Raw genomic sequence first — 288,358 nt, forward strand, 5'->3', positions numbered from 1 at the left:
CAGATCTACATTTTATAACGGGGGAAGACTGAAAATAATACCTTATCACTATTAACAATGGCTGATTAAATCAAATAAAGGGCAGGTGATACGGTTCTAAATACAGAACTACTGGAAATTAGTAAAACATATAACATAGAACTGTGATACATATAAAGTCATGTAGGCAAACGCTACGCAGTATCTACTCAGTTAGAAAGGAACTAGCTTTAGAAAAATCAGAGATGCCATCTGAAAAAAGTACATAAGAGACACAAAACAAAATATACTTATTTAGCATGTTAAAAACAATCACATCAAAAAAAGTATACAGATAAAAAAGTCATAGGTGACATAAGAAAATAGTGTGTGCATATATTTTTTGCATATATATATATATATATATATATATATATATATATATATAAATCTACAGTATGTACCACTGTTGATATATATATATATTTTGGAACAGCTCTGCTGCTGCTATCATAAACTAAATTGTACAGCTTGGTTTATTACAAGTCACAGAATCATGGTTTAAAATTGGAATTCACATCCCCAGCTACAATTTTATATACATTTATTTCTAAGCTTCTACATGATCTGAACCAGGAGCCTGGTGGATCGGAGTTTCCGTGCAGTGTTTGGCTGCTAATACACTGCATTTGTTTTGCCATTTAATAACATCATTACCAAGTTGATTAAAATTATATTAGACTCATTATATACATAAAAAATATCGTCACATTCACTAGCTAAACAAATGTTACTCTCATTTTAAAAGACATACTTCTGTACCTTGAAAGCTTAAGGTCCCAACTTGCAACAAGAAGAACCATCAGTGTTAGGTTTTCTATTCCCTATTGTTCAAATAGGATCAAAGTAATGTTGAAAACAAGCTCTCCAGTGAAACCCAAAGGCATACTTTCTTGGAGTGCCCAAAACTTGGTCAGTGTTTTGGTCATTGTAGTGTAACAGAAGATTTTGAAAGACATTGCTGATTTGTTACCATGAACCTGAATTTTTCACTGAAACAAACAACAACAAAAAAAAAGATTTTTGAAAGTATGAAAGTCACGCTATTTAAAAAAAAGAAAAACCACCAAAATCTGAGGTTCCTAGTAATAATTAGGATCATTTTTTACAATTTTACACAGATATAATTTAATGGCCTATGAGCAGCAATATTCACTGACTACATTCTTTAAAGAAGAGGGCCAGGAAAAGATCATGTGAATGCCACCCCGGGGCCCTTTGCGGGGAGACTCCACAGTAATTTAAGGGGCAGAAGTAATCAGTAACCATATTGTTAATCTTGCTTTCAAATGAGTGTAAAGGAATTTGTTCTGCTGCCCCGTGTGAGTGCTTGATGATCAGTAACTTGCAGCTACTCCTGCTGGCATCCGCCGGAGGGCTGTGTGCACACTTCCTGGGCATCTGGCAAGGAACACTCTGCCCTGAGCTTTGCGAGGGTCAGACCAGAAAAAAGGGCACAGACGCACGAAAGCTGATCTCTCAGTGAACACGGATACATTGCGCGCTGCACCTCTGGTCATAAAATTAAACTGCCCCGATTTTAAGCACCATTAAGTGGTTAGCCTTTCTCTCCAATGTCTTTAATTTTCAGATTGAAAACTGAATGAGCAATTGAATGAGAAAGCTGAGCATTCCGTGAGATGCCGAATTAAGCCAGGGCAAACCCTCAAGTCGGTTTAGGACCTGGGTTAAAAATATAAGGGGGGGGAAAAAAAAACTTGACCAAAAGACAAGGTAGGGAAAAGAAGAAGAAGAAATTATTCCATGGATCTAGATGAAAAGTAGTTGTTGTTGTTTTTTTTAAACATTTCTTTAGTTCTGTGTTCAAACGTGTATGCGTAGATGCATATAGTATCTATTGAAAGACACGTACACTACACACAGCCTTAAAAATATCTATTCTACAGTTTTTCAGTGCTTTGTATCATTACTCAAAATAGAATGGGCTAACAGAGTACAAATATTCAGATTTTGGAGAAAGATATAAATGAAACCGTGCGTGCATCCCTAAATACTATTGCTATGTTTCCAGGTTAAATTCTCTTTAACAGGTTCAGTGATGATGCAAGTTAAAAGCTCATCTTAAGCAGCATCTAGGTGGGGTTGAAATCACTTCCGTATACTCTTATTACTGACATACACGAGAATTGTGCAAGTTGTTCACAACTGTATAAAATACTGCTTTGGCAATTATCAACATAGCAATGTAGGTTTCATATGGTTTCTATTCTCTCGTCTGCAGCAAGTACAGATCAATTCTCACAGCAATACTGATTCCTGGATACAGAGTCCATCCCGATTCCTGTAGTGATATACTGGAGGCGAGGGCCCTGAATACTGATACCCAGATGAATTGGCATCTTCCAGAGCTGGGGAAGTTCGATACCGCACCGGACTATCTACTGAAACTGCAGGGAGGGTGTGGTCCTGATAGGGGACGTGTTGAAAGGTGGGGTATTTGGGTGAACTGCTTAAGTGGCTACGGTTGGCATCACGAGTCCACGACGGTCCGTGCATCTCCGGTCTCAATGCGTAACCAACTTCCGACCATTTTCCGTGATCTGGCAAACAATCCACTGGAGGAAGGAGGAATTTCCCATTCTTTGGTGACCCTGAATTGCCCGAATATCCCCCAGCACCAATATCAACAGGGAGAACTTCTATTCGACTGGACGGCTGGACCAGAGGAGCTGGGCGGCTGTAAGATTTCTCTGGAGAAACATCAGTCGAAAGAGTAGAACCGTAAGGTCTCCGGGAAGGATTCCCTGGCGTCCCGTGGGGAAACGGTGGAGACACAAAGCTGCTGTTAGCAGCAGGGATGCGTTTCGGAGAACTGCCCTGGTAAGTGGGGGGCTCACTGTAAGACGGGGGATGCGCTGCCCCTCGATCCTCCCCGTCTGACTGGGATGGATATTTTGCGTAACCCGGAGGCTGTATTTTGAAAGTAAACGCGTTCGGGGCTCCGGAGGGACTGGAGCTGGGCTCAGCGTGCCTCCGTGGGCTGTGAGCGTAGGCCGCGCCCCGGGGGCTCTGGGAGCGCGCCCTCTCCAGCGCCTGCTCCAGGGCCGCGCTGGCGCCGTCCCCGGGTACGTTGTCGTACTGCGAGGCGGTGGAGCCACGCTTCCCTTCGTCCGCATCCAGCACCTTCACCTTCTGCCTGACGCTGGGGGGCCGCGCATCAGCGGAACCGGGGACGGCGACTCTCAGCGTGGGGTGTGAGGCCCGACTTCGCCCTTCAATGGCATACTTGGCGGTTTTCTCAATAGCTGAGATATCTGACGGCTTATTCCATTTGGGCACAAACTCCTTCTTGACGTGTGAAGTGGCGTTGCTATTCTGGTTAGCGGCGGCATGGTTATACTGCCTGGAATTGTCCTGTGGACCCGCTGGAAGTCTCCTTTGAAAATCCACCTCGTCTTTAAGCTTTTTACTCTCCTCGTCCACTGACTTCCGCCGCAGCTGCCGCGCCCTCTCGGGGGTACCTGTTCTACTTTGACGGGGAGGGGAACGCTCGTGGGCTTTGTAAGGGGACGAGCCGCTCTCTCTCCTGCCTTCCGGATGCGGACTTGACCTGCCCACACTCCTCTGTCCGTTGCTCAGGTGACTGACGCCAGCTGATTGAGATTCAGGGGGAAGTTGTCCCAAAGGTTTCTTTGGAAATTCATCCTCTTTACCTACAGGGAAAGATCAATTCATAAGTGACATAAGTGCATGAATAAATGCTATCAAATATAAGAACTACATCATGAATAACTGCTTACTTTTCATGTGTGCACTCAAGCACATGCATATACGTACACAGACACACAGAATTTTAGTGGCTTAAGAGAAGCATTTTTTACAGAGATTGATACTAAGGCATACCAAAACTCATATAAAGTCTTATTACGTACGCAATGTGCATATGGGAAGATTTTATAACCTTATGAGTAAGGATCATACAATTGTGTGACATATGATTCTTATATTTTGTTAAGATAGTTACCTGCTTTTTCAAGAATGAGAAGCTGATATTTTCATTTCTATTCTTAAAACAATCCTGCAGGTCAGTAGCTCAGTGTCTCACCATTACATTCCTTCCACTTAAGCATACCTCAACTATAACGGTTTTGGAATCTCAGTAAAACGGTTCCTGTCAACCTCAAGCAGGTCTGCCAAGTTTAAAAGTCAACTGATGACCAACTGTGGTCTCCAAGTTATCCCCAAATAGCTTATTATTATTCTCTCAAGTACCTTCCACCGTATACAAAGAAACAGCACTCTCTATTTCCAAATTACTACTCTAAGAGGGTCCTACTTTAAATGCAAAAAAAAAGGGAAAAAGAATAATAAAGAAAGAGAAAATCATATTAGATACTTTTGGGTTTACATTTTAAATAACTAACACGGGAAAACTAATGAGGAATTAAAGGAACGTGCAATAACTTGGGCATTTTGTAAACAGTTGTTTAAAGTGATCCACCACAGTATGGGCTCCACTGAATACCATCCTGAAAAAACCAACAGACTCCGCTTGTAAAAATTCCAAGGTTTAAGACGTATGTTTTTTATGTCTTCTATTACTACAAAACCATATATTCTCACTTAAAAATAAGTCATTGCACTCTTCAAATGCTCCGCCACCCTCCCACCTAACAAATGTTTCCTGAGGAAAGCCATGAGTCCACCAGCTGTGAGCAGGCGGACGCCGCCTCGTTTTTATGTAGCTTACGGTCTAGGTGATGATAATTGTATTATTTACCCACATACCATACCATAATTTTCTTTAAGATGTGAAGATAATTCCATGAGCTTTTCTTTGGGAGGGGAGGGAGCAGAGAATGATGGCAATGCGATATCCTTTAAATAGTTAAGCTACCAGAATCAGAATTATTGAGCTAAAGATACTTCATGCTTTTCTGATTCAGTGGTCTTGGCATAATCAACATGGCTCTTGCATCTTTCTCTAATAAAGACGTTTTATGATATATGGACAGACTATTTTAAGTGATAACCCAAACTTGAAAATGCTTGTCGTTGAGAAAAGTTTTGTTTATGAATGTTGCACGTAAAACAGGCTGGAGCATTCCAGTTCAGCCTGACTAGCCTCATATGAAATATCTGGAATTGAGGTGAGAAAGTTGATTCAAATGCAGCCCTAGTCCAGAATATTCACAAATAGTCATTCAGCCTATCGGGTTAAAAACGAACAATAAAAATAAAATTAAAATCTATCTGGTGTCCCCCGAAAGCTTTTATCAGCTCTACAAGTAGTTATCCTTTTAGTCCCAAGTAAACGTATGAATTCCTTCTTTCCTGTAGGAAAATAACCCCAACAAACACAAATTATTGGGAAGACACGATAGAAAAACCGGATGCAGGAATTTTCTTTTCGCCTCCACTCTGACAACTCTCTAAGCACACAACACAGGCATCGGACTGGCCGATTTAATGGCTCGTTGATGTTCCATCGGAGAATAACATCAGCCTTTTCAGGCTGGTGTGTAGGAAACCTGATGGAAAACGTGACCATTAAAAAGAAAAGGAAAACAGTGGCTCCCGGAGAGAGTGGCTGATTCATGCCTGCAAGACGCACGGTTACAGGAACAGACAGGCTCAGCTGTAGAGACCCTCACGCTGAGCCCTCGAAGCCGCTCCACTTCCCCGCCACGCGACGGCTCCCGGCAGCCTGCAGAGAGCCACCAACACTCTACTTCCCATGAAATCATTCTACATGTCTCTAAAAATTCTCCACAGCGGTATTCAAAAAAACAAAAAAAAAAGAACAGGTTTCAAGCTGCCCGGCTGCTGCAGGTTGCACGCCTTCTCCCTAGAACACCGTCGATCAGCGCAAGCCTCGCCTGCTTCTCTCCGCCCAGACCCTGCGTTGGGGTTTCAGTCTTTATCAATTCACAAGTCACGAAAACAGTCGCTGGAAATTAGGTTTCTCTGCTATGGTTTGAAGGTCTGTGTCCCCCTAAAATCCACGTTGCAACTCCCCTGCGTCACCTCCACGTCACGGTCTTTGGAGACGGGGTTCGGGAGGTAATCAGGTCACAGGGCGCAGCCTCGTGATGGGACTGGTGCTCCCACCCTCTCCACAGTGGAGTGACGGACGGGGCCACCAAGGGAGGTGGGATCTCCCGGGTTTTCCCTCCCCCTGCACTGCGGGGGCTGCAGCCACGGGTCCCTCTGAGTTGTGGTCGACAGTGGGGTGAGGAGTGGCCCTGGCAGAGCAGGAGGAATGCCCAGCTGGAGAGGCCGTGGTCAGACAGGGGGCCCTGGACCCCGCACGGGACAACCCACCTCCTTCTGCTGTCACGCCTGCCCAAACGCACCAGAGGGGGTGACACTGAAGAGGGAAGGACAGGCCGGTACCTGATTAATGTGAGTGACGTGCTGGGCAGGGCCTGGCACGTGTAGCCCCGGGACAGAGCCGCACGCCCTGCGTCCTCTGAGGTGGACGGGGCACCGGAGCAGGGGGCGACTCACCAGAGAACAGACGCTTGCTTTTTCTCTTCTTCAGCAAGGTCTGTGTCTAAGAAACACCTCCTTGTTATGGGCTGAATTGTGTCCCCTCAGAATTCCTATGTTGAAGCCCTAACCCCCCGAACCTCAGAAGGTGACCGCATTTGGAGATAAGGCCTTTACAGAGGGGACTAAGGTTAAATGAGGTCAGCGGAGTGGGCCTCTCATCCAAGATGACAGGTGACCGTATAAGAAGAGATGATGTGGACACAGACACACACAGAGGGAGGACCACGTGAAGACACAGTGAGAAGGTAGCACCTAAAGCCAAGCAGAGAAGAAACCAACCCTGCACACACCTTGATCTTGGACTTCCAGCCTCCAGAATCATGAGAAAATCAATTCTGTTGTTTAAGCCACTGTCTGTGGTGCTTTTGTTATAGCAGCGCTCACGGACTAAGACACTACCCTTCGGTCTACATCCTAAACCTCAAAACTGATTTGCTTTACTAAACACAAATTTTATGGATTGCTTTTCCTGTTAGTAAAAAGTCACATATTTCATTATTTATGATCATCTGCTTTTATGGTTCTAGGACATTTTCAATGTCAACAATGTAATGAAACCAACTACAGTAATTAAAATTTATTTTACAAAACCAGGTCAAAAAGACAACTGAACACAATAAATGTGGAGGGTGGACACAGGCAGTAACAGACCCACAGGGGTAACTCGAGTTCCGTTACTTCACAGATTCTTGCGATTTCCTATGGAAACGCAGACATTCAGCTGTAGCTACTTACTGATGCTGATAAAGATGAAAGGGCATCTTCGTTAGGTGTGGTACCCAGAATGTAAGCAATATTCTAGGTTTGGACTAACTGAAACGCAGTACAGTGGGGTTTAATAAGGGACTGATGCAATGGAAGAAGTTTTTTAAGAACACTTTACAGTGGTGGTGGGAGGGAGAACGTGAGGGGGAAGAGGTACTAGGGGCGAAAACTGAACATCACGTCCTGTTCCTGTATTCTAAAGTCCATAGATTTCCATCCTGAAATCCTTTGGATACATAAAAGGCCCATATCAGTAAAGACTAATAGGACACAGGGTAAAAGGCAGGATTACAAAAATAAGGCATGTTATTTCTCAGGAGAAGGAATAAAAAAGTGAGAAGGAAGCAATGGACTGAGGTGGTAATTTCATGCCTGAAACAAAATGGAAAGGTACGTGTCATCCATACAAGGGAGTTTTAATTTTTCAATATAAAGGGTAAGAAAAGTACTCACCTTACACTTAACACTACTTTATATTCAAGTCAATACACAAATTTCTCTAAGGAAGAGACATTAATATTCTATGCATCTACACATTATATTAGAATTAAAAGAAAATTTTAGCATGTTCCATTTACTGAATGGTCAAGAGGCCAAAATCCACACCGGGAAAAAAAAAAATCTGTGTGACTGTTCTAAAATATCAAAAAAGTAGCTTCTTGGGGGCTTCCCTGGTGGCGCAGTGGTTGAGAATCTGCCTGCCAATGCAGGGGACACGGGTTCGAGCCCTGGTCTGGGAAGATCCCACATGCCGCGGAGCGACTAAGCCCGTGAGCCACAACTACTGAGCCTGCGCGTCTGGAGCGTGTGCTCCGCAACAAGAGAGGCTGTGACAGTGAGAGGCCCGCGCAATGCGATGAAGAGTGGCCCCCGCTTGCCGCAACTGGAGAAAGCCCTCGCACAGAAACGAAGACCCAACACAGCCAAAAATGATAAATAAAATAAATAAATAGATAGTCACTCACCAATTAAAAAAAAAAAAATTTTTTTAAAAATAAAATGAAAAAAATAAAAGTAGCTTCTTAAAGTTCTTTCATGGTAGCCCATAATACATTTCCCTTTCACCTTAGCAGAAGATAACCTACGTAAAGTGCAGTCCTACTTATTTTGCAGACCTTCCTATAGCATCTAAAATATTAACAGAATTACAAGTAAGGTTTTGACAAAATGTCCACTCATTCATACGTAAGTAATCTGAATTAGAGTAACAACATACCATTCAAATAGTACCAAAACATAACGGTTATAAATACCCAAGATCTACGTACCTATGAAACTAGATATAGCAGGGTTTGGAGAAAAAAAAAAAAGTCCAATGCAGACAAAAGGACATTGTGTCTAATTAATTCCTGAATGTCAGTCTCTCACTAGGAACTAGGATTCTGTAAGAGGTGCATGGTGAATACCTCGACTGTACAAAGACATTCAGAGGATATGGCCTCTTTGCCCCCATAAAGATTATCAATAAGCATGGAAGAAAAGAAAGTAATTTGAAAAAGGCAGTAGACAAGGATATAAGGAGGAGCCTTCTAAAATGGAAGTGCTTAAGAAACCTAATTCCTCCCAATTTTACGGACAGTAATGCAAGTTAGGCTAGGGGGCCCTGCTTGGTAAGGGTAAGCTTATTCCCCGGTGCCAGGGCCGGGCCGCAGTGCCGGGAACAGTGCTGGGCTACACCTACTGCCCACAGTGACCTGGGACCAGGGAGCAGGCTAGGGCCACCAGCAGTTGCTGACTGACGACACACGGACTCTGCCACGCCCAGTTTATTCCTGTAAGTGACCCAACCCCTCCGAACGGCGCAGCTCCACAGCGAGATTCAGGAGCGAGCAAACGGGCACTTGCTGTTGGCGTCTCTAAGGGTCCTCAGGGCCACCGTGACCGTGGGAAGGGCTGTCTCTCAAGAGGAGGGGTGAGAAGGGGGTGGGAAGGAGGGGCCAGAGGGGAAAAGAGAGAGAGAGGGGGGAGGAGGAGGGGAGGGAGAGGACGGGAGACAGAAGGAAGGAGCGTGGAGGGCAGCAGGGCCGGGGGGGCCCACGGTGGAGCATCGCCCCCACCCCCACCCCCCGAGGCCGCTGGGGCCTGCGCGTCTGAGCGGGGACCTGCTCCTGTTTCTCAAAAACTGAGCAAGGCCGAGTCTCGCAAGGCAACCGCAGCACCAAAACCCAAGGGCCCTGCGCCTGGGGGAGCTGACCTCTGTGTGTGAGTACAAAATCAAGAAGAAGAATCTACCCGACCTCGTTGTAAGGCGATTCTTCTGTGAAGATTAGTTATTCAACTTTCCCTGAGCTGAAGCTATACTAGGCAGACCCTCCAAGAAATACATATGCCATCGTCATATCTTCACATGCTAATAAATATCCTCTGCCCTTTCCCACAAAAGTAGATCCAAATGAGCATTAAACATTCTTGTACAATCTCTTCATAGATTCACCTTAACCTACTCGAACTACCTGCCCCCCAAAAACACACACCGCTATACTTGGTCTTTGTTTGGTTTAAGTATCTCCTTTCACCCCTAAGCAACTGAGTGTAACTAAAAGATTCAAGCATAACTGATGTCAAAACAGATGGCTATAAACAGGCAATAAGTACTAATATTTATTATCCACACTTTCATTCTGGACTTCTTTTCGGTAGAAATAACATTGTCTTTGCTCACTCCACTCTAGCTCCCTGCCTAAAATTGTGTTCTTCCCTTCTTCCCCTGAAAACCAGGAGTTTAAATGATATTTTTCACTAGCGTTCCATTATGTGAATGGTGAGTATTTTTATGCCAGTGCCAACAATTAGACTACTCTGCTCAAAAAAAAAAAAGGAGCTATAGCTTGATATATTTCAGAGTAAACGCAAAGATGCTTATTATTTTTTCTTAAATAACTTTTTTCCTTGAAAAACAAAAAGAAAAGCCACCAAAAAGAATACTCCTAAGCATCCCTAAAGAAATACGGAAAGAGTCTCAAGTCCCTTCGGGCTGGTCCATCTCTGATCTTACTCAGGTCTCTGTCACCACCCAGTGGACACTGCACGCAACTACAAGTCTCACAGACTGCCTCTGAAGACATGAGCAGCTTCCAGCGCCCAAGGAGAGGCACGTAATTACAGGAAAGTGCTCTCAATGCTCTTCCCTGTGAGCAACTTTCTACTTTTAAATTTCAACAACAGAATATACGTACTCTGACTGTTCTAACAGTTTTCAGTGAGAAATGGTGGGGGCCACTGTCAGGAAAATTCTTCTAGGACAGAATCATCTTATTCCTTTTTCCAGATTAAATATTAAGTCCATTTGAGGTTTCCAATATTGTCACAAAATTACTGATTTCAAATTTATATCTGAAAAATCGAGCAGTTTCATTTCTGTTTAATGTACTATCAGCCAGAAGAATATACAATTCAAACACTATTACAGCTTTCAACAAGGTGATCAAAAGAAATACAGTATGCTTTCAAAATTATAGCTAGGATAGTTTTAAAAAATCCAAAAAAATTATTGTAGTTAGGCTCATAGGCTGGACTTTCTAGCAGATTAAACTTGAAAGATAAGGGAAGCTGAAAGGACACAATTATTTAAACACATTTATTTTTATAAACCTATTTTAATGCCACATAAATTCAATAGATCTTTGTGAAAAAACTGAATTTTTAAAACCTGTACTGTGTGTTTCCTAGGGTTTCAAGTCACAAACACAGTACAAACTGCTGTGCATGTGTAACATCAGTTTCCACTATACAAACAAGTAGAAGTGAAAACGCACTCAAACCCTCCAAAAGTGAGACAGAACACATAACTAAACTGACTTGTCTGTGTGTTGCAATCAAGACACAGAAAGGTTCCATCACCTCCAAAAACTGCCTCCCGCTAACCTTCTGTAGACGATAGGTTTTTATATCCTAAAAAATACACTATAGCTTCATTTGTTCATTAAAAAGTATCGATTGAATGCCTACTCTATGCCAGGCACTGCCCTAGGCGTTGGCGACGCGAAGACACGGTCACGGCCCTCCAGGAGCTTACTGTCTAGCGCAGACATCAAACTAACTGACACGGGGGTGACGCCCAGCGAGTGTGGGGACAGATGCACACACGGGGCACGCACGGTTCCAGCACAAAATACCGGTGACCAAACTCTGCGGCTTTGGGGAGGCAGGGGACTGGCCGAGTCTTCAGGAAGGAGACAAGGCTTAAGCCAAGCCGTGTGCACTCAGCAGGGTGGACCGGGTCAGAGGCCCCGGGGGTGCGGAGCCCCCTCACCACGTTCCCCCTTAACCGCCAGCATGAGCAGAGCAACATCAACCAGTGTTCCCGCTGTTATTTATCCACCCCTCTCCTCTTATCCTCACCCTACTCTCCGTCCCCTTTCTACCGTTTCCTAGCAAAAGATCTTACAAACGACTGCTACCAGGTTTCCTCATGTCTAAAATGAGGACGAGTACTTTTTCTTAGTTATTTTAAGGATTAAGTGAGACAGTGCATGTGGTATGTGGCAGAGAGCAAGCATTCAATACATACTAGCTGCCAGTTACATGCTAAATCATCCCATTCCATTACACAGGTTTTGACATTTTATTCTCATGTTTAAATAGTTCTATTATATACATATATTTTTTTCTTTATGTGTCTTTTACTAAAACTTGTCTTAAACTCTTTTTAAAAGTAGGCAAGACCTTTAAAAATAAATGTTGAAATGGCAAGAATATAGTTAGTAACTGCTCTTCCAAATGCATTCCCTGCTACAGGAAAGAATTAGTAGAAAAGGGACATCATTACACTGCACGAGAGATGGGTGACCTTCTGGAGCAGAGGTGATGGTCTCACAGGGCCCAGGCCCCACTCCATTATTGCTGTGACGGCTTGTTTTCTAGTGAATTCTGAAGACCCAGAACAAACCTCGGAGAACACGGATTAGACCCCTTGCAATTAAATAACTAAAAGCAGAGCATCTTGGTTTTTAGCAAAGGTGTGTTCTTAAAACTTCTTTCTACTGTGCTCTCTCCACATTTTCTTTTTTTCTCTTCCACTCACCCGGTACCACCCTCCATCCATCTTCCCCCATTTATCCTGTTTCTAGCTCTATTACGACCCTATTCACACTCTATTATTGTGTAAATTCTGTCTCTCCTCTGTGCACCCTGAGAGCAAGAAGCACGTCTTTCTTTTCAGTTAAATCCCCAACAGAGCACCTAGCAGAAAACCTAACAGGTGGTACTGGAAGATGTTTTGAAATAAGTGAATAAAATATATTATTTATACTGCAACATACTGCCAAGAGCCCTGCATCAGCAGTCAGGAAACTCGGACTCCAGTGGCAGCAGTAATGCTGTGTCTGCAGGTTCTGCAGCTTCAGAGTTAGCATTTTAGTATCAGTTTCCTCTTCTACAAAATGGGACTTTTACTTGCTCTGTTACTGCATATGGTTCCACAAAATGAGATGATGAAAGTAAAAAGCGTTTATTGTTATGGTAGCTTAAAGCACCATGGTCACTTCTGTTGAAATAACATTATTTGTATATCAAACTTCCTAAATTTAAGTAGGGACTCTATTAGGAGAGGCAGATTTAATTAATATGTTTATTTGATTTTTCTTAAAATCGAAGATTTTAAGAAATCTGGTTTACATGATGTCATCACAAGTATGCTGATGTTTTCAAACAGAAATGGCCCATGTTAACTGCACCGTGTCTTCCAATCTTAATTGTAAGTTACACATAAAGAGTCTGGCTATTTCCTTACCAGGTTCTGGAAGGTCTAACTTTGCCCGCTTTAGTTCCACCATAGAAATCTGGAGCTGCTCTATTACAAAGTCGTCTTCAAAGAAAAAATCCTTTGCCAAGGTCTCCTGAAGAAATTCCACAAGTTCTTCCATAGACAATTTCATAAGATGTTCTGAGAAAGGATGAAAAAGGTAAACAACAGCTACTTTAGGTTGAGAATATAATGTATTCTATTCTGATGTATGTTTTTAAAAGGGCACAGTGCACAATTTATACATGGCCTTGTGAATTTCACCGAAACTGAGTAAGATGAACATCTTTTCTGATATTAAAGCAGTCACAGAGAAAAGCAGGTACCCCTGGGGGCTTGGGGAGAGGCGAATGCTGCTAAATACCTTCTCATTGGTGTAAGAATAACCGGACCTGGGTATTAATATTCCCCCAGAGCCACCCAGGATGACATGTGCGTTTTCTGTTTCACTGACACGGAGCTCCAACTACTATAGGCACATCCACTTCTAGGTCTGTATTTTAACTGTCTCAGAATTTCTCAAAAATCTGGATTATTAATGTTATTTGTATTTCTACTTATGAAAAAATTCAAATTACAGATACAAAGCAGAAAGTGAGAATCAGCTAAGATCCACTAGCCAATGACCTACAAGCAGATGTGTGTACATGTGTATCAATTTACAAAAATAAATGATACTCTCCATGTTATTCACCTCCTTGTTTTTCCCCCACTCGATGGCGTACATCACTGATACCTCTCACTTCAACAAACATGATTTTATACCACCATCATTAACTATATAAGCGTCCATTGTATTGTACGCTCTGTACTTAATTGGTCTTCTAATATTGGGCATTTAGGTTGCTTCTAATTTTTTTTTACTGTTTAAAATCACTGTGTGATTTTTTTTTTTTTTTTTTTTTTTTTTAGTAACAATGTCTCTAAATGTTGGTAAGGCCATCAGGGAAAAAAACAAGAAAAAAATCTTACGAGCTTCAGCTAACTATTGGTCCAGACAGTTTTTGAAGGTTTATATGGTGAAGGAACTTCATGTTAAGTCCTTGAGCTGTGTCTTCCTAACGAGAAAAAATACACAGCAGCAGACAACGGTTTTCCACAGCTTATTTAATCTAATGACATGGTAGGATATAAACTAACTGTTATGCTTAAAGTTTATTTACAAAAGGTAGAGAAACTTTTTACTTGTCAAAATTAAGCAAGAGTCTGAAGTAAAACATAATTTAAGAGGAGGAAGAGAGCTACAGGGAAATATAACATCATGTTTTTACTTTCTCACTGTTTAGGGAACATTAAGCTAATAATGTTTAAACTAACTAATGTAAACTAAACTAATGATGTTTAGTATACTAAGAGTATACTTTTGCTCTACATTTTTGTCAGTTCATAATCCAGAAAGAGAGAAAAGAAGTAAAGGGGGTGAGAGGAGGGACTGATTGATTGATTTCCTGTGGTTATAATGACAGACCCTGAGTCTTGGGAGATAATTCATTGCCAAATTGTTTCATCTGGGTGCTGTGGTTTGCGTGTTGGGGAGGGAGGGAAATGGACCACTTCTGAATCCTCTTCTTTCAGTGTAAACTATATAGTCGTGATTTTAAAGTTTCATTCCAACCTAGAATTTGGATAATCTGGTGCTCCTGAAGGCCACGCTTTTCAAGTAAGCAATCAAGCAATCTCATATCAAAGTACCTAACACATTCTTAGAACAAAGCCAAGCACAGCAGGGAGAAAAACTATAAAACATGATCCCAAGCACTCAATTAGCTTATAAGTTATGGGGGCAACTAAAGAGATGATCATTCAAGAACAAGATGCAGAGTATACAACGTACGTGAACCTAGGCTGTGCCCTAGGCTGGAAGTGTTGTGTGAGGTTCCAAACATTCCAGTGACTCTCTTCTCTGCATTGTTACAAGAAGAGTCACCAAAGTTTTAAGGTTGGGTTGAGACTTTAAGACGAATAAGGTTCTTCATGTCCATAAAGAGAAACTCTCATTCCTTGACTTAAGGAATTCCTTGACTTAAGGCACAGCATATCAAATTTACAGAGTCCTTGAAATACTGCAACTGAAGGCTTTTAAAAGCCTTGTGTTACATTTGGACAACTGTGGACATGGACTGTACTTGCTTCAGAGGCCGCAAAGCAGCCAAACAGGGAGATGAGCTGGAGGTCCCCCATCTCTGGTCTACGGCGTGGGGCTGGATGCTTTTCTCCTGGGTGAAGGACACAGTAAAGGAAAATGTCCTCACTAGCCCTTTTAACTAAGGGGTCTGGCTTCTTTGGTCTCTCCCTTTTCCTACTACAAACCTGAGATTCAGACCAATGAAAAGAAATAAGGGATCCCCCGTGGAAACAAATAAGTAACAGGAATATTATTATTACTGAAACATACACACTGCATTCTACTGAAGTGTGAAGATGAAAATGACATAGAGAAAAGAATCAAAGACCTTTTCCAATGTAGTAAGCTTCTGGTCATGAGGAAGCACCAATGAAAGTAAAGTGCCAACTGAAGATAATTTCACTGATTTCCAAGAATTTTTAAAACTCATTACTAAAAGAAAATGAATTTGAATTTGGGTGGGTAATGAGAAATCAAAGTTAAAACAAGGCTAGATTTTTGTGAAATCTCTTTATAATTAAACGTTTTCTTACTTCTGTGTAATTTTAAGATTGTGTAAGACATAGCAGTAAGAATTCGTTCTCCTTCAAAGATATAGATGTCCCATATTCTGAGGTTTAGTGTAAAGGGAGTCTACAATTAAAACAAAACAGAAAGAAGATTAACAGTTTGCCCTTTGGCTGGTATTTGTAATTTTATGATTGGGCTTTGTAAATAAATACTCACCCGATCAAGGAAACATTGAAAAAACCATTTCATTGTGTAAAAACTTGTGTAGATTTCTTGAGAATCCTGGAAAAAAACAAAGACTTCACAACTTCTGGATTGCAGCACACAAAATATGACAATATAATACTAAAAGTTAGGCAGGTTTTTGGAGGTAGCTGTCACAGCTAAACAAAACCATTCATTACAAATCTCTTTCGTGCTGGAGTAGTTCCACTTCTTCTCTTCTGACTCCCTCTTCTCCCTCAATTTTACTTTTGAAAATCACCCTGAGAATAAACCCTTTATAAGATAGGATTGTAATACAACACTTTGCTTCTCTTCAATATATTCTAAAGGGACGTATCCTTGCTTTACTAAATTACTGTGTTTTACAGGACAGCATGTATATGGTTCACTGAGGATGAGTTTGTATGACTCTTAAAATATTTTAGTGCGATTAAAAAACCTCCCAAATCACTGAGAAATCACACATCCTTAAAAACTATATTGTTTGTATATATCAGCTTCAAAGTTTGATTCTATGAGTTAGGGCTGTGATAGTTCATCCGTACTAAATTTCACAAATCTAACGTCCTTTGAACAACTGGGAATTACAACTGCTCAGTAAATGACATGGACAAGACTATAAATCAATAGGGTAATTGGGACCAACGGCTGCACTCAAGTCTTCTAGCTTTATTCTTGGTGTAGGTGGGTGTAAGTCAATGTCACATCTACCTACCAAGTGCTGCTTAAGCTTGGACAAAAATTTATTCAGTATTTTTTCATGATGTTCTTGAAACCTCAAGAGTTTGGGAAAACCATGGACAAAAAATCCTAGAATATAAACATAAAAACAATACTTCATAAACAATACCAACAGGAATCTCTATTTTAAAGTGCAACATATTTCTTTCATCTTTTAACTGTCAACAACAACAAGAACAACGAATCCAGTAGTCACCCAAATATTTTTCCTCCCCTCCAAGGAAACAATTGTGAATAAGCTTTGGTTAATGAAACTAACAGTCTAGTATGTGTCTGCTAAGGAGCTTCTATATCCTTGTAAAAGTATAAAAGAGGACAGAATATTTCTGAATTAAAAGGGAAACTAAGAAAAAATGGAAACTGAAGCCATTTATCAAGATTATCTGTTCTCTTGAAGTACTGAGTCATGTCTTATACGTACACATTTTTGTAAGTTATTCTAATCTTGATTACTTATTTTGTTTTACCATTAATACATTACATAACAAACATTTTATTACCCTTTTCAGGCTTACTCCAGTACCATGCCAAGGTTATTATCACTTTTTAATCCTTTCTATAAGTGATACTTAACATCAGCTAAAACATACGGGCACTGTTATGATCGACGTCAATATATTCTATCCCAACTGATTATACAATATAATCTATAAGATTTCTAAGAAGTAACTGTAAATGGGAAGTTAGTATTAATTTTGTGTATTTAAGTCATGGAACTTTACATCTATTTTCATTCAAAAATTTCCTTTCAGATATTCTATATAATCTGTTAAAAAGGACGCATACACAATGAATTTATGATTGATCCACATTAGCGTTTTCCAACCTGGGTTCTATTTAACTTCGAAAGACGTTAATAAATGTTCTATGTTTTTAAAAGAATCCAGGAGAAATACTGTGTGTTATATATACCCTTCTTGCCTATGTTCACGAGGCATATGAACTTCTGAATGTTTCTAAGTTGCTTTATAGACTACAGAAACCTGGTTTTCTTCGTTTAGCTCATCTCCCAGCCTTATCGGCTCTTGGAGTCCATTTTTCCGCACAGCACGCCTGTTTCCAAAAAGTGAAACTACATCCCTCCAAGAACCCAAGGAACACACTGCTGGGAAACACAGCTTTATAATCTTCAGGGAAGGGCTACTTCTTAGCTAATTCTCCGCTTTCTAAGGCACTGTAGAACTTCCCAGACAGCAACTTCCTCCCTCAGTAACACTGTCCAGTGAAGTGAGTCCATAAAAAAATCCATGTCTCTCTTTCTGTGCCAATTTCATGGTCAATTTGATAGGAATGGGAGTTGGAAGAATTTCAAGAAAAAGTCTGATTTTGAAAAAGGCAATCCCTTCAGTAATACACACGTGCTCAAGGGTGCTAAGATACCCAACTCTGCTTCACTTTTCAGTGGTGTCCCAGACTTGATATTTTAAATCTCATTTTCTTCACCCCTCACTTTATTCTACACATGTGTAAGTGATACCACTTTCATACAGGAAATGCAAAGAACTGAGGTAACCTTCAGTTATATAATTTCACAGGCAGACCTTGAAACAAATACCTCTAAGTACAAACTTACCCAAAATAATGACCTAAACTGCTTTGGTAATGTGAACGTTAGGATAGTAAAATTAATACTGCTTTATAGATTAGACTGGTGACAATAATTACTGAAAGCAAGCTATCAGGTTTGTTTAAAAGAATGAATTTTCTAAAATTGGGTGGTATTCCACATAATTACATACTACTTAAACCGTAACATTCCATTGTACTTCAAGATATATCACCAACACCATCTCAGGGTAAAGCAAAATGAAGACTGATAAGGAAGAGTTATTCTTCTTCAAGATGCCTTTTGAAATGATACTGTCTATTGGATGGCAGCTCAATATAATGTGTCTTACTACGGGAGTCTCTTTGTGGGACGCAAAGTGACCAGAAACAGTTATCATGCAGATAGTATTTATTTTTTAAAAGATTCACAGGGAACACTGAGGGAGAGACAGACAGACAGACGGACGGACGGACGGACGGACGGACAGACACACACACACACACACACACACAATGCCCCCACGATAACCACATGGTAAGAATGTGAGATTTAATAAACTATGGACTATAGAAGGTCATACTTTTGAAAATTTAAAATATTACTTTAATATGTGGCAGGTTCCCTACCAAATAAAGCTTTAACATTCACAAACAGAACTAAGATGGTCCATTCTCAGAGTGATTAGTGCTAAGGTTGTTTTTAATTTGGTATTACCACACGCAGTGGCACTGGGAAAATAATTTTGCATTATACGGACAAATGCCACTTTTATTTCCAAGAGAAGCGGCAATCCAAACTCTCGCAAGTAAAGTTTACCGCACGTGCTTGGCAAATATAAGGAAAACGTTATTAAAAACCTCCTTCTAACTTGAAAACCAAAAAATTATGCAAGTTCTGAAATATTACATAATAAAGTGCCCAGAATATGTTATCAGCCTTCTTACTGTAAAACGGAGTCAATTTTAAGGCTGAAAGAGCTGAAACACACACATGAAATACAAAACTACTTAATTACTGTGTACCTTTCCTTTAAACACCTAAGTGTCATTTCTCAATTAATATTCTTTGACAAAGAAGTATACAGCACAATATCCAGTCAATAGTAGACATTTCACTGAATGCATGACTGTCTAAAAGTTTTGATCAAAAGCTCTCAATAATTCAGTTTTTCCTAAATTCTTCTAAACCTAAATCAGTTTCTCCTGACTGGAGCCAGTAAGGAAAGAGTTTTAAAATGTCAACAGTATACTTTGTAGTAAACGCGAAGGAATATAAATGTGAACAGAAAAGTTGAGAAAAGTTCAATAGGGAAGAATTAAATAAGAAACTAGTAACAAACACTAATGAATTAAAGAAGCCCCTAAACACTTTTTTGTACTTAACCCTACCAAGCATCTTCCAAAGTCTGACTTTGTTTGAATTTGCCTTTTTCTCCCTCCCTTGTTTGTTGCTGATGATCAACTATGGGGTTTTCTTACCATGCATGGCATGTTTGGGGCCCGAGAACAGTTTGACCAGGGCCCAGAAGGCATCTTCTTCATTCATATACATGAGGAGTAAAGCTGTGATCTGGCTCATCCCCTGACAGTATCCAACTTCCTAAAGAGAAAATGAGAACAGAGAAACTGGGGGTTTTCAGATCGAATTACATGTACATGCACATATAAAAAACTGATGTAGAAAATAATCAGAAAATGCCTAAACACATGATTTAATGGCAATTCTATAGAGAAATACTACAATCTCAACAGCACTGAGCCACATACAATTAAAGAATGCACCTGGTGTTGGAGAATAAATGAAGAAGTACGGGCAAGTTTAACCTACACGGATTTTACTGAGCCCATTTTACGGATACCATTACACCTTCTGTAAAGGCTGTTTATTTTTCTGTTTTATGTGTGATTCTCAGCTCAATATTCCTCTTCTTTGCTCAGATGCTGGCAAATTTCTCTCCTCATATAGTTCCCAAATTTGCTGTCTTTTCTCCTCTAGACTTCCGGACCCTTATACAGACACATTGTGGGGTACCTATCCAGCCTATGCTCCTTCACTGAGAACTGCCCACTCTCCCCATAATCCCTGCTTATAACATGGTCTTAGGAGATTCATGTCTGTGCCATGTGAACCAAAGCTGTTGGAGCAGAGGACATCTGGCCCCAGGGAACCATTAATTGGCTGCAAGACTAGTTTACTAATTTCTCTAAGAAAACTGAATAAAGCCACAGAGACTGCAATCAGATGGTGGTATGTACTTGAACAGAATGGTCATGCTGAGTCCATGGGTGCAATATTAGCCTTGGAAAAACAGATAAGCAGACAAAGAAAGCTATCTGGAGAGAGAAACAGTGGAACGAACAGTTCCCAGAGACAATCAGAGTTACCACATGGCCACAGAGTGGAAGGGAGAGAAAGGGAGGCTCTTCTCACTGGAGGCTTCTCACTCTCCAGCTCCGACCACCCCCCGAGCTTCATTTCTATGAGAAGTCCCTTTAATCAATCCCTTTTTAACTTGCCCTTGTTTGAGTGAACTTCTGTCCCTTGTGACTTAAAGGTTTTGACTACAATGGAAATGATACACCCCAAGGTTCAAGGTGCCCTTCCTGGAATCTCGGCAACAAGCATTTATTTGGCATCCACACTGGTTTCAACACGAGCTGATCTTTCCCCCCAAGTCTCTCTCCCCGCAGAGTAATCAATGCCTTAAGAATAACACGTTCTAATACCAAAAAGCTTAGTTTTGGCCTACTCCAGGAGACAGCAAGTAGGTACATATGGTCTCCTACCTGGACCTCACTGAATAAATGAAATGTGACCCTGAAAGGCAGCCTCCCGGGCAGTGGAGTCACCAAGAGTCGGGCAGAAATTAACCTGGCTACCACTTCCTGCCCTTCTGGCGCTGCTCATTCCGGTCCTACTTGCTTAAAATAAAAACAAGACAAACAACAATGCAAAACATAACAGAACAGTCTGGAGAAAGAGGGGGAAAATGAGCTTCGCTGTCATACTGTGGCTTCTCCACTTCCCAACCAGCTCTGCTCTAAGACGCCAGGGGGGCCACGGAAGCCTCAGGAAGATCCACAGAGACCTGGAGACCATCTAGCCCTGAGATGAAGCAATGCAGGCCAAAAGGGCCTTGTCAGGAGGGAGGCCCAAAGATCTCCTCCAGGTGCTCAGAGCACAACTCAAAAAGCTGTGGGCAGGCGTGCTCCAACTTACCGTATTGTAGATAGAATATGCAGCAAGAACGTGGAACAGGGATTGCTGCCTAGAAAAAGAAATTTACATTGAACACAATTTAGTTTTTTTCACATATTTTTAAAATTATAAACTTAAAAAAATAAACAACAGTTTGACTGAAGATAAACAGATAATCCAGATAAAACTACTACTATAATAAGGAAATGATCCCCGAGCTCAAATTTAAACAACACAGTCTAAACTTGAGGCTAAATTTGACAGAAAGGATTTATAGCAAAAAGCACGAAGGGCTTCACAATTTCTTCAATTTGCTCCCCTCTTTCACTGAACTACTCTCACTATAGAACCATCCCCACAGAAGGAGCCGGCTGGACGGAGCTGCGGACCGGCCTTCTGAAGACTCAACTCACACTGCCAGCTCTGAGAAGTACCTTGCTGGGGGGGCATGTCCCCCAGGAGGCGGTATACACCCAAAATCAGCCTCCAGCACCAGCGCTGCCTCTCCCAGGATCCAGGGGTGGGAATGGGAGTGGCTCCACACACCGTTACCTCTTGGGTCCACTAACAACATGCTTGGCTCTGCTGCTCTAGAGGTCCTGGCTCCAAAGAGAGGAATGTCCCCACCAGGAGACACAATGATTCCATTGAACTGGAAGCCAAGATGACCACTGGCCACTCTGGGCTCCTCATGCCTCCGAATCAACAGGCAAAGAAGGAGGTGACTGTACCGGCTGGAGGGACTGATCCCAACCACTAAGGGGAAGGGGGTGCTAGGACACAGCAGACGCAAGCAGGAGCACGTCTAGAACACAGAGGACACTTAAGGTGCCTCTGAGTATAACCAAACCCTGTGATTAAAGTCAACGGAAAGCCTCCACAAGCAAATTCAGGCAGGACTGCTAATGGTCCAGACTCTTCAGGAATAAAGGTTTAGGTCCCCCCACCAGGCAAAGAACCACGGCCAGCCGAGGCACTCGCTGAGGGCAAAGGGAATAGGGGGTGGGTAGTGGGAAGGTAAGTAACCAACCAGCAGTGACCACGTGCCCCAGTCGCAGAGCTGCTGACTATACCTGTTTTGAGCATTTCCTTATTTTGATATCAATATGTTTGTGTATATATTTTAATGTGTTTTCTTCCTTCTCTTTTCCTTATCAGCTAACATAAGATGTTTAATAATAGTTGACTTTATATCACAGAATTTAGGTTACACATATCAAAGCAAAAAGAGTGAACACTGCCCAAGGGCGCTGCATCTTTTCGTGGGGAGGGGGTTAGCATATTTTCAGCCGTAAGTAGAATAGCTGTACCATGTTAGGCAAAGCATGCCTTTATCGTCTTTACGCGGAAATTAAGTTGACAAGGGTGGATGTGATGGTTAGCTTTACGTGTCCACTTGGCTGGGCTACAACCCCCAGTTATTCAAACCCTAATGTAGGTGCTGCTGTAGAAAAGGTGTTTTGTAAATGTCATTAAAGTACACAGTCAACTGACTTGAAGTAGGGGAGAGTACCCTAGATAATCTGGGAAGCCCTGGGTCAAGCAGTCAAAAGGCCGGAAGAGCTGATCCGAGGCTTCCCTGAAGGAGGGACTCCTCCTGTGAACCGCAGCTTCGGCTCGCACGCACCCGAGAGCTCCAGCTGCCCTTCCTGACGGCCTGCCCTACAGATCTTGAACTTGCCTAGTCAGTCCCTGCAACTGTGTAAGCCAATTCCCCACGATGAATCCCTTAGTTTACATCTCTTACTGGTTTCTTTTTCTCTGGTTGAACCTTAACTGATACGGAGGTCAGCAAAACTGTACCTTTCATTCCTAAACTGTCATAGTCATTTCATTTGTGTATTTCCCATTTTTTTAGTTTCACCTTTGCATGGAGTCAAGGGTCTAAGAATATATTTATTGCTGACACGGCTCTCAAAAAGTAACACAATCTCTCATTTCTTTTCTAACACTTTTAATAAAAAGTATCTACCATATATTTAAGAATTCCCAGATCATAAAATGATTTTATAGCAATTTTATAGCACCTACTATGTCAAAGGTTAAAAATTTAAGTTAAATTAGCTCTTGAATTGTACACAATATGGAACAAATGATCCACCAAAACTTAAACCCTTAGAATTGGAATCAAAATTATCATCTATACAAGACATTCCAAACACTGACATTTCAAATTGATAAAGACTATTTGTAAATGCTATTCATAGTTCATAATACTAAACTTTACTTACTTCACACCATATCTGTCTCTAAACATGATGTGGTCCCTAAATGTGCGGTTGACATCGAGGTCTATTTGTCTGATATCAGGTGAACAACCCCGTGCTCTGTGTTTTAATTTCTGAAGAGGAAAAAGAGAGGAAGAAAGCACATTTTTATGGAAATCGGTTGTCAAAAAGCCTATGACGAATAGTAAAATAATTCTCTTTAAAAAACTTTTTTTGACTTAGGAAAGCCATTTCCATGGTTCAAAAATGAAATAAATATAAAAAGGTACACAGTGAAAGGTTCCTCTCCATCCACACCCCCTCTTCTCCCTCCTCCCACCCCCTCCTCTCCCTCCTCCCACCCCCTCCTCTCCCTCCCATCCTGCCAGTACAGTTAGATTTTCATTTTGGATGGAGAGCGTTTCGGAGTTTGTGTTCCTAAGACTCTTCACAGCTGAGCCATGCGGTTCACTATGCCTCCTTTCTTCTTTCTAGCACAATGTTCTTGTTTTCCTTGGGGCTTATCATTGCCTTGTTTCTTGATTTGCTTCATTTTCTACGTATCTGTCGCTAATTCAATCCAAACTCACTTTAAGTTGCATCAGCCTCTCCTGGTGCTATTCTAACAGAACAGGCACCCTCCCTGCAGACCTGGCTTCCAGAGTTTTTGGACCCGCTGCTCAGCGGGGGTCTCGGGGGGTCTCCCTTCACCATCTGCTAGGCCTTCCTTTGCTTGGGTCCCCTGTCTCCTGCATCTCACATCTTTCTTGGTTTATTCCCTTGTTCTGGAGGAGCTTGTCCTCCAGTAGCTCCTGTGAAAGGGCGTGTGGGAGATAAATTTTGTGACACTTTGAATGTCTGATAAATCTATCTTCTTTCTTAGCTATTCGGCTATTTTAGAATTCTAAGTCAGAAAATATTTTTGCTCAAAAGGCACCACCTTCACTGTCTTCTAGCTTCCAGTGTGGCCATTCTAATTCTTTCTTCTTTATATGAAATCTATTTTTCCTCTCTAGAAGCTTATAGGAGCTTCTATCTTCAAGTTTTGAAACTTGCAATTTCTGTGCTTGGCTTGGATCTATTTTTAGCCACAGGTTTGGGCACTTGATGGATCTTTTCAATCTTAAAAACTCATTGATTTGAGTTTTGACTTCACAATCTATTTTCTGGGAAATTTCTTCACTTGTTATTTTCAAACCCTCCTCTAGAATTTTTCATTTCTATTATCATTTTTTATATTCATAAGCTCTGTTGTTCTCTAATGTTCCTTTTATAGCATCCTATACTTGTTTTATGGACACAGTATCTCTTTTTATCCCTCTGAAGACATCAGCAATAGCTCTTCCGTTTTCTTCTTGCTGTATAGTCTGTTTCTCACAAATTGCTTTTTCTACTTGTTCTTATTTTCCATGTTAGCTCCTAGCTCCTCTCCTCACTCATATTTGAAAGAAGGCATGAGAAAGCGGATGGAAAGCTCTATGTGCAGACGTGGGGCTTCAAGCTCTGTCTTCACTGTAGAGTGATCTGGCTGGTTTCACTGGGCTTCCCTTGAAGTCAGGAGTTTGGGGGTATTTTCTTGGGCTGGTCATATTCCTAGAGAAGACTCCTCTGAGTCCCCGTCAGGAGGACAAGCGCCCGGCTGCCGGTGTTTTGTTCTGGGAGCCCAGCGGAGGGAAAGGCGGGGCTGCCCCAAATTCAGGACATTCACTCCCTCTGTGCTTTCCTCCGCGGGTCTGTGTCCTCTCCAGCCCACGGGCCTTCTGTTTCATCCTCTCCAGACAGTAACCCACACCCTGCCCCCGTCTCGTGCAGGGGTGGGGAGCAGGTGGGGGAACTCAGGGACTTTAACTGCTTCTGCAACAAGCTTTCAACCACTTCCACTGTTCTTAGTTTCACTTCCACTTCCAGAGGTACCTGGAGCTGGCAATTACGAAGCCTACTGGGGATTTTGAGATATGAATCAGGTGCTCCTCCGGTTTTCTCAGGGTTGCTAAAATTACTAAATGTTTGTCTGAATTGTGGTCTCCAAAAATTGGCAGGGGTTATCACTTCTCCCATTTTCTTATTCCTTGCAGTTTTTGTCTTTTTAAAAAACCCTCTCTGCTGTCAATTAAGCAGCATTTCAGGGGGAAAAGAACAAAATGAGTAGCTTAACCAGGTGGGAGATTAAAATTTATATTAATTTATACTTAACCAGATTTAATTGTAATTAAACATCTATACACATGTGTTATATTGACCTATTTACCATGTACTGGAAATATATATTTCTGTTAAAACCAATTCTAGTAAATATATATAAATATAACTGTTAATTCCTGACATAAGCTAAAAGTGGAGAAAACAAGGCTACCTGGAATATGTGTATGTACGTTAAATGTTTTGTGAGTATGTGGGTTTTGTGTTTTGAGGTAGGAGCTCAGAGAAGGGCAGCTTCTGCAGCTTTTAAAAACATGACCACTTCCACAGTGTTTTAAAACACTTCAGAGTTCTGAAGAGCAACAAGATATTTATACTATTGTACTAGAACCATACAACCACTAAAATAGTATTGTATGCTATTTCTGATAAAAGTTGGTCCAAGAGACATTACAAAAATTTAGCTTTAAAAATAATAATCTTTACATATTTGTTCTTTAAATATCTTTTTAAAAAAATAAGGTAGTCGGCAAGCAGAGAGGTTTCAATTATGGTTCTGCAGGCCTTTTGGTAAAAGATGAGATATCAAAACACAGAAAGGAAATGTGTGACAAGACATGATAAAATATGCTTTAAAATAAAATCTAGTTGAAAGGGAGAAAACCACCCAAACACATGTATAATGTCAATTACTCTAGAAAACTTTTCCTGAAGATGGCGGTGTGGGAGGACAGGGAGTTAGCATCTCCCCACACTAAGGCACCTGCCGGCCGCCGGTGGGGGACTCTTGACACCCAAGGAGACGGGAGGAACCCCAAAGTGAACCAGTAGGACGTAGGGGGACCGAGGAGAAGTGGAGGCCAGACAGGATCGGCGCCCCCGAGGCCGGGGAGATCAGGAGAGGCAGGTGGGAGGGACTCTCCGGGAAGAGCGGGAGGGGAGAGGAGCGGAGGGCGATCGCCTGGCCCACATGGGCCGGGGAGCCTGCTGAGCTCCCAAGCCGGTATACCCCCCTCCAAAGCCCCCTCCAGGCCGCGTGGGTCCTGGGGGCATAGGAGGGAGGCCGGGGAGACCAGGAGAGGCAGGTGGGAGGGGCCCTCTGGGAGGAGAGGGAGAGGAGCGGAGGGCGATTGCCCCACCCACTCGGGCACAGGGAGCCTGCTGGGCTCCCAGGTGAGGTCCCCTGCCGGCTGAGACCAGGGGTGGGGGGCACGCCTGGGCCCCTTCTGTTCCTTGAGCCTAAGCCTCACCCCTCACAGCCTTTTCCAGCCCTGTGGGTCCTGAGCATTGGCCCCGCCCACTGCCCAAACCTCGCCCTTGCTTAGGCCCCGCCCTACACTGCCAAGGCCTTCCCAACCCCCTTATTTTTTTTTTTCTTTTCCCTCCTCCTTTTTTTTTTTTTTACTATTGTGTTACTGATGTACCTTCCAGTTGTTGATTTGTCTATACTTTTATTTTTATATTCTTTTTAACATATCTGTTAGTTTCCTAGACTAATTTTATTTTTTGACTTTGTTATTGCTCATCTTTTTTTTTTTTTTTGCAAGGATTCTTCAATATATACACATCAATCAGGGTGATACACCATATTAACAAATTAAGGAATAAAAACCGTATGATCATCTCAATAGATGCAGAAAAAGCTTTTGACAAAATTCAACACCCATTTATGATAAAAACTCTCCAGCAAATGGGCACAGAGGGAACCTACCTCAACATAATAAAGGCCATATATGACAAACCCACAGCAAGCACCATACTCAATGGTGAAAAATTGAAAGCATTTCCACTAAGATCAGGAACAAGACAAGGATGTCCACTCTCACCACTCTTATTCAACATAGTTTTGGAAGTCCTAGACACAGCAATCAGAGAAGAAAAAGAAATAAAAGGCATACAAATTGGAAAAGAAGAAGTAAAACTGTTACCGTTTGCTGATGACATACTACTATACATAGAAAATCCTAAAGATGCCACCAGAAAACTACTAGAACTAATCAATGAATTTGGTAAGGCTGCAGGATACAAAATTAATGCACAGAAATCTCTGGCACTGCTGTACACCAACAACGAAAAATCAGAAAGAGAAATTAAGGAAGCACTCCCATTCACCACTGCAACAAAAAGAATAAAACACCTAGGAATAAACCTGCCTAAGGAGGCGAAAGACTTGCACTCAGAAAACTATAAAACACTGATGAGAGAAATCAAAGATGACATAAACAGATGGAGAAATATACCATGGTCTTGGACTGGAAGAATCAATATTGTGAAAATGGCTATACTACCCAAAGCAATCTACAGATTCAATGCAATCTCTGTCAAACATCAATGGCATTCTTCACAGAATTAGAACAAAAAAGTTTACAATTCATATGGAAACACAAAAGACCCCAAATAGACAAAGCAATCTTGAGAAAGAAAAACGGAGTTGGAGGAATCAGGCTCCCCGACTTCAAGCTATACCACAAAGCTACCATAATCAAAACAGTATGGTACTGGCACAAAAACAGAAATATAGATCAATGGTACAGGATAGAATGCACAGAGATAAACCTACGCACATATGGGCACCTAATTTACGACAAAGGAGGCAAGAACGTACAGTGGAGAAAAGACAGCCTCTTCAATAAGTGGTGCTGGGAAAACTGGATAGCTACATATAAAAGAATGAAATTAGAACACTACTTAACACCATACACAAAAATAAACTCCAAATGGATTAAAGACTTACATGTAAGACCAGACACTATAAAACTCTTAGAGGAAAACATAGGAAAAACACTCTTTGACATAAACCACGGCAAGATCTTTTTTGACCCACCTCCTAGAGTAATGGAGATAAAAACAAAAATAAACAAATGGGACTTAATTAAACTTAAAAGCTTTTGCACAGAAAAGGAAACCATAAACAAGACAAAAAGACAACCCTCAGAACGGGAGAAAATATTTGCAAATGAAACAACAAAGGATTAATCTCCAAAATATATAAACTGCTCATGGAGCTCAATATCAAAAAATGAACAATCCAGTTAAAAAATGGGTGGAAGACCTAAATAGACATTTCACCAAGGAAGACATACAGATAGCCAAGAGGCACATGAAAAGATGCTCAACATCACTAATTATTAGAGAAATGCAAATCAAACCTACAATGAGGTATCACTTCACGCTGGTCAGAATGCCCATTATCAAAAAATCTAGAAACTATAAATGCTGGAAAGGGTGTGGTGAAGAGGGAACCCTCCTGCACTGTTGGTGGGAATGTAAATTGATAAAACCACTATGGAAAACAGTATGGAGGTTCCTTAAAAAACTAAAAACAGAACTACCATATGACCCAGCAATCCCACTACTGGGCATATTCCCTGAGAAAACGATAATTCAAAAAGAGACATGTACCACAATGTTCACTGCAGCACTATTTACAATAGCCAAGACATGGAACCAACCTAAATGTCCACTGACAGATGAATGGATAAAGAAGATGTGGCACATACATACAATGGAATATTACACAGCCATAAAAAGAAACGAAACTGAGTAACTTTTAGTGAGGTGGATGGACCTAGAGTCTGTCATACAGAGTGAAGTAAGTCAGAAAGAGAAAAATAAATACCATATGCTAACGCATATATATGGAATCTAAAAAAAAAAAAAAAAAAAAAAAGGCACTGATGAACCCAGTTGCAGGGCGGGAATAAAGAGGTAGACATAGAGAATGGACCTGAGGACATGGGGTGCGAGGGCGAAGCTGGGGCGAAGTGAGAGTAGCATCGACATATATACACTACCGAATGTAAAACAGTTGGCTGGTGGGAAGCGGCAGCATAGCACAGGAAGATCGGCTCGGTGCTTTGTGGTGATGACCTAGAGGGGTGGGATGGGGAGGATGGGTGGGAGGCTACCTAGAGGGAGGGGATATGGGGACATGTGTATGCATATGGCTGATTTGCTTTGTTGTGCAACAGAAACTAACACAGTACTGTGAAGCAATTATACTTCAATAAAGATTTATTAAAAAAAATTACTCTAGAGGACAAGAAAATTCAACATAAAAAAAGACCTCATGACGAAAACAAAGCCCAGTTAAGCAGGTAAAAAATAATAGAGCGGAAAGATTATTTATGTCCTAGAATGGTTACAAGCCAATGTGCAGAATATAGGAAATCAAGCGTATTTCTTATCTTAGTGAAAGGAGGTGTAAGCAACTTCTAAGGTTACTCTGAGATTGGGTGGGTTAAGATCCATGAGTGTCACAATAATAAAGAATAAACATTTTACTTAAAAGAAATAGGAATATAATGAACCTATAAACCTGAGAGCAGAAGTACAGTGGAAAGTATCTGGATGAAAAACTAGCAATTTCACTGTGGGTTTGGCCAATAAGATGACTAAGCCTTGCTAAGGCTGCAGGTGAGGTTGTTATCCACTGTCACCAGACCTCTGCCATCTGTGAGACAGAGCACTATACCCCAGAGAGACAGATAACAATGAGATACAATTAAAAGAACAGGAGAAATAGTAGATAAGAGCACCGGCTCAGGAATCAGGACAATTCCACCATTTGAGAAAAATCTTAGTATCAATAGATTAAGAAAAAGTAGTTTTATTCCCATTGAATTTCCCATTTCAGGACAGTAATTTATACTACTTTTGCAAAGAGAGAGTAAAAGAAAGTAACTGGGAAAGGAAGACTTGGTTAAATGCTAGAGGAATCTCAAGTAGTAAAAATAATGTTTATGATAGCGCTGAAAATTATAAGCTTGAAAGGACTGGTGGGCAAGTCATTTCTTTTCTTGTTACCGTATACTGGATATGCAGTAACTGGATAATTTTATTCTATGTAGAAAAAGCCTGAACCACAGTTCTAATATTAGCATGTGTACTGGGTTGAATAGTATCCCCCCCAAATTCCTGTCTACCCAGAACCTGGGCCTATGACCTGATTTGGATATAGGGTCTTTACAGATGTAGTCAAGTTAAGAGGAGGTCATACTAGATTAGGGTGGACCCTAAATCCAATGACTAGTGTCCTTAGAAGGTGAGACACAGAGACACACACAAGGAAAGGCCACTTGAAGACAGGGGAGAGACTGAAGGGACGCAGCCTCAAGCCAAAGAACACCCGGGATGCCGGCAACTCCAGGATCTAGGAAGAGTCAAGGACAGCTTCTTCCCTAAAGCCTTGGGAGGGAGCATGGCCCTGCTGACACCCTGATCTCAGACGTCTATCCTGTGGAACTGCAGTAGAGTAAGTGTCTGTTGTTTTAAGCCACTCCGTTTGTGGGACTTCGTTATGGCAGCCCCAGGAAACCAAAACAGCATGCTAACTAAAATTTTCCTCTTTATTAATTAAATAAATATTTACTGAGCACCCACCATATGAGAGGCACACTGTACTAGGGGCTGGGGTTAGATTTTAAATACTTCTCTCAGATATCATTTTTCAATACTGGTTCTAAAACTATGACATTAAAGGCAAATACCTAATCAACCATCTAAAATAATTTGAAACTCTAAAACCCTGAGACAAAACTCATAATCTATGCAGGGTCCAAACAACTAATTTAAAAACTCTTTTCATCATAAAAAACAAGTAACTGTTTAAATTAACCAATAGCTATTACATCTTTTTTAAAAATTTATTTATTTAATTTATTTATTTTTGGCTGCATTGGGTCTTCGTTGCTGCGCACGGGCTTTCTCCCGTTGCGGTGAGCGGGGGCTACTCTTTGTTGCGGTGTGTGGGCTTCTCACTGCGGTGGCTTCTCTTGTTGCGGAGCGTGGGCTCTAGGCGCGAGGGCTTCGGTAGTTGCAGCACGCGGGCTCAGTAGTTGCGGCTCGTGGGCTCTAGAGCACAGGCTCAGTAGTTGTGGTGCACGGGCTTAGTCGCTCCGCGGCATGTGGGATCTTCCCAGACCAGGGCTCGAACCCGTGTCCCCTGCATGGGCAGGCGGATTCTTAACCACTGTGCCACCAGGGAAGCCCTATTACCTTACATCTTGATGAAATTTTGCTTATTTATACATAAATATGAAAATATCAAAAGAGCATTCCAAAGCCCCTTTTATAATTGGTGTTGGGTTTAAATTACAAATAATTTGTCTTTATTTCAGTTATTCTATTTATATACATTTTCTGAGGAACAGATTTCAAAGTTATTTTTATTTTTATTATAATTTGTCTTTATTTCAGTTATTCTATCTTAATTTATTCTATTTATATATATTTTCTGAGAAACAGATTCCAAAGTTATTTTTATTTTTATTTTTTATTTTTTAAATTTACATTTCCTTTTCTATTAGTGACACTGAACACTTTTTCTAAGGCACAAAGTTATTTTTAGATATATGTTTCTTATTCCTTTCAAAGGTTAATATAAAATTTAGGTTTAGAAAGGCTATAGCTGAGATGACAAGGAGGCAAATTTAATGACCTGACTAATTTACAGAAAAGCATTACTGATCACTGAGTGAAACGTTTAACTTTTTATAAATAAATAATAAAACCTAGAAATACTGTAACAATCTTAGGGGAAAGAAGAAGAAAACAGTCAATCATACACAGGCAGCTGTTGGATAAACTGAATTCTGCTGTTATTTTCCCCAAAACTCTAAAAGTGACATTGTAAATCTCTTTATTATTAATACTACATTGCAAATGAGTAGCTACAACCAGGTGTTAGCCAATTTTCCTTACAAATATGCCCCAACATTGACCGATCGTTTCAAAATAACAGGCTGGCTCTCGGTACTCACACTATACAGGTCTCTGGTTTCTTCCTTCATTTTCGGGATCTCCAGGAGGAGGGCCCAGACTTCCCCTCTGAGCTGGAGTGGGATTCCTTTGTAAATTCTCCTATGAAACTTATTAAAAGAAACATAAATTGAGAGTTACAAACTGACAAAGCTTAGACTAGTCCCTTAAATCAAACCAGTGAATATTTGTTAGTCTTTTCAAAGGATTCCTGATAATTGATACAATTTAACACGGCACGTTTGGTTCCTCTCATCTCTACTTTTCAGATCCGAACAGGGAGGCATGTACACAGAAAGCATAGAATAAACAAGGAAATGTTAAGTATGCCCAGTACGGTTAGTTATTTTCACACACTGCAAAGGTGTTCCTTCAGCGGCACGAGAGCACAATCAGTGCCGTTCTTCAAGTTGTGAACATCTGACTTACACACTCCCCATCGATATAACTAACTAGATACACATTTTCTTCTTTTTCCCTCCTACATCTAAAAGGTTCCAAATAGCAAAAGGATTCTCTTGTGTCAAAGTGCCTTCAAGGAGGGTAGAGTCTCTCTAGAACCTTCTATCTCATAACTCAGTGTGACCTACAGTCTTCATTCAGGTCCACCCCCACCCCCCAAAGACACACTCTCTCCCTCTTCCCTCTCCTCTTCCCAATTCTGGAGCGTTCCTTCAGGAAAACCTCTGTCCTCTTCTTAATGACATTGATCCTATCTGACCAGACAAAAACAGTGACAAATTTCCATCAAGAAGGCGCATCATCACCTTTGAATGAAATTGGGGATAAATCGTCAGCATCATTAACACTCTGGGTCCTTGAAAGTACACTGCCATCACTCTAAGAATCTTAGGACTCACCATACCTCTCCATCTTCTTGTAATTACATCTTTTTTCTCAAGGCTAATTACGTATTCAAAATAACATATAAACGTATTATGCTCATTACAAAGTTGTGCATAAGGAAACTTTGAAACTTAAAAGGCAATGATTAAACAAATTACGGCAGAAACTTCAGGAGCGAGGTAAGAGTAAGTACATAGTTACCTTTATGATCAAAATAATACATTGAAGTAGTACGGCTAAGAAAATAAGATGCAAGTTCTAATAATTGAGATGTTGACGAGCTATGAACTAATTAATAAGCAGAGCTTCAACTTCTACAATTATACTAGACTTTTAAAAATGAAACCTTTAGTAACTAAATTATGATGTAGCTTTAAGAAGCTCTGTGATTTTAAATCAGTGACACTATAGAATAACTCTTCCTGTGAAACACTGAATACTGTGAAGTTGATTCAATTACATAATTACATACATAATTTCAGTTTTCTTCTTTTGGTGTAAACACAGTAAGTCTCAAATTTGAAAATCCAGCAGACAGTGATTAGAAACACTGAAGTTTTAACTGATGCGGTAGATGTAACTGGAAGAATATGTACAGAAAGGCTTTGTATAAACTAGACTCTGCTTCTTCAACATTTCCCATTACTAAACATTTACCACCATTAATTGCAAACTGAGTGTGGTTTAAAAAAAAGTGAATTTAAGATTTACTTTCCAAAGAAAGTTTATCATCTATATTCATTTCAAAATTATGATAAACTTAACTTTTTAAAGGAATATCACCCACTAAAAGTAACTTCAAATTATCTCCTGAATTTCTAGAGTAAGGATGTTAAACTGAAAGCAGTTAATATGAATACCAGAATGTGGGAATTATTGCAAATGTGAAAAGTGAAATTTTGATAGTCAAGTAAAACATGATGGCAGGTAAACAGATAAACTTTGATGGAGTTGAATGTCCATTAGACAGATCTTTTTCATTGAGTAAGATAGGAACCACATGCATTTCTTATACTGTATCACTTACAAAGGTTCTGGACATTATTTACTGCTTTCATTCAATTCTGTATTCAACAACTGTACATAAATTACTGTTCATTGTTTATCCTAAAGTTAAATCTAGATTTAGAAAAATAAAACATTAAACTGCCATGATTCAATGAAGAAGAAATAATAGAAAGATTTCAGGTAGAAATAAAAAATTAATGGTCCTAATGTTATTCCAGGGATAAAATGAAAAATGAGGCATGTCTAGAAAAGGCTCAGAAAGAAACTCTGATGCACTGTCATTATCATTATCAACAGTAACAGTTAAAACCAACTTTTACTGAGCATTTACTATGTACAGGAAACTGTTTAAAACTATTTACATATGTTGTCTCATTCAATGATATTAATAATTCTGTGAGATATTATTATCCCAATTTTACAAACGTTGACAGTGAATCACAAAAAGATTCAGTAACTTGCCCAAAGGCACACAGAAGATGTTCCCAGTTAGTGGAAGATACTGATTTTATATTTTATAAAAAGCAAAGACCATCTTTCTAAAACCACGGTGTTATGTAGTATATCCACTGTTCTGCTCAACTGGACTTACTAAAATACATGGAATGGAAAATATTAATGAAATCGAAGAGCAGAAAGCGTTAAAAATAAAATTATAAAATAAAATAAAATAAAATTATACTCAAAACCTAAAAGGAATATAAAAAGGGAGGTATCTGGATTCAAGCTGTGCGAGGTAATGAAATGAAACATGTATACAAAGTAAGATACAGCAGAAAAAGAATCAAATTATGAGATCTTAAAACAAGCACTTTAAATTATAGTTACTATTTTCCAAATACTTCTACTGTTACATGACAGACTGACACTGTGGTTATAGATCTTTCCTCACAAATTTTCAACTATTGTAGGAATTCTGGAAATTTTGGAAAACAAAGTAGGAATCATATCAAAGCACAACAATTATAATAAAATCTGCTTATTCTCCAGAACAGTAGTACAGTTTTCATTTGTTGAGAATCTTTCAATTGACAAAGCAGTATCTCACACTTTCTAGGACAGCTCTGTAATGTCGGCAGGGCAGGTGCTACTCCAGTTTAAAAGGAAGGAAATCAAGGGACACAGAAGTGGCCTGCCTAGGCCAAGAATTCCATCTTCCTGCTCCTGCTTCAGGATATTTCTGCCAAATCACACTACCCCTTAGAGATCACTACTTTATTAAAGTAGTAGAATTTATCAGTAGAAGGGGGTAGCTGGTCATCCCAACTCAAAAGTGAACAACATTCGTTCATTCATTGTAAACAGAAACTGTAATGACTTTCTGCTTTGTGGCCAACGCTTACTAGGTACTATGGATACAAACTTGAAAAAGTTCTGTGGAGTTCACAGTGTAGTGGGGAAGATGATCATATAATCATATAATTATAAATGTAATCCTTTGTAATAAGGTCACATACATTAATTCTTGTCAGAGTTGAGTATCACACCCTGAGGGGCACGTCGTGATAGAGACATCACCCCCGCCAGAGGTGGGTCAGGGTGGTAATGGGAGAATGGCAGGCGCCACGCTGTCTAATCTGTGGGAGTGATTTCAGGGGGCAGCTGGCCCTTAAGGAATAGACACGAGATTCTAAGGGGAACCAGAAACAGTTTAGGGATAAAGGTGTTGGGGGCAGGGGCAGTGAATCTGCTGTGGCGGTCTCTTCTTTACGGGTCCAACACAGGGGCTCTCATCCCGAGACTATACCAGAGATACTATAATGGAGGAAGGGGGGTGAGTTCTGCGGGAGAGAGTAAGGAAAGATTTCCTTTAGAGAGGATGACAACAAACTCAACATGAAGGATATGCAGGAATTTTCCAGGAAGGAGAAATGAGGGTGGGGACGAGGGTAAGGATAGTGATAAATCAAACAGTAATAGCAATGTTAATAACACCAGTTACACTAACTAACATTTTATGATTATTTATTAGGAGCCGAGATATGTTTCTAGATCAATGTATTCCTCGTAGTATTTTTACATTCCTAAAGAGGTAGGTACTATGCTTATCATGTCCATTTTTACAGATGAGAAAATCAGGTGTAGAAAGGTTTAGTAATGAGCTCAAAGTCACACAACTAACACACTGTGGAAGAAGAACTGAAATTCAAGTAGTCAGATTTCATAGATCATAGTCTGAACAATCATGATATATATAGAACTTCTGTATGTTGGATTTTAATATTTTAATATTCCAATTTGAAAAGTACTACCTTTAAAATTCTGTTACAATTTTATTTTATGGGTATGTTCTCTGTTCACTTGCCAATAAAATCAAGCGGTCTATTTCAGTCACACAGATACATTTAAAAATCCATCAACTAAAAAAAAAAAAAATTTCCATCAACTGACCTAATGTTTTCAGCACGTCTTTCTAACCTTACTGGTTTCAAAATAGTGATAAATGTGCAGTGCACGTCAGCATGGCTGCGAGTGAGTAAACTTTTCAGCCCAGCAAGTTTGGCTCAGTTTGGTGGGACTTTCAAAACTGCAAGTGAACCCCAGGAGACAAAAGTTTACTCTCGGAGCTGCCTGTGCTCTTCACCGCCTTCATTTCCTTCAGTCGCCCCTGCTCCGTTGGTCCCTTCGTCTCTGTCTCCAAATAGGCCCACGTCTCCTGAGTCTGGATCTGAAAGCTTTAGAATCCACAAGGCCCCAACGCCTCTTACAACCACATTCTATTTCCTTCCGGCCTTTTACTGACAAACACCGAAAGGGAGAGCTAGCAAACAGATGGTACATCTGGAAGTTGCATCTCTTGCTTGTCACTAATAATGGCCTTGAGAAATTTATTTCTAAACATCGTGCCTCCATTTTCACATCAGTACAATCAAATGTTGGCTAATATGAGTCTGTTAGTTACCTGACGAACAAAGGTCCATTCAGTTATTTAACCAGAAAAAAAAATGTGTACCTGTAGTAGGAACTCTGCTGTGACAGAGCTTAGACACAATTATATAATGGCTAGTTAAATCAGAATGGCCTCTACTTAGCAGAGATAACTTCATATCTTCATTTAATAGATGGTATTTTAAAAATACACTATGACTGTACATAGGGGGCAGTCACTGTGAAAACACAGGCAACCGTAGTGGCAACTATTTTTCCTTAAATCTTATATTCTAAAAATCCAAATATTCTCATCAGAGCTATGTATTTTTATTTCAAGATATTTTTAGATATTTCTTTGTACCACTACTACATAAGTAAGGAGTCTGTTGAGAGAAAACTTATACCTCCCTTTGGAAGAGAAGAAAAATATATACTACTTTTTAACTTCAATGCAATTTAAAACTGGGTATGAACTGAAAGCAGCATTCTTTTAGAAGGCACATTCTACCTCATACCAGATTGGACCATATATATCATCAAATAATGCTAGCATTATAGCTGTGGGAAAATACTTTAAAATTATTCATGAAAGGAAGAGCTCTACTAAAATCTCTCTTACTGGGAAGCACATTAGCCAGAGTTGCTGTGAGCATAACAGCCTAGTAGAATGCTCATTTTTATAGAGGCTTATATACTTTCAGACATATGTATAAAGCCATACAATTCCACAAATATTTTATTGAACTGAAGCTGAGACGAAAGTGTAGGTGCAACGCATCAAAACTGATCCTGTCAGGGAGATCAGCTCGGTGCTTTGTGACCACCTAGAGGGGTGGGATGGGGAGGGTGGGAGGGAGGGAGATGCAAGAGGGAAGAGATATGGGAACATATGTATATGTATAACTGATTCACTTTGTTATAAAGTAGAAACTGGCACACCACTGTAAGGCAATTATACTTCAATAAAGATGTTTAAAAAAAAAAAAAAAAAAACTGATCCTGTAATTAGCACTTGAGAGACCTTTCCACAAAGATGTCAGGTGAAGTAGTTGTCAGCTTTAGGCCAGTCTGAGAAGCAGAGTGTTAAACAAAAGAGCACAAGGGTCATGACCAGTATCCTACTCTGAACGGATTCTTCTTGAAGCACCTTAATGAAATCAGCAACCCAGAAATGAACTTACTCCTGATGAAAATATAAGAGTAAGAGTCTAATGGAATTTAAATAGGGATATTTAGGATGCTCAAAAAGAAGAGTGACGTTATTCCTGTGAGATACCCCATGACAAAAAGATTTTCATGGTTGAATAAGTGTCATGCAATTTAAGGTCCCTCTTGAAAATTTTTACCATGCTATAACATTAAAGATGCTGAGGCACCCTGTAGTAAAGAAACCTGCCTACCTCGGTTCAGCTTTATCCCAACTTTATTTAACCAGAGAGCCCCTTTCTCATGTAATAATAAACAACACTTACTGACTGCATGTTAAATATCAGGCACTACTCTTTGTGCTTTACATGAATTAACTTATTTAATCCTCAAAACGACTCTGTGAAGGAGGTATTGTGATTACCCCCATTTTACAGACAAGTAAACTAAGGCAGAAAAAGGTTAAATACCTTCCTCCAGGTCATACTACTAGTAATGTGGCAGAGCTAGGGACTGAACCTAGGATAGTCTATTGCTTAACTATTAGGCAACAATGCTTTTTGTGTACTACCCGTTAGACCCCCAAGGAACTGCTGCTCCCTGGAATTCTTGTTGGTAAAGGCTGACACACAACAATTTATATCTATGTAAAGAGCAAAAAATATGTATTACATGGAAAAAAAAGCGTGAGGAAACAGACAAAAATCCTAACAGTTAACTCAGTGTTTTGCTGTAGGATTATGGAAGATTTCTTTTTTCCCTTTAAATATTTTTTACTGTCCAACCTTCTTGCTTTATATGCATGAAATCATTAAATCTTCATCTCTTTGTAATGGGTATTGTTATCTCCATTTTATAGATGAGGAAACCGAGGCTTAGATGTCAGCAGTTCTCAAGGCATGGGCCATGAGGTCAAGACATTTTCGTAACGATACTAAACCATTCTTTGCCTCTTTCCCTATGTTGACTTTGGCACTGGGAGCAGAAAAGCCATGGTGGTGAAGCCCCTGGCACCTCAGCACAAACTGAGGCAGAGGAAGCACTGTGCTGGCAGTCACTGCATTCTTTCCTCACAGTTTAAAAAAGAGGTCAGTTCGCTCAGGAATGCCCTTGACGAAGCAGTAGAAACTATTAATTTCATTCAATCTCAACCCTGAATACACACACGTCTTATTAATATTCTGAGCGATGAGGTGGGACGCACACAGAGCAGAGTGTCGGCCTCAAGAAAGAGCATTTATGAAATTGTATGAATCACGATCTGAACCAACTGCTTTGGTCACGGACACCGTCATTACTTGAAAGAACGACTGACCAGCCAATCGTGGTTGTTGAGACTTGGGTACTTAGCAGACATTTTTCTCAAAAATAAATGAAGTAAGCCACTTTAAGGAAAATACCTGACAGTATTTTTGCCCCTGATAACATTTGCCCTTTCAAGCAAAAGTTAGAATTTTGGAAAACTTATACCACTAGGAACTTCACAGCTTCCCAATATTTAAGGAAGAATAGTAGGAATTAGTAGGAATTCCTACTGACTAGATTAGTAGGAATATTAATAGATGTATGCATTTTTACAAATTGATTCAAAACAGCACAGAGTCAATGCGGGGTAAAAGATCTGGGGCGGGGTGCGGGGGTGGTCTGCTAGAAGCTTTAGGACAAGGAGACGCTCCTGCTTCATGGAAAGCTTTCAGAGGCCAGGCCTCTCTCCTTCTGAGCAGGGAGACAGGGGAATACGAAGCCTGGACCGACGGCAATAATCCTGATCCCAAAGGGAAGCCAAGCTCAGCAGGAAGCCGACACTGAAGTAGGCAGAGAAGAGAGACGGAAAGAAACGAAATCACAGGCAACCTAACCAAGCGGCGGAATTCAATCATCCCCGAAAGCCAGCTGACCTCTGGACTGTCCGCCACATCCTCTCAATTCCTGCAACCCATCTGAACTGGCTATTCTGTGACAGCACAAAGACTCCTAATTTGAGGCATTCCACTCAATTAAATTACACTTAAAAATGTTTTAAGAATATGAACGTAATACTCTTATAATTAAAGAGGAACTTTTACTGGGAAAATCCACATTGAATTTGTATAGTTTCATACGGAAGTAACACTTTTAATTACCTTTTCAGTGTTCTTGTATTTTTCCCATCCTTTTAGCATTTTCAACCATTTAGTAGTTCTTTCAATTTCCAGCTGCTTTTGCTAAAAATAAAATTGAAATTCATTGTTACTGTTTGTTTCAGGCTTCTTTTACTTACAAATCACAAAAAAATGTCAAGGAAGATGCTGCTGAAAAAAGGACTACTGAAAAAGTTATGCTATATTGGACAGCAAATATCCTAACTAACTTTTTTTTCAAGTTGGATAATTGATGACATTTGTGTCAACAGTATCCCCTCACCGAAGTTAAGACACGTAGGAGATGCTCCACTGGGACAGGTAAAGAGAAAGGGATCACTTAAATTTTCTAACATTTTAATCACTGAAAACGCTGGGTATTCTACAAATGTAAGCCAAAAGGAAATTTTAAAACAGTCTGAAATATTTTTATGAAGCATCAAAACACAACTTCAAAATTCCATTCTCTTCTTTCACATTTTACCGATTTCTGGCATCTTAAAGTTTTTGGTGACAAAGGTGGTTTTGTAAAGGAGAATTGGGTATTACTGGGGGGAGACCATCATATAACTAGCACTATGTTAGTGAAAAATTGTACAAAAATAAGTAATAGTTGCTGCCCCAAGGCAAGTTCACTGTCTGCTAAGGGCACCCGACATGGAATATGCAGTGTTGTGACCTAGAGGCAGAGACGGTGGCTCAAGTCCTGTGGAGGGAGCAGTCGAACCCACCCAGGGGCGTCAGAGAAGGCGAGTATAAATGAAGGACTGGAAGCAGGTTAGGGTTTTTATGAAGCGCAACATGGGAAAGAACATTCCGAGAAGCATGGACAGATGTACTTCTTCGACAATGCGGCAGTGTAGGGGCTAAAAAAGGAAGCATCCGGAGCTGAGGCTGAACACACAGGCGGGGGTCTTGGCTGTCACACTAAATTAAGATTTGGGGCAAAGCTGGGAACGGGGAAGGTGGTAGAGAAAAGGCTTCTTCCGCACTTCTTTGGTTTCAAGGAGAAGGGATATTTTTCCTAAGTACTCGGGTGGGCTCTCCAATCTCTTATTCACTCCTATGGTGGTAGAGTGACTTACTTGATTCGTACATTTAGAAAAAGAACTGGGTGTGCACAGCCCTCTGTCCCTTTACTTTGGGAGCCCAGCTACCCTCAGAAAATCCATTTGTACTCTGTCCTTTCAGGCAGGAAAAAACACCCTCTTCAGCCAAGAAGTCTGGGTGACCCCTGTGCCCATGACCAGCTGAGCAAGTCCTCTCCTCCAGGGGCTCAGCCTAGGAGGCCCCTCGCTGCTGCACACCTAACCTCCTCCCCCCTGACTACTCCACCTATGAAGGCCAGATGTTCGCTGCTTCCCCACTGCCTGGAACAGAGCCCGGCAGGGTCCACTCCTAATGATGACCTTTTCATGAGAACAAAACTCAACAGGATTCTTTCTTATGAGTGAGCTGAGATTCTGCTATTTTGTTAATTCTCCTCGATCCCAGCATCGTCTTTTCAGAAGGCCTAAGTGTATTAAGTGCATCTAAAAAGTAAACGAAATGGAAGACTAAACAGGAGAGAAAATGGTTCTGAGGATACATTTTATGCTCCAAAATGTATGCTCGTTACACCCTTATGAGGTAGGTATAATCACCCCCATTTTACAAATAAGGAAACAGAGGCACAAAGGGTCTAATCAACTGCTCCAAGTTCCTGCATCTGGTGAGTTCAAGGCCAGGCAGCGTGGCCCCAGGACCTGCGCTCTAGGCCACCATATCCTATGCTCTTGCCTCCACCATGTCCCTGCTCTCGTTGGGGATCACAGCTCCTGGATGAAAGCAATAGCTCCTCATCGACGGTCTTCAATCCAGCCTCAGAAAGGCAGATGGCACAGGCCCACCATCGATATTTTTAGATTCAAAAGAAGCATAAAATCCCAAAGAAAGTCCTGAATTTAGGAAAAGATTCTCACCAATCAGAATATTTTTATGGAATTTTATTTTTAGGCATATCCTTAAAACTCTTTAATTACTTCTTTACTCTTAAAAATTTTGATGGGTTTTTCATAACCAAAGATGATCACTTGTGAGCAAAAGATACTCTGTTATGATTCTCATTTTTCAAAAGATTAAGCATATTCTTCATTATATTATTAGTAATAAAATCTTACAGATGGTTCCAGAAATACGTTTAATTTTAAAACTCAGTGGGGCTCTGAAATCTAATTAATGTTTCTACTAAATGGGACTTTAGAGAAGGCCAAGCTGTGAAAAATTAAGATTGATCTAAGATGCCATTTGGTACTTTCTTGTTCTTCTGCACTTCCCCCCCTGACTTCTTCAAAGCATAATCCCTTTCTCCACCAACAGGAAAACACCAAGTAATTCAAGCCCACCCAAGAGTACAATAACATACACTTTGCCAGGAAAAACCCTGCTGAGATCTAGCAGGTCTCTTGCTATCTTTCATTTTTATGACTATTAAATTGTCAATAAATCACTTTAAGAAATAGCTCTTCTTTTCTTTAAAGGCACATTTTTGTATTCTAACGCTCATCATATATAGAGAGATTATTTTAAATGCTATACATTCTCACATGCAAGGATAAAACAGACGCACACAATTTTCAGAACCATTAAGTATACATTTCTTTCCCCTACAGCAAAAAAAAAAAAAAAAAGGAAAAAAATACACTTTGGGTAAAGCTTCCAGGCTGTAGGATTTTAAAATTATACATCAGTAGTTCAATCAGGTTTAAGTGTTAACTCCATAACTCTGCCAGATCAACTACACCAGACTTGCATGCACTCATGAATCTATAATAAATGGACACAATATACTTTATCAGCAAACATGCTATAGCTTAACAACTCCAGAATTTATTCTGAGGTAAGAAGTAACCGAAAACACGTGTGACAAATGTAAACTTAAATGCTCTAGAAAAACAGGCTAAGGAACATCTTCTTGCCATGGGCTCAGTAACACCAAAACAGACTAGAATATAACAGCAAGTTAGAATCTCACCCAGAAGTTCAGCAGATACTTCAAACTCAACACACCCAACACGATTTCCCTAAACATGCTGCTATCACCCCTCCCTTTCCTACTACGAATGAAGAGCATCACCACCCACTAAGTCAATCAACCTAGAAGCTTAGGTTGTCTTCAGTCTTCCTTGTATCTTCTTTCCACACCCAACCTACACTCTGCTGGTCCCATCCACTTCTGCTTCCTTCACATCCTCTGCCCTCTTTCTGTCAATCCTCATCCCTAGATGAGGGCAGTAACTCCTCACAGGTAGCCCTGGATGGCTTCAAGCCAGCCTCCACACTGCTATGACCTTTTAAAAGTGAGTCCCAGCTTAAAATCTTTCAATAGCTACAAATAAAGTTCAAATCTCTACACGGTTGGCCCTTCACAATATGGCCCAAACTCACCTTCTAGTTTCACTTCCTGCTACTGTCATGATCTGGCCACCTTGAACTATTTGTCATTCCCAACACACAATGTATTTTCATGCCTCTCTGACCAGTGTTTGCTTTTCATCTGCCTGTGATGCTCTTCCTCACCATCATCTGGCAAAACCTTACGCATCCTCTCAAGACCCAGTCAGATGTCAAAGGTTCAAAACCTTTTCTAAATTCCTCCATCCTCCAGGCAAAATAAACGTTTCTTCAGCATTTCCTGGCATGGACTAAGGACTCAGTTGGCCTGAGTTCTGCCCCTTCTTATCTGTTTCATTTGGGACAAGTTACTAATCTTTCTGTATCTTAGTTTCCTTATCTATAAAATGAGGATTATTATGATTATTGTTATAGCACCTAACACCACTTGTGTTCTAGTTGGTCTAAATGTCCAAATATTTATTACTATTATTATTATTATTAAAGGATGAACTCCTTGAGTACAGGAACCATATCATATACTCTTCTTTTAATTTCATCACCTAAAACTGTGACTGGTGTACAAGAAAAGTTAAATAAACATTTTTAAACATAATTTACATCAGGAGAGACAAGCAAACAATACTATGAAGCAATTATGTAATAGCATTTTGTGGTCTTGGAAGCAGAGGGGTGGGAAGGAGAATGAATATGACTAGACCGACCAAAATCCTAAGTACTTTTTTTTTTTTTTTTAACATCTTTATTGGAGTGTAACTGCTTTACAACGGTGTGTTAGTTTCTGCTTTATAGCAAAGTGAATCAGTTATACATATACATATGTTCCCATATCTCTTCCCTCTTGCCTCTCCCTCCCTCCCACCCTCCCTATCCCACCCCTCTAGGTGGTCACAAAGCACCGAGCTGATCTCCCTGTGCTTTGCGGCTGCTTCCCACTAGCTATCTATTTTACATTTGGTAGTGTATATATGTCCATGACACTCTCTCACCCTGTCACATCTTACCCCTCCCCCTCCCCATATCCTCAAGTCCATTCTCTAGTAGGTCTGTGTCTTTATTCCTGTCTTGCCACTAGGTTCTTCATGACTTTTTTTTTTTTTTCCTTAGATTCCATATATATGTGTTAGCATACTGTATTTGTTTTTCTCTTTCTGACTTACTTCACTCTGTATGACAGACTCTAACTCCATCCACCTCACTACAAATACCTCCATTTCGTTTCTTTTTATGGCTGAGTAATATTCCATTGTATATATGTGCCACATCTTCTTTATCCATTCATCCGATGATGGACACTTAGGTTGCTTGCATGTCCTGGCTATTGTAAATAGAGCTGCTATGAACATTTTGGTACATGACTCTTTCTGAATTATGGTTTTCTCAGGATATATGCCCAGTAGTGGGATTGCTAAAATCCTAAGTACTTTTGATAGCAGTTCGATCACTATAATACAGAAGTAAACATAAGTGAAGTACAATAGTATCTCTAATGTAGCATAATAAAGATATGGATCATTCCATCATGTTGGCAACGCTTTTCGAAGTGCTGCTAAAATGTGAAACTAATGATGTTAAGAATCTATACAAAGCTGATATTAAATAACTCTGTTGCCTTTATACCCTGACATCTTACTTCTCCCAATTTTTATTGAAATATTTCAAGCCTACAGAAAAGTGGAAGACCAATGCACCATATACTAATATATGCTTCACCAAAATCCATCAATTATTAACATTTTGCCAGATTTAATCTATTTATATTAGGGCTTTTTTTTTGCAGGGGGGTGGGGGGGGCGCTGATCTATTAGAAAATCTCAGACGTCGTGAACACTCCAAATATTTCAAGTATGTAGCACCTAAGAACAAGACACATTATCCTACATAATCACAGTACAACTATTACACCCTTTCAAGAAATTTTAAATTGGTCCGTTATTTGGTAATAAACGGTCCATATACCAAACTCCCCACCTGTCCCAAAATCGTTCTTTAAAGCTGCTTTTCTTTAGGCGAGTTGGGGAGGGGAATTCAGAATCCAACCTTGGAACATACATTGCCTTTACTGGCACATCTCTTAAGTTCCCTTTGCTCTAGAACAGTCCCCTGGCCTTTGTTTGTCTTTCATGATGTTGACTTTTGAAGAGTCCAGTCCACACTATCTGGCTTTGCCTAACTGTTTCCCCTAGATTTGGGTAGGACTATTACACAGGTGATTTTGTGTCCTTCTTATGGCATCACATCCAGTGACAGATCATGCTGATTTGTACCACTATCAATGATACAACTTTTGATCCCTTGGTTAAGTGGTATTTGCCCAATTTCTCCACTAACTAATAGAGAAATTCCTTTTTGTAACTAATAAGTAATCTGGGTGGTGCACTTTGAGATAGTATGGACATCCTGTTCCCTAACAGCTCTACTCAGTGGTCTTCTCATCCACTATAATCTCTGCCTGAGTCAATTCTGATTCTGATGGTGGTAAAATGGTATGGTGGATTTATTTTTCCTTAGGTTTATTTCTATATTATTAACTGATATTTTTCTATTAGAAAGTTTTTCCTTTCAAGTTCCTCCCCATTTTTAATATCACTAAGGTATAAAGGACTATTTTATTCAATGTGTTATAATCCATTATTATTATCATCATTATTCTTTTTGAAGCTCAAATTGCCCCAAATGTGGCTGGACTGCCTCTTATCTGGTTGGAGATTTCCCCTCTTCAGGCAGATCCTTTAGACATGACCGATCTGGCACAATATAATTCAGGCTCACTTTATACTTTTTTCTATCCTAGACCTAGATCATCCATTTCTTTAAAGAAACAGCGGTTCTTTTTAATGGGGAATGGTAATCCAAAACTAAGATCTGGGTACTAGATGTGCTCATCACTGAAATTTTTAAAATCATATAGGAGACCCTAGTATAAGAAAATTCTACTCCCCTGACAATGTCAGAACAACATATATCGAAAGGAAAATGATGCAGAGGTCCTAATCTCCATCCTATATTCCCTTTGTTATCTCTCCATTACCTCCACTGATTAGGAAACGGTACAGTGTTGTATACTCTTCCCCAGGAGCTGTTTTCAGAAAAGGACTAAACTTCCATTTGAAGTTTGCAATCTGATACCTGATCATCTTAAATTCACAAACCCTCTGAATCAGGACTGGCCCCTCCTACTGGGGCAAGGAGGATATAACGATTAAAAATGGGACCAATGTCTTCTTTGTTGAGATCACTCAACCTCTAGTGATCTGAGACTATAACTTAATCCTATACAGGACCAGTTGAATAGGAAGTACTTAACAACTGCTGCATCACCCACATAGTATGAAGTTGCCTTGCATTGGGTCCAATGCTCCTCCCACTAGTAACATGATTTATAATCTAGATGGTAAAGGCTACCCATATACACAGTGCATGGATGGATATTAAATAGCCTTCTCTTCTAGAATAAGAAGTCTTAGAACTTTACTGAAGTTCAAGTCTTCAGATGTTTTTTTGAATATTAGGATGTGTGACTGAGGATAACGTTGACCCAAGTCACACACACCTAGACCTCACCAGCAGAGGTCAGGAGAGGATAAGGAGTGTAAGAAGCAGAGTCGTGTTTTGATAGAATAATGACATTGAAAAGTCATGTATTTTGAGCAAGATTTCACACCTCATAAAATTAAAATATAATTTTTAAAGATCTGAAAAGGCTCCAATATTCTGTTAAGCCATGCAAAATACCGCACTGCAAAAAGGAATAGCTGAATCCATGAAAATTCATAGCTTCGTATATCCTTTCCTCCTTATTAAAAACATCAATAAGCTCAAAGAAACAATATAATACATTATTAATAGTGTTCTCTGCAGAGTAAATATAGTAAGTGTGTTTGTTTATTTGTTTCAGTGACTGGGGGAATCCAAAGCAGTCTGCAAATACCAACACCAATCCTCTTATGAGGGACTGCCTTCTACACCCTATTTTAAACAGAGAATTACCTTATGTAAAAAGAATACACTGGCAAAGCTGGAACAAAAGCCCCGATGACTTGACTATGCATCAGTGTACAAGTCTTCCCAAACGGCACGCAGGAAGTACACACTGCAAGTGGATGCTTTGTGAAGATGGATGAACACTTGTACACATCCACAAGGCTATCATTTCCACTGATTTTATTCAATGCCACATATGAATATGTAGAATTTTTTATTAGTTTCCTAGAAATGGCAGACCTCGGCCATTAGGACTCGGCAATCACTGAAGAACATATGAGCTAAACTGAAACTAGAAAACTTGGGGGAAATCCTGAAAACTAAAAAGTTTCCAGCCTCAGACTGCTTTGCATGTGTCTAAAGTTCTCATTCCACTTTAAAGAAACCAATTGGGCCACACAATACGAGTGCAGTTTATAGACAAGGGTAGGACGGAGTCTCAGTCAGCAGCCTCAGAACCCCTGCTCCCAGTAAAAGACTGACAGGGAATATAAAACTATGTCTTATGTTAAATTATTAAGGTGTGCATATCATTTCAGAGTGATTCCCTATTATACTAAACTCTTTAGAGTAAACAATCCATTAATTATAACTTTATTTGCATTGGTTAAGAGGTCTTTTACTGTACAGGCAAATCTCTTAAAAAAAAAATTAAAACCAAACAACCTCCCTCAAGCATGCATTCTCCAACTAGGTTTTGTCTCATATTTCTTCTTTCCTTCACTGTCACATTTCTTGAATCATCTACACTACTGGTTCCCACATGTCTGAATTTTCTGGACCAGGAATTCGTTTTGAAAGGGGAAGAGAGGTGGCATGGGAGAGAAAAGTCAATAGTGGGTTGTCAGATTTTTATTCTGCCAAATATGGATATCTTTTGTTAAAAGATACCTTCCAACTCATCTCTCCCTCATTTCTCAAATAAAGCACATTGTCAACATTTGAAAGGACAAGCTCCGCCAACCTTTAAATTCGCATGTTTCATGACATACCGCAGTCTTTATGTTCAGCTGGTCGTTCACTCAGCCACCATTTATTAAGCACGTACTATGTGCCCTGCTCTAGGGTCTGGGGATACAACAGTGAACAAAGCAGATGAAACCCCCCTCCTAGAGATTACATCCTAGTGAGGAAACAGACAAAATAAAGATATAAGTAAAATACTGAGTAAGTGAAAGTGTTAGTACTAAAAAGAGGAACAAAGGAGGGAGGGGGATAGTTGACAAGCAGGGGGGAGGGAGTTCCCAACATAAGATCTGAGATGCCAGGGAGGGTCTTATTCCGAAGGCGGCGTCATACAGTAAATACCTGGAGGAGATGAGGGGCCGCGCCCTGTAGCTCTTGGGGGGAGGAGGAGGGGGCTCCCCAGGAAAGGAGGCAGCCAGGCAAAAGCCTGAAAGAGGGAACATGGCGGGCTAGTCGGGGAACACTGAGGAGGCCGGTGGGTGAGCAAGAGACGGGAGCAAGAGAGGAGAGACTCACGGAAACCAGTCACACGGGGCTCTGAGATCATTCTAAGGACCTTCCCTTTGACTGTGGACAAGCTGGAGAGCAGGCAGGATGTTCCCATCAAGAGTGACATGCTCTCTCTTATTTTAACAGGATCATTCCGGCTCTTGTGGTGAACAGACAGGGGACACTAGCAGAAGCGAGGAGCTGGAAGCCTCACAAGAAAGGTTCCAGCAGACCAGGCAGCAGAAGCGGGGATGCTGAGAAGTCATCAGACTCTGGACACACGCTGAAGGCCGAGCTGACACATGAGGTGTGGGGATGCTCAAACACAACTCAGAAGTTTTTAGACTGAAACCTGGAAGGGTGGCGCTCCCACTGGTTGAGATGGGAAGCTTGTTCACAGATGGATTTGAAGAGAATAACAGAAACCCCAGTTTGGACATTTATTAGACATCTGAGTGTATGGAGTAAGCCAGACACTAAGTCTAGACACTGAAATGCACACACAGTCTGGGGGTTGGCGTTTAAAGCCAAAAGACTAGATGAGATGACCGAGGAGGAGATCCAGACAGGAAAGAGAAGTTCCAGGCCTGAGCCATGGGCTCAGGATAAAGTCGTGAGATGAGAAGGAACAAGTGGAGGAAATGGAGAAAGAGCAGCCAGTGAGGAAAGAAAAATATGCAGAGAGTACGGGGTTCTGAAGGCCAAGAAATGGGAACGTGTGAGAGAGAGAGGCTAAGCGACCGCATCACGTGCGCGGGTGGGTCACTGGGAACTGACTACTTGGTGTGACAGTGCAGAGATAAGAAATAAGAAACACGAAGCAAGCACATCGGCTGGGCCAGGCCAGAGAAGGAGGTACTGGAGGTTTGAGAGGGAATAGGAAGCTGCACTGGTTAAAATGGGAGCAGAAATTCACTAGGAGGAAACGGTATGATGTCCAGGCAGCATAAACATCCAGCTGAGGTTTGTGATCATGGATGTAAAGTAAAACCAGTCATCCCAGTTGGGAGTCGTTTCCCAGTTACACTGAGCCGCTCAGGTGCAGGCGCTGCAGAGACACAAAGTTCAGCCCAGGAGAAGTGGGCAGGAGGTGGGGAGCGGGTGGGCCCAGCCTGTGGCAGAGCTGAGCTGGGAAGAGAGGGGAATGAAGACATAACAGTTGTGGGATCCAGAGGGTCCACGGATTAGCTAAGTCAGGGCACTAACAGAGAGAGAATGGCCAGAGAGTGGACACAAGCAAATCCCTGTGTGCCCATTTCCAAGTGGTCTGGTAGAAGTTCATCAGGAGCAGAACTGGTAGCAAGCGCCGTCACTTCCTTCTCCTGCCTCCCTGGGCCGCAGGGGCCCGCCTTCTCCACCAGCACCACTGCCAGGGCACGTGGCAAACACCACGCCCCTGAAAGCCACTACCATTTCCCACTGCTGCCTCACCTGACCCGCCTCTAGTCACTGGATGAACAGCCAGCCTCTCAGAGCAGAAACCATGCCCTATTTGATCCTGATATTCCAGGCTATGGCCTCGGTTCTAGACCCGTGCTTGATATATAGTTGCTAAGCAGTAATACAGCTTTATTAAGAGAAGGAAATTTCTTTGCCCAAATATCAAGGTTATGACACAGAGAGAATCAGGCAGTCACAAGAGAATTTAACCGCAGGAAGTACCTATAGGGCTCTCTACACGGTATATGTAAAATGGCACTTTTTATCCTGAGTTATGTATGCTACAGTTCTAATTTTCAGGAAATTTTTATTTTAGAAAGATTTTCTAAAATACTTTTCAAATTCCAATTCCAATTTTACCTCCACTGTCTGAAACCCAGCCTCCTTCCCCCATCAAACATAAACAAACTGAGAATAATCGCCCCCAATCAATAGCCTCCCTCTCAATTCATAAATTCTACAATTCATTTTTAGGTACATAAAACAATGGAGAGGGGGAGCGAGGCTCTGAGCAGCCTTAAACATTCAGTCGCTGGTTCTCGTGCACACCCAGCTGTGGAGCCAGCTCCCCAGCCAAGTGCAATGAAGAAAGGGGAACCACTGAGTTACAAAAAAAACTGATGAGTTTACTATATATAAGACTTCTAAGTCTTTAAAATGCAAATGTACTTATTTGACTACAGCAAACTCTTTTTGGTGTTGTCTGTGGAAAATGTGATTAAAAGCTCATGGCACAGTTATGTTCCAAAGAGCTGCTGGTCTGGACCACGGCTTCAGGAGCCACACGGTGCTTGAGAGGCACGTCCACAATGCACTCTCTGCTAACGCCTACCTCTCCTTTTTTCCAGGTACCTACCAGAAGTTCCATAAAATCTAAAATTATTTCATCATTAATGTAATTACTTTCTTACAGTAAGAAACATGAGGGTCAAATTCTAACGATGACTGCAGCACTGACATATAACACGGCACTCACAATCACAAAGGTGGCAGGTTTTACTCCTCTGATGAACGTTAATTCCCCGGTAACTGTAAACAAACGCAGAGCTGGACTTACCCGTTCCATAGCTGCGTTATGATATGGGAGCTCCTCTTCGCTGCAGAGGAAAAACAGTGGACGTGAAATAGTTGAAACCAGAGCAAACTTTTAAAAAATTATAAACCTGTAGGTAAACACGACGTACAACCATTTATTTATCATCTCAAGAGCTACACAAGCTTCCATTCTACCGAATTTAACATAAAACAATGAGCTATTCTGTCACCACGTCCCCTGTCTTCAAATCTCTAGACACACTCTGTCCAATCCAGTCATCTCTAGTCACAGGTGGCTGCTTAATTTTAAATGTAAATTAAAATGAAATAAAATTAAAATTCCAGTTATGAGCCTCACTAGCCATGGTCCAGCTACCACGCTGAACAGTGCAGATATAGTGAGAACACTTGCACCGCTGCAGAAAGTTCTACTGGACAACACTGCTCCAGTCCAGGAGTCAACAACCTTTTCCTGCAAAGGTAAATACCGAATAGTAAATATTTTAGGCTTTGTGGGCCACACAGTGGTTTTCATAATACTCGACTTTGATGTCGTACTGTGAAAGCAGATACTGACAGCATGTAAATACAGTGTGGTTTTGTTCCCATAAAACGTTTACAAAAATAGGTGGTGAGCTGGATTTGGCCTATAGGCCATAGTTTGCCAGCCTCTACCCTAGACCATCACCTCCACTTTCTGTCTTCAACTACAGCCTGTAACAAATGATTGTTCAAAAAAATTAGTATAAGGAAATAAAACTGCCTCCCATGGATTTATGAATTAAAAAGAAAACTTCAACTTTTATTCTGTAAATAAGGAAAGCTTCATTTGTCGAAACTTCAATGGGAATAATATGTAAAAATGTAAATATAATAAAAGATCAAATCCATTCCTCTGATACAGTTAATTTTGTGATACCACCTCCAATATAAAACATTCTGAGACTCTTGAATTAATTGTCAGTAATATGAAAACAATGTACTATCTGTAAACAGTGCTATGTGCTTTGAGTTGCTCTATCAGTAGTACTGATGTTTTGACAAGAATTATCCATATTCTTCCCTTAGTTTCTATTGACACCAGATAATAACACTTTTAAGAGTATAATATGTTAGTATTCAAGAGTCCAACGTTTTCAAAAGCCCTCTTTTGCTACTCTGAAGAGTCCTTAGGTGAAGCATGAAGCTACAGCAATGAAACTGACCAAAAGGTGTAAGAGCCAAAAGAGATCTCAGAGACATAGTCCAACCCCCTCATTTCACAGATAAGAAAACTAACATTTTCACTCAGACGCCATCACTTATCCTAATACAGAGATGTTCAGCACTATCTAACCCAGTGGGTTCAAACTCAGATAAGTATCTATCTTCAGATTGTGCAAGAGTATATGAAAAACAGGCTAAGAAACCAATTCTCAAGAAAAAGAATATCTGAGGATTAAATATGTTTCTTTTTTTTGAAGTGCCTACTCACCTTTTTTATTTTTTTTTTTTAAATAGCTTTTGTTATGCTCTTAGTCTAACTTTCCCTGCTGATTTGTGATCCTGATTACTAGTAATGCATGAATTACCAGCGGTGCATGAATGGCACCCGTCCATTCTTCATGTACTGGCAGAAGGAGGCCTTGACAGGCCTTCCAGGTCCAGTGTTGATTCCAGGTCAACACTACTGGAATGTACTTGCTAGGTGATTAGGTCAGCAAGGGCATCTTGAAAGAATAAGAACATCTGGCAACCTCTGTGTGTACCAACGATGGTATTTCTGGGGTGAGTGGGCTGGGCTGCCCTGGGCAAGAGCAACCTTCTGTGCAGCTGATTTGAGCAGATCCTGACCTAACACTGAACACTGAACATTCCTACCTGCAAATGAAGTGCCAACTCTGGCTGCCACCACAGGACAAGTTCTTCAGTGTCCTCCTATTCACTAAACAAAACTAACAGACCTAACTGTGCCTGTTCTCAGCACTGAATCAGAACCAAGTTTTGCACACGTCTGTGGAATGGAATGGTGCGAATCATCTGCTCAGGCTACATGGTCTGTGCTGGGCGGGTCCTACCCCCGCCTCTGGCAACCACCAGTATGTTCTCTATATGTCTGAGTTTGGGTTTTTCTTTTTTTTACATTTCACATGTAAGCGAGATCGTATAGCATTTGTCTTTCCCTGACTTATTTCACTGAGTATAATGCCTTTAAGGTCCACCCATGTTGTTACTAATGGCAGAATTTCCTTCTTTTTTACGGCTGAATAATATTCCACTGAATATATTCACCACATATCCATTCATCCGTTGATGGATGCTTGGGTTGTTTCATGTCTTGGCTATTGAGAATAATGCTGCAATGAACATGGTGGGGACAGATACCTTTTTGAGTTAGTGTTTTCATTTCCTTCAGATACATACCCGGAAGTGAAATTGCTAGATCAGACGGTAGTTCTAATTTTTAATTTTTTAATTTTTTGAGGAACCTCCATACTGTTCTCCATAGTGGCTACACCAATTCACATTCCCACCAACAGTGTACAAGGGTTCCCTTTTCTCCACATCCTTGCAAAACTTGTTTTTTCTTGTCTTTCTGATGATATTCATTCTAACGGGAGCAAAGTGATATCTCACTGTGGTTTTGATTTGCATCTGCCTGATGATTACTGATGCTGAACACATTTTCATGTACCTGTTGGCCATTTTCTTTAGAAAAATACCTATTCAGATCCTCTGCCCATTTTTTTATTGGACTGTTTGGAGGGCTTTTTTGGCTAGAGTTGTATAAGTTCTTTGTATATTTTGGATATTAATCCCTTATCACAGTGGTCCCCAACCTTTTTGGCACCAGGGACCGGTTTCGTCAAAGACAATTTTTCACAGACGGTGGTGGGGGGATTGGTTCAGGTGGTAATGCGAGCGATGGGGAGCAGCAGATGAAGCTTTGCTCACTCGCCTGCCACTCACCTCCTGCTGTGTGGCCCGGTTCCTAATAGGCCACAGACTGGTACCAGTCCGCAGACGGGGGGTTGGGGACCCCTGCCTTATCAGATACATGATTTGCAAATCTCTTCTCCCATTCAGTAGGCTGCCTTTTCATTTTCTTCATGGTTTCCTTTGCTAAGCAGAAACTTTTTAGCTTGATGTAGTCCCACTTGTTGTTTGTTTGTGTTTGTTTTTACTTTTGTTGCCTTTGCTTTTGGTGTCAAATCCAAAAAATCATCACCAAGACCAATGACAAGGAGGTTACCACCTAATTTTTCTTCTAGGAGTTTCATGGTCTCAGGTCTTATGTTCAAGTCTTTAATCCATTTTGACTTGATTTTTGGGTATGGTATAACATAGTGGTCCAATTTCATTCTTTTGCATGTAGCTGTCCAGTTTTCCCAACACCATTTACTGAAGAGACTGTCCTTTCCCCATTGTATATTCTTGGTTCCTTTGTTATAAATTAATTGACCACATATTCATGGACTCTAACAGATCTATGTGTCTGTTTTCATGCCAGTGCCATACTGTTTTGATTACTATAACTTGTAATAGAGTTTGAAATCAGGAAGCATGATGCCTCCAGCTTTGTTCTTCTTTCTCCAGATTGCTGTGGCTATTCCGGGGCTTCTGTGGTTCCACACAAATTTTATAATTGACTGTTCTATTTCTGGGAAACATGCCATTGGAATTTTGATGAAAACTGCATTAAATCTGTAGATTGCTTTGGGCAGTATGGACATTTTAACAATATTAATTCTTCCAATCCATGAGCATGGAATATCCTTCCATTTATTTGTGTCTACTTATATTTCATCAATGTCTTACAGTTTTCAGTGTACAGGTCTTTCACCTCCTTGGTTAACTTGATTCCTAGGTATTTTACTCTTTTTGATGCAACTGTAAATGAGACTGTTTTCTTAATTTCTTTCTCATAGTTTGTTACCAGGGTATAGACATACAACTGGTTTTTGTATGCTGATTGTATATCTTACAGCTTTACTGAATCCGTTTATTAGTTCCAACATTTAGTGGAGTCTTTAGAGACTATATAGACAGACATATCATCTGCAAATGGAGCCGGTTTTACTTCTTTCCTTCCAATTTAGATGTGTTTTATTTCTTTTTCTTGCCTAATTGCTCTGGCTAGGACTTCCAATATTATGTTCAATAAAAGAGGTGAGAGTGGGCACCCTTGTCTTGTTCCTCATCTTAGAGGAAAAGCTTTCAGTTTTTCATCATTGAGCATGATGTTAGCTGCAAGCCTGTCATGTAGCTTTTATTATGTTGAGGTACTCCATACTCATTTTGTTATGAGTTTTTATCCTGAATGGATGTTGAATTTTATAAAGTCTTAAGGCCTCATAGATAGAATGTGGTCCATTCATGAATTTTCTTGCATTACTGCTCCATTTCTAAAATCTTTCATACAAAATCTGCTATGTGCTCCACTGATCTCCAAAGAACTTTTCCTCTTCAAGTCTCTGTGTTGGCATACACTCTTTCACAGCCTTCCAAAGAGAAAACAGGGAACTGTGCCTTATCAAGAGCTATACACAATGTATAGATACACACGTAAAACACTGTGGCAGCCTCAGGCACCATGGCTGGCACGCTGCAGGAGTGTACTAATGTTGCTGAATTAATGTGTGAAGGGAAGGATGAACGCATGCCTGCATTCATGTATGCATCTTTACCTTGCCACCTAAATATCCTCCAAGTAGAAGAAAGGGAAGACCAAAATCTGGGTGAGTGCAGTGTTCCTTTAGATCAGCAAACTACAGCCCCTGAATGAAACCTGGCCATCGGCCTGTTTCTGTAAATGAAGTTTTACTGGAACACCACCATGCTCATTTATATATTGTCTATGGTTGTTTTCATGCTACCATGGTACAGTTGAATAGCTGTAACAAAAACCATATGGTCCGCAAAGCCAAAAAGTATTTAATATCTGCCTCTTTACAGAAAATGTTTGCCTACCCCTGCTTTAGAAAACGAAGGTTCGTCGTCTAATGGAAAGAGGCACCTAGAGACTGCTTGAAGAAAACACCAAGCTGACAGCAAGAAGCTACGCCTTGTAGAAATACACAAAGTAAAAACAACAACGTAGCCATCACTGGAAACACAGGGACCTTACCTGGATCTATTTTCTTTTATCTGCTATTAAGCTTAAAAGAATTACTAATTAGAGTGTATGTGCTTGTAATTTCTCAATAGCTCAAACAGAGTATTTCTGTAACTATGAGATAAACTTTCATTTGGAAACATAAAAGTTAACTTGTGAAAATCAGTTATTCAATATACTGACTAAATTTTATTTCCCATTTTGTAGCAGATTTTGCCTAAGTTTAGATTTACTCTAGTCAAAATTATTGGATGGGTAGAAAGAGTTCTCAAGGCCTCGTTATTAAAACAGATATTCTTTAAAAACAAAAACACCATTATTCTGGCTTACATATATTTATATAGTCACATTAAACTACAGACAATGTGCTAAATTTTATAAATATACACATTTTGATAAGTAGTTGAAAATCTGAAGCTTGGTATTAATTTTATCTTTATTTTTGAAACAATTTCCTTCTAATTCTTCTATTAATAACTTGTGGCCTAAAAGCATTATCTATCATTATCCAAATACCAAGCATTCTTTGTCGAGCAGACTAACAGCGACTGTTTTTGAAAAAAGTGTTGGAAGTTCAAGTACTGAAAGTTCTCTAAGTTCTTAAATAAGCTCGATTTCTCCATTCTCCAGATACAAGTCCATCACAGGCATGCAGCTAGGGACAGCTCCCCATTTCTGCGCACTAAACAAAGACGGCCCTGTTCCAGCATCACGCCAGGCTGGTTTGGCAACAGTTTTTATATTTATTGTGAAATCTGTTATAAAACCAAGTCAGTCCTATACTGTATTTGTTAATTACTGCCATCCTTCTCCACATATCATAACAAGTAATTTAAGTTACAAAAACTGTAATTAGATATGAAGTCAGCAGCCTTCAGAGAAGGCTGCAAAGTTACTTTGCACCATTTTATTGACGTTGACACTTAAAACCCATGTTTATCACAGAACCAATCAGAAACTACAAAGAACTAAGACAGCAGAAAGAAACGCTCTTGATCAAGGTGTGACAGGGAGCAACGTCTAAATGCCTAGGCCAGGTGACTTTACTCAATAGCGCAAAACACCCCAGCAGCAACCTTGGGAGAAAGTGTCTCACTGAAATGAAGCACTGTAACAAAAATCAATGACTTTGGTGAAGTTCAATAAAGCCTAACACTACACTAAAATCCATTTCTATGCTTCATTATTTTTATTTGTGCTGCCTGCTTCAGGATTGCACCACGGAGTTAATAAAAAATTTAGGGGGGCAGTATGAGGACTGGTTGGGCTTCGTTTTCAAAGACCGCTGAGCTCACCAGCTATGTGAGCGTCCATCTGAGGAGTGGGATCATTTCAAACAGATCCCTCTCCTTAGGCACTCTTCTTTCCCCCTTTAATTTTCTTTCTAGGCATTTCAAAGAGCTTCTTCGATGTTTCTCTTATTAAAACTACAGAGGCAATAGAATGCAGAAGGTCAGGACTCAGGCTCTGCCCTGAGGCTGCCATGGTCAGTTCCCCAACCCGACATTTACTGCGAGCATAACCTGGGCAAGTTGCTTGACCTCTTTGTGCTTCAGTTTCATCTAAAAAAAGACAAAAAGAGTACCTATCCCAAAGAAGTTTTGAGAGAAATAATCCATGTTAAGAGCTTAGAACAGTGCCTGGCACACAGTAAGTGCTCAATAAATATTAGCTAATATTATTAAGGTAAATCACGGACTGGCTTTTTTTTCCCACTAGAGCCAAATGGACCTCAGCACAGAGGTAAAAAGAAACACGGAGTAACTGAGTGTGATTTTTAGATTGTAGACACAGGCTAGGCTCTTGGGCCAGAACCTAGTTGTTTCAAGCAATGAGAAAAGAGAATTTAGGTAATTCCTAGACCCTTCTGGAATGCACGGATTTTTCATATGCATTTTGTCCTATATTAGACCATTTTATGATAAAAACATCCTTTGTAGTGGTTCGCGCCCATCACGAACACTTGGGGAGGTCAGAATCAGCTGAGTTGTATCCTACCTTCTGAATCAAAATCTGGGATACAACCCAGATATCTATTTAAACAAACAAACAAACAAACAAACATTTTCCAACTAATTCTAATGTGCAGGAGATTCTGGGACCCACTGATCTTGACAGTGCTAAATGCTCAAAGTGTCCTTCCAAACAGCATTCACATACCTCAGATCTGCACATTAACCCACACAAATGTAAAATCATTTCCTGTCCCATTTGTGGCCAAGTTTGATTTACTTTAAAAAAAAAAAAAAAAAAAAAGCTGAAGTGGGGGTTTCCCTTAGGAACAGTATTTTCATCACAGTTACACACTGCTCTGTTGGTCTGCTGAAATTCAAAGTCTTCTAATTAGAACTACACAGGAGAACATTTCGGATATGCTGATATCATTAGGTAGCATAATGACACCTTACATTTGTCTAGACCTGTATGTAGTATTCTATCATTTTATTTCTTCAAAGCTTCAAGTACCCCTAAGTATGCAGAGCAGTTAATGATTTCTGTTTCACAGATAAGGCGTGAAATAGTTAACTGAAACCAGCAAAGCCAGAAGAAGAGCATACATTCTAACTCCCAGAACTGTTTCTGTTTGTTTGCTTGTGTTACCCTGAGAAAAACATGATACAACAAAATACTTTCTAAATGCAAGAAAACGGAACAGAAAGGAAAAAGAAGGTCTGAGTACTATAAAGTTACTGCTATGAACTCCCTAAGAAATTGTATTCCTCCTTCAAAATTTAATCATGTATCATAAAATAAAAATCCCTGGCTTCTTCCTCTTTATAATAAATGAGACTGGGAAAGGATAAATGTGAATAAGTAGTAGGTTAATCACTAAATTGTATGGAACCATACAAACTACAGAGATGCAGAAAAGTCTCCAGCCCATGGGAATCTTACTAAAAACAAAGCCAGAACCAAACAGGCAAATTCACATCATTTCAGGATGTTTTTAAGAGTCAAAATCACTTTAACTACTTTACTTTACAGTGCTCTAGACCTCTCTCGACTCCTTACATAACATACTCAGGATAAATGGAATTAATTTTGAGAAGCAATAACACGAACACATTTCCCACCATAAGGAAGATCAGTGGCATTTCTTTTCATTGCTCATTTTTAGGCTGCACAATACTAAAGTTCTAACTGTTAATTATTTTTAAAATGCATTTATATAAAATAAAATGTTTTATAATTATTTTTGAAATACAAGGTGTTATTGATTTCCACTTAATTCTGCTAGATTATTAATATAACTCATTCACTGCACTTAATGTTCTTACTAAAACACAATGAATATTAAAGACTGTATTCTTAACTATAGTTCAATTTCAATCACAGAGGTTAAAAATGCCGGGAATTTAATAAAAAAAGCATGTTGCAGGATCAATCCTGGAATCTTATTCAGAGCAATGCTATTAAAAATAAAGAAAATCAACAAAATAGGAGACCATAGAAACATAATTTTAAAAGTTAGCTTTCAAACTATGCAACTTACTGTAAGAAGCCAAATCTATCCGTGACTTTGTAAACAAGGTAATCAGCATCTTCCCAAGGCTCAATCTCTGCACCTTCTCGTCCCTATAATAGGGGACAAAGAAGGGTGTTATTGGGAATATATAAAACTGAATAATTTCTTAAAAAGAACACAAAACAAGACTTATTTTTTACTAAAAATAAGAGCTGGAACTGAGGCATTATCAACCCTAATTAACTTTAAAAAAAAATTTCTGGCAATAATCACTATTTCTTTGATACAAACTTTGGAAGACATTAAGCCATGATCAGACCTGGGTTCCTGTGAGAAACAGACTGGGAAAGAGGGAGCAACAGAGGACAAGAAGCCACTCAAGAATGAACGGCCAGGGATTCCCTGGTGGTGCAGTGGTTAAGAATCTGCCTGCCAATGCAGGGGACGTGGGTTTGAGCCCTGGTCCGGGAAGATCCCATGTGCTGCGTGCGCCACAACTACTGAGCCTGCGCTCTAGAGCCCGTGAGACACAACTGCTAAGCCCGCGTGCCACAACTACTGCAGCCCACTCTCCTAGAGCCCGTGCTCCACAGCAAGAAAAGCCACCGCAATGAGAAGCCCGCGCACCGCAACGAAGAGTAGCCCCCGCTCGCCGCAACTAGAGAAAGCCCGCGCGCAGCAACGAAGACCCAACGCAGCCAAAAATAAATAAATAGATTTATAAAAAAAAGAATGAACCGCCAAACTTGAAGGTTTTAGAGTGAAAACATCTTAGAAAAAAGTATGTCTTGCTTTTTCATGCTAACTTCTCAGAAGAGTAGGCTACCTACTTTGCCTCTCTTCCTCTTCACTCCCAGCTCTACTGGCCCTGATACTATCCTTGCCAAGGTCAGAACCGGCCTCCCACCGTCAGATCCCGTGGACACTACTCTGGCGTCCTCACCGCGTGGATTTTTCCACTGCGCTTGTCAGTGCTGCTCAGCCTCATGACACCATCGTCTCTTGGTTCTCCTGTCCCTCCCCCACTCTTCTGTGACAGCTTCCTCATGGGCCGCCCCCACCGAGTGTCCGTGTGCCCAGAGCTCCATCCTCAGCCCACTGCCCGCCACACTCCCCTCCTGAGCTGTGAAGCAGCACTGATTAGAGCAGGAGCCCCAGGGCAGGAGTCTACACTAATCCCTCACGTCTAACATTTAGCACCCGACTGTCTCGTGGGTGTTTTATAACTGCCTGTTCATGCGTTCTCTGAGTAGGCCGTGAGCATCTTGTGGGCAAGGACCCCTTGTAACTCACGTTTGTACGGTGAAACCCCAAGGCCTAGCATGACACTTGGCCTGGTCACTAAGTGTTAACTGCATGAAAAAAAAAATGCACGTGAGCATGAACAAACGATGGTTCTATTGGTTTTAAATTAGTTAAGCAGTTAAATAAATTAATTAGGTTTTTCACGGACTACGTTAAAACCTAATCAGAATAATGGGAAACGGTGTCTGATGTTCCAAATAACCAACTTAAAAACAAACTCTGGGAACATAACTGTTAAGTTGAGCTCTGCCTGTATGCCTCCCTGGAAGCAGGGCACAGTCCAGATGGCCTTCTATAATTTCATGTTCCTGTTATTCTCATAAATAATCAAAAATAACAGGTACAAAATTACATCCAAGTGATATAAATATAAAACATGACATTTATAAATCACAGCTACAACTCATTATAGATCTCAAGAGATAAGGTAATAATAAGGATATATGTAAATCGTCAACAACTGTGATTTTCTAGGGCATCAAAAATGAGATTCCATAATTAACTTAAGGATAAAATGCTAATGGAGATTATACATCATGTATAAATTCAAATTTTCAGACCCATGTTCAATTTTTAACATCACGCATCCATTATAAATAAAATGGGTATTCAATTCCATATACTAATATATTAAAATATTTATTGAATACCTAGTATGAGCCAGAACTATTGTAGGTATTTAGGATACAAGAGCAAATCAAACAAAAGAAATTCTTACCCTCAGAGAGTTTACATGCTAGGAGGGAGAGCAGAAAACAAAGTATAATATAAAGTATGCTGATACTTTAAATGCTATGGTGAAAAATAAAGAAGAGAAAGGGGACAGAGAGAGCCAGGGGGTGGAGGGGTGTATTAAACAGTGTGGTCAGAGAAGATTTCACTAAGAGGTAGCATCTGGGCAAAGAAAAAGAGGAGGCAATAGGGCATGAAGGTATCCAGGATACAAGTGTTCCAGGAAGAAGAAATAGCCAGTGCAAAGGCCCTGAGGCAGGAGCAAGCCGGGAAGAAGTGTTGGAAGAATAACAAGTGACCAGAGTGGCTAAAGCACAGGGAAGGAGGGAGAAAAAATGCGGAGATGAAGTCAGAGAAATCAGATGACTTCAACAGTCACGGGAAGTAAACAAACTGCTGCTGTAATTTAAGCTCTCCAAAAAGCAACTCCATTTCTATTTATATTTTTGTAAATAAAAATTACTCAAAGAGTAAATATGCATACTTACTCTGTCATATTTAGCAACTATTTCAGCTCGCTCCTGGGCAAGTTTGACTGCTACATCCTGGTTTGAATCTGTGGAGAGATCAAATTTCAATGAACTGTTATTTAAAGATTTATAAAGTTAATTAATTATAAAACTAAGATAAAACAAATGAAAATAAAACAGTAAATCAATGCTGCCTAAAATGGCAAACCAGCAAAATCGAATAAAGTATCCATAATTATAACTTTGAAATATCAACATATCTACCATTTCAATATTACAATACCATACTCAAAAGAAAGCAAATTTGTTAACACAGCATTAACTTAGGGGATATGGTAAATCTTATCCCTCAAGAGTTAATTTTGGACCTAGTTTCACAGAAATAAATATTAAAGTAGAAACTGGAACTGAGAGCTCTAAGTTTTCAGATGAAATCCACTTGGGTAGATGATGAGAAGAGCATTCAAGAAGGCTTTTAAAATTTTAGGTAATTTGCTCACAAAATAAATCAGTGCAAGATAGACTTCAGGAGTTAAAAAAAATATTTCTCTGACATGATGAATATAATCATTTCTTCATTTAGCCTCTCAGGTCTCCCTTATCAACTGCCCCAACTACTATTATAATCTCCAGTTTTCTACCACAACACAACCACAAATAAAGTTTTCTTTCTTATTACCACCAGGTTATCTTTCAAAAACGTTAAGTCTGATAACAAGTAAAGGTCAAAACATGAAGTAGTGTGGATATGCTTACACACCCCAACTACCATAAATAAAAATAAAAGATCAATGACAGACTGTATAAAAGGCACCTCTGATCAAGAAGAAAGACAAGCATTCCAGTGGAAACTGGGCAAAGGTCATAAGCAAGAAATTCACGGGAGTAACAACAGCAGTGACAACGCTGTGTTCGCACAGAGTGCCCGGCAGATAGTAAGATACTGCGGAAAGCACTTTACATGCCTTATCACACTTAATTCTCACAACCGCACTTTACTGGATTAATTCTATTACACAGATGGAAAAAAAATGAGGTTTAGAGATTTTAACCAACTTGTCTAAGGTCACAAAGCTAGTAAACAGCAAAGCTAGATTCAAATCCAGACAGTATTGACTCCACAGTCCATAATTTTAACCACTACTTTATAAAAAAGATCACTAAAGACACGAAAAAGGATGTCCAGTTAAAGATGGCAGATGGAACACACACTTTTATATCCATTCCTCCTAAAACCCCACTAAAATGACAATATAGGGATTCTTTAAATCCTTGCCCTCAGTGGCCCAGCAAATGGAGGTTCCAGAGAAGAGGTGAGGGAGGGGTTAAAAACAGGGAGTTGATTAAAGAAGTCAAGTCCCCGAGAGTTGAAGGGATGCGTGTGTGTATGTAAGAGGTTGACTGAGTGCAGGGAAGAAAACCAAATCCTCACCCTCCAAAGCAGGAAACCATGAGATAATGACTAAATCTGCAGAACAGGAAGCGGCAATATAGGCATGGTATCTAGCGCTTTGGAAGTAAACGGATAATGAATCAGCTGGGAGTGGAGAGTGATTACTTCTTTGGGGTGGGCAGCCCGGAGGGAGGGGTGTGGAAGTCAGCTTATTTTTCAAAATAAGTTTTACAGGCCTGCTGAATCTTTATACCAAGTACAGCTCTGATAAAAATAAAAGCTAATTTTAAAAGCCAAGACATGGGGGAAAAAACTCAAGTCATCAGAAACTAAGGAAATACAAATTTTAAAATACCACTTTGGAGGGGGATGGACCTAGAGTCTGTCATACAGAGTGAAGTAAGTCAGAAAGAGAAAAACAAATACCGTATGCTAACTATGGAATCTAAAAAAAAAAAAAAAAAGGTTCTCATGAAACTAGAGGCAGGACAGGAATAAAGATGCAGACGTAGAGAATGGACTTGAGGACACGGGGAGGGGGAAGGGTAAGCTGGGACAAAGTGAGAGAGTGGCATGGACATAGATACACTACCAAATGTAAAATAGATAGCTAGTGGGAAGCAGCTGCATAGCACAGGGAGATCAGCTCGGTGCTTTGTGACCACCTAGACGGGTGGGATAGGGAGGGTGGGAGGGAGGAGCAAGAGGGAGGGGATATGGGGATATATGTATGCATATAGCTGACGCACTTTGCTATACAGCAGAAACTAACAGAACACTGTAAAGCAATTATACTCCAATAAAGATGTAAAAAATAAATAAAATAAAATAAAGGGACTTCCCTGGTGGCACAGTGGTTCAGGGGACACGGGTTCGATCCCTGGTCCGGGAAGATCCCACATGCTGTGGAGCAACTAAGCCCATGCGCCACACCTACTGAGCCCGTGCGCCACAACTAATAAAGCCCGTGTACCTAGAGCCCGTGCTCCACAACAAGAGTAGCCACCGCAATGAGAAGCCCACGCACCACAACGAAGAGTAGCCCCCTCGCCGCAACTAGAGAAAGTCTGCACGCAGCAACGAAGACAACACAGCTAAAAATGAAAATAAATAAATAAAATACCACTTTGCACCTATCTCACACTGACCAAAAAATGCATTGATATTACTCAATCTTGATATAGTGTGGGGAAATCTGCCATTACCTATGCTGTGAGTAGACTTACAAATGTATAAAATCTTTCTGGAAGGCAACTTGATAATATGTATCAAAAATCTTAAAAACAGGGACTTCCCTGGTTGGCACAGTGGTTAAGTCTCTGCACTCCCAATGTAGGGGGCCCGGGTTCAATCTCTGGTCAGGGAACTAGACCCCACATGCATGCCGCAACTAGGAGTTTGCATGCCACAACTAAGGAGGCCGCCTGCCGCACTAAGGAGCCAGCGAGCTGCAACTAAAGAGCCCGTGAGCCGCAACTAAGGAGCCTGCCTGCCGCAACTTAAGACCCGGCACAACCAAATAAATAAATAAATATTAAAAAGAAAAAAACCTTAATAGGTAGAGACTATAGCCCAATAAATACCCATATAATAGCAAAGTGCTGTCTATATGTTAAATAGTATTAGGACAAAAGACACAAGAAAAGTTTTCTAAAGTAAAGAAAAAAATAAAATTTTTTAAAAATCTTAAAAACAGGCGTCTCCTTTACTCAATAATTCCAAATCTAGGAATTTATGATAATGAGATAATCAAACAAGCACAAGGTTGTTTATAATAGTAAAAACAGCAGAATGGAATTTGTGAATTTCTTAAAGCTTATTTGGGAAAAAAAATGTTTATGCCACTGCTTTTCTCAGACTACAAAGTGTCAATATACTATCCTTTGAGGGAAATGTGAATAAATAATAAATGGTTCAATAAAATAACAAAAATACAGGTTAGTTGTTCAGATTTTCACAGTTTAACTTATACATTCAGAAGTCTGGGATACTCAACTCAATTATACACATATTTATTATCCTATTTTAGACGTATGAACCTTCATCAATTCCTTTTTCCCTCTCCTGTTACCCAGCTTTAACACATTACACTCACACTTCTACAAAAGGGTAGGGAAAGCAAATTAACAGAAATTAAACTCAAACTAGGAAACTTGGCTACTTAGTAAATTCTATTTCCATTACCAGAACAGCTAAGCATGAATTTCTATGGTGATTAGGCCAAATCCAATAAATGAGTGCTTTCTTTGAAGTATTTTATACTAGCCCTTTATTCCTGCTACTAGTCCTAGGAGTCTCAACTATATTTCCAACTTAACAATGAAAAGTTTAAAAGTGTAAAGGCAAGAACTGGAAACAGTATAGAGTTGGGAAGTGAAGATGCAAAGTATCCCAAGAAAACATCATTGTGGCAAACTGTAAGATACAATGCTTTACAAGGGTCATCTCCAGTCTAGAGATTTCCGGAAAGGAGACCTAGCCAAGTAATAGGGGTTGTACTGGAATTGGATGAAACTGTATCTAATTTTATGGGAATAAAATGATTAACATGATTAGAATAGTTGACTCCAAATCAAGTCAGTACTAATCTTTAAATTCCTTTAGAAAGTTCTTATCCTTGTATTTCCTGATGGGGAGAAAATTTTGTAATGTTAATGAATGTAAAAGAGAACAGAGTTAAAGTCCAACTAATTTTATAAAATATAGCCACACCTGCTTCTTTGAAGAGACTAAATAGAAATGCCAATCTTTCCCAACACCAAGTTTAGAGACATTATTTAATAATCCGCATTGTGAAGCAAGCATCTTTCCAGTAAGAAGTAGTGTCCTTATGCAGAATTCACTATAGTTAAATTATATTTCGTACTGTCTGATCTACAGTTGAGAAGTTTATTAAGAATTATAGTAGAATACTCCCTTTGGTTTTGTTCTGATTGCTTATTTAGAAATTCCACTGCAGAACAGAGTTGGCCCTATAAACACTGACCACAGAAGGTATCGGCAGCTGTCTATGTCTATGCAAGTGTGCACCGATTCCAGGCACCTATTAAACCACGACGGCTGTGTTCCTGGGCACTTGTCATTATCAAACAAGAAACCTATCACAGTATTCAAGCCAAATTAAATCAAATTATCTTAATTGACTTTACATCTAATATAACAATGTTTCAAAGTATAAGAGGCACATTTTAAGCAGTAAGGATAGAAAGGCATTTGGATTAAATACTGAAGTATACAGAAAATATCTCTGGGCACAAATGTAGGGAAGAAAATGACAACTGTAGCATTTTAAGAAGACCTCTAATTCCATTTAAACATAAAAACTTTCAAGAATCAAGCATCCACCTGGATTGTAACTTAGTATCACTAAGTTAGCCCCAAATTGTAATGAACAATTCATTCAAAGTTACTAAATTTTAAATTCAATGAAACAAAATTGACAGACCATTTTTCCTAGTATACATTTTAGCAGATGAATGTTAAATAAATATATATTTCAATTTAAAAAGTACTTTACCCTTTGTTAGATAACCAGTCTGGCTTTGGGAATTAACAACAGCTTCAGTCCTCATAGAGTAAACTTATCTCTTCCAATATTCCATTACTGCTTTATAGTTTGCAAGCACACCAAGAGTGTTAGGTGGTCCCTCACACATTCTGCAACAAACTGAAACAGAAAAGCGGAAGGCAGCTCTACTTTAAACTATTTGTGAAACAGGCACAAGAAAGAAAAGGTCTGAGATATAGTCTAAGGGGGAAAAAAGACCTTGCTGTGGTTACACGCACTACAGATATTCAAACAAAGATGATGTTTGTTGAGGGTAAAAACATGCCTTTCAGGCTAGATCCCAAGTATGAACCACACCAGCCTACACCCAGCATTCCATCTAGTAACAAACAGGGGCTTTGAATATGCCTTAATCTTGTACTTCAAAATTAGCCACATTCTTATTACTTTTAATAAAACTTGTCTTGGAGCAATAAAGAAAATTTTTATTTAAAACATTAAACTAAAGCTAAGTAGGAATACTCTTCTCAAGTACATTTTATAACTTAATTTTAATGATACTTTTTAATGTGAAAGCTTCAGCCCCTGTTTCAGACACTAAGCAAATGCATACTAAATTCTGGAGGGTTTTGGAAATACTTAACACACCACACATATACAAGTGAAATAAATGTTTCATGAAACAAAATGCATAGCTACTGCAGGGTGGCACTGTAAAATGTCCTATTCTATTTATTCTTTCCTTCTTCCCTTCACTGTTTCCTTTCTTTTCTTTTTTTTAAAGGGTTGGGACCTACAATATGGAAACTACTTTGCGAAAGTGACAGCCACCTTAGAGGCATGATTATGAACATTAATTACACTTAACTGGACACTAATGAATTACGTTTACACTCAGCTTAAGCCAGGTGTAACATTCAATACAGGTAAAAGATGTCAGAAGCTTAGAGAGAGGGAAAAAGTTCAAATCATAAACCAAGGAATGAGAATCAGACTGGCATAAAATTTCTTATCAACTAGAAGGTAATGAAGCACTTATTTTCAAATTTCTGAGAAAAAAAAAATTATCATGAGTTTGGAATTCTATACCAAGCTAAACAACTGATTCGGTATGAGGAAAAAGTAAAAACATTTACAGATATTACAAGGTGGGGTGAGCTGAAGAATGACTCCCCAAAATATGTCCACATCCTAATCTCTGGAACTTGTGGAGGTACCTAATATGGCAAAAGGAATTTGCGGATGTAATTAAGGATCTTGAGATGGGAAGGTGACCCTGGATCGTGAAGGTGGGTACAACGTAATCACAGGATTCTTATGAAGGGCAGCCAAGAAGGTCAGAGGAGGAAGTAGAGGCGAGGATGAAGGCAAGAGGCTGGAGTGATGTGAAGAAAGAAGGGGCCATGAGCCAAGGAAAGCAGGTGGCCTCCAGAAGCTCAAAAAGGCAAGGATCCCCATTCTCCCCTAGTGGCTCCAGAAGGAATCAGCCCTGCTGACTTCAGCCCAGTGGAACTGATTTCAGACTTCTGGCCTCCAGAACAGTAAGAGAATCAATTTTGTTGTTTTAAGCCACCAAGTTTGTCATAGTTTGTTACAGCAGCAAGAGGAAACTAATACAATGATTCAAAGTTTACTGCCTAAACAATGTTTCTTTGACAAAGAATCTCTCCTTGTCCAAACTTTTAACCTCTTCTTTACTAGGCCTTGAGTCCTGTTTTAGCCTGCCTAGCCCAGCTGTAGCAAAAATCCTGCTAAGTCAGTTCAGTGAGAGTCTCCCCACCCTTGACATCTCTTCGCTCTTGGTATCTGGTCAGATTCCTCATCCCCCTCCCTTGATGTCTGGTAACACTGGCCTGCCTCTACCAAAAATCCTGTTAAGTTGGTTTAGCAAGAATCCCATCCTTGAAGTCTCCTCTTAGTAATTTTCTATCCACCAAAGCCCTCACTCGACTGATTGACTATAAATCTCTTATTTATAGGGATTTCTTTATTAAGTGTCAGAATAATTTTTTAACAGAATCAAAAAAAGGGGTAGACACAGGATCCATGAAATCTCAGGAAGCTAACTGTGTAGTTGCCTAGAGAGTGACTAGCCTGCATTAGAATAGGGAATACAAGGTGTCTTCAAGAAGAAAGTGGATTCTAGGCAACATATAGATCACAGATATTATTAGCGATACAGTGAAAGCTTACATATGAAAGACACCAAAAAGAGGATAAGAAGACTATTAGAAAATTCGGAACACACAAAGCAGAGAGTGATAAAAGTCATGGTCAAATATGAAGCAATGTACAAAGGGGCATGGCGATGAATTTGATACATATGGGAAAAGTGAATTCATCTGACCTTGACACTTGCAACATTAGGATTATATTTCCTTCCTACATACTTCATCATAATGTTTGAGATTGAAGTAAATTATAATAACTACTGACATTGTGATTATATAAGGATTTTATTGGCTTTTAATGTTCATAATCAACTGTATACAAAGCATCTAAAATTGAACTCTGATCTGCACACTTCCATACGCCCCACTCCAAACCTAAGTCCCCCTTCCTAGAAGAAGCCACCGCTATCTCCCAAAACTATTCTCCACACTATACAAGAATCTGCATGTATGTATGCACATACACATATATTTAAATGTCCCTTTTCTATTTAAAAACTAGAACCATTCTATAAATGATTCTAGATCTTACTCTTTTTTGCTTAACAGTACATCTTCGAGCTTATGCATATCAACACCAATAAAGGCTTAGCAACCAGTTCTTGCAGGGAAGAAGTTTAGGCTGTGAGCCCTGGTTTCTGGCACCTGCCAGTTTCTATGCTGCGAATATTCCCACTATGGCAGCCAATTACCAAGGTACCAATGTGATGTCACCAAACGCATAGTGCAGGCTGGGTCCAATAAATCAGTGGATCTACCTCAACTTTTTTCACAGCTGTAAAGTTTCCCAATGCACAAGCATAATTTATTCAACTAGTCCTGTCTTAGGAATTCGAACTAGGATAAACTAGAGAGTCAATTTGTAACGAGAGTTAAAGATGAAACATTATGAGGTAAAGAGCTTAACAGGTTACTGTAACCAAAGGCAAGCTGAAAAAAAAGAGGAAGGAAAAACTACCAGTAAGCTGAGAAAAAGACGCTTCAGAGAGGAAAACGGTACCCAATACGCAGAGCAAAGCAGAGTCACCATCAGAGAGACCTTGTAGCCTAAAAAAAAAAGAGAGACTAGCCCGCCCCTGAGCTGCTGCTGCGGTTGCTGGCTTTCCTTTCCTGCTCAACGCATGCGTACAAAGCAAATGCTTTGTCCTGAAATTACCTGAGTAAATTACCCATGTCTATAATTTGAGTTCTTCAGTTCCATCTCATCTTTCAACCAAAAGAGGCCCTAAGTATCGATGGTGCCTAAACAATGTTTCAGTTATTTGTGATTACTTTCTTAGTATACTATGGACTAAGATACACCAAGTATAAAGATTCTTCTAATGATAAGATCTTAAAAGGCACCACTGCTAAAAACTTCATTTATTTTGCCGTGCTCTAGATCCAAGGCTGAAGGGAACGCTCAGAGGAGAAATAAGCAGAGTTAAACAGATCAGCATCAAAACACAACTAAAAACAACATAAAGGAAGGCACACCGGTCACCAGAGAACCTGAAATACCACTTATTTTAACTGGTTATTCTGTGAGAGATGAAATTCAATATGGACACGTAGAAGTGACATGTACCTACTCTCCCCGCAACAAAGTTTATACTGGAGTAACATCCCGGGAGGGCTTCACATCCTTAGCCAAAAGCTCCACCTGGTGGTCCTGTGAGCACTGATCCCAAATCTCCTGTCCCTTTTACCCCCTCCGCAGGAGGGACTCCAATCCACCCATGCTCCTGTGCCCTCCAGCACAGTCCCACCTCCACCTCTCACAGCTCGGTTAACTCCACCTTAAACAAGTGTCTTATCAAAAATGTACAACCTCAAAACCCATTTCTCTCCTTCTTCCTTCCCCCACTAGAGTAATAATCTCAGAAAAATCAACTGGTTTCCTTCCCGCTTTCCATGTTAACTTGGAAACAACACAACAACAAGATTCTGATCACAGCTGCAATTATAAAAATAGTGTAACTAATCATGATCAAGGAAGGGACAGCCAAAGGCTGAAAGTTACATACAGGAAAGAACCAATGCCATAAACCCAAAAGTTCTCAGAAATGCCCCACTTTCCACTTCAAAAGAGCCACACAAGCTTCCACATACATTCATACCCCTCTGGTAATATGCATTGTCTGAGACAATAAAAGTGTTCAAACAATAAGCCTAAGTGCTCTTCAATTTTAGCTTTCAATTGTCAGTGTAAATATGATTTATACCTTTCCATTCAAAATATTTCTATTATCTCACTAGCAGCATGATATCAGCATTTTCTATTATATCATGTTTTCATTTTTAAATTTTTCATTAAATGTGCAGAACACATTTCTTCAAACAAATTCTTATATAGAAGCCCAACTTTCAAGCAAGGAGAGTGATGGGGTTGAGGAGAGATGAAGCAAAGTCCTCCTTGTGTTAGCACGTTTGTCATCTACTGCTCAAATGAGTTCTCCTCCAAGAGTTTCCTAACTGCCATCGCCACCTCCCTTTCATAGAGTCCTCTCAATTCTCCAGGCCCTTCTCTTGCTTCTACAAATAAAAAGATTAACATTTTATAATTGGTAGGTTGTCTGTATGTTGTTTTGTTTGTAAGCATATATATATATTTAAGACCTGTAAGAACAGGACACATCTCCAATATTTTAAACACGGAGCACCCAGCATCAGGTAGATATTTAATATTTCTATAACTAATAAAATATTTTAAATCATAATTTTAACAACAATTCCAGGGAAGGCTTCTATTACTTGCTTCCTGAATTCTAGAAAGATGAGAAACAAAATAATTTTAAAGTCCTACAATTACTAACAAGGATTCATTATAACAAGATAATTTTTTTCCCTAAAATTTAATCATGACTACAGACCTACTAGAAGATCCACCTTACCAATGCCCACTGCCATAAAGGTAGAACTGGTCACTGGTAGAACTGGCCTTTAGATCTACTGTATTTACCATCTGTTACCCACAACAATTGAATATACTTACTTCCATGTCACTTCTATTAAACTGTAATCTCCATGAACAAAAGACAGTACCTCATTCATCTTGGTATCTCTTATATCCATCACAGTGCCTGGCACACAGTAGTTGCTCACTAAGTATTTCTTTTAAAAAATTACTCAAAATTAGTTACTAATGTGAATTATTCAACCAGGTAAACACAATATATCAACTTATTTTAAAAATTAGATTTATAAGCTATTTTCCAGGTATAGCTTTACTGCAAAAAAAAAAAAAAAAATATGCTTTTGCTAAAGATTCTTACCTTTCTCATACATTTTATTCTGTTTTTTTTTTTTAAGTCTATTTCAAGGTAGCATTTGAAATATTATTAGGACTCAGACATGAGAAGTCACAATCTATTTCTGATGAGCACTTCTGATTGTTTACAAGACCTTCATATCCATTAAGGAATGAATGAATACATGCATGAATAAGTATATGTATGTACTATGTGGCTACTGAAAGATGAAAGAAACCAGAGACTTGTTTGTTATGTCTGTGTTCCAACCTCACGCTTCCCCTTTTTCTAGCTCCCCAACCTCCTCACAGACCATCACTGTCTCACTTCCTTTACCGGAAGCTCCGGCTCACTCAGCTCCGTGTGCCCCCATCATGCTTCAAGCCCACGTGGAGGGCCTTCAGCTAGAGAAACACTCGCAACTCCCTCCCACTCTCCCCTCACTCCTCTCTCGGGAGCAGAAGGAGTCGAGTCGGGGATGGGCTTGGCCGAGCTCCTTGCTTTCTCACCCAGCGACCCTGTCCCTGGGCACAACCCTTCTGATATCCTCTCTATGCAGGAAAGCACCTGCCCTGATGGGAGGCTTGGGGTTGCTTGGCTGTGCTAGTCACCCGGTGGGTAAATCTAAGTCAAGAGAGGCTAATAAAGCCCTTTCCACTTCAGATCTAACGTCGTGCCCTCCAATCAGCCAAAAGATTTTGCTCTCCATCTGTCAATCTCTCCTGTCTTACTTCTCAAAAAGAAAGAGCATTACTACTGGTTCCCTAGAACTCCCAAAATCAGACTAGTAACTCCAACGTTTATGTGTAAGATGATTCACAGAGAAAAAGGATATGAAGTGATGTAACAATGTTTAAATACCATTACTACTAATGAGAAACATAATTATTACTTGTTGAATGTGAGTTTAATTTCCACATTTGGCAGCAGGGTTGAATGACAAAATTGCCAACAACAGATACCTAGAACCAAGACAAGCATATGAGTCATTTTACTCACTTCAACCCGCCTACAATTGCTGGCAAACTCAAGACTACACCTTAGCAGTTTTTCCAGCAGCATGAGAGCATGATTGTAGTAATAGATGACACAAGACTGGTGTGTAACAACTCCTTGCTTGTGGATACTTTATAACCTGCTTAGTGCAGGTTTAATATGTACCAGACATTTACTATGCATTTACTATGCATAAACTCACATAATCCTCACAGTAACCTACTCTGTTAGTTTTATGACCCTCCCTAGTTTACACACAGGGAGCGTGATGTTCGGAGAGGCGAAGTGATTCAGGTCCTACAGGAAGAAAGTGGCAGAGCAGAGTCCGGCTGTCTGACTTCAAAGCCCTGTTTCTAACCGCCACACTATTTGTTGAAGTATAAGTGAGTGATCTTTTTCTATTTCTTCTCACCTCTGCTAGTCCTTACATTTCTCTTCTTAGAAACAAATCTATTTGTGATTCCTATGAATTTTAACAGTTGTGTTTTCTGGGTTCCAGCAGCCTTACAATCTTATCACACTAAATTGTCATTTATTTGTGCAAAATGGAGACCAGTGGTGTTGTGTAGAATCCAAGAACCATTTATATAAAATATTCTTTGTGATCATAACCTCCTCTACTACATTTTAAGTGGTGTATCAATACTTTAGGATAGTAACAGGAAATGATCAAGAAACAGGCAAAAAAAACTGACAGGATAATCAACAAATGGATACTGAAGTTAACTTTACTAAAATACTTTATGCTTTTAGTAGATACTAAATCAAATGTCTTCACCATTAATTTCTATGATTACAGAAAGAATTCTGTTGAATCCACTTCATTTCCTTAACTTTCACAACTCTTTCAGCTCATTTGGAATTGTAAGCATGTACAGCTTTATTAATTACAAAAAAACTTTGTGTTGAATTCAGCCCAATGGGTATTAATAACAAATGATGCAATTACAGCAAATTCTTGTAGACCAGATATAAGACAAAGAGAATTCACAGACTGCTCACCCTAATAGCAAATAACTAATTCCACAGATAGTTTGGCAAGCCTTATTCTCAACCCAAAGGTAACTTTTCTACTCTTTAAATCAAAAATGCAAATATGCAAAAAACAAATTGTGCCCAAAATGACACATGAAAACAAGCACTAAGTATTACCTAGAACAACTGAGTAGCAAACAGGAAGAACTGCATTAATACATAAACAAAAGTATGAGCTATGCAAGTATTTGGTCCCCAAATGGCCCTTAGGTTCAAATTGGAACATAAGGCCATCAAAAGCCAGCAATGTGGGATACAATAAATGTAAGTGCTCATATCACACTGAAGCTGTCATTCATTCAATCATTAAAAAAGAGAGACAGGGCTTCCCTGGTGGCGCAGTGGTTAAGAATCCACCTGCCAACGCAGAGGACATGGGTTCGAGCCTTGATCCGGGAAGATCCCACATGCCTTGGAGCAACTAAGCCCCTGCGCCACAACTATTGAGCCTGCGCTCTAGAGCCCGCGAGCCACAGCTACTGAAGCTTGCATGCCACAACTACTGAAGCCCGCACGCCTAGAGCCTGTGTTCCACAACAAGAGAAGCCACCGCAATGAGAAGCGCTCGCACTGCAACGAAGAGTAGCCCCCGCTCGCCGCAACCAGAGAAAGCCCACGCACGGCTATGAAGACCCAACACAGCCAATAAATAAATAAATAAATAAATCTATTTTTTTTTAAAAAAGAGACAGAGCTCTAAACTCTGACACAACACCACTAACTCTCACAACATACAACACACCTCACCTAACAAATCCTAAGAACATGATCTATACATATCTCATGTGTATGTGTGCTTAATATGATATGTATTCTTTATATGGCTACTGTTACTGTGCTAACAATGTTGTGTTAGGCTGACCTATACAGGTAAGATTTATTTTACACAACAAACATCAAAACTGCTATACATACAGGGTAGTCATTGATCAGGAGTCTAGATGCATTAAGTACCAACAAAGAGCCAGGCTCATAAGTAATAGCTAGCACTTAATCTGCACAATCTAAAAGTCTTATGTATATTATTTCATTTAATGTCTTCACATCTAAACTACGAGGTAGGTATCATTATCATTCATTTAAGAGACAAGAAAATTGTTAGGTTAATGAACTTGCAAGGATCACACAGCTTTGAAGTTGCAGAACTGGCATTCAGACCAAGACAATAAGGCTTCAGAGCGCTCTTAATCACTCCACATGGTCTTTGAATAAATAAAATGGCAAGCAAATGAACAAAGGTTTATCAAGAGGATCTGTCAACAGGTATCATCAAAGTAGCATTAAACAAGGGCAAGAGGCCAAGGAAATACCCTCCAGTCAATAGGAAGCCAAGGTGTTTCTGAAGAGAAAAGAGGCCAGAAAAGCTGTGGAGAAAATGAAGATCACTCAGGAAGGAAGAACAGTTTAGTCTGCCTGTTAACAGTGCACACTTGTTTGCTGAGCTTTTAATACCCATTAGGCACTGTGCTAGGTGTACAGAAAATCTCATTTAATATTCAAACAACCCTATTATCATTTACATTTTGCAGATGACAAAAATGAAACGTAGAGGTCAAGCAACTTGTCCAAGGCTAAATTACCGTCAGAGCTCAACTCAAACCCACATCTGAAAGGCTCCAAAATCTGTGTCCACCTGCCCACTATGCTAGAGAGAGAGAGAGAGAGAGAGAGAGAGAGAGAATGTGTGTGTGCGTGTGTGTATGTGTGTGTGTGTCTAAACTAATAAGGTCTACACTACCTAGAAACTGGTGCACAGTCACCAGGAAGTGGGTTAGGTGACTCCAGTGTGCTCGAAACTACTGTTTTTGTGTTTCCACAGTGAATATCCTACTCCAATAAAAAGAAAAGTCTTCCTACATCTGAAAATGACTACTTTCCAAAGTTACTTATTCCTGTACACTTTCAGATACCCAAGCTTCCAAGCTTTCACTCCACTGATTCCATAAAGCTGCCATAGAGTTTTAAGGATATAAAATGCATTTTCACAGTATCTGATTATTATAAACAAGGAAGCAAATTTTTCTAAAGTTTAAATTGAGGCAGCTAACTATTGTTTTCATATACAACTAGATACAATTATACAATTAAGCTTTTTTTTTTTTTTTTTTTTTTTTTAATGCTTTACTAGTTACCAACTGCCAGACCCTGGGCAAGAAACAAGAAAGCAGGGGCTCCGCACCAATCGCATCTTACATGGTTTTTCATTCATACTGTCTATTCACTATAATCCAATCCTACACTTTTTTTCTTTTTTACAAACCCTTTCAACCACATCTTCATTTTTTCTATATACAACACATAATGTTCTTCCGAGTAAAGATTCATTAGCTCTAAAGTATATCAAACTTTAAAAAATAATATTCCCAACACATCTCCTACTGGCAATTTGTAGCATATAAACATTGTACAAAGATTTCAGTATTTCCCTGACAAAGACACCTTAATAAAACAAAATAGACATTGTTCACCAAAGCTAAAGGAATGGGCAGTGAATTTCTCACATCATTGTTTCAACGGTGGCACAGATGCTTCACAAAACATCCACTTACTAAAAGCATTCTATCAATCCAATCTGAATATCAACTTGGAACATAAATGTGCATAACTTAAAGAAAGATCAAACACCTTCACAAATTCTTAACTCTTGACTTATACAAATACCAAAATATAAGTAAAAGCATTTTCAAGCTGAGTTAGAGAAAAATCAGCACAGTAGCACACTAATATTACCCTATCTTCAATAAATATCCATCTAAGACCAAGAAACAAATCATCTGCATTTTTGGCATTTTTCTTTTAACATCTTTATTGGAGTATAATTGCTTTACAATGGTGTGTTAGTTTCTGCTTTATAACAAAGTGAATCAGTTATACATATACATATGTTCCCATATCTCTTCCCTCTTGCCTCTCCCTCCCTCCCACCCTCCCTATCCCACCCCTCTAGGTGGTCACAAAGCACCGAGCTGATCTCCCTGTGCTGTGCAGCTGCTTCCCACTAGCTATTTTACATTTGGTAGGGTATATATGTCCATGTGACAGGGTGAGAGAGTGGCATGGACATATACACATTTTTGGCATTTTGGGCATTTTGTTGGTTACCAGCAGAGTAGGTAATAAAGTTTCCTTAGCTTTACCCTTGGACAAAATTTGAAAAATTGGGAAAGCAGGCACAGTATATGTAGCCATGTGTTTACTCAGCAGCGTTGATGGAGGGCCAGCCAGGTGCCCAGGACCGTGGTACAGAACGAGCCGGTCGGGGAGCCTGGCGAGCAGCGGGGGACTCATGCCACATGGCGACAAAGGCTGCAGGAGAAGGACACGCCATGTGCTGTGAGCGCAAAACAGAGAGAGCAATCGAGGCTGGCTGAGTGAGTCAGGGAAGGCCTGAAAGAGGAGGGGATAGTTCCTGTGACAGCTCAGCTGTACTGAACAACGCAAAATATTTCCCTGGTCTTGAAACTCTGCCTACATTGCACACCTTGCCCTCGGTTTTTCTCCTTCCTCCCTTGCTACTTTTTCTCAATATTTTGTGTGAATTCCTTCCCTTCTGTCTACTCTTTGAAGACGAGGTTCCCCAGGATTTGCTGTCTAGGATTTGCCCCAGCTCATCCTTGGCATTCGTCAGTTTTTAACATTTCAGTTTCAATACTGGAGCAAGTTATCCTAAAGGCCACGGCGTATAACCACCGGCAGGTCCCTGAGGTGTGAGTGTGAACCAGCCCGTGTGTGAGAGAGCTGGTCACCTGCCGCAGAGAGAGCCCCACTGCCCGGCCGGCGCCTGTCCCTATGCACCGTCACCAACACACCAAATCAAATGGGGCGGGGGGGAGGGGGGTGAAGAAAAACTGAGCAAAACAAAAAACTGAATGGCTTCAAAAAGAAAACAACCTGGCAATATTTTGGAAGTACTTCTGAATTGAGGGGCCTGCTACAGTAGCACAGCATGAGCCCCTCTAGAGGTGACCCACAGAGGTCTTAAATGATGGATCTCACCAGAAGTGTGCCATCGGAAGCCTACGGTTATCCCAACACCAAGCACCAAATCATCAATCATCAACAAACAAACAAACAAAACCACCATGAACAGAAAAAAAGACTGAAATGAAATGCACCAAAATGGTAACATTTTAACCTCTGAAAAGAAGAAATATGAATAATTTTATTTTCTTCTTTGCACTTTTGTATTTTTTGAATGATCAGTAATAGGCATATACTACTTTTATTATAAAATATGCTTTCATAAAAAATTTAAAGATATAATATTGATATATGTTAGAAAAAAATTTTTTTTAAATTTTCCAAATACATTTTAAGCTTTTTAATAAAAGAGTATGCTGACTGGAAAACAGACTTGCTCCTCAGTTTTCTTATGAGGTTTTAGATGAAAAGCTATGAAACAATTTTTGCAGAAAGTCATCTACAGTCATCAAAATGACTCTGCTCTATCTCTATGGATACCTAAAAATTCCATTTGAAATATCTAATAATCAATCATGTAAGTGAATGAAGGTCAGATTAAGAATATAAATACCAGCTTTCCCTTGGAAAAATGAGGTGGATTAAGTCTTCCAATATGTATTAATTCAAAAACTACTGAGCATAATTTATTGCCATTGCACTGTGAATACATATGGATAAAACATAATTCTTCAAAAATATCACAGTTTTTAGGACTTCCCTGGTGGCGCAGTAGTTAAGAATCTGCCTGCCAATGCAGGGGACACAGGTTCGAGCCCTGGTCTGGGAAGATCCCACATGCCGCGGAGCAACTAAGCCCGTGGGCCACAACTACTGAGCCTGCGCTCTAGAGCCCTCGAGCCACAGCTACTGAAGCCCGCATGCCACAACTACTGAAGCCCACGCACCTAGAGCCCGTGCTCCGCAACAAGAGAAGCCACCGCAGTGAGAAGCCCCCGCAGTGAGAAGGCCGCGCACCGCAACAAAGAGTAGCCCCTGCTCGCCGCAGCTACAGAAAGCCTGCGCACAGCAACGAAGACCCAACCCAGCCATAAATAAATAAATAAATTTATTTATTTTGAAAAATCACAGTTTTCTGAGTCAGAAAAATAATCAACTGTAAATAATGTGATAAATGCCCCTCAATAGATATCTTTTTTAAATGCTACAGAGAAGCCAATAGGAAAAAAGCAAAGTCAGGAAAAGACTTTACCTACAAGGCAACATCTGACCCAGGTCTTAAAAGAATGGTGGAAACTCACCAATTGGACAAGTGGAGAAAGCCGTGACGTTCTAATAAAAAGCTGGAGTCCATGGTGACAGTACAGCTATTTCAATAGCTCCTATGGCTACAGTCATGTTGGGCAGGAAAGACAGGTCTTTAAACTTTTATCATTTTTCCTTCTCCTTCTCTTTTCATAATATCCCACCCATCCACTGGAACAGAAGGTAATCTCTTGGTGCAAAAGTTAAGTGTACACAGGAAAATAAGCAAAGGAAAAGATTTGGGGATTAAAAATTAGTTTGAGGCCATAAATAAAATGAAATAAACTTACCAACAACTCATCTTCTGATACATTAACATATCATTATTACCGAGGTATTCATTCATTACTACCTGGGTCATTCAGAATTGAATGACTAAGAGAATGGTAATTATAAGTCTTTTATTAATGATGTAAATTCTGCTCAAAACACAAATTTTAAAAACAAGTCTAATCACACATCCAAATATATTTTCCTTTAATATTATGAAGTGCCTATATAATGCATTCATTAACTTCCTAATAATGAATATAACATGCTTGAGAAAAATAGCAGTAGTAGCGTATAGATTTCCAAAAGAAACTTGCACCATTACATTCAAGATTTAAAGACAAAAACAAAACAATAGTCTTAAATGCAACTGACTGATGAGAGAAAAGGGAAAAGGGCTGCCATTAGGCTCCAGGTAACACCTTGTCTGGAGATCCTGAAAATTTACATTTAAGGTTTCTTGACAGTAATCTATAAATCCCATTCCCACTCCAATGCCTCACCCTCAATTTACCTCAAAAACTTATACACAGGTTCAATTAGGTTCTAAATCATTTTTTTTACACAGCAGCCGAAGAATAAAACTCTTTTAAGAAGTCATTAAATGGGACAAAGTCTCTTCCAGGATACTGTACTTGATGAGTTATGCCAATTTTCACATACTCCAGGAGACTGACTATAAAAATACATTTTACATAAAAGACCTGCCATCCTTCTCATTGTGGAAAGTATTTCTTAGAAAGCACTATTACCTACTCATTGAGTAAACTATCTGAAATTACAGAATGCATTTATAACAGTAAACCAAATTCCTCTTTTATGAGTAAATAAGCATGACCAACTTCACAATGTAGCAAAAAAGATTGGAAACGACATAAATGTCCATCAATTCAGCTGTTAAAAATCATGAAGCAATATTCTGTACTGATTTGATTCGGATTCATCTCCAAGATATACTATAAATAGAGGGGGAAAAAAGGCAAGGTTCAGAACAGTGTGTATAACACACTACTGGGGTCAGGGATGTACATAAATACACAAAGTTAACAACGGTTGTCCTGGGGGAGATGAGTGGAAAGGACACATCTTGCACGGGATAACCTTCAGTACACCTTGAATTGTTTACCATGTACATGTGCCACCTTATCAAAACATAACACATGAAAGTTTTAACAACTGTAAAGATAATTAATAGGAGAAAAATCCTTCCTCAGGAAAAGGTTGAAGATTTACTACTACTTCAACACAGCTGCTTCTGCACAAGCAGATGGTCCCTTATTTTAGTCTCCAGAGACCTCTCAAGTGCAAGGCCACCGCAGCTTTTCCTGATGGAACGGATTCACCTTCCAGTTGTCTTTACTGCTCTAAAGGAAGGAAAGGAAGAACAGAAATTCAAAGAGATAGAAACTACTGTCAAATGCAAAACAACTTCTCTCCTGTGACCAAACGAAAACCAATGAATACTTTCACCTCCAGCAGCCCATGCAGGCAGGGGGCCTGTGTCAGCGCAGGAAGAGGAGATTAAGGGTCTATGTTCTATTTTCTCGGTATATGACTAGAAAACTAGGCCCTCTACCACAATAATCTGCAAAAGGATCAGCGCTTTACTGAGAACTGCAAAAATTAAACAAAGGATAATACATTACATTTTATGCTATTAAGGGCTGGTTCAAATACTTTAAAAGTAAGCACAAGCCAAATAACAAAACTGACAGGAGAATCTGCCTCAGCAACTCACACTACAACTTTCCTATCAGTTTACGTACCAGAGGGGATTTTTATTGCTGACAAATCTGGGTGGTTTTGTAATGGATGTCGTACACCTGCCGCTCCCCATCCCCCGTCCGTGGAAAAATTCTCTTCCACAAAACATTATACACTTGCGTCTATAATGTTTTTGAAATGCCTTTAAAGCCCTTTAGAGGGTATTTTTTTCATTAAAACTCATATCTTCCTTATGACACTGATCTTGCCAACTGTAGTCCTTTTCAAGAACATAACTTTAATAAACTTGCTGACAAATAGATTACATTTGTAATCTGTTGTGAATGGCAATAGATCACTGTGAATGGCAAGTTACTTTAACTGACCATTTTTAATACAACCAATTTAATGGGCTCTTTGGTTTCCAATAAAGCCATCAATGCTTTGACAACTTCACAGACTCACTATGTGCAAAGCTCTTTGCAAGTACTGAGAAACATAGAATATTGAAACACAGTATCTGCCCTCAAGATGTTTACAACCCTGTAAATGAATAAAAGTATCCTTACCCTATGAGATGTGTTCCCCAGCAAGGAAGCAGGGCAAAAGTAACAATCCTTCTTAGAGCACATCACACCCTCTACAGAGAACAACATCGTTACTACACAACTTAAACTGTTTCTAACTTGACCAGAAAACTACATAGCATTTAATGAAATAATTCTAAGAGGTGCTTATCTAAAGATAGAACAGAGTTTTGGTGAGATCATTCTTCTGTTTACTTCAATATTATAAATGAGAGCCGATTTGGATTTTTCTTCTAGGAGATGCCTTCAGTTTGACTTACGTTCCTTGAGAAATCTAACCACATCTAGAAATCAGAAGCTCAAACTGCTGGGCACTAGAAAGCCAACAGAAACCAAAGTTAATTGCCTACTTCTTTTCAAACCCTATCAAGCACCATAAATCTTGTGGGAAATGTGGTTATCTTTATTTATAATATGCTTTAGAAAAGGCCTTCCTACTGAATTATGTCTGGAATGCGTGTATATACGTAAACACCCACAAAAACCCTAGCTTTCCTAAAATCTACAGTCAATAATTTCACAAAAGTCTTAATAAATTAAAGTGAAATCAATATTGTTTCACAAATTAGTCCATATACCAGTAATTTTACTCCATTTTTTAAATCCAATTCAACAGAATTCTTAATAACTGCTCTACCACTTATTATTGATGTAAACTTGGGCCACAACCTGTGTGAGCTTCAGTCTCCTTACCTGTACAAGAGATACACGGTGATAAGAACAAGCGCTTAGCTAACATTTACTAAACGTCTACAACGTGTCAGGTACTGCTCTAAGCAGAGCATAATGTTCTAGGCATATATTCTCAAGCAATGATCATATGTAAACTCAAACAACCCTATGGTGTAGTCACTATCATTAGCACCAAATTACAGATGAGGAAAACAAAGGCATTCAGAAATTTCCAAAGGTCTCACAGCCAAGTGCCAGAGCCCAGACTGTCGAGAATCCAGAAGCCATATTCTAAATTAAGATACAGCTGCCTAAAAATTGTAAAAATCTCCTGTCCAACCTGTAGAATTCTTGCAAACATCCCATTTAATCAGGCTCATAAAAGCATTCCAGAACTTTTAAATGCCATATAAACATAAGACACTCATTATGAATGAAGTCTTTAAGACAAGATTGATAAAATTGATTGTGTAGGTACCTAAGTAAAAATTAAAATTAAAAAGAAAAGTTAAAGGGATTAAAGGGAACCTCAAAGTGTATCCAGCTCAACCTCCCCCAAATGATGACCTTCCCTCTATAACATTCTTAATAAGTGGTTACTAAATGCAGTGACCTTCAATGCTTCCAGAGATGAAATCTCACAAGCTCACAAGTCATCCCCTTCCATCTTAAAATGTTCTAATTATTATTAGAAATGTCTTCCTTTTAGTTCTAAACAAAATTGGGCTTTTCCACATGACAACCTATAAATACAAATCACTGATATATTCACACTGCGCACATGACATTTTATTAAAGTCCCCTTTGAGATGTGACACCTAAATCCAACATGACAGCCCAGAAAAAGTCTGAGGTGAGGAGAACAACAGCTCTATTACCGCCCTTGATCTGCAACCAAACCAGGCTGGCAAGTCAACGTAATGCGCTCCCATTTAGCATATATGTAACATCTCTCAACCTTCTCTTAGGAGCTGTCTCAATCACAATGTAGAGGTTGATGTTTTATCTTTTTTAGTCAAGCTTTTTTTCATTTTGGTCCACTATTCTAGCCTGTAAGATCTTTGTAAATCTCCATTTCATAATCTTATAACCTCTGTCAACTCTGTACCCTCCTCCTTCCATCATAAATCCAATGATTATAACTGAATTTTTATTCTAGCCACCGAGAAGCTGTTGAATAAGCTAAGACCCTAGGACACACTGGCAAAGACCTTCACTCTGATATAAATAAATTAAACCTGATCCACCAATCAATTATAAAATCCTTACATGACCAATTACTTCTAGTCTATGGTGGCATCATAGAAGACTTTATCACATACCTTTCTAACACCCAAATAAAACCTATCTCTAACATTTCCTTAGGTGGTCTATTCAGTGACAACAACAAAGAAGGAGGTTGCATTAGTTTATTCTTATTATACCCAGAAAAGCTCCTAAAGATCGCTTCCTTTTAAATGCATTCATAAGCCATTATTTAATAAAATCAAGCTAGAATTCTGATTCAAATTATCATGAAACTCAATCATTTCTAATTACCAGAGTCTCCCCTTGCTCCTCTCTGAGTCCATTCTTCAGGTACTTTCTCCATGTTTTATTACCCTTACAAGACTATTCACAATTACTACAAAACCGTCCAAGACTGTATTACTCGACTTATCCTAAAGACCTGACTTAAAGGGTGTTACCACCTTCTAACCTACATTGGGCTTCAATCACGTCTCATTTCTGTCCATTCCCTTATCTGTTTGAAGATAATTTTGCTTTGACAAAACAGAAAAGCAGTTGGATGCAAAAGAGTCTGGGACTCAGATGCTCTGTCTCTCTCACGTTTACACAAGATGACCTGCCCTGAACAGCAGGCCTATCTGGTCATTAGTGATCTTCAGGTACCAAATTATGCTTCTTAGGATGTTTTTGACATGCTCTACACTATTCACAGATGTCAATTCATTTGCGCTTCATCCTTCCTGACACTGGTTTTGTAAGTACCTACTACTCTTTTCATTCATTATTGGTTACAAATCTTTTCTTCTACCTTTCATTCAAGCCCTTGAACTCAAAGAGCACCTTTAAGCAGCTACTTCATTTTGTGTAAATTCCTTTATCTTTTCTTTCTCATTAGAATCAGTAGCCACTGTAGATTTTTCTTTTATTGATTCAGGTCTCCTTTTAGAGTCTGTGAATATAAGCAAGCCCACCTTCACACTAATATTTTTCTAAATCACTTTCCTAAAGATAATCATATATCACTAACTGGTTACTGAACTTTCTTCCTTAGAACTTGACAGATTCTAAGAAGTTACCATCACTTCTACATTACCAATAAACACCCCCTCATTAGTTTGAATTAGCCCTGAAAAGCAGTTCCCTTCATTGTTCTTATAACATCCTAAAGTATATACTTACCAGTAAGAATACAAGATGGATTTATTTATATTTGAATAAGCACTGTTGTCAAGCTTAAATTCTTGGTGAAAGAAGATGGTTACAAATGATAGCAAAGTCTCATAGTCTAAATGATTCAATGGGGAAAAGACAGTCTTTTCAATAAATGGTGCTGGAATAACTAGGTAACTATATGGGGAGAAATTAATAAACTTTGTCCCTTACCTCGAACAGTACACAAAAATTAACTTGAAATAAATCACAGATCTATATGTATGGCAAAAACTATGGGACTTCTAGAAGAAAACACAGGAGAAAATCTTTGTGACACTGGGTTAAACAAAGATTTCTTTTAACTAAAATAAGCACAAACTATAAAAGAAATATTTATAAAATAGATCTCATTAAAATTAAAAGAGAGCATCAAAGCTAAAAACTCAACTTCAAGAAATATAGTTAAGAAAATGAAATGCAAGCCACAGATAGCGAAAATATTTGTAAAATATCTGCCAAAGAGCTTGTGCCCAGAATATAAAAAGAATTCTTACAACTAAATAAGAAGATAAACAGCACATTTTTTAAATGGGCAAAAGATTTAACAGACACTTAAAATACCAAGCAGATATCTTAACATAGAAGATATTCGAAGGGCCAATAAGCATATAAAAAGATGCTCAACATCACTAGTTAGCAGAGAAATGCAAGTTAAAATCACACTGAGATCCACCACAGCTAAAGCTAAAAAGATGAACAATACCAAGTTCGCAGAGGGTGTGGAGCACCTAGAACCCTCACACAGGGCTAGTGAGAATACAGAATGGTACAGCCCCATTAGAAAAAAGTAGAAGTAGCTTATAAAGTTAAACATGAACTTTACCATATGACCCAGTAATCCAATTCCTAGTTATTTATCCAAAAGGTATTTACCCAAAATGAAAGCATACAATCATAAAAACTTTTATGTGAATGTTCATACAAGTGTTATTCATAATAGCCAATGATGAGAAACAACCCAAATGTCCATAAGTTGGTGAATGGATAAACAAGTTGTGGTTAATCTCTACTTTGGAATACTACTAAACTGTCGGCAAAGAATGTCCTGATTTATCAGTAAATGAAGGATGTTGCGGCCATCAAGCCATCGGCCACTGCAGCAGCCCCCAACTGTGCACCCTGAGGGAATTCAGGATGGAGAAAAACAGGACACTGGCCCTAGCTAGTTAAGGTGCATACCAAAGGAATGACTTCAATAAGCCCAGACTGGCTAAATTCATTAACTTGAGGTGCTTGTTTTTTCTTTAACTGGCAGAAATCTTTTGATGTTCAACTACCTGGTTTGCTTCAAAACTCCTACATATCCTGGCTCCTCACTTACCTCTTCGGAGGAGTCCCTCAGAGCTACCTGAGAGCCCGTCTCCCAGGCTGAAGTCCTCAGTATGTCCACTGAATAAAACGTAGTTCTCCACTTTTAGGTTGTGCAATTTTTTTCAGTCAACAAAATGATACAAAGGAACACGTTACTAATACATGCAATAACATGAACAAAAGGAAGTCAAACCAAAAGACTTCATAGTGTACAACTCCATTTACATGAAATTCTAGAAAACACAAAACTATAATGACAGAAAGCAGATTAGTGGCTGCTTGAGGCTGGTGGCCAAGGCAGAGAAACACAAGAAAATAAGAATTTTTAGGATTCTTGATGGAACTTTTCTATATCAGGATATGGTTGGCTATGTGACTATATATAATTATGAAAATTCATTAAGCTATGCTCCAAATGGATTCATTACACTGTATGGAAACAATACCTCAATAAATCTGAAAAAAAGATTTCATCATCTCACATTTTTAACCATCACTAATCACTTTAAATTTTATTTTTATTACACTGTAACTTCTTTCTGTCTTTTGGAGAACCTCTAAATTCATGCCCCAATTTGTTACTTCTAGGCTGTTATAAAACTCAAGTTAACTAAATTTATGTGAACAGTATGAAAAATAATCACCAAGAAGCTCTGAGTGAGGGCCTGAGCCCTCTCTAAACAGCATACACGAGTTTAATGCACTGACTTCACGGCATCTACTTGGGAAGTTATTAGCTTCCTTCAAGGCTTTAACTGACAGCCCATAAAGTAACCTCTAAATAAAGTAAAGGATCATTATAATAAGAACAATGATAGCAACTGACACAAATCATGCCCCCTGGGCCAGGCACCACGCAAATCCGGCACGGCTATTTATCCCACTCTTCACCATTTGCAAGCAATACTGCAACCCACGCAGGCCTTCCTTCAGTTCCTAGTAACACCGCCACCACCCCACCTCTGTTTTTTGCGTCAGGACCATCGAATACTCCGTTCGCTCCAGCTGGAGCTCTCCTCTCCATGCTGACTGGCTGACTCCTGCCACTCTTCCCTTGTCAACCTAAGAGCTACCCCTTCAGGGAGAGCTTCCTTCAGTGGTTCTCTTATGGTGCCTTGATATCTTCCTTGACAGAAAGTACCACAACTGTAAATTATTTGTTTGTTTGTTTGCTTTCTGTCTTCTCCACTGGACCCAGAGGTCAGTCCATGTCATTTTATTTTCCACTGTAAACCAGTGGTGATACAGTGCCTGACACCAAACTGATGCTCACTCAACTTACTGAATGACTAAATGAATGAACGAGAACTTCCTAATTTAATCCTAATCAAAACCCTAGTGACATAGGAACCACTGCAGACTTAGCGAGGGTGACACTGGCCATTACACAGCCATGAGGTGGTGGTGCCACAAATCACACCCAGGCCTCTCAGTCTCCAAATCTTGGGCGTCTAACTGTGTGTTAACATCTGTTAGTAGTTCTATAATGGATTGTTTAGGTCTATTCATCTAGTCTTAAGCTATTGGTCAGCTCCTATCACAAACTCAAGGACTATTCAGATTACTTCCCTGGAATTTTGTTTGATCAAATATTCTTTGAAATAAGTGGGCCAGCTCAATTGTTGAGCAGAAATATTTACGAGACCTGATGGTACTTCCTGGAACAGGCTTTAATTGGGTACAACTAAATTTATAGTACATTCCCAAACAATAGGTGCATATTTTCACTGAAGTAAATGATACAGTATTTATAACATTCACCCTATTAACCACAGAGCTTGCTGTCTCACGGCTCTTACACTCTACCAACTCTCACTCTACCGTACTTCCTGCCAAGACTAAACAACAAAATGCCAGCCATCGTAAGCAAAAGGCTTGAATGTGCCTAGAGGCGTGGCACATACACACCAATTAAGAAAAAACAAAGGTTATATTCAGCAATGTGAGACTTACTACAATAATTCTATTCATCAGGAAAAAAATAAAAGCCAGAAAAAGAACAGCAGAATAAAAGGGCTTCTGAATGACAGTGAACTTGAACAAGTGAGTCAGGATAGTGAGTCATTATTAAGTGTATACCTCAGAACTGTGAACAGATACTACCGTAAGTCCTAAGATGCTAATTATAATCTCTGTCAAAATAAGGAAATAATGCTGCTTTATGTTGAATTCCTGTTTTCAATGGGGTTAGAGTTTTGCCACCTACATTAGAATTGTACATGGTTTTAAGACTAGTTCCTGAAATACCATCTATGGAGAGGGGCAGGCAGGGAGTATACAATGGAATATATGAGGATACAATAGCAACCAAAGGTTTGGTAAAGTTCGGTAATATCCTTTAGGGTGGGAATACGATAAAGAAATTCTTTTATGTTGGTGTAATACAATTCACATTACGCAGAGAATTCATTCACACCAAGAGGAAGCATGCCGATTAAACATACTCTTAACTTTAAGTAATGAAACATTTTTTTTCTTTCAAGAAATGCTTCCTAATTTACCTATTTCCACCAATAGCATCACCATGCCAGACCCTAGGTTCAAAAGCTTAGAGTCATTTTTCACATTTCTTTTTCTTTCACCCCTCTACATGTAATTTCTCACTAATTTCTGAATATTGTTTTTCAATCATTCCTTGCTTTTTTCATTTCCCCCGCTACCACATTAGTCTACAACCATATTTTATTCGTGGATTTATATTTGTTGAATGGAAAGAATATGCTGTTACAAGACAATGTCCAGTAATTCCCAAGTATGGTCTATTGGGATCATTTGGTAGGTATGTCATAAGTAACTTGCCAAGCATAACAACACCTGAATTCAAATCTCTCCCTGTAGTAACATTCCTCTGACTAACTTGGATTTCCATGTTTCCTTGTGCAGGAAATAAAGTGATGGCATTTGGGCAACTATGCCAGATATAACTGATAACCTGTCCACAAGACTACTCACTCAGGTGAATGTCTCTTGTTATATATGTTACAATTATATAAAAGACTGAAAAACAACAACAAATTGATCATATTCAGTATTTTTGAGCAAACTAATCTGGCTCTCAGTTTCATAGGTATAACCAACTGAAGACCTAGATTTTTTATAATCCTTGCATGAAAGAAGGCGGCCTTGGGGATCATAATTAGAGAATTTTAAAAGAATTCTAGTGTAACTCCATATCCTCAGAATAACTTTTAACAGACTACTAAAGCTAAAGCATGTAACTCATTATCAATTATGGATATCATTAATTATACATCAGATTAACTTTGCTGAATATTTTGTTGTCCTTCTACACTAAACTTCCTGCATGCTAACTGTCTTCATGCTCACTCAGCTCAGTTATTCATTCACAACTTCATTCAACATATTAGAGAGAAACTTGAAACCATCTGCTTGGTCAAAACTAGACAACTTCTTAGTAGTAGGAAAGATTAAGGAACAATCACCAAAAAAGACATATGGAGCCCAATAGCACAAAGCCAGCAAGTATGATACCCAATATGATACAACAGCAATTAAAATGTGTTACCATTTTTAAGACCTCTTTATGATATAACCATAGCAACTATGGATGGATGGTAAAGTCTACACATTTCTCTAAATATATTATACTTAGCAAAGGAAATTAAAGTGCTGTGAATAACACTCCACTTCAAATAAAACTTATGATTTTAAAAGCAAATTTTAAACTGACTTTCTGCCAATGTTAAATTGAAGTCATGGGGCTGAAAGTCTGACTACAGTGAATTTAAAAGAAAAGTGGAAGAGGAGAAATTGAAGACTGAGTACAGACAACTCCTTGGAGGAGATTTACTGCAAAAGGGAAGAGAGAAATGGAACAGCTGCTGACAAGAGGAGCAGAGTCAAATGAAGTATTGTTTCACATGATGAGAGAAATAACAGCACATGGTATAACGATGGGAATGATGCATTAGAGGAAGAAAACTGGGGACAAGAGAAAGAACAGAGAGCTGAGTGAGCAATGTTTATGAGTGCATGAGGAGAGAGAACTTGGTGCACAAGGAGGGGGCTAGCTTTACATGGGAGCAGATAGCTCCCGTGTAGCAGGAACAGGCAGAGTCCATGTGCTCAGCTGATGTGATGGACGTAACTGACAGTGTGAGTCTGCTAGTCCGCTGAAGCAATATGCTTCAAGTTCCTCAGTTAAAAAAGGAGACGATAATCAGCTGAGAATTGATATGGGAAACAGATGTTGAAGGTTTGAGAAAGGCAGGGGAACTGAGAGAGTCACCGATACGAATGAAGTAGGAATAATATGGTATGACTGCCGGGCAGCATTAAAAGCCCACCTAAAGCTCATGATCAGGACTTTAAAGTACAACTATTCAAAGGTGGTGTATTCTCCAGCCACATCCCGCTGCACGGGTACAAGCAAAGTGGGTGTAAAGCTGGCTAGAGCCTCTTGGGGAGAGGTCAGATCAGCCACCAAAAACACTCTGAAGCCCTAGACTCTTCTTCCCCTCTTCCCCTGCCACCCCCTCACCACCCCCCCCCCCCGCCTAAATTCCTCTTCGACAGGGATAAGCAGTAGAGCCCACGTACAGAGGAACACCATCATCTCAGGGTCTCCTTTACCAACAGGGTTCCCTTGGGTCTCTCTCCTTGTCTTCACTCCCTCTGTCATCAAGTTCTCCCATGAGTGATCACATCCTTTCCCAAAATGATGAATCCTCTATCTATGTCCCTCTACCCTGTACTACCTAGATGCTAAACTCCTATCCTGATGCTTTCTGGATGTCTACACTGGATAGCTACAGGATAAATCCCAGTGTATCTGAAACAACCCTTGACAGTCTGGTCCTTGTCTGTGGTTGTGTAATTCCAAACACATCCCCTTAAACCACTGCCCATCCACGGACTCCATAATCAAGGCACACTGTACTTCTTCCCCAGACACACCCAGCTCTTCAACAGCTCCACACCTCTAAGATTACCACATCTAATTCATCTCATTAACTTCATATAAACTATAGCCACTTAATCCTAATCAAGTTCAAAGTTACCGCATACTGAAGTTATATATAAATATCTAAAGAACTCAAACAGATCTACCCTCCTCAGCTACAAATACAGAGCAAATACAGTGAATTTCTTCTGGAATTCTTTTTTAACTATGTCTAAATTCAAAGTGTAATATCTACAATTAACCACAGCTTATTTTGCTTAATATTGGTACATGTTTTGTAACTGTCTAGATGATATATTCAGGTCAACTACTAACATTATTTTTTTTAACCTACTTCTGAAAAAAATCATGAAAAAGCAATACAAAAAAACATGAAGTCAAGCTTCATTACATACTTATAATCATGACAGTACAATTTTTAAAATATCTGAAATAAGAGGCTGCCAAACCCCCTAAACTAAAGGTCCAAGTATGACAGTGTAACAAAGGATAAAGTCTCCTGAAGAAAACAGATTTATGTGTATGTGTACCTACAGGTACTGTATAGGCAGTATATATAATTCAATATACAAACTAGTTTTTCAGGGAGTTTCTGAAGATTATAAATAAATCTGTAAATGCTTTAGGATTTTTTTTTTAATTAATTTTTTTTGTGGGGCTGTGTTGGGTCTTCGTTTCTGCACATGGGCTTTCTCTACTTGCGGTGAGCAGGGGCTACTCTTTGTTGCAGTGCACGGGCTTCTCATTGCGGTGGCTTCTCGTTGCAAAGCGCGGGCTCTAGGCACACGGGCTTCAGTAGTTGCAGCGCGTGGGCTGAGTAGTTGTAGCTCACGGGCTCTAGAGTGTAGGCTCAGTAGTTGTGGCGCACGGGCTTAGTTGCTCAGTGGCATGTGGATCTTCCCGGACCAGGGCTCGAACCCATGTCCCCTGCATTAGTAGGTGGATTCTTAACCACTGTACCATCAGGGAAGCCCCAGGATGTTTAAATTAAAGGCAACATTTACTGACCCAAATAATAACTTCTTATCTTAAAAACACACGATCATGGAAATTACAATTTCAAAAATATCATAAAAATAAGGATATGGCTGATTTAGTCATTTTTTGAGTACAATAAAACAGCAACTTTAAGATCATTTTCCACACCACTCAGGAATCCAACATCCAAAGTGAACACATAGTGTATTCCAAGCACCACAGTCAGATTTTCTATAGCTTAGAGAGTTAGGATCACGCTGGAGTAATACAAAGTCTCATTTTGACCTCAATTATTAGAGTTTAATGTTTATGGAGCTACAAACATGCATATCACCTAAGTAACATTATACTACAATAATACACGGAAATACCATGCATTAAGCCCAAATCTACTTTGCTTTCTTAAACAATACAAAGTACAACCTAAATCTTAATCAAACATCTTATAATCACAGATTATTGCAAACTGATTATGAAGAGAGATGACTGCTTCCAACTGGGTGGGGAGGGGAGCCCCTTCTCACTCCTGATCATGAACACCAGCTCCACCACTGACCAGCAATTTGATCTTAACCTCTCTCAGCCTCATTTCAAATAAGGGAAGATGAGACACCACCATGCGATGTAAGGTTGTTTGAAGGATTTAACATTGAGTCTATTGATATAAAGCAAGTAGTATTTGCACATGGCAGAAAGACTGAATGACAGACCTATAAAATATTAATAGAGAGCTTTCCTGAGTAAGGAAATTACAGAGGATTTTAAAAAAAATTTTCCCCTTGTGTGTTATGTGTTGTTCAAGTTTTCCGCACTAAGGATAATAATTCTATAAAAATAAAAGGAAAATATAAAATGTTTTGTTATAAAAAAATATAATACATTATGCAAATCTCAAATTTCACATTATCCTCCATAGTAACAGTCACTATTTGAATACTGTGGGTCAGATACATTACACAAATTTTCTCCACTTAATCTATGAATGTGTCAGCTAGGCATTTATATAAACTATGTACTAATATGAAGCAAAATAAGCTTTTAAATGTAAGAAAACTGAGGATCAGGAAGGTCACTTAGCTAAGTACAGGACAGAGCCAGGATTCAAACCCCAGCCTGATGTGTATGCACTACACACTGTATTACATGGGGTTAATTATTAACTTGTCAACAAAGACAAGAATCATCTTACCATTAAGGAACAGAAAGAAAATGCAAATGCTCAGGGGCTTTTTTCCTATATAACCCTGTCCTAAAACACCCTATCTCCTTTCCTTACTGCTGTAATAAGTTTCTCTAAAAGAGGGACACTGATGGGTTATCTTTTTAAACATCCCTAGGTTTAGCAAACTTCATGTATCAAGCCATCTCAAACAACTAAAACACAGCTGAGAACAAAGGTAAACAAAGAAGAAAAAAAGAGCTCTAAACAGTAAAAAAAAAAAAAAAAAAAAGATGTTCAAATAGCAGTAAGCTAAAGTTCATGTACTTTACCCACAAAGTCTCTCAAAACCTTCATTCAGAACTAATTTATCCTGTTTTTATTCAGAACTATTTTTAGACACAATTAAACCAGGTTGCTGGTTGCTTCATTCCCAAGTCGAAGAAGATTACAGCAGAAATTAGAAATAGGAAGAACTGTTAGAGGCAGATACACTGATAATACACAAAAAGTACGGCCTGCCTAAGAAGTCAAAGTTTAAAAATTTATAAGGACGCGTTAAAAATCATTTAATCTACGGGCTTCCCTGGTGGCGCAGTGGTTGAGAGTCTGCCTGCTAGTGCGGGGGACACGGGTTCGAGCCCTGGTCTGGGAGGATCCCACATGCCGCGGAGCAACTGAGCCCGTGAGCCACAACTACTGAGCTTGCGCGTCTGGAGCCTGTGCTCCGCAACAAGAGAGGCCACGATACTGAGAGGCCCGCGCACCGTGATGAAGAGTGGCCCCCGCTTGCCGCAACTGGAGAAAGCCCTAGCACAGAAACGAAGACCCAACATAGCAATCAATCAATCAATCAATTAATCAATAAAATAAATCTTAAAAAAAAAAAAAATCATTTAATCTAAATCTATTTTGAGTATATTTAAGCAGCCCTGACTATCTCATTAGGCCTTGAGTGACTAAGAAAAAATACTTAGTATACTATATGCATAAAATGGCAAAACAAGATGTTATGCAGTTTCATCCAGAATGGTTAAAATATAAAAGTATGTGCTTCAAGCATCCAAAAAAATCACATTATACAATACTTCATTTCCTAACTGAACAGTTATTACAGGCTTGTAAACTATTCAAGCAATACAGATGTATATAAAGAAAAGTGAAATCTCTTCCTACATTCTCCCTTCCCAAACCCACTTCCCAATGTTAACTGTTTTTAGTGTTTTTCAATAAAGTCTTTCTCTTCAGCATAGGCCAAAACAGATATAATCATACCACACACATACACACATGCACAAGAACACATACAAAAACACATACATATGTATTGGAGGGCAGGCAGTAGAACCATACTACGCATAATGTTCTGCGATTTTATATTTCATGGCTGTTTTCCAGGTCTATGTACATAAATCAAGCTTATTATTTTTACTGGCTGCCTGTACTGTACTGCACTGTATGGATATACCATGATGTATGAGCCTTTCTCCCACTGACAGATAATTTCTAGTGGTTTGATATTATGTAAACAACGCTACAGCGAAGATCTTTCTGCACATATGCAGGGAGAGCATTTCTACAGCCCATCTGGTACTGATGGGCCAGATGAAACACAACCTTTAATTTTGATAAAGAATATCACACTGCCCATCAAAAAAAGTATACCAACTTGTTCTCTTACAAACAATGTGTTAGTACCTCTTACATAACACAGGACATTATTCATATTTTTAAATTTCAGGGTCTTAGGCACACATGACATTTCATATCTGCACTCTCCAACAAACTTTGCTAGTTGCCTATGCAATATTCCCACATCTTCCTTACTAAGTGAACCCCATATCTTTTCAGCAAGAATGTTTCAAGTAAAAAAATACTTGCTTCCCAGGCCCCCTTGCAGCTGCTGGTAGCATGTGACATAATTCTAGCTGATGGTTTAAGGAAAAGTTTTTGCTTCCCTTCTGCAGGTGACATTCATTCTGGATTTCCCCCTTTCCTTTTTCTTCTGGCCTGGCTCTTGCACCTAAGTATGGAGAAGCAGCAGCTATCTTGCCAATATGAGGACAAAGATTGCGTGTGACTGAGGAAAAAAATGAGAAGATCTGGGTTGCTCAAGGCATTTCTTGCCCACTGTACCTGCCATACTAGCCACCCTGGGCTGTTCCAGCCATTCTGCCTGCTCTTAAATTACTTGCATCTAAACATAATTCTAACAATAAATAGTTGTCTGATTATCAGTGACATTCAAAATCCTGTCATATGTTAATAGCCATTTGTACTTCTTCTGTAACTTGTCTGTTATATCTACTAAATGTCCATTTGGTTGTCTCTTGATCTGCAGACATAGAATTTTATAGAACACAACCATATGGGAACTAATTTCTCAGTGTCTCAGTTTTATTAGGCATTAGTAAATAAGTTTTGGAGAAATAAAAGTATTGGTCTTCTGGTAGTTTCCTGAAAAACTAGACATCTACTTATCATTCAATCCACCAATCATATTCTGGATATTTATCTCAGAGAAATGAAAACTTATGTCCACACAAAAAAACTGTATATGAATGCCCATAGCAGCTTTACTTGTGTTGGTCAAAATCTTGAAAAAATCCAAATATCCTTCAATGCGTAAATGGTTAAACAAACTCTGGTACATCCATACTATGGGATACTACTCAGCAATAAAAAGAAACAAATGATTGATATATGAAACAGTTTGCATCGATATTGGCAGGGGGTAGGGAGCCAATCCCCAAAAGTAACAATATTATTATTCCATTTATATAATATTCTCAAAATGACGGAATTATAGAGACAAGAAACAAATTAGTGGTTGCAAGGGGTTAGAGAAGGGCAGGGAAGGTGAGGGGAGTAGGACTGACTATAAAGGGGTAGCTTTGTAAGTGACAGAACAGTTCCGTATCTTAATGGTGATGGTGGTTACAAGGATCCTATATATGTGGTAAAACTGCATCAACTATACACCACACACACACACACACACACACAAGAGCATATAAAACTGGTGAAATCGGAATAAAGTCTGTGGGTTGCATCAATGTCAGTATTTTGGTTTTGATATTCGACTATCATTCTGTAACATGTTACCATTGGAGGAAACTGGGTGAAAGGTACACGGGACCTCTCAGTACTATGTTTTGCAACTTCCTGCGAAACTGTAGTTATTTCAATTTTAGTATATGTGCTGCTGAAGCAAGCACTGTAATTGTTTCAAAAATTTTAAAGTATTTGGTCCTATTTTTAAAAACCCCATAATCAATAAACCCTTTCTCACTTTTCAATGTTCTCCCAGCAGAGTCTGGGTAACCTTTTTCCTTCCTTTCAATTCTACTCCAAGCCCCTCATTTTCAGTCAAGGTTTTCACATGATAGAATGCATGAGAAAGTCACTGCTTCTCCCACCCAATTCTGTACACAGACAACTCCTAGAAGCTGAGAATTCAGCCCATGTGACTCCAGGACTATCCAGTACAACCATTCCAAAAGTCTGTCCTTGATACTTTTTATTGTTCACTTTACAGAAAGATAAGGGCTTTCTCACAAAATTATTTAAAATGTAAAGGAATATTTAAATGTTCTAAAGTAGTAATTTATTAGATTAGCCTAAGTCACATTTTCAAAGTACAGCTTCTATATTGTATCAGATGTTTTCTGGGTAATTGCAGCGATGAAAACAGCAGATGTTCAGGTAATAGTCATTAAAAGCTCTCCATAACTAAGCAACATAATGACCTTTATTAATCACTGCATCTGGTGTCTGCCAAATGGGAGAGAAACAATACTCAAGCAGCCAATTTTTAAAGGGTAACAAGTTATCTGAATGAAGATATTGCAGCACTTCTAAATTACATTTAAATTATATCAAGACAGTGGTACAAACAGTTAATTCCAAGTAGCATTCTAAGCATAATAAGTCACTGTAAACCTAATTGTTCTCTAGAGAATGTTTATAATATCTCCTGGGGGCTTCCTTGGTGGCGCAGTGGTTGGGAATCCGCCTGCCAACACAGGGGGCATGGGTTCAAGCCCTGGTCCAGGAAGATCTCACATGCCGCGGAGCAACTAAGCCCATGTGCCACAACTGCTGAAGCCCACGCGCCTGGAGCCCGTGCTCTGCAACAAGAGAAACCACCGAAGTGAGAAGCCCGCGCACCGCAACGAAGAGTGGCCCCCGCTCACCGCAACTAAAGAAAGCCTGCGCGCAGCAATGAGGGCCCAACGCAGCCAAAAATAAATAAATAAATTTATTTTTAAAAAAAATCTACTGGGCAGTCTGTTTCAGTAATAAAATAATATAAAGTGAGAATTGAGTCCTCTCAATAATTAGGTAACTGATTAAGTATACCAATTACCTATTACCCATAGGTGCATTCATCACTCTGATGATAAGCTACAGAGAAACAAATACCAGACAAGCTCACAAACCACTGCATTCTTCAGAATTCACTTTTCTCCAAAATGATAAATGAACTGTGGTCCTTGTCCTCAAGAAGCTCACAGTGTAATGAAGCCACAGCACTATGAAAAGTAACCAGAAGTATCATGTTATGGGGTAACAAGTAGTGATATATGCAGAGGGAGACTCTAAATCATTCCCAGGTAGAACCTGGTGCCTCTGTCCTACAGTTCCCAACTATCCCCCAGGCCACCTCCAAAAAACCCAAGACCACAACACAGGATAATGAATCAAAGTCTCAAAGAAGATGTCTGAGTATCTCCAGTTACAATGCAAGACCATTTATGTATGAATTTTATTCACATTACTGGTTTTATAATATCCACTCCTTTCTGCATCAACATAATACAAGGCAACTTGCACAACATAAATGCAATATATGCCATACAGTACATGCAATCCAAAATGCAGCTATCCATAGATAGTTATGGATTTGCCACTGATGTTGTTATGTATTAAGCAACTTGTAGTAACAAATGGGAATTCTGTATGACCTTATACCACAAGCACACACCATTCTATAGTAGAGGTTCAGAGTTTTTATACTTTTTTGCTCATATGGAGAAAATAACCTGTTTAAAAGTGAAAAAAGGGGCTTCCCTGGTGGCGCAGTGGTTGAGAATCTGCCTGCCGGTGCAGGGGACACGGGTTCGAGCCCTGGTCTGGGAAGATCCCACATGCCGCGGAGCAACTAGGCCCGTGAGCCACAACTACTGAGCCTGCGCGTCTGGAGCCTGTGCTCCGCAACAAGAGAGGCCGCAATAGTGAGAGGCCCGCGCACCGCGATGAAGAGTGGCCCCCGCTTGCTGCAACTAGAGAAAGTCCTCGCACGGAAACGAAGACCCAACACAGCCAAAAATAAATAAATAAATAAATAATTTTTTTTTAAAAAGTGAAAAAATACCTAATTATACCTAAATGTCATTATTATAGAAACATAAAAACTAAGTTTTGCTTATTATAATACATGGTACTTTTTTTCCTCTTGAATGAATTTTTTTCCCTTTGTTACATTCATGTGATAAGCATTTGCGTATAATCAGGAAAAACACAGAAAGAAGCAACAAACAGCAGACCAAAGAATATGGGAGATAACTTAAAGAAATGAGTAAACCAAGATAAAATCAGCATCCTTTTAGAATGCATCATCCAGAAAATCACCAAAATGGTGCTTTACACGGCACCACCGTGCTGCAGGGCAGTGACTACCATGGTGAGAACCACTGTCCAGACCCCTCCCCACTGAGACAAGTACAGCCCAGTAGCAGAGTCTTAAGAGATGGAGCACATTTCTGATGCTGACATCACAGATGGTGGAATGGGTTTTGAATTCCCTTCACTTCAGAGATGACTTGAATGACTGTGTTTTGATATTAATAGAAATACTGATTGCATTTCAAAAATGGAAGATTCTTTTACTCAACCTGAACATACCCTGAGCATTTACTAAATGCACAGATAATACTGCTACACATTCTGGGAGAGCTTATATACCATTTGAAGAGATGAAAGCACCACCATTAAATATTTTTAACAACAAAGGCAGTAATTAACTGAAAAATGGAACGAAGGGCTAGAATTGGATGGCAGTGAAAATGAGTTGGGAAGGGCAGGCTGGAACTCCCAAAATGCCTGACAAGGGAAATTGTGCTTCACCCTGAAAGCAGTGAGCACTCCCAATGAATTTTTAAGCCAGAGTGCATGACAGAGACATTACTCTATATTGCGGCTAAATATAAAAACTCAAATACAAAAAATTATCCAAGCAGGTTGGTATATATAAACTTTTTCTCAAAAGGGCAATAAAACATACATAAAAGACAAAAAGATAATCACTACACATTAATAAGTTACGAAGCGTAATAAATCTGAACACGATGAACACTTGTTTATTTAACAAACACATACTACGTGCCTGGTGCTGTTCTAAGCACTTTACAAATGTTGACTCACTCAATCCACATTAACAACCACAGGAGAACTTTTGTCCAAGTCTACATATGAGGAGACTGAGGCACAGGAAAATGAATTAACTTGCCCAAGGTCACATGACTATTCAGGCAATGAACCCAAGCAATCTGGCTCTACAATCTATCCCGTGCTGTCTAACAGAACTCTCTGTGACGTAGCTGTTGAGCACTTAGGATGCGGCTAGCGTGACTGAGGTACTGAATGTCTTATTTTACTTAATTTTAATTATTTAAGTTTAAAGAACCACATATTAGTGGCTAGTGTAGCACATTGGACGGAGTTCAGACTCTGCGCTTCATTACAGCAGAGCACTGCATTACTGACAAGCAAGAGAGGAATGCTAGTCAGGGAGTCCACTGCATTCAATTTTTAAAGTTTAAACAATTCAAAGAAAACCTTTCCAATAATTTAGTTTCAAGCAACAAGTGATTGCAAAATTCACTCTTTACTTTCGAAATTCTTCACCAAAGTTAAGACAAAGATACACTGGGTCTATGAGCTAAATAAAATGGACCCATTTTTCTTTAAAATAATATTTAAAACAAGGTTATTAAGATCTGTACATACAAGTATATTTCCCTAAAACAAAGTTTTGATAAAACTTTTCTCAATTAACTTTGCCCACAAGACACATACAACTTTGACGTCCAATATTACATAGCTAAATTTAAAGAATAAATTCACTGCTTAAAGTTTTCCAAGTACAAATGAACCAACACTACAATAAATGTTAATAAACATCAGTATATTGAATCTGACCATTGTCCACAGAACCCTGTACAGTGTCTCAGACATAAACACCTATAAACAAGCTATCAGCCATCTAAGTGATCAAGAGTGCAGCATCAACAGTAATAACATTAATAAAGATGACAAAACCAACAAAAATATTAACGGCAGCTTACATTTAGCCCTTACTAGGTGCCAGCCACTGCGCAGGGTCCTTCTTATGCCTTATCTCAATCCTCACAACACTCCTGTGAAGTACATACTATTATTATCCCTACTTTTCAGATAAAGAATCTGTTGCACAGGGAGGTTAAGTAACTTGCCAAAGGTCACACAGCGAATAAGTAAGTGAGCAGCAAATCCAGGGCTGAGACCCAATCAGCCTGACTGGGTATCCATGCTCTCAATCAGCCTCCCCTTGCTGCAGTCACTGACAGAGCAGTAAATTGTGGGAAATCTCTAAAAGCGCTTCATAATTAAGCCAATTACACAACCCAATTTACTGTGTGTATGTGTTTGTTCAGAAAGAGTAGATGTAGGCAGGCAGGCATTATGAATTTGATATTTTAATCTAAGAGGCTACCATGGAAAAACAAAAATGGCTTTAAGAAAACCAGTAGAATATGAATGTCAGGGCTATATGAGGTCTTAGGGAACAACTCATCATAGAACAGATGGAAAACCCTGTGACACAAAGACACTCACTGACCTGCCCAAAGTCGCACGGTGGTATGACCAGATCACAGGTTTTCTGGCTCCCAAATCATCAATGTCCTGCCCACCATATTATAATGGCCACATGTCTGTTTTAACTTGGGATATAGGCTACTCCTCATTAAGACTGCCCAACCCCAGCACCGAACAAAGTACACTGTAATGGTGTTAGAGGTGCATTTAAAAGACACTTTTTTTTTTAACCACATTGGATACCATACTACTGAGGATTGCTTTGACCGCGAGTAATAAACCAAGAAGTCTAGCAGTAAGTCAAACAACTAAATAAAGTACACTAGATGCTACAACTTCACTTTCTCAAGCTTAAACAGTCAACATGAAGCAAAACATGGGTATAGTTTAAACATAAGCTGAAAGCCATTTTCTATCAAACCATTACAAAATATCTTAAAGGGGAATCACACATTTCTCTGTCCATTGTTAGGTTATTAGCTATAATATTTCACTTATCTAACGATCAGTTTATGACCATCTCAACTATCTAAAACACAGCTAAAAAACACAATGGAAACAAAAATGTTCAGTAAGCCAAAACATTTCAATTAACATTTACTGGTCAATTTAATAAATATAATCATAAGGTACAGTAGAATTTTAAACGTGTAGTAATAGAGGCAAAAGCAAAATACTAAGAGAATACAAAGAAAGGAATGATTAATTCTGACCTAAAAGGGCAAGAGGAGAAAAAGATCAGGGAATGCTTTTTGGTGGAGGTGGCATTTGAGCCTTGGAGGCAGATCTGTAAGGACTATAGTCACTGGAGAAGGAAGGGAAGGACTTGCCGTCCTGATGGAGCGGCACATCTGGGAAACAGCAAGCATTCTGGTGTCGCTGGCGTAGAGGGTGCATGGGGAGATCTAGTTAGTGATCGTCACAGCTAGAAATATAGGTGAAGTCCCAATTCCAGGTCTTATGGCAAATTATTTCACAAAATGATCTCACACAGCAATGGAAGGATGGAATAGAGAGTTAAATGACCACCTACCACTGACCAGTCTTCTCACCTTCTCCCACTATCACCTTAAGAATATTTTCAAACTTCTTCACGTGTTTGGCACCTGAGCTCTCCTCCACTATTTATTTTGCTTGAGATGCTTATACACTCTCTTTTTTTCCCCCCTAGTTTTTATGCATCCTTTGATACTTAGCTCAAATGAGGGCATCTGTCACTTCACCAAAGAGTTCAATCCCTTCACTCTCCTAATTACCAAATCAGGGCCAGTTCCCCCTTTGGGTTCCCACGACACCTCGTCTACTACAACACCTCTCATACTATCGTAATCATTGACTTTTGTCTCGTACCACCCCCAAATGAGTTCCTTGAGGATACATCTCTGTGCCCTTTCATCTCAGATGCAGTAAGTGTTCAATGCATGTTTATCAAATAAAATAAATGAGGAGGCTATTTTAATAATCTAGAGGAGAGGTGCTAAGGCATGAAAGTGGGAATGAAAAGGTTAGGACAGATGCCAAAGCTCATATGTTTTACTAACAGGACAAACTTTCAGGGCTTCACTCTAAATCTACTCTTATTTTAAGAATAATTCTGATAAACATGGTCATCAGGTTTTGTAACCTACAAAAAAATTGTTTTAATAAAGAACTTGAATCATTAAGAAATGATTAATTTATATTTAGCATACTTCTATTTAGCCAGATAGAGAAACATGTCATATTTTCAAAACGTTTTTGTCCAAATAAACACGAGGCCTTTAAAGGAGAAAACCAGGCTTCTTACTAATACAAAGTTACAATGGTTACATTTGTGCCTTATGTACATCTGAACAGACGGTAGGGTTTTACCTCTGGTCTACTCGATGAGGCGGTTCCTTCCCAATCTAGTCAAACTTGGCCCTGGAGGTGCAGGCTAACCAGGTCATTCAAGATGAAAACTGTTACAGTTTATTTTTCCATTTAGCACAGAATCACTTATCCCATTCCTTTCCCTAGTCCACAAGACTAAGTTGCTTTAACTCTGCACACGTTGACCTCATGGCAAAACAAACAACTCACTATACTGCCCTAACTATACAAACACCTCTTAGACTAGACTGCATTAACAAATGTATATTCTTCCATTCATTCCTTCACTCAGTAAATAGCTGGGATCTACTATATCCCAGATATGGGCAGAGATCGTATCTTATTTTGTATCCCCAGTGATTAGCAAAGTGTCTTCCAAATAGTGGACACCTGATAAAGGTGAACAAATGAGAGAATGATGAATGAACAAATGAATGAATACATATACATGCATATTTGACCCTCCATCCCATAACTTTTCCAAAGACCAGTTATCCTTTGACTAGTCTTCCAAGGCTGTACTACAAAATATCTATTCCTATGCACTTTAACTACTCACAAACGTCAGTCACTTCCAGCAGTTACCACAGCATCACCAGAATAGAGTGTGGATCCACAAAAATTATCCTTCAAATAGCGTTACTAGTTCTCTCCCTTTCTTATTGTGCTAACTGTTGCAAAATTCTAAGTTCCTTAAAGAGCATTAGCATGAACACTTAGCACTGTATTTCACTAAGTTCTGGAAGGTTGGGATACTTCATTAATGTTTCTACTAAGTGACAAAGCAATGCTTTGGCAAATATTTTGAAAATTTTAGAGAAAATATTCATGAATATTCCATAATTTCTCTCTTTCCCCAAAATAATTCTTAGCTATACCCTTGGATCTTACTTAAAATATATTAAGTTTGTTTACTATCTCATACCAAGGAAAACTAATTGATGAAAACTTCTCAAACCATTTATCATAATTATTTCATCCTCAATTTTGATACTTCCCCTCACAAATCAATTTTTCCATACTATTTACTAACACTAATGTGAATACAATACTTTGAAATGTTGCTCTCTCTGCAGCCATCCAAATTCATACTATATTTTAAATAATTGAGTTAAAAACTCTCTTCCTATGGGCCATTGTTTTATACTTGTCTGTAGGACTTTACCTTTCTCAAGCAGTTTATCAATGTTAAAAATTGGTAAAATATAACATTACTTTGCAAAAAGACAAAACTAATAGTAAATATGTTTGCTAAATGATTCAAAACACCATGAGAATGGGTTTGAAAAAAACAAGCTTCTAAGAAAAATGTCTATGTATAAGCTGCCTCTGTTTTCCCTGGTCATGGAAAATTCTGTCTGAAATATAGGGGGAAAAAATCTAAGAGCAAAAACCATTCTACTACGTTAGTTAGTATCTTTTAGTACTATTTTTCCTATATTCATATGGCATTTCCTGTCAATATGATTACATTATTTACGTGTGTGTGTAAGCATTATGAAAGGCAAGAAGAATATTATTATTCTTTCCCCAGGTATATTCCAAGTAACTATGATTATGACTGAAAACATATAAACTAGAAGAAACATTCCAATAAAAAAAAAAATTCTGACTGTCTGTAAAGGTCGAACTGTATGAATCTGACATTTTCAAACAGATTGGGATTCAATTAACTGATTTATATTCTCTTGAAATAGTAAAAGCAAAAAGCTTTTTAAAAAATGCCTAATTGTTAGAATCCTGCTATTCAGAGATAGAAACAATCTTTTGTTTCAGAAGAAAGTGAAGAAGAAAACAGGAGGTAAATAATTGTAAAATATCCTAAATAAGACTAACACATTTTCAAAGGTAAATGACAATATTTTCTTTGCTTTGTGAGATGCATTTTTGTCCATTTAAATACCATGTTCTTCCATAAAATCAGAACAGACAAGAAGATTTCTAAGGTTTCTTTCAGCTGTAATATTCCGTATACATGTTACAATATTATTTAATACCATTACCCTAAATCATTTTACATAGGACTTGAGGAATCTCATAAGCTTCACTTTAAACACAGATCATATCAAGTTTTTAAAAAAATCCAAAGTACTCTATATTTTATATCATCTGAGGTATGCTTATGCTAATCATATAAAGACAGAATGCTATATCTTTCATATGAAAAGGCTGGTATATAAATTTATCAACTGACTGATTTTAAACCCTAGATTAAATTACTGAAATTGCCAGTATTATAAACTTAGCTGATGGCCTACATTTCTTAAATTAATTCCTAACTGTTATTTTGGAGATTTACTATTTCAAAAAGAAATAGTAAATCTTTCTTTTAAAAAGAAAATATACAAGTATTTCTTCAAAGATGTATCTGCATTAGTTCGTTTTAAGATCTGTAAGTCAGGCATGCAATTAAAAAGATTTTGAAAATATATTCCAGCATATCCCAAACTGTCGCAGGCTATAAATACAGGACTATTTTAAATATAAACAGTGCTGATTAAGCATATATCATGGACAGAAAAAAGCAATTATTCACTGAAAAAGGCAATAAAATCTACCCTTCTCCGGCTAAATTCATATTTATTACTATTATTTATCACTTATTCACATAAATAAGAACCATCTAATTCTTCTGCTCTACTATAGGCAGAATCCTAGCTTGTTCTCTTCTGATTTCTGCCATGAACATTTATATTTTAAAGTTAAAAGAGAAGAGGATTATATAAATTATTCTTCTACCTCCAAAATAAATAATGCGAGAGGATCCTTACAGCATGGAAAGTACTGCCGCAGCAGATATGTCATAACCTCTCCTCACTCTTCGTACCTTGAAATAAAATGGAATGCTTCTAATTTGTGTTTAAAAACAGTAATAATGAGGCATGTTCACAATTATGTCATTACCTGATCCTCCTCAGATACCGTAATATATCAGAAGAGCAAAAACACACAGGATAACTAAAACTCCTTTTTTATAGCTGCTCTTTAGGTCGCTATTCGTAAAAATCTCTAAGTGCCTTAAAGTGCTCTGATTGTTCATCCTGATGCTGTTCCTACCTTCCTTCACTCTGGCTGCTTTTTGCCTGGATGGTGTCACCAGCTCCTTTACAATCTGCAAGACTTGAATCATTGCTAGTTAACAAGCCAAAGGCTCCAGCTGCTGCCTCCAGGAATCCAACAGGTTTCATCACCGCGAGCTCACTGCATCTCTGCTTTCAGGAAGCTCAGGCACAAGCACAGTTCAACTCCAGAGAAGTACATGCTCTGCTTAGCTCTCCCTGAAGGCTCTGAAGCAGTTAATAAGAAACAACAAAAGGATGGGCTGCATCTTCTTGAAATGATGGATTCAAAGTGATTTTTGCACATGTGAAAACCACCGTCCTCAAAGTCCAAAATGTATGACTTTGCAGAGCATTAACAAGTTATAAACAAAGCAAAACAAAATATGAGTAATCATCTGTTAAAGCACTAAGCACAGCGAAAACATTTTCTGACAAAAGTCACGACAGGAAAAATAAAGTGCTATGCTATAAATTCTCATATAGTGGATTGCAGATGCTGTGTGCAAGTTTTTAAAAACACACTCAGAAGCAGTCAACCAAAATACCCTGCACTGTCAAAGCCCTGATACTTTTTTCCAATTTCTCAAAAATCTCATATTTGAAATACAGAAAATAAAATGTGGATAAAAATACAACTTTATCTTGCTAACTCAAAGCTCCCAGATCTGCACAGAAGAAATGGTACCTCAAAAAATATCCTAAGGATTCCCTGCCCTCCTCCTCACACATGCCCCTGAGGTTCTAGCCCCTGAAGAGAGGTCTCGGTCCTGCCGCACACTGGAAATCCCCAGAAGGGCTGTAAATGCATTGGTCTCACCGTCAGAGGCGTGGGCCAGAGAATTTCAAATCAAGTATAACCATATGATTTTTAACAGCCAAGCTGCAACCATGCTCAATTAATATTTAATACTTTCATCATGTGTTCTATTTAGCACATAGCAGCCCTTTTCAAAGTAAACCTACAGAGTTAATTAAAAGAGAAAAATGAGCTTCAGGTTCACATTGTCAAATGTTACATTTACTAAAGTGATTCTTCACCAGCAAATTGTTCCTCTTACTGTACTGCTGACTTTCCTAGTTTTCTTTCCTTCCCTTCCCATTTACTGATATTCTTAATGTATCATAAAATAATAGATCCAGAGCAAATCAAAGGCAGTTCCTTTGCCTCCACACAGTTAAAGGCTTGCTTGTTATTTTCCCATTTTTCAATTGGACAACTGAGGTACACGGTGAATCAACTATGGTTGGAAGTAAAACACAGGATCCAAAACCCAAAGGCTTCTGCCTTCTATGACACCAAGTCTCTTCTGTAAAAATGTACAGTTTTGAAATTCAGGGTAAAGTTGTCAGCTCTTCAAAGAAGAGGTGCTATAACATGTGCATATATATCCACCCATAATGTACTCTCCATATGGGTGTTAATTGAAGACATAAGAGCTACAAATCCATGATGGTGAGAAAATATTTGCAAATGGAAGACAAAACACAGCAATTATCCTATTATCTTTAAAGAGCTTGTTTGTACTTGCAAACCAGATCAAGAGTTCAGATGGGTCAAAGACCAAGTTTTAAACCTCAAATCAAAACTGTGTTTTTCAATGAATCCCTTTGAAGACCTGAAATAGACAAATCAACATTTAAGTCAAACCCTTCAAATCAAGTTCCCCTAATTCTTTCTAGCCCTTGCCCCATTTCCTAGGGCAGTTCTGAACATGAAACAGGTATTAAGTATCTACTGGCTTTATTTTCCAGTTCTTTGCATGTCCAGCTCCTGAGAAATTACTTCCACTTTTCTGGGAAAGAAATGATGTCTGTGAAAAGTACTTTCTGGTAGCTTTGCTTTCTCTCATAATTTTTCTCTTTCCATGCAAGGAAGGGGATATACAGGACACCATCCTCTCAGTCAACTCTATCTTCCATATCTGATCAGTGAAGAGAGGAATATCTGTATTCATGTTTCCATAAATTTCAATTATCATAACTCCCTATTCTCACTGATATCAGTATTGGTTTTGAAAATGAAAATCATATAATGATCAGTTTGAACACACTGGTTCACCACTGTTAGCCCTTAACTTCTGCTAACCTACCAATAGTTTTTTCTTGTTTCTCTCATTTGCTTCTCATGTTTTTATCACACATTACATCAGTAAAAATATCTGAGCATATATTCTAATATATGGAACTGAGCTGTACTCTAAAATGTCAAGATCACGAAAGACAAAGACAGACTGAGGAACAGTTACAGATTAGAGGAGAGTAAAGAGTCGGGATTACTAAATGGAACACACGATTCCGGATTAGATACTGGACCAGAAAGGGATAAAGGAAAATATATGACATTTTGAGACAACTGGCAAAATTTGAATACAATCTATAGATCATCAATATTAATTTCCTGACTATGACCATTCCATGGTAGTTATGTAACAGAATATCCTGGATGTTAGGAAATACACCCTGAAGTACTTAAGGGTAAATATCAATACATTAATTTACTCTCTGATGGGGCAAAAATAATATTTATTAGAATGAGAAAGCAAATGTGGTAAAATGTTAACATTTGGGAAATCCAGGTAAGAGAAGATGAGAATTGTTTATGTTACTCTTGCAACATTTTCCTAAGTCTGAAACTATTTCAAAATAAGTTAAATTCTGACTACATATCCCAATATATGCATTATTTTTTTGTTTAAAAAAGATATGTATGTGTTCATATTTATATATGTTTAAATCATACAAAACAGTAATTTAAAATGATGAGGAGATAAATAATATAAGAAGAATTACACATTTGTATATAGGCTGTGTTTCAGTTAACTCTGTGTATGTATGTACACATTTACCTAACTTGCACGTGCATTCTCACACTTGCTTCCTTCACCCCAGAGATCATTCTGAACCCTCCTGTAAGGCAAGTTTGGGCTTACTCTGGCATGGTCAGGCTTAAAATAATTAATTTTGCCACTAAAACCGATCTGCTGGAGGAGATGCCTGAAGCAGTGGTCCTCCACTCCTACCCCTTTACACAATCTCCTTTCTCCCATTTTACGAGACAAAGGTCAACCCTCACCCATTTTACTATGGTGCAGAGCTCCAAAGGGTAAAAACATGGCAGGTGGGGGACACAGAAAATTCAGCAGTTCCTTTGATCAGGGCACAAGAAGTAACATCAGCCCATTCAACTGATTAAGATACATGAGTTTCTAATAAAGTATTTGTTTATAGTGAATATCAAAATTTATCACGTTTGTTGTTTTTGACCAACTGCATTAGGATAAAACTCTGGGAGGAAAGTGGAATGAATGTATAATTTCAGAAAAAAAGGGAAGTATGTAAAATCTCTAGCTACTAAGGAATAGCCTATTCCTTTTTTTAGATGGATGACACTGGGTATCAAACCACTGTGATATTTAAATCCTACTGTATACACTTACAAGAGGGATGTAACAGTTTTCATCTACTTAATATTTTTCCTCATTGGGCCTCCGGCACAAAGAATTGCTTTAATCATTGTCCTTAGCTCTTATCATTGGTCCATGCATGGTCCAGTTTTACTTATCCACTTAATTATTTAATAATTTTCAATAATTTAATAAATGCCACAAAGCAACCACCCAGACAAAAACTAGGATGTTAACAATAATCTACATTTAACCTATGGTGCCCCCAAACACCAACTCAGCCCCCTGCTTTCACCCCAAAGTAAGAATCATCCTGAATCCAGTAGTTATCATTCCATTGATTTCCTTTATGTCTATCTATATGCTATTAAACACACACACACACACACACACACAATCCTTGTGTTGCTGTTTGGTTGTTCTGAACTTTATAAAAAGGGCATCATATTTCATGTGATGTTTGGGGAATTATATTTTTTCTTAAAAGTAATTCTATTACATTCTAGACCAGTGGTTCTCAATCTTCAATACACACTGAAATTACCTGGGAAATATTTTAAAGTATGATGCCTGGGTCCATCCACAGAGATTTTGACTTCACTGTCCTAGGGTGCAGCCTGAACACCATAAATTTTAAAAGCTCCCCCAAATGATCCTAACATTCAGCCAAGGTTAAGAACCACTACTCTAGAAGAATGACACAGGAAAAGCTAACTATATGTGGATAAGTAAACATGAAAAGTACAAAATGTTAATGAATGCCCTATTGCCATTTATTTATACATACATGAGGGGAAAGAGAGAGATGGGTGTATGAAGGAAACTATCAAAATGTTACCAATGATTTTTCCTCTGAATGGTGGCATTATAAATATTTACTGTCTCCTTTTGCTATACTTTTCTACACAGAACACATTATACTATCAGTACTTTTTTTTTAAAGGGAATTACATTTTGGTTTTTAAAAAATCTATATCATGTCACCAAAAAAGATATATATAGAAAACAAATAAGTATACGAACAGAGGCTCAACATCCTATGTCATTAGGGAATTTCAAACTAAGACAATCAGATACCACTGCACATCTCCCTGAATGGCTAAAATCCAATACACTGACAACATCAAGTGCTGACAAGGATGTGCAGCAACAGGAACTCTCATCTATTGCTGACGGGAATGCAAAATGGTGCAGCCACTTTGGAACACAATTTGCTGGTTTCTTACAAAACTAAATATACTAATATAATATACTAATATGATCTACCAATTGTGCTCCCTGGTATTTACCCAAATGAGTTGAAAACTTATGTCCACACAAAAACCTTTATATTTATAATTGCCAAAACTTAGAAGCAACCAAGACGTTCTTCAGTAGGTGAATTCTGGATAAACAAACTGTGCTACATCCAGGCAATGGAATATTATTCAGCAATAAAAGGAAATGAGCTATCAAACACAAAAATACATGGAGGAATCTTAAATGCATATTGTTAAGTGAAAGAAGTCAATCTGAAATAAGCTGCATAGTATATGATTCCAACCACATGACATTCTGGAAAAGGCAAAACTATGGAGACAATAAAATGATCAGTAGTTGTCAGGAATTTGGGAAGAAGGAGAGAAGAATGAATATGTGGATTTTTAGGGCAGTGAAAACTACTCTGTATGGTATCGTAATGACAGATACATGTCATTATACATTTGTCAACACTCATAGAACATATGACTCAGTGAGTGAACCCTAATGTAAACTATGGACTTTAGTTAACAATAATGCTTCAATATTGGCTCATCAATTGCAGTAAATGTACCACACTGGTGTAAGATGTTAGTAACAGGGGTATGAGGGAACTCTTGGTACTTTCCACTCAATTTTTCTGTAAACCTAAGACTGTTCTGAAAATAATAGTCTTTATAAAAAATTACAAAGGAAATCTATATTCAATATATATTTAATCTACATCCCACTCTTCACACTTTAATACAAAGATAAATCCAAAGAGTACAGAGTTTAACAAGAGAGAGCGTGCTTAAAACAAAAATCCTAATTGCCTACATACATGAGAGATCCATGTGGCCTGGAGGACAAGGACTATTATTATAGTTGCCCTTGCAATGGGCTGCCTGCAAACAGTTGTGAGCTACTTCTTTTAACAGAAAAATTCTTACCTCAATCTTGTTTCCTACATTTGTATTTTTGTTATACATAGCCACCCCAAAAACCACTAACTTTTGGCTAAGCCCCAAAACCGCTGATTTACTTTTCCTTCCCATCACTTCCAAATCCAGCATTCCCAGAGCAGACCCAAGGCAGAAAACTCGTGAGAGAACGAGAAAGACATGACAAAGAGAGAAATACAGCAGGCTGGAAATACAGCACTCTCTACTCCTATTTGGATATTTCAATTTGTGCCATTTTCCTTTCTCCAAAGGAGAATATAAGGCAAAAATCAAGTTATTTCAGATGAAAAGGGATCAAGAACAGGAACTGTATGACAAATGATATAAAGAAAAAACAGCTCAGCAGGGGAAAGAAATCTTTTCCCACCATTCCTCGCTCACCAGAAAAAAAAAAGAAAAAAGAAAAGAAACAGGAAGAGAGAAAGAACAAGATTGAATTTGATCTCATTTGTATTCTTTCCCTCATTCACTTAATAAAACCATGAACAAGTTCACTGGAGCATCTTTCTTGGCCCTAAGTGAAAAGAAGTACAAGAGAATCCACATATTCTGAAGCAGAATTATATTACTATCCATAAAAACAGTGTTATAGACACTTCAAACCAACTCCTTAGAATCTTAAAAGAACTGCAAATTAATTTAACAAGGTTTCTGCTTGCTTCTTTTTTTCAGTTTACATCTTTAATAGTTTTCTCTTTACAAAAAGAATGCATGTTCACTGTAGAAAAAAAAATATCTAAAAATAAGCCAAAAGAAAATAAAAATCTCTCTTAGGCCCATTATACAGAGATAAGCACCACCAACAACCTTTTAGACTTTTCATGTACTTTTTGCTTGCTGATTTTACAAAAATGAGATAACAGTATGCATACTCTTTTGGAATTGATATGTGTTTTCACACTTCTGAATATTTCATCATCTCTTTCATAAAATAAACACAGACCAGGATATTTGCACTGTGCTCTGTCCACAAAATTTTTTGATCAAATGAATAACAACCCAGCATCTTTTCATTCTTGGCAATGATTCAGATTTTTTCTACCCAATTTTCAGAAAACTTCTTTGGTTTTCCTGGAAATATATTTCAGAATTAAACTACTGTCATTCTTTTTTCAGAACATGTAGATAAATGAGAAGAAAAAAATGTGAGAGGCCACACTTCTTGTGACAAAAATAATCTGAAAATATTCAAGATGTCAGTCGGCCTGCAGATAGAAAAACACTATTGAATATTAAGCTATAAACCACTTCCAACTGGTTTCCTCTTGGGTTAATAAACCAGTTAATATACTTCACTTCTTTGTCATTCTACTTTAATTGTAAGGCTGAAATATAATCACTTTGTTCTAGAATTTTGAAAATCAATCTCTACAAACTCATCAATAGAAAATACAACATACATTGTTCATAAAAAATAAAAGTTTTACATTTTTTCTATACCTAAAAATCTATACTGTTTTCTGTCCAAATAGTGTTCCTAATAATTCACACTGGGTATTTAAAAATTAACATTATCAGGGCTTCCCTGGTGGCGCAGTGGTTGAGAATCTGCCTGCCAATGCAGGGCACACGGGTTCGAGCCCTGGTCTGGGAAGATCCCACATGCTGCGGAGCAACTAGGCCCGTGAGCCACAACTACTGAGCCTGCGCGTCTGGAGCCTGTGCTCCTCAACAAGAGAGGCCGCGACAGTGAGAGGCCCGCGCACCGCGATGAAGAGTGGCCCCCGCTCGCCACAACTAGAGAAAGCCCTCGCACAGAAACGAAGACCTAACACAGCCAAATATAAATAAATAAATAAATAAATTTATTTAAAAAAAAAAAAAAATTAACATTATCAAAAGCTCATCAACTATCTTCACAGATTTTCATAGAAAAAAAGTAAAACAAAACAAAGAAGATATGAAGGTAAATGCCCTGAAATTGTAGGATGTGGAAACAGCCACAGAATATGTGTTTATGGATGTTGATATTATCCTTCTTTTACATAATCTCCAAGTATATTAGATACAGTAACTGTTTATGAACAAAGTATCTGTATTAATGTAATTAAGTTAGCAATTCTTTCAAAACCAGTTTTTAAAAATATTTTACCAAAGGGCAATTCATTTTACTTATAAAAAGCAACCAAGAAACTGCTCAACTGTGTAGCTCAGTGGAAACTGTCATAAATATGTACAAAATATGCTTTACAAGCAAGGGAAATACAAACATGTTATCCCAATACATCTTCACAAATTCTTAATGTACTGACTGTACACCGTAAGTGCATGTTAAAGGCAATAAAATCTTGTTCATCCATACAAAATATATTACTCATCTAGTATGTATGTACAATACCTAGCAGGTACCTAGTAGATACAATGCCAGTTGCTGGTTATTACAGGGGTGTGATCAACCTCCTTTCATTCTTCCAAGAGAAACTGGCATTAAACACATAATTACACAATTCATTACTGAATTACAACGGAGATGACTACTGTGAGTAACTGGATGACTGGAGCACGTGCCCTTAAGTGGAAAAACGGTGTGAATTAAAGGCCATACATAGTACATTATAACTGAACATATTCCAATTTCTGAATTACCACATTTTTAATTTTTAAAGTAAGCTTTCCTTTGTGCAGAAATGACCTCTCTTTTGACTTTCCCAAGCTACATGCAGATGAATGCACAGATATGGAAGGAAAAGAGACTTTCTAGTCATAATAAGGAAATTTAAATATGACTTTATTTTCAAAATCAAGAATTCAAAGAAAACACAGTATCCAGGCAATCTGACCTACTCCAGATTCTAACAAAGCTATGAAATAACATAATTAGTTTTAAAAAATTCATTACCATTAAAAAACACATATTAAAAATCATTTAAGTATATGTTTATCTCTTAAAATAAATCATAACTCAATTTGGAATAAATCATAATTCATTATAACATCACATTTTAGATCAATAGTCCTATGTGGGGAGATATATATATACACATCAAACATAAAGATATAGGGATTTCTATAGAGTTCATAAAAGTGCTTGTGTACATAAACACAGCAGTCTCTTCAACATTCAGAAAGATCTTTCCAGCGTTTCCTCAATATAAAATCTGTAATCACCATAACACATTAACCACAACAGGGAAGGAAGACCATTAAGAGAGTCCTTGACAGAACAATACATTGAGCAAAACTGATCCATAGTACCTATCATTCTCTGCTCTTCCTCCCTTTCTGAAACCTTTTTCCACCTCTGCCTTTTCTGTATACTGTGCATTCTCTCTCCTCTGACGATCACAAAATTACCCATGTTCCAATAAACATATAAAAACTATATTGTTTCATAATAAATTTTTGGAGAGACAAAAAAGCATCATCCAAGGTTAAAAATCTGTGATTTTTCAATAAGCATTTTGGAAGAAAAGACTATTTTAGAAGGATATGATGCAACAGAAAATGTAAATAGTGAGCACATGAAAAAAGATATCCTAACAATGCTATACCTCCTGAACACCCATTAGGATGGCTGCTATCCAAAAATAGAAAATAACAAGTGTTGGCAAGGATGTGGAGAAATTGGAACTCTAGTACAATGCAAAATGGCGTGGCCACTGTGAAAAGCACTATGGCAGTTCCTCAAAAAATTAAACATAGAATTGCCATATGATCCAGCAGTTCCATTTCTGAGTATATACTCAAAAGAACAGAAAGCAGGATCTCAAAGCGATATTTGTACACCTAGGTTCATAGCAACATTATTTACAATAGCCAAAAGGTGGACGCAAACCAAGTGTCCATCAACAGATGAATGAATAAACAAAATGTAATCCATATAGTAGAATATTATTCAGCCTTAAAAGGTAAGGAAATTCTGATATATACTACAACATGTCTGAACTTTGAGGACATTATGCTAAATGAAATAAGCCAGTCACAGAAAGACAAATACTATATGCTCCCCCGTACATGAGGTACCCAGAGTAGTCATATTCACAGAGACAGAAAGTAGAATGGTGGTTGCCAAAGGATGTGGGGAGGGGAATATGAGTTGTTTAATGAGTACGGAGTTTCAGTTTTGCAAGGTAAAAAGAGTTCCGGAGATTGGCTGCACAGCAATGTGAATATACTTAATGCTACTGAACTGTACACTTAAAAGTGGTTAAGATGGCAAATTTTACATTATGGATATTTACCACAAATTTTTTAGAAAGTTATCCTGTCTAAAAATCAAATATGCAACTGAAAGCAACAGTATAATGTCATTTTGAGCCTACTGAGCTAGTCATGGTGAAACTGATATCCTTGTACACCAATTACCAGAGTCACTGTAAATTGATGTAGTCTTTTAAGAAAGACAGGAAGAACATTCCAATACTACAAATCTACAAAAACATTTCAATACTATAAATCTAGCCTAAAGAATTATAGTTGTTTTTTTTTAAGAAAGAGGGCAAAGTCATCAATGATATTCATTTTGCAAACATTTTTAAAAAAATGAACCATCATAAATAAAAAAAAATAATAGGGAAGTAGTTAAATAAGTTACTATGCATCATTACCTTTAAGGAATATAATTATGAATTCTAAGTATAAAAAACAATTATGGAAATATGATAACTCTCTAAACACAATTCAATGTTAGAAATCCAAATATAAAATTGCATATACACCAAGAACCCAATTATATCAAAATATATAGTATCTGGACAATACCAGAGGACCATATGCAAAAAAGCAAACGAGTGGGGTTACCAATGACTTTTCCCCCCCATTCCCAAATGTATTTATTTTAATGTTACGCTTATACTTTAAAACAACAACAACAAAAGAGGATTAGAGAAAATGAAGAGAACAGGTTAGTTTAGATGAGATTAGGTAAAATTAAGTATAAAATGGAGGCAACAGTAGGGTGTTTATCTAAACTAAAGTTACCAACTTAATCCCCTCCAAACACCTACTTCTACCAATGTTAAATTTTCCTTAATTTCTTAATCTTAATCTCAACCTCTTAACTCCAGATCTTCACACATGTTCCTTCTGTTTAGAACCCTCTCCCCCTTCCTCTTCACTTAGCCAGGCCTCATCTGGAATATGATTTCCTAAGGGTAGTCTTCCTGCCCTCCCAGAAGGAGGTTCCCTGGCTCCTGCAGACACCAGCTTCCCTTTTTGCATTAACAGCGCTGCGGTATCTGTCTTCCCCACTAGTTCTGTGCTCCATGAGGCCCAGGGCCATGTTAGTCTTGTCCTTGTCTATATCCCCAAAGACCAACACAGCAGCAGTGCACGGGGAGGTGCTCACTAAATATCTGTTAGTACTAAAAAGAAAACATTATTAATATTTATTCTAAATCATATATTCTCTTCCTTAAAATTTGTTTTAAAATCAGACTCAAACACTACAACTCTTAAAACATTTTAAGAAATTAATTTATAGCATCACCTGTCTCAATGTTGTCTAAAAACAAGTTTTGCATCTCTTATACTTTGCAATATTCTGTCAATTTTCTAGCTTCCAATATACCTTTCAATTATTAAACTTTTAAGAATTATAACTATAGATGGTAAGTATCCTGACATTTCACATTAAATTTAATATAACCCATAAATCTAACCCATAAAAACCCAATGAGAATCAGAGTCTTGATATGTTCATCTATTCTATTTTTAGCTAAAGAAAATTTATTAGGACAAAGACAAAGAAGCACCAGGTTATGGGAAGGGCTAATCTTTAGTGAAGCAAATTCAATTTATATATGAAGAGCTGCAGCTGCTTTATTGTTATTAAAAAAAAACTAAATTCAATAGTGCTATACCTTACACCTTCACAGTACTTATTCAAGAGCATCTTGAGATTTTCGTCAATGTAATTCAGAACAGGAATCATACGGAAAGGAATTTCTCTTGATAAAAGCCAAATGTCTCCTTTCAAGGTCATCTCACATTCTAGAAAATATTTCATTGCCATTTTTCTCAAGCCTTTGTAATAAAAGCAAAACAGAAACTAGTAAAGCAGAATAATAAATCCTGTTCCTATATAAGAGATTTGAATCCTATTTCAATTAAAGAAGAAATGGGAAGTTTTTCTGTGAAAGAACCAAATGGGAAGGAAATGGAGAGATCACCACGCAGTCCTCCTGCCCCTTCCAGACAGGCTTCCTGAAGGAATGCCCCCAGACCAGTCACACATGCCAGGACGGATCCCGGGAGAGGAGCCTCAGACAGTCCTAACCTGAGGGACACTCTGTGAAAGAATTGGTCTGTATTCTTCTAAAACACCACATCATGTGAGATAAAGAACATCTGAGGAACCTTCCAGATCAGAGGAGACTAAAGAGACCTCACACTAAACGCAAGGCGTGAATGATACTCAGCTGGACCTGGCACTGGAGGGACAGAATTGTCATAAAGGACATTATTGGGGAAACTGTCAGCAATGAAATAAGGATGGTAGACCAGATAAACATAATTTATCTTTTTGATAGTTTTACTGCAGTCATGTAATAGAGTATCCTTATTCTTCAGAACTACACACTGAAATACACGATATATGCAACCTATTCTCAAATGGTTCCAAAATAAATAATGTGTATTTTTAAAATACACATTCAGATATTTTAAAATAAAATAAAGAATTGATCCCATGGATAAAATAAAGTTGGACTGGGTGGGAAGGAAGGATAGAATTTCATGACATCAGAGGTAGAATTTCACCTGCTGAGAACAGAGATGCACTAAACAGAAAAAAATACTTAAGAAGGAAAATTCTGCAGACCTTCAAGTTATTATTGTCCATCAGAATGCAGCTCAGCGCTGAGCTAGGAAAGCATAGCTTTTAGGTTAGACTAAAACCTGATAGCTAAAAATTTTTTACATCACATTTTAGGGGAAAAGAGAATAATGACTCCACTTTTAAAACACAAGTCAACATTTTTAAGTATACCTTTCTTAAGCGGAGAGTTACTTCTACTAAGTAATCATTTGAGATCCAAGTTCCTTTTAACAAAGTCAGTTTGGGTACCTAAAAAGTTGGTGCGGGGTTTTTCTCCAGTCCTGGGCAAAGTTCCCCGTACATATACCCATAGGTACATATAGGTACAAAGTTCCATGAAAGGTCTAAGGCTGATTTTTTTTTTTTTAAATCACAATGGCCCTATTGCCTCCATGTGTGGTAATGTGGACCAAGACCATGTGCATTCTTCATGGCAACAGAGAAGGATCTTTCCTAACCCAAAAGAGAGTACAAAGAAGCTTTCTCTTTAGTTAGCAGTAAGGAAACCCCCTTTCATATAGCTTCTAGGTTACTTCTACCACCAGAAACAACACTTTTTATAATAAAGCATGCCAATGAACTATTAATATATCTTGGCAATCATATTCTAACAGTCTGAATCAATCATTTGGCATATAACCTTGTATTACTGCAGTTAAAACAATAAATTCAAGCAGGTTGAAAAATCAAATTCAAATTTTGTTGTGCCATAATTGTCACAAGGAAACAAGTTTTTAATATTCTTCCAACACTGGTAATACCTAGTTCCTCCTTTCCTGGTACATACACTTACTTGATCTATATCTACATATCACATAAGGAAAGAACAGAAAGTTATTACCTAAGGAAAATACAAAAGACCAACTATTGTAGGTTTACATAAAAACTTAATACATGTTTGCTTTTCAAATTTCTTTTAAGTTATAGTCAAGCAAACATACTTTGCCTTACTTTGCATTTATTAGAATATAACAAGGTTAACCAGTGAGGAGATCACAGTACTTTACTATATAGTGTCGAAAACTTTTACCAGTGCATCCAATAAATTCCAGTTCTGTTCCATTCTTCTAGAATCTGAAACAGGCAACTGTACTTTTAAAAAGACATTGCAATTCCAAATGCCCCACAATTTAACATAAGATGTATATGAGTGTATGTTAGTGTCTGACCATAATCTTTTTACATCCCACTGTTTAAAGTTTAACACCTGAATGCTCCAAATGTGTAAGCAGAAAGAAAACTGTTGCAATTCCAGGGGTACCTAGGTAATGCCAGCAGAAGTCAGCTTCTGAATTTAGGGGGGGAAATAGCACTCCACTACCATCTGCCTACACAATGACCACCATCTTTGAAGCTAAATAAGAGATAACTCATATAAGGAGTTTTCAGTTCCATTTGGCCTCCTAACTTCTCGACCACAATCATGATAGAAACCTATACAACGTTTCCTTTTTTAAAAAAAAATAACTAACTATGGCTCAGTGCTGGAAGTGGGAGTGGGAGACTGGGGTAAGGGAAACTGGGAAGACGTTCTCACTATATTCTTCATCCTTTCAGCCCAAGGCTTTAAAGAGAGGCTAGAAAAAATTATTACATAATCACTTGTCTATCTCCAAAAAAGAAAAAAAAAAAAGTAACACCAAAATATCATTTTAGATCAGTTTTAAGGGAGAAAGATCGAGGCTAGGAAATTTTTAACATCAATTTCACATATCTGGGAAATGAGAAGACAACTATACAATGATATCCATCATATACATTGACAGGCTCAAATTCTCTTAAAAGAAAATGTCGATTTGACTAAATGCAAAAAGTGATAATATACAGCTGTCCAAACACTGTTTTAAAAAAAATAAACTGATGTTAATTATATGTAGATATATTAGTTGTAGACCATATAACAAATATCACTAAGTTGTGTTTTCCATTATATGTCTTTTGATAAATGAGAAATACTAAAAGTCATACCTATAATATTTTCATATAGAAACTATCAGAGAAGTTTTTGTTAAAGAGATATGAAATTTTTCAAACCAGTACCTCAGTTCTAATAAAATGAATTCAAGAAGAAATTGTAAAACTCAAACTCTATTTTCTGAAATTAATGCCCTTTTCAAGAGGATTTCTCTCCAGATTTCATTAAATGCAGACACGCCAGTATTTAAAATGCAATTCAACTTAAATTTTCTTTTCTTTAACTTCTGCCCAACTTCTGAGGTACACAGCTATTCCATAAAACAGGATATACATCTAGATAGGCTATTGTTATAGAGAGAAGATGTAGCCAGTACTCAGGGAAAGTCCTATCTTACTTGTTGCCTGATTTTTTCTATTTAATAAAAGACTCAGAAGAATCCTTATCCCACCACTCAGGGACTCAGTAATCTCCTCAACTATCTGTAGCATTATCTGCTCTAACAAATGTTAAAGTGTTCTTCACTTCAGCATCATCTCTTAGTCTACCGCTCCAACAAATGATGATATTTACTCCTACTCTTATTAGAAAGCCACAAATACACTACATCCCAAATTATTCGCTGCCATTACTTTTTCCTCAGATAAAAGAGAAATATTTCATATCCCGAAGTAACCTCAAAAAACTCACTCCACTATTTAGGCCAAAGAGCAGGATCAAACTCTCCCACACAATAGATTCACTCCTGGACTGCCCAGTCAACATCCAAAAAGACTCTCTTAGGAAACATTCCATATAATTACTTACAGAGCAAAACTTTTCCAAAGAAAGTGAAATAAATACAGGAGTAAAGATTAAAAATTTTAATAGATTAGATAAGCTTTATTTTTTTTAACTTAAATCTTGGGAAAAGAAAAATAATTAGTACCCTAAATTATCACTTTTGGTTTTTGGTGCTTTTTTGGCTTTTTTTTTTTTTTTTAACATATTCCATCAAAATAATCATCTAGAAATTGTTGAGCACTGCTCTTTACACAAACTACTTTTGCTTTTATAATCTCCATCAAAGACCTAAAAACTCCATTTTAAATTACAGCCAGACTTTAAATATAACAACTTTACTGTATCTTTGGCACCATCTGATAAAACCAAATCTTTAACAAATCTGATAAATGCTAAACATTGCTAAATATGCATTATAGAAAATTAAGACCAATTTAAGTATTGAAAAAGGCTTTTTGCAGATTGTAATGAAGTTAACAATTCACAATGAAACGCACAGCATAACAGCATCACATAACACATATTCCACAGGACAAATATTCGGCCTCAGAACTTAACAGAATACATAAAACTTGAGACTAAAAGCTGAAAAACATCTTAAAGCATTTAACAAATTCTCTAGGTCTTACAGTTGGAGCATCCCAATTCGTGTGTCAGGATGTGCAGAGAAATTGATCGCTCGGCCTGGCCCGAGGTGTCAGAGCTGGTTGCCTCCAAGCCCCAAACATCTCCATCAGTTTATCTCACATGCTGTACAAGTACTACCATGTCCTACATGGTTCATGACATGGGAAGGGTTAGGAAATCCTGCAGAGCTAAACGCATCCAGACATACAAGTATCCAACATTTCTTGTAATCTCTAGAGAAATACTGAAAAAAATTTTAGTTACCCATCAATCTCACCCAAATCTAGGTTTGGAAATTCTATCTTTAATGACATGTCTTCCTATTTTTTAACCTGTACCATGCTTCTCCAGTAATTTTTACAAAAACAGGAGCTCTGATATACTCAGTTCCCTCCCACCTTTATGAAAACTTACAACCCCATAGAAACTGCAACACGGCACAGACCATGACAACACTCCCTAATCTATGGTTCCAGTTCTCCGCTCGAGAATGATTTCCATCACTAGAGAAAATCAAGTTGGCAAGAGAGAAACTCAAAGAAAAAGAAACTCAAAGTTTATTTCAAAGGGAGCAAGGAAAGGGCTGAAAACTAAGAACAAAACTAGGCAAAGCAAATACTGCCTGTAACCCATCTTTTTAATTTACGTCTAACAAAAATGTCTCTTTGTCAGAGTAATTTTTCCAGAATAAAATCTTAAGTTGTTCCCCTAACTGAAGTCCCTCAATAGTTCCTAAGCCCTGAAATATGAAGTCCAAACCTCCAGATATGTACACGACCTGGACCCTGATTTCATCTCCTCCCCAGCTCTATACTCCAGAATGTTCAACTACTCAGTAACATCCTTGTATGGTCAAACCTTCATGCCTTTCTCACAGTGCTCCCCTACTTGGAATGCTTTATCCTACACACGCACTCTTTTCATGGGAGCAGCTCAAATTTCAACTTAAGAATAATAACACATGGAACAGCTACAGTTACCACAGAGTAAGGATGTCACTTAGAACAGTCAAATCCATGCACCATTTACCGAGCATCTATTGAGTGCCAGGAACTTGGCACTAGGAATAAGTCTTTGCCCTCGAGGAGCTTACAGAACAGATGAAGATCAGAGTGAACAGGCCGCTGATTTCACTGGGGGACGACAGCTACTAGAGCGAGGCAAGCAGCATCTCTGCAGGAGTAGCACCACGGGGCCCGCCCAGCGAGTGAAGCGGTCACGGACGATGGGGAGCAACTCTAGGAACCAGGGAACTAAGCAGAAACTGATTTATTTTTAAATCTTAAATGTGAAGTAAGGATTTGGGACTTCACTGTAATCCCAGTGGTTAAACACCCGACGGCATTGTTCATGCTTTGCAGCTCCCTTTCTTCACAACAAACACAGAGAAATTACAGATAAAATATGAAGACAAATGACCAAAAGGACATACCTATGCCCCCAAACATGTTAAACATCTCCACAGATCAGAAATCTAACAGGAACACAAAGTGTGAGCCACGCTGAAGCCAGGAGGTCTGCTGAGCTCTGGGCCCCAAAGCAGGAAAAGGCAGCAGGCAGCTGATCCTCGGGGATTAACTATGGGTTGATCGCATGGGGTAACAAGGGCTCCACAAGGGCTACGAGGGTCAGTAGCCAGGCTCTTTGCTCAAAACCAAGGACTGGGTTGGCACTCTTCCTTGATAGGAAACTAGACTGAAAAAGACTTCTGCTAACTGCACTCAGGCTACAGCTTAGGAAGCGGCTGACCTAATGCCAGCTGCCTCAGTGACTGAATCTGTGATATCCCCAACGTCACCATGGGACCGGGGCTCTGGTCCACTAACACAGACCTGATTCTGATCTGGGAACTCCAAAGCCAGGCAGAGACAACGGCAAATCTGCTAGACCAGCAGGGGAAATCACAAAGAGACAAGAGAGACACACACACACGCGCACACACACACACAGGAAGAAGAAAAAAGAAACTCCCATCAGAACTTGCCTGCAGAATTACAGAACATGATGAAAACACCAACAATATCAACAACCACAACATAAACTCACTGCAGACAAGACAAAAATCATCGAATGATCTGAAAAAGACTTTAAAATAAGCATGTAAGAGATCTTCAAAGAGATAAAGAAATAACAAAAGAACCAAAAAAATGTTAAATACAAACGAGCAGAAATGAGAAATGAACTAGTGGATATAAAAAAAAAACAATTAAAAATCTTGCAAATGAAGTATAACCATTGTAATTTATAGATAAATTGTTGGTGGTTCCGATACGTATCTTGGTTGCCTAGTAAGCCATCCCTCCCTCTGCCTTCACGCTCACAGGGCTCTGAGTTTTGGGGGGCAGTGGTGTTAGACACCAAGATTCCAAAATCAAAGACAACCTGTATTTGTCCTCAAAGAACTTGCCATCTGTAACAGTGATGCTACCAGACTACTAAGGTTACAACGCAGAACAAAATTTAGTTAAATTTCCAAAAAAGGTAAGCATTTTTTACATTAAAATGCTCTTAGTGTTCATGAAGTCATATTACCATCTTTACTAGAGTTGGCATTCTATGATTGGTAAACAGTCTCACAAAACTTCATATGAATGGAGCTGAAATAACCAAAGCTGCTTCTTTCCGAATCTGTATTTGAACTCATCTGGCAACTATCCTTGTTTATTCAAAGCACACCACCGAAAAAGTAACCCACTGAAAAGTCTCCAAAACCAAAGACCACTATTTGCAATATTACTTTTAGTAGAAAGCACTCAAAGATTTCACAATAACAGCTTCATTTTCACTTATCAACTGCCTGATTATTCAAACTGATGAGAAAAGCGACTCTATTCCTATTAAGGTAAATATAATCAATATAAATAATATGTGAAAATTTTTAAACTCTCTAATATTATATTCCAATAAGAAAATGCTCACTTCATCCCAAAGTTTCCATAATCAAAAAGCTGTACTCTAAAAGTACATCAAAATTATCATAGGATCCCAGTCAGGATTAAATCTTAATTCTTTCCTCACTCTCCAAAAGTAAACAACACAAAATAGTAAAATCCAGTTCTCCTGTTCACAAACAGAAGTGGAAAGGAATGACAGAAAATATTACATATACCATCCCCTCACAACTGAGAAGATAAAATCTATATCAAAAGATAGGCCTATAGGATAGACTTGGTTCCTTGATCCATCAAAGACATTGATAAAGAGATTTCTTTCTTTTTTTTGCTTAAATATAATATTAACCTATGTTACCAATGATTAAATTTCACACAATAAAACCTCTGCTAATTATGGTCAACTGCAATTTTTTCCCTCTTCATATTTCCAAAAAGTCATTTTCCAATGGCTAGTCAATAGAAAAGTTTAGATAGTAGAACTAAACCAGCCAAGAAGCTAATGACACAGATATCCTCACCACACCTAACTTCTTAGAATAAATAAAACATCAATCTCCTTGTTTAAATAGAGGCAAGTGCACAGTATCAGGCTGAACCAGATTATCCAATCTCTGATGAAGTGACATAATTCCAATCTGCTCAGTAACAAATTTTTTCTTTAAGTACAACACCACAGATGCTTCTGAGAGGACTGAAATGATACACAGAAGAAAGGACACTTACCCATGACTGGAGATGTCTTTGTTCGTGGTCCCGATCAGGCACTACACCCAAATCTGCTGTCCAACGTTTCTCAGAGGAATACATGTCCTGGTCAGAAAACAAAGAGAAAGAAATCATATTTTCTGAAGGTCAGTGTTTAAAGTTTTCTAAAAGGAAGAACCTCCTGACGTCATCTAAATATAAAAAATTACCAATCTTTGGAATATCATGATTCTGCTCCTATTTTCCTTTTTCAGTAAGCCATTACCTCAAAAGCAAAAGTATGTCTAAAGGAGTTACCACACAGAAACTTATTAACAGGTGACCTTTGTCTTCAGTCCCTCCCCATCCCACCCCCACATAAATAAGTCATAGGAAGAAAGCACTCCACTTGGGGTAAATTAAGCACATCACACCTGCTAAATGTATTCTGACTGCCCATAAGTGAGTTATATACACCATCAAATAAAGATTACCAAAGTTATTGCTATAGACTTTCCCTTATAATGGGCATTTTCCTCACTATAAAAGTAATATGGTTTCATTGTTTTAAAAAGCTAGAAACAGCAGCAAAGTAGAAAGAAAAAAATTCTCTCACAGTACAATGCCACTACACCTATCCGATCATGTGGGGCATATTTCCTTCCCAGGAACTTTCTGTACATATTTTAAAAATACACTTTATAAATACTACATACAAAATTTTGTATTTGGCTCTTTTGAGTATAACATAAAGCATCATCCTGCATTATTATAAATACAAACTTAACCCTTTGCGAAGATTTCCATTATAAATCTTCCTCTCTTGATAATATATTAAAGAAAATGAGGCATAAAGTAATACTAATGCTACATTTAAACAAAACCACGGATGCACAAATGCCTCCCCAAACCTAATATATGAAATTCCACAAATAAGGTAACATCAGATTCGATACAAAATTTACACTTGTGCTAAGTCATGTGTAGCTGCCTTCATAAACTGATAAGCTACTTCTCGCAATCACCAGAAGCGGAGAAAACAGCATAATACTAAGGACCTCTGCTTCTGAAACAGATTTCAGTTCAGGAACCATTTTTTGAAGAAATAATGCTTGCCCCATCTATAAAACATCTCTACTCATACTGTGTAATATACAAAAGAAGGATAAATTCACCGAATGGAAATTCTGGACACCCAGCAGGGTCCACATGCTGTAATTAGCAGTGGCCTATCTCCGCCGGGCTACCGCGTAATCACCTGGCCCCAACCCCACACGCCCTCCTCTTCGTCTTGCAGTGGATACTATTAAATGATTTCCATTTCCAGATAACCCAATTATCCCAAAGAAAATGAGAAGCTGTAGGGAAAAATCTAAAACAACACATAATCCACGTGACGAAAGGTTCTCACCATGAATACACTTTCTTCCTGGTGCTTCGCCGAGTCTATTAGACTTGTTTCCCGGCCAGGAGACTAGGAGGTGGCGCACGCTGCCCCGAGGAGTGCACTGACAGGTGGCCGAGGACGGGGCCCCGTGTCACAGAGACACAGAGGAGACTACCCGCTCACAGGGGCCCCGGGAGCTCACGCACAGCTCGCTCACACCTGTGGGGTCCTCTCTCTGCCCAGGGACTTCTCTCTTTGTTCATGCTTATATCAAGTTTTTTATCTTAATTTACATGGCAACATCAAAGCACTTTGTACTAAGTCGTGCACCCATCCTACCCACAGTTATAAACTGCCAAATAAAAACTTATTCAAGGATTGAGGTTCCTCAGATATTAGGAGTTTTCTCAGCACTAAAAACAGTAACCTCAAAAAAGCCAGGATAATAAAACTTATAAACACTGGATTTATAACCTTACTATCTGAGGTGATAAATGTACTTGACAAATATGCAACAATGCATGAGTTGGAATTAAGGTCATGGAGTAGTTCTTAGAAAACATATTTTTAAATTACTTATAACTGAAGTCCTATGTTCAAGATTCTTTATGCTAATCACAGCTTTGAAATGCAGACCCTCCATCCCCAAGTAGGTGGTTACCAATTCTTTTCAGCAATGAGGCAGTCCAGAAGCACAAATGATAAAACTTTCAGATTCCCTTCCTCCTCCTCAAAATGCTACCACCTGGACATACGAAGAAGAAAGAAGAAAAATCTTACTTGTTGTTTTTCACACCATCTAAGAGGGAAAGAGTACTGTCTTAAATCCAGAGTTTCACATAAAAGGCATTATTGGGATATTTCTGCAAAATCTGGCCTTTCAACGCACTTTCCAGGAACTTGAGCCACTGCTGTTTATTTTCAGCAAAGAATTTATCCTCATGCTAACCTACTATGGGTTCTTTCAAGTGGCTCCTCCAACTTTTGTGATAACACTTGATATGCACAAGTGGTAAGGCTACAGCAGGCCTCCTTAGGCCTGCTGACACCCATCCTGACAGGGAACTCAAGGTCCAGTTAAAGGAAAGAAACTCCACCATATCCTTTTCTTTACTGCAGGCACTAAACATGACCTAAAAATAATTCCTGTCACTTTTTTTTTTTTAATATTTATTTTATTTATTTTATTTTATTTATTTGGTGGCACTGGGTCTTGGTTGCAGCAGGCGTGCTCCTTAGTTGCAGCTTGCCGGCTCCTTAGTTGCGGCACATGGCCTCCTTAGTTGTGGCATGCGAACTCTTAGTTGTGGCACGCATGTGGGATCTAGTTCCCCGACCAGGAATCAAACTCGGGCCCCCTGCATTGGGTGTGCAGAGTCTTATCCACTGTGCCACTAGAGACGTCCCTCCTGTCACTTTTAGTCAGTTAAAACCTATGGAAGTATTTAAAAGGATTTCTGGTTTTATAACACCAGATCATCTATTCTAAAACTAGCTCAACAGTCCCACTTCTAATTATTTTAAAACTTTAATAGAATTATAAACCACAACATACAGTAGCACATTCTATTGTTTCTAATAATATTCTGTCTGGAGATCAAATTAACATTAATTTATTTCATTGTACAATAACTTCTACAAAGAAAATACACAAAGATTCCCAATCTCTACTAAAAGCTAATGTAATCTCCATTTTTAATCTCATCACAAATTATAATTTTTAAAAATCAAATTTAATCTTGAAGATATTATGCAAAGTGAAATAAGCAAGTCATAATAGGACAAGTACTCTATGATTTCACATATATGAGGGACCTAGAGAAGTCAAATTCACACAGACAGAAAGTTGAATGGTGGTTGCCAGGGGCTGGAGGAATGGAAAATGGGGAGTTAGTGTTTAATGGGTGAAGAGTTTCATTTTGGGAAGATGAAAAAAGTTCTGGAGATGAATGGTGATGGCTGTACATTAATGTGAATGTACTTAATGTACCTGAACTGTACACTTTAAAATAGTTAAAATGGTAAAGCTTATGTGTATTTTACTACAATAAGAAATACGAATGTAAAAAAAGAATCAGTTACCTATGGTTTCGAAAGAGTAAGCAAATCCTGAAGTAACAGAAATTACAAAGAATTTAGACTTTTTAATTCATAAATATTAAAAACCAACTGCATGTTCCTAAAATATTTGGCTATAAGAGAAAAAGAAGTGTCTACATGAGAAATAGCTAGGACTCATTATTTAGCTTTTTTTTTAAATCCCTACAACTAAATTACTAACACACGCTCCTGCTAAATCCAGAAGCAAAGCAAATACTTTTAGCATTGATTATGCAAAACCCTTTTCTATTCCCCCAATACCACCATTCACTATGATCTCTTAAACTCATTTGGTTTATTTCCATCCATTTTCAAAATATTTTTCCTTCTAAATACGTGTATACTTTTTCATTCATGAGCTCTTGTATAGATAAAATACTTACTGACACCAAGAAGCTGAAGATGATGTGTAAGACTTTAAAAACTTTACCCACAGTTCTATTTTTATCTTTTAGCATCTTTAAAAATTTTGTAGAATAAGGACAAAGTAATTATTTAATTAATTCTTTCTCATAATTTTTAATTTCATGGTCAGTTTCTACTTAAAGAATTCCCACCACTCTGCTATGAACTTTCCAATGTTTATCATTCAAGATAAGTACTTCCCTAACTAATAAAATAAGCTGTAAGAGACTTCTCTTTCTGCAATTATTGTGTCTAAATGGCTTGAGAACCCTTCTGCTACGTGACACCTAAAAATGCTTGATAAAAATATAAGAATTATCCTTTTGAATGCATAGCAAAGCTCACAAGCAACTAAGAGATGTCCTCAGAGACCAAAAAAGTAAACAGGAGCACAAATAGAGAGTGGTAGGTGGGCAATGATGCCAGCAACTGCTCTAGAGGCACTGACAACCCCCCATAACCAAGCTATACTGTCCAATACTGAGCCACTAGCCACGTGTAGCTTTTTAATTTTAAATTAATTTAAAGCATCTAAAATTTAAAATTCAGTTCCTTTGTCACACTAGCCACATTTCAAAGGTGACTACTAGCTATCATATTAGCACAGATGTATAATGTTTCCATTACCATGGAAAATTCTATTGGATAATGCTCAAGAGCTTTCAGTGTTAACAGTCATGCAAGGGACAAAGCAAAAGCTTCACACTACACAATATGGGAAGTCAGACTAAAGATAAGCACTTAAAGCCTGGTCCCTGAAGAACTAAATCTTCAATAAAAAAGAATAAACTATGAAAAAACAATCTACCACAAACGGAGACTGGAGGAAAATTCTCCCCTGCGTCTAGGCTTATTGGTGTTTTGGGAGGAGAAGGGGAATATTCCCTGGAAGTTTGTAACGAAAACCAACCTTCACACGGGTATCAAGTTCAAATCCATACTACTTGTACATTGTGAAAATCTCAAGCCTAGAAATTAAGTGGCCCTGGGTTGACAGTGTCCTCAATTGCAATTCTTCTCTGGGAGAAAGCACTCTTAACCCAGGTCTCGTAAGAATTTCCACAGATAAAGTTACCATAAAAACAAGTTCAAATTGTAAAACTAAGGATAATAAGCAAGATACAACAGAAATAAGTATATAATTCATGATTTTTTTAAAAAAGGTACATTAATGTTTCAAAATACTAACTGAAATGGAAAATATGAGCAAAAAAGAGGGCAACAGATTTTTTTAAAAATCAAGTGAAAAATAGGATAACTAAAATTAAACCTCAATTGACAAGTTCAGCAAACTAGATACTGCTAAAGAGAGAATTAACAAACCAGATGATGGACCTGAAATGATCCAGAATGCAACAAGACAGATTAAAAAAATAAAGGAATATTAAGAGACATGAAAAATAGAATAAAACATCTAATATGTATATCTAATTGGAATTTTAGAAAGAGAACAAAAAGAATGAGGGAGAGACAATATGCAAAAAGAGAATAGCTGAGAATTTTCCTGAACTGATGAAAAGCAGTATTGCACAGATTCAAGTTCAGCAAATTCCAAGAGATATAAATTTTTTCTAAAAAAAAAGAAATTGACACCTAGAGACATCACGGTGAAACTGCAAATCATCAATGACAAGGAGTTCTTAAAGCCAACCAGAAACAAAAGTCAAATTGCTTACAAAGGAACAATCAGACTTGACAACTGATTGATCAACTGCAACCATGGAAGCCAGAAGACAATAGAATAATATCTTCAAAGTTCTAAGAGAAAATAACTGTTAAGCTATAATTATGTACCCAACTCAGCTAAACTATCTTTTCAAGAAAATGGGCAAAATAAAGAAAATTTCAGACCTAAACTGAGGGAGTACACTGTAATCATTAAGGATGCTTCCAAAACTGTAGTTCACAAAGATGGAAAATGATGCCAAAAAGAAGGTCTGAAATACAGGAAAGAATGGTGAGAAAAGAGGATTGTAAAAATGAGTAAATGGAAACAAATATTAGAGGTATAATTTCTAAATTAGGAGGTATAAAAACAAACAAACCTAAAATACTGAGCAAAAGCAGCATGTAATCTAGAAGGGAGATACAGGAATGGAAATATTCCAAGTTTCTTATGCTGTTTTTCAGGAGGAAGATGTGGCAGACACTATCTTTTGTTCATATGTCTTCCATCACTTGCTGCCCTTGCCGTGGCTTCCCTGGGAGCGGAGGATACTCCCCACCTCATGGATTTGAGGGTCCGGCCACATGACATACTGGAACGTGAGCAGAACTGACACTATGCCAGTTCTAACTGGAGGCTTTAAGAGCACTGTGCTGTCTGTGTTCTCTTGTACTCAGACACTGCATGCCAGTCACTGCTGGTCCCAGAATGAGGAGATACCCAGCACTCAACTGAACCCAACCCACAGGTTCTAGCCAAACCCAGCCAACCCAGCCACACACAGCAGAGACCGCCAAACCTGTGAGCTGGAAATAAATGTCTGTCACTGTACATCACTGAAATTTTGCAGCAGTTTGTTACCCAGCATTATTACAGCAAAAGATGACTAATACCAAGACGAAAGATATTAACTTTATATATTCTTTTTTTATTATTTATTTATTTATTTATTTTTGGCTGTGTTGGGTCTTCATTGCTGCGCATGGGCTTTCTCTAGTTGCAGCGAGTGGGGGCTACTCTTGGTTGCGGTGCGCGGGCTTCTCATTGCGGTGGCTTCTCTTGTTGCGGAGCACGGGCTCTAGGTGCGCAGGCTTCAGTAGTTGTGGCTTGCGGGCTCTAGAGCGCCGGCTCAGTAGTTGTGGCGCATGGGCTTAGTTGCTCCACGGCATGTGGGATATTCCCGGACCAGGGATTGAACCCATGTCCTCCACACTGGCAGGTGGATTCTTAACCACTGCGACACCAGGGAAGCCCAAAGGTAATAACTTTAAATGCAAATTAAATTTGTGGGTATTAGTTTTACTAAAAAATTTTACTCACTAAATTTGTGAACATGTGTGTATATATACATATAAAAAACTACAAATACTGATACATATGTGTATACACACACAAAGTGATACTATTTATATAAAGTTTAAGACTATGCAAAATTAACAATATGTTTTTTAGGAACATGTACATATGTAATACGATCATAAAGAAAAGCAAGAGAACGCTGGATCCCAGAGTTTCTGGGGACAGGAGTAAGAGAGAGGAGGAGCTGTAGGGAGGTGTGAGCCAAGAGGGTAATGCTAGCATTCTACCACTTAACCTGAGGGAGGGGACAGTACAAATATCATTCTATTAGACCTTACATAACATTACATATAGTCCTTTGTATGAATATATATTTTAATATGAAAAAGCAAAACTTTTCCAACAAAATTCAGAAATGAAATGATTATAAATAAAAATGACAACATATGTAAGTAATCACATGTATAAAAGAGTTAAATGCATTTATAATCTTTAAGCCATAATTAAGAGGCAGAAAGAGTTGTAGTGACACATTCTCTTTTTTTAATTAATTAATTTATTTTTTATTTTATTTATTTTTGGCTGCATTGGGTCTTCGTTGCTATGCATGGGCTTTCTCTAGTTGTGGTGAGTGGGCGCTACTCTTCGTTGCGGTGTGCGGGCTTCTCATTGCAGTGGCTTCTCTTGTTGCGGGGCATGGGCTCTAGGTGCATGGGCTTCAGTAGTTGTGGCACGCGGGCTTCAGTAGTTGTGGCTCGCAGGCTCTAGAGTGCAGGCTCAGTAGTTACGGCACACGGGCTTAGCTGCTCCGCGGCATGTGGGATCTTCCCGGACCAGGGCTCAAACCCGTGTCCCCTGCCTTGGCAGGCGGATTCTTAACCACTGCGCCACCAGGGAAGCCCTGACTCACTTATTCTTTAAGAGAAAGAGACAAATACAAGTGATAGCCAGGTCCACTATAAAATGCAAGAGGGAATTTACGTGAAAAGACTGATGATTATACATTATCCAAACACAGAAGCAGCTGGCCTTCCCAAAGAGCTGTGTCATTTGTGCATCTGTTCTCAGCTATCTGATCACTGAAGATTCTGATCTCACCTTCACAGCTGTATAATACAAGTTCATTTTCTAGTAGAAATCCCTAGATCCTGTTTTGCTGAATTGCCATGCATTGAACTACCATCCCAAGAAAAAGCTTAAGAAAATTGTCTTAATTGAAGCATTATTTGTAACAGCAAAAAAAAAAAAGTATAAACAACTTAAATGTGCAATAATAAGGGACTGACTAAATGAATTGTTAATTTACATGTAATGGAGTCTCATGCATCCATTTAAAAAACATCGCAAAGAAACTTAATGACAGTGAGTGAATGAATGCTCTCCAATGTGCTTTGTGCCACTTTCTCACAATCAGCAAGAAGTATCAGAAATGATGCCTCAACCAATTTAAATGTATTTCCCCAAAGCCTTATAAACCAATACTTAAAGTGATTAATGTTCAATTTTTAAATTTAAAATGAACAGATAATATAAAAATTTACTATTCATTCAATAAATATTTACTGAGCAGCTATTACGAGCCAGACAGTGTTCTAGGCTCTGCATACACAGCCACGAACAAAACAAATACCCCATCCTCGTGGAACTCACATCCTAGCAATTCTAGTACCTTCCCTTCTTAATTCAGATGCACAGTTCATTAGTTCAAATAAATATGTCAGGGCAGATTCCAGGGTAATGTCTTCTCATGCTAGATAAAGAAAACTTTAGTTAATATTTAAAGTCATTATTCATTGACATGGATGGTCTCACCACTGTACTTTCACAGTTCTTGAGCTTTCTATAAAGAATGCTCTTTCTGCAGTTTACACCCCCTGAAACACAATGCTGAATTCCCATGGCTTTCAGTATTTTCCCTGCTCAAGAGAAGCAAATCTTCTATCACAGCTAGAGTAGAAGGTTTATTTACCCCATTCACTCAATCAACAAAGTACTTCCTGCTAATAAGATCAGAGAAGGAGATGGGCAAAATGAGAAATCCTTCGGTTTCCTAGGTTTGTTTACACGTGTATGTTAATGAAGCATCAGATAAGAACCAGGTCTGATTTCCCCTTCTACAGGTAGAATTTAAGTTAGGTTTCCAGAAGGACTTATCGAATTCTAGTAGCTTTACACTGGTCAACGCGTCAACTTCTAGCTATTCAGGAAAACAAATGTCCTTCCCAAGGCTTCCTTTCCTATCTCAGTTACAGAGACGCAGTGCTTGTTTCAAAAGCAGCTTATAATTTGCTTACATGTCACATTTGCCTAACGTACTTGATACATCCTACCAGAACTAAGCATAATGCCTGAGGCCTACAGATAAAAGCTAAAATGAAGGGTACAGTATCTCTGATTTTCAGGGGCCTGGCTTCATTTAAAAAGTCGGTTAAAAATTACATACAGCTAAGTATAATATAAGCACTGCTGCAGACACTGAGGACTAAAAAGAAAAGTAGACAGGATTCCAGGCCCAACTTTAAGGAATTTACATCTAGTTGGATTCTAAACACAAGAATGTATCCATCCATCCATTCAATAAATACTAATTCAGCTCTACAACATGTAAAAACTTCTCAAAGGGCTTGAGATACAGCAATCGAGACAAACCTGATCCCAGCCACCCTGCCTTTAACAGAACATAGTCAGGACAAAAATCCTAAAGAAGATGGGAGTCAAGGGCTTCAGCTCATGCAAAGGCCCTATACTGAGTTAAAATGAGTAAATGTATAGGCAAAAAAATGTAAATGTATACAGGTGAAAAGAGGAAAATTCACGTAGGATGTCAGTAAAACTGGAATTCAGCAAGCTGATGGCAGAATGTAAGAAAATCACTCAACATACAGCAAGTCCAAGATGAAAGTGGTCCAGCTCTGCCATTAACCAGCTCTAGGAATGTAGATCAAGTCACTTCACTTCTCTGAGCCTTGGTTTCTTTATCCATAAAATGAGAGTTAGCTTTTTGAACCTGGCTACCACTCAAGATTGTCAAGGGATTATGCATGAAAAAAAAAATGCTTTCGGGCTTCCCTGGTGACGCAGTGGTTGAGAATCTGCCTGCCAATGCAGGGGACACGGGTTCGAGCCCTGGTCTGGGAAGATCCCACATGCCGCGGAGCAGCTAGGCCCGTGAGCCACAACTGCTGAGCCTGCGCGTTTGGAGCCTGTGCTCCGCAACAAGAGAGGCCGCGATAGTGAGAGGCCCGTGCACCGCGATGAAGAGTGGCCCCCGCTTGCCGCAACTGGAGAAAGCCCTCACACAGAAACGAAGACCCAACACAGCCATAAACAAACAAACAAATAAATAAATAAATAAATAAATAAATGAAGTCAATTTAAAAAAAAATGCTTTCATAAACTAAATATCTCATATATTTGACACATGCATGAGCATGGATCCATTTTTGGTCTTATTATAAAATAAAGGAGTTGAAACATAATATTTAAGTTCTCTTTCTAGCACTGTAAGGTTTGTGACCTAAAAACTAATTTTAGATCAATGGATAACTAAGAAAGATTCTAACTTCCTCAGCATTATAAGTAGACTCAATAAATTATTGCAATAAACCAAGTATGAGCTGGAAAAAACTGGTCTAAAATGTTGGTTATGTTTTAAAAAAGGTGGGGGAGGGATGGCAGATTCAAAGGACACTTGGAAGAAAGTCAAAATGACTACTAACAGTGAAGTAATCAAAGGTAATCCTAAATTCAAAGGGAGAATCCAGATGATATTCTTTTGGCAATCCTCAGTGATGGCAGATCATCAACTTTGTAGGCAAAAGTTTTTGTAAAAGAAAAATATTGGGCTTCCCTGGTGGCACAGTGGTTACGAATCCGCCTGCCAATGAAGGGGACCCGGGTTCGAGCCCTGGTCCGGGAAGATCCCACATGCTGCGGAGCAACTAAGCCCGTGCGCCACAACTACTGAGCCTGTGCTCTGGAGCCCGGGATCCACAACTGCTGAAGCCAGTGCGCCTAGAGCCCGTGCCCTGAAACAAAAGACGCCACCGCAATGAGTAGCCCACACACCGCAACGAAGAGTAGCCCCCGCGCGCAGCAACGAAGACCCAACGCAGCCAAAAATAAATAAAATAAAATTAAAAATAAATAAATTTATTTTAAAAAAAATAGTGAAATGCCTGGAAGGGCATATTTCTTTAAAAAAAAAAAAGAAAAGTATTTCCCAAGCAAGTCTGGTGAAGGAGCTTAGAATTCAAACTGATAATAAAATGTGATATAAATTGATGATGAATAGGGTTTCATATCCCTAAAAAGCAATTTCTAAAAAGAAATTTCTCTTCAGCAACTAATGTAGTCTACTAATGGTAACTAATTTGAATACATATTCTAAAATGCTGCTTTCAAAATGAGTCTATTACTTCACAACCACATTATTCTACTTAGCCTCTATTTTCCAATAACTAATCATCAGCTGGGAAAGTAAAACACAAACACATGAAAGTTACATAAAAGACAAAATAAGGGACCTGCATTTCCGACAAAGCTAAACCACATATTACACACCAACCTTCTTAAAGACAAAAACCTAGACCAAAAAAAAAATATATATATATATATAAATGTATATATAAAGTATATTTTTTAATTATTAAAAATATCAGAGGGTAAAAATTGGTACAACCACTTTGAAAAACTGGTAGTAACTCCAAGAGCTAAATATTTATCTACCTATTACTCAACAATTCCATTTCTAGGGATACTTCCAAAAGAAAGGAGTCCATATGTCCAACAAAATACATGTATAAGAACGTTCATAGCAGCTTTATTATAACAGCCCAAAATTGGAAATAATGCAAATGCCTATTAAAAGTAGAATGGAGAAATAAATTGTGATACATTCGTATGTTAGGTTACTACTATGACAGACAGTATTTTCCAATAACAGTCACTGCAATATTTCTCGACTCACATGTTCTTCCAGAATCTTGCATCTCTCATCAACAGGTTTCTGCTCTCTCTAAACCTGGGTCGGTTCCTAACAGGTGACCTAGCGTCCATCTGGCTCTCCACATCCCCCCCTCCCCGGGCTGCGTGTGCAGGACGACCGCCCTGGGAACCGGCCACCACATAGTGACGAACTCAGGCCACCTAAGATGCTCTGTCATCAACCACCAGCTGTGGGAGCAAACCTTCAAACAACGTTAGGCCCAGCCTTTGAGCCGCCCTACTTGAAACTAAATGAAGCAGAGACAAGTGTTACCCAAATTGCAGTTTTGTGACAAACATAAATGTTGTCATTGTTTAAGTCACTGAGTTTTGAAGCAACTTTTTTTGAGGCCACAGTAAACTAGAAAAAGTGCAGAGCAATAAAAAAGAAACACTACTGCCACTTGCAACAACATAGCTGAATCTCATTGATACGATACAATGTTGAATGAAACAAGCCAGACAAGAGAGTACATATTGTATGACACCATTTTGATGAAAAACTAAAAAACTTCTATGGTGAGAGAAAACTGAGTAATTGTTACTTGAGGCAAGGGAGGAAGGTGGTATGGATTGGGAAGGAGTGTGACAGAGCCTTCTGCGGTGGCAAAAATATTCTATACGTTAAACTGGGTGTGATTATATATTTAATTACATTTATAAAAATTCTTCAGGGTATACATTTAAGATTAGTGCATATTATTATATGTATATTATACCTTAATTTTTAAAAGGTGGGGAGAGGTGGGGCAATCAAAGAGCTAACAAGATAATGAGGAATTACCAGCCACAGTCTAAGAAGAGGAATCCAAAATGGGGACCATGGTACCCTGGGGCTTCTTTCCTCCTGGAAATGTCTGCCCAATCAAAAGAGGTGCCTGAGAGGCTAAAATGCACTTAGGCAGCCTTGCAAGCTAGTAAGACAACATGTCAGGGTACAAGAGCCACCAAGGGAGCCATCCCCTGCTTTGGAATAAGACTTTGAAAAGCTGAATTCCAGAAGAAAGAATAACACAAAAGTAAACTAAACCAGTCTTTGCACAGATGCTAAAAAAAAATCTCAATTTGGATCAAGGTGATCCTAAGTGCCTGGCAAAAGCAACAGAAAAATCCTTATCTAAATCTATAATTACTTCTAGAAATAATTTTTCAAATACAATGAACAGTACACAATCAAAGATGAGCAGGCATACAAGGAGATGAGACTCCTTGAGAAATACCAGATGACAGAAAAAACCTGCAGGACTCTGGGACAGAGTTACATGCTTACTCTGTCCACAGAGATATATGCAAAGCTTGAACATTTTGATAGGGAATTAGTAACTATAAAAGCGGCAGAGCAGATTTTAAAAAGAACCAAACTGAAATTCTAGAATGAAAAATACAATAACCAAAATTAAGAACCCAGAGAATGAACACATTTAAGACCAAATTAGACAGAGATAAAGACTAACTTAGTAAACTGGAAGATAGACCAGAAGAAAATGTCCATTAAAAAAAAAAAATAGAAAACCTAGAAGACAGGTGAAATACACAGAGGAGTCAGTGAGACCTACAGAGGGGTCAGTGAGACCTGACACTGGATCCGAAGTCCCAGAAAGATTAAGCATGAGAAATGGGGAAAAGCAATATTTTAAGAGATGACAGCTGAAAACTACCCAAAACTGATGAAAGACATCAGATCACAGCATTAACAGGTTTACGCCCAAGCAAGAAAAGGAAGGGGGGGGGGGGTGAGGGAGGGAGGGGGGGAGGGAGAGGACATCATCTGAAATGAAATCTGAAAGACAAAAAGAAAATCTTAAAAATAGCCTGAGAAAGAAACAAATTACCAACAAAGTGATAAACTGCAGCTGCTTCTCAATAGAAACAAAGATTATAGAATAATCTCTTCCTCAAAGAACTAATATACAAATATATGTATGTATGTATCTCCAATCTAGAATTCTATACCTAGCAAAATGTATCTTTCAAGAATGTAGGTGAAATAAAAACATTCTCAGACAAACTAAGAGACTGAAATTTTTTCAACACTAAATCCACTCTAAAGAAAATACTAAAGGGTATTCTGCAGGCAGATGGAAAATTGTTTCAGAAGGAAGGTCAGTATCGCAAGAAGGAATACAGGAAAAGAAAGGCAGTAAGTCTAACTGAATAATAATGGTACAAAACAACAGAAATAGGTCTTTGGGGTATAATACATATATGCATTTAAAAACATGATAACAATGAAATAGGTTTAAAAAGTAGGAAAGAAATTGACTTACATGTTTTTAAAGGCCTTACATTATCTGGAAAAAGGGTGAAAGTCTCAATTAATGCTACACTTTGATAAGTAGAGAAAAGATTAGAGTTTCTTAGGCAAATACTAAAGGAAGAGTAAAAGAATATATAATCCCAAGCTAATAAAAAAGGAGGAAATGGAACAATTATTTTTTAAAATCAATCCAAAACAAATCTAGAAAGAGAAAAAAGGAACATGGAACAGGTGAGATGTTTAATATTTAACCATTAATATCAAATTATCTGCCAATTCATTTTTATAAGAGCCATCAGCAAAATACACAGAAATATCTAGCCCCCACTCACATACCTAAACTTTGTAAATTTTAACCTCCACATCTATTCCATTTTTTTCCATTGTCACTGACTTTTCAAAGTCTTATTTCACCTTATCTTTGCTTATGTAACTGCAGATATGCTAACAAGCATTAAAACATCCAAAAACCAAACAAAAAGAAACAGGAACAAAAAATCCAGAGAACCAACTGGCTTATAAATGCTGCATTAATTCCACAATAAAATATTAATTTGCCATTACTGATCTATATAATAGTACTAACCAAAATTAATGTATTAAGAAGCTTAAAATAATATTCTTTCACTTATTTCATGAAAAACATTGCTCTAATATTTTTTAATTCACTTGTTAATTCAGTGAAGGGAAATCCCAGGATAAAATTAAAACTTTTTCTACACTAGTATCAATGTCAGCAAGACACAGGTGCAACATATACCTCTATCAGAGAATGACTAAATAATTTCTTTAGAGCCAAAGATACTTAACCAAACAAGATATGAAACTCCAGAGTCACTCTTGAGCTTCCTATAAGCAAATGAGACTACCTGCCACTTACTAATTTTTTTTTCAATTTAACAGTGGATTGCTACCTGCATTTTGTGAGGAGGAGATATTTTAAATAAGCGGGGGGCGGGGGGGGCTCTAAGCTCTTCCAAGGGAAAATACTATCAAAATTAAATCAAAACACTATACTGAGGGGCTTCCCTGGTGGCGCAGTGGTTGGGAGTCTGCCTGCCGATGCGGGGGACACGGGTTCGGGCCCTGGTCTGGGGGGATCCCACATGCCGCGGAGCGGCTGGGCCCGTGAGCCACAATTGCTGAGCCTGCGCGTCTGGAGCCTGTGCTCCGCGGCAAGAGAGGCCGCAATAGTGAGAGGCCCGCGCACCGCGATGAAGAGTGGCCCCCGCTCGCCACAACTAGGGAAAGCCCTCGCACAGAAACGAAGACCCAACACAGCCAAAAATAAACATAATAAATAAATAATAAATAAAAAAATTTAAAAAAAAAAACACTATACTGATATTATACAGCGTCTCTCTAAAGAAATCAAAGAACCTTTTATTTACCACTTAACAGATAAAAAAATTATCAAGTAATCGGCGCCAGAGTTATAAAAGTAGACACAAAGTGTGCCGACTCATCTCCAGTCTAGCGAGGTGAGAGTCATCTAGACTAACTCCCTTTCTACAAAGGCTGACCCACCTTTGTTCTCACCTGGTTCAGATGATGCGAGCACGGGGCCAAGAGTCTACCTTCTCTCCACAACTAACAGTGGTGGCGTATGTGCCACGGAGGGTACTAACACACAAGCATTCTCTTCAGGGACCGTGTACGCGCTCTCTCTCGTACTCAAAGTGTCCCACCCTCCCACTTGCCCTTTCCACCTGCCATCTCCTCCTCATCCTTCAGGTCTTACCAGCCACTTCCTCAGGACAGCTTGCCCTGCCACTCCCAATCAAGTTAGGTTCCCTGGTGACAGGTTTTATAGCTCCCTGTACTTTACTTCAAAGGACTGATCCCTCCTGTTGTTGAAAACAAGGTACCTAACACAAGGTCATGGGTACAATAAGGCACTCAAGAAATATTTGTTGAATAAACAAACAAGTGTGAATTTATGATCCCCCCCCCCGAATTTTACAAAGAAACAAGCTTTAAAAAATTAAGTTACCTGCATGAAATGCCATAACCTGGAAATGGCAGAGACCAGTTGAGACTCCAAGTTTGTGACTCTAATTCCTGTACTCTAATGCCCATGTACTATAAGGAAGTGTGCTAGAAGTCAGATTTCTTTCAAATGAATATTATTTTTGTATCGACTTCCACTGTAAAAATTGAGACACTTCCTAAAGGAAAAAAAATGAGACACTAAATATAAGGAAATCGTATCTAACAATGCAATATGCCTTTCAAAAATCACACTGAAGGGACAAACTATACCTTTCTGGTAATAAATAGTCTGAGTATTGTTGGTGTAACAATACCATTGTGCTAAAACGAAACAAGGATGGTTGAAGTGAAATTGCAAACATAAACCAGAAAACGTAATCACTTGCCACTTTCTAACTGAAGCAGCAATTCCTAAAGTTTTGGTATTGTGGCTAAGTTTTTTTGCCAGCTTCAAACTGCCTTAACATTCCTAGCATTTACAAATCAAAGTAATTTTGTTTCATTTCAGCTTGCCACTAGCTTAAATTTACTGGCCTCTTTTTCACCCATCTTCACTAGCTACAAAATGTAACAGTAACCTGAGAGAGATGCGAACATGGAGGCAAAGCCTGACGCACAACCTCTGCCTGGCACTGGAAGTCCAGCTTGGATCTGCCATGCCAGGAAGTTGTCTTGGTTCCCAAGGATGACCAGCCAATTAACAGATGGTGCCAAAGCCGACACTTCTACTTACTGGCTTGTTTAACCAATGGCAGCTGTCCTCCAGAGGAGCTATTTCATGTCAAAACAATGTCATAACTGGTAATGAGCTATTCTCACCAGAAACAAGGATGCCAGAGAGTCAGACAGACTAGCTAAAAACAGTAAGTAGGCACCAACAGCAAGACTCAGGGCCCAAGTTCTTAATGTTTGGGAAATGATGCTTCTTTGAATGCCCTTGTGACACCTCAGTGATTCTTTAAATAGGTAATCAGCAAAGGAATTTCTGTTAACTCAGAATACCTGTACTTGGAATTAAGGCTCTGGTTTTCCTTTTTAAATTAATTTATACCTTTATTAGTGTAGCTTTTTTCTCATATTTTGACATATTTCAGTTACCTGTGTGGAATATAAGATAGGTCAACATCCACTTTAAGTAATAAACTAGACTATGTTTACAGACTTTACTATAAAAAAAACAGCAAGCTCAGAAACGTTTTTCTTAATTTTCGGGTCTGACAGAGTGAGAAATAAAAGCAAATAAACCACTGTCCATTTGATGCTGGCTAATTTGATTCTTGTTAAGATGACTTCACAAAAGAAAAAAGTACCCTGCCTTCCCTGTAACAGAACTTCTCATAGATTCAACATGTGAGGGAGTTGGCCAGGGTGATATCTAAAGTTATGTCTAACTTCTCTGTGCTACGAAATATTAAATATCCCAAAGACTTACTTCTATTTATAAATGGATTAATATAGGCTTGAAATCACTTTCTTCCAGCAAACAAAATATTTAAGACCGTGTCCCCACTTTTTTTCTATGTGTCACATTATTTCCAATGACTGGGTATTGCCCCAATTCAAAACTCTTTCCTAGTCCCATAAGGGACTTATTTAACTCAGGTTGAAATCTACTGACTAAAAAGCATCCGTGGATTAAAATGAAGGGCGGGGGGGAGGGGGGCGGGCAGATTTTAATCTTCAATTTCTAGAAATGTCCACCCGTGGATTCATAGACTCTTCACATTTCTTGGCATTAAAATACCTGCGAGTAACCAACCATTCTGCCGCATCACAACTGCCGCACCGACACCCGGCTGTGAGCTCCAAACTATTTTGCAAACTCTGCAAAGGCGCAGAGATTTCCAGCCTCTCCAAAGCCCTCATTCACCCCATCCTCCCCTTGCCTAGTCGAAACGAAGTCCCGCGGCAGGAAGGCAATAATTTAAAAGAACGAAGTTTGCCTCAGTCCTGCCCACTTGGACTCTGGAGGACGCAACTGAAACTTGCAAGGGAGACACGTCTCCAGGGGACCGAAACTTGCTCGGGGGGGAGGGGGAGGCAGCGGGTCTCCCCTCCCCCCGGACCTGGCCGACCCCCGCCCCTTCCAGAGCCCCCGTTCACCGGTCGGCAGGTCCCCTTCCGCGCCGGCCCCGCCAGACCCTCCCCGCACGCCCCCTGCGCCCCCTACCCGGCGCCCGCCAACCTGCCAATCACACCCGCAGCACCCTGCCGTCCAGGTTCCAGGGGGTAGGGGCCAGGGCGGCCGCGCTCGTTTCCGGAGCCGGCCCCCCTGGAGGGCGGGGACGGGGAGCGCTGCTCCGTCCACCTCCCCTGGGGCCGGGAATGGCGGCGTCCGGCTCCCCGGGGCCAACTCCGAGTCCCTGCCTGGAGGAAACGCGCCGAGCCCCACCGCCGCCGGCCCCTGGCTGGGGGAGAGGAGAAAAAGAACTTACCTCCGGACGGTCCCGTCGGCGGAGGCAGCGCGGGGAGTCCCGGGGGCCCAGGAGGTCCCGGCGCGGCGGCGGCTACCGCAGTGCCCTCCGCCCCATTGTTTCCCTTCCAAGAGGATCCCGGCGAAGCCGAGCCCTGGAACCAGGAAGTTCCCCGGCGCGACACCTCCTGCCGCCGCTATGGAAACGGCCCCCGCCTCCCAGGGCGGCTCGCCCGGGACCCCGCCTCCGCGCCACCGGCCCCGCCCGCCTCACGGGCCGCTGCCAACCGACGCCGCTGCGGCCGCGGCCGCCGCCATCTTGGCGCGGCCCGGGCGGCCTCTTCCCGGCGGCACGTGCGCGCCGCTCCCGCGTTCCCGCCGGCCGCGGGGGCGCGCTGCCAGGGCTGCCGGGTGCGGGCGCCGTTCCCCGGGATGCGCGGCCAGAAGCGGCGCCTGGAATCCCGAGGGAGGGAGGGAGGGAGGGCCCGGGCGGCATTGGAGAGCCAGGACCGGGAGCGGGGCTTCTTCATGTGTGAAGTGGCATAACAATAGTACCTGCCTCATAGGGTTGTTACCTGGAAGCAAGTGCATGGTACTTAGAAAGTGCAAAATTATCATTCATTCAATAAAATGGCACTGCTTCTGACCAAAGTCACATTTCTGTCTTTTTCCAGGAACTTAATCTAAGTGTTCAAATCACCACTTTAAATAGGCTACTGTGTAAGATCCCATTGCTGCTTGAGACTTCTGAAATGCTGATCTTTTGTCCCATATTTCTCTAGGTCAGCTTTCCTTTTTTAGATCATGGAAATTGTCAAGAGTTTTAATCTCCAGAATCGTCCATCAAGAGGTTCCATAAAAAGATGACTGATGTAAACTTTCCAATACTGTAATTAGCTGGCAGTTAAATGATTTATTCACTAGAAGCTAGCAAAGTTAGGGTGTGCAAATGACTAAAAGGCTTCCTGTCCTTGATTCCAGGAACTAGAATTACTAAAGCTGGCAACTCTGCATGGTGGCTATTATCTCTCTTTTCCAGCTGCTGAAAACTGACACCAAGAAACTGGGCGCTGTGTGCACTATGGGAGAGGAGGGGAGGAAGGAGGCGGGGTCACGGCCTCTTCCAAAGGATGCAACCTTGAGAACCGTGCATAAGCTTAGGTCTCAAATGGTCTCTAAGGCTTCTCCTTCTAGCTCACAAATGTTGTGATCTCGTTTGTACACTCTTTAAGAAAATACAATGTATACTTCCCTTCGGGTCTTCCTTCATACATTTAAGCCAGATTTGTGAAGACCCGTGTTTAATGATCCTGATCCAAAAATAGTGGGACTTCCATGGCGGTCCAGTGGTTAAGACTCCACGCTTCCACTGCAGGAAGCACGAGTTCGATCCCTGGTCAGGAAACTATCGATAAGATCCCGCATCCGGCATGGTGCAGCCAAAAACAAAAACAAAAAGCAAACAAAACAAAGCCATAAATAGCTTGATATATGAAATGAACTGGGGTAAAAACAGATCAGGAGCTGGCCGGACAGCAGGACATTGGTAACTTTTTCAACACCCAGACACTTCTCCAAAAGTTATGGAATGCTCTGATTAGCGATCCCCCAGCTTGGGAAATTTTGAATTTCTGAAAGGCAGGAGCCCCCTCTCATACAGCCTTATAGCCCCCACTGGACCAGCAGATTGCTTTGCACATGGTAGGCCCTCAATAAACATTTATTGAATTAAATCACCATGTTTGTGGTTGTGCTCTCATCATTTCAGGAGGCCTTGGGGACCACAGAGACACGCAAGAGATGTTCTTCAAGGGACATCCTCGCAAACATCATAAACAAGAACCCTGAGTTACTAGTTAATGAGTTAATGGGATTTTGGATGAACAACCTCAGCCCCAGGCTTATTTGGCAAAACGAAGTGGAAATTTCAGATATGTTTTTCCATAAATTTTATGGGTAATTTTTTGAAAACTTTACTTTGGACCTAATTATGAGCACCACTGACTCAATTTTATACTACAATAATAGCATGATTAAGGTTCAGAAAAACCCGCATTTTCCCCAAGTCAAAGTGTCACGAATGAATTGTGTCACCTCAGTATAAAACCTGTATTTGTTCTTAGGTATACCTTTAGGGGCTTCCCAGAATTTTTTTTTATTAACCGTCTTAGAGCTATTGTTAAACCGTAAACACAAAGTTTTGTCTTTATATCCCTAGCATAGTGCTTGACACGTGGTAGGCGTGCAAATTCACTTATCTATGGCATATGATAAATATATAGAATTTATGTCAATGATTAGCAAGGAAATAAAGATAGAATCATTTTTCCTCTAAATCAGGGATGGGCAAACTTTTTCTTAAAGGGGAAAGATAATGAACATGAGAGCAGCCATAGACAATATGTAAAAGAATAAGTGTGCCTGTATTCCACTAGAAATTTATCATGGAAATAGGTGGATTTGACCCACAGGGCATATTTTACCAACCCCCTAAATAATTATATTTAGATTATGCTCACTCCACTTTTATATTCATTTCAATAAAATGTCAGATATTAACTGAAGAAAGTGTAAAAGCTTGATATCCATAAAGCACCAAAAAGTTACAAAAAAAAAAAAGTATGGAGTAACAGTTTATGTTACCAATTAAAATATTTCAAAACTAACAAAGGTTTAGAACTATGTCTCACACATTATGATGGAATAAGATAGGTGGATATTTGCATTTCATTTTTGCAAAAGTTATGCATTATGCTAATGAAAAAAAACTTAAAATGTTGCCAAAGGTAAAAGTATATGTTTAAATCCTCAGGATGCCATAATAGCTAAGGCCAGCAGTACAATTTTTGGTGAGAACAGAAGAACATAGGACATAGTGGGAAAAAAATCTCCAAAGCAAATCATACATCCTTCACTATCATCTTCAGAATATGGATGAAAGGGTGCGTTCCTAGAGTCTCCTGTAAATTGAGAATTTGAAATGTGAACCCATGGCTATTGGATCCATTTAATTTTTTTAAAATGAGGGTAAGCAGATAGCTCCCTAGTGGGGGGAGTTTTTTTTTTTTTAGTAAAGCTGTGGAAAGCCTTACAGGCACATTGTCATGCTCACCAGCAGTAGTACTTTCTGAAATCTCATAAGGAGCCAGTGCTCTTCCATTGGTTAGGAAAGTCAGCTCCAGTGACACTGTGTATAATTGTGCTTCATTGTTGAAAACAACTCGGGCCAGTCAACACCTGTGTACCCAGTATAAGTGAAAAAGCAACGACTAATCAACAACCACATCCACAATGCTCATACTGAAAAGTTATCCTTTGGTTTAAAAGAGAAGCTATTGATTGCACAGCAAGGAAGGAGAGTACATGGCACGACTGTGAACCCCATAAAATTGTATGCAAGATGCTGTGTACACAGTTTGTTCCTTATAACTATGTGGGGTCGTCTTGTTTTTTTACTGGTATACTTGGGTTTTTTCTGTCTATCTTAAAAATGGACATGCCGTGAGACTGGGGAACGGATCTGTCTTCTTCCCTACTTTATCCCTTAGTCCAGATCAGTGTCTGATACAGAATGAGCTTTCTCTAAATAATTGTAGAAGGAATGAAGGAAGGGAAGGAGGAAAGGGGGAAGGGAGAGAGGGAGGAAAGAATGAAGGAAGGAACAAAGGTATACAAATATACATTTTTCCTATATAATATTGTACATCACCTCTACTTCAATTTTTAAAAATACATTTATTTTCTGGGCAAAATATTTCCTAACTTTTCCATGTGCTCCAAAGGGTCTGTGACTCAAAGGGGAAAAAATGTATGAATGATTTGTTTTCAACTACAAAGGCTGCCTCTCATTATCTCCTCTGCTCTTTGGTTCACAAGCCAACCTGCTCCTGATTACACACCAGAATGGTTGTCATGGTTTGCCAGAGACCTATATTGATGTCATAGCATTTGAAAAGCATCTCCTTATGTTTTTATAGCTTTAGAGAATTTCTTCTGTCTGCTCAACTTAGAGTTTCCATACTTCAGCTCTCTGTTTGACCACCTTTTAGATATCATTCATGCCATTTATTTGTTTTTTATTTGTCTCATCAAGCAGAGTTGTGTTAAAAAGTATTCTAAGATATGGAAAAAAATTGAAGTACAATTTCAAGGCATTTTTGTCTCCGTTGCAGGGCGATAAAACTTTTGCCTCTGTGTATGTGATTTTTGAATTTACTTTTAAACTCTGTACACATAAATCTATATACATTGTCTGAGAGCTGGATTTCAAAGATGACCCCCCAATGAACCATGCCTCCACTATCCACATCCTTTTATACTCTCCTCCTCTTGAATCTGGGCTGGACCTGTGACTCACTGTTGACAAAAATAATCAGGTGGAAGTGATGTTAAGTGATTTCTAAGGCTAGATCATAAGAAGTCTTACTGCTTCCACCTGGGTCTCTGGAATACTTATCTTTGATGGGCTCCCTCCCAGCTCAGCCATCATGCTGAAAGAAGCCCAAGCCACACAGAGAGGCCACACATAGGTGGTCTGAATGACAACTCTGGCTGAGCCCCCAGCATCGACTGCTAGCCATGTGGGTGCCCCATCTTGGACATCCAGCACAGTCAAGCCTTCCAGACGTCTTGAGCCCCAACTGTGCAACCCCATGAGAAACCCCAAATGAGGACATCTCAGTCAACCCACAGAACCCACAGAACCCACAGAACCAGGAGAGCAATAATAAATTATTTTAAGCCATTGAGTTTAGGGTGGTTTTTTACCCACTTACAGATAACTGGAATAAATTGATTAAAAATAAAATGTTAAAGCTATACTTAGATATATTTTAGCTAAAACCTTAATAAGTAAATAACTTTATCAAGATGAACAGAAATGCTGTATTAGAAGGTCCAGTTGTAGAAGAATGAGGTGAGCTGTAAGAGATCCTAACGTATTCCGAGCATGCTTTTCACTACTAAGTTGCCGATTTTGTCTGGTTCTTTCCTTTGAAGTGGGGTGATGTTGCTGGGTGCTGTGAAAGAACACAGTGACCTTAACCTTTTGGTGTCTGCAAAGTAAATATACTCACAATTACATTTGACTTAAATAGATATGAAATAGTCTTTGCCCACATGCTTTGGCTAAAAAAGGAAAGAAGGAGTGGTCACAAGGAGCCAGACCAAAGACTCAATTAAAATAAAACAAGGGATGGAAAAAAAATTTTTTTATCTGCTCAGTTTATCTTTTCTATTTGCTAATATTTTATTTAAAATGCAGGTCCAGGGGAATTCTCTGGCAGTCCAGTGGTTAGGACTCCACGCTTTCACTGCTGAGGGCCTGGGTTCAATCCCTGGTCAGGGAACTAAGATCCCACAAGCCGCGCAGGGCAGCAAAAAAAAAAAAAAAAAAAAAAAAAAAATTTCAGGTCTGTAATTTTGGAATCCACAAAGCTCTGAAAACCAAAAGTTTTTTTTCCTAAATAATTTGCCATCTAAACTCGTTGGGTAGCAACTGCACTTTCCTTTGGCTATTTATGATGGTCTTTACCTTATTTAAAATGAACACTCACTTCATCGCAGAACAGTTAGTGTGTTTGATTACAAGGTCCTGTCCCAGATCCCACTTAGGCTGCCCCCCTCAAGTAACATGCAGTATATGTGCTGTGTCACCCCTGAAACTGAAACTTCTTGTTTCAGACCTGAAGTTGACTTTATTGACGACCTAAAGTAAACTTTTTTTGCAGGGGGAAAGGCAGTCTACCGCGGAGTCATTGAGGAATCTCTGGATTCAGACAGCTTGAGTTCAAACCCCAACTCCACCGCTGGCCACCTCTGAGACCTGGGTTAGTGTGCAACCTCTGCCTCAGTTTCCTCCCCTGCAGAATGAGGACAGCAATAGAAACTACCTCATAGGGTTGGCTTAGAGGACTAAGTGAGATTATGCATGCAGAATGCTTAGCCCAATGACTAGTAGTAAACACTCAAAAAATGTTCACTCATTGTATTATTATTAAACGTAAGCTTTTCATAAATTCCATGAAATAAATAATATCTCAGTTAGGATTCAGTGAGGGAAAAAGAAACTACTCCAGGTATTACCAGCAGAAAGATATTGAATATTTAACCCATGAAATCAGATATGTACAAAGGCTTTGGAAGGAGTGGATGGGTGAAGGTTGAGAGTGACCCTCCACTAACTTTCAGGTTATTCCACATCAGCTATGGACCCAATGTCAGGAAGCTGCTGCACGCAGAGATCAGAAATTGCAGGAAATGACAGGAAATCATGGCCAATGTCACAGCTGCCCTGCGGCTTAGAAGCTGGTGACTGTCAGGGGCACTCTTTGGTGCTTAGTTTCACTGCAAAAATTTATGTCTGTCAAACCCTCGTGTCAGCCACTGCTGGAGGAAGAATGGCAGGATTCTTATGCTGTTCAAATCCCGAGTGCATCTCACTGGCAGAACCTAAACCTTATCAGAACTTGCTGGCAAAGGACTCTGGGAAATGCAGCCCTGAGATCAGGCAATACCCAACATAAACAGTAATTTAATAACAATAATTTACATTTGTAAAGCACTTGCCATAAAAGCTCTGTGAGGTAGGCAGGCACAGTAGCACAAGGGGCTAAGTGATGTGTCTGGAGTGGCACGGGTAGGGAGAGACTCGGGTCCTTATATTCGAAATTTAGAGAATGTGTCTTTATGCTGGTGTGTCCTATTTAATCGTCTGGGTTCTACTTTATCCCTTAAATCTTCATACCATTTATATTATTATTGACTCACATTTCTACTTAGATCAATCTAAAGAGGAAATTTTGCATCACTATGTAAAGTAGAATGCAAGTCACTAAAGTAGAAAACAGATGTCACATGACATAAACAGAAGATAAAAGTAAAAAAGAACACACTGAAAACAATGATATTAAAACCACTAGAATAACATTGCCCAGAGGGCTCTGAGCCTGAAGCCTGCTCTCTCTTTGTTGTAAAGGGTGATTAGCATGTATTAGAGACATTAAATGTACTAACAGCAAACATCCTAGCACCAAATTGAGACTGTCATTGATATATTCACATGGACTAAAACGTGACTGAAATCTCAGTAAAGAAATTAAATTTCTCACTACGCAAGGCAATGTTATTTAAAGCCTTGTCCGTCTTACCTGCCATCAATAGAACACAACCCACACTTTGGGTAACACTGCTTTCTGCCATATCAATACTGAAAGTTTAGCTGAGAATCCAGGTATTTATTTATTCAATTTTGAAAACTACTTCATAGCTGAGTATTAAATGCATGTCAGTATGTTTTGCTCCTACTGACTCACTCATACAAGATTTTTGGATGTGGTTGAGGTGAAATTCACATAACATAAAATTAACCATTTTAAAGTGAACAATTTAGTAACATTTAGTGAATTAACAATGTTGTACAATCACCACCTCTATGTAGTTCCAAAACGTTTTCATCACCCCAAAAAGAAACTCAGTACCCATTAAGCCGTTACTCTCCATTTGTTGTCTTCCCAACCCCCAGCAACCACTAATCTGCTTTCTGTCCCTATGGATTTACACCAGATATTTCATATAAATGGAATGGAATCATACAATACATGAGCTTTGTCTCTGTCTTCTTACACTTAGTATGAGGTTCATACATGTTATAGCATGTGTCACTACTTCATTCCTTTTTATGGCTGAATAACATTCCACTGTGGGGATATACCACAATTTGTTTACCCATTCATCCATTGATAGACATTTGGTTGGTCTCTACTTTTTGACTTGTACATAGTGCTGCTATAAACATGTGTTACATGTATTTGTTTCAGTACCTACTTTTCCATTATTTTAGATATATACTTAGGAGTGGAATTGCTGGGTCGTATGGTTGATCTGGGTTTAACTTTTTGAGGAACTGCCAAACAGTCTTCCATAGCGGCTGCACCATTTTATACTCCCACAGCAATACACAGGGATTCCAATTTCTCCATATCCCTGCCAACACTTGTTTTCTACTTCTGTGATTATAGCCATCCTGGTGAGTATGAAGTGGTGTCTCGTGGTTTTGATTTGCATTTCCCTAATGACTAATGATTCTGAGCATCTCTTCAGGTGCTCGTTGGCCATTTGTAAGTCTTCTTTGGAGAAAAGCTTACTCAATCTCTTTGCCCATTTAAAAAATTGGGTTGTTTGTCTTTTTATCTTGGAATTGTAAGAGTTCTTTATGTATTCTGACCCTTCTCAGATATATGATTTGCAAATACTTTCTCCCATTCTGTAGGTTGCCTTTTCACTTAATTGATAATATCCTTTGATGGACAAAAGTATTCAGTTTTGATGAAGTCCAATTTATCTATTTTTTTCTCTTACTGTTCTGCTTTTAGTGTCCTATTGCCTAATCCAAGGTCATGGATATTTACCCTTATGTTTTCTTCTACGAGTTTTATGTTTGAGTTTTTATATTTATAAAAGAATTTTAAACCACACTATAAATTTTTCATAGAAATAAGGTAAATCCTTTGACCAAAATTAACTCTATAACCACTGAAATTTACTCAGCCTTAAGAGACTCATTTGTTTCTTTAATAAATGGGTTTGTTTAGCCATGACTATAGACAAGTCATTGTACAGATATTGTACAGATTGTACAGATATCTATAGGAGAAATATATATATATATGGAGTTAGGCTTCTTCCCACATGGGGAAGGTATGGTTCTCACATGGAAAATCGGGCCAGTGAGAAAGAAAAGAGGAATGGCTATGGGGGGGTCATCACAATGTTCACCAGGTAATCTTACAGGCGTCATAACAGAGGAGATGGGATTTGACCTGGTCAGAGGGAATCTAATAGCAGAAGAGTTTGGAGGTCCATTTTTAAAAATAAAGAATAATCATCCATTTTAGCTGGACCACTGGTGTTAGGTGAAAATTAGTAATCCTAGGAGCACAACTTGAGAGCATATCATTATGGAGGACTTCAAATGCCTGCCTAAGGAGTTTAGACTTAATTCATTAAGCAGCAAAAAGGGGTGGGGGGGGGGAAAGGAGACCTATTCTCCAAAAAAAAGAAAAAAAAAAGTTTCTCTAACTAAAACTGTATAGAGATGAAAGAATTAATCTTTAAAAAATTAAAAATTAAAAAAAAATTTTAAAGGGAATTCCCTGGCAGTCCAGTGGTTAGGACTCCTCACTTCCACTGCAGGGGCACAGGTTGGATCCCTGGTCAGGGAACTAAGATCCCGCATGCTGCCCAGCATGGCCAAAAAATAGAAAAAAAGAAAGAATTTAGAAAAATTCATCTTAATGCTAGGACTTGGTATTTGATAAGCTATTCATTTATGGAAAATCATTCATTCACTCATTCAATCAACAAATATTTGTTGAGTCCCTAATGTGTGCTGGGCACTGTGATGCCAAGAGCTGGTGATTCAATGGTAAAAAAACAGAGCATCACCCTTGTGGCGGTCATAAGCCAATGGAGAATTTATACGTGATATCATCATGTCATCAGATTCTAATGTCTCATCTGCCTTTGAAAAGCATTGGTTAAACTCTCTTCTGGGCCAGAAGAGAGTTACAGCCACTGAATCACTCACAGCCAGTGGAAAGCAAGGTAAGAAAGCATTCAAATCATAGTTAACACACCTGACCGGGGGTAGCTCAGAGACCAACAATGTTCTCAAAATCTCCATGTCCCTTGCCAAGTTAATCCATTCCTATTGTGAGTCTTCTGAGTCTGGTTAATACTTCACTACAGAGAGGTCACTCTTTAGCCCTAAATGTGTGAAAGGACAGGAGCTACGTCTAAAGGTCTTCTATATCTCAAGCCCAACAGACTCACTCAAAAAATAGGTCACTTTTGCTTCACCGCCTTGTAAACCTAAATATTGTCATGTTAAAATCAAAGCAGAGACTGGATAATTAAGTTAAATTACCCATAATGTACTTGGAAGTTTCCTTCTTTTCTCTCTCCCACCCTTCCTCCCTTTTTTCAACAACACTTATTGAGCACTTACAAAGGGGCAGGACTTGAGAACAACAGCTACCAACGTCCCTTACCTGCCCACTCCCCATCCTTTAGTATGTGTCACTCCTTTCTTCCCTATGTTACCTGAGCTGGGAAGGATGCATGTGAAATTAAAACAATTCTCTTTCCAACCCAGAAAATGTAGCTTGCCTTGGTCCAGAAGTGAAACTGCCCAGCTTAAATTTGCTATTAGAAGTCAAGTTTACATTTAAAGGAGAATGTATATAAAACATTGAAAGACCACATACTGTATGATTCCAACTCTAAGACATTCTGGAAAAGGCAAAACTATGGCAACAGTAAAATGATCAGTGGTTGCCAGCAGCTAGGAGTAGAGAGGGATGAATAGCTGGAGCACAGAGGATTTTTAGGGCAGTGAAAATGCTGTATGATACTTTAATAATGGATACGTGACATTATACATTTGTTCAAACCCACAGAATATACAACACCAGGAGTGAACCTTAATGTAAAGTGTGGACTCTTAGTGAGGATGCCGTGTCCATGTAGGTTCATCAATTGTAACAAATGTACCATCCGGTGAGGGATGTTGATCTTGGGAGAGGCAGTGTGTCTGGGTAGGAGGAGCAGGAGGCATATGGGAAATCTCTGCACCCTCCATTCAATTTTGCTGTGAACTTAAAACTGCTCTAAAAGATAAAGTCTATTTTTAAAAAAGCAATGAAAAAAAGGGGAGTTTACTAATTCAACCCATACTTATGGAGCACCTAGATGTGCCAAGTACTGTACAAGTACTGTACATTATAGTATCAAAAATGAACAAGACACACATGGTTCCTGCCCTCACAGAACTTATATTAATGTGTTAATCAGATTCAGTGGTCAATTTTACTCTAAATAATGACGGTAATCATTGCTGTTATCCTGTCTTGTAGTACGAGTCGATACAAATGTGCCAGTAGAAAACTGGGCAACCACCAAGGTCCATGGCAAGGAAGTTCATGAGAAATAGAAACACAGATGATGAATAACCGCCTGTTCTGCTTCACAAGTAATCAAACCTAAATTGAGGCCAGTAGAATGTAATTATTCATCTATCATATTGGCAAAGATTTTAAAACACCCAGAATATGTTGAGAATCTGGTGATATGGGTTGGCAGGAATGTAAACTGGTAGGATTTAACTAAAGGGCACTGTGGCAATATGTATTAGATTTTATAATGTAAATACAGTGGTCCAGTAATTTACTTTCTAGGCATTTTTTTTAAGTATTTAATCTCTTTTTTAAAAATATTTATTTATTTATTATTTTTGACTGTGTTGGGTCTTCGTTTCTGTGCGAGGGCTTTCTCTAGTTGGGGCAAGCAGGGGCCACTCTTCATCGCGGTGCGCGGGCCTCTCACTGTCTCGGTCTAGGCATATTTTTTAAGGAAATAACTCACATACAAAAAGGGCCCACAGAGATCTATGTGTAAGGAGGCCGTTTATCACAGCCTTGTTTACAATATAAAAAAAATTGGAAGCCACCTCCATGCCAATAAAGAATTGGTTAAAATAGAGCAACCCATCTAACGGAATGCAATTCCATTAAAAACTATGTCCATCTACAGACTTGTGGTTGCCAGGGGCGAGGGGGAGTGGGGGAAGGATGGATTGGGAGTTTGGGATTAGCAGATGCAAACTATTATATACAGAATGGATAAACAATAAGTTCCTACTGTATAGTACAGAGAACTATATTCAATATCCAGTAATAAACCATAATGGAAAAGAATATGAAAAAGAATATATATGTATAACTGAGTCACTTTGCTGTATACCAGAAATTAATACAATATTGTAAATCAACCATACTTCAATAAAATAAATTTTAAAAAAATTATGTCCATCTATATTTATTAACAATGGAAATATACCTTTCACTGACTTTTTTAAACTACATATATAGTATACTTTTTTTTTTTGGCCGCACCGCACGGCATGTGGGATCTTAGTTCCCCAACCAGGGATCAAACCCACGCCCCCTGCATTGGAAGTGTGGAGTCTTAACCACTGGACTAATTTATTTTTGAATAAAATGTGTGAGACACATAGACCAAAGTGGGAAGGAAATTGTTGAAAACGTTGAGTGGTAATTTCTGGGTAATAATTACTGGAAATTTTCTTGTGTTTATACATTTTTACATTTCCTGAATAATTTCTACAGCGAGCTTGTATTACTTTCAAAATCCTTTCCCCTCTAAAACTCTGCATTTTTGTGAAATAAACATCCAGACATGTTACACCTATTTGCATGGGAATTTTCACTGAAGGAACAGTGTCTAAGGCAGTTTGGGGTCGGCTCTATGGGGAGAAGATGGGGGGCATGGAGAAGCTGGAGGAAGAGGACAGTCAAGGTCTAACCTACAGCCCAGACCCCCAGATTAGGGCTGAGCTTAATGGCAAGAGAGGCTGCAAGCAAGGACTGAAAGGGATGTTTTCCCAGGGGACACTGTGAGACAAAGAGGCATAAACAGTGTTACTTCAATGCCCAGATAGGGCACGTGGCAGGTGACCCTGAGTAAGACAAAGAGTCATTGTCCTCCATTCAGAGCAGCCAGAGGAGCAGTGAGGACCTATGGGAACATCCTAATATTGCGAGGCCAGAAAACTGGAGTGTTCCTTAGATGTGGCAACATGGAAAACCTGGATGCCTTAGCAAGAGTCAGCTCAGGAGAGGGGTGAAGCCAGGTCCAAAGGGAGGAGGGGTCCAGAGAGGATTTTCCAAGGTGGGAAACCTAAGAGCATGTTTCACTGCTGATAAAAGCATCCAGGAGCAGGAGAGGGGCTGATGATACAGGAGAGAAGGGGCTCTTCTTATTCCACTCACAGTCTAACACGATCTCATCCACACCGTGGTTTTAACTACTACCCGTATGGGAATGATCCAATTGCCACACTTGTAGCTGGAGCCCAGGCACACAGTGATTTATTAAATAAATGAAACTTTCTGCTGACCACCAGACCCACATAACTAACCCATCATATCCCTCCCAGCAACCCCTCTACTACTAACTTAATCACATACATACATGCACACACACAAACACACAGACACATACACACACACCATTCTTCCTTTGTATTCATATTCAATAAATGGCACCACCATCCACCTAATTGTCCAAGCCAACCACCTGGGCATCCTCCTTACTGCTCCCTCTCATCTGTCCCCATTTCCAACAAGTCAACAAGTGTAGATTCCATCTTCAGACAACTGCTGAATCTATTTCCTCCTCATCTATTCCCACCACCACTGTTTTGATTCAATCTCTCATCACTTTGTGTTTGGATTAATACAAATCTCTTCTTTATCTTCCATCCGTTCTTCACTCCTTCCCACACAGCTATGCCTCACACTGTTAACAGCATGATTTGCCTATAATTTAAATCTGACCATGTCACTTACCTGCCCATTCAGAGCTCCAAAACAAAGTTCACGGTGAACACTCAGTAAATGATTGACAGGCTGACTGAATAAAGGAATGACTGAACTCAGAGCAAGGTGGTCAATCTTTTCCTCCTCTGGGATAACTTTGGGCTACTAATCCTTTATCATAATAACCTAATCCCTGTTGGTATCCAGGCAAAGACTCAAAACAGGTATCCCTTGCCTGTTAATGTTCTTCCCAAGTTTTGTTACATGTTAGTTGTTCATTTTTTACTCTTCAGCAAGAAGTACGAAGGGAGCCCTGCAGTATATTATGTGGTCATGACAATTATTGTGTGGATATAATGGAAGGCCCATAGTACCTACAACTGAAAAAAAGTCCTTTTGAAAAGTGGAGGGCTTCCCTGGTGGCGCAGTAGTTAAGAATCCGCCTGCCAGTGCAGGGGACACGGGTTCGAGCCCTAGTCCGGGAAGATCCCACATGATGTGGAGCAACTAAGCCCATGCACCACAACTACTGAGTCTGCGCTCTGGAGCCCGCAAGCCACAACTACTGAGCCCGAGTGCCACAACTACCGAAGCCCATGCGCCTAGAGCCCGTGCTCCGCAACAAGAGAAGTCACTGCAATGAGAAACCTGCACACCGCAATGAAGAGTAGCCCCCTCTCGCCGCAACTACAGAAAGCCCGTGCTTAGCAACAAAGACCCAACACAGCCAAAAATAAATAAATTTTATTTTTTTAAAAAAGTGGAAAAATAAAAGACAGCTTTGGGAATTACATATCATGCATTTTTATGTTTGCTACCTGGGAGATACTAAGATCAACTATGAAATAAAATCCATTTCCAAATAAAAGGAGGAACATCAACCAAAACAAGTACTGAGGAGCAGCGAAAAGTACAAAAGAAGAGAGCTTTGAACAGAGCAAACCATGCAAGGGCAATTTCATTTCCTTCTAGGATGAAGTGGAGGGTTCACTGATAAGGAGGAACCATGGCTATAATCTACAGCAGGGGTCCCCAACCCCTGGTAGTGGTCCGAGGCCTATGGAAGCGGGCAGCACAGCAGGAGGCGAGTGGCGAGCAAGCGAAGCTTCATCTGCCGCTCCCCATCGCTCCCTTTGGCTCACTTTACGCCTGAACCATCCCCCCCCCCACCCCCCGTCCATGGAAAAATTGTCTTCCATGTAACCAGTCCCTGATGCCAAAAAGGTTGGAGACCGCTGATCCACAGCACCTTTCTTCAATAAAGAGTCCAACGTGGCATTATCCTCAAGAAGCTGAGAAGATGCAGCTCAGTCAAAGAATGGCTAATGACGTATATGTATATGTTGTGATACCAGCATCAAGCCACTTCTCAAAGAATACCAAATATACTCTTTTTGACAAAGAAAATGTTAAGATCCACCTTTTCCAACGTTGCAAAATCTAGGACCAAGAAGCAAATCGATATAGAAACCCTCTTTTCATTTTCATTACATCAATGGCCAAAATATAACAAAATTTGCTCTGGTAGACAGACTCAAAATGGCAGTTGATGTTATAGATAATGACCAGTGATAATCTTTCCACACTGTGTACATATTTGGGTATAAACTGTGAGTGTCTTTGACTAAATAGAGGATATACAAATAAAACTATTAATAAGACGTAACTATGTTGAGGTTAAAGAGAATGTTGTCACTTGTTTCAGCAGCAGGGAAGCTTGTGTATTTAATATTGGAGTCTTTGTTATCCTTCCTCAAGAAATTAATAATAGTAAAAATAATCTAAAAAGGCATTTTAAGACAAACACTTGGAATACAATTTTTTAAATATATATTTTTTAAAAACACAAATATAAGGGATTTCTGTCTCCCTAATCTCTGAGAGAAGATGTTCCTTATGAGGACAAGATGCTGACAATGGAGAACTTGCCTCTGCACCTGAGTTTCATTTCCACTTGGGGTTTGCTCAGTGGGTGTGACAGTCGTTAGTGATGCTTAACAAATATTTCTGGCCCTCTGCCTCCCAGACATATGGTAGGATTTCTTCCTAGCCCCCTTGGGTTGAGTGGGGTCATTCTGGCTAATGAGTTGTGAACAGAATGTGACATATGTAACTTCTGTGTGAAACACGTGATTGCTGGTGTGAGACCCTCCACAGCACACGTTCCCTCTGCCACAACAACCAGCAAAGCAATGTTCCAGATGCTGGCTGCCCCATCAGCCTGACTTACAACAAATGCAGAGTGGAACCCCCAGTTGTCCAGCAGTAGGAGTGTAGCATGAGCAAGAACTAAATCTTAGTTTTAGCTATGGGAATTTTGGAGTTATTTGTTAGTGCAGCCAAGTCTAGCCTATCCTGACTAATCACAGTGAGATTATTACTATCACTAACGCCCTTACCCTTATTATTAATTTTCCCTTAACCCGAGAACCCCACATTGACAAAAATTCTTTCTTAGGTTTCTGTTGACTTAGCTGATAGACACTGGAACTTTTGAAATGGCATTAATAAATACAATGGGGGAAAAGAAGGCGCAGAACACAAAGGCTCAGAGCATGAGCGAAGAGACAAACTAACTGGGTTCTGCCACTGCTATGCTGTAGGATCTTGGACAAGTTACATCATCTCTCCAAGCCTCAGTTTCCTCAACAATGAAATGAGAGATGATAATAACAGAACCTATCTTATTGGATTGTTTTAAATTCTCAATAAATTCCTATCAAAAAAAAGATACCTTCTCAGTGGGGCGGGAGTGGGGGGCCTTCCTCACCCATTGTCATAGCTTAGGTTCCCACAGAAAACAGAATCTGAGAAAGATGCTTTTGTATGCATACTTTGTTGGGGATTGTGACCCCAGGAATCAGAAGTGGAAGGGAGGAAGGAGGCAAAGCAGGGCAGAGGGGAGAGGCAACACAAAGATGCAAGGTTGCATTATGAAGTTGGTGACTTGCTACTTGGTCCTATAGGACTTCTACAGCCATCTGGGGTGGAAGAGAAAGGAGGAAGCATGTAACTATCAGCTCCTGTCCCACACTGGTCAAAGGTTAACTCCAGGAGGAGATTTTCTTTCTTTCTTTTTTTTTTTTTATAGAATTATTGTTTTGGGGATGTTTTATTTTTTATACAGATCCTACTTTTTTGTTGTTGTTTTTTTGGCCATACCATTCAGCATGCGGGAACTCAGTTCCCCCACCAGGGATCGAACCTGTGCCCCCTGCAGTGGAAGCACAGAGTCCCAACCACTGGACCACCAAGGAAGTCCCCACGGGGAGATTTAGCATCCATGGTTGTGCATGCGTGGCCATGGGCACTGAGAGATGTGTCCCACACCTTGTCATCAGTAGAGCAGCCCTACAATGGGAGACAAGGTGAAGGTGGTGCTACCAGGTTGCACCTGGGTTAGGATGGTCAGAGATCGCACACAAGAGATCTGAAGTGGCACAAAAGGAGACATCTAACCCACCACCTACTTAAACTCGCAAATACCTCACCCTGGAATTTCTTATCCTTCTCCCCTGCTTACTTTCCTCCATTTCACTTACCACCATCCAAATGCAATATAGTTTACTTATTTAGTTTATTCTGTCTCCCAACTTCTCAGATGGAAACTCCATGAAGACAAGAATTTTTCTTTTGTTAACTGCTATATCTCAATGCTTAGAACAATGTCTGGCCTACAGTAGATCCTCTGTAAAGATTGTTTTTTAACTTTTTGTTTTGATAAGAATCTCAAATGTATAGCAAATTTGCAAAAAAAAAAAAGTACAAAGAACCCTTGTATATGCTTCACTCAAATTCACTGTTGTTAACATTTTACATTTATTATCTCATTATCAGTCACACACATACACACACACACACACACATACACACCCCCATTTTGAACCATTTGGGAATAACGCATAAATATCATGCTCCTTTACATTCAGATACTTAAATGTGAATTTTCTAAGAATAAGAACATGCTTTAACATAATCACAGGACAATTATCAAAATCAAGAAACAATGTGCTGTTGAATATACAATTCATATTGAAATTTTGTCAATGATCTCAATAATGTCTCATAGCAAAATTTTCCCTAACTCAGGATTCAGTCCATAACCACACCTTGCACTTAGTAGATCTGTCTCTTTAGTCTTTTTAATCTGATGTAGTTCCTTAGTCTTTCTTTACCTTTTGTAACGTTAACATTTTTTTAAGACTACAGGCTTGTTATTTTGTAGACAGATCTCTCAATTTAGATGAGCTTGGTGTTTTGCCATGACTAAATTCAGATGATAAAAATACATATATAAATTGTTATTATCAAACACGGTTGTTCTCAAAGTACAGGGGTCTGACCCCCACATAAGTAGCTCCTCCTGGGATTCACAGACCCTATTCCACCCCCTCTCTTACAATATCTAAACTCTAACCCTGAGGAGCTGACACATTCCCTGGTGGCCCCTAAGTTCCTTACTTTCCAGCTCCTGATCTAGCTTCACGTACAAGGCCAGAGCTCCCAATCCCATTCCCCAGCAGCTCCTGCCTATAGAACTTCACACTTTTTTTTTTTTTTTTTATTATGTTTATTTTTGGCTGTGTTGGGTCTTCGTTTCTGTGTGAGGGCTTTCTCCAGTTGCGGCGAGTGGGGGCCACTCTTCATCGCGGTGCGCGGGCCTGTCACTATCGCGGCCTCTCTTGTTGCGGAGCAGAGGCTCCAGACGCTCAGGCTCAGTAGTTGTGGCTCACGGGCCCAGTTGCTCCGCGGCATGTGGGATCCTCCCAGACCAGGGCTCAAACCCGTGTCCCCTGCATTGGCAGGCAGACTCTCAACCACTGCGCCACCAGGGAAGCCCCAGAACTTCACACTTTTATGGTGAAATTGAGAAAGAAATTCGCCCTCTGCAGCCCACTGGGTGTTAAGCCATAATACTGACAGGAGGCCTGGGAAACAGTCCCCATCTTGGGTGAAGACCAGAAAATTGTCACACAGAGATGAGCTATTGCCCTGAGATTACCTTCAGTATAAACATGTGGGTCACATGCCTATAGTCATATAACCTATGCAGAAACAGAGAGACGAAAGTCCCCAGGACAACTTCTCATTTCAAGAGAAAAGAAACCCTCAATGATGTATCCAATGACGGTTTTCTGTTGTTCAAAAGAAAACATAAACTTTTTTTTCCCAGAGGCTAGGATGCTCCAAGATAGGAGGTTAAAAAGTGTACGAAAAAGCATGTGTGTACCCACATGCCATAAACACTGCTTATCTGGCAAAATGTCATTGATTAAATAGGTCCATTTTTTTAATATAACATTGAGACATCAATTAGCTGTTCATTAACAGGGAAAGTGTTCTAAATTTTAGTTGGATGTTAGCTGAGAGCTCACTGATAATGGTCTGAGTCAAAGACAGCTGGTCATCACATGCTGTTCATTCCCCACTTCTTCCTTCCATACACTGTTGGGGTAACACTATACCCAGTTGAAACAATACATTTTCCAACCCTCCTTACAATTGGAGTAGCCTATGAAAAACATGCAGAAATCATTGATTCAGGCTTCAGCTTACTCTGTTCTTTTCCCATCTCCTTCCTTCCTACCAGAAATCCAGATAGCAATACATTGATAAGTTCTACAGCAGCCATATTGTGTCTCCAAGGAGGACATTTATGACACTGGCACCATACTTCCCTGGACTGCCTACTTTGTTTTTTATAACATGTGAGAGAAAATAACATTTTATCTTGTCTAAACAACTGTTACTTGAATTTTTAAACCTATACTTATAGAATAGTCGAGTATAGACCTTTAACGCACATTTCTCATGAATTTGAATGTTTATGTCATATTTGCTACCATAGGGAAGAACATATTTTTGGAACTAAACAAATGTATGGGAGAAATTAAGGTGATGAAAAATACATCTTAAGAGTAACGCTCACGCTTCACATAGTTTGGTTGTAAATTTTATTGTATAACTACCAGAATGCCTTTGTGCAAAAGTTTTTCTCAGTGATTCTAATTTTTCTACAGATATTCACATTTTTTCAAAAACTGTTTTCCCCTGAAAATACCTGTGGCTTTTCTTGGTTATAAAACAATGTACCAAACATGCTACAGTGGATGAAACTTGAGGACATAATGCTAAGTGAAATAAGCCAGTCACAAATACAGCATGATTCCACCTATATGAAGTACCTAGAGAAGTCAAATCCACAGAAGTGGAAAGTAGAATGGTGGCTGGCAGGGGCTGGGGGCTGGAGGTGCTGTTGTTTAATTGGTATGAAGTTTCAGTTTTGCAAGATGAAAATGTTCTGGAGATTGGTTGCACAACAATATAAATATACTTAACGCTACTGAACTGTATGTACACTCAGAAATGGTTAAGATGACAAATCTTATGTTTTTGACCACAATTAAATTTTTTAAATTTAAAAACCAATATGCCTCCCTCTCCTGATTTTTCTCCCCCCTCTTTATCTCCCCTCCATCTGCTTTGTAGACTATTTGTCCTCTGCCCATATTTTAAACGCTGTGTTCCTCAGGGTTTTGTCCTAGGTATCAAGGATGACTGATCCAAGGACCCAAATGTGCCGGGACTCTTTCCTGCTTCCTCTGCTTCTTCCTCTTTCTTCTCCCTTCCTCCTCCTCCCCTCCTTCCCTTTCCCCTCCCCCTCCTCTTCCCCCTCCTCTTCTTCCTCCTCCATCTTCTTCTTCGCCTTCTTCTTCTTCCTCTCTTTGCTTTTCCTCATATGTTGAATTTATTCTTTCAGACTAGCGTTCTCCATTAAACCATAACCTTAAACCCAGATTCTTCTCTGCCCAACCTCACAATCCAAGAATACCTCCTTTTTCTATAGTTCCAATTAAAAACAAAAATTCTCAGAAAGGACTCTGATTGGCTCAACTTAATTAACATCCTCACATCCCCGGTCAGAATTTGGGTTTCGTGACACAAAGCTTCACTAGAGCCATAAGGGTAGAGTGGAGGGTAGAACAATTCCCAAAAAAAGAGGGAGTGCTATTTCTTGAACAAGGGAGGGACCATAGACACAAAAAGCACACTGATAGTCCCAGCAGATACTTCTCACTGCCCTCGGAATATTATTATAAAGGTGAACTATGACTGGCCCCGGTTGTATTTCCAGCATCTTATCTTTTCCCACCTACTCAGTATTTTAACCCTACTCAACTAGGAGTTCAGTCCTAAAATTTCTCACATTCTCACTGTACCTCTGCCTGCAACATCTTCCTCCCCATCATCACATTGCCAAACTGAGGTCATTCTTGCCATCTCATGTTAGATGTCATTTCTTCCATGATGAATTCTTTAACTTTCTCAGATTTCCCTGACAGGTTCAAGTTGGATGCCTCTCCCACAAGCCCCCTGCAGAACCCAGTACGTTCTTATCATAACACTTATCACACTGTAGTCTTATTTTCTATTACACGTTTCTCACCCTATCCTCAACACCCCTCACCCTCGCACCCAATTTTTGCCCCCGCTGGAATATAAGCTCCATTGAGGCAGGAATTAGGTCTGCCTTGTTCACTGTTGCATCTTCAATACCTCACACAAAGCTTGAACAAATATCAAGAACCCGACAACTTTTTCTTAAATGAATGAATGGATGATTGAATGAGTGAATTGATATGCTAGATGCAGTGTGTAACAGCTCCAAATAAGATTGAACTTTTCCATTCTAAGGATAATGAGGCTAATAAGAATAAATACAGGGTGATGTCAGCAGAAATGGTGTGGGGTAAAGACCTATGAAAATGCTCCCTTCCAAAAAAGCAATGAGAGAATTGGCAAAAACTGACAGGATCAGCATTTTCAAAACTCTGGAAATTAATCCAAGGCTTACAGCAATCTGGGGAGCGTTTAATCAAGAAAAATTGCAGAATTCTGATCAGAATGTTTTAACATTCTTGTGGTGTTTTAACTTTTCCTGTTTCAATCCCCTCTCTATAGCTCCATGGTAGCCTTAAAAAAAAAAATCCCCAAAAAACCCAGCAGCCAGAGAGCCACTGGAAAGGGGAGAATAGGGTCAGAACTCCTTCAACACCTCATTACCAGAGAATCGTCATTATTTGACCTGTCTGTCCGACCTAGAAGACTCCACTTGCAAGGCTGTCTTTGACATGACTCGGAGCTCACCCAGTGAGAACAGCCTTTTCCCTGGGACATTTGTGAAAAACACTTAGAGGCAACTGTTTAATGTTGCAGCTCCCTCAGACTGAGGATAACAGCTGGAGGCAAAAGATAGGCTAACAAGAATGCTCACGAGGAAAAGCTGGTGAAGCTTCGTTTATTTCCGTTTGTCCTCCCTTAGAATGCAGTAAAGTCTCTTTGAAAATGCCATCTTGTCTCAACTCTGTGAAGACGGATTTTTTTACATTGGGGGTAGGACATTCATTGAGAAAGTATCTGTGTCCATGGTGGTGACGGTGGTCATCACAGTAGAGATGCTCAAGGGAAAGTGAAATGCCCATGTTTCGAGGGAGGGTGTTTGGTCCTGCTGCCTCTTCTGCCCCCAGACACCTAAGCCTTCCCCTCTGATACTTCCCAAGCCAAGAATGTACGGGTTTTGTGACTTCACTTCTAAGCAGGGATGATCCCCTTACTGTCTCTACAAGAAACTCTGAGACTTAAATGTATCAGCCTGGAAATAGGTTAAGACAGGAATCTGGGCAGTACCCTAGTCGGGATACCAGGCTCACGTGAGGGTGGGGTCCTGAGAGGCTAAGATACAGGCTAAGTGGGTCATAGTAGTGAGTGGGTAAATAACGTGGTGGAGACTAGTGCACGTTCATCAGCCTTGCCTCTTCATGGACTCACATTCCATTTCCAGCCACTCTGCAGTTACGTGTGGTCACATAAATGCACTCTCCTCAAAGTGTGCAGAGGTGATGTTCATCCCTTCCAGTCGTGGCCCACAGAAACCTCCCACAGGCAATTCTCTATTCTATTTTCCCTTTCCAGAGCAACTCTGGAAGCCACGCATGGAAGATGACATGGATCAAATGAGCTTGGGTCCCAGTAGGAATACCCAATTGGGTTTTGACTTCATGAGAAACAAAACCTTATTGTGTTAAGCCACTGAGACTTGCGAGTTCATTTACTGAAGCAGCTCACTTGACCTTACAATAAATACCTTTATTATTATTATTATTATTATTATTATTATTATTGAATTTGGTCTGCCACTATTTTCCTTAGAATTTTTAAAAATTTATTTTGTTGAAGTTTAGTTGATTTAAAATGTTGCATTAATTTCTGCTGTACAGCCAAGTGATTCAGTTATACACATATATACATTCTTTTTCATTTTCTTTTCCATTACGGTTTATCACAGGATAGTGAATATAGTTCCCTGGGCTATGCAGTAGGACCTCGTTGTTAAATACCTTTATTATGATAATACATTCCTTTATAAATACCAAGGAGATAACAAAAAGATGCCTGGGGAAGCTGGACAGGAGGACCACAGTCAGCTAGAATGATGTTCCAAAGCTGCTCTCAGGGCCTCACAACAGAATCCTCTCCTCTGCATCCTCTCAAGCTTGCACCCTTCATCTCACTTTCTATTCATAGCCAAGTTTCGAGGAATAGCAGTCTGCATGTGTTTCCTCCACTTCCTCACCTCCCACTCATTCTACATTCCATAAAATCTAGATCTTGTCCCACACTCTGCTGAAACTGCACCTATGACCTCCTAGCTGTCAGATGCAACCAAATACTTTTCAGTCCTTATGGAGCAGCTTTGAATACGCAACAACACACAGACTTAAAGAAATGTTCTATTTATATGTTGCCCCCTCTAAAAATTAATCTGTTTCTAAGCTCCCTTTCCCACTAGGTAGGGAAGAAATCCAATCTCTGCCATTATTGGGGTTCCCTTCCTGGGACCTGGGTCATGCAAGATTCCAGAGGGTTTTAGACAGCACACAACACTGGGGGTGGGATCTTTGGATCCCAAGAGTCTGGAGTGACCTGCTTCTCGCCCGTCCCCTAAGCTTCCATCGGGGATGAATAGCTCCCCTGCTTCTGTTCTAAGCCGGGCACAGGGGGTGCTGTCTAGACTAGATAACCTCGTTCCCCCCTAGGTGGACAATGCACCTGCCACATGCCCCGGGCTCCTAAGGGGGAAGGCCTTGGGCCCCACTGCTCTGAGAGTCCACGGGCTTCAATTCATTCCCAATCCCTTAGGACACTGTCCTCACTAAATAGTCCACTCTCAATTTTGCAGTATCCTTGGAGTGCTTCCTCTGCTCTCAAACAATTCAACTCCTTGTGAGCCCCTCAGGGGACAAGGGAATCCTTGATCTCCAAACTCAAAATCCCCCTTGGACAGGGGAAGGGTGAACTGTCTCCCATGGACCTGTACTCTCATGAACTGAAGCCTCGGCAGATTATCTCGTGGCACTTGCCTTGCTTCAGCTCTCTGAGGCCTAGAACAATCTCCCTCCTCCAAAGTCTCTCCTCCTTTGAATTTTGTGAACATGCTCACTGAGTTTTTTTTCTTTCTCTCTGACTATCCTTTCTTAGTCCTCTTTGTTCTGCCCTTCCCTAAATCAATGTTTTTTTCCCCCTTTTTTCTTCCTAAAAGTACTTTGAAAGATTATACACGCTCCCTGTACCTTTTTAAGTTGGCATATTAAAAAATGTTATCTTAAGTCTAAATAGTTGCAAGAATGAGTTTTCTAATACAGTGTAAATATGAATATTTTCAAATGAAACTGTTATATGATTCTTCTAAATAAATCTAATGGAATCTACGAAGCATGGTGATTTGTTATAACCCACTATCATCATATTTTAAAATATTTGAACAACCTCTTTTTTAACAGATGGCATTTTATATGGTTTCTTTCCCCCTCTAATATCACATTTCCTTTCCCACAGAATTTTTCCTTAATACAGTTTACACTTTACAGCCTTTTATTGACCACTTTCTTACTTGTATTGTACAGATGAGGAAACTAAGACTCTGTGAGGGGAAGTGAAAAGTCAAGTATATTCAGAAAAACATGAAGGAAGTAAAAGACTTATTCTCTGCCTTGACTTGGTTGGAGAGAAGTTACTTAAATAAAGATATTAAAAATCAACACAAGCCTGTGCATGCAAGTAACCAAACTACTACTCAGGCAGATGGTACAAATGATAATTTTCCACTAGTTTTAATTTAAAAAGTAGTATTGATTTATAATCTACATACAGGTACCGTATCTCATTTCCTCATGGAAACACAAAAAAATTAAAATTGGTTGCTGGAAAATAAATTCATTAACCTATAGTATCTAAGACCCCAATTTGATTAAGAACTATCAATGATTAAATGGTTGTTTAGCCAGAAACAGAGGAGAGATGTGTCATTCCCTTGGCTTCCTTCCAACAATTTAATTCCATACAAAGGAAAAAAGTAAGGTTTTCCCATTCTTTTATTGTGTTTTTGACATGGTCATTCACTGAATGTACATTTCCTGTCCTGAGTAAGGGGTTTGTGGATTGTGGGGAAAAACAACATCTTCGGCTCTACAGGTCTTGAACAAGTATTGTTCGTAACAAACCCCAGGGAAAAGGGCATCTGGGGAGTCCTTTGAGTTTTTGTTCAACCCAGACTATGCAATTTTCTATTTTCCTAAGATGGTGGTCAAGGGACTTCCCTGGTGGCACAGTGGTTAAGAATCCGCCTGCCAACGCAGAGAACACGGGTTCGATCCCTGGTCGGGAAAGGTCCCACGTGCCGTGGAGCAACTAAGCCCGTGCGCCACAACTACTGAGCCTGCGCTCTAGAGCGCACGAGCCACAACTACCGAGCCCAGGTGCCACAACTACTGAAGCCCGTGTGCCTAGAGCCCGCACTCCGAAACGAGAAGCCACTGCAATGAGAAGCCCGCACACCGCAACAAATAGTAGCCCCCACTGGCCGCAGCTAGAGAAAGCCCACGCACAGCAATGAAGACCCAACACAGCCAAAAATAAATAAACAAACAAACAAACAAATAAATAAATAAATCATGGTGGTCAAGCAATGATCAACCAAGTCTTTAAAAATGTACTTCTTTTCTCTCTCTCTCTCTTTTTTTTTTCTTTTGTTGTTTCCCTATCTCTTGTCTTTGGATCTTATTTATCATTGGCTGAGATGTCTGTACTGTTTATCTTTTTCTTTCTTTACTTTTTGGCCACGCCACACGGCATGCAGGCTCTTAGTTCCCTGACCAGGGATTGAACCTGCACCCACTGCATGGGGAGCACAGAGTCTTAACCGCTGGACTGCCAGGGAAGTCCCTGTACTGTTTATCTTTATTGTTTTATCTTCACAGATAAATCAAACTTTCAGTTTCCTTAGTCATATTTATTACTCTCATTTTCATCTCACTGTTTGTACCTTTTTGGACTTTGGATACATAACACCAAGCTTTCGTTGGTTGATAATGAGTGAGGTCTACTCTATTAGCATGTGTTTTATCTGGCAAAGAGCTGCAGAGGTAAGAATGCAGCCAGTCAATGAACAAGGGGAGGTGCAATGTGAGCAAAGGAGTAGATGCGTTCCAGTCCAACCTATACAAAGTCACACTTCTTACTTGAAGTCTTTGACTCCACTTTGAAATTGGAAATGATGGAGGAAGCACAGCTTCCATTTTAAAGGAGCCAAGGGGAAACTGAGGGTCTCCAGGATGTTCTGAGTTTAAGTGTCCCCAATTCCATCTCCGGACTTGGAGCTGCTTCCAATGTTTCCAGACCAGCTGGTGATGGGTCCTTTGGGGACTGCAGAGTTCACAGGGCTGAGGGGGCTGAGATGTGAAATATGCTCCATGCCAATATCCCCATTTCTGTTACACTGCCAACCTCAGTGGCACCCAAAGTACACAGGACATTACCAATATCACTGAATATAATAATTTAGAACATTCTATAATCACAAAAGTAATGTTTTTTGTAAAAAATTCAAACAGAACAGTGTTTTGGAGAACAAAAGTCAAAGTTCCACTTCACACAGCTCCTTCCCGCATAGAAATTTACTGATAAGAGTTTGAGGTGAATCAGTCCATATCTTACCTATTTACATGCATTTACATACATGTGCACACACACACACAGCATACTGTTTTTAAAACCTGAATGGTATACCATTTATATTATTCTGTGATTTAGATTTTCATTTAACAATACACTTTAGAGTTCATTTTATGCCATTACATATAGACTGACTTCATTTTTGTTAGGAGTTGTGTAATATTTTAGATGTACTACAACTTATTTGACTAATCTTCTGTTGGTGGACATTTAGGTTATTTGTAGTGTCTGGGTATTGCAAACAAAGGAGCAAGAGACATCCTTGTACATAATTTTGTGCACATCTGCCAGGATTTCTGCAGGATAGATTCAAAGAAGAAGCACTGGGCTATTGGATACCTGCATTTCAATGTGCATAGAATTAGATAGCAATTTATGGACACCTTTTCCTTTTGACCTTACGCTTTTAACTTGCAAAAGACAATCATACACATTTCAAGCTGGGAGAGATCATGCCAGTGTTGGGAGAGGTCTGATCTCCACAGTGAGGGTATGTCTAAGTCCATTAATGTTGCTTTAACAAAAATACCACAGACTGTGTGACTTAAACACTAAACAATTATTTCTCACAGCTATGGAGGCTGCGAAGTCCAAGATCAAGGCACTGGTAGATTCAGTGTCTGGTGAAGGCCAACTTCCTGGTTCATAGACAGCTGTCTTCTCCCTGAGTCCTCACATGGCAGGAGGAGTGAGGGAGCTCTCTGGGGTCCCTTTTTAAGGGCACTAATTCCACTTATGGAGGGTTCCACCCTCATGAGCTAATCACCTTCCAAAGGCCCCATCTCCAAATACCATCACATTGGGGATTAGGTTCCAATACATGAATTTTGGGAGCAGGACTGTCCCACAGACTGCAGGGTGCTTAGCATCTTGACTCTGCTAATTAAAAGCCAGTAGCATCCTGTATTAGTTACCAATTGCTGCAAAACAAATTATTCCCAACTTAGCATCCTAAAACAATAACCATTTATTATCTCAGTTTCTGTAGGTCAAGAATCTGGGAGCAGCTTAGCTGGGTGGTCCAGGCTCAGGGTCTCTCACGAGCCTGCCGTCAAGGTATGAGCTGGGGCTGCAGTCCTCTGAGACCTGACTGGGTCTGGAGGGCTGACTTCCAAGTTCACGCATCTGGCTGGTTTGCAGAAGGCTTCAGTTCCTCATCTCGTGGCCCCTCCACAGGGCTGCTCACAGCAGGGCTTTCCACTGAGCAAGTGGTGAGAGAGAGAGAGACAGAGAAAAGGAGGGGGAGAGGGAGAGAGAGAGAAGCAGAGAGAAAGGGAAGGGGAGGTGTGGGAGAAGGAGCCCAAGACGGAAGCTGCGGTGCCTTTTCTAACCTTGAATGGCTGGCCCTCACTTTTTTTTTTTTTCCTTTTTTAAATTATTTGTTTATTTATTTATTTATGGCTGTGTTGGGTCTTCGTTTCTGTGCGAGGGCTTTCTCCAGTTGTGGCAACCGGGGGCCACTCTTCATCGCAGTGCACGGGCCTCTCACCATCGCGGCCTCTCCTGTCGCGGAGCACAGGCTCCAGACGCGCAGGCTCAGTAATTGTGACTCACGGGCCCAGCCACTCCGCGGCACGTGGGATCCTCCCAGACCAGGGCTCGAACCCGTGTCCCCTGCACTGGCAGGCAGACTCTCAACCACTGCGCCACTAGGGAAGCCCTGGCCCTCACTTTTGAAGCCTTCTATGGGTCACACAGACCAACCTTGATGCAATATTGCGGAGGAGGGGTCTACAGCGGTGGGAACCCCAGAATTAGAGGTCACTGGGGGCCCTCTGGGAAGATGGCTACCATATATCTATCACCACTGTGAGAGCAGAAGCATCCCACACATCCCCTCAACCTCCCTCCCCTCCCCCAGTTAAGAACAATCTCCCCATTTTATGGTGAGGAAACTGAGGCGAGAGAGAGGGGGTGACTTGCGGAGACTGTAGAGCTCATTAGCAGAGCTCATTAGCAGCACCTCTGCACCACACTGCCTCGCACTAAATGCATTTGCAGATAATCTTTGGAAATCATTTGTGTTTTAGCTGTACTTCTCAGTTAAAAAAAAACAAGAAATTATGATAATAATCATGTATTTAATTTAACAGCAGATTTTTTCCCCCTTGATTTCAGTATTTCTTCATCCTGAATAAAGTAAGCTTCCAATTTAAAACTCCTCTCCAATTTTTCTCAAGTGTGGTTAAGACTCAGCCTGGTGCTATAATTTTTAATATTTTCCAAACAGGAACTAAATACTTTTTTTTTGTATGCCAAAGAACTGCTAATCTTGCAAAGAGCTCTTTAACTGGGGTGGGAGAAGTTGGGAAGATGTGAACAGTGATGAAATGTCCAGGGTTTCAGAGCCATTTCTCATTTAATCCTCCTAACAATCCAGGAGGTGAGCATTATTGTTCCTCATCTGCCAGCAGAGGAAACTCATGCTCAAAAAGATCAGGCAATAGCTAAATGACAGCCAGGATGGAACCAGGGCTGCTTGAACTTAACCTCTGCTCCTGCAGTGATTAGGACTGAATTCTTCAGACTAACAACAGCAATGAAAAAGAACAGAAATTAGTTCTTTAAGAAAGACTAAAAGGAGAAGCTCCAAAGAAAACCAAAAGAATTATCATCTTCAAAGATGAAGGAAATAATCATTTTAACCCCCAGGAATGGACTGTGTACCAAAGCCTTTCCCCAAATTGATAATGAAATTTACAAAAAGATGTGATTAGTAAGTGACACTGGGTTTTTGGACAGTTGGGGAACAGGTGCACTAACTTGACACAAACACAGCAGGACATCGCATTGTAAACATTTAGAACCAGCAATAACCTGGATACAGACTCTAAATAGTCCTAAGAGCCAACGCCCGCCCTTAGCTTGGTAGGTCCAGACCTATCAGACCTCTGAGCCTTACTTACCTAATCTACCAGCATTTTAAGTTCCACATTTATCCTAGCCCTGCTAAGTGTCAAAAACTGATAATAACTACTATTACTGAACACCAACTGTGGATCAGGCAGTTTTAGGCATTTTAGCTACATGACCTCATTTAATCATCATAACACTTCTCTACAGATGAGAAAACCAAGTGATTGAGTAACTTACCAATGTCAAAGCTGGTAAGAGCATCACCAGATTCAGAGTTGTTTAACTCCCACTCCCACACTCCTGGTACACTGACTCCCATAAAGGCTTTGATGTGGAAAGGTTGGTATGAACATTCTTTTGACAGTATTAACACCTTATTTTGAGCAATGGTGAATTAGTTTCTCTCTCCTTTCTCCCCCCTCCCTTGCTTCCCTCCACCACCCAATTTTAGTTGATTATATATTTTTAGTTCTTTTCTTTATATGGTGAAGTATTTATAGGCCATCGGAAGCCACGCTATAGAGATGAAAAGTACTGTAGTAGTTTGATTGGGGAAAAATAGTGGGAGAATTAAGTCATCAAAATACACATGGTGGTATAAGCATACAGAACTCAAAAGAGTGTGTCCCAGAGTTCAGCTCCATGCTCACATTGCAAGTGATTTAGAGTAAGAAGTCCATGATGAAAACACACATCAGCTTACGACAGATCATTAGTGGGTACAGTGAACAATCCGTGAATAAACTTTGTTAACTGATATTTTTGCCATCATATTTGAGATGCACCATTAGACGTTCTCTTCTAAATAATGGATAGGGGGTATAAAATAAATTCTGTCCACAAGGAAAAATATCACCAGAGATCATGACAATTACTCAAATGATGGGAAATATGCTCAAAATCAAAATAACCAAACCAGCAAGTGAAATCTCAACCATATAAATAGATTTTCTCCTATTAACGTCAATAGCAGTGATTTTATTTCAGCAAAACAGTACCATCTGTCATACTGAATGTCAATTTCTATTTTTATGAGTTTTGTAGTTTTGTTAGTACTTAATATGTTTTGATTTTATAAGTGTATAAGAGCTATAAATATAGGTTTATAGCTGGTTTTAAATATTTAAATGTATGTATTATCAAAAATCTTTCTGTTATGAATGACAAAAACCCAGATCAACCTGATTGTGTTCATTCTTCATATCCGGGCTGTAATCAATGTCTTGGTCTAAGATTTTATAGCCATCTCATTTTATAGCCATCCCCCCTACCTCACAATGAAATATAGGCATTACCCAAGATTCTGTCCTCTGTCCTCTTTTCTTTCATTTGGGGGGATTCATCCACTCATGCAGCTATGATTGTGAAATGACATCCCTAATCTCTACATTACCATCCATCATCTCTTCAAACCCACATTTCTGACTGCCCAATGGACCTCTCTATTTCCTGTTTAATGTAACACTGAGATTCTCCCTGTCTGTCCCTCCCCCTGTCTCTGCCTCTCTTTTTCTCTTTTTTTTTTTTTTTTTAAAGTAAGGTATATTAACTGTAATCAGTTAAAACCATTGTCTCTTTCCTCTTGGATTTTCTCTCCATCCTCCTTCCCCTTGCGCAGATACCACTGGAATGGCTATGGCATTTTGGATTCTAGCCAAAGGGAAGTTGAGTTAGGGATGCATTTTACTGGGTTTGGCGGGATATATCCGTGTGGTTCAGTCACTTGGGTGTACGCTTGCTGCTAGCCTCTCTGGTGCAGGAATGGCTTTCAGGAATATTCCTTACTCTCCATTAGGCTGATTCACCTAAAAAGCACATCATGATGTGACATGTGTCCTACTGCACTCAGTCCTGAAAGGATACTGGTAGTGAAAGAAAAACAAGTTTGAAATATGCAATCTGTTCTCAGTGAACCCCAGTCAGAAAAGAAGTCCTCTGCTTCTGACTCCTAAATAGTTAGGAGGACTCAATAATGCAGCAGAGACCCTTCTAGGTGCACCGTTTTTTGGTTTTTTTTTTTCTTTTTTTGATGGAAATCGTATAAAATAGAAAGAGCATAAATTCTGTACATATAGGACACAAACTGTAATAGAACTACAAACAGCAAGTACATCTGTAACAGCTCATATGTGAAAAAAAGCTATCTCTATTTCCAGAATTAAAGTCTATAAAATAAAATGAGATAATCTACAAAATAAGATAATAAGAAAATCCATGAAGACTGTTTTGTCTCGTACAAGATCTTATTTGATCTCTGTTGCATAAATAAGAGGGTATATTTTCCCCAGTTTTCAAATAAGACCCAAAGAAGTTGTCCGAGCCTGAACTGGCACTAGACTTCCTGCTTTCTCACAGCACAGAAGGAACCTCAGCCCTTGACTAGCTGGTCTACCAGTCTGGTCTTGGCTCTTGTTAGCCCGCACTGGGAACAGGTGCCCATCTCACACCACTGTCTGCTGTCAGCTCTGCTCTGCTCACCATGACTATGCTGGGCACGCAAGATTGGGAGACATGTGAATGATGCTGAAGTGCCAGGTGGCATGTCTGCTGCTTCAGGGGTCCTGCCAACCAACCTAGAGAGGCTTTCTGCCCTTGATGTGCTACTGTGCTCCTCCTTGAGAGATGACTTTAGCTAGGAAAACTTTTCCTCCCAAGTTTTTATTTTAAAAATATCTCTCCTGTAGCAAAGTGAAAGAATAGTATAAGAATAGCTGTACGCTCATCACCCAGATTCAAACAATCATTAACATTTTGTCACATTTGCCCTCTCCCTCCCTCTCCCCCTCTCCTCTTCCCCTTCCCACTCCCCCTTCCTCTTTCCCTTTCCCTTTCTCTCTCCCTTTTGTTTGCAAATAAGTTGCAGACCCTGGGGCATTAAGTCTTTTGCATGTATCTTCTAAAAATAAAGACATTCTCCTCCATAACCAAAACCATAACCAACACCATCATCACACTCAAGAAATTTAACATTGATACAATAGTATTATCTACAGTCCAAAATCCCAATTTCCAGAGTTGTCCCCTAAATGTCTCCCATAGCTCTTTTTCAATCTAGGACAATCAATGGTCATACAATTCACTTGGTTCTCATGTCTCTTTACCCTCCTTTTATCTACAACAGCTCCCCCTGACTTTTCTTCTTTCATGACATTTTTTTTAAGGGCTTAGGCCAGTTGCCTTGTAGAATGTCCCACAGTCCATATTTGTTTGTTTCTTCATGCTTAGATTCAGGTTAAACATTTTGAGCAAAATACTACACATGTACTTTTCATTGCATCACATTGAGAGATGCATGATAACATTGTCTCATTATCGCTCATGCTAAGCTGATCACTTGGGTAAGATGGTTTCTGTCAGATCTCTCTATCACAAAGGCATCTTTTCCCATTTGTAATTAATAAGTAATCTATTGGGTGATAAGGGGAGACTTTATAAATTGTGTGAATATCCTGTTTCCCAACAATCTTTAACCCAATATTCTAGCATCATTATTACATTGGTGGTGGTAAAAATGGTAAATTTTCTAATTATATTATTCTGTCTACATTAATTGGCTGGCATTCCTCATAAAGTTTTCCCTTCTGTGCAAGGGAGTATAGTGATATTACTTTTCAGTATCACTATAAACTCATGGTTTGTTTTTTTTTTTTATAAATTTCTTTCTTTCTTTCTTTCTTTTATTTATTTATTTGGCTTTGTTGGGTCTTCGTTGCTGCGCGTGGGCTTTCTCTCGTTGCGGCGAGCGGGGGCTACTCTTCCTTGCGGTGTGCGGGCTTCTCATTGTGGTGGCTTCTCTTGTTGCGGAGCACGGGCTCTAGGCACACGGGCTTCAGTAGTTGTGGCACATCGGCTTAGTTGCTCCGTGGCATGTGGGATCTTCCCGAACTGGGTCTTGAACCCGTGTCCCCTGCACTGGCAGGAGGATTCTTAACCACTGCGCCACCAGGGAAGTCCCAATTGGTTCTTTTTTAATTCTGTGTTTTATAATCCATTGTTATTACTATTCTTTTTTTTTTTAGTGCTCAAATTGTCCCAAAATTCACCAGCAAGAGCCCCTTCAAGCTGGCTTTTCTGAAATTTTAACACATCTTCCGTTAATAGGGCCAGCTTCGTGGGCCTGTGACCCTGCTCTCACAAAGCCTTCTATGTGGTTCACTGCTATGATGTTGCTGTCTTGACATTCTTAGTAGTTTTTCAACAAGAGGCCCTGCATTTTCATTTTGCACTGGGCCCTGCAAATTATGTAGCTGGTCCCACCCATTGATTTCTGGCACAAGAAGACATTCCAAACACATTATAGCTGCCCTGTCCCTGATTCATAGTCAATTTATTCAAGGAGGCTTGTTCCTTTTAGAGGGAAATGGTATTTAGAAACCAAGATCTGAGTACTACTGTGTCTATTGGTCCTGGGGTGTCACTGCTTCAAGGCACGTTCAATGGTGAGAACTGCATGTAACAACTCCATCCAAACATCTGCACCAAGAGACAACTAAACTCTAGCATGGCTTCAAGCAGCATAAGGCCATGTCCCTAGGATGACCCCAGCCCCTCCCTTCAACACCTGCCTGGAAAACTCAACAGTGCCAGGAGAATTTACTGTTTGTTCCAGCCAACACCTGAGGACAGGCCCCTCACCAGCCTTTCTTAGTGCATTCACTAAAAATTGCCTACAGTTGTGAATCTTTGCTCTGTCCCTTTGAGATGTGTATGTATCTCCTACAACCCAAGAGTGTCATTTTCAAGGCCCTAAAAGCCATTCCTTTGAAATGTAATCATCAGGAGGTATAGGTACCTCTGTATCCTAATCTCTGTGGGGTGAAGAATTCTCACTTCCGTGATTGCCAGCTAACAGACACAGCTGACCTAATCACATCTACACTGACCAACCCCGGGTAATCACTTACTTGAGCCCTGCTCTCTCCCGCTCCCAACTCCTTCCTTCTCCCGTTAAAACACCCAGTCACTCTGTGCAAATCAGAACAGAGCTCAGTTCTTTTCCCTACTGTCACTAGTTATTGAATAAAATATGTTTTCACAGCTTTAACTAATGTCCCTCTTTGTCTTTAACAGTGGATAGAACTGGAACATCATGAATTCATTCTGATACCCCATTTCTCATTGCAGGATCATATTACCATTCCATATTTACCTCCATTCTATATTACCTCCCCCCCTGCTACAGTGAGGGCCTTAGGTCACCCACACACAATTAATATATTGACTCATTTGCTGTATCCTACAACATACACAAGAGAGGTTTGCACGATGACCCTAATATTAGTCTCAATTACCAGCCTAATTCATAAGCCTCCTGCCGATTTTTTCCCCTTAGAATATATCCCACTAGTCAAAAGCACAGGGTTTAAAAGTTACATGTAGTTCTTATCTCTGTGTTGTTATGCCATCAATTTGCTAACCACATACATTACTTTGTTTCTGTTTGCATTCAACTTCAAGGTTTCTTTTTTTTTTTTTAAGTCCTCTTAGATTTAATGTAATTTTTTAATACTTAAAACCTTTACATGATTCAGAATTCAAAACTGCCTAAAAAGATACACTCAGAGAAGCGAAAACTATTACTCTCATCCGTATTCCTTCCACTCCATTCACACCTACGCCCTATAGGTAATCATTTTCATTTATTTCTGGTTTACCTTTTCTGTGATTCTTGTGAAAACAAGCATGCATGCACACACACATTCTCATCCCCCTGCAACCTTTTTTTACACAAATGGTAATGTGCTTTATATATTCTTTTCCACATTGCTTTTTTCACTTAATAATATAGCTTTGAAATCCTCACACATCAGTTTGTAGTGATTCAGTCATTCTTTTTTATGGCTGTATAATATTCCATGACTTGACTGTTCCATGATGGATTCAACCAGTCTCTTATGGACAAGAACTTTGGTTGTGCTTTCAATGTTTTGCTATTATAAGAAATTCCACAATCAATAACCTTTTTCATATGTTGCATTTCATTTTGGGGGTTGTTTCTTCAGAATAAATTAATCTAAGCTGAATTGCTGGATCAAAGAGAATGCAGCCCTGCTGACACCCTGGTTTCAATTCGGTGAGACCCATTGATGTTGTTTTATTAAATATTACTAAGTCCTCCTCCTTAGTTGTTAAGCTGCTTTGAACTCTTGCCAGCAATGCCTGAAAGTACCTCTTTCAGCTGTGGAAATGCTGACATAGAGAAGCTTATCTGTTGCAGGTGCCTGGGAGTGGAGGGTTTATTCTGTGGGTATTGTCATCACCAGAAAGCTCATCTTTTAAACCTTCCCACCACAAGTCTGCTGTGTTTGTGTGTCCAACAAGATTGAAGTGAAAGCTCATGCCAGCAATAAGGAGGCTACAAAGAAGAGCAAAACCTTTGAATGACGGATTGGACATTAAACCACCTGTATGGAGAACCCTAAAAACAGACTGTGGGGGCTCAGAAGTGGGCACAGCACTAGTCTCTCAAAGGAGACCAAGGAAGCCACAAAGTGAAAATCCAGACACTCCAATGATCAAGGAATCAGGATGAGAGCAGCTACACAAGAACCAAGATTAAAAGAACCATACAGCTACTACAGCTCTGAAAGCAAGTATAAAGGACAAGTCCTGCTTTAGCTAGTGTGTTTTCACCTAGTGTGAGGAAGTTAAGGAGTTTAATCAAAGCTCTTATCAGTAAAATTCATAGCTATAAATTTACATACAGTATTTACGGTAATTATAAGCAGCTTCACATTTTCAATCCAAAATTTAGCTACCTATGCGCCACACTCATAAAACCCAAGTGTATTAGTTTCCTATTGCTGCTGTAACAAATTACCACAAACACAGTGGCTTAAATAGCACAAATATACTATCTTACAGTTCTGGAGGTCAGGTTGTTGGAAGGGCTTTTCCAGCTGCCAGAGGCTGCCGCATTCCCTGGCTTGTGGCTTCCTTTTATCTTCAAAGCCATTGATGGCCAATCAAGTCTTTCTCACATTATGCCACTCTGACACTGACTCCTCTGCCTCCCTCTTCCCCAGTTAAGGTCTCATGATTACACTGGCCCCACCCAGGATAATCTTCTTATTTCAAAGTCAGCTGATTAGCAACCTTAATTCTATCTGCAAACAATTCCCATTTCCATGTGACCTAACATATTCATGGGCTCTGGGGATTGGGATGCAGACATATTTGGGGGCCATTATTCTGCCTTCCATGCCAAGTAAAACTGGTCTTTCTTGTTCCTAACTATGGTCCAACTTAGTGTCACATTCAAAATTCTACAAAAGCCTTGAAAATAAGGTGATCTTTACTAAAGGTCCCTTGAAACACTGAAAGGGGAGTTTTAGGTCTTCACACAGTAAATCCCCTTTGGACATCTCTTCTTCCTAAGGTTTCTTCCCAGTGTCTCTCATTGGAACTGTCAGATCTCTCTACTTTCTGTTCATTTTCTCTCTCCAGCTCTTTCTCTCTCCTTTCAGACGTGTTTTTCCCTCTGAGTATCTCCCACACCCTCCTTTCTCTTTTAGAGGAACTCAGCCCACTCCTGTTCTTAGCTTCTCATCTTGCCTCCCCTTTCACCCCACACTTAACTCCTTGTAGAAGGTGGTAGGCTGGATATACTGTTTGCTCCTCCAGGTCCAGTCTCCATCCTTGCCCCCATGCTCTGTGCCTGGGAAGGCCAGTCTTGCCCTCTGGCTCCTGGTTGGGTTGGGTAGTGTAAAGCACAGGAAGAAGATTGGGGGGTGGGGGATGAGGGAAGTGGGGATCTATTCTCCCTTCTCCCCAGGTCTTCAGCTCCTGACTGGTGGCCCTGTCTCCAGCTACAATACTCTCTCCAGGTTCTGGTAATCATTACCCCCATTGCCCTTCAGGCCTTGGAGTGGTAACAGCCCCCAACGGTTGTTAGCTCTGGCGGGGGTGGGGGGGGGCTTCACCACCCCTTGTTGGTTTCCTTAAACCCACATCCTTATAAATAGCTCCTTTATTAAATTTTGCTCAGTATCCACGTCCATATCTAAAACCATGTCAGGGGACCCTGACAATATAGTGAGAATGGGGCATCAATAATACTTAGAATTAGACACATACACACACTTTTGACACATGCTACACATGGATGAACCTTGAAAACATTATGCTAAGTGAAATAAGCCAGACACAAAAAGACAAATACTGTATGATTTCACTACATGAGGTTCTTAGCATAGTCAAATGCATAGAGACAGACAGTAGAATGGTGTTGCCAGGGGCTGGGGGAAAGGGAAGTATGGAGTTTTGTTTAATGGGCACAGAGTTTCCACTCAGAAAGATGGAAAAGTTCTGGAGATGGATGGTGGTGATAGTTGAACAACGATATGAATGTACTTAATGCTACTGAACCTACATGTAAAAATGGTTAAGATGGTAACTTTCATGTCATGCATTTTTTTTTAACCACAATTTAAAAAAAAGAAACAGAAAACTTTTAAAGTTCACATACACAATAGGGATCTCAGCTTGAGTTCAGACTGTAACCATGTCCTGTGGCGGGATATACCTAGACAAGTCTCGGAAAATGTTGGGGTGACCTGAGAGAAGTTCATTTGCAAGAGGGCTGGGAACTCATTGTAAAGGAAGAAAGACCCAGGCAGCAGGAAGCTGACCCAGAAACACAGTCTGGCTCAGCACAGAGGAAAAGCAATTTTCCAGTTCAGGGAGTGTCCCCTGCAATACACCCTCACTTTTAGCGTCTTCATAGCCCTTCCTGCAGTTATAACTAAAGACATGTTTAATGCCTGTTGCTTCCACACACTCAAAGCTGCATGAGTACACCTGACTTAGTTCATGAGGGCTGCTGTAACAGACCACCATAAACTGGGGGTCTCATAAACAACAGACATTTATTTCTCACAGTTCTGGAGGCTGGGAAGTCCAAGATCAAGGCATTTGCAGATTCACACACTCCCTGACATCAGACTATACTATAAAGCTACAGTAATAAAAACAATATGGTACTGGCACAAAAGCAGACACATAGATCAGTGCGACAGAGTAGAGAGGCCAGAAATAAACTCACGCACTTATGGTCAATTAATCTACAACAAAGGAAGCAAGAATATACAATGGAGAAAAGATAGTCTCTGCAATAAGTGGTGCTGGGAAAACTGGACAGCTACATCTAAAAGAATGAAATTAGATCATTCTATAACACCATATACAAAAATAAACTCAGAGTGGATAAAAGACATAAGTGTAAGGCCAGATACTATCAAACTCCTAGAGGAAAACATAGGCAGAACACTCTTTGACATAAATCAAGGCAATGTTTTTTTGGATCTATCTCCTAAAGGAAATAAAAGCAAAAATAAACAAATGGGACCTAATTAGACTTTAAAGTTTCTGCACAGCAAAAGAAACCATCAACAAAATGAAAAGACAACCTACTGAGTGGGAGAAAATATTTGCAAATGATATGATCAATAAGGAATTAATATCCAACATCTATAAACAGCTCATGCAACTCAACATCAAAAAAACAAAAAACTTGATTAAAAAATGGGCAGAAGAACTGAACAGACATTTTTCCAAACAGGAAATACAGATGGCCAACAGGCACATGAAAAGATGCTCAACATCTCTAATCATCAGGGAAATGCAAATCAAAACCACAAGATATTACCTCACAACTGTCAGGATGGCTATCATCAAAAAGAACACAAATAACAAATGTTGGCAGGGATGTGGAGAAAAGGGAACCCTTGTACTCTGTTGGTGGGAATGTAAATTGGAGCAGCCACTGTGGAAAACAGTATGGAAGTTTCTCAAAAAACCAGAAACAGAACTACCATATGACCCAGAAATGCCAATCCTGGGTATCTATCCAGAAAACACAAAAACTCTAATTCAAGAAGATACATGCACCCCAATGTTCATAGCAGCATTATTTACAATTGCCAGGCAACCTAAGTATCCATAAACAGATGAATGGATAAAGAGATGTGGTATATATACCATAGAACACTACTCAGCCATAAAAGAAGCATGAAGTTTTGCCATTTGCAGTGACATGAATGGACTTGAAGGGGATTATGCTAAGTGAAATGAGTCAGACAGAGAAAGACAAATGCTGTATGATATCACTTACATGTGGAATCTAAAAAATACAACAAACTAGTGAATACAACAAAAAAGAAGCAGACTCACAGATAGAGAGCAAATTAGTGGTTACCAGTGGGGAGGGGGTGAGGGATTGGAAGGTACAAACTATTGGGTGTAAGGAAGGCACAAGGATGTGTTGTACAACATGGGGAATGTAACCAATATTTTGTAATAACTGTAAATGGAAAGTAACCTTTAAAACTGTATAAAAAAATTTTTTTTAATTTAAAGGCACATGCAGATTCAGTGGCAAGTAAGGACCCACTTTCTTCTTCATAGACAGCTGTCTTCTCGCTGTGTCCTCACATGGTGGAAGGGGTGAGGGAGCTCTCTGGGGCCGCTTTGATAAGGGCACTAATCTTATCATGAAGGCTCCACCCTCACGACCTCATCACCTCCCAGAGACCCCACCACCACACTGAGGGTGAGCACATTCAGTTCATAACCAGGACCATGATTATTTTATTCATGGCTCTGTACCCAGCACCCAGCTTACTATGCTGGCAGTAGTACTAATACCTGTTTTGTTCCCTACTTGAGTGAGGGAATGAATTTGGAATACTGTGTGGTGGTGGTTAGCACATCTGTTCCTGCCCAGCTCTGGGGATGCACGTCTGGGTCCTGGGGTCACAGAAGATTATAAATAGAATAACTGTCTCTGTGAACTCTATAAAACTTCAGGGGCATAAGCAGCACCACTTGGGCCCTTTAGAGAACATGGCAGATGGATGAGGGCTGTCTGGGATGGGCTGGAGTCTCAGAATTTCAGAGTGCACAGCAGCGTATCACCTGACAGTGGAACACGGTAAATCATACCTTGACTTCTCTGCTTTCTTTCCAACCCAACCTTAAAATATCCTAATGCCAGCCATCCCAGAGCTTTAAAATGGTCTTTCTCTTTTTGTATATTAATGTTTTGGAGCCACATGAATCAAGTTCGTGACATTTACATTTAATGGATTTTGGAACTATTAATATAATTTCTGAGACATTTTTGCAAGCGGAGAGCTTTCCCATCCTGCTCCTCTATTCCTTTCTTAGCTTACAGTTCCTATTAACTCCTTGACTTTAAACATGGCCAGCTGTTTCTGTGCATGAGAACCATGCTGGAGGCTGCAGGAAGCTTTCCAACCTCTGCCAGGAGAATGAAGGGAATTCAAGACACCATTTCCTTGATTCCCTCCACCCACACCTACCAAAATGTACTCCCTGCTCCTGTGCCTGCTGGCTCTCACATGGTCTTGTGATGACATCAGACTTCAATGCCAATTAGCCTCCAAGCTCTTGTCTATCAGTATCTTGGGTTTTTATCTCCTCCTGACTTGATAACATCTTTTTTACTTCAAAAAGCCAACTCAGGGCTTCCCTGGTGGCGCAGTGGTTGACAGTCTGCCTGCCGGTGCAGGGGACACGGGTTCGAGCCCTGGTCCGGGAAGATCCCACATGCCGCGGAGGGACTGAGCCCGTGGGCCACAATTGCTGAGCCTGCGCGTCTGGAGCCTGTGCTCCGCAACAGGAGGGGCCGCGATAGTGAGAGGCCCGCGCACCGCGATGGAGAGTGGCCCCCGCTCGCCGCAACTAGGGAAGGCCCTCGCACAGAAACGAAGACCCAACACGGCAATAAATAAATAAATAATAAATAAATAAATAAATAAATAAATAAATAATAAATAAATAAATAATAAATAAATAAATAGTAAATAAATAAATAATAAATAAATAAATAAATAGTAAATAAATAAATAATAAATAAATAAATAGTAAATAAATAAATAAATAGTAAATAAATAAATAATAAATAAATAATAAATAATAAATAAATAATAAATAAATAAATAGTAAATAAATAAATAATAAATAAATAATAAATAAATAAATAATAAATAAATAAATAGTAAATAAATAGTAAATAAATAAATAATAAATAAATAATAAATAAATAAATAAATAATTAATAAATAAATAAATAATTAATAAATAAATAGTAAATAAATAAATAATAAATAAATAAATAATAAATAAATAAATAAATAGTAAATAAATAAATAATAAATAAATAATAAATAATAAATAAATAATAAATAAATAAATAGTAAATAAATAAATAATAAATAAATAATAAATAAATAATAAATAAATAAATAGTAAATAAATAGTAAATAAATAAATAATAAATAAATAATAAATAAATAATAAATAAATAATAAATAAATAAATAGTAAATAAATAAATAATAAATAAATAAATAATAAATAAATAAATAAATAGTAAATAAATAAATAATAAATAAATAAATAAATAGTAAATAAATAAATAAATAGTAAATAAATAAATAATAAATAAATAATAAATAATAAATAAATAATAAATAAATAAATAGTAAATAAATAAATAATAAATAAATAATAAATAAATAAATAGTAAATAAATAGTAAATAAATAAATAATAAATAAATAAATAATAAATAAATAAATAATAAATAAATAAATAAATAATAAATAAATAAATAATAAATAAATAAATAATAAATAAATAATAAATAAATAGTAAATAAATAGTAAATAAATAAATAATAAATAAATAAATAGTAAATAAATAAATAATAAATAAATAAATAATAAATAAATAAATAATAAATAAATAAATAAATAGTAAATAAATAAATAATAAATAATAAATAAATAAATAAATAATAAATAAATAAATAAATAGTAAATAAATAAATAATAAATAAATAAATAATAAATAAATAAATAGTAAATAAATAAATAATAAATAAATAAATAATAAATAAATAAATTAATTAATAAATAAATAATTAATTAATTAATAAATAATAAATAAATAAATGCATGCATGCATGCCAACTCAACCTATCTATGGATCTTTCTCATTTGAGCCCTTCCAAATTCCCAAGAAAGAAATCATTTCCCTCCTTCTTGACCACGACTGGAACTGAAATTCCCAGGTACGGGTACAACCTCATGGGCACACAGTTCCAAGCGGGGTGATGTTGCTCCTTTGCGCAAAAAGACTAGAGGAAAACAGGGAGAAAGGGACAAGAGGAGGCAGTTTGGGAGCACTGAGATGCACATGGAAAGGGTTTTCTAGACTGGACCCCTCCTGAATTCGGGAGGGTTTGTCGTATCTTCTGCCAGGGTTATTTGATGGTCCTTAATATAATTTCAGCACTATTTCTGGCAAAAGCGCCACACTGTATTTCAATAATCTATCACTTTGCATCCTTTTGCTCACAACGCACGTTCGCGTCATCACACCTGACTCTTGCCCCAGCCTTGTCCGTGCCACATGGACACACGAAATCTCTGGGTATCAGCGATAAAGAAGAACAAGGAATTGACACACGCTATAACATGGATGAACCTTGGAAACACTGGGCTAAGTGCAAGAAGCCAGTCACTAAGGACAATACTCTATGGTGATTCTATTTATACGACAGGTCCAGAATAGGCAAATTCATAGAGACAGAAAATAGAATATTGGTTGCCAGGGGCTGGGTGGGGAGCAGGGTGGGGAGTGACTGCTGGTGGGTGCAGGGTTTCTATGGGGGAGTGATGGAAATGATTTCCAGTGGCTTGCGGTGATGTATGCGCAATTCTGTGACTATGCTAAAAACCACTGAGTTGAACGTTTTAAGTGGGCGAATTGTAAGATGCCTGAATTGTATCTCAATGAAGCTGTTACCAAAACACAACCCACAGTGAGGAGAAAGGAGGAAGAAGAAGAAGTCGGTGTAGGAGGAAATGAACCGCGAGGCTGAGAGAAATCAGAGGGGGATCAAGAGAGGGTTTTTAGGGCTTCCCTGGTGGCGCAGTTGTTAAGAATCCGCCTGCCAATGCAGGGGACACGGGTTCGAGCCCTGGTCTGGGAAGATCCCACATGCCGCGGAGCAACTGGGCCCGTGAGCCACAACTACTGAGCCTGCGCCTCTGGAGCCTGTGCTCCGCAATAAGAGAGGCTGCGATAGTGAAGAGGCCCGCGCACCGCGATGAAGAGTGGCCCCCACTCGCCGCAACTAGAGAAAGCCCTCACACAGAAATGAAGACCCAACACAGCCAAAAATAAAAATAAATAAATAAATAATTAAGTAAGTAAGTAAAAAAAAAAAAAAAAAAAAAGAGAGAGGGTTTTTAGAGGCTTCCTTGGTGGTGCAGTGGTTAAGAATCCTCCTGCCAATGCAGGGGACATGGGTTCGAGCCCTGGTCCGGGAAGATCCCACATGCCACGGAGCAACTAAGCCCGTGCGCCACAACTAGTGAGCCTGCGCTCTAGAGCCCGGGAGACACAACTACTGAAGCCCGCACGCCTAGAGCCCATGCTCTGCAACAAGAGAAGCCACCACAATGAGAAGGCCGCGCACCGCAACGAAGAGTAGCCCCCGCTCGCCGCAACTAGAGAAAGGCTGCGTATAGCAACAAAAACCCAACACAGCCAAAAAAACCGAAAAAACAAAAAACTATTAAAAAAAAAAAGAGAAGGTTTTTAGGAGGAAGAAAAAAGTATGTTCTTATAAAAATAGAGCTTTTCACCCAATTCCTGAGACGTGTGCTCTCTCTAAAGTGTGTTCTGGAAACTGCAGAAGGCAAAAAAAATGAAAAAATGCCTGGATCAATGTGGCAAAAGTGGGAAACAAACAGAGGGCCAGGCTGACCGCAGATGAAACACACCAAAGCTGAGAGTCAGAATATCAGGAAGCAGAGTGGACAAGACAGCCCAGAACAGAGAGACAGGAAAAGAATTTTGAAATGAAAATTAAGTTGAATGAGACAAGAGAGCCCACCTTCTGTCTTCTGGCCTCTTTTTTTTCTTTTTCATCCCCTCTACTACGCACACACCTCTCCCTCTTGCTCTCCTTCTCTCTCTCCTCCTCTGCCAGTTGGATTTCCTATCCCAGCTCTGTTCACAACAGGCTCAAGCGGGGCCCTGCCCCTTCGCATCCCTCAAAGGGGTCCTTCCCAGCAAACCCTGTGCCTGGCTCTGATGGACCAGCCCAGGAAGTTGCAGGCCTCGGGAACACACACAGGGGTGTGAGCAGGGGGATGGGGATGGCACGAGCTTCCACCAACATCCAACTTCTGGGCAGCAGTGTCCCTGGTCCTCACCAGAATGTTATTCATGGATGGAGCCAGGCAGAAACCGTCTTCACAGAGTAGCCGGGAAAGTCCCTTGATGCCAGGCCAACTGGGAGCTGGCGAAAGCAGACAGAGTTTTGGAGCTGGTCACTTCTACTTCCTCTCTCACCAAACATCTGGTCCGGGCACTAGACCATGAGGCAGGAAGTCCAGAGCTCTTGTTTTTAGCTGTGACATGCAGTCTAGGGGCAAGTCCTTTCTACACGGGGCTCGCTTTCTATTCTGCATTCACGTAGCAACTTTTGCTTCTGAGTAGCTCTGGGTGGCAGACAGTGGCAGACAGCACCCTAGCTGCTGTTAGGGTTCCCATCTCACTACTCTGAAACTTGTACAAGGAAACCGAACGTCTCCCTATCACAAAGTGAGTCACTGGGTCCGGCCAGGATTAGAAGGCCTCAGTCCCCAGACCTAAGTCTTACCAAAGAGGCCCAGGACAGTCGTTGGGGTGGTATTCTGATAATGCCTCGTGAGGAAGAACTTAAAGCTATAAGAGATAGTATAATAGTCTACTCATATGTTTTTTAAGATGTTATTACACCTGTCTTATTGTAAGAGATCTGAAGCTTAGAAAGGTCAAGTTGGCTAAACTAAAACAGACAACAAAAAATAAAAATCTGTAGCTTTTTCTGATTCCAATCCTATATACCTCCTTTAATTTATCTACTCTTCAAACAAAATGATACACCCACATCCCTCCCCAACAAGTAAGTTACACTTAAAATTTAAATTGTGTAAGTTTAAACAATTCTTTAAATTGTAGAAATTTTCTATTTAAAAATGAAAAATCGGACATAAAGCAAGGTGCCCTGGCTGCCTAAAGACTCAAGAGAGTCTGGGGCGGGGCACGGCAATGGGGAAACACTCTCTGCCCTTCGTGTTTTATTTGGTTTGGGACAAGTCTCCAAAGCAGAACTGCAATAACTCGAGGCCAAGAATGGGATGATCTCCCTCATGTTTGTTCAGATCTGCGTACGGCAGCTCATCTGGGGACCTGGCTTTGTAAATATGCTTTACATTTCCAGAACTATGCATCAAATCAGACCCTCTAGGGAATCACTCATATGCAAATTAGAAGTTCAACCCCTGGAAAAGGTTTTAAAAAATAATCACCACCATTCTAACCCCACTCCACCCACTTTCCACCTAGTTCAAGAGATAAGTCCAAGAAAGTCTAAGAAATACATAATTAAAGAAACGATTTCCTGTAGTATTCTACCACCAGGAAGCATTTATTAAGTACCTAATTGCTTGTGTTTCTGGGCTAAGCACTGTACAGAGGGAACTGCATAGAACTGCTCTCTTGTTTTCAAGATCTTACCTTCTAAGGTAGACAGCATTCACCTGGACAAACAGGTAGGACACAATGACAGCAGGTGGGAACTTGAAACCATACTGGTGGCTGCCAGCCGAAGCATTCATCCGTTCCGGTCCATGTCAGTGCATTGCTTGGGTGGGGAGCCAGGAGAAAGCACATGGCGGTGAGTAGCTGTTGAGTTTCCCAGGGACCTTAGGTTCAATTGCAGACACTGCCCACACCTCTTGGAAGAGGCCAAGTCAATCTCCTGGTAGGCAGAGAAGGCTGCAGGATTAGGTTGCAGCCAGGAGGGAAGAAGCTGGGGGTAAACAGCTGGGCTGGAGGAGGAGGGGCAGAGGGCAAGCGGCGAGGGTGTGGCCAGCCAAGAACAGTGAGGCAGAGACAGCTCTTCGAGGGGACAGGCGAAGGGAACACAACAGAACAGCAGTTGCTGGCAGCCCCACCCCTGCCTTCGGGTCCAAGGCGTTTCTCAAGACTTTCACTGGGCTCAGAAACCTCAGGTAGATTCTAGAATGCTTGTGATTGGTGGGAGTGGGAAAGAGGAGGGTCTAGGTGAGGTTAAAAAAGGTAGATTGGAGTCAAGGAGTGAAGGGCATGAAAATGTCCTGCTCAGAGGGACCCCGTCCTGATGAGTGACAAGATCGAACGTACCAGGCGAATGATGTCTTCAGATCTGCTCTTGGGGATGAGAAGACCCGAGGAAAGCCTTTGGTATTTCTGCGGATGAATGAAAACCACTCAGAAGGGGATGAACAGGGGCCAGAACGTTTCAGTTGACCAGCTGACTGTAGTTTAGAATCAAGCCTTGTCAAAGGATATGGGTGAGCAGTAAAACCTGACTCGGCGTCACTAAGCCTCCAAAGTAAAAGAGAATTCTTTCTTTAAAAGCCGCCAGATGGGGCTTCACTGCTGGCACAGTGGTTAAGAATCTGCCTGCCAATGCAGGGGGCACGGGTTCAAGCCCTGGTCCAGGAAGATCCCACATGCCACGGAGCTACTGAGTCTGTGCTCTAGAGCCCACAAGCCACAACTACTGAGCCCACGTGCTACAACTACTGAAGCCCGCACACCTAGAGCCTGTGCTCCACAACAAGAGAAGCCACTGCAATGAAAAGTCCGCGCACTGCAACGAAGAGTAGCCCCCGCTCGCTGTAACTAGACATAGTTAACTGTAAGCTAATAACTGTAAGCTTTCCAAGTCATTTTAGACAAGAGGCAGGACCCCTGGTCCCACCACAGTCCAGACCCCAAACACAGATATTGTACCCGGTGAGGGGGGCCAGGTCCTAGATCGAAGCATTTCCATTTCAACCCCCTCAAATAACGCACATCTTTCTGTCATTATGCACATTTGTTAAAAGAAACATCTAAGGCATCTTAATGAGGAAAAGAGAAGACGGAGGGCATGTAGCTAATAAATGTGCTCAATGGCCACTAATTCTCATGAAATACCATTTATAATTATGACAGTGAGATACTATGTTTTTGCAAAGCAGAGCGGTAAAGATTCAAGATTGTCCATAGACAAGGTGGAGAAATAGATTGTCTTCTATTCACCGGCGGTACTCTGATAACACTTTTGGGGGATGGGATTTTGTCAGGATCTATCTTTATGAAATGCCTGTGCCTTTCAGCTAGCATTTCACTTCTGGATGTCTGTCCCAGTTTCCATCTGTCTTAGAGAATTATTCAAGTGTATGCACAAAGAAACAAAGAATGTTTATTACATCAGTGTTTAAAATTTTAAAAAAAAGGAAACAACTTAAAAACCATCATTAGGGAGGCTGGTTAAATTTTGGCACATCCATGGAATACAATGCAGTAGAAGAAGGAATGAAGTAAATTCAGATGGAAAAGACCACATCAATGATCTATGGGAAGATTTCAAAGGCATATTGTTCACTGAAAGCTGAAGTTGCAGAAGGCTACAGAAAACGTAACACTGTTCACGTAAGTACATACACAAAACTATATATTTCTCTATGTAAATATGGTCACTGAAATGCAAACCAGAAAATCTGGACACATCTATACCAAAATGATACTAGCAATTACGTCTGGGGGAGGAAGTAGGTTGCGTATTGAGGAATTCAGGGAGATTTTTGTCTTTATCTGTATTTTACAATGAGAATGCATTCATGTGTTACTTGTGCAAGTCAAAATGGATTTTAAAAGAATGAGGGACACAAATGAACTTATTTACAACACAGAAATAGACTCACAGATATAGAAAACAAACTTATGGTTACCAAAGGGGAAAGAGGGCAGGGAGGGATAAATTAGGAGTTTGGGATTAAAATATTCATACTACTATATATAAAATAGATAACCAATAAGTACCTACTGTATAGCACAGAGAACTATACTCTATATCTTGTAATAACCAATAAAAGAATCTTAAAAAAAGAATATATATACATATACATATGCATATATATATGTGTGTATATATATATCTGAATCACTTTGCTGTACACCTGAAACTAACACAACATTGTAAAATCAAACTATATTTCAATAGAAAAAAATTTTTTACACAAAAGCAAAAAAAGAATGAGGGTAAGGAACAAGAGCAACTGTCTTCATGAGCCAGGCAAATAAATAGAGTCGACCACTGAAAAGGGTGGAACTTCTTCCCAGGGAACGAAGCAAAAGTACCCACCTCCTTCTCTCCCTCCCCCATTCCCTCCAGAGTTGACTGGACGTTTGGCACACGGTCCTATCCATCTCTACTGGCTGGGTGGCCCCAGCACTCTATTCTGAAGCAGTGTGGTACCCAAACCACTACCTCATCCCCCACAGAATGAGGAAGACACAGGCCTGAGAACCATTGTTGTGGGAACTTAACAGTTAGGAACCTCGCTGGAACGGGATAACCTACAGTTCCAAAACTCACCGTCAGACCATTTCCCTTGACCCCCATCCAGGGGGTTTTTCTTTATTACACAGAGAATTCAAAGGCCCTCACTATCGCACTTCTCAACCTCAGTGAGTCTGCAGTATCTGTGGTTTTAAAACAGATACAGTGGACCAGTTTGAAGGTACTGAACTGGCATTTTAACAAGTCACCCACGAAAGAACTGGTGAGTGACAACGGTGACCTATGAATGGATGGACACAGAAAATAACGCTGGGTCAGACTGAAAAGGCTGAAGAAAACACACAGCAACGAAAACAACCTAAAACAGAAGACTGGGGAAAGGAAGAAACCTGGAAAAAGAAAAAAAAAAAAAAATACACGTCAAGCTGCTAAGTCTTATTTTCGTCAGTATTTTCACCTTCAAACTTCACTTTTTTACTTTTTTTTTCCCCACACGAGAGGTGAAGATGGTGAAGCACGAATGAGCTCTTTATCCTCAGAGAATGTTTGGCAAAAAAAAAAAAAAAGTAACCGCACAAGCTTTTATTTTCTTTAGAGGGGAACAAAACAATATTTTCCATCTCAACCCAGCTAACAGGAACATTTAAAAAATATTTTGCTGGCAGAGATTACAATCACAGATGCACTCAGCCAAACAGCATCACGTTGCCTTCCTCATTAATTTAATGAATTGTGACTTCACATGGAGGTTTGCATTCGAGAACTAAGTATCCTAAAAATGGCATTATAGTCTTGATTCCATTGAAATTATAATGAGAAAATATGATCATATGTTGAATCTGAGGTCTTACTGCAATAATTGGAAAAATATTCTTCTGTGTATATAATGTCCGTGCTGTAACCCATCTGTAGACTCTTGGTAAATGAAATAAAACCCACTTAAAATTCTGTTGTTTTGGTTGTTGGATCCAGGCAATATTTGTGTGTGTGTGTGTGTTGTGTGTGTGTGTGTGTACATATATATGTAGAGTAATATATTACAAATGTTTCTGTATGTTTGAAATTTTTCATAATAAAAATCGGAAGAACTTCAGTTGCTTCTTTCAGAATCTGCGAGATGACCCCTTACTACACCTTGTTCAGACCTTGGCTGGCTTGTGGGTAACAACATCAAGGCAGGTTACTCTGACCTTCTCCGGCTCCACTTTGCAGGCCAGCCTGTGTAAAGCAGCTACAAGACTCTGCTAAAACAAGCTCTCATCGGGCCACTTCCTATCTCCTCGTGGCTCATCACATAACGTCAAAACTCCTCTGCCCAGCTTTCCTGGCTCTCAGCATCCGGACCCTCCTTTCCTGTTTCACCTTAGTCCCCATCATCCCACAGGCTGATCTTCTCACCAACGCTCTGTTTTCTCCTGCATCTGTGCCCCTGGGGCATCGTGCCAGGAAGGTGCTTCCTACGACCTTCACTGATCTAAATTCCAGCTATTCCAGTCCCAGCCTAAGTCTTGCTGCCCCCACTCATTCCTTGTCTTTAGTGTCTGGAGTCTGAACCGTAAACATCCAGAAAGAGTACCCACCTGCCCCTTGGATGCAAATTTAGCATCTCCATTCTCAATAAAGTTACCACTTCCATGATTCCCTCTCAGCTACTTAAAAACCAGGAAACAAAAGCAATAGCATCAACTAACAGGTGTTGGAAGGTAAATTATTTATCAATTTCAATGCAGTGATGTTCTAGAGGAACACAAAAGCAAACTCGCTAAGAATATGTGACCCTGTCATTTGTTCAAAACATACCGATTGAGCATCTATCATATGCAGGCACTTTTCTAGGTACTTAAGATACATCAATGAATAAAACAGATAAGCCCTCATGGAATGGATAGTCGGGGGGGGGGGGTGTGTGCAAACATAACTAATGTACAAAATAAATATGGGTGTTATATAGTATATTGGAAGATGGCAAATGCTATGAAAAGAAGAAAAGTTGGAAAGGTTAAAGGGAATTTGAGAGTACAAGGCAGGGAATGTTGCAGAGGGAACGGGGTGTGCAATTTTAAATAGCACGGTGAGTGTCTTAGTCTCCTCGGGCTGCTAGAACAGAATACCACAGACTGCGGGGCTTATAAACAGAAACGTATTTCTCACGGTTCTGGAGGCTGGAAGGCCAAGTTCAAGGCACCAGCAGATTTAGTGTCTGGTGAGCACATACTTCCAAGTTCATAGACAGACGGCTGTCTCCTTGCTGTGTCCTCACCTAGAGGAAGGGATGAGGGAGCGCTGCAGGGTCTCTTTTCATAAGGGCACTAATCCCACTCATGAGGGCCCCACCTCATCACCTCCCAAAGGCCCCAGCTCCTAATACCATCACATTACTGGTTAGGGATTCAACCTATAAATTTTGGGGGAGACACCAAATACAAAAATCAGAACATAACAGATAAGGAAGTTTCACTGAGACAGTGACATCTGCAGAAACAGTTGAAGAAGGTGAGGGAGGTGGCCATGAAGATACTTAGAGAAACAGCATTCAGAGTAGCCATGCAGAGGGAACAAATCAGGTATGAGCCTCATGAGGCTTTATCACCTCTCAGGTGTGGGCACTCAACACCTCACACCAGAGGACACGTTTCCTAACTGACTTCCTCCTTTCCTTTCCTCTGGACATGCCCCACTTTAGCACATGGGGCTTTCCAGCTCCAACACTATCTTTTGAGTTGCATAAGACAAATATTCAATAAATACTAATTAGGTAGGGAACAAATAGATAATGGTATACTTTTGTAGCTCTCGATCATTTACTACAGAACGGATCTCAAAGAAGACTCTCAAAACACGTCTGTTCATAGAGAACAGACTTGTGGTTGCCAAGGGGGAGGAGGGTACAGGAGGGAAGGATTGAGAGTTTGGGATTAGCGGATGCAAACTATTATATATAGGATGGATAAACAACAAGGTCCTATTGCATAGCACAGGGAATTATGTTCAATATCCTGGGATAAACCATAATGGAAAAGAATATGAAAAAGAATACATGTATATAACTGAATCACTTTGCTGTACAGCAGAAATTAACACAACCTTGTAAATCAACTCTACTTCAATAAAATTTTTTATAAAATATCTCTGTTAACTGATTTGTTCATTGATGGTCTCCCACGTATCAAAATCTTCACCATTATTTTGGAAACTTTTCCTTCCGTTGATTGCATGTTGTGTCCTTTGGAGAACTGTAAATAGAATTTAGCACACGATAGGGGAATAAAAGAAATACCCCACTCCAAACCTCTGATGGAAACTGGCCAAGTCGGTGTGGGGGAGGAAGAAGGGAAACAAGAGGCAGAAGAGATGGAAGAAGGGAATTGCAAGGTCTTTCAGAAGCAAAGGTGGGCCTGCCCGTGGGAAACCCAGCGTCAGGGAGTTCAGCTTCATTTTGCCCAGCGTCCAGGGAGGCCTCAGTGATCAAGGACAACCTGGCTTAATAGGAAGTCTCTGCAAAGTGAAAATAATGAGGCAGACCAGGGAGCTACAATTTATACATTTTTAACTTAAAAACACAAGTTATGAGTCATGTTTATCCCCATACGGAAGTCATTATGGAAAGCGGGAGAAGGATAAAAGTGAAGAAACAAAAATTAAAATTTCATCTGTCCTGACTCTTAGTCATTTATTATCATCCAGCTCTACACACACTTTAAAAACCACAACAAGCAAAATTACCCAACTGGAAAACACCTTGTTGCTTTAATTAGATTGATTTTTATCTTAGCTGTGACAGAGCAATAGTGATATTACTAACTACAAGAAAAACAGTCTTTCTCTTCGGGATTTACACTTCTTGACACAGATGAAGCCAGGCAGGTTGTTTATTTCTTTACCTTGCCCTAACACTTTTGTTGTCTTCTGCAGAACATAATCACTTCTGGTATAATACCAGCCACGGCACAGGGGTCCACGCAATCATTCATCCATTCATGCATGGCCTTGTGCCACGTGCTCGGACCACAGTGTTGAACAAGACAGGTGTGGTCCCTGCCCTCAGGAAGCGCCCTGTCCTGGGAGGAACACAGACATTAAACAAGTAAATTCACAGATAAACATTTAAATTACAGTTATGGTAAGTATTAGGAAAGAAGTTTAGAAGGAGTTGGCCTAGCCGTGGGGGTGGGGATGCAGAGGGGTCAGGCTTTCTTAAGGAAGTGATGCTTAAGCTGAGGCTTGAGGTGGATTTGGCTTTAGCCAGGACATGAAGGAGGGATGGAGGGTCCCCACAGAGGGAAGGGACTTAGTGCTTTCAAGAAACTGAAAGATCAGGTTGCTGCAGATAATTAGGGTGGGAAGGGATTGTATTAGTCATGGTTCTCCAGAGAAACACAACCAATAGAATGCATTGATATATACAGAGAGAGATTTATTATAAGGGATAGGTCCCTGTGTTTATGGAGGCGGGTCTGTCCTAGTATCTGCAGGGTGAGTCAGCAAGCTGAAGACCCAGGAGAGCCAAGAGGGTAATTCCAGTCCAAGACTGAAGGTCTGAGACCCAAGGGAGTGGATGGTGTCATCCAGTCTCAAGTCCATTAGACTTGAGACCCAGGAAGAGTCAAAGATTTAGTTTGAGTCCAAAGGGAGGAAAAAAACCAATGTCCCAGTCCAAAGGCTGTCAGGCAGGAGGAAATCTCCGTGCCCAGGGGAGATCAGCTTTTTGTTCTCTTCAGGCATTGAACTGATCAGACAAGGCTCACCACATTATGGAGGACAATCTGCTTTACTCAACCTACCCATTTAAATGTTAATCTCATCCAAAACACCCTCACAGAAACACCCAGAATAATGTTTGACCAAATATCTGGGCACCCCATGGCCCAGTCAAGTTGACACATAAAATTAACCATCACAGGGATGGTGAAGAATGAAGCTGGAATGTCAGATGTGGGGCAGATGTTCAGGGGCCTTGTCAACAATGCTAAGAGTTTGATCTTTATTCTAAGAGCAATGGGTAGCTATTGAAGGGCTTCAAAAAAGGGAAAGAAATACTCTGATTAGTATTGGGAAGAGGTTGCTTTGATTGCTATGTAGGGAAGAGATAGGCAGGAACAAAGACAAGGAAAAGCTGGGACTTCCCTGGTTGCACAGTGGTTAAGAATCCGCCTGCCAATGCAGGGGACACGGGTTCGAGCCCCAGTCCGGGAAGATCCCACATGCCATGGAGCAACTAGGCCCATGCACCACAACTACTAAGCCTGTGCTCTAGAGTCCACGAGCCACAACTACTGAAGCCTGCGTGCCACAACCACTGAAGCCTGCACGCCTAGAGCCTGTGCTCCGCAACAAGAGATGCCACCGCCATGAGAAGTCCACGCACCGCAACAAAGAGTAGCCCCCTCTCGCCACAACTAGAGAAAGCCCATGCACAGCAACGAAGACCCAACACAGCCAAAAATAAATTAATTAATTAAAAAAAAAAAGACAAGGAAAAGCTCCATAGAAAAAGTGACATTTTAGTTAGGTCTTGAAGATTGAGCAGGATTTAGTTATTTGGAGAAGAGTAAAGGGCATTCCAAATGGAAGGAATGCTATCAGCAAAGGAATAAAGATGAGAAGTCAAGTGACTAAGTCATTTTGACTAGAGAATAGAAAATGTAAATAAATAAATAAATAAATTTATAAGGTAAATATATAAAGAAGCTAGCAAGGTGGCTGCGGGCAAATCACAGAGTCCTGAGTAACAGCTGTAGGAAATCCAAGACTTTATTTTGTACCTAATGAGAAGAACTTGGTGGTTTCTTTGAGCAGGTGAATCACACAATCAGATCTGTTTTAGAAAGATGATTGTTAATGACAGTATTTTGGTAGCTGGAGGGAAGACTGATGGAGCAGGGGGCAATTGGTAGGGAACCAAGAAACTATTAAGGGCTGAAAGGGGAAGAGGCATTGGAGATGCTGGAGGGAACCAATTCAGGAGACTTATCTCAGGTGACATCAACAGAATTTAGCAACTGATCAGCCATGGAGGGGGAGGAGGGGGAGGAGTAAGATATAACTGCACATTTCTAACCTGAGTTATTAAGGGGAGAGTGATGCACTGACCATGATAGAGGATTCAGGAAGAAGAAGGAAAATCTGAGTTCATTTCAGGGAAGGGTGGGAAAGAGGGATGGAAGAAGGAGGAGAGGGAAGGTAAAACATTTCAAGTTAGACATGTTGAATTGGAGGTGCCTACAGTATTTCCAGGTAAGATGTCCAGTGAGCAGTTCAGATTATGGGTCTGGAACCCAGGAGAGAGGCTGGGGTAGGAATCATATTTATACTTGTTGTCAATCTTTGAATTTCAAATTTTGGTAAAATTTCTCAAAAAAAAAAAAAAGGGCAGTTCACATGGCTAATTTTTTTGTTTGTTATATATTACCATCTACTGTCACCACCACTTCAAAAAAGACCAGATACTGTAATTCCAAAAAAAGTATGAAAGCCATCAGAATAAAGGAGACTCCTTTAAATCAAATAGATTTATATGAAAACCTCCCTCCATCATCCCCATTTGTCTCATTTGGCTGCAAACCTGTGAAATTTGTGTCACAGACCGTCTGGTTTGCATTTGCCCAGCATGGGCTTAAGACACAAGGGTAACCCAAACTGTGAAATTTGATGAGAAAGTCCTGGAAGAGAATTGAGCACATAATGGAGAAGGGGGAATGGAAGAGAATGAAAGCTTAGGAGATCAACACTTAGGTGAGGAGGTGAGCAGAGAGCGCAGTGAGGGGAAAGTGAGTAAAAAAGAACTAAAAAAATGAAAATAAGAAGGATCCTTCCTCATTTCAACTGCAATCTGATAGAAACTTTTACTCTCATCCTTGCTTTTGTAGTGAAAGAATTTTGATGTGTGGTCAAGAGGAAGTCATGTGCCCCTAGTGGCCAGGAGGAACATTAGCACAAAAGCAATAAACTAGAACAAAAGCTGCAAACTACAGCCCATGGGCCAAATCTGTCCTGCCCACGGCCTTTTTTTGAACAACACATGGGCCAAAAAGGCTTTTTACATTTTTAAATGGTTTAAAAAAAAATCAAAAGAATACTATTTTATAACATGTGAAATTTATTTGAAATTCGAACTTCAATGTCCATAAATAGTTTTGTTGGATCACAGTCACTCTTGTTGTTTACATGTTGTCTGTGGCTGCTCCCATGCTATGTGACAGAATTGAGTCGTTGTGAAAGAGATGTGTGATCCACAAGGCCTAAAATATTTACCATCTGGCCTGCATTGGTCTAAATGTTTACATCTCTCCAAAATTCATATGTTGAAACCTAACACCCGCTGTGATGGTATTAGGATGTGGAGCCTTCATGAATGGGATCAGTGCCCTTATGAAAGAGACCCCAGAGAGCTCTCACCCCTCTGTTACACTAAGTTACAGCTAGAAGGCACAGTCTGAGAAGTGGGCCTTCACCAGACACCTGATCTTGAATATCCCAGTATCCAGAATTGTAAGAAGCAAATTTCTGTTTACAAGACACCAGTCTGTGGTATTGTGTTATAGTTGCCTAAACCAATAAGACATGGCCCTTTACAGAAAAGGTTTGCCGGCCCTCAAACTAGAAGCTACGGGGAATGGGATGGGAAGGTTGGAAACCCAGGAAAGGAAAAGTCAGGCAAAGCTGTAGAAGGTGGTCCCCTCCCACCTTCACCTGGGACTGAGATCACATCAGGAAAGGGTCTCTCAGTGTAGCATTAGCACCATAAAATGCCTTGGTTGTTCAGAGGCCCAGGGAGGGAAAAAAGATTAACATACCACGGAGCCTGTCAGCACATTACATATAGACTCACATTTGGATTATTATTGCTGTTGTCTTATTCCATGCTTGTGCGTTTTTATACTGACTTTAAAAATGTTCCTTTAAGCAAAAATCCACTCTGCCTTTTAGAGCTTGACATCCCTCCCCAGACCTAGGTTCTGATTGTGTTGGAGCTGAGTGACATTTTCCTACAATGCTAGCTCATTATTTTTGCTCCTGGAATTGCAAATCCAAGGATCAAATGGCACAGTCTGAATGCAGCCAGGAGGGGAGGGAATCCCACCAGAGGTGCCCTGAAACAAAGCAAACAAATAACTTCAAAAACCACATCATGCAATCTGGACCTGTTACAGGACAGATGGAACTCTGAATTGTTTGTTTCTATCAGCAGAACAGAGGAAGGAAATGTTTTAAAATGAGATTATGTTATTTTCCCCAGTTCTTATTATGAAACCTTCCTGAAATGAACTTTAAATATCGGCAGCCCCTTTCATGGAGATGAATGCAATTCAGCCAGCAGGAGCATTGCAGGAAAGTGGCTCCACTATGAAAAATGTGGAAAGGCAGAGGTCGAGATGAAGAGTGGATCCCTGTGGGGTCCTTTGGCTGGGTGAAAAATCAGGCTCTCAAACACAGCTGTGTGTGTTAGGAAGGACCGGATGTCTTTGAAAAAGCTATGTGCCCCATATAAACATTAATTAAGGGGTCCTTTTGCAAAAGACATCAATTGTAATGAATGAAAAGTCTCCTGCATTCTTTGCCCTCAACAGGAAAATGATTGACAACTAGTTATTGTGTAGAGAAAAATATCCTGGAAGTTATGAAAATTTCCCCAAAATAAAATCATATGATAGTTCTTTATAATGCTAGGTATTCTATACGGAATTTTCCAAAGGAAATTGTTTGTATCATTCAGCCCCAAACTTTGCTAAATAAAAATTTAAATTAAAAAAAAAAAAAGATGTTTTGCTAGTGTTCTCTAGTCAGTGACTGTCCAGGCAGGATGATATGGACTGGCCAGGGATGTGTTCATTTGTCTCCTTTGCGTGGTATCCACAGTCACTCACACACACACACACACACACACACACACACACACACACGCACGCACATACACACCCCTCTAAATGTTGGGATTCCTCCAGATCCTCTGAGTCCTAGAACCCATATCCAACTGCTTACCTAACATTGCCACTGAGAAGTCTTGGAACATCTGAAATTTAATTACCTTCCCCATCCTCCTCCTGGTCTTCACCAACTCTGTAAATGGCACTTCCATCCACACATCAAGCCAGATTTAGGATTCATCCCCAATTCTCCTATTGTCATCACCCAGCCGACAGACCATTCTCTACCAGGGTCAAAAGAATGACTTCTTGAAGCGTAAATGAGACCATATCATTGCCCTGTTAAGACCTTCACTGACTTACCATCGCTCTTAAAATAAAATTCAAAGTCTTCTTCCTTAGCCTGCAAAGCCTGCATGGTCTGGTCTGGTGATTTCTCGAGGCTTTTCTCAATCACTCCTTCCTCAGTCACAATGTTCCATCCACACTGGTGTGTTTCAGTCTTTGGACGCTAATCCTTCCCACTCTGAGCTCTGTGTTTTCTCTTCCCTGTCTGTACAGTTCACCCCCACATACTTCACAGGCAGCCACTTTGGAGATAGAGCATGCTCCCAATCTCCTTTTTCTTTAAATGATCAGAGTTTGGGGCTGAGCTGACTGTCACTACTGGAATGCAGCATGGTCCCCCAAATGGCACCCTTCTTCTCTATCCAAGTTCTGAGTCCTTGAGAAATAAGTCAAAGGAGCCAGGCAGATGGAAACCAAAACATCATCTTTATGACTGACAGAATAGACATTGGAGAATGTGGCTTATGTTATCTGCAAACAAGGGGCTTCTGGACACTAACCCCAGCTTCAAATAAAGCTGCCCACCCAGCAACAGGCTGTGCTGTGTCAGAGCACACCTCCATGCTTGCCCCTGGAATATTTACAGTGGGGGCGGGGGCGGGGTGGAGGGCAGAGCAGACCTGCACTCTCTGCAGGCAGGCTGGCTCGCCAAGAAAAGGAGAGGACGTATCTGGACTCTGCAAACCCAGTTTCTCTTTCCAAATGTAAGGAATTCCTCTTCCTCTAGGAAGCAACATGGCCGAAGGAGACCAGAAGCGTTACACTAACAAAGCTTCCTCTACATGGAAGGAAACACCAGGAGTTGAAAAGAAGCGTTCCCGACTGTGCCCCCCACCCCCAAAGTCACCTCCTTTAAATGCCCGCTCTGCTCCCCTCCCCTGGGCTGGGCTGAGGGCCTTCATCTGGCTCTCCTGGAAACCCAGCATCCCAGCTTTCATCTCCCCCAATGCCATAACGATCTATTACGTGTCTGCAAACTTCCTGAGGGCAGAGACCAGGTAGAATAAAGAGTGGAAGGAAGAAATATTGTGGGAACAGTTGTTGTGTATAACGTGGAGGGGATTCTCTAGGCACATCCAACAGGTTGAGGGGTGACCCATGTTGGGAACAGAATCCCAGCTAGGATGGGACTTTCAACAAAATGAGAGCAGGGCAAGGACCACAGCAGGGCTGGCCCATGCATGGAAGCCATTTTTGGAGAGCTCTGTCTGGTCTCTTCCCAGCCTCAGAGAGAAGGTATAAATTGAAGGGAAATTCTATCCTCTTCACACAGGGCTTTGTGTGACTTTTTTTTTTTTTACATCCCAAAGACAGAAAAATATCCATCAGACACAGGCTGCCACCACCACAACGTTCAGTGGTTCAACCCCTGTTGCAATGATTCCAAGGTTAAGTGGTTCAATCCATGTCACAATGATTTTGGCTTCCTGGTGACAGAATGGGCTCTCACACATTAAACTGATGTTGTTTTGAAACCAGTGCAGCTGCATTTGAAGTCTGTCTCTACCAAGGAGATTTCAGCAGCCCCCATATATAGGGTATAATACATACACGGTGCTAATCACCATGCAGGCATTACTGAGAAAGTGGTATAATCACTACTTATAACCTACAACCGGTTGAACTCTGTACTTTTTCACCCTAGCATTTACATTTTCTGCAAAGGGTGATATTTAAGCCTGAACTATTGCAGAGAACAAGGAAGAATGTGCTTACATGTAGGGCAAGCACCCCATGGGGGAGGGCTAAGCTACCAGATTGAGGACAGCAAGAAACGGAGTTATTAATATCTAAGTCACAACCTAGATGGAACAAGCAATGTTCCCAGGACAGAGCAAAGCTTAGCCCTGCTCTGGTTCCCCCACTCTAGGGGACCCTGGGGGCCAGGGGACAAATCAGAGAGGCAGTGCTCTTCATGGCTACTGACAAAGCACTAAGACTCCTGTAGAGCTAGGTCTACACATCTAGACTCACACATAGATCTATGCATGTAAATTTGTACAATAAATCCTTAAAGAGCCGCCATCACCCCACTATGCTCCATGTACAACTTCCAATTATACCGTGTCCTTTAGCGGCTTCTTCCTTTCAAAGAGCCCTTGGTGTTTCTGTTAACCTTCAACTTTACAGAACTGTCCAACCAGGGAAGGGATGGACGCCCAGTGGGACTTACTTGAGCCCACACCCTTTATAGGCATGACCCCACCTCTAAAGCAAAAATTAAAAGGACGCTCGCATTTCACCTGGAGGGAGATCGCTGGGGATGCCATTCCCTTGTCAATTCATCAGACATTTCTGAATTCCTACTCTGCCAGGCCACACAAGGAAGGCCTTCTGGAGGAGCGAATCCTTGAGGTGAGTCTTCAAAGATAAATTGGATCAGCTAGATATTAGAAGGATGGGTTGGGCGTAATAGGTGGATGGCATTCAGAGGGGACTACACGAGCAAAGGCATAGAAGGGGCAAAACTATGAGAAACTATGGTATAAATTGCAAAAAGTGGGGAGGCATGGTCAGGGAAGACCTCACCCGTATCGTGCAGGCAGTGGGAGGTGTTAGGGTGAGATGTGCACAGCAAGTGGATGACACTAGGGCCAACGGAAAAGACGGACTTGCAGGATCGGCACAGGTGGAAGGCTGTTGCTACAGCTCACGCTCCAGGGAGGACTTGTAAAGTGTAGGTTTTAGGCTGATCCATCAATGCTATAGACTGGAAGGGACAGTGGCCTAGGGAGATTAAAAGGCTCTTTGGGGGTGAGAGAGGACCCATACAGAGCCAGGAGCCAGGTGGGTTGATGACCTCATCTCTGGGCCCCAAGACGAACACAGGGTGAGAAGCCATCTGACAGTGCTACAGACTACAGCTGGCCGACTCCAACCTCCATGATATCTATTCAAGTTTTTGAAAATCAAATTTGCTAAAGGTGTTTCAAAGGAGAAAGGATCCACCTCTGTGTGTGCCCAGAACAGCACTGAAATGGACTCAATGAAAGGGACTCAAATGGACATGCGTATACCATGTTCATAGCAGCATTAGTCACAATAGCCTAGGGTGGGAACAACCCAAGTGTCCACTGATGGATGAAGGGATAAAAACAATGTGGTACATATACATTCAATGGAATATTATTCAACCTCAAAAAGGAAGGAAATTCTGACACTTGCTACAACATGGATGAACCTTGAGGACACTATGCTAAGTGAAATAAACCAGTCACAAAAGGACATATCAGGACTTCCCTGGTGGTGCAGTGGTTAAGAATCCGCCTGCCAATGCAGGGGACACAGGTTCGTGTCCTGGTCCGGGAAGATCCCACATGCCGCGGAGCAACTAAGCCCGTGCGCCACAACTACTGAGCCTGCGCTCTAGATCCCGCGAGCCACAACTACTGAGCCCACGAGGCACAACTACTGAGCCCACGTGCCACAACTATTGAAGCCCGCAAGCCTAGAGCCCGTGCTCCGCAACAAGAGAAGCCACCGCAATGAGAAGCCCGCGCACTGCAACTGGAAAAGCCCGCGCACAGCAACAAAGACCCAACTCAGCCAAAAATTAATTAATTAATTAATTATTTTTAAAAAAAGGTTAAAATGGTAAATTTCACATTATGCACATTTTTACCACATTTTTTTCCAAAAGAGAGAAAGGAAATGTGAATTTATATTCATGGAGCACCTAGTGTATAACAGCACCACCCTAACTGATGTGCTTCAATTTATTTAATCCCACACAAACCCACCCAGGCTCTATGCAAGGCACCAAGCAGCCGCACCTGGTCAGGTGTCCAGAGACCGCCCTCTATTCTGGACTTTGGGCCTTTCTGGGAGGAGTGCACCCACCATTGTGTAAGCCCCTGTCCCCAGGGCAATGGTCAAAAAACTGCCCCAACCTGCCAGAGTTTTAGGAGAAGGGGTCCCACATTTAGCTACCAGCTCTTTGTCCACTGACCAGGAAGAGATCTGGGCTCAGCCTCCCAGGCCCTGGCCTGCCCCTGCCTCCCAGCCCAGATATGTCTGGGCTTATAAAGAAAGGGGTCCCACATCCCAGGAATCAGAGTTCTGTGTGACCTGGGTCACATGCACGTCAGAGATGAGGAAAGATGCACAGCTCCACAAGCTGGGCAGTCTGCTGGTTAAGGACCTCCTGTGCCCCTGACAGCCTTGGTGGAACATGAAAGACAGTTAAGATAGAGACTTGGGATCCTTCTCAACACAGCATCCTGGGGTCAGAGTTGGCTCACAAGGTGAAACCACCCCACCATCCTGGCCTGGCCTGGCCTTGGCTTATGTTTTGACTTCCCCCAAAACGGCTGCCAGGGCTCCATGCTCTGTCCCGTGCCCAACCCAGGCAACTGAGATGCTCTCCCCAGCCCGCTTCTTGGAGAACGCACAGAGCAGTTACAGCGCGACCTCCTAAAAAGGCACAAAGCTGCAAAATCCCATCTGCCCGCGTCCTGTCTCCACTTTGCAGAGCCGGCTCCCGAGGGTGCATCTCCCCTCCTCTCTGTCCCACATCACTGAGCCAAGTGAAACAGCAACTTTCCCATCAGGCTCTTTTCAGAACCTCTGCCTCCCATCATGGAGGCCTGAGCTGGTCTGTTTCAAAGCTTCTGTCTTTGTTAGTGGAGTAACGTCGATTTCAGCCTCTTGCTCTGCCCAGCTCCAGCGTGAGGGGAACAGACGGGGCACCTGGCATGAGAGATGCTGTTCTGTGCCCTGCAGGCTCCCCCCTCCCCCTGCAATTTCACACACACACACACACACACACACACACACACACACACACACACACACGTTTGGAACAAGAAGGGAAAGAGTCTGCCTTTTAGATCCCAGGCCTGCTCGATCATGGAGATAAGCGTATACTTGCTGGCCACTGGCCTCACCCCAGAACGCACGGCCACCTCAGGGCGGCCGGGGAGGGCTGGGCTGAGAGACACTGGGACAGCCCTGCCCTGGCCGCTTGCACAAGCAGCTTTCAAACCAGATCAGCAGGCCGAGAGTTCTTTGTTCTTTCTGGCACCTGTTTAACTCGTGTTAAACCAGGGCTCTGGCGGCTCCCTCTAGGAAGGGAGAGGAGAAGGCTGCATTTCGTTTAAGTGAGCCGCTGCCTCACACCTTAAAATCACAACTAGCCTGCTGAGTCACCGCTTCCTCCCTGCCAAGTCACCAGAACTCTGGGGCTCCCGCTGCCATCAGAGAACTCCAGGCTGAGGGGGACCCTGGGGCCAGGGCTGGAGGAGACCCCTCTCTGTGCCCCCCTACTTTCAGGCAGGACCCGCCTATGAGCCTTCAAGGCAGCAAGGACTCATGTTCAAGGCTGACTTCTTGGGAATCCAGGGAAGGCGCTTGCACCAGCACCTAGGATGGGGCTGTGAGCAGTAGGTGTTTCATTTGTTTTGGGCGCGAAGGGGCAGCTCAACCAGCTCTCTCTCCACCAGCTGCTTTAACAAGCGCCACAAACGGTGATTACCTTTTGCCAGTTGGACCAGTTGAGGAAACGGATGGCTTCCCCTGGAGCTGGGGTGCCTGCCAGCCCCAGGGTTCTTGGGACTATCCCTGAATGTCTTGGTCTGGCTTCTAATGCGCTTGACTTGTTATGTGAGTCACAGCCCAATTAAAGTAAAAGTGGAGGAGGAAAAAAAAAATGAAGGAAAAGACGGGATAACTACATAGAGGATATAAGACAAGTAAGCATTTATGTTACTTTTATGTTTTACAGGATGCCTTCCTGTAAAAAATGCCAACCCAGAATCTCAACCTACGATACTTCAATTGTCTAGCACAGAGGCAACTGTAATCATTACAGAATGATAATTATTTTATTTTGCCACCCCCCACCAAATCCATCAGAAGTTTCCTTTTGGTCACTAGTGAATTTTCAACATTACTAAATTGTCAGAAATCTGATTTACATACAACTGTTTCAGACCCCCTATATTGTATAAAAAACAAGATATTCTTGGAATCTGAAGGTAGCTAAGCTTGGAAAACACCAAATGCTTTTGTAATTCTAGATGACAATAAGTGCTCATTTGGCATGAGAGAACATGAAATATAAACATCAGCTCATCAAACGACTTCAAATGTCTTAAAAAGGAAAGAAAACAATGCATTCCAGGAGCGAAACGTGGTAACAAACCCGACTCAGAGGAGAAGTCCTTAGTCATTAGGCAGCTCCATAGAGCATGAAGCCAATGGTGGCTATGCTCCCAGGTTCCTCCTCGTTTGTAACTGGACAGGGTGGGGAGGCAAGGCTGGGTTCCTCCACAGTCCCCAGAGCTCACCACGGCTCACCAGTGCATTGATCTTATTTTTCAAGCAAGGTTAGCTTTGGCACAGGTCTGGGAAGAAGTACGTAGGGTCCTGGTGGACTTCTGTACCCCGTGGCCCTCTCTCCCACATCTGGCCCAAAGCTGGACCAGCCCACAGACAAACTGTAAAAGTAGACAAAGGAATCTTCAGCTTCCTCCACCTGCCCACCCTAGTGTCCACCTCACTCCTTTCCTTCTTCTTGCAGGTCCCAGCCCAGCCCTATGTTCTCCTAAACCTTAGGTTTTAAGGGAAAATGTGATGGTCTTTCATCAAGATGTCAATTGCTGATCTCTGGCAGCTGAGCTATTGCCTCTCTGAGCAGCATCTGTGTTCTTGCTGGGTAATTTAATTGTCAATATGACTCGGCCAAGGGATGCCCAAGTAGCTGGTAAAATATTATTTCTGGGCGTGCCTATGAGGATGTTTTCGGAAGACATTAGCATTTGAATTGGTAGAGTGAGTAAAGATTTCCCTCTCTGATGTGTGTGGGCATCATCCAATCCATGGAGAGCCTGAATAGAACGAAAAGGCAGAGGAAAGAGGAACTTGCTCTGTCTGCTTGAGCTGGGACATCCACCTTCTCCTGCCTTTAGACATTAGCACTCCCTCAGACCTTGACCAGGACTTACCCACTAGCCCCCAGGTTCTCAGGCCTTCAGGTTTGGACTGGAACTACACTACTGGCTTTCCTGGGCCTCCAGCTTACAGAGGGCAGATTGTGGGACTTCTCAGCCTCCAAAATTGCATGAGCCAATCCCTCACAATAAATCTCCTTTGTATATCTGTCTATCTATATATATCCTATTTGTTCTGTTTCTCTGGAGAAGCCTGACTTAATGCAAAGAGGAATATGGTCTAACTGGAATTTCAGATGTCAGAAGGAACAGGAGATATGGGGGAAGGTGAGGGGTAGGGAGGAACATCACAGAGAAGCTCTGAAGTCACGCTGAGGAGGTGTCACCAACGCGAGCCACACACAGGACCAGGCCAGGTACTATGGGGTAGACCAGTTGTTCAGGAGAAACCAGCTTTGATGGGCTACTTAGCCAGGGGACAAGGGTGACCCAGCTGCTGCCAGCTCTATCTGGTGTGGCCTCAGTAGTGCTCCATGCTGGGGGACGGGGGCTCTGTCTCCCAGAGGAGAAGATCTTCTCTACAAAGGGGCTTCATACACAGGGTTGAGGGAAGTATCTGGATATAGAAAATGGCATCAGCAGTCAGACTGGCCCCAGGTGTGTCCCTTCCTTGTCACCCCAGGAGAAACTCAGGTATTCTGGGCTTGTGCCATTTAAACACACAGGAGGGATGGCTCGTTGGTGACCTCACTACCGTCATCGCCCAGAAAACCAGTTACACCTGCTCACGGCCCACAGCCTGCTGACGCTGGGCTTGGATGCCAGGCCCAGGAAAAGCCTCAGTGAAACCCAGTTTCTGGGCAGAAAATCCTCCCTTTACAGCCACATCAAGGGCTTAGAACTATTTCTTCTTGGGTGGGGAAAGAATAAGGCTTTCTGTGCTCATTGAGAAATAGGTGAGCCATGAGTCCCAATTGGTGTGAACTGTCTCCTTCACATGCTTCTCGAGCACCACCCACACGGTCCTGGGTAAAGCTGTGGATCCCACAAGTCAGCACTCTGGAGCCTGAACACGAGGTTGGTCCACCTTAAGGCGAGGGGGCCAGGCTTTCCTCATCGGGCGGCCTTGGCTTCCAGCTGCCCTGGGGCTGGGGAGGCTGCATAGCATCCTGGGCAGAAGGGCAGCTAAGGGCAGCTAAGGGCTGGCTGTCAGCAGCCAACACGGCCTATTAGAGGGGGTCTGGGGATCCACCTGTGTCTATTACAGCCGGAAACATGGATTCCAATCTACTTGTGTTCCTTTGATGAGGTTTTTTTCCAGACTGGTTTCTTCGTCCATCATCTTTATGGCTGTTTATTTATTCCTGCCTTTGCTTTCTTGATTATTTTTGCACGTCTGCTGTTCCAGGCTTCCGTTTCTCTCTCTTAGAGTGTGGTTGAATTCCCTGTGACATACTTCATTCCTTATCGGATCGCTTATGTCTCCCCTTCTGAGCTATAGTTTTGATGGGGGTTTTGCAGTCATAGCCACTTTCTGTATCTGGTCACTTGGCAGGGAAGAGACAGAGGAGAGTTTCTGTGGGGTTCCGAGCAGCCTTTGCTGGCAAAGCTGCACCTAGCTTTCTCTTCTGAGATGGTGTGAAATGTCCTAGATTTCACACTACCTCATTATGAGTATTTCTAACTGCTGTATGGATCCCTCGGGTCTTAGGGTCAGTCCTCCAAATTTTCTGGAGTTCTGGAAAGGGGCTAAGATCCTGAGAGCCTGGGGGTGGAGGGGCGGGGTAAGAGTTTTTATTCTCATGCAGTTTCCCTATCAATATTGTCAAGCTGTTTCATTCACTAGAGAATGTTCCTGATTTTATTGATTAATCTTCCTTTTTATATTTTGCTTTCGAGGGATGTTTGCAGGGGGTAAAGCTGGAGTTAGGAGCTACTTAGTATATCATGTTTCTTTCCTCAGGGACCACTTTTCAAAGTTTACAGTACAGGATTGTATTCTTTTCTGTGTCTGAGCACCGACAGTGGGGTTTGGGGCTGGACATGACCATGTTCTGTTGATCTCAGTAAGTTCTAGGGAGTGAGAGAGTTGTGGTCTGACTTTATTCTTGGGAAATGCAGGTCCATGAAATTACAGACCAGCGTTCCACCGAGCAGGGTGTGGGCAGCAGAGAACAGAACAGGCCCCCAGGCTGTGGTGGCTCTGGGACGGTGACCCCAGCGTTCTCCCCACAATACCTCTGCCAGCCCTTAGTCCCCACCTGGAGACGGACATTCTCTTGGCCTCAACCAGAGCCAAGAAAACAGGGACCTGCTTTCAACTGAGCTGACATCTGAGAAAAAGCCTTTCGTTTCTGTTAGGCGCCTCCACCCTCAAAGCTAATCTGTCTACTCCACTGGTAGAGATGGTTTCTGTGGCCGGTACCTCGGCAGGACCTTGCCAAGGATCCACATTCTCCAATCCCTTCGCCTGGCCCTTCTCCAGGTGCACAGGAGTCCATCTTCCTCCAAAGAGAATCTTTCCCCAAGTTTATAGCTAGCTCTACTAGCCATTTTGGCAGTAGAGGATCGAAATGTGAAAAGTGCCCTCAGGTCAACGGAACAACCATATGCCTAATGGCGAGGGGAGAGTGGTCCCTACATAGACAAAGCCTCCTCTCTGCACCCTGGTGTCCACCATAGCTGACACAGGGACAGGGGTCACCTGGCCACCCCAGCCAGAGAGCTGCCCTCGGGTGGGGACGGGAGAGGCAAGGAGTATGGTAGGGCACTTCCTCAAGAGTTACCAGCTTAAGGGACTTCCCTGGTGGTCCAGTGGTTAAGACTCCATGCTTCCCATGCAGGGGTTCAATCCCTGGTAGGGGAACTAAGATCCCACATGCCGTGGAGCCAAAAAAATAAAAAATTAAAAAAAAAAAGTCACCAGCTTACAACATTACAGTCTTTTAAAACCATTATTTCAAAAATCTGCACCCTCTAACATTTGGCGTCCAGTGGCAAAGCCCAGACTCCCTGCCCTGATTTGGGCTTCACCTTATCCCAGGAAGGCTCCTGGTTGACTACAAGCCCTTAGGTCGGTTCCAGTCTCTCCCGGCACCAGGTTCCCCCACCCCCGTAGGCCGTGATCACGTATTTCCTTAACTTACATTCACACAGTGTGTGAAGTGGACCTGGGCACAGAGAAAACCAAGGAAGAATTTGCCAAACAGAGAGAAGATCAGGGCACCCAGAGCTAAGTGCTGCCATCATCCTGGAGCCGGAGGAGGCATCTGGCAGGAAGGAGAGCCACTATTTGGTAAACCCACCCACACGTCTGCCAGAGATGTTAGGAATTCCTCACCTGATTCCTGGCCACAGATGCTCCTGTAACAAGCGGTGATTCCCCTACCTGGCAGTGCCATGGAGCTATCTGGCTCTGCCTGTGTGGTTTGTGGGGTCCAGGGTTTGGCACAGAGGGAGAAGGGGGAGGGGGAGGGTGCCCACTGTTTTCCAGCACCCCACCTCTGGCTTAACCAATAATAGTTGTTTTCTTTCAAACATCAGAATTCCTGAATTGTAATTACATTTTTTTTGAGAAGGGATCACAGAAATAGAGATGTGAGGAATCTCCACGTTCAAAAGCACAGCCCAGAGCAGACCTATGGGGGCAGGTCCAGCCCTGGGTGACCAGTAAAAAGTGCTCCAATCAGTGTGCACATATGGTTACATCCCTTTTACTTTTACCATTAATACTCAGACCTTGTCTAACTATCAGGAAATCCATTTATCTCCTTCATGGGGCTCTCCCTCTCCCTCCTCACCCCAAGAGGTCCACACCATCTCAGCAGAGAAAAACAACAAGTCTAAAATGTCTTTGCTTCTGGAGGCCACCGAGCACTGCTGCTGGAAACCGTTCCTGCTTGATTCCACCAGCCATCTCTGTCCACCACCCGGCAAGAGTTGTGCACAAGAAGCTTGGGCTCTTAGAGGTGGGGTCAGCCACTTCCTCGGGACTAAATCTAGCCCGGAGGGCCCCAAACGTGAGTCCCCCTGTGTATTGGTTTCCTAGCGCTGCCATAACAAATGACCACAAACTGGGTGGCTTAAAACAACGGAAATTATTCTCTCACAGTTTTGGAGGACGGAAGTGTGAAATCAAGGCGTTGGCAGGTTGGTCTTTCTGGGGTTCTGAGGGTGAACCCTTTCCATGCCTCTCTCCTAGCTTCTGGGGGCTGCCAGCAATGCTTGGCTTGTAGCTGCATGATTCTGATCTCCGCCTCCTTCACGCGGCCATCTCTGTGTTTCACCTCTGCTCTTCTGTCTTCTGCCATTGGATTTATGGCCCACTTGGTTAATCTGGAATGTTTTCATCTCGAAATCCTTAACCTAATTACATCTGCAAAGATACTTTTTCTGAATAAGGTGATATTCACAGGTTCTGCTGGACATATCTTTTAGGGGAGCACCATTCAATCCAGGTGTATTAGTCAGCTCAGGTTGCCGTAACAAATACCAAGGACTTGGTGGCTGAAACAACAGACATTTATGTTCTCACAGTTCTGGAGGCTGGAAGTCCAAGATCAAGGTGTCAGCAAGGTTGGTTTCTCCCGAGGCCTCTCTCCTTGGCTTGCAGATGGCTGCCTTCTTACAGCGTCTTCGCGTGGTCCTTCCTCTGTGGGCACATTCCTGGTGTGTCTCTGTGTGTCCACATCACCTCTTCTTATACGGTCACCTGTCATGTTGGATGAGAGGCCCATCCGCTGCCTTCATTTAACCTTAGTACCCTCTGTAAAGGTCTTATCTCCAAATGCAGTCACCTTCTGAGGTTCGGGGGGTTAGGGCTTCAACATAGGAATTCTGAGGGGACACAATTCAGCCCATAACAAGGAGGTGGTTCTTAGACACAGACCTTGCTGAGGAAGAGAAAAAGCAAACGTCTGTTCTCTGGTGACTCGCCCCCTGCTCCGGTGCCCCGTCCACCTCAGAGGACGCAGGGCGTGCAGCTCTGTCCCAGGGCTACACGTGCCAGGCCCTGCCCAGCACGTCGCTCACATTAATCATGTACCGGCCTTTCCTTCCCTCTTCAGTATCACCCCCTCTGGTGCATTTGGGCAGGTGAGACAGCAGAAGGAGGTGGGTTGTCCCGTGTGGGGTCCAGAGCCCCCTGTCTGACCACGGCCTCTCCAGCTGGGCATTCCTCCTGCTCTGCCAGGGCCACTCCTCACCCCACTGTCGACCACAACTCAGAGGGACCCATGGCTGCAGTCCCCGCAGTGCAGGGGGAGGAAAAACCCAGGAGACCCCACCTCTCTTGGTGGCCCCATCCATTACTCCAATCTGTAAAATCACCATATTGTTAAAAAAGTTCTGTCTGTTGGGGTACTTTTGATGGCAAGTAAGAGCCAATCTAACTCAAAGTGGTTTTAACAATAAGAACTTATTGGTTCACATAAATGAAAAGCCCAAATGTGGGGTGGGCTTTAGGCAGGGCTTGATCCATCAGTTCAACAATGTCACCAAAAACCCATCTTTCTTTCCATTTCTTGTCCCTGTTTGTCTTCCTGGTATCGGTTTCAACCAAGGGCTCTGTCCTCTTTGGTTACAAGATGGTCACGAGCAGCTCCTGGGATAAGCTGCCTCCATCCCATAGAGCAAGAAGAGAATACCTTCCCCCAACTGGATCAGAGATCCTAAACATCCTTCTGATATGGACCACATGCCCATCTCTGAACTAATCAGTGTGCCTGGGGGTAGCGTAGGACTACCTTAGAAAACAAGGACCCATTTCTGGAGCTGGAGCGGGGTGGTAGAATAGCCACCCCACCCAAACCACACACTGCTTTGCAAGAATCGAGCCACAGAGGCAGGCTGACATAGACGATTTGGGATCAGCTTTACCATCCACTGCATCCACAAGTTGGATGTGGATTGTGCTGAAGAGCAGAGAAAACAAAACATATTACAGCATGTGTTGTAGGTGAAATTGTATGTATGTAAAATACACCTTGACCTCTGATCCAGGGGGAAAGTCTTTAAGGAATACCCTTGTTGTAGGCAGAATTATGGCGCCCCAAGAGATTCCACGCACTAATTCCTGAGACTATGAATATGCTATCTTGTCCATGAATGTGTTACCGTACATGACAAAGGGACTTTGCAGATGTGATCAGTTGGCCTTAAAATAGATTATCCTGGATGATCTGGGTGGGCCCAATATAATCACATAAGCCCTTAAGATCAGGGGCAGAAGAGGAAGTCACAGAAATGCAAAGCACAAGAATGAGTCAACGCACTCATTGACTCAACCCACTCCAGAGAGGCCCTGGAGTGACAGTAAACCCAGAACAGGACATGTGTCCTACAGTTGCAGGGAACCAAATTCTGCCAACAATCTGAGTAAGCCTGGAAGTGGATTCACCCCCAGAGCCTCCAGATAACAGTCCTGATTCCAGCCTATGAGCCCCTAAGCAGAGGGTCCCACTGAGCCTGCCTGACTTCTGACCTGCAGAATTATGACTGGGTGTCACTACCTTTGTGGTCATTTGTCATACAGCAAGAAAAACCAATGAATACAGTGAGGTAGGTAATCGTATTGGTCAGAGTTCTCCAGAGAAACACAACCAATAGGTGATAGATAGATAGATAGATAGATAGATAGATAGATAGATAGATAGACAGACAGACAGACAGACAGACAGACAGACAGACAGACAGATAGATAGACAGACAGACAGACAGATATTATGAGGGATTGGCTCACGTGATGATGGAGGCTGAGAAGTCCTACAACCTGCTCTCTGCAAGCTAGAGACCCAGGAACGCCCGTGGTGTGGTTCCAGTTCAAACCTGAAGACCCGAGAATCAGGGGACAGACGGTGTAAGTCCTAGTCCAAGTCCAAAGGCCCAAGAACCAGGAGCACCGATGTCCCAGGGCAGGAGCAGGTGGCCAGCCTAGCTCAAGCAGGGAGAGTGAACTCGCCCGTCCTCTGCCTGCTTATTCCGTTCAGGCCTCAGCAGCTTGAGTGAGGCCCACCTGCATGGGTGAAGGCGATCTTCTCTACTCAGTCTACCTATACAAGTGCTAATCTTTTCCCCAAACACCCTTACAAACACACCAGAAACAAAGTTTTACCAGCTCTCTGGTCAACCGTTGGCCCAGTCAACGGTGACACATAAAATTAACCATCACAGAATGATTATTTCTCTGTTTTACAAATGAAGAAACCAAGGCACAGAGAAGTAAGTGACTTGCAAAAGGTGGCACAACTAGGAGGTGATGGTACTGGCCCCTTGAAGCCAGGCAGGCTCCAGACCCTGTGCTTGTAACCATTATGCCATCCTGGTATAACCATTATACCTTTGAGGCGAGAAGTCATCAGGCAGCGGATTTCTAAAACAGGTTTTCAGAGCACACCTTGCAGATCTCACGTGCCAGCACTGGATGCTACATTCAAAGGAGAGGCTCCATCTTCATTTCCAGAACTGACAGCCTCTGTGGTCTCTGGGATAGACTTTCTCCTTGTTGCCTTATAGCACATGTGCTTTGCAGAAATGAGTTAAATCGGATTTTGCCATCTGAAGCAGGAAGAGGATTATAATAGTAACCAGTGTCCACTCTGCCCTCTCTACATACCAGGTACCCTGCCTTTTGCAAACATTGTTTCCTTCGATCCAGTCAGGGGCCCTCTGGGATGGACAAGGAAGTTTCTCAATGCAGATGTGCGTAAACTCAGCCTCACAGAGGCCCAGGGATCAACCAGTCAATAAGCAGGAGAGCTGGGCCCCAAAGTCCCAAACCCAAGTCACACCATCCACCCACCAGTAAGAGAGGATGATGGCCATCAAAGTGGGCTTGGCAGCCTCCAGATGTGACAAGGGTGGAAAATTAAAGAGGGTGTGTGGTGACATGTGAGTGGGGCCTGGCCCTGCAGTAGGGACTTAGGAAAAGCTAGATACAAAAGAAAGTCATTTCTTTGCAGCTTGAGGTGGTGGGTACAACACCGTTATAAGCCCTCAGTAAGCGAAGTGCTGAGTTCATGGTATGAAATCTGGGAGGGGTTTATGGGAAGAGGGGGCACATCACACTTATCCCAGGGGGCTGTGAAAACACAGAGTCCTGAACTCCACCCCAGTTCTACCAAATTAGAATCTGTGGGGCTGTCACTAGCACATCCATTTTTTTGTTTTTTTTCTTTTCTTTTCTTTTCTTTTGTTTTTGGCCATACCACGCAGCATGCGGGATCTTAGTTCCCCGACCAAGGACGGAACCCACAACCCCTGCATTGGAAGCTGCATTGGAAGTACAGAATCTTAAACACTGGACCGCCAGGGAAGTCCTGGCAATCCAGTTTTTAATAAGCCCCCAGGGAAGCCATAGGTACACTGAAGTTTAAGACTTACTGGCTGTTGGGCTTCCCTGGTGGCACAATGGTTAAGAATCCGCCTGCCAATGCAGGGGACACAGGTTCGAGCCCTGGTCCGGGAAGATCCCACATGCTGTGGAGCATCTAAGCCCGTGCGCCACAACTACTGAGCCTGTGCTCTAGAGCCTGCGAGCCACAACTACTGAGCCCGCACGCCTAGAGCCCATGCTCTGCAACAAGAGAAGCCACCACAGCGAGAAGCCCACGCACTGCAATGAAGAGTAGCCCCCGCTCACTGCAACTAGAGAAAGCCCGCACACAGCAACAAAGACCCAACTCAGCCAAAAATAAATAAATAAATAAATAAGTTAATTAAGTAAAAAAAAAAACAACTTACTGGCTGTTATGGGTTGTATTGTATCTCTTGCAAATTCATATGTTGGAGTCCCAACTCCCAGTACCTCAGAATGGGACCTTTCTTGGAGATAAGGTCTTCAAAGAGGTAATCAAGTCAAAATGAGGTCATTAGGGTGGGCCCTAGTCCTATGTGACTGGTGGCCTTATAAGAAGGGGAAATGTGGACATAGACACGCACATGGAAAATGATATGAAGAGACACAGAGAAGACGGCCGTGGACAAGCTAAGAAGAGAGCCTGGAAAAGACACTTCCTTCACCGCCCCCAGAAGGAACCAACCCTACTGGTACCTTGAGCTCAGATTTGCAGGCTCCAGAACCATGAAACCATAGCTGTCTGTTGTGTAAGCCACAGAGTGTGTGGTACTTTGTGACAGAGGCCCTAGTAAACGAACACACCGGCCCCACGGAGAAAGGGACCTTTGCAGGACGTGTATCTGCCGTGGGCCTGGGGCAGGGTGGGTGTGGGCACCCAGAATGTTCCCAGCCACAGCTCAAAGATAAGACCAGTGCTCTACTTCCCTCCAAGCAGGGAGAAAGCTTTTCACACCAAGTTCTTGCAGTGAAGAAATCTGAGAGCAGCAGCAAAGCCAGTGTCTGTTTTCTGGGACAGGGAGGAAGGATGGAACGAAGCATCTGACTCCGAGGAGCAGAAACAAGTGGAGGGGCGGGGGTGGGGGGGTGGAGAGAGATTGAAAGCGGAAAAAGAGAGAAACGGGGATCCTGGGAGATCATAGTTTTCATTCCTTATTTGTTCTTAACTTCTAGGCTGGTGCTACGGAGGGCGTCTTCTTTTCTGACCTGCAGGAGTTCGAAAATAGGACTGGGTTGGCATTCTGAGCGTGTCACTTACTTTGTAAAATAAATGCTCCTCTGAAAGTCTCCTGCTGGGTTCTCCCGGATTCTGGGTCACTGTTCCCACCCCAGGGTCTCCCAGAATGGGGGCTGGGCTGGCAGGAAGAGATGCCAGTCTCTCCTGGGCAGCCCTCTGGCCTGTCCAGTGTCCATCAGAGCCCTTTGTCTCCAGTAGAACCCTTTAGGCTTCATGTCCCTGGAAATCCTGCCTTTGAAAGAAGAAAGCCCATGGGGTGAGGACACCCCTTCCAGGTTGCCCTCCGGACTCACAGCAAGGCCCCGCATGCCCCAGAGCACTTGGCAAATAGCAGCTCTTCAATAAATGATAAAAGCACAGTGAGGCCCCAGTGACTACAGAACGTCCTGATTGGGTCACCTCAGGCCTTAGGATGGTCACCATGCTGCATTTTTCTATCTCACCCTCCACAGTACTGAACGACTTCCCTCCTAGCCTCAAAGTTCCCCTGTTTAATATGAGCTCGACTCCCTTCTCTCTCTACCCTAAGAAAATGAGGCACATTCCCAAGAAATCACAGCACACCGCAGCTGGAAGGGGTCTCCAGAATCATGTTGTCCATCCCTGAATTTATTGGCAAGAAAGACAAGGCTCAGCGAAGTCAGGGCACCGTCTCTCTGCCAATTACTGACTGGTGGCAACTGCAGCCCAAGCCTCCCGAACCCCTGCTAGGGATCCTTCTATAAAACCAAAGCCAAGTGCTGATCCCACAACACACGGGAGGGTGGAAAGCGGTGTAGAGGGAGGAGTTCCCTGACTTGAGATCTGATTTGTTTTCAAAACAAGGCCGAGATGCCCAGTCCTTTCCTACTCAAGACATTTGCATAAACCTCACTCCTGTCTAAAAGTCTTTGCACCCAGACGGCTTCCTCCTGGTCCACAGCCTTTTCTTCTTCAGGTCTTATCTTGAACGTCATTTCCCCAGAAAAGGAGCTCCAGGATTCCCCAGACTGATTAGGACCTAGAGATAAGCACTCTCACAACAGCGGGCTTTTCTCCTTTATAGTGCTCATCGATCATCACAATTGCATTCTCAGTGGAGAGGTAGTTATTTCCTGTCTAGCTGCTACTGGCATATAAGCTTCATATCAACCTTCTCACTCCCAGGTTTCCAGCACCTCCTATGACATCATACACACAGTGGGTGGTAGAGAGGTATGTACTGACTCAATGGCTGATTTAGCAAATTAAGGACGCTGAGAAGTTCTGCAATAAAGCAGCCTATATAACTTTGCTTTCACTTAGCATTTCCCAGACCTAGTGGAGCCTGGAACCCTCTTCTTGAGAAATGGCCCTCTGAGGAGCTAGACTACCCAGATAACAAGGGCACACCTGGGGAGACAACTGTGTCATGCTGCTGCACACAGACTGCCCCAAGTTTAGAAGGTTCTGATGCCTCCTGTACCCCTGCCCCAGAGAGAACAGAACATGGTTTCTTTATGAGAGATAAAAAGAAATTTGACTCACGGTCCCTTCTGCCATCAGAGAAATAAATATATTGCCATCATCCCCAAGTCTTCATTCGCAGGTCAGATAGATCTTCAGAATCTAGGACTCTTGAAAATCAGAAGCACCATCATTTGGTTTCTACAGTAGTGAAGGTGCCTCTTCCAAAGAAGCAGAAAATTTTTCCGAAGAAAGTGAAATCAGCATCCACTGTGAATTCTCATCCAGGGCAGGGCCTGACTCTCAATCAAGGTGGAGGAGAAAGGCAGTCTGAAGCTTACTTTTATGTATCAACTTGACTGGGCCAAGGGATGCTCAGATATCTGGTTATTTCTGGGTGTGTCTGTGAGGGTGTTTCTGGAAGAGATTAGCATTTGAATTGGTGGCCTGAGTAAAGAATATCGCCCCTCCCCAGTTCAGTGGGCTTCATCCAATCCACTGAAGTCCTGAATAGAACAAAAAGGCAAGGGCAAATTCACACTCTGCCCAACTGAATTGGGATAACAGTCTTCTCCTGCCCTTGGACATCAACACTCCTGGTTCTATCTCTGAGCCTTCAGACTTAGACAGGAACAACCATCGGCTTTCCTGGGTCTCCAGCTTGAATACAGCAAACTGTGGGACTTCTCGTCCTCTGTAATTGCATAAGCCAATCCCACATAATAAATCTTTTGATAGATAGGTAGATAGATAGATAGATAGATAGATAGATCCTATTGGTTCTGTTTCTCTGGAGAACGCTGACTAATACACCAAGTGGTAACTATTGCTTGAGGAATCCAAGTACCCACTAAGGGACAACATCAAGGGTAACAGACCCTCTTGCTTGGGAAGATTCAGTTTTGCACAAGATCTAGAACACAGCAGAGGGAACAGGACTCAGTGGTGGGGCCAACCCACATCCACGTGAAACCAGGAGCAAGAAGGGCACACACCATGGGACTTCCCTGGTGGTCCAGTGCTTAAGAATCTGCCTTCCAATGCAGGGGACATGGGTTTGATCCCTGGTCGGGGAACTAAGATCCCACACACCATGGGGCAACTAAGCCGCATGCTTGAGAGCCTATGTGCCAGAACTACTGAGCCCCGTGTGCTCTGGAGCCCATGCACTGCAACTACTGAGCCCATGCGCCACAACTACAGAGAAGCCCACGCGCCGCAACGAAAGATCCCGCATGCCGCTACTAAGATCCCGCATGCCACAACTGAGACCCGACACAGCCAAATAAATAAATGAATAAATAAACATTTTTTTTTAAAAAAGGATATGCCCTTTTAAAATAAAAAAGAAGGGCAGACACCAGGCGGAGGGAGAAGAATCAGAACAAATGAACATCTCCTGGCTGGAGGGCTGTGGGCGTGCAGGGCAACAGCGGCTGCACCCTGGCCCTCAAGGCAATGACCTCACATGCAGAAAGAGCAGAAGGAAACTGAAAGGACCACAACTGAGAGAGGAGAAAGCTCATCAGAAGAGAGAGGACAAGCAGGAGTAGGTCAAGGGTAACACAAAGCTCAGAGAGAGAGACATGGAGAAAGACCTTCGGCTCCTTAAATAAAGGTGGCGTCAGTGACCATCAGGAAGAGAAGCCTTAGTGCCAGCGAGGGAGGGACATTAGTGCCAGCGAGGGAGGGACATTGGAGGCCCCAGCAGGGGAGGATGGAGAGGAGACCAACATGGCTGGTGTCAGCCACTCCATCTAAGAGTCTGCAGGGAAATAAGACACATGTGGAAGCCAGTGGGGCGGCAGGTCGGGTTCAGACTATTCTAATAGCAGAAAGAATATCAGTGTTCTCCAGCCAAACGATCGTGGACCCATCAGGTCTCCGTAGGTCCTGCTCTTCCAGCCAAATGCAGGATGGTGGGCGAGGGGGCCCAAAAATGACCATAAGCTTTATTAATAATACTGCTTAAGTCATATTTAGCATCTGAAGTTGCCTAAAAGTGTTCTCTCTATAAAGGAGACAATAAACGCTGGGAACTGACAATGCAGATAGGCCTAGCGCCTACCTGAGCATTCCATATCCAGGTCATTCAGCAAAGATTTCCTGTTGAAAGGTTTACCAGGAACTAGTCGAGGCTCCTGGGATACAGCACAAAAATAGGTAAAAAACAGGTGCCGCCATGAAGTTCACATTGTAGTGGTTTGTGTTACTTAGGGTTCCAAGAGGAAACAGCTGTCACGTGGCCCAGAAGGGTGATTAGGGGAGGTTTGATCGCTAAAGGATTAGCTCAAAGGTGTGATTGGGGGCCAGGGAGAAGAGTTACAGTGGCGACCAGACAGAGGAGGGAGGGACTTCATGCCGGACTCCAGGAAGAGAGGCTCGGAGGGGCAGTGACCTCTGGCCAAGTGGCCTCGCGGGAGGAGAGCCAAGCAGGGGGATAAGCCTGCTGACCTCACCTGCCTCACCCCCACCTGGAAGCCAGGGGACAGGAGAGCCTGTGGATCAGTTCATTCAGGTCAGCCCCCTGCAGCAGAGAGTAGGGTGGGGAAGGCCGGGGTTGCCGGAGAGCTGTGACCAGCCCCTCACTTACCTGGCCTTCTTCCCTGTGTTTCCGTTTTTCTGTATCTCAGTCCTCCCCTCCCTGCTCTTATAGGGACATCAGTCATTAGACTCAGGGCCCAACCCTAAATGCAGGATGATCTCAACCCGAGATCCATGACTTGATGACATCTGCAAAGACCCTACAAGGGTCTTTATTTCCAAGTAAGGTCACATTTGCAGGTTAGGGCTTGGTCACAGCTTTTGGGGAGACATTATTCAGCCCACTACACTAGCTATGTGGCCCCAAGCAATTGCTTAATTGCTTTGAGGCTCCATTTTCTCACCTGTGAAGCATGGAACCCCAACTGGAAGGGTTGCTATAGAGGTTTAGAAAAGATCAGGGCACAGGCTACAACATGAATGACCCTGAGGACATTATGCAAAGTGAAACAAGCCAGACACGAAAGGACAAATACTGAGTGATTCCACTTATATGACGTACCAAGAGCCATCGAATTCATAGGGACAGAAAGCAGACAGTTGATAGGGGCTGGAGGGAGGGGCAAAGGAAAGTTCTTGCTTAATGGGTAGAGTTTCAGTTTTGCAAAGTGAAAAAGTTCTGGAGATCAGTTTCACAGCAACGTGAATATACTTCACACCTACGGAATTGTACCCTTAAAAATGGTGAAGATGGTAAATTTTGTTATGTGTCCTTTACCACAATGTTTAAAATGCATAAAGAAAGGAAAAGATTAGGTGATCTAATCTGAACTGAACACACTCTGTAAACTGTAAAACGCTATGCACGAGTCGGGTTTTATGACAGGCATCTCCCCTGAGAACAGTGCCCAGTATAATCAGGCACTCATAAACATTCACTGATTGAGTGAATAATCTTAATGATCATTGTTGTTATTCACAGGGGGAGAAAAGGCCATTAGAGAGAGGAAAAGAGGCAGCAGAACCTTGCCCTGCTGAACAGATATGGAGCTTCTAGAAATAGGACTCCTTGATCACCCAAAGCCATGCCAGCTGGGAGGAAAATTGTTCACTGTGTAAGAAAGTGTTGGGAGTATGGCTGATTCCTAACAGAGACCCTTTGGAATTCTGCAGTCACACCCTCTCTCCCACCCGCTTTTCTGCAGGGATGAGGAATGGTAAGGAGGGGGCATTCTGACCTCCAAAAAGGAAAGGCAGGTGCAGGTAGAGGGGGCTGCTGTGTAACCTCACACCCACTCTGGATCCTGGCTGCATTTTGAACCACAGCTGGAGAGAGAACCTCGGGAACATCTTGGGGAGATCTCTGAACAGAAACAACTAGAATCCAGACTCGACTGTCTTCTCTGCATTCAGCCCCCATCCATTTGCAGATGCCCGGCACTGCTCCAGCAGAATAAAAAGCACACGAGGGTCCTCCCTCCTCAAGGGAAAGCATTAACTCTCTTCAGTACCTTCTGGCCTTCCCTCAGCAGCCCATCAATTTCTCTCCACCTTGCATCCTTCCAAGGACGTGCAGGACACTCCATGCCTGTATTTTTTCGATTTGCATGGAAGTACCTCTGTCATCGAATCAGTAGAAACATCAACTTATGTTTTCTTTCCTGATGAAAAGTCCCCTTTAAAACATCACTCCATCCTTGCTATATTTGTTTGAGAAATAGCTGCTATTTGGGGCATCCACAGACACCCAGCTGCTGTGGTGTAGGTGTCTGTGTCTCCAGAACTCAAGGCATTATACAAAAGCCAGACGAGGCACCGCGCTGGCGTGACATCTCGAGGAGCAAACGAGACGTCTGTATGAAGTCTCGGCCAGGAGTGAGTCTGTTTGTCCTCCTACCCGAATGCTAGTGGGAGGAAGGCCTGGGTGGGCCTGGCAATCCAGACAAAGGGCTGCCCACACATTCACACACACCAACGTCCACTCACACGCCGAGAAGAATCTGCCAGACTGCAATCACGCCCGAGGAAAAGGAAGCCTAGGAAAGTTCAACTAAGAGGATGCTATCCGGGCGGTTTGCCGTGGACCAAGGCTAGGGCACCGCACGCTGTTCCTTAACCTTCTGGATCTTCCATACCCTCATTCAGCACTTGCGTGAGGTCACAGAATCCATTACACATCTGCTGCTGGATGCAGTGGAGGAAGAACTTATAGATGCTCTTGATAAACTTTAAGATCTTGGTTGGAAAAAATTCTTACTGGGTTTTGAACTTAGGAAGGAGGAGTTTTAGGAAGTAAAGAGGCAAAACCATTGCTACCACAGTGGCCTGCGTCCCAGTACCTGAACGGCCTGGGACATTATGACGTATGGCCTGGAAAATCTGGGACGCCTTCTGGCATCTCTGTTTGGCCCCCAAAGAGAGGGGCCAAAAGGCTGGCCTTAGCCTGACACCCAGCTCCAGGTCCGAGTAGGGATGTCAACTGAAGGACCAAACGTAGCCAGAAACCCAGGCTCCATCCCCCATCCTCCAGCAAACTTGCCTTAAAATTCACCCCAGACCACAGGGTGATTACCTGGTCCCACAGTCATGGCCTGGTCTGGGGAGCCAGGATGGGTGGAGCAGAGGCTACTTGGCCCCAAATGAAGAAGTCCTTTCATAAACGGAGCTGGCATGGGCGGACGTGAGGGGACAGAGGCCCCGCTGGAGCTGGGAGCGAGGGGGGAACGTCTGTGCTCCAGGCAGCCCCCGTCCAGCCGTCTGAGGGGCCACGTCTCTATCTGGCGTCCCCACCCCTGCCCCTCAGAGCAGCGCTGGCCCAGGGCCAGAGACCAGTAGGAGCCAAAGGAAAAGGCTTCCCAGGGCCTTGACCTAAGCACCTCCACAGCAGACATGCCTTCTCTCCTTTTCGACACAAAAGAGGCATCAAGGCCTCCGCCTGACACAGCGTGTCCAACCTCAGAGGGAGCGCACAAGGAGGTGGGAAAGGATGGCCAGAAAAGGGAAAGAATGCTCAGAAGAACTTTCGTTTTCTCCCACTGGTTGGGAAAGGGGTGGTTGGAACCAACAAATGGCGACTGGAGAGCAGGGCTAACAGGTTGAGAGGTTGTTTTACAGAACTACTGCTTATCCTTTGGTTGGCATGTGTGGCGTTTTTGTTGTTGTTGTATTTGTGAGTTGTTTATTCTTAGTGGGGTAGGATGTGGGGAAAGGAGAGGCTGTGAAAGCCACTAGGTTGTCCAAGATTGAAGACTCAGAAGGGGCTGGGTTTGGGCCACTGCATCCCCTTGGTGGCCACTGGGCAAGACCCTGGCCTCCCTGAGTAAGGGGTGGGCATGCCACTGCCCATCACCCTGGAAGCGGCCCAGAAGGAAGGCAGGAGAGCTGCAGAAACAGCTTCCTCCTTCGGGTCCCCTGAAGGAGAAAGCTGGGCCCAGACCAGGGCGTCGGGATTGGTGCAAGGGTAGGTTGGATTCTGCCTCACAGCCTGTGAGCATAATTCATCTATTCCACCAATAGCCATTCAGCGCCCGGGGCCTGTCACCATCCCGATATTCCTCTCTGTGTTATACTCTCCTAAAAACAGAGTCTTGCCAAAGTGACAACCTGACTTGAGCTGTCACTTTGGTGGAGGGGGGCAAGGGAAGAGTTCGTGCCCACCTCGGGTGGAAGCCGGAGGGAATTCCTTGTTCTAGAAACTCGCACAGGAAGAGGAGGCAGCCGTGGTGGCAGTGGCTGGGACCCACCTCAGAGTCCTGCACGAGGCCCAGGGAGGTAGGCGAGCCAGCACAGATCCAAGGACATGTCGGTGTCCTTGGAAAGCCCCAGAAATGCTCAGGGGGAAACCCTAGGAAAGAAGTTCTTCTAGAAAAGCAAGATAAAAGCACAGCCATACTGCAGTATAAGCATGAATGTAAATGAGGCTGACCCTCTGGTGATGTTTGGGGCATACCGGTTGCAATAAAACATTCAAACATAATCTTTAAAAAATTTGCTACGCTCTGACAAAAGTTCACAAAATCTAAAACTTTCTATCAGGATCAATCACACACAGCAACAACTCTTGGACCCTGTAAAATGGGAAAGGGTGACTCAAATGATAACTCACATTGGGCCCCTTTTTACCAGTCACCTCTACTGAGGAAGTTCGTCTGGGTAAGACCACACGAAGGAAAGGATGTGACAGATACCATTACAGTCAAGGCCAGATGGCTGAGAGCTCTGGGGCAAATCCAGCCACGGTCCTATTTTTTCCTGGCATATGTTCTTCTGTTTTGTTCCGGCTTGTGTGTTTTAGGATAATGACATCAAATGTGGAAGGATGTGCTTTCTATACGTTTCTATAACATCATTTCTGTCTTCATAGCAGAAATTGACCTAGTCAATTCCAGGCAACCTGAGTCAATTCAGTGACTTCCCAGTCACTCTGAGTCAGTCACATCGGGGTTTTCCTTCTCCTGCTTCTCTCCACAGGGGAGGTCCTTAGGCCAGAAGATGTAGGGGGATAGAAGGGGCCACCTTCTGTCCTATGAGCCTCTGCAGAGATGTCACTCGCTTTAGTAAAGGTGACTTCTCTCCAAGGCTTGTAGCCTCCTTGGGCTTTTCTAGAAAATCAAGACACAAGCCCTTTCTGTCTGAGATCCTCCCAAACTTATCTTGGTTTTTTTTTTATCCCATATGTTGAATTTTTTCTTAAGCTGTGCTGAAATACATGTAACATAAAATTGACTACCTTAAACCATTTCTAAGTGTACAGTTCAGTGGCATTAAGTACAATCATATTGTTGTGAAACCATCACCCCCATCCATCTCCAGAACACTTTTCATCTTGCAAAATTGAAACTTGACACCCTTTAAACAACAACTTTCCACTCACCGCCCTTCCCCCAGCCCTTGGCAACCCTCATTCTACTTTCTGTCTCTATGAATTTGACTACTCTTGGTACCTCATATAAGTGGAATTGTGCAGTATCTGTCTTCTAGGGACTGGCTTATTTCACTTTGCATAATGTCCTCAGAGTTCATCCATATTGTACCATGTGTCAGGATTTTTTTTCCTTTTTGAGGCTCAATAATATTGCACCATGTGTATACATCACATTTTGCTTATCCATTCATCTGTCAATGGACAATTGGTTTGTTACCACCTTTTGGCTATTATGAATAATGCTGCTATGAACATGGTGTACAAATATCTCTTCAAGACTCTGCTCACAATTCTTTTGGCTGTATTCCCAGAAGTCCAATTGCTGAATCACAGGGTAGTTCTATTTTTAACTTTTAGAGGAACCGCCATACTGTTTTCCACACTGGCTGCACCATTTTACATTCCCACCAACAGTGCACAAGGATTCCAATTTCTCCACATCCTCATCAACACTTGTTGTTTTATGTTTTTTTTTTTAAGTAGCCACCTTAATGGGTGTGAGGTGATGCCCCCCCTCCCCGCCTCCCCATGGTCCTATCTTGAATTTTAAAAAATTTACTTCCAGTCCCCTCAAGACTCCCCCAGGGAAAGCCCTGTTCAGCGTATCCACATCAGCGTCTCACTCTATTCTTTGCTGTCTAGATGTTATTTTCCTGTCTTTTTTTTTTAATGGGAAATGTCACTGTCACATCACTGTGATTGTCCCCAACTCTTGTTTATCTGGCAGAGCTTCCTGATGGTGGGCTGTAACCAGGATGGGTGTGTTGACTGAGAGAAAAATGTGCAATGTAAAAAGTGGTGAGTTAAGTTTTGTTTGGGGACCTTAAACTGAGGACGATAGCCCTGGGGACAGCCTCTCAGACAGCTCTGAGGAACTGCTTTGAAGAGGTAGAGGAGGAGCCAGGGTATGTACAAATTTTTTTTGGCTGGAAATACATATAGTCAAGCATACATCTTGGTAAAAGATTCCTGCTAATCACACACAAAAAACCCCAGATACCTCAAGTTAATGATTTTAGTGCTTTTCTATATACAGGAAGATGCAAGAATCCAAGGGCATCGAAAATTTTCCTTAGATATGCATCTTAACTATCTAGGGGCCATGTCACCAAAGCACAGAATGCTTCCTGGGTTTCTCCATCCTGAAATCCTCCCAGGGCGCACTACAATGGCTAATGGCTTGATCCTTGTAGAACTGGAATGGCAGGCAACATTCTTTTCTTTACAGGTGGGACATGATGTTGATCTCTTCTGCCTCCCCGGTGGCCAGGTGGAGCTCAAGGTGGGCTGTCACCCTGAGTTGGTGGCCAGTTGCCTTGCCCAGTATACTCTACAAACACGGTATTATATAGTTTGCTATGTGTGCCACAAAACGGAAAGATTTAGGAAGCTCTTATGGTATAACCCGAGTTCTTTGGGCTTTGCCTCTTCATTAAAAGTTAAACTTTTGGACCTCTAGAATCCTTTCCCTTTAGAAACAAAACAAAACAAAAACTCAGCTCTTGCACATGAAATGGGCCTGGGCTTTCAAGTCATGAATGATGATGATGAGTTTAAATGTTATTTGAGACTCAGTCAACAGCTAGGTTGTCTCCAGGTTATTCCATGATGTCCTTGTGCTGCAGCCCATGACTGTCCCCATGGCAATGAAAGGTGAGGTCAGGGTGGGGCAAGGTGGCCAAACCCCACTGACCGTCTCCTCCTTTTACTCAGCCACGCAGGAGAAGTGTCATCGCTCTCCCAGAGCTCTGACAAGGTGCGTCTTTCAGCTCTGAGTCCCGCCTTTCAAGCCCAGAGGCTGCCTCCTTGGCCACTGTGGCCAAACTGTGATTGGCTGGTTTCCCAGTGGAAGAAAATAAAAAGACAGAAGCACTCCGGGTGCCATCAAGAGAAAAGAGAAAGAGTCTCTCCACAGCAGGGTGGCATTTAGCAGGAAGGGAACTGGTTTGGGGAAGCGCCAGCCCTGATTCACTCACCCTCCACCCCGAGAAACAATCCGTGCTACTTGAGGTCAGTTGTTCATCCCTTCTGCGTCCCAGTTTCCTCTTCTGCAGAACAGGCACTAATCATACTACAGCGTGCGCTGTGGAAATGGATGAATAATCAGGGCCTCCCACAGAGGACGGATGCCCTAAAATGCAAGTCAGGAGCAGCGATGAACACTTATCCCTGGGAAGCGAGAGAGTTTCGGTGCTGGCTGTGTAAATGTGTTTCAGAAGGGTCTGTCCTTGATGCGTGTGACAGAAGGAAGGGGCAGACTGAGCATCGCGAGTTTCTGTAATTCATAAAAAAAGTCTCTCTCCCTTTCATGCAAAGTTCCCTGGGGTGTCTGTTAGGAAGAAAAGTAAGCACTTAGCTTGCTGGAGGCTGACTCCAAATCCTAAAATGATGTGTCTGGAAGGGTCTTCACACATCTTCTAGTTTAATGCTCTTCATTCTACTGACTTACTTAAGGAATGGTGGCTAGAGCCCAGCATATCACACAGGTACAAGTGGAACTGCGGGGCTGGGCGAGAGGCTAGGGCTGTCTGCTCCGGCCTTCAGCTCCACCCTCTTGCAACCCACAGTCCCAAGGCCTCTCCTCAGAACCCCTGGGGCTTCTCAAGACAGTTTGAAAAAACATCCGGACAAAGATCCCTCCTTGCTCAAACTCTACCCAGGCTCCCCTGAGCTTTTCCAGGCTTCAGCTTTAGGACTTCCATCTTCATCTCAGCATTGTCCAATTTTAGCAAGAATCCTGCTAATTTGGTTTAGCTAGAATCCCCCGCCCTCCATATCTGATCACCCTCAATATCTGACCAGGTTCCTCATCCTTCACCACCCCCCAGGCAATATCTGATCTCCCCGGCCTGCCCTTGGCAAGAATCCTGTTAGGGTGGGTTAGCCAGAATCCCCCCGCCAACCCCTGATGTTGTTTCTTAGGAATCTTCCATCCACCATCCCACACCCACTCCTGGGCTGTAAATTCCCACTTGCTCACGCTGGACTTGGAATTGAGCCTGGTTCTGCACTCAGGTCTTTTTCCCCTGTTGCAAGAGTCCTCAATAAAATGTGGTTCTGCTGCTTTCACCACATTCAGTCTAGCTCTGGATTTTCTTTAACAATCCCAATTAGCTTCACGCTCCCGTCTGATAGATGAGTAGACAAGTATCACTAGAACCTGGATGTCTTGATTCCAGACTCAGTTCGTTTCCTTTTATCAATACACCGGGCTGAGAATGGTGAGAGCCGTTGCTAATGGGGTGATGGAAGGGGTGATGGCAGGGAGTCATCACGGGGAAGCGGGAAGAGGACAGAATGCAACAGATGGGTATGAGCAACATTTTTACAAAAGAGAAAAAAATCAAGGGGGCATATCTGACTGCAGGAGGTCACAGGCATTTCCTTCATATATAAAAGACAGTGCAGACAAAGGGAAAGAGATCCCTTTCCCATGAGGTGAGGACAGAGGAGAGGATGATATGTGGGCCAGGAGGACCACACGGCCCTGTGTTCCAAAGGGGTGTAACTTACTGAGGTTGCCTACTTACTGAAATAGGCATTCTGTAAACTTGTTTCTTAAATCAATGATAATCTAACCTCAAAGTTTTAACATTTGGGTCTTTCTCTGGAGTTTTTGCTAATCAACCTGTGAACTGTCTGGAACCATTAAACGATGTAGTAAAGTTGCAATGATTGTAAGATCTTCCTGTACACCCTCTGCCTATCCCCGTCTCGGCCACATCGCCCTTCGTTGTGATGAATGCAGAGGAAGTCTTTAAAATACCTGAAAAACTGTTCAACCCACGAGGCTGGATGTACACGTACAAGGTAGGGCATCCAGTGGGTGTTTTTATCTCTGCGGAGCAAATGAACTATATCAATAGGTGATTACCAAGTCTGATCCTAGGTCAAATACATTTCCTCTTTAAAAAACTTGAGATCAGAGGAACCATGCTTCTGGAGGACAATTTTGCAACAAGTACCAGAGGCCATCAAATACATTCTTATCCTTTGATCCAGCAACTCTGCTTCTAGGAGTTCATCCTAGAGAAACACCAGAGATGTGCAGAGAGATTTATGCAAAAGGTTGCTCACTGTGGTATTACTTTCATACTAAAAATTAGGAACAATTTAAATGTCTGTCAAGAGTGATTGGTTAAATAAATTACAGTAAAGCGGTATTATAAAATGGCATGCTGCTATTCAAGTCATTTGTAGAATATTCAGTGTCATGGAAGTATTTATCATTTATTAGGGGAAAAAGCAGGTTTTAAAATATTACACTGTATTATTCTAAGTTTATATTACATGTTATAAAATACATACATTTAGAAAAGATCCGTGACTTAGCTATAAACTGGGCCCTCTGTACTTCTTAAGATCTAGTGATAATCAGTTCAGTACCCCCTCACCAAATCCATGCATGCGGAAGTTCAAAGCGTTCCCTGAGGTTCCTGCCTTTTCCAAGGAGGAGGATGAGGGAGAAGACGCTTATGTTTTCACAGCTACACTATGTTCACTATGATGTGAAACTCAGCCCCATCTGTATGCAGAGTATGATTATACACAGACACCCACACATAGAGAGGCAGGACAGCCCATTTGGGAAGGTGGATGGAGCTGGGAGGAGGGCTGGAGGATGGAAAGGAGGAGTTTCTATTTCAGCTTGTAAACCACCTTACTTGTTTGTTTGTTTGTTTGTTGGCCGCACCTCGCAGCATGCAGAACTTCCCCAACCAGGGATCGAACCCGTGTCCCTTGCATTAGAAGCGTGGAGTCTTAAACACTGGACCACCAGGGAAGTCCATAAACCACCTTAATTTTAAATTGCACCTTTGAATTCTACCAATATATTCAGCTTATTCAAATTCAGCTTATCCAAATAAATAAACATGCAAATTAGAAAATGTAAAGGCCTTACAGTAGCCCAGGATAGTGAGGAGGGATAGGGAAAGCGATGGTTTGACACATGTAAATCCAGGCATGCCAAAGTGTCCCGGGTAGCAATTTCTATGGCTATTGTTGTATAGACATCCCTGGATTAATTATAATTAATGCTTTGCACATTTAGACCAATAGTGAAAAAAAAGAATCAACTTAGCCCAGGTGACAGAGCTCTCGGAGCCCATGTTCCACATAATGTCCCAACATTAAGAATGGAAAGGACTACGTTCAAAAATAGAAATAAAATTCTGGTCCAAACAAACTAATGAAAGAGATTTGCCACCAACACGCCCATTATGAAAGAAAAAGCTAACGGTGCTCCTTTATTACACGTATGATAGGTCTTCAAAACACCACGCATACTTTAAGAAAACAAAATCAGAAGATCTGATAGGGGATTGAAATCCCGTTGTTTATTCCTGATGTATGTTCCAGCATTTTCTTATCTAAATATCGATCTTTCCTTGACAGGAAAGAGCGTTTGAAAGGCAGCCCCTCCCGTTCACACAGCCCATCTGAATCAGCTCCGGATACCCAACCAAAGGCTGTAGACTGGGTGCTTTAAACAACAGAGACTTGTTTTCTTACAGTTCTTGAGGCTGGAAGTTGGAGGTCAGGGTGCCAGCATGGCCAGCTTTTGGGGGAGGGCCCTCTCCCTGGCTTGTAGACAGCCAACTTCTCACTGTGTCCATACATGGCAGAGAGAGAGCTCTGGTCTCTCTTCTTATAAGAACACTAATCCCACCATGGGGCCCCTCCCTCATGACCTCGTGTATACCTAAGCACCTCCAAAGTCCCCATTTCCAAATACCACCCCCATTGGGGGTTAGGGCTTCAACATATGAATTTTGAGAGGGCACAATTCGTTCCATGACACAGCCCCCAGCCCTTCTTTATTTGGAGGCCCATGATACCAATATTATATCCATAGTCTGCGATCACAGGGCCCCTCATTCAGAGAAAGCAGGCGTTGTGTTTCGCCTTGTCTCTCTGACCAGATGCAATCTTTGTTTTTAATCTATTAACTCTCTTCCTTTACCCACTAAATCGTCTCTTACATTTCTTTCCTGTCATCCACAGCTGGTCAATATGATGATCAGTGAGACAGAATTCAGAAGGGACCCCGTCATCTTTAAAATAGTTTAGAAATGCAGACTCATGGATATAGAGAACAGACTTGTGGTTATCAAGAGGTAGGCTGGGTGGGGGGAGGGGTGGATTGGGAGTTTGGGATTAGCAGATGCAAACTAGTATATATAGGATGGATAAACAAGGTCCTACTGTATAGCACAGGGAACTATATTCAATATCCTGTGATAAACCATAATGGAAAAGAATATTTTTTAAAAAAGAAATGTATATATATGTATAGCTGAATCACTTTGCTCTACAGCAGAAATTAACACAACCTTGTAAATCAACAATACTTCAATTTAAAAATAAATATTAAAAAATAAATATAAAATAGTTTAGAAACGAATCCACCTAGAGCAGTCTGTGTCGTTTCGCTTGGTTAGGGCACCTCCACGTGTCTCTAGAGGGAACTACCATTTAAGTGCCTTGAAAAGTCGTAATCACTTTGAATCAATAACCCATAATAATTTTTTTTACCTCACTTACGCTGAAGCATCGCGCGGTGGCATATACAGAGGTGAGGAGAACATGGATTGTGCCCTCAAGAAACTCGTGGTTTCGTAGAGAAAATCGGACACGCAGAAAGAAACTTGAAAAAAAGAGGTAAAACGTGACAAATGCCTTTAGTGGTTACAGAGAAAGTGCTATGAAAGCCAGAGAGCAGGCGAAATTAATTCCAGCTCAGGCTATCATTTACGCTTCATGGCAGGTACGGCCCATTTGATACGGGCCTTGAAGACTGGGTATGATTTAGGACCAGTCCTTCATTCCTTCGTTTATGAAATATTTTAAGTAGTGGCATAATAAAACCATCAAGGCAGAAAAGCACAGGACCTGTGGGAAGAAGAGCAAGAGTTTTGCATTCCTGGAGCACGGATGTGTGAAGAGTAAGGATGGGAATTAAGGTCCAACAAACTTGGGCTTCCCTGGGTGATATAGTGGAGCCAGAGAACGGATGCTCGTTTATTCCTTGATCTACTCAACCGTCTTGTTCAACAGCTATCAGCGTGCCTGTCTGTGCCTGGCACACGGAGTTGGGAAAAACACACACAGGCCCAGCTCTTACAGAGCTTATACAGGGGAGAGGTGATAAAGAAGAATTCATACATATAAATACCTGATTAAAGGTGATGATAAGGCAGATGAAGAACAGGGTCCTATAAAGAATAATGAGGGGCTGGGGACTTCACTGAGTTTGGGGGTCAGAGATGTGCCCTTTGAGACAATGACTTTAGAACTGAAGGAGAGATGGGTGACGGCCAGGTGAAGCTTTGGGAAATGAACCTTCCATGTTTGTGTGACGGCTCTAAAGAAAAAATGATTTTGCTGAGCTCAAGAGGCTGGAAAAAAGGCTGATGTGGTTGAAAGACAGGAGCAAGGGAGGCGGGTGACCAGAGATGGCATAGCGGGAATGGACACTCGTCCATGCTGGCCTTACAGGTCACGGCAGTGAGCCTGCACTTTAAGTGCCAAGGAGAGTTGGGGGGAATGTGACCACACATACAGCTGATAAACAAACATCATTTGGGTCGAGTGTGAAGAATGCACTAGGAGCGGGTATGGGCAGGTCAGAGACACCAGTTGCGAGGCTTCTGCAATTGCCAGGTGAGACAGTGGGGACTGCACTGAGGCAGGTGTCAATGGGGATGGAGAGAAGGGCTCCAGGAAGGCTAATCTGGTTCCAGGATGGATTTCAAGGGGAAAGGCTAGAGGCAGGGAGGCCAGATTCAGAGGCCATTGCAATTGTCTTAATGGGGGTATAGGAGTGAACCACGAGAGGGAAGGGTGGTCAGGATGTAGTTTGGGGTGGGGAACCCTCAGTCTAGGGAACAAGCAAGGAGACACTCCAGGCCTTCAAGGAGACATGAAAGCTTTGAGTCTGTGTAGGAATAAAAGGAAGAAGTGAGATCGAGTGAGGGCAGAGCATGCGTTTGGACTGGGGCCTATCAGCTTGGGAAGCAAGGATGATACCCAGTTGGAGACGTCCAGGAAGGAGTGAGAAATGAGGCCAGAAGCTGTGGCTTCATGATAGACTGTGATTCTCTAACCTCTGACCAAGCTGTCTCACTTGGGGAATGGGAGAGGTGGAAATGATGCCCCTATTTGGGGGTGGGGGGCAAGTCAAGTCCTGCCACTCACTCCCCTGCTTACACCTCTTGTGGGTCCCCACCTTGCTCAGCGTGAAAAAGCCAAGGGCTTGCTGCCACCTAAATAAAAGGCCAGTATCAGCTGGCTCCGCCACCTCTCCTACCCTCACTCTGCTCCTGCCGCCACCACCTGGAAGCCCTCCTGCCCCAGCACCCCGCCGGGCTTTCCCCGCACTTCCAGTTCTCTGCTCCAACACCATCTTATCAAACATGCCCTGACCCACCCCACCCTTACAACGGAATAACACCCCTCCCTCTGCTTTACCCTTCTCCAGGGTGTCCATCACCATCCGACACACTTCCCACGAATCTATTTGCCACTCCCCTCCCTAGAACCCAAGCCCTCTGTGAGTAAAGACACAGCTGTGAGCACTGCTGTCTCCCCAGTGCCTAGAGCAATCCCTGGCACGTGACGTGCTCAAGGAATGGATTATGCAAATTATTTAAATTATTCCCCCCATTTTACAGATGAGGGAACAAGGCTCAGAGGTCACTGGCTGAGGTCATCAATTACTAATCTAGTAACTACAAGAGCTAAACCCTCCCCCTCCCTCCTTCCCAGCAACCGAGTAGGAAATCACCCCCCCACTTCTGGTCAAGCAAACCCCCCTCGTTCCTTCCTCCCCTCCAACACTCCCTTAACTCCCTGCTGCTGAGGCTATCTGGAATATTCCGGCAGTAGACCACACTGCATGGTGGAATGTTCCATTTGGCTGAAGGTTAACCTGTTCCATGCCAGGATGCCCATTGCTTTTCCTTTCTTTTTAAAGTACTGACCTCGTGACTTCCCTGGTGGCGCAGTGGTTAAGAATCCACCTGCCAATGCAGCGGACACGGGTTCGAGCCCTGGTCCGGGAAGATCCCACATGCTGCGGAGCAACTAAGCCTGTGAGCCACAACTACTGAAGCCCGCGTGCCTAGAGTCCGTGCTCCGCAACAAGAGAAGCCACCGCAATGAGAAGCCCGTGCACCGCAACCAAGAGCAGCCCCCGCTCGCCGCAACTAGAGAAAGCCCACGCGCAGCAATGAAGACCCAACACAGCCAAAAATAAATAAATAAATGAATTTTAAAATAAATAAGTAAATAAATAAAGTACTGACCTCCTCTTAACCTCCTCTGCTGTTGCAGGAGTATAATCATGGTGAGGTGTGACGCAGCTGCAGGAGGTGGGAAAGACAGGAACCGGTGGGTTCCCGCCCCTGCGGTGCTCTGTTCAGAGACCATGAACAGTGTTGAGCTGCATGGCTGTCTTTGTCTTGCACCATTTAATGGATCAAACATTCAACACGCCTCCCCTGAATGACCTCTTGCCCTCCAAAAGTCTATCAACTCCACTAACAGGATGCTTTAACTTTGCAAGCTCGTTCAAAACGTCGTCCACACACACCCCTTGTCATCTGTTTGTACCACTTTTCCATATCCTTTACCTGATGTTACTGAATTCATTGGGTTTAAGGCATATGAGCAAACTCAAGAATCTGTGCTAAGTGGGGATAAAGGAAGTTCATTTCATCCATGCACCCTGCTCCCCACCCCATTTCGTTTCTAAATTAATTTTCACCCACCCTGAGGCACGGGTCTTTCTGAAGAAGTTTTAGGTTTGCAAAAGGCATTTGGATAATGACTGGTGGATTATAAATAAAATACAAAATAAAACTGGGGCATTGAACAGCATCTGCAGCTGTGTAAAACAATGAATGTCTGAAACGTTCTGGTGTGTAGGTACTTGATCCTCCTATGACCACTCTGGGGGTGGCAGTGGTGGGAAGAAGGGACAGACGTGGGGAGAATGAGGGTGGCAAGCTAGAACAGGAGAATCAGCCGGATGCCAGAGGAATCTCTGCTGAAACTAAGCCCCCAGATCTCTCACGTTGTATGAACCGTGTCATTACGTGCCTGTCTTCGAAGGGCCCGAAATCAATAAAAAGAAGTTCAAAAACTGCTCCATAAGCAGCTGAAAATCTGCCCTTCACTTTTCCTTCTCTGCACCCTGAGGAGTTCTAAATCTTCCTTCATTCCAACATCAAGCCTGAGACGCCAGGCTCCCTGGAACTGTCTTTTATTCTGCATTATTTCTGCAACGTCCTGCCAAGCATCGGTGGGTCTTTAAAGAAACTGAGAAAAGGTAGCGAAGACACATCCATATGGCGAAGACATGCGGCACAGGGAAGGCGCACATAAATCAAAGCCAGAGAGAAGCCTGCTAGCAACCTGGAAATCAAATTGTGTCAGGGCTCCCGTGGAAAAATAGATTAGAAGGGCACTGAACAAGAGAGAAGAAAGACAAGCAGCCCCTACCAAAATTAATGAGAGGCAGAGGAGGCCTGGAGAAACAGCCCGAATGAAAAGAGTCGCACTGCTTAAGGATGGATGAGCGTTTCAGCAAGCGATATCGACTCCCGCCTGGATAACGCGATGGCTGTCCGTCTCCACTTCCGTCTTTGTGTGTTTCTCCACTCTCAAACCAGGGCTAGAGGCACAGGGAGCTATGAGGGGAGGAAGGAGACATGAAAGGGATGGGAGAGCAAGTGTAGGAATTTAGATGAGCATGGAAACCTCCATCGCAGCCCATCCTTCAGGTGACCTCCAGCGCCCAGTCCCAACTTTGTAACTGCTGTGCTGAGCGCGAGTGGGGCTGGCGAAGCCTCTCTGAACTAGGTTAATGGTACCTGTCTCACAGGTTATCCTGAGCTGGCATAAGTAACGCGCTAAGTGCAGGCACTGCCACAGAGTGGGGGTCTTCATAAAGAGCGAATGTTATTAAATAAAAAAATTTTTTTTTGCAATTTTCGAAGTGCTTTTTTTAAAAATTGAGGTATAGTTGATTTACAATGTTGTGTTAGTTTCCAGTGTATGGCAAAGTGATTCCGTTATACACATAGGTACCTATTCTTTTTCAGATTCTTTTCCCTTGTAGGTTATTACAAAATATTGAGTATAGTTCCCTATTAAATAAAGTTTAGAAGCAGGTGGCAGTTGTCTCTGAAACCTTCCATTTTCATCTGTGACATTCACGCTCCGAGTGTCCTCCTCGTTCCTTCTCTCAAAACCCTCTACTCCAGGTCTCTCCTCTACTCCAGCTCCTATGCTGGGAGGGAGCAGTCTCTTTATCTCTTCCCAGTCAAACCTCCCGTCCTGCCAATGACACTTCATCTTGGTAAGAAGGTGGAAAAGGTCCTCCGGTGGTGGACTTTGGCCCATGATGGTGATCACTTTGGTCAGAGTTTTTGATCCTGCACAACTCACAGCCTCAGGGAACATGTTCTGTCTCTTCTGCAGCACTTAGCATGACTGGGAGGATGGACACCAATCCCAGTGTGCAAACTCAAGTGTTCTAAGGATTTAACTTCCTTTTATTTCTCAGCTTATTTCTATTTCAAACCTCCATTCTGTCTGGTGGCAGAAACTAAGCCAATTTGGAATTCTATTCCCGATCCCTGAGTAATAAGCATCTGTTCATTTATACCACCAAGGCTCTGTGCTTGGGCAGTTGTGGTCATCATTAAGCAATCATTGCTCAAAAAGACTTGCTTCTTCCAAACACATGGGAGGGTTGTACTTCCCTGCACATCTGAAGGTAAGTGTGGTGGTGTGATTGGTTTTGGCAAATGAATCATGAGACCAAGTGCCAGTTCATGCTTCTCCCATCCATTCCTTTTTTTTTTTTTTTAATTTTATAAATGTATTTATTTATTTTTGGCTGCATTGGGTCTTCGTTGCTGCGTGCAGGCTTTCTCTACTTGCGGCGAGCGGGGGCTCCTCTTTGTTGTGGTGTGCGGGCTTCTCATTGTCGTGGCTTCTCTTGCTGTGGAGCACAGGCTCTAGGCACACGGGCTTCACTAGTTGTGGCACGTAGGCTTAGTTGCTCCATAGCATGTGGGATCTTCCCAGACCAGGGCTCAAACCCGTGTCCCCTGCATTGGCAGGCGGATTCTTAACCACTGTGCAACCAGGGAAGTCATTTGGGGCACATAGACTTGTTTTTGTTGTAGTTGTTTTTGTCACCTCAGCGTATTCCAGTCTACCAGAAGGGTACAAGTGACAGCATCCACCCGAGATGTCCTCGTCCCCACCTGGTCTTCAACTTGTCAGTCCACACCTGCTGAGTCATCTCTGTTCCCCTCAGGGCCTCAGGGCCTCCTCAGGTCCAGACCTCTCTCAGCTTTTTCCAATCCCCTCTCAGAGGACAGGGACAAGTTTGTTGTCACAGCACCACACTGGACCATGGGAAATTCTATGAGGTGTTTAGGTCCATCTGCCCAGACATTCTATGCCACCCAGAGTCTCATGAGTGACCTGGAGTTCTACCAAGGAAAGGAGCAATCCTTCCCACTATTCTCACTATTCCCACTTGTCCTCCAGGAGGCTTTGGCACACCCTTTTTCCCGAATCCCACTCTCTTCTGGCTTTTCCTGAAGTCCTACTTGCCCTATCCTTGCCCTCAAACCTGGGGGACCTTAATCTGGCCTCAGGTTAGAGGCCTTGTTCCTATTCATCAACTGCTCCCCAAATCTATTATGTCTGCATGGTGTTCTTTCCAATCCCAAGGCGGGGCTTTTACAAATTGAAAGCCAGGAATTGCCCCTGTGTGTCTCAGAGTTCTGCCCCAACTGCCTGAATGGAACAAGGACCAAGGAAATGGAGTGAGTGGTGGTGTTGGTAGAGATGCCAATTGATATTTCAAAATATTATTCTGTACATAAGTGATCTGTCCAATTATGAAGCTGAGAATTAAAGGGGGCCTCACTCAAAGGAATCCAGTGGGTGACTATTTTAAGCCACTGTGCAACCTCAACGGCCCCGCCTGTGGATGCCTTTGTATAATTGTTATCCTTGCAAAATTTCTCAGTGTCAAAGCCCGAGGAGGGTCCTGGGCATGGTGTCAACCCTACAGACTGGAAGATCCTTGAGGGCCCAGACCCTTCCTTCCAAGTATCCTGCAAATCTCCAGACTTTAGGAAGTTAACGAATACAGGAAGCAGTTAACTAGCAAATGACAATGAGGATATTCTCATCACACTTCAGCTCTCAGCCGCAGGATGTACCCTGTCTCGTGCCAGCCACTTATCTCCTAAAAAGCGCCTCCCTTTCCCTCCTTGGTGCATTGGGAAAACGCAAGATATAAATGTAGATCCCACGGGTTCTCGATAAGAGAAGACACAAAGCATTCAAAAGCCAATACCTGAGTGGGCTACAGTTGAAGGGATCACATGCGAGGCCTGGGATAGGATGGGTAGGATAAAGCAATTTGTAAAAAGGTGGCGTCCCTAGCTCACATCATTCGCTACCTGCCGACACTTCATTTTTTCCTAATCTAGGCAAACCACTACTTTCTTGGTGTTGTTAACAGAAAGGAGCAAGCTACATCACTCCTCGCCTCCTTTAAACCCTTTCATCTGGCCTTGCAAGAGAAAAACCCTCAGAGCGCCCCTGCAGGTTTAGAGTCGTTCACCCCAGAACCAAGCCCTCAACTCCTCCCGGGAAGGGCGCCAGGGACCAGGGGGCGGGGCGGCTCGGGGTGAGGGATCAGAGGCGGTGTAGGGATATCGGGGGCGGGGCTCGGGGGTGGAGCAAGGGCGGCCGGGGCGCCAGGGGAGGGGTTACGGGGGGCGGAGAGTCGGGGCGGGGCCGGAAGACTAGGGGGCCCGGGCGGTGGGGCGGGGCGGCAGACACCCGGGGTCGAGGTGACGGGGGCGGGGCGGCGGGGCGGCGGGGCGGCGGGGCGGCGGGGCGGCGGGGCGGCGGGGCGGCGGGGCGGCGGGGCGGCGGGGCTGGGTCCGGTCTGGGTGAAGAGTCCGGTCGAAACCTGGGCCTGCGATCCCCGACTCGGTTTTGCCCGCTGCCCGGAGCGGTCGAAGCGCAGCGGCCCGACTCGCCCCCGCGCCCCTCGGAGTGCCCAGAGCCCGCGGTCCTTGGCGTTGAGCTCAGCGGCGTCCGACCCCGGCGCGTCTCTGGCCGCCATGGCCGCCGCCGCGGGCCTGCGGGCCTTGGAGGCGAAGGGGTCGGGCTGGCTCCGGCGCGGCCCGTGGCCTCTGCTCACCGCCGGCTTCTGCAGCGGGGGACCGGCCGGGATCGGGCGGCCGGAGCCGGGGTCGCGCCCCACCAGCACGCGGCAGCGGGACGGCATCAGGTCAGCAGCCCGCGGGTGTGCGGGGCTGTTCCCAGGGAGGGTGGCCGGCGGGACCCGGGAAGAGAGAGGGGCGGAGGAGGTCGGGCCGCCGGCCGCGCCACCCCACGCGGAGTACAGCGAGGCTCGGTCAGTGGTCAGCTCCGCCAGCCACGGAGCCCAGTTTATCCATCACAGCGGATCGGTCCGGCGGAGAAGTCCGACGTGGAGGGAATCCGCGGATGCTGCGTTTACAGACGTCCCTTGCCTGGGCCCAGTGGCCTTCGCGACCCTGCAGGACGCACACGGAGGATTTAAGTGGGGCTACCTGGGAGGGCTCCAGCACTGCCCCTAAACCCAGGCCAAGTCGACAGTGCAGTTGGGCTCAGCGTGGGCAGCCTTGTGGGAGGCTCCACCGCTGCTGTACCTTTGAGAAAGCCCTTCAGTAGAGGGTTCTGTGCCTCACAAACTTGACCTGGCTCCGAGGCGAGGTCAGGCATAGCCGAGCCGCTCCTTGGCCCTCATCCAGAAGTGCCCACGTGAGGGCAGGTAAATAAATAGGCTGAAGGACACAGGGTACTGAGCTCTGCCCTTTGGCTCAACAAGCCTAAAACCCTTTTACAAAAACATACCAGGGCACAAACTTGAAAGTGGACGGTGGTGTGATGAAGGTAGAAGGCCCCAGCCCCATCCAGGCCTCACTCTGACGTTTGCCTGGCCAGGGCAAGAGTGCAGAGGGAGGCCTAGGTAGCATGTCTGAGTATTTAGACCTTACAAATCAAGCTGTGAAATATGTTTTCTTCTCCTCCCCTCACAAGTAGGCCGTCGTAAGACCTGAAAGGCTGTGTTTGAATTTACAATCCCCAGGCTCCTAGGAACTCCCCCAAAGCAGGGGAGAGCCTGCAGCTTTGTTCTTTTCTTCCCACCCTGTGCTGCCTGCCTGCCCCACCTCTCCACCCCTCCCTCCTGCTGCTCTGCCAGGGGCTTGGCACACAGGTCTGCAGACACCCCATGCAGCATGCCCACAATCTGTCTAATCCTTCACCCCCCACAGACAGCTGCTCACAGCCACCCTCTGGGCCTAATGGTGCCCACTGCAGAGCCAGGGAATTCCAGGGTTTCAGGTGACTGGGGCGGGCTGTGGAAGAGGGTGGTGATTTCCAGGTGGGCACATCCCAACTTCCCAGTGGACTCCTTGCTCACCTGGAGGGGCACTGCTAGAAGAGGGGCCCGGGCAGGGGCCCTTCTTGCCCATTTTCAAGGGCACTTGTTTTTGCAAATCTGGCCCATTTGGCATGGCAGCCAGGCAACAGAAGACCTCGTTGATTCTCCAGAGTTAAACATGAATCAGAAGGGGGGGATGGTGGGAACAATCTATCATACATGCTGGGAATGGTTTAGTAGGAAGGAAGGCCAGCACTAAAGCAGAACTATGTCAGGCACTAAGTGGGTGAGCTGGAGCAACTCACTCAAGTGTCCCTTTTCAAAGCTGCTTCTCTCGGTGACAGTACTGCCGTGTAGTGAGGGCCAGCTCAGAGTTGGGTACTGTGCTCGGCGCTCCACACTCCTTATCCCAACCCTTACTACAGCCCACTAGGTAGATGACATTATCCCCACTTGACAGTGAGGAAACAGAGAGGTCATATGGCCAGGAGGTAGGGTTGCCAGGAGTCAGAGAAAGGCCCATCCGCCTCCAAACTTGTCCTCACTCTTGCCGTGCCATCTCAGGGTACTCGCCACTTAGGATTAAAAGAGATGCCAAAAAACTAGACGAGGTTAAAATCCACAGCAGTTGGTGGAACTGGCCGTGAAAAACAGAAATGCTCTTTTTGGTCATGAATTCAGTCAACAGATACGTGTTGAGTGTCTCCCCTGTGTGGGAATCCGGCAGTGTCTTGCCTCATGGACCTTCTGGTGGTTTACGCCGATAGGATGGCCTTCCGACAGCTCACTGCGGCATCTACAGGGACCATCTCTTGCCCCGTGAATGGAAAGTTTACACTTTTTTTTTTAATAAATTTATTTATTTATTGGCTGCGTTGGGTCTTCGTTGCTGTGCGCGGGCTTTCTCTAGTTGCGGTGAGCGGGGGCTACTCTTCGTTGTGGTGCACGGGCTTCTCATTGCCGTGGCCTCTCTTGTTGCGGAGCATGGGCTCTAGGTGTGCGGGCTTCAGTAGCTGTGGCACTGAAGTTGTGGCTCAGTAGTTGTGGCTTGCGGGCTCTAGAGCGCAGGCTTAGTAGTTGTGGCGCACGGGCTTAGTTGCTCCGCGGCATGTGGGATCTTCCCGGACCAGGGCTCGAACCCGTGTCCCCTGCATTGGCAGGCGGACTCTTAACCACTGCGCCACCAGGGAAGCCCCGGAAAGTTTACACTTTTATCACCTGCCCTGGTGGTGACCTCACTCTTAAACAGATCCTCTCTCAAGAGGGGTGGTGTTAAAGCTCCAGGTGCAAGACATCCCATGTTCTGAACCAAGGTAGCCACTGGGGGAATTCAGACGGGTGAGATTCTGAGGAGGTATTATCCACCGGGTTTGATATCCTGTGGAATGAGGAACGGAGCCATTGGGTCTCAATAACCAGTTGAACCGCAATCCAGGATGGCTTTCTGAGATAAGCAAAGGGGGAGGGGGCCGGTTGGGTCACTGGGGGAAGACGCCCAAGGGGCGGCTCGGTGGAGGAGTCCAGGAAGCAGGCCGGTGAACCTGCGGGTCTGGAGCTCAGAGAGAGGTTTGAGGTGGGGCCAGGACTGGGCGTGGTCAGCACAGAGGTGGTAGCTGATGCCAGGGCCCCGGTGAAGTCGCCTGGAAGGAGTGTGTGGAGCAAGAGGAGGGCCAAAGAGGGGGCGCTGAGGACCGTGGCATCCGGGGGTGAGAAGAGGGCTGGGAGCCCATCAGAGGAGGAGAGAAGGAGCAGCAGAGAAGCACCAGAAGAACGGGAGGAGGAACACGTTTCCAGAAGGCGAGCAGGGTCACAGCGCCACTGGGTTTGCTTCTGGCAGTTGGGAGAGTCTCGGCAGCACCAGCTCTGGTGGAGTGGCAGCCACAGAAGCCTGGTGGCCCTGGGTGAACTCGCAGTTCAGAGCACTCCGACAGAGCACTTGGGCCAAAGGATTAACGGGACACACGACACATCAAGGGCATTTGAGGGCTGGCATCTTTTTACACAATTTTGCCTGAGGCCTTAGAATTTAACTTAAGCATATGTCACCGATGGGATGGCAGCTTTTTAGGTCTGTTATAGCGAGCACACTCATTATTTTATTGGAAGGCTTATCAGCAGTCTCTCTCCACCACCCCCAAAATATGGTTTCTGGGGCTATAAGCATATCAGCTACCAGTCACTTTTGTCCTTGGGAGAGAACATGTTTATGAGAAACCAAACAACGGCTATCACAGCCACCTGAAGATGGCAGCAAAACTGAAGTGGCATTCCAAAGAAAATGGTTATTCTTAATAACGCACTGAAATAAATTCAGTCATCGAAGTGGTTTCCCAGAAAACAGTGGCACAGAGGCTGTTTATTGAGGATCCAAGTTGACACACAGCAGTGGAAATATCAGATTCAAAAAAGAATGAGGGACTTCCCCGGTGGCACAGTGGTTAAGAATCCGCCTGCCAATGCAGGGGACATGGGTTCGAGCCCTGGTTGGGGAAGATCCCACATGCTGCAGAGCAACTAAGTGCATGTGCCACAACTACTGAGCCTGCGCCCTAGAGCCCACGAGCCACAACTACTGAGCCCACGTGCCACAACTACTGCAAGCCCGTGCGCCTAGAGCCCGTGCTCCGCAACAAGAGAAGCCACCGCAGTGAGAAGCCCGCGCACTGCAGCGAAGAGTAGCCCCCGCTCACCACAACTAGAGAAAGCCCGCGCGCAGTAACGAAGATCCTATGCAGCCAAAAATAAATAAATAAATAAATAAATTTATATTAAACAAAAGCCACTTATTAAAAAAAAAAAAAGAATGAGGAAGGCAGAAAACGTGGGCGGAGATGGACGGGAAACAGATAGAAAATATATAACAATCATCTGGTGTCTGGCTCGTTGCCCATTCCGTATAAGAGCAAAAAGAAGACGTTTCTGTGTTTGGGCAGTAAGATGACAATCCAGGTAATTATCACCAGCACGTGGGGTACTTTAAAACAGCAAGCAGGCCTCTGAACACTAGCTTTTGGGGGATGACGTCCAGGAGGCCCTCTTGCTGCGCAGTTCTTCACGGATCACCCCATTCTCAAACAGGAATGATTTTGCTGAATTACAGGATGTCACTATAGAGAAGGTGAGACAGTGTTGTCAGATACGCATACTGGCATCTGCACCTCAGCTGCCTCTCCCGTGGGGTGGCTGGGAGGAGATTTGGGGCCGTATTTTCTCTCTTGGCTCCTTCTCTAACCTATTCTTTCTGGAGAACAATGGAAAGAAGCCAGTTGAAAGTAGCACTGGGTGTCAGACCCCTCCGGCCCCCACCGCTGTCTTACAAACCTCGCAGCCACTCAGTCTGGGCGGTGATGATTTTGGAACGGCTGCGTCTTGCCCTTTTTGTGGAGGTGGCAGTAATGGTTCTGACAGCAAACTTGGAGAAAAAGGGAAACAACTCAAGGGAAGAGAGAGAGAACCCCACCTGCATTTCAGGTAGTCTCCTTGTCTTGACTTAGCTGTCACTCCCGAGAGTTAACAAACCCTCTCAATGGCCTCTGAGCGCCCACAGCTCTCTTTTCTGGGGTTTTAAAAATAGCTCCCAAATTAGAAAGGAATTGCAAGGGGTCCTTACTTGTTTTGACTGGCACATGACCCAGTAATTATAAATTGTTCTTCGCAGGAGCATTGTCTTGAGCGATCCAAAGAGAAGAAACGCGCTGTCACTGGCGACGCTGAGATCTCTCCAAAACGACATTCTTCATGAAGCCGAAAGCCAAGATCTGAAGGTCATTATTATTTCAGGTATTGATCAGATGTCCATCCTCAGTGTTCTGCAGAGCCCAGAAGAGGTGTCTCAAAATTCTTTGGTTAACTAGGGCATTCCCTCATTTAATGGGAGAATTGTTTTGAAGCTCCTAAACTTGTGCATGGTGGGAACCTTGGTCCTGACACTACTAACTGTGGAAATTACGGCAAAGATTACTGTGCAGTGAAAATATGTCTTTTCCTTTCTGTTGGATACTAAACATTGCCACTCGTGGCTATGCTGGTCTTCCCATCAAAAGCAGAGCATTGATTTCCTCATGGACCTTATATGATGGGTTTAATCGCCAATCCTTTTGGTAGACTGCCTAGTCGGCTAGGACCAGGCTGCTAGGACACTCGATCGGTTTGTCTTTCAGTTCTTACCAGGCTCTCAACTGAGATGCGCAGTCTTCTTCAACGGTGCCAGAAAGGGTGCCATATTTTGCCCAATTCTTTCCTTGCTCTTTTTCCAGTAATAATTTTTACCAAATTATCTGGTGATGATGGCAGTGGTATAAATAATAGCAATGTCAGTATTTTAAAGCATCCACAGACAAGTAATATGGATGATGGTCTGTGATGCTTTTTTTTAAAAAATTAAGGATCAGTGTTTCCGGAGAATGTGACCTTCTTATCAGTGGTTGAATATACATTTTCAACTGTTTTATGTGGTGAAGAGAAAAGAAATAGAGCTGTTTGAGGTCAGCAGTCAGGGGGGCGTAACCCGGATGCAGCAAAGGCAGCTCACTTCCAGACGGCACCATTTCCTCCCTTGCTGCCTGTCAGAACCGCCAGGACAAGAGGAAATATGAAAAGGTGTTACCGGCTTCTCAGTGGAATTACATTTTGTTGTTGTGGTTAATGACAACAATGACAATAGAACCACGTCCTCAGGTCCCTTGTTTATAAAATAAAGGGATTCTCTTCACACTTTGACCTTCCTGACTCCAGCCCCAGGGGTGGCCGTTGTCTACAGGCTAAATGACAGGGGTGCTGCTGAAGGCCGGGTGGATTTATGTGGCCCTGGGTGAGTCTGTGTACTCAGGCCAGACCAAGTCCCAAAACAAAAAGTGTGGCACCAAAGGGACGACTCTGAAAAGAGTACCGTCGCCTTGGTCACTGAGCCGTCTCCTTTTTGCAATTGTTGTTTTCACTGGTTTCCACCAGGGACCTTTTAGAAAACAGACGCCTCACCCTGCACTGTCATCATAAAATACTGGCTGTAGCTTTTCAGGCGAACTGGAATTATTCTTATCAAAATCGGGCCATTAACTTTCTCTAAGTGTCCACAGCGTCCATACGATCGCTCCCTGAAGTCGTTCATCGCCCCAGCTCTGGCTATTTACATCTTTGTCTTTTCTTTGCTCAACTGGAAACATTGCAGCTGAGGGCCCTGTATTTTCTTCTGGGCATGATTTAAAGGAACTGACGGATGAGCACGGCCCAGATTATCACGCTGAAGTGTTCCGAACCTGTTCCGAGGTAAGCCAGGGTGACAGTTGACATTGCAAGCCTGAGAGTGATAACTGTATTAAATATTGAATTAGGCTTCTAGTTTACAGATTAGATCTTAAGCTATGAGACGTCACCACTGCAGAACTACTGAAACCTCTATGGTCATCGGTGAACGCTTCATCCAAGCAACTATTTGGTGTAGACTTTTCAGAAGTGACCGTGGTTGGCTTTGGATCTTGCCATAGGCCAAAGAAAGGAAAACATATGCTGCTACTCAGAGTTGCCACCTCTACCTTAAGGGGGTATGTCTTGGTATCCATGTCTTAAGTAAGAGGTAAAGGGCAGAAAGGTACATCTTTAGAGAGGAAGAACCTAAGATTATTAAAAGTTTTAAAATTTTAAACTAAAACACCTCTGTTAATGGCAAAGAGAGCATTCATAACAATAATGACTTTTAAAATTATTTTCAAACCCTTCTTTCAACTAACCTTTATAATCACTGCCTCCAAGTAGGAAAATTAACTTCTTCATTTTTACCTCTACTCCATCTTCTGTCTCTTTAACCACATTAAGGAGGGAAATTGACAACAGATATAGGGGAGGAAGAACAAAAGTTGGGGATGACTTATAAATGCATCAAATCAACCCAGATAATCAAAAATATAGAATCCAACTTTAAGTAACACATTGTTCATTTAATGAGCATCTATTGAGCACCCGCTATATGCATACTTGCAAGATACTGAGGGAAACAGAAGGAAAAAAGAGTTTCCAGCCGACCTGAAACTGGAACTCTAGTTGAGAAGGAAGACGTATAAAGCAGTTTCATAACCTAACCCTAAGATTACTTCACCTAATTTCTCCTTCATACATTGACTTAGTCATTCATCTCTTTGGTTATTAATGTTATTAATGATTCAACAAATATTTAGCAATACCTTCAATGTAGACCAGACAGAAGTGAGCATCAGAGAGGGGAAGGGGAAGGTGATTGGGATACATTCTCGTTTTCCTTGCCCTTCCAGAAACCCCTTAGGAGATCAGATTATAGTTTCTCATTTCGTGGAGGGACAAACCGGAAAAGTGACCAACTTGACTTCATGGAGATGGAAGCAAGTCAGAGCCAAGACTTCAGTCTTTTGTTTCACATTAATGATGTTTATGGGACATTCCGCTGTTGTGTTTGCCAGGACTTGGTGCTTTAAAAGTTATTTTTCTACTAATACCTTGTATGTTTGGTCGAAATAGAAAATCATCGTAGAGAACTAGTGGAGCCCTTCCATCCTCCCTAAAGGGCCTGTTTTGGTCACTTTTCTGTGGTATCTTCATGAACTGAGATCTAAACAGCAAAGGGCCACAGGGGAGCTGAGCTTCTTCCCCGGACAAAGGCCAGATTTTCTGGAAGCTTCCACCCCACGGATGCCTCCAACTCACTGAAAAAAGACGCAAACAGGACCTCGCCCCGATGTAGTAAAATAGGAGTGAAAGTACACTGACTTCTTTAATACTTTTTCGAAGAAAATCAAATTGCCTTGGATAAATCTGAACACCATGAACTTGTGCGAGATTTCAGTTTGCAAGTGTAATCAGCAGGCAGATTGCAACAGAATGAGCTAGGTATTTCCTCGTTCAGTTTATGCATGAGAACAAGTGATGGTAGAAAGGAAGAAATATCTGGATTGTCTCCGCATCTAAATTCTGTAGCAGATTTGTCACAGACCACAAGTGCCGCATGATGGTTAGTTATTTACAAATCAGAAATGGGGCAAATTGAGAATGAGGAGAAACACCTGGTCAGGGGAGAACAAACGTCACCTTCCTCGGGCAGATGTGCGGGGCTTTCGCTGGAGGCCCATCCTGGTCTCTTCTTTTGTCCCGTTCAAGTTTGAAGGTGGAAACCCTGGTCCAGGAAGAGTCTTCCCTCCTCCTCACACCCACCACTGACGTGACAAAGGGACAGGGCCACTTGCTTTGGGAACGAGCGTAGAACCCTCCATGATGCTGTTCAGTGAGACTGGGGCAGAGTTAAATTTATGTCCCATTTTGGAGTAGGCAGGACCAAAACAAGTACTGAATTCAGGAGGCACAACAGGAGGACTAATCATTCTTGACAATCAAGGGATTGGTTACCCAGCTGGTGTATTAGCTAGGTTCCCTCTGTCTTTCCTGAATTGCCCTCTAACTTTATTTAAAATATTTTTTTAATTATAAAAGTAATAGATACTTCTCATAGAAAATTTGGAAAATCTAGACGAATCAAAAGGAAGAAAAATAAATTACTGATACTACACCCATGATCATACCACCCAGAGAGCACTGTAAATAATATTTTGCTGTATTTCTTTTTCATCCTTTCCCATGTGTACCCATTTGTTTGAATGATCATACATGGGTGTGATTATACAGTATAATTCTATAATATCATCATAGCATTGAATGCTTATTATGTGCCAGGTGATATTTTGAGAACTTTAGACATGTTAATTTACATAATCCTCCTGTTCTGTAAGGTTGTTACTATAATTATACCCATTTTACAGATGTGAAGACTGAGGGATAGGCAGAAAGTAAGTGATAGATGGGGTGTCAGCCCCCAGCAGCCTCACTCCAGACCACCATGCTGATATTTCTCTCAGAAAATTTCATTGTAATGAGAATGTAGCATTCCATTGCATTGGAATATATTTTAGTTTATATAGCCATTTACTTATTTTTGTATATTTATATTATTTATAGTTTTTACTATTATAAAATAATGATTTGGTGACCATCTTTGTCCAGACAGCTTTTTGCCCTATTTCAGATTATTTCTTAGAATTCCTAGATCGAGGGTAGGATATTTTTTAATGTTGGTGATCTACTGGATTGCTGAAGTATTTCCCACCAGCTTGTGTGGAATCTCAGCCCTTCCTAGACGACAGGCAGGAGACAGACTGTGCCACCCAAGTCACAGCCAACTGACTCTTCATACCTTCAGTTGATCAGGTGACGGATGACACTTAGAGCTGAAACAGTCTTTTCTGTCTCTGCAGTCAGACCTTAGACGCTCTTGTGCAGCCTGCTTGCTACTGTATCCACTGAGAAGCAGCGCTGCCCCTCACCTTCCCCATCCTCACGTATGTGCACGAACCGCCTGTACCCACCAGCAGTTTGGGGTGCTGGTACATATATGTGCATTCCTCTGGAGGAGGGTCATTAGCATTTACCAGATTCTCAAAAGGCGACCCCCCCAAAGTCAGGAATATGATATCATATCCCTAAATATATAATTGGTCGTTTTATAATAAAGCTGACAAGTACCAAATGTTCATGAACACAAAAAGTAAGTTCCTTAGGCAAAAGCTTGGAATCCGTGAAGGTCGTTTTCCTTGGAGCAGCTGCGTGGGAAGCAAGCCCAGGTCCCCACCTCCCCTCCCTCCTGCTGGGGTCGAAGGGCAAACATTTATACACTGAAGTCACCATAGTAACACAATCTGTTTAGAGTGTCATGGAAAAAAATGGAGAAATTAGCCAAGTTATTTCATAAGCTGCAAAACTAAGTTAAAGTTCTGGAGATTTTGTGGGGGAGGGGTCTCACCTGAGCCAGTTTCCAGCTCCCCTCTCTGTGCCAATGCATTTTGGAATTTTGTTTATTTTGATGATAGCGGGGTGTTCCCCACCATCTTAATAGAATTGAGAGAGTATCATGGTGGTAACTGGAGAAGTAATTACTAAGGAAATTACCTCCCAGGCCCTTTCCCACCTGTTTCAGACTTTTAACACAAGAGCTCCACGCAGGCACCTTTGGGACAGAACTGCTTGTTCCCCAGAGGTCAAAGTCAGCCCTCTTCTGCAGCAGGGTTGCTAGGGGAGCGGTTGAGGGGACAGCATCCTCACAGAAGTCATGCTGGGGGACAGACCAGGGGCCTGGAGTCAGACAGAGGTGGCTCAGACCTCATAGTCCCCCTTGCGGATCTGGTGGCCTTAGGGGGTTACTTCCCCTGTGACCCTTGGTGTCCTGGTTCCTTCCTCCTGGATCTCAGGAAGACCAAATCATACAGTCTGGCTCACCATCGATATTTAATGAAAGTTATTCTCTTTGTGACGTCCCCTACCTTTTTGTCATAGAATCTGATACACTGATAGCATAGGAAAAGGGCTCTGAAAACAGTGAAGTCACATAAAATCCTAAGTGTTCACGTCGCACCTCACTCTTGGATGGAAGTGAAGCAGGTGTGTTTGCTCCTCAGGTCATGATGCTGATCCAGAACCACCCGGTCCCCGTCATTGCCATGGTGAACGGCCTGGCCTCTGCCGCCGGGTGTCAGCTGGTTGCCAGCTGTGACATTGCCGTGGCGAGTGACAAGTCCTCCTTTGCCGCGCCGGGCGTGAACATCGGGCTCTTCTGCTCCACCCCCGGGGTGGCCCTGGGGAGAGCGCTGCCGAGAAAGGTAACTGAACTCCCTGCACCCCCTTGCTAGCTGTGATCCTCCAGTGCCTGTGAGGGTGAGTTCCAGAACTTTCTTGTTGAAAGTACCATTTGATTCAGGACATTCTGCCCAAAGCAGAGCTGGCTGAATGTACTAATGTCTCATGTTGGGAGGTTATCCCAGTGGCTGTCAGTTTGTAAATCACTGCTTTTCATTCTTGCCTACCCCTCAATACAGCTGGTTAGGTTTTTAGATATGCTTTGTTTTCATAAAGGTGAACATTTTCTGCACTCTTATTTGAAATGCAATTCAGACACAGTTTTGTTTCACGGAAAGGTTGCCCATGAGCTATAATAGCATGGTGACATATGCCAGTATAAGAGGCTAGGACACTTTGTCGCTGGCTTCCTGTTTGCCAGCAATCTGTCTCATTCCAGAACGGACTAAAAGTAGCTGATACACCGAGTGTGTCAGGTTTGCAGTGGTTGCAGGAATGTCCTGTACATGGTGTGTCAAATCTGCCCCAGAAGGAGCTGCATTGCCAGAGTTGTTCTGTCATTGCTAACCCGAGTCAAGTCCACTTTCTTCACAAAGCTTTCCTCCTTCCTATAACGTCATAAAGAATGTTTACTGAACAGCTCTTAAGTGGAAACCGGTGGTTTCCTTGTTCTAGAAAAATACATCCTTATTCTCAACTGGAAATCTGTTTTTAAAGGGGGTGCCAGAGTCATAGCAAGTAGGGAATCTAAATTGCTTTCTAGAATATATTAACCATTTTAGCATCAACTAGGAAAATTAGCAGTTGCTCACATGCCGGAGGCACAAAAGAAATGAGCGCCAAGGGAAATCAAGCCACAGGACCAAGAGGTTCAGGGGAGCACACCTGCCTTTCATGCACCTCCTCATTAGCTTTTACAAAAATGTGTGTTTGTGAGAAAATTCTGGTGACAGATACCTACAAACACACACACTTAGGAAAACCAGCTGGATGTGGGCTCCACATTGGAAAAGGTGACCCTCAGAACACAACAGCTTGCTCCAGTGTCCTCAGACTCAGGGGGGTGTCTGGATCCCACCAGGATACACATTTACCTTAAATGTTATATATTCATTCAATAAATACTTCTTAAGTCCCTGCTTGGTGCCAGCACATTAAATTAAAATGCATCACAAAGTTATCGTCAGAGCTTATGAACGAAGTATCTTATAATTGTGCAAATCAAATCTCCAGGCCTTTTGCACATTAAAGGTGGTTGCTTGGCCAACCTGCCACTGTTCAGCTTTGACACCTAACATTCTGGAAGGTTACATGTTAAAGCATTTGAAACCTTTAAATCAGCCCTACTTTCCGGATAAGAATATATTCTTTCTCAGAACAAACTTTAGGACTTCCCTGGTGGCACAGTGGTTAAGAATCTGCCTGCCAATGCAGGGGAATGCGTTCAAGCCCTGGTCGGGGAAGATCCCACATGCCGTGGAGCAACTAAGCCCGTGCGCCACAACTACTGAGCCTGCGCTCTAGAGCCCGTGCTCTGCAACAAGAGAAGCCACCGTATAGAGAAGCCCAAGCACCACAACGAAGAGTAGTCCCCGCTCGCCACAGCTAGAGAAAGCCCACGCACAGCAACGAAGACCCAACACAGCCAAAAATTAAAAATAAATTCTCATTTAAAAAAATCTTAAAAACAAACTTTAAAAATCAAGGCTTATACTTGAGTCCCAGAAACTTACAAATTGATCATATGTGTCAAATTTTAAATTCGTTTTTGAGAAGAAAGAAGGAAAAATTTTTTTGACAAAAACAGGGCTTAAATTCTCAGGAAGCCCAGTTCTCAGAACCATGTTGCATAAATCTCACCTGCGTGGCCCCCCCAGGAGGAAAACTAGGGATTCACAAAAATCTAAAACCGACCAAAACACACCCGCCTGTCGTCAGTGCTTGGCTACACCCACAGTGACGCATCCATACACGGGCCGCCAACTGCGTGGGTGACAGGCCAGCGTCCCCGTGCACATCCGCCGGGAAGCAAAACTAGCAGATGCCTTTGCAAAGTGTCCCGGTTGGGAAGCTCCGCCCCTTTCACACGGGTGAGGCGGCAGGTGTGGGTCGCCAGTGCCCTCTGCTGGTCACCCTCGGGAACTGCCCAGCTTGCGGAGGACGCTGCCTTTTGTCCTGCAGAAACCTTGGCGAAGAGCCCTCGGGTTCCAGCCAGACTGAGCCTGGGCGTGAATCATTTACCACGTGTGCAAAGTGTCCCCCTCCCGCGGCTTGAGTTAAATATGCATCTTCGTTGCACATATAGACGACCTGCCTGGTGCAGCTGCTCCCTCCCCCAGTCAGAGCTGGTCTCGCCCAGCCCCTCAAGCAGTGGGTACCACGGTCAGGGGGAGCATGAGAAAGACCTGAGCCCCGGCTTCCCAAACGAGTCAGGTCTCCGCACGAACACTTGCTTCCCCCAGTTTACCCACAGTAACTCTGTGCATCTGCGGAATCTGAATTCCTAATTGTCTGATTAGATCAGAGTAGAACTTGCAAGATGGAGAGGATGTTAAGTGAAAGCCTTGCTACCCAGCCCGCGTGCAGATCACCAGAGAGCCTGGGAACCGGGGGTCTCGGGCCCCCCCGCCGCCCCAGACCCACCGCGTCAGAATCTGCATGTTAACAGTGACGCTGTGGCCACCACAGGCGTATGTTCAACAGCCCACCTCACGGAAGGGCTGGGGTCTCAATGACTCACCGGAGGTCTCCCGGCTGATGAAGTTAACCCATGATCCCCTGTCAGATCCTTCCCCTCCGGTCCTGCCGGATCGCAGCCCTAATGCTGACGCACCACCAGCTAGTTCTTCTCCTACTCGTGACTTGAGGAACCCCAGAGACCCCTCTGCTTTAAATAATCAGGGGCCTTGATACCTAAAGCCAACATTGGAGATTCATACAAATTTACAGGAGGAAGAAGCCTGTTAATAACAGGCACTGCATTTTCTAGGGGCCTCCTGGGTGCCCCGCACTGTAGTATAAGTTTTACACAGCTTTCTCCAATCTTCACAATTCTGCAGGAGAATGGGAATCTTTACTCCCATTTTTTCAGATGAGGAAACAGACTCAGAGGGTTAAACTGCCCCCTTAAGTTCGTGTAGTTGGTAAGTGGGATTGGAACTTGGGAACATCAGACACCAGGGGTCAGCCTTGAAGATCAGCCTTGGCTTCAAGCGCTTTTTGTTGCTTTTAATACAGATACTCTGGGAAGAGGAAGTATAAAATCACCACCTTGTTAGGGGGACCCTAACAAGGGTTGATTACAGAAAAGGATGAGAGGAGGTATTTTCTTCTCTCATCTGAAGTTTCAGGGGAAACAGTAAGTAAAGATTGTGCTGATTCGCCATAAAATAGGCTTTCTTTTTCTCAGGGAATGCCACTCTATTATCTAATCCGTGTGGGTACAACCCCTATAAATCAATGTGGTGCTAAATAGCATTACCCCACCAGGCAGGTAAGGACACTGATGCCAGAGAGGGCCATGAACTAGGTAGGACCAGGTAGGAAGTTGAAGGCGGGCCAGGAACATGAGTGCCCGGGACAGGGGGTGACTCTCGTGTTCTCTTGCTCCTTCCCCAGATCGGACGCCCTGGCCTCTGCCCTTCACTGGGACTCGCTGGGAGTCTTCAGAGGCGTCTTACTTAGCAGCCCTGGATCAGCCGCACCGGTTTTTAGCTCCACATTCAAACAGGCACTTCAGACATGCTTTGCAGTGACAGTGCTGTTCCTGTTCAACTATGAAATGGCCTTGTAGCTCCAACATGTCATCGTGAAATTTCCAAAACTGGACAACATTGGGATTTAGTCCTCTCCCCTAACTGCAGAGGAGAAAATGGGGCCAACATCGCCTTGTCCCTGGTGGCCAGTCCAGTCCACTGTGTGCTCCATCTGTACCCGCCTTCTGGCCTCTCCTCCTCCACCAAAGCCCAATCGCTCCGTGATACGATCTAGTCTCATGATTGAAAAAACCACCTTAATCGGTGGTTCTAAACTGGGAGCAATATTGGCGCCAGGGGCCGTTTGGCAGTGCCTTGATTGTCACAAGTTGGGACAGGGGTACTACTGCCCAGTAGATAGAGGCCAGGGATGCCACAAACATCCTACAATGCCCAGGACAGCCCCACACAACAAAAAAATTATCTGGTCCAAAACATACAATAGCCCTGAGGTTGAAAAACCATGACTTAAGTGCTGGTGATACCACAAGCTAGTCCAATGATCTGTAACAAACCACCCTCAACTCAGTGGCTCCAAACAATAGTAATTTGTTTAGCTCGTGAATCTGCAACTTGGACAGGGCTCAGAGAGGAAGGCTTATCTCTGCACCACAAGGTCCGTGGCCTCAGCCGGGAAGATTTGAAAGGGGAGCATGACAGCTGGGGGCAGTGGTCTGAGGGCCCGCCCGCTCCCACATCTGGCTGTTGAGGCTGCCTCTCAGCTGGGACCTCGGCTGGGCTGGTCAGGGGCACACACAGCACCGCCTCAGTGTGGCTTGGGCTTCCTCACGGCGTGGCAGCTGGGCTCCAAGGCTGAACAGCCGGAGAGAAAGAACCAGTGGAAGCCGTGTCACCTTCTGACCTGGCCTCTGCAGGACTGTGGCATCACCTCTCCTGTACTGTGTTTGCCTCCATCCATCCACTCCTTAAATCACTCACCAGTAAATATCCTGGCAGCTGCCTACTACGTGCAAGGTACTCTTCTGGTGCTGGCGATACAGAAATAAACAGAACAGTAAAAAAAAAAGTCTCTGACCTAGTGAAGTTTTTGTGCCAACAAAGGAGATAATACAATAAACAAAATGAATGTGTAAAATATATAGTAAATGGTGAAGGTGCAAAGGAAGAAAATGCAGCCAGAAGGGGGATGGTGCTGGGGTATGAGCTATGATTTCAATAGAGTGGTGACACGTGACCTGAAGGAGATGAGGAGGGCCCCCCCCTCTCCTGGGTGCTCATGGATCCCGTCCCTGGCAGGAGTCTGGGGATGGAAGACCTCAGGGGTGATGGGGCACATGGTGTTTGAGGAGCAGGTAACTGGGCCGAGCGTCAGGGTACAAACGTCTCTGCAGAGTGAACCGGGGCGGGTGGGGCCTGGGTGGCGCTGGGTCGCAGGACGGCCGGTGCCTAAATAACGGCCCCTGTCCCCTCCCACAGGTGGCCTTGGAGATGCTCTTCACCGGGGAGCCCATCTCTGCGCGGGAGGCCCTGCTCCACGGGCTGCTGAGCAGGGTGGTTCCGGAGGAGCGGCTGGAGGAGGAGACCCTGAGGATCGCGAGGAAGGTGGCCTCGCTGAGCCGGCCCGTGCTGTCGCTGGGCAAAGCCGCCTTCTACAGGCAGCTGGCTCAGGACCTCAGGACCGCCTACCACCTCACCTCCCAGACCATGGTGGACAACCTGGGCCTGCCGGATGGCCAGGAAGGGGTCAAGGCCTTCCTCCAGAAGAGGAAGCCCGTCTGGTCACACTGAGCGGCCTCATCAGAGGAACCGGGGGCTGCGAGCCCAGTGGGCAGTGCTCAGGGCTCCCCACCACCGGCCCCACCCGTGACCTTCTGACCCCCAGACACCACCGCTGCCTCGTGACTGTAGCAGAGCCAGCCTGCTTTTCCGGCATCAGTCACGTCTCAGTGCACGGGGTCTGGGTTACGAGCCAGCGCTCCCTGGGGAAGGGGTGACCTGGAGGGTCGGGTGCTAACGTGAGCGGAAGGGCTGTGAGCACACAAGAAAGCCCGTGTGTGATGCTCCTTCCCAGAACCTTAGGGGAGGGGATGCCCCCACCAGGGGAGAAGGTGAAGATAAAACTGAGGCGAGAAGGAAGGATTTCAGCCCGACTCTGTGACCGGAAAGGGCCCCCAAGGTGGAGGTGGTGCCGGTTGCCCACGACGGGAAACATTTCAGATCTCCACGAGATACTCTCCACTCTGAAAATCTTCTTGATTCTATTGAGAAATAATCATGCCTCTGGCTTTGGGATAATCTTATGGGATCTTTTAAAGATTACCTATTTAGAGAGACTGGTAATTTTAACTTCCCAACCAGACTGTAAGCTGGTTGAGAGAAGAAAATCAATGAACTCTTTGATGTTTGTGCTGATGGACGTCTAGTAGGTGCCTGGTGCTTCTGTAATGAAGGTCCCTGCCACCAGGATACTGGGAACCCGGACCCTGGGCTAAACCTGAGGATAAAAGCATCAGGGAGAGAAAGGAGGGACGCAGAACACACATTCTCCCCCCACGAAGAATCCTCTGGAAACATTTCCAAACTCTGCTCAGCTTCTGGTAAAGAATCCAGACTAGCATCAAGCATTTGAGTTCCCCAAAGGTGGTTTAGGACCTAAACATCTTACTTTCTGGTTTCTGGTCCAGTTAGGCCCCAGAAATGTCCTAGACCTCTCATCCGCCAGCTCACATCTGGGGCTGATCATTTTTTTTAAGGCCAATTTTTTTTTACCTGTGAGTAGAGTGGCCGTAAATGTAATTAGTACCAAAGACAGACACCCGTGAGGCTCTACCCAGTGGTTCTCATTCTAATCACGGGGGCAAGCAGCCCCTGGAAGGGAGGTCCCCTAGTGGGTTTCTACTGAGATTGGCCTTTTTTTTTTCTTTGCCAGAGTTTAGAAAGGTGAAAAAGAGTGTTTTCTTGGAGGGCTTCCCTGGTGGCGCAGTGGTTAAGAATCCACCTGCCAGTGCAGGGGACACGGGTTCGAGCTCTGGTCGGGGAAGATCCCACATGCCACGGAGCAACTAAGCCCGTGCGCCACAACTACTGAGCCTGCGCTCTAGAGCCCGCGAGGCACAACTACTGAGCCCGCTAGCCACAACTACTGAGCCACAACTTCAGTGCCACAACTACTGAAGCCCGCGTGCCTAGAGCCCGTGCCCTGAAACGAGAAGCCACTGCAATGAGAAGCCTGCACACCACAACGAAGAGTAGCCCCCACTCGCCGCAACTAGAGAAAGCCCGCGTGCAGCAACGAAGACCCAACGCAGCCAAAAGTAAATAAACGTAAAAAAGAATGTTTTCTTGGAAAGGAGGAGCTTGTTACTGAGAACGTTCCTCAGAAGAAGAAAGATCATCAGAGCTACCAGTCCCTGGAGCCTGGTACACACCAGCACCCCCTGTACATCCTCATTCAGTCACCACCAGAATCCAGCAGAGCGGGGCCACCATTGCCTCCAGCTTACGGATAAAGCCGTGGATGCCCTCCCCCCTACCCCCGGCTGCCCACCTTGTCAGGGAGCCTGGGCTGGCGGGAGGCCGGCCTGAAGACCTGCCCCCTGCCCCTCAGCTTTCCAGAACCCAGGACTGGGCTAAGCGTGCCCCCTGGAGGACTTCGCCAGTGCACCAGGGACGTGGGATCTGACTATTGGCAAATCACCAGTGGAGTTTTACCACGAATCTGATAAACAACTGTCTGAAATTTCAACCCAGGCTGTGAAGGACTGGCCGTCATGATCTGCTCAAAAATAATCCGCAGGGGGGGGCCCCTGCGGGTTGCCCCCGTGGGAGTTGCTGTGTGGCTGTTGATAGATCCCACAGTGAGGAGAGGGTGTTATAAACTCTGGGCTTTGGAGAAAGCTAGCAAAGCCTTCTCACACATTCCAAGGAAAACCAAGTTGCCTTTCCAGTTTCTGTATGAGCGCACCATAGCCTCCAACCAGGAAATCCTCTGGCCTCTAGGCTGGCTTCCCAACCTGTGAGCTGAAGTGCCTCAGGGACTCGCTATAAATCTTTATAATCGCCGGAGCAGAAAATAATCCAGAAGGAAAATCTACCCAACCACCAGTGTCATATTAATTCACCCCCAAGGCAAATATAAATTGGGGGTTAATTTGCATCTCTGCTTCCTTCCACTGGGATATTGAATGAAAACTTTCTGATCACCACACAGATGACTGCTTTTGGAAAGCCTCGTGTGTTCATCTTTCCCTCTGTACCATTTACTGCTCAGGGAGCTTTGCTGAGCTCAGCCCAGAAGACCCCCCACCAGTAGATTCAGGGACTAGAAAGTCAGTGAAAGGGGCCTTTGATTCTGCACGGCCTGGGGGAGAGAGCATTCCCAAGGCCGGCCTCGGCCCCCCAAAAAACAAACAGATGGCGCGAATAAATGACTAATTTTACACCAACAAATGGGGGGACCTGCCAGGAGATTTATTGAGCCGAAACTCTTGACAGGCAGCCCTCGGAAGGAGCTCTCTCTGCTCCCCTGGTATGTGCAAGGCTCAGAGTAGTTAAGGCATTGGCCACAGTTGAGCCAGCATCTATATGACTCTGAATCCCGTGCCTCTGACACCACACCGCAGTCCTCCCAATGTACCAAAAAGATCACAGTTCCAACCTGGAGAGACGGACGACCAACGCACTCAAAGGAAACCAATCAGAAATGGCAGAGCCAAGGCAACACAGCTTTGCTTACCGAGGGGATGCAGGAGAAGCACAGATTCAACCTCGAAGAACACCGAGTTCAAGTCCGAGGATTGCCACCATCTAGCTGTGTGACGGTGCAGGTAACGGAGCCTCTTTCAGCACCCAGGTCCCCTTCTGGGACCCTCTTGTCCTCCCGGTTCTGACACTGCAGATTCTACAGCAGTGGAAACTTGCTGTGAAACCTGAAACAGGTAGCTTTGCTCAGAGAAAATGCTCTTTTACAAAAGGAGATGGACCTCTTCCCCGAGAAGTGGTGAACAGTGAAAACACCTGATTACATTGGAGCACGAGAAATCCATTACGGAGCCTCAGAGCCTGGGGGCCACACCTGAACCTTTTTAAAATGTCCGGCTGGGAAGCACCTACAGAGTGAAATCGGCAATCATCCTAATTTTGTCTAGGGGCCCCCTTTCCTCTCTCCGTCCTCTGAAAACCCACTGCACTAAGCTTTTAAATTGTTTTAAAATATTTGACCAATGAGTGATTATTCTTTCCTGGCAGTCGTTAAGAGGCCAGAGTTCAAATCAGCCTTATTGAAGCTCACCTGTTACTGTTAATAAACTTACGAAATTTCAGTCTTGCAGGGGTTTTTCTTTCATGTTCTGGAGCCCAGAATGTATTTTTCAGGTCCCAACCAGAGGCCCCCCGAGAAGCTGGCAGGCCGTCCTGGGCCTGCAGGATGGGAGGGCCCGGCACCCTCTGGCTCCCCGGGGGAGGGGAGGCCGCTGTCCCACAGGAAAGGGGGCGGGAAGGCTGGGGGCCGGGTGAGCCCAGTGTTGTGGGGTTTATGCTCCTCTGACATCCTCGCTGATTTTCATAACAATGTTTCCTTCCAGGCTGCCTTTCCTGCTGGGGAACGTCTCAGCTCTGACCCAATTTGCAAGTATTTGTTCACAGATTTAAGAAATCTTTCCCTTTTCTGTTGTATGTTTTCAATATTTACCTTACCTAACTCTGTATTGAGATGGTACTGGCCACGTTTAGAAATTTCTAGGAATCTAGAAACAGGAAGAAAAATGTGTTGATCAAAGTGGAGTGTGATTTAAAGCTTATCAGTGCTTCGACTGATGTAGTGATTGCTCTGTGCCAGGCACTGTTTAAGCATTTTCTGGATGTTAATACATGAATCCTCATAAAGTCTCTATGCACTAGGCTTTATGAACCCCATTCTACAGAAAAGAAACTAAAACACAAAGATACTAAGTGACTTGCCTGTCATCACACAGCCGGTAGGGGGCAGGGCTAGGTCTGAAATCCAGGGGGTCCAGTTCTGAGCACGGACTCTACGCCAGGCCACCCTGCTGCCCCTCTTACTGGCTTTGAGGTGACGGCGACATTCCATCACTTTGTAGACACTTCTGTTGTGCAGGAAGCACACTGAATTGTTCTTTTTAATCACAGTCTAGTGTATCATGCTCCCTGCCCCCGAACAAGAGTGTGCGTTCCTACAGGGCCACATCAGTCCTCTGTTGTTTATTTCTCAGAGCCTGGACACTGCCCGGCACAGCGCAGATCTCCCATGAGACTTTCCGGGTCCAGCTGAATGCAGCCAGGGTGCAGTTTCCCCACACACACCCTCAACCCGTCCAGGCTTGTGACACAGACATGAGAAATTTCTTAAAATTCTCAGACCACATTTTCTAAATCAGTTTTGCAAAGTTAAATAGCTCAGCAAAACGTGAATTAAATCCATGTTTTCTCTGTAGGTCCGTGGAAGTTGACGGTGTCTCTGTGTAGGTCGGTATTCAGGAGTTACTTTGGATGAAATCAGATCCAGGGTTCCAAAAAGTCCATTTTCTTTCTTTAAAGCACAGCTGAAGCATGTTTTGGCCTCCAAATGCTTACACTTCTGGTGATAGAACAGAGAGAAAATATATGGTTGGTTGGCAAGGGGAGAAGACAGCTAATTGATTTGCTCTTGACAGACCCTATTGAAATGGTTAATATGCCAATAAAATGGTTATAATTCTGATCCTTTGATAATTATCCCTTAAGTTACCCAGTCAGTCTGTCCAGTTTTCACGCATGAAGTTTCTTCAAGGCCCTAGTCCCATATCAGCAACCCCGCCTGGTCCCTAAAGGAGGATGGACAGTTGCCAGGGTCACTCACTGTGCCCCTCACCCCACCCAGCCCACCCACCCCAGGGACCCCTCACACCTGTCCTCCTGCCAGTCTAGTGGTGAACCCCACACACACAAGTTACCATGTTCCCGTGAAAGCAGATTTAATTTCCTTTATTTCAGTTGCATGGATTTTTTTTCCCCTGCGTCTATTTCCAAAAGAAACAGTTGAAAGGATTTTAAAACATCACTGCATGTATTTATTGAGTCTAAACTGCAGAGCGCTGTGCGAGGCACCATGTGATGGTTTTTTTAAGACAGTTCTGACCCTCCAGGAACTTAGTCTAGTAGATAAGTCATGACCACGTTAAAACTCAAATACAAAATAGCTGTCATGCACGGGAGTCAGGTAGTTGGGCTGCCTCTGTGCCCATGCCCTGTGACTCACTGTGTGATGTGGGGCTAGTCGTCTAACCTCCACGAGCCTCAGGTTCCTCATGGTTAGAAGGGGGATGATAGTGATACCTACCTCCTAAGTGGTTGGAGGATTAACGTAGATGAGACTTGATGACCACCCCCACCATGTCCCCGTGACCCACCTCCATATCACATGCAGCTGTGGTGGGCACTTTCCACAGATAACAGCTTTTCCCATTATGAAATGAGCTGTGTTCCCACAAAGTTCATATGTTGAACTACCCCTGTCCCCCAATGGGACTGTATCTGGAACTAGGGCCTATAAGGAGGTAGTAAGGTTAAATGAGGTCATAATGATGGAGCCCTAATCTAGAAAGATTAGTGTCCTTATAAGCAGAAGGAGAGACACCAGGGATATATATGCACAGAGGAAAGGCTGTCCACAAGCCAAGGAAAGAGGCCTCAGGAGAAACCAAACCTGCCCACACCTTGACCTTGGACTTCCAGCCTCCAGAACTAGGAGAAAATACATTTGTTTTTAAGTCCTCCAGTCCTCCAGGTGTTCTGTTACAGCGAGCAGACTAAGACCTACCCCCAAGCACTTTGTCTCTGCCTCTGCGGTGGTGCTGGCCCTCCAGTAACAGGCTCAGCCTTCAACACAAACCCCACAGTGGCGGGGAGGTAAGGCCTCCAGGGACACCCCTCAACACAGCAGGTGGGGTGTGTGGATAACCGCCCCGGGCCCTGGCCGTCAGAGGGCGAAGCTCTCAGGTGCGGGGCTGTGTCTTCTCAGGCGGGACCGGCAGGGCTGAGCCCACCACCCATAGCGCTGACCTGCTCATTAACGCAAACTTCATCTGCTTTTCTCCTTCCTGCCTCACCTGGTCCCACGCCCTCACCTGTGCTTCCTGGGATGACCTTCCAAATAAACCGCTTTCACACGGGCCCTTGATTCGGGGTCTGCCTTTGGGGAACCCAAACTAAGTCAAGGGGTAGATTCACGTCAGTCACTCAGGGAACACCCCCCATCCCTCACAAAAAAGTGGAAACAAGATTTAGCCACAGAAGACACGTTACAGTGGGGCCATCTGACCGGTTGCTAAATGAACACCGTAGGCAGTAAGTATTACAGGAACCAAGAGGAAAAATCAATTCTGGTTCATTCGTGAGCAGATGGAATCTTCTACGTGAAGCTTTAGCTTTTCAAGCCGGAAGGGATCTCAGCGCCCAGTTACCTTACAAACTGTGACATCACACAGACAAGGTCTAGATGACGAAAAAGATACAGACCTAGCCAGCCCTGGTACTCAACGCAGGATGTTCTGACCAGAAGCTGGGGTGCCCTTCCTGGTGACATCCCCTCGAGACTGTCAGGGTGAGCCGCCCCATAAACAATCCAAGCTTTCCGGAAGTTTCCTTAGCAACGTTCAGGAAAAAGGCTGAGCAAGTGCGTGGTCCCCAAACTCCCCTCCAGTGGCCCCTGGAGAAAGAATTTATGAGCTGCCGCATCTCTAGTCCCTTCCTTGACATTTACTGGCTTTTTGATGAAGGTTAGAGCAATTTTTCTGTCAACAGCTTCTCATTAGGGGCCTGATGATGTTCCTTGTGACCATTATTTTACTCGGCACCATGCCTGGTCACTGCGAGGAGAAGAGGTTCCACTTAGAAAGGATCCGTCTTTGCAGCAGCAAGGAGCTCAGGTAATCCTGCTTAAATACTCCTCCGGGCTGACAGCGCCCCGAGGCTTGTGTACTGAACTCAGACAACCAGCCAGCCTGGTGTGAACCGCTCAGCTTCTGGCGTGCTGCCTCCCCATCTCTTTATAAAGACATATTTCAGGTTTAATTCTCTGATTCTTTTAAAGATGAATTATGGAGAACTTGTTGGTGAAATAATCACTAGGACTTACTTCTCAGAGACCACAGGTTCTCACCACGAATGACAAGTCTGCCTTGGAAAAGCCTGGAACCAGCAGGTGTTGGAGGAAGGTGTCCGGTTCCCCTGACAGACTGTTTATCTCGCCCCTGAAATGCAGTGTCTGCACACGGTGATGCTTTAGGAAAGCAGCTGGCGACGTCTGAGGCTCCTGTCATTCACCCTTCATGCACCCTCCTCCGCCTTCCCTGCCACCATGAATCTAGCCTGGAATGGCTATTTTTCCATTTTTCCAATGGGTCTGATCTTACATGGGTTTTTTATTCTGAACAATTTCAAACACAGGGAAAAGACGAGAGAATGTGGTAATAAACTACCATGTACTCGTGGCCCAGCTTTCACAATCCTCAGTGGATAGTTTATCAACCATCCTGGCCAATCTTGTGTCACCTGCCCCATGCCCACTCCCCCCCGGTCCCCACCCAGACTCTTCTGAAGTGGATCCCAGAGTCACCTTCTCAGAACAGAAAGGCACTTCTCTCACCCAGGAAATTCCAAGGGATTTGGGAGCTCTGTGTAGGGAACCACGGTCAAGGAGCAAATATTAGGACAAAAGATGCTCCTGGTGCGCTTATCACTCAGGAAATGACAAGGGTCTCAGGAGCCCTGTGCCAGGACCTGGGGACAGAGAACAGCATATACATGTTCTCTTATCTCACAACAACCCCTTGGATGTCTTTCCCTCCTGTTCCCAGGGATCATTTTCCAAAATAACTACCTCCATGCAGACCTGGGGCTCAGGCTCTGCTTTCCGGGGGAAACCCAGGCTGAGATGCCAACCAGGGGAGGGGCCAAGGGAGTTCCAAGAATGCCAGCAAAGGGAGTCCCAGGGTGACCACCAGGCACCAGACCCTTGCTCAACTAGAATCTCTGGTTCTCAGCGCTTGAAGCTGCAGTTCCAAACTTATCCAGCAGAGGGCAGTGGTAGCTTAGCTCTAGATGGACATCACGGCCTAACTGCTGCCAGGTTACCTGGACTGGAAAATCACATCTGCTTTTTAGTCCTGAGAATAAAAGAAACATATTTAGCAGATTCAGTACTAGTAAAGTTAGTTAGATGTCAGTTCATCTGAGGCAGTGGAGAGGAAGAAGCTCATAAATATAATTGTTTGCTTTTCCTTTTTTTTTAAATAATAGAGTCAGCTGACCTCATAGTGTGCTATTAAAGATTGCTCCCTGCATTTTTATTCCTGGGTGGTCATCAGAGGAAAGGCTCCATACCAGGGTTTCTCAGGCTCAGCACTGTGGACATTTGGGCCAGACAATCCTTCGTTGTGGGGTTGTCCGGGCATTGCAGGATGTTTAGCAACATCCCTGGCTTCTTTCTACCCATGAGATGCCAATATACCCTCCCCCCACCCCTTGTGACAACCAAAATTGTCTCCAGATTTTGCCAAATGTCCCCAAGGGGGTGGAGGGACAAAATCACCCCAGTTGAGAACCACTGCCCTGGATGATTATCTGGGCCAGTTAGTTTATCAGCAAAACAAAGTATTGATGCTGCAAATGAGGCCAGAACCATGTTTTCAAGCCTGCCTTGGGCTGTTAATATCAAAGGGCAGCGTTTACTGAGAGCTTTTCGGGCCCTGGGCTAAGAGTTTCTGTTCTAGACCCAGGCCCACCTCGGAGCAGAATTCAGCACCCTCCACTCTCCCCAAACAGATTCAACTCTCAGAAAGCATTAAAGGAAAATGGGAATATTCCTGAAGGTGACCTGAGGAGACAAAGACAAGCCTCTTCCTAAGACTCTTCCTTTGACTTTTCTGTCCTTGACCCCAAAATTCCTTTGCCAGGCCCGGTGGGTAGAGAGGAAAATTCTTCTGTCTTCAGCTCCAGCTCACCCTGCACACCTCACAAAACCATTACTCCTCCAGCGCACCCCATCCCAAGACTCTTATCAAAGTATCCCCCCATCAAACAAGTTTCTTGCTAACATGGAGGATTTTTCTCCATACTGTTACACCTTCATTCACCTCATTTTTATAGATGAGGATGCTGAGGGATTGTCCCCAAAATCATACAGCCAAAAAATGATGGAAGCAGGACTTGGACTCCAGACAGAGAAGGAACATCTGTCAGGGCACATGATACTTTCACGGGCTCGGAAAAGTGTTTTCGTGTTCATTTCTTTTAAAATCAGAAGAATGTCGTTATAAAATATAATTTAAAATTTTTTCATGGGGGAAGGAGCGCATCAAGGCATAAGTGCCTGGGGTCCCGTAAAGTCATTCTGCACCCAGACATTGTGCTCCATTTTTGGTGAGGGTGTAGCTGACACACACCTGCTTGATACAGAGCCAGTCTTGGTCCAACATAAAACTGACCTCAACATTGGGGGGAAAATGTAAAAGTACAGGTCTTAGCTATTATGGGGTCAGTGGTATCATTTTCATAGATTCATTTATTCACTCAACAAACATTTCAAATGGCCTGCTGTAAATGAAAAAATAAAAATTTAAAATATTATTAAACTTTTGCTTTAAATACTATTCAATACATTAGTTCTAAGTTATGAAAAATAGAGATTTTTTTTAATTTGACACTAAATCCTGAGGGACCGTGATCTCATTGGATATTTTTCCAACACTAGACTTGGGGATGGGGGGAGTCATGATCCTTCACTCATTTTACTGCACCATCTCTGTGCCAACTAGAGGTGGGGTGATGTCTTAGTTTGCTTGGGCAGCCATGGACTGGGCAACTTAAACAACAGAAATTAATTTTCTTACAGTTCTGGAAGCTGGAAATCCAAGACCATGACAGTCAAGGTGCTGGCATGGTCCCGTCCTGGTGAGGGCTCTTCTTCCTGACTTGCAGATGGCTGCCTTCTCAGTGGGTCCTCACATGGCAGAGACAGATCTCTGGTATCTCTTCCTCTTCTTATAAGGGCACCAGTCCCATCAGATCAGGGCTCTATCCTTATGACCTCGTTTAACCTCAATCACTGCCTTGAAGGCCCCCATCTCCAATTCAGTCACATGAGGGGGTTGGGACTTTGACATATGAATTTGGGGGTGACAATCCAGTCCACAGCTGGTGAGTTGGTCAAACAATTTATAGCTGGTATATTTTTAGTATTTAATTGCAAGGCTGCTCTAAACAATCAAGGAGGAAGGGTGTAGTTCTTTGAGCATTCTTCCCCAAAACCTCACCTCTTCTCTGATCCTTTGCTCCAATTAATGCAGAATATAATGACGTCATACCCTGATGGCAATCTCTTCTTTCATGGCTGGAGCTGGTGGGTAATAGGGGTTATTTCTGTTTGGGATGAGGTGGGATGTTTTGGGTTAGGTTTGGGTTTCTTCTTCTTCCTTTCTACTCTGAGAACAAGAAAAGGCAGGATTCCTGCCTAGGAAGGGTGGCAAATTACTGTGGAAAGAAATTCTATCAGAATTGACCATTCCATTCAGCAGCTAACATTTTTCAGTAGTCTCTGTTTTCTGCTAAGCTCCACTTCTTCACAGTTGACTCTGATTCCGAATAGTCCATTTTAATGGATATACAAAAAAGAGAAATAAGATTTTTTGAAAATGTATTTAGTGGGGGCACAAAATTATACCATTAATTGCGTTTTGTTTGGTCTGATCTTACATTCCCTGAGCACATACTCCTGCTTGGCTGAATGCCCCTCTTTCTATTTGCATAATAACTTCTTGACATTCAGATGATTCTCAGATGTTTAATCTTCCCTAACCACCCAATCTAGAGTCCTCTGGTCACGCCATCCACCACCTCCCTTTAATTCCCTTCTCAGCACCTACAACTCTGATTTTCTTTCTTTTCTCTCTTTTCTTTTCCCTCCCTCTCTTGTTTATTTTTTTGCACGAGAATATAAGCTGCATGAGGGCAGGGACCCTGACTGTCTTCTTCATCTCTGTACCTCTCATTTCAAGGACATGCCTGGCATAAAGTAGGCACTCAACCATTATTTGTGGAATGCACAAATGAATGAGTGAATGAATGAATAAGATCTCAGCGAGGAGGAGAAGGCTTTTTATCTTGGTTCAGCAGTTTCTAGCTTTGCTTGGAGAGCTCTTTACAACCACTGAGAGGACTGCAAAAGGAATCAAGGCCAAGGAGAAAGAATTCTTAACAGTGAAAGAGAGAGAATATAGAAGCAAAGCAGCAAGGATGAAGCATGGGAACTCAAGAATTCCCCTCAAAGGTGAAAAACCTGTACCATGAAAACTATAAGACGCTGGTAAAAGAAACTGAAGATGGTACAAATAAATGGAAGGATATTCCATGCTCATGGATTAGAAGAATTAATATTGTTAATATGGCCATACTACCCAAAGCCACCTTGAGAATCAGTGCAATCCCTATCAAAATTCCAATGGCATTTTTCACAGAAATAGAACAAATAATCCTAAAATCTGTGTGGAACCACAAAAGACCCCAAATAGCCAAAGTCATCTTGAGAAAGAAGAACAAAGCTGGAGGCATCATGCTTCTTGATTTCAAACTATACTCAAGCTACAGCAATCAAAACAGGATGGTACTGGCATAAAAACAGAAACTTAGATCAATGGAACAGAATAGAGAGCCCCGAAATAAATCCATGCATATATGGTCCATTTACAACAGAGGAGCCAACAATATACGATGGGGAGAAGACAGTCTCTTCAATAAATGGTGTTGGGAAAACTAGACAGCTATATGCAAAATGTATTGGGTTACAATATGTTTAGGGCTGGCATTATATAACATAATGTTGTATAACAAAGATAATTAATGTTTTTTGTTTTTGTTTTTAAATTTTTATTTATTTATTTATTTATTTATTTATGGCTGTGTTGGGTCTTCGTTTCTGTGCGAGGGCTTTCTCCAGTTGCGGCAAGCGGGGGCCACTCTTCATCACGGTGCGCGGGCCTCTCACTATCACGGCCTCTCTTGTTGCGGAGCACAGGCTCCAGACGCGCAGGCTCAGTAATTGTGGCTCACGGGCCTAGTTGCTCCGCGGCATGTGGGATCTTCCCAGACCAGGGCTCGAACCCGTGTCCCCTGCATTGGCAGGCAGACTCTCAACCACTGCGCCACCAGGGAAGCCCAATTAATGTTTTTTTATTAGAGAACTACTATGCAGTCACCCAAAAAAATTTTGTAGAAAGAGGCACTGCAGGAAATAAAAAGAAGGATACACAAGGGTCCTACTTGTTCGAGTTTCCAAGAGTGGACTTAAAGCTATCTTCACTTCGGTAGCTCAGACGCAATTGTCAATGATTGTCATAATTTCCTCCTAGGGCCATGCATGTTAGAACCACCTGAAATCTTTCATGCCAGACCTGTTGAAGCAGAATCTCTGGGTTTGGAGGAATGCAGGTATTTGCAATTTTAACAAGCTCCTCTGTTGATCCTTATATATTATATCAAGAGGAAGAGAGAGAGACCAAAAATTATCCAGTACAGAAAACACAAGTTCACATTTAATAACCCTCCTCCACTCCTGTGTTTGTTTTGTCTAGTCCTAAAGTTGCTTTTATTAAGGGAGTTGAGATACTCGCCCATGAAGCTTATTTGTTTGTTTTTTAAATGCTGCTTTGATTTCTCAGTCGGGCTGGGTTTACATTGCCCTTGGCGTCCTCCCAGAAAATTTTAGTGCCAGTGAGAAAATGAGTCTGCTGCCCCCTTTACTTATCCCTTCCACTTTTTGAGCACAATGTCATAGGAGGTGCCCAACTTTAGACATCTGAAATTCAGAGTCACGTATAGAGGCACGAGTTTGGACCCTGGCTAGACTTCAAGAGCAACAGAAGAAAAGCAAAAGGAAAACTCCAGGGAGAGTGGACCTTCCCCAAGGGCACTGAGGATGCTGGCAGGCTGCAAAAATCAATTTCAATAATAGTGACAAACTTTCCAGATGATGTGTTGTATTAATGGCCATTACCTCCCTGCTTAAACTCCTGAACAGGCAGGGATTTGAAATGAGGATCTTGCAAGAAATGGACATACCTTGAAGATAAGATCTATTCTTATAAGTTGTATAGAGCACCCCAAGTAAGATACGTGTATAAAGCCTCATTAATAACAACAGTAGGGACTTCCCTGGTGGCCCAGTGGTTAAGAATCTGCCTGCCAATGCAGGAGACACAGGTTTGATCCCTGGTCCCACATGCCTCGGAGCAACTACACCAGTGCACCACAACTACTGAGCCCACACGCTGCAACTACTGGGCCTGTGCTCCACAAGAGAAGCCACCGCAATGAGAAGTCCGTGCACCGCAATGAAGAGTAGCCCCGCTCACCGCAACTAGAGAAAGCCCGCGCGCAGCAACGAAGACCCAATACAGCCTAAAATAAATAAATTTATTTTAAAAAATTAAATTAAAAGTAATAAATAAATAAAGGTCATAGCGTTAAAAGAAAAAGTAATAACAGTAGTTTAAGTTCTACTCAGTTCCAGTGAGTTTTTGGTGTGTGTCAGAAGTTGTCAACCAATCAAGTACACAAGTGCCCACCTTCCCCCCAGAGGGAAAGTCAATAACAAGAGACACGCTGAGGGCCCACCTCCAGCTCTGCCAGCGCCTTCTGACTACTCAGCACTGCCCAGCAGGTCCCAAAGCACCAAAGAAGCTCCACTCTCACCTGCTTGACACTGGGCTTCTGCACATGATTTCAGCTAATAAAACCATCCTGCTCCTTTAAATTTCCTAGTAAATGTTTGAAAACGATTGTGTATCACACTCCCTAATGTAAATAACTTGAGGTCAAAAAAGAGGAATTACCCACCCAAGAGTCAAGTAGCTCCATTAATGGCAGGTGTAGGATGTATTCATTTCTTCTCGCTGCTGTAACAAGCGACCACAAACTTAGAGGCTTAAAACAACTCAAATATATTACCTCACTGTTCTGCAGGTCAGAAGTCCAAAATGGCTTTCACTGGACTAAGACCAGGGTGTCAGCAGGGTCGTGTTGCTCCTGGAAGCTCTGGACAGAACCAGTTTCCTTGTCTTTTCCAGCTTCTACAGGCTGCCCACGTTCTCTGTCTCGTGACTCCCACCAGCGATCACATCACCCCAACCCCTGCTCCTGGCATTACATCTTCTCTGGCTCTGACCCACCCGCCTCCCTGTTATAAAGAGGCTTGTGATTATATTGGACCCACCTGGATAATCCAGGCATCTCTACCCATCTCACAATCCTTAACTTCATCACATATGCAAAGTCCCTTTTGCCACGTAAGGTAACATATTCACTGGCTTAGGACACGGACATTTGTGGGACCATTATTCTGCCTGCTACAGAGGACCAGAACCCAGGTTCCTTGACTCCCAGCCCAGGTGTCCCTATAGCTCTCAGGCCCTCACTACCCCTTGGGCTCCTCAGAGTTCAAGGTCATCTCTGAGGTTCAGAGATAGAAGCTGGGTTGCACAGCAGCAGTGGATTTCCTCTTGAAGTGGCGGTTTACCACTGTGCACACCCCGTATACCCCTGCTACCCCGTAACCACCCCTACATTACATCACTCCTCAGAAGGAAGGGGCTGGCCCCTGAGGTTCAGGAAGCATCTTGGTGGCTCACTGAAAAGGGCTGGGGGTGTAACGATAGTGCTGCTTGCTATCCTGAGGGTACATCTCAGGAACCTGAGTGTGGTGGGATGAAGCCCCCTGATATCTGCAAGGCCCTGGGAGCAGCCCGAGGGCTGGTACAAATGCCCACCAGCCGTGCTGATGAGAAGCCAGCAAAGAAGGGAATCAGGACGAGGAGAGTAGGGAAGAGAGGAGCAGGCTGAGCTGTGGTGTCAGTAGGTCTGTGTGAGGCCAGGGCAAAGGAGCCTGTGCTCAGGGGGACAGCGAAGGGCTGGCCGCCCAGCACTGCCCAGCGGCTGAGTCACCTCCACCGACCACTCAGAACCCCCGCAGCCAAGAAGGGTTGGCTGGAGAAGAAACAGAAGAGGACTCCGCCCGGAAAACATGCACCAGCAATCCTGCCAGCCTCAGTGCCATAGAAATGATAAAATTCCAAAGGTGTTCCCACTTTTCTACCACCACAGGCAGAGTCTGGGAAGGCTGGGGGGCCTCAGAGAGGAGGAGCCGGGTGGGAGGAGAGTGACAGAGGGGTGTCAGCTATGACCAGGGAAACAAGCCCCATCCGCCTCCCCAGTGCTGAGCAGACTAACAGGAATACCTGGAGCCAGAGGAGGGTTTTCCTTTCTCTTGGGAAAGCCAGCTGAGAATGCATCCATGGTAACTAGGGATGAGGGATGGAGAGTCTGCAAGTGAAGACAAAGTATCAGCTGCTCATCTAGAGAGGGATAATAATTAACCAGGAGGGTCCCCTTTGGTCCAATGACCCCAGGAGACAAGTGGCAGGGTCAGAGGGTCGGCCTCATGTGTGTGTGACCTGGGCAGCCCCCCAGGGCCCCCACCCAGAAGGACCTCACGGTTGGGTTCAAGCTCAGCTGTCACCATCTTAAACTTATTCATCATTTTGAAACCGAACAGGACCCTGCGAGACTTTCCCAGGGGCAGACCCCTATGTCCCCCACCTCTTGTTTGTAGAAAAGCTTTAGCCTCCTAGGCCTTCCCCAAGTTCCAGAGAGTAAATTTAATTAGAGAAGTGAGAAAATGCAGAAACAAGGGAAAGCAGTCGAGCAAGACAAAATAATAATAGTTTAGCCATAAAACAAAGTCAAGGAGCCTTAGTTCCTTCTCAGGGGCTACAGATAATATCCTGAGCCATGTCCTTGAGTTGTTTTGCAGATACTGAAACCTCCACCAGGTGGAAACTGCTGACCAGATAGACCCCAGACCGGTTGGAACCAGAAGGTTGATGATGTTAACTCCCGAAATACCACCCTGTTATGTCACCACCAACCAATCAGAAGGACGTACACAAGCTGATCATGCACCCGGGGAACCTCTCCCTCACGTTGCCCTTAAAATCCCTTCCCCTAAAGCCATCGGGGAGTTTGGGCCTTTTGAGCATGAGCTGCCTGGACTCCCTGCTTGGAGCCTGCAATAAACGCTGCACTCTCCTTCCCCACAGCCCAGTGTCAGTGGGTTGGCTTTGCTGCGCATCAGGCAAGCAAATCCAAGTTTAGTTCAGCAACAATTTTTGAACAAGAGACCCCCTCATTTTCATTTTGCACTGGCCCCCTCAAACCATGTAGCTGGTCTCCAGGTGTATCATGTAGGATACATTGTGTCTGTGTAGGACAAAGGGTGAAGAAGGAATAAAATGCTCAGCGTCTCATTTAAGAGGTAGATCTCTTTATCTATTCATTCAGTCAGACAAAATTCAGCAGAAAATTCTCTCCCACCCTCCTCCCAACCCCCCCATGAAGGTACAAACATGTACAATCCCAGGCTTACCCCTCACACAACTGACCACACCAAGCTGCAGTCCCCTGACGTCCAGGTGGGATCAGGCCAGCGTTTAGGGATGCTGAAGGGTATTTCATAGCTTTTCAGGGAAATAGTCTAATGCTCAGCTGATAGGCTCATATACATTTCTGACAGGGCTCAGAGGATCCAAGAGAAGAGCTAAACGTCAAAACGAGTTTGAACGTTTGGAACTTAAGTTTTTTCACAGATTCAACCACCACCATCAGAATAAGATTTTAAAAACAAAGATGAAAGGAAGGTAACACTATTTTTTAAAAGGTGAAGAATAATTTCCTTATAAGATGGTTGCGAAATTTCATTAAACTGCACCTAGGATATTGCCTGTGTATGTAGAGGCTAAATAAACAAATGTTAATTCCCTTATTCCCTTCAAAGCCCCTCTTTGTACACTCTTTCTTCTTTTCTTCCAATCTTGCTGAGTAAGTTACAGCCTTAAGCTGCCCCTGCCCCTGCCCCTCGGTTACCTAACGTGATGGGCTGAATCATAACAAAACTCCTATGCTGAAGACCTATCCTCAGTACCTCGGAATGTGACTGTACTTGGTGTTGGGCCTTTAAAGAGGTGGTTATGATAAAGTGAGGCTGTATAGGTGGGCCTTAATCCAACAGGACTGGCATCCTGACATAAGAGGAGATTAGGACAAAGACAGGTACAGAGGGACGACCACGTGAGGACACAGGGAGAAGACGGCCATCTACAAGCCAAGGAGAGAGGCCTCAGGAGAAGCCAACCCTGCCCACACCTTGATCTGGGACACTGAGTCTACAAATGTGAGAAGATAAATGTCCATTGTTTAAGCCACCCAGCCTGTGGTACTTTGTTGTGGCAGCCTGAGCTGACTAATACACCTAACATCATCCGAGTTATGGTTCTTCGAGAGAAGCAAGCCTACACTGCCAAGAATGATGAAAACTCTCTTACCAGGCAACGCCTTGAAGAAGGGAGCACTGCTCTTCAGGAGTCTAGCTGGGTGCTTTCCACCAGGTGTTCGCTGGGTGTCTTTTCTCCTGGGAGTTCATTGCCTCCTTGTAAATAGAAGCCACTGTCCCCTGAGGAGGGAAGTGGGGGGTGTATTTGGGGTCATCAGTCACTCATGCCAGCCCAACGTACCCAAATGTTCACATACTCCTGGGCCCTGTTCCAACCTCAAGAAAAGGCCTTTCTTGGTCTTACAAGCCCTGAGCAGCAAAGCACACATGGAGCCAGTCTTCTGCCTGAGGACCAGGCTGAATTAGCCCCCAAATTCTGAATAAACTTCTGGTCTAATGGGCTTTACTTGTGTTCCCTAAGGAAGTTACAGACCAAGAGTTGGAAATGGAGGAGGTGTCTTAACATCTGGGTCTTTATCATTCCTGGCAAAATTATTTGGAGCCATGAAATCTGGATCAAGGCAGGAATGTCCAGAAGACCTTATTATACCATTCCTAAAAACAAACACTTCCACTGAGTTTTCTCATTACCAACACTGTGTTAAGCACTTCACATACATTTTTTTCTCCCAAGCAAGATTTCAACACAAAGGAGCCAGCCTGCATTTAGAAAAGTACCAAGAGTCAGGCCTGTGTATTTAGGGTGTCAGGGAAAGAGCTTTTCCAGGGGAGCAAATGCTTTGTCCATTACCATGTCCATTGCTTCTCCCTGGATTTGCTCCCATGTACCTGGATTCTCAGGTATTTAATGGCTCCTTTCTCCTGAGCCCTCTCCCAACATATATTATTTAATAATATTAGCCTTTAATTAATGTGTCTACTTATACCCTGTCTTGTTCTGCAAAGCAGTTAAGGCAACTCATAGACAGATATACTGCATATGGCAACTAGCATTCATCGATTCAACATAAACGGAGCACTTCCTATATTCCAGGCACTGTGCTAGGTCCTGGAGAAACAGCATTCACGTTCTACCGGGCTCTCCTGGGTCTCTCCTGCACATGTGCATAGTTTCCCAGCCAGCAGGGATGTGTGGAGAGCCCATCTCAACCCTTTGGCTGTCCCATTCCAAGATTTTCTGTTAAATTTGTAGCTGGTTCACCACTTACCCTAATCAGGAGCACATTCTCAAACTTGCAGAGATGTGAGTTTTCCCCATTTGTTTCCTGCCAAGTTCTCTGTTGCTGTCAGTGCTATAGGTTTTCACCCTCTGCTCAAAATTGATTTGACCCCTTTGGCAGTAAACTTGATATTTTTTTCTGGTCAGCCCCTTGCTGATAAAACAGTGGACAGAACTGGGAGGAGGGCTGGGATGGAAACAGACCAGACAAAAGGGCTACAGACCTGTTCTTGCCTGAAGCTGTATCCATTTTTCATGAGTAAATGCTTCTCAATTTGTTATCTGCCTTTGGCCAATTTCCAAAGCACAGAAATGGTTGATTCTGACAATACTGTCCAGTTTCATACTGCCTGGGGAGGAGAGGATTTACTGACCATTTCATGTCACGGTAGCTGGAAGTTTGGCCTCTGAAGTTTGTTTTTTTTTAATTTTTAATTTTGATGGGGCACAAATTTCCCAGTTTTCTGCTGTTTCCACTGTCCCTATGGTCCTACACTTGTTCTGCTTCATTATCTGCCTCACCCTTGAAGGCACTGAGCTTAGGAATTATGATCCACAGTGGTGACACCTAGACAATGTCCTAAAAGTGCAATGGAATGTACAAATAGTGCTCGGGCCTGTGTGCTAGATTCTTTGTAATATAAAAGCATTCAAGAGAAGGTCTTTGTCGGCAAGGCCCCGAAAATCCCGGGGGAGATGGGGAGCATGGATACAAAGAAATAACTAACAATGCAATGGCTGGAGTCCATGATAGGCACAGGGACGGACTTCCCTGCGGGTCCAGTGGTTAAGATTCTGTGCTTCCACTGCAGGGGGCGGGGGTTCCATCCTTGGTCGGGGAACTAAGGTCCTGTATGCCGCATGGTGTGGCCAAAAAAAAAAGCACAGGGATGTCCTCTGTAGGCTGGGAAGGACAAGAAATGATTTCTCAGGTTTATGACATACAGACCCTTTATATGATTTGTCAGGTTTCTTGTCAATTACTAAATATTACTTTGGTACTTGGAATGAAATTGTTTTCATTGGAGGGAATAAACTAGTGTACCTTAATAAAGAGAGACGAGTTTGGGAAGTGGAATACTAGGGAGTGCTAGATGTCACCTTGCTGCTGGTGGAACGTGGATAGTAAACAGAATACCGCGCCCCAGCTCTGCCACTCCCGTGCTGTGAGATTTGAGAAATTCATTTCTGCATCTGTGCAATGAAGAAGGGGTGGGGAAGTGGTAATCATTTTTGGTTCAAATGCCCTGTGCTTCTAAGGGAGGAGAGAATCTTTTTCCTACAATCTCTAGAAGATATGATTATGTTTGTTCCCATGTATCCAAGGATTAGTCACTAGATTTGCCCAAAGCAATGATCCCCAGAATGGTTAAGCAGGGTTTCTGAATGTTTTAAAATTTATTTTAGTAAGAATATTTTGAAAACCTGATGAAGTTATGATATCTTTTCTAGGCGAAATAAACCACATCTTCCTAAACATACAAAATGTTGCCTAGAATCACAGGGAACTGACACCCTCAGGTTAAGGACTCTTGAGAGAAAACAACGAAAAAGAGACCATGATGAGCTTCGAAGCCCTGGATTCAGCTCTGGCTGTTGTAGGCTTCTCATTCTTTTTTAAATAGTCAAAGAAAAACCAAAGTGAAGGTCTGAATTAAAAACTAACCTAGGAAGATCTATTGTAGAAAATGAAAAATTTTCATCGCTGAGAAAGGCAGCCTAAAGAACAAGAAAATCTCACTCTTCACAGAATCCCAGGCCGAAGGGAGGAATGAAAAATTAAAGGCATTAATATTTATCACAGCTAGAGAAGGAAAACCTGCAGGAAATGATGAGCATGGCTGCAGCAGCAATTATAACCAAAGACAGGAAACTAAAACAGGAAGCTTATCTCATTAGTTAATTTCAATGCAACACTACAGGGGGGTATTTTGGCCAGATGCCTCAAAGGAACCCTTAATCCTTCCACAGAAGGAGTATCATCTGGAGAGTTATTAATGCCCTCTCAACCTCTTCTCTTTGCCCTCTCCCTTTTGGAAAGTAGAGAAGGAATCTAGCTAAGTTAAGCGAGCGTTTTTTTTTTTGGCCATGTTGCGCAGCATGTGGGATCTTAGTTCCCGGACTAGGGATCAAACCCATGCCCTCTGCAGTGGAAGCTTAAGAGTCCTAACCACTGGACCGCCAGGGAAGTCCCTAAGCGAGCATTTTTAATTTCAACTCCTAGAACATTACGTTGTGTTCATTTTGAAATCATCTTACAGAGAACCAGCCCACGGGCTAAGGTATAGATGTGTCTGACAGAAGAGAAGAAGCAGAGTGCAGGGGTCCAGCAGGGCCATGGGTTTCAGACTCACTGCTGCTTCTGCTGCCCAGGGCTGCCTCCCAGGTCAGAGGTCAGAGGTTAGAGGTTATCAAACACCCAGGGCAGGGACTCCCACGTTCTGCAAAGTCATAGGCACCACTGTCATCACCTGCTCCCAATACTCCTGCTGTATTTACAGGCTCCCTAGCCACTCAGGGAGAATGGCATCCTGCAGAAGGACAGACCCCACAGTGCAGAAGGACTCTGGGGACAAAAATAAAATGCAATAACTTGTGCGTTGTTCTCTTTCAGGTCAGTGCTTTTTTGCTATTTAGAAGTCTGCTGAGAGACACCCCTGGCAGTCCAGTGGTTAGGACTCCCCGCTTCCACTCCAGGGGGCGCAGGTTCGATCCCTGGTCGGGGAACTAGTATCCCACAAGCCGCTCTGCACAGCCAAAAAGAAATAGAAGTCTGCTGAAGCAAGCAACATCAAAGGACTCCATGTCCTTAGTCTCTACAGACTGTTCTCCGCACCCAACAGCGATTTTTTGAATACTGAGTCAGATCCTAATATTCCTTCAAAATCCTCCAGACAGACCCCACCTCTCTCTGAAGGTAATCAGAGCCCCTGACATTGTATATGAGGCTGTGCTCCTGGCTTTCTTTCTGACACCTGCTCCCCCAGTCCCTGCACTCCAGCCCACTGGCCTCCGTGCTATGTCCTGAGTGCTCTAAGCTCACTCATACCTCAGGACCTCTGCACACACTGTTCCCATGTCTGGAGAGCTCCTTCTGAATCCCTCAATATCTGCAAGGCTCACCCTCACTTCTTTCAGGTCTCTGCTCATACGTCACCTCATCAGAGAGGCCTTCCCAGCCATGCTACCTAAAATAACAGCACTTGTTCATCCCTCCCTTAACCTTCTTTACTTTTTCCATAGCACACATCGTTACCTGGCATTCCTATAGATCCTCTGTGTTTTTAAATTGTATCCTTTCGAATGGGGATTTTTTTCTTGTTCCCCAACTATATCCCTGAGACCTAGAATGTGTCTGACAAATAATAGACATTCAATAAATATTTTTGAATGAATGCTATTGGTTATTCTGCCTAGATGGGTGTATAATGGTATTAACTATCTTCTTTTTAATAGTGAAATATCATAATACAACAGTGCATACAATGCGTATGTACACTTTAAAGAATAAGTGCGCACCCATGTATTACCACAAAGTGTACCAATGATATATTCTGAGGTACCAAAATAGATCTTCTATCAAGTCCAAGTACTAAATTCTTTCCCGTTATCAGTCAATTAGAACTCTCTTTGGTGCAGATAGCAGAAAAGCTGACCCAAAGTGGCTTAAACAATAAGGAAATTTATCATATAAAGTCTCATTTAAAAAATCCATAGGCAGATACATGCACCCCCATGTTCATAGCAGCACTACTCATAATAGCCAAGACATGGATCAACCTAAATGTCAATCGACATATGAATGGATAAAGAAGATGTGGTACATATATACAATGGAATACTACTCAGCCATAAAAAAGAACGAAATAATGCCATTTGCAGCAACATGGATGGACCTAGAGATTATCGTACTAAGTGAAATAAGTCAGAAAGAGAAAGACAAATGCCACATGATATCACTTATATGTGGAATCTAAAATAGACACAAATGAAGCTATCTACAAAGCAGAAACAAACAGACATAGAAAACAGATTTGTGGTTGCCAAAGGGGAGTGAGGTGGGGAGGAATGGACTGGGAGTTTGGGGTTAATAGATGTAAACTATTACATATAGAATGAATGGACAAAAAGGTTCTACTGCATATAGCACAAGGAACTAGATTCAATGTCCTGAGATAAACCACAATGGAAAAGAATATAAAAAAGAATATATATATGTAACTGAGTCACTTTGCTGTACAGCAGAAATTAACACAACACTGTAAATCAACTATACTTCAATTTTAAAAAATTCATAAGTAGAAGGAGCTTTAAGCAATGGTTGCTTCAGGGGTTAGGGTATGTCACCAAAGTATTGTTTTGAGTCTTCTCTCCATTCTGCCTTCCTTGGTATGAGCCTCGTCCTAAAGCTGACTCACTAATGGTGGCAAGATGACCGCCCATAGATGCAGACGGTGTGCTTCGTCTTTGATGTCCAAGAAAGAGCATCATGAGCTAAAGATGCTGAGAGCACTCCGATTAGACTTGCGTGGGTCCATTGCTCACCTCTGGGCCAACCACATGCCTAGGGGAATGCAATGTGCTCACTGGCTTAGCTGAGCTCAAGTGCTCCACCCTTGGATTCCCAGGTAGAAACGCACGAATCCCTGAATAGAAACCAGGGACTGTCGGGCATAGAGAACAGACTCGTGGTTGCCAAGGGGGAGGGGGGTGAGGGAGGGATGGATTGGGAGTTTGGGATTAGCAGATACAAACTATTATATACAGAATGGATAAACAACAAGGTCATACCATAATAGCACAGGGAACTATATTCAATATCCTGTGATAAACCATAATGGAAAAGAATATGAAAAAGAATATATATATATATACATATATGTACACTGAATCACTTTGCTATACAGTGAAAATTAACACAACATTGTAAATCAACTATACTTCAATAAAATAAGTTAAAAAAAAAAAAGAAATCAGGGACGATTGGAAAGGTGTAATGCAAGGGGGATGGCATTCACAAATGTCCACTGTACCTTTTTTCACCAAAGAGTAGTTCAGAGCCGATTTTATCCAGCTGTAGACATATTCTAGCAAGCTTCCTATCTGCTCTCCCAGCCCACAGCAAGTGGACAGCACTCGAAGCAGATAGATTGACAAAAACAGGCAATGGCACCAAGTAGACACAAGATGCCTAAAAACATGATCATTCAGCCACAGGGCAAAAAGACCAACACAGCAGCCCAGTGATGACACCCTCATTACACCTCAGTGTGACAGGAATGGTATGATGACCCTGAGGGATAAAACCTTCAAGCTGTATCCAGTGGACAATGTTTAGGAAGATAAAAGGATGTTTAATGGATTTGGAAGAGATTCTATCAAAACATTAACTATTACAATGAAGACACTCAAAGAAATGTTTCGGTTCTCCCAAATGATGCCAACTAAACGAATGGCTGTTAGCTATAATTATCAAAATTATAGTGAGATGAGAAGCCATACTTTCCACAATTTGGGGGAATTTCTACCTATTACAGACCTATTATTAAAAAGAAAATTATAACAACTTAATGAGCAAAATGAATGGGTTTTTTTTTTTCATAAAAAGCAGTAAGTAGTTCCCTCCAACCTCAAAAGTTAAAAAGGGGAACTTAAGTCTCAGGTTAGTGTATTTCCCACTTCCAGTAAGTATGTAGGAGCTGGCAATTTAACAAATACTTACTGAGAACCTGAATAGTTTTTTCAACTTGAATGTTCCTGATGGTTTTTTGAGCAAGGAGGCAATGGCTAGCACGACCCACAGTTTTGCACATGGAAAATCAAGACTCTAAGTAGTGAAATAACTCACTTTTGGGGGAGCATTGAGTCCACTCAACAGGAAAACTTCCAATATTGTCCCTGTGTTGGGCCACTGATTGTTTTAAGGTACTAAAAACAAACACGAGAGGAATCAAGATCTGAGAATGAGTAAGACACAGGACTCCGTCTGGGGACGCCACACTGAAGATTTTGTTCAAGTTTTCAACTCAGTTTTGCATCCCACGGTCCATAATTTTTTTCTTTTCAATCTTCTCCTTCTTTAACCAGGGAAGCCTTAAGAGCAGAAATGGCCAGCAGTCCCCAAAGTGATATAATCTGAGGGCTACCTAGGTAAGGCCTTTACTCCAAATGTTTGCTCCACCACTATTGTGAAATTCCACCAACGGAGAGCACAGGGGGAGGGACAGGTATTCTGCCAACTTCAGGGGTCCCCTAATACATTGCATATATTCCTGGGAGATATAACAAGACCCTGGCGGTCAAGGCCCTGACCAATGAGAAACAAGTTGGGCGGCTGGGCAAGGGGCTGGTGAGCGTGGGAGCTGAAGCTGGGAGCAGAGGTTAGACGAGCTGATTACTATTGTCTTAATCCAGCCTGACCTACAATTGTCTGTACTTCTCCACCCCCTGAGCCTTCCTCCCTAATCTAGAAGAGTCCACTTTAGCTCTTGTCATTTCAGAGCAGTCCCTCAGGCTCCAGGCTGTGCCCCCCTCTCCTGGGCCTTGTGCCCGCTCCCCTAACAGCTACGCCTCAATACACCTGTATCCTCTGCTCAGGATGCCCTGACAGAGTAGCACAGCCTGGGGGCTTCAACAGCAGAACTTTATCGTCTTATTGTCCTGGAGGCTGAAGGCTGAGATCAAGGTGTGGGCAGGGTTGGTTTCTGCTGAGGCCTCTCTTGGCTTGTGGACAGCTGTCTTCTCCCCACATCTTCACGTGGTCTTCCCTCTGCGTCTGTGTTCAAATTTCCTCTTCTTATAAGGACAGCAGTCCTATTGGATTAGGACCCACCTTAGTGACCTCATTTTAACTTACCTCTTTAGAGGCCTGATCTCCAAATACTGTCACATTCTGAGGTGTTGGGGGTTAAGATTTCAACATGTGAATTTGGGGGATCATAACTCAGCACACAACAATACCTGAATTTGAAGAGTTCCCTCAGAGGCCCTTGACTCCCATCCTGAAACATTGCCCCTACATCCATTTCAAATTTATCAGAGCAGGTTTCCTAGATCCAGGATTTTCTAGTCTGAAGTTCCCCTGGAGAACATTAGGCAGGACACAGTGCCTTTAAATTGGGAGACCAACCCTGCAGGCAATTCATGGGTTTCTTTATTTGGTCAGAATTAGAAGTGGGTTCTGCAGGGGTATCTTGAATTACCCACAAGATGACTTTTAGTCTGGATTGGGCATCTTTGGTGATGGGCACCCTGTGACTTTCTGAGAAGCTGTAGACCCAGGTGAAGACTATCAATTAAAGCATTTCAGAATTAAAAGGAGAAATTGCACCACCATGGAAATAAAACCAAAAGTCCTTGTTCCCTCTGCTGGTTGAATCCTAGGGATTACAGAAATCCGACACTGGCGGCATTAGCCCAGATCTTTGATGGGGGCCACCCCTCTGGCTCTATTTCATGTTTTGTCACCAGGGCTGCATACCTTTCAAAGAATGGCCTTTAGTCAGGGTTTGCAGCTCTTTGCCCCCCAGGCTGTAGGAACGGGCGTCACTCTGAGGACCCTCATGAAAAGCAACTCCAGGTCTTTCAGCCCTTCCTTTCTGGGCTGTGTGACTCCACCTGATTCTGGGAAAGAGCCTCGCATCCCCCCATCCTCCCCCCATGCTTCATCCCACCACCCTCGCTGCTGGGCTGGTCTCAGAGTCCAGAGAGCAGGAGGTAAGTTCTATACGTAGTGACATCACTCAGTGGCTCCAGCAAACGGCAGTGTCCCCTCCACGTCCCAACTCCCAGAGCATCCAGGACCAGACAGCAGCCTGACACACCCTCCTTGAATCAGGGCCTCACAAAACACTATCCCGGCAGCCTCGAGGCGTTCACAGCCACGGCCTCAACTCACCCAGGAGAGAAAGCTTCCCATGCTCTTTCCATTCCCCGCGGAAGAAGGGAACGAAATCCCCTCTCCTAGGAATCCTTAAAAATAGGTGAGAGGGGCTCCCTAGTGGCCCAGTGGTTAAGAATCCGCCTGCCAGTGCAGGGGACACGGGTTCGAGCCCTGGTCCGGGAAGATCCCACATGCCGCGGAGCAACTAAGCCCATGCGCCACAACTACTGAGCCTGCACTCTAGAGCCTGGGAGCCACAACTCCTGAAGCCCGCGTGCCTAGAGCCCGTGCACCACAACAAGAGAAGCCACCGCAATGAGAAGCCCACGCACCGCAATGAGAAGCCCGCGCACTGCAACGAAGAGCAGCCCCCACTCGCCACAACTAGAGAAAGCCCACGTGCAGCAACGAAGACCCAATGCAGCCAAAAATAAATAAATAAATAAATAAATTTATTTTAAAAATAATAATAATAAAAAAAATAGGGGAGAGGTTCATCTGTTGTAGCTGGAGGATGCGTGAGGCCAAGTGGAATGTCTCCTGGGGCCTGGGGGATCCTCTGATCCAGAACCCAGCCGTGTGGTTTAAACAGCCCTGGTCACCTCCACAGGGAACCCCCGGGATGGACCATGAACCGTCTCCTCTGTCGTGACTGCCCTGGACGCTGTGCCCTTTCTCCTCCTCAGCGCCTGCACTCTTACCATTCAGCTATTCCAAGAACACTGACCCTGCATTTTGTTCGTTATAGTGCATCCCCTGAGGACATGATGCTCTGAGAGGCTAGCGCTCTGGCCGCTCCCCAAGCTCCTGTGGGCCCTCGTGAGGAGCAACACGCATCAGTGACACAGGACTTAGCCCGTCTCTCCCTGCAACCTCCCACCGCATCCTCTCCTCCCACTGGTTCCATCACACTTGCTGCCCTCTGAGCAGTCATCTTCTTGCTTCCTTCCTTTGGCTGCCAACCTTCTGCCTCTGCCTCTTGACACCTTGTCTCTTCCTTAACCCCCTTCAATTCGGTTACCATCTACTCCAAATAAGCGTAATTTTCAAAATGGTGTGTTCCATGCGCCAGGGGCTCAGGGGGAGGAAGGCATGGGCCTGGCTCCTAAGAGATCAAAGATCTTCCGACCCACTGGTGGATGCTCAGTTAGATGGGGGTAGAGACAACCATGCCGCCAGGCAGAATGTTTCAAGTGCTATAGAAAGAGAAAGAAAGATGGAGCTTCCTTAAAAATACTAAAAATAGAGTTGCCATATGATCCAGCAATCCCACTCCTGGGCAAATATCTGGAAAAGATGGAAGCTCTAATTTGAAAAGATACATGCACCCCAATGTTCACAGTAGCATTATGTACAATAGCCAAAACATGGAAACAACCTGTGTCCACTGACAGGTGAATGGATAAAGAAGATGTGATATATATACACAATGGAATATTACTCAGCCATAAAAAAGAATGAAATAATGCATTTGCAGCAACATGGATGGACCTAGAGATTATCCTACTAAGTGAAGTAAGTCAGACAGAGAAAGACAAATATCATATGATATGACTTACCTATGGAATCTAAAATATGATATAAATGAACTTATTTACAACACAGAAACAGACTCACAGACATAGAAAATAAACTGATGGTTACCAAAGAGGAAAGGGGGGCGAGGGATAAATTAGGAGGTTGGGATTAACATACACACACTACTATATATAAAATAGGTAAACAAGGATCTACTGTATAGCACAGGGAACTATATTCAATATCTTGTAATAACCTATAATGTAAAAGAATCTGAAAAAGAATATGTATACACACACACACACACACATATATATAACTGAATCAGTTTGCTGTACACCAGAAACTAACACAATATTGTAAATCAACTATACTTTGATTTAAAAAAAAAGAAATATATATTTACGGCAAAAAAAAAAAAAAAAGAGAGAGAGAGAGAAAGGAGGAGGTGGGGATTTTGGGGGGACGTGCAAGAAATCTCCATGAAGGAGCCACACTCAAGCTGAGCTTCAAGGGCCAGCAAGATCTTTAAGGGTCCAGAATGAGAGCAGCTCTGGCAGATTAGGGCGCAGGTTCAGGAAGCATTCAGGCCACAGAGGCAGTGAGGGCCTGCGTGAGGAGGGAATTTGGGGGCCAAGCAGAGGAATGCAGTGCCGAGGAGGCTGGGCTGAGCTTGGCGTGTGTGAGCAGGCCTCTGCTGGAGGAGACTTTAGCGGGCAGCACTCACACATCACAAACTGGGGCTTCGCTCCAACTTGTCCACTTATTAGCAATGAAGGAATTGAGTCATTATTACAATAGATCCCCAGGTTCTGTTACGCCACGCCTCATGGTCCTGTCCCACTTGTGAAAAAACAAAAGGAGATAGTTCAGTGGCCTCATAGTGAGTAACTGACTTCAGCATCTTAACAAGAGCAGGGTCAGAAGTCTCCATTCTGAGAGTGGGATTGACATATATACACTAATACGTATAAAATGGATAACTAATAAGAACCTGCTGTATAAAAAAATAAATACAATTAAGAAAAAAGAAAAAGAAGTCTCCATTCTGATCTCCCACGAAAAATGTACAGGCTTGTGCCCAAGTGAGCAAAGCCTGGGGAGAGGGGCGGGTCTCTGAAGTCCAGGGGCTGCTCCAGCAGGATCTGAGGAGCCCCGTGCCTTCCTACCTCCACCCGACATCCACGGTTTCCTCCCAGTTTGTCTCCTAAGAGAACTGGGTCATCACTTCACTATCTGGAAATGGCTGCCAAGAAGGCTCTGTCCCCAGAGGACAGTATTCACTGGTGAAATGGAAGGCCTTCAGAG

General features: G+C 42.1%; 3 protein-coding genes across 5 annotated transcripts; 2 read left to right on the forward strand and 1 right to left on the reverse strand.

The window, feature by feature from the left end:
* Window positions 1–442: 442 nt before the first annotated feature.
* Window positions 443–145,068, reverse strand: USP6NL (USP6 N-terminal like). 3 transcript variants are annotated; one of them, XM_068560115.1, is made up of 15 exons: window positions 145,015–145,068; window positions 126,527–126,613; window positions 62,880–62,947; window positions 60,382–60,464; window positions 51,816–51,855; window positions 40,490–40,570; window positions 32,498–32,605; window positions 23,622–23,731; window positions 21,412–21,460; window positions 19,671–19,791; window positions 16,618–16,712; window positions 15,894–15,959; window positions 15,701–15,800; window positions 13,031–13,183; window positions 443–3,692 (listed from the first exon to the last, which is right to left on the reverse strand). In XM_068560115.1, exons 2-15 carry the CDS (start codon window positions 126,528–126,530, stop codon window positions 2,278–2,280), a joined length of 2,493 nt encoding a protein of 830 aa, XP_068416216.1. In that variant the 5' UTR covers window positions 126,531–126,613; window positions 145,015–145,068; the 3' UTR covers window positions 443–2,277. The 3 variants fall into 3 exon arrangements, with proteins under 3 accessions (XP_068416216.1, XP_068416226.1, XP_068416236.1); XM_068560125.1 differs by lacking the exons at window positions 126,527–126,613; window positions 145,015–145,068 and adding an exon at window positions 61,648–61,706 and having other exon boundaries at window positions 62,880–62,916; XM_068560135.1 differs by lacking the exons at window positions 51,816–51,855; window positions 126,527–126,613; window positions 145,015–145,068 and adding an exon at window positions 61,648–61,706 and having other exon boundaries at window positions 62,880–62,916.
* On the forward strand, window positions 144,905–145,528 carry LOC137765389 (uncharacterized). The gene is given in 3 exon segments (XM_068545205.1): window positions 144,905–144,941; window positions 144,944–145,058; window positions 145,060–145,528. Coding segments are annotated over 3 exon segments (621 nt in total).
* A 96,707-nt stretch (window positions 145,529–242,235) lies between these two features.
* On the forward strand, window positions 242,236–262,405 carry ECHDC3 (enoyl-CoA hydratase domain containing 3). Its single transcript, XM_068560149.1, has 5 exons — window positions 242,236–242,594; window positions 247,393–247,514; window positions 248,902–248,999; window positions 253,202–253,402; window positions 258,572–262,405. The coding sequence occupies exons 1-5, from the start codon at window positions 242,425–242,427 to the stop codon at window positions 258,881–258,883; spliced, it is 903 nt and encodes a 300-aa protein (XP_068416250.1). The 5' UTR covers window positions 242,236–242,424; the 3' UTR covers window positions 258,884–262,405.
* Window positions 262,406–288,358: the final 25,953 nt, after the last annotated feature.

The sequence above is a fragment of the Eschrichtius robustus genome, chromosome 1 (genome assembly GCF_028021215.1).
Source record: "Eschrichtius robustus isolate mEscRob2 chromosome 1, mEscRob2.pri, whole genome shotgun sequence".
In the NCBI taxonomy this organism is placed as follows: Eukaryota; Metazoa; Chordata; class Mammalia; order Artiodactyla; family Eschrichtiidae; genus Eschrichtius; species Eschrichtius robustus.

Coding starts and splice junctions, on each gene's coding strand:
- USP6NL (XM_068560115.1), bottom strand. Junction 40,571..51,815: donor ATAACGCAGCTATGGAACGG/GTAAGTCCAGCT, acceptor TTTTATTTTTAG/CAAAAGCAGCTGGAAATTGA. Junction 15,801..15,893: donor TTCAATGTTTCCTTGATCGG/GTGAGTATTTAT, acceptor TTTTAATTGTAG/ACTCCCTTTACACTAAACCT.
- ECHDC3 (XM_068560149.1), top strand. CDS start 242,425: ATGGCCGCCGCCGCGGGCCTGCGGGCCTTGGAGGCGAAGGGGTCGGGC. Junction 247,515..248,901: donor GAAGGTCATTATTATTTCAG/GTATTGATCAGA, acceptor GAAACATTGCAG/CTGAGGGCCCTGTATTTTCT. Junction 249,000..253,201: donor TGTTCCGAACCTGTTCCGAG/GTAAGCCAGGGT, acceptor TTTGCTCCTCAG/GTCATGATGCTGATCCAGAA.